General features: G+C 42.9%; 11 protein-coding genes across 35 annotated transcripts; 5 read left to right on the top strand and 6 right to left on the bottom strand.

The window, feature by feature from the left end:
* Positions 1-13,793: 13,793 nt before the first annotated feature.
* Positions 13,794-30,644, bottom strand: NFKBIZ (NFKB inhibitor zeta). Of its 6 annotated transcripts, none has more exons than XM_055701433.1 (12): positions 21,367-21,697; positions 21,057-21,193; positions 20,474-20,510; positions 20,255-20,361; positions 19,325-20,088; positions 18,779-18,884; positions 18,304-18,450; positions 17,918-17,981; positions 17,104-17,273; positions 16,344-16,454; positions 16,053-16,220; positions 13,794-15,374 (listed from the first exon to the last, which is right to left on the bottom strand). In XM_055701433.1, the coding sequence occupies exons 1-12, from the start codon at positions 21,596-21,598 to the stop codon at positions 15,321-15,323; spliced, it is 2,097 nt and encodes a 698-aa protein (XP_055557408.1). In that variant the 5' UTR covers positions 21,599-21,697; the 3' UTR covers positions 13,794-15,320. The 6 variants fall into 6 exon arrangements, with proteins under 6 accessions (XP_055557408.1, XP_055557409.1, XP_055557410.1 ...); XM_055701434.1 differs by having other exon boundaries at positions 20,255-20,358; positions 21,367-21,696; XM_055701435.1 differs by lacking the exon at positions 21,367-21,697 and adding an exon at positions 30,445-30,644 and having other exon boundaries at positions 13,794-16,220.
* Positions 30,645-37,194: 6,550 nt separating this feature from the next.
* On the bottom strand, positions 37,195-58,604 carry NXPE3 (neurexophilin and PC-esterase domain family member 3). 5 transcript variants are annotated; one of them, XM_055702005.1, is made up of 8 exons: positions 58,505-58,604; positions 57,651-57,702; positions 55,477-55,689; positions 51,248-52,117; positions 47,785-48,545; positions 44,813-44,886; positions 41,337-41,543; positions 37,195-40,427 (listed from the first exon to the last, which is right to left on the bottom strand). In XM_055702005.1, exons 4-8 carry the CDS (start codon positions 51,257-51,259, stop codon positions 39,877-39,879), a joined length of 1,605 nt encoding a protein of 534 aa, XP_055557980.1. In that variant the 5' UTR covers positions 51,260-52,117; positions 55,477-55,689; positions 57,651-57,702; positions 58,505-58,604; the 3' UTR covers positions 37,195-39,876. The 5 variants fall into 5 exon arrangements, with proteins under 5 accessions (XP_055557980.1, XP_055557979.1, XP_055557978.1 ...); XM_055702004.1 differs by lacking the exon at positions 51,248-52,117 and adding an exon at positions 53,593-53,750; XM_055702003.1 differs by lacking the exon at positions 51,248-52,117.
* Positions 58,605-66,490: 7,886 nt separating this feature from the next.
* Positions 66,491-85,726, bottom strand: CEP97 (centrosomal protein 97). Of its 2 annotated transcripts, none has more exons than XM_027807180.2 (11): positions 85,446-85,726; positions 82,176-82,318; positions 80,693-80,851; positions 80,188-80,289; positions 79,525-79,638; positions 78,521-78,687; positions 77,495-77,659; positions 75,632-75,765; positions 74,362-75,115; positions 73,259-73,334; positions 66,491-72,522 (listed from the first exon to the last, which is right to left on the bottom strand). In XM_027807180.2, the coding sequence occupies exons 1-11, from the start codon at positions 85,498-85,500 to the stop codon at positions 71,806-71,808; spliced, it is 2,586 nt and encodes an 861-aa protein (XP_027662981.1). In that variant the 5' UTR covers positions 85,501-85,726; the 3' UTR covers positions 66,491-71,805. The 2 variants fall into 2 exon arrangements, with proteins under 2 accessions (XP_027662981.1, XP_027662982.1); XM_027807181.2 differs by lacking the exon at positions 85,446-85,726 and adding an exon at positions 85,063-85,200.
* An 8-nt stretch (positions 85,727-85,734) lies between these two features.
* RPL24 (ribosomal protein L24) lies at positions 85,735-89,601 on the top strand. The gene is made up of 6 exons (XM_055702210.1): positions 85,735-85,849; positions 85,964-86,039; positions 87,127-87,237; positions 88,303-88,439; positions 88,851-88,914; positions 89,468-89,601. The coding sequence occupies exons 1-6, from the start codon at positions 85,845-85,847 to the stop codon at positions 89,546-89,548; spliced, it is 474 nt and encodes a 157-aa protein (XP_055558185.1). The 5' UTR covers positions 85,735-85,844; the 3' UTR covers positions 89,549-89,601.
* Positions 89,602-91,831: 2,230 nt separating this feature from the next.
* On the top strand, positions 91,832-111,479 carry ZBTB11 (zinc finger and BTB domain containing 11). Of its 2 annotated transcripts, none has more exons than XM_055702203.1 (11): positions 91,832-92,591; positions 95,169-95,404; positions 96,087-96,318; positions 97,487-98,295; positions 100,764-100,943; positions 101,439-101,675; positions 102,052-102,196; positions 103,273-103,390; positions 106,005-106,163; positions 106,647-106,822; positions 107,525-108,180. In XM_055702203.1, the coding sequence occupies exons 1-11, from the start codon at positions 92,282-92,284 to the stop codon at positions 107,548-107,550; spliced, it is 2,628 nt and encodes an 875-aa protein (XP_055558178.1). In that variant the 5' UTR covers positions 91,832-92,281; the 3' UTR covers positions 107,551-108,180. The 2 variants fall into 2 exon arrangements, with proteins under 2 accessions (XP_055558178.1, XP_055558177.1); XM_055702202.1 differs by lacking the exon at positions 107,525-108,180 and adding an exon at positions 108,187-111,479 and having other exon boundaries at positions 91,842-92,591.
* A 2,158-nt stretch (positions 111,480-113,637) lies between these two features.
* PCNP (PEST proteolytic signal containing nuclear protein) lies at positions 113,638-122,955 on the bottom strand. 3 transcript variants are annotated; one of them, XM_055702206.1, is made up of 5 exons: positions 122,850-122,955; positions 119,160-119,380; positions 117,109-117,183; positions 116,554-116,609; positions 113,638-115,638 (listed from the first exon to the last, which is right to left on the bottom strand). In XM_055702206.1, exons 1-5 carry the CDS (start codon positions 122,923-122,925, stop codon positions 115,509-115,511), a joined length of 558 nt encoding a protein of 185 aa, XP_055558181.1. In that variant the 5' UTR covers positions 122,926-122,955; the 3' UTR covers positions 113,638-115,508. The 3 variants fall into 3 exon arrangements, with proteins under 3 accessions (XP_055558181.1, XP_055558183.1, XP_055558182.1); XM_055702208.1 differs by lacking the exon at positions 122,850-122,955 and adding an exon at positions 119,404-119,948 and having other exon boundaries at positions 119,160-119,328; XM_055702207.1 differs by lacking the exon at positions 117,109-117,183.
* Positions 122,956-124,319: 1,364 nt separating this feature from the next.
* Positions 124,320-128,100, bottom strand: TRMT10C (tRNA methyltransferase 10C, mitochondrial RNase P subunit). Of its 2 annotated transcripts, none has more exons than XM_055702205.1 (3): positions 127,898-128,100; positions 127,292-127,470; positions 124,320-125,865 (listed from the first exon to the last, which is right to left on the bottom strand). In XM_055702205.1, exon 3 carries the CDS (start codon positions 125,837-125,839, stop codon positions 124,592-124,594), a length of 1,248 nt encoding a protein of 415 aa, XP_055558180.1. In that variant the 5' UTR covers positions 125,840-125,865; positions 127,292-127,470; positions 127,898-128,100; the 3' UTR covers positions 124,320-124,591. The 2 variants fall into 2 exon arrangements, with proteins under 2 accessions (XP_055558180.1, XP_055558179.1); XM_055702204.1 differs by having other exon boundaries at positions 127,789-128,100.
* On the top strand, positions 127,938-129,760 carry TXNL4B (thioredoxin like 4B). The gene is made up of 4 exons (XM_055702211.1): positions 127,938-128,009; positions 128,251-128,431; positions 128,794-128,945; positions 129,395-129,760. The coding sequence occupies exons 2-4, from the start codon at positions 128,300-128,302 to the stop codon at positions 129,558-129,560; spliced, it is 450 nt and encodes a 149-aa protein (XP_055558186.1). The 5' UTR covers positions 127,938-128,009; positions 128,251-128,299; the 3' UTR covers positions 129,561-129,760.
* A 746-nt stretch (positions 129,761-130,506) lies between these two features.
* On the bottom strand, positions 130,507-135,688 carry LOC102058211 (putative protein FAM172B). The gene is given in 4 exon segments (XM_055702754.1): positions 130,507-131,608; positions 131,611-132,127; positions 132,339-132,427; positions 135,223-135,688. Coding segments are annotated over 4 exon segments (1,578 nt in total). The 3' UTR covers positions 130,507-131,102.
* On the top strand, positions 135,129-180,003 carry SENP7 (SUMO specific peptidase 7). Of its 7 annotated transcripts, none has more exons than XM_055701283.1 (23): positions 135,129-135,357; positions 136,428-136,465; positions 141,389-141,483; positions 149,172-149,369; positions 150,984-151,181; positions 154,981-155,096; positions 155,830-155,996; positions 157,019-157,379; positions 157,945-158,105; positions 159,094-159,240; positions 160,769-160,802; positions 161,631-161,804; positions 164,063-164,325; positions 165,351-165,484; positions 166,730-166,846; positions 168,391-168,510; positions 170,702-170,794; positions 171,666-171,877; positions 172,297-172,349; positions 172,643-172,680; positions 172,901-172,969; positions 175,084-175,234; positions 177,733-180,003. In XM_055701283.1, the coding sequence occupies exons 2-23, from the start codon at positions 136,439-136,441 to the stop codon at positions 177,868-177,870; spliced, it is 3,066 nt and encodes a 1,021-aa protein (XP_055557258.1). In that variant the 5' UTR covers positions 135,129-135,357; positions 136,428-136,438; the 3' UTR covers positions 177,871-180,003. The 7 variants fall into 7 exon arrangements, with proteins under 7 accessions (XP_055557258.1, XP_055557261.1, XP_055557259.1 ...); XM_055701286.1 differs by having other exon boundaries at positions 157,019-157,349; XM_055701284.1 differs by having other exon boundaries at positions 136,431-136,465.
* A 146-nt stretch (positions 180,004-180,149) lies between these two features.
* Positions 180,150-240,605, top strand: IMPG2 (interphotoreceptor matrix proteoglycan 2). 5 transcript variants are annotated; one of them, XM_055701280.1, is made up of 20 exons: positions 180,150-184,596; positions 185,919-186,179; positions 196,625-196,791; positions 207,195-207,226; positions 207,323-207,346; positions 216,338-216,390; positions 216,851-216,942; positions 219,866-220,027; positions 222,991-223,049; positions 224,164-224,181; positions 226,183-226,427; positions 227,058-227,140; positions 230,851-231,175; positions 231,639-233,365; positions 234,205-234,424; positions 235,592-235,802; positions 237,818-238,006; positions 238,192-238,390; positions 239,285-239,364; positions 240,240-240,605. In XM_055701280.1, exons 1-20 carry the CDS (start codon positions 184,518-184,520, stop codon positions 240,250-240,252), a joined length of 4,239 nt encoding a protein of 1,412 aa, XP_055557255.1. In that variant the 5' UTR covers positions 180,150-184,517; the 3' UTR covers positions 240,253-240,605. The 5 variants fall into 5 exon arrangements, 4 of the variants coding, with proteins under 4 accessions (XP_055557255.1, XP_055557254.1, XP_055557256.1 ...); XM_055701279.1 differs by having other exon boundaries at positions 216,341-216,390; positions 227,058-227,152; XM_055701281.1 differs by having other exon boundaries at positions 180,150-181,315; positions 227,058-227,152.
* The last annotated feature ends 44,430 nt before the right edge of the window (positions 240,606-285,035 follow it).

The following is a 285,035-nucleotide window of genomic DNA, read 5'->3' on the forward strand; positions in this document are numbered from 1 at the left end:
TCTAGGCGGTGTGGCAAAAACTGCCTTTTAAGCAAACCGCCGTGTCCTTGCACACAGCAGCGTCTTGTTTCCCCTTGTACACGCGGAAGGAGAAAGGTGTACCCCGCCGAGTTCCGTTACCCTTGGGTCTAAACCAAGGACAATCCCTAGGAACACCTCCAGTAGAGCATGCTGGTAAGTCTCCCCTGCACGACCAGATGCATGAAATCAGGGGATAAAATAACTCTTATCTGCACGTGGAACACTGCTTTGGACACCGGGCGCTGGGGCAGAACTCCAGCGATCCACCCACTGCCCTCACACAGCCTCTCCCCCTCCCTCCCAAAGCCCCCAGGGAAGGGCTGCGGCATGAAGTCGAGGTCCCAGCACCGTGTGTGTCTAGGACATGCAGGTATGCTGCGGAGAGCCCCCGGTCTCCGGTGGGTGCCTAGCCCTGGCAGGCAGCAGTGGCTTTGGGACGTACAGCCCGGGCAGACTGCAGGCAGGCCTCGGCACGGGGGTGCGGGGGAGAGCCACGGGCCGGCTTCATGCCCACCCCCCCCAGCACAGGGGAGCCCTCGCTGCTCGGGGAGCCACGCTCCCGCACTGAAGCCAGGGTGCCGTCCTTGGGGAAGAAAGGAAGGATTTGCTGTGGGAAATGCGGCCAGAGCAGCCCTGTCTAACACCTCAGGGCTCCAGTGAGCCGCAGCTTCCCTGCAAGGCTTTCCTGGCTATTTGAGAGCAAGGAACAGTGGTGGAGGATAATTACAGTGCTGGGGAATTTGTCCCGGTTTGCTTGGTGCAAGCTTTGCACACGCTAAATATTTGCTTGGCTGGAGGTTTGGGGAGTTAAAATTAAAGATAAATGGTATTTTTTAATGATGGATGAGGCAAAGGTCCCCTTGGCAACTGAAGTTTTGCCAGGGCAAGGACATAGCAGAAAGACCACCGTTTTACAGGAAATGAAATCAGATTCTTATCTCAGATCAGTTTTCTGCTATTTGTTTTTTCATTGAACCTAATTGCATTACTTTGCATTTATTCTTGGGTAAGGAAAGTGAAAGTAGATTTCAGGTTTGATTTAAGAGAAATTAGGTAAGACGAGGAGGTCAGAAGGCTTTAATTATAGCCCTGTCTCAACAACTGACTAGCTTTGCTCACCCCTTGCACTTGCCGTAACCCCTCAGAGCAGGAGGAAAGCCCTCCACACCTCTCTGCAGCCAGTCCAAGCCCTCACCTCCCTGCGCATCCCAGCGGAGCCACAGGGCACTCTCAGGATTTCACCACATTGGGAGCAGATCTCAGACCATCCCCTGGATCCAGCGGAGTGTGCTGTGCTTGTTATATACGTACTTTAAAAAAATAAATCTATTACACTATATATATAAAATAGACATATATTACATATACATGCTTGTTAAAGAGCTGCAGTGCTCCTTGAGCCTTGGTGGGCCGAGCAATCCCCAACACAAGCCCCTCACCGTGCCATTTGGGGAGCGGGCGACTGCAGCGCAGTAGCAGGCTTTCTCCTCCTCTTGCCTTCCTCCACGCACTACTGCTCATCTACCCCCATGCTGTAGGGCTCGGCTCTCCTAACGGCAGGAGCTGTCCAAACCTATGAGCAGACAGTGAAGGGGTCCAGGTTTAAAATAACCCCTTAAAAAAACACAAAACAAAAAAACACAGGGGAAGAGTTGCTGAGGCCATGGAACACCTGGCAGAGCTGAGGAGGTGGCGAGCCATGGGACTGGGCAAGAGGACGGATGGGGCAAAACCCAGCACCTCAGTCCATGTCCCCAGAGGAGCTGGAGCTGGGGTCCATTCCCACCACTTTCTGACGTCCCACAGCCTGCAAAAGCAGGCACCCGTGCTTGGGACCCCGGGGGGGCAGTGCCAGCCCTCCTTGGCTGAGACAGGTCTCTTCCCAAGGGCAGGGTGCTCCATTCAGAGAAACGGCCTTCAGGGAAATCAGATATTTTCCCAAACAGGGGCTGGCAGCTTGCCACAGCGTCCCACCCCGCGACAGCCCCATTTAGCACTGCTGGCCCCCACGCCGGCAGCCACGAGAAGCTGCATGCAGCTGACGTGGGGACGGCGCTGGAGGAGTCACACGGACTGCTGCCAAGGGAAGCAGACGAGCCCAGGGGCCCAGCGCCTGCGGGACAGGGTGCTGCTGGCACCCAGCAACCTCGGCAGCCTTTCCCACGGAGGGAGGGAGAAGCTGGCAGAGCCCCTGCACCCCCCCGGGACTGAGCTGCCCCTGCCTTGTGTGATTCCTCCTGGGAGAGGTCTCCCTCTCCACATTCCTGCCATGACAGTGAAAGCTGATGCGTTAAGAAACATCAAGAAAGGGGTTGGGGCATCTCGCCTCCCTGCCAGCTAGTTGTGCCAGCACTACTCCTCACACTGGAAAATGGATGTGGACCAAATCCGAGATCACAGTTCCCCTTCCTCCACTGCAGAAAAACAACATCCTTTTCCTCCCAGACAGGGATGACCCAGCATGGGGCAGGGCTGTTACAAGTCCCCACGCAGCTTGCAATTACCAGCACAGTTGTGTTGCCGACTTCTGGAGCCAGGACTGACGCTGGGGTGTTTCCTACCTCTCAGGCCCAGACAACTAGCAGGCCCACCCACCCCACCTTAAGGGAAGGCTTGTTCCCTGCCGGGTGCATGAGCTGTCTCTACATGCATTTGCATGTCTTCTGATAGTGCCCAGAGTCGCTCTTCCAAAACCCAGCACCAGGCACTGGGACCCTAACGTGACACTATGATGGTTAACACCAAACTGGGTCCTCACCATGCAGACCCTTATCCCTGTGCACACAACTGCAGGAGAGGCTGCGTGTGGCGATACTCTTCCCCTCACAGGGCAAACAGCATGCGTTTGCTCTTCGGCCCCAACGCTCCCCACGCACGCGCACGCACATTTGCACAAGCAGTTCTGGGAGGTGGGTCACCAGAGAGCACCCTGGGCTCTGAGAGCATCTTCCTGGTACAAGCATCCTCCTGGTGCCAGTGTCCCAGGTGGGCTTCTGCATGGCCCTAGGATGCGGGTGGTGCCTTGCTGCTCCTCTGAGCAGTAAAGAGAGATATAAAGAAGGTTTTTAAGAACAATCCTCTGCTTTCCCCACTGTTGCCAGTCTCTTTCACTTACATCAAGCAATATTTAGCTCATCAGGAAGCAAAGAAAAGCAACAGGGAGACTGGGAAATGGGAGCAGATCAGTGGGGAGAGCCAGGGCCACGGGCTGGCAGGGCAGGGGAGAGCAAGCCGAGCCATGCTGCCAGGCTCATGTCACCTCCCACCTGCTTCCACCGGTGCAGGCAGGGGCCACGCTGCTCGCACTGCCGAGACATATCCCCCCACACGTGCCCCTCCTGCTCCTCACCCATCCCAGCGCCCAGGGTGCCAAGGCAGGCAGGCATTGGGCTGCAGCCAGGCACAGATATATATATTTTTTTTTAAATTCATCCATCTTCCGCTCAGCAGCCCAGTCTCCACATTTGCAGCTTAACAATCAACCTCAGCACTGCAGCCCAGCCTTCCCGCGGCCAGCCACGGGGCACAAGGGGGTGGCAGAAACGGATACCCTACACTGTCCTCCAACTCCAGCAGGTTTCTTTTCCAAGAGCCTTGTGTATCATACAATCAAAATGACCAGGTATTTCCAAAACTGTTTTGTGAGGCCTTCTTTCTGGTTAGGTGTCCTGTGGAGAGAAAGCAAGAGGTGGACTTTTAACACGAGCGGAGAACAGAGCACCACGGCTGCGACCTTACCAGAGCAGGGTGGGAATTGCTTGCCCCCCGCCACGGGCACCACCGAGGGGTTAGTAAGCAGTGCACCTAACCAGGCCGGCGGTATTAGAGAGGGGGTGTGAGGATGGCTGCAAGAGCTGCAGCGTTTCTCTGCATTGCCTCCCCCCGCAAGGCACCTCTGCTTGGAAAGGACCTTCCAGCCCAGCTGACAGACTTGGAAGCCAAGCTTCTATTTAGCAAGAGAATGGGCCTAACACAATTTCCCCATGGCTTTCCGATAAGGAGATGACAGTCAGGAGCCACACCTAGGGAAGCTCTTTCCGGGCTTGCTGCAGGCTGCGAGGTCTCTGACAGCCCTGGCCAAGGAAGGTGTCCGTTGGGCAGCTGGGGGCTGCAGGGACCCTTGGCACCATCCCCCTGGGACACCCATGGCTGTCTCCTGCCCACTGGGGTGCAGCCGGGGAGAGCCAGGCACCACGCTCACTCTCAGCCACGTTCCTTCACAGAGCCAGTGATTTCCACACGGGCTTCCCGAGCATTTGCTGAGATTTATTGTTAAGCTGACAGCCCATTGTGCAAGCGGCCGTGCAAGATGTAACAGGCACTGGCACTGCCGTGGCGCTGTGGAAGCAGAGGTGGAAAGCTACGTCCCGCGCTCTGAGATGTCACAGCTCTTTTGTACCTTATGTCATGCACCTGATGTGTTTCGAAGGGACAAGTCACTGGGCTACATCCTGGCAACCCAAGATGCTAGCACTTTATTAAGATGGAGAACAAGGGCAGGCAGATAGGGATGTGGAGGGAACACATTGCTTAGAAAAAAAAAAGAAAAAAAAGAAAAGAAAATCCAACTTTCTGTGGGAGACATGGTCTCCCCACAGGAAGAAGTAGAGGTTTGTTTTAAGTGGGTTCATTTTTTTTAACATTACAAATATTTAGTTTTAAAGGAATGGTGTTTCACCAGCAAAACCAGAGTTCATTTTATCTCCACCCACTCATCATTAATCGACCTCAAAGAGCATTTTTACAATAAAGAGATACAATATTAGTTAAACTAATGACTTACATAGGCAGAATCATTCCCGCAATCTCACCGAGTGCTTAGAGCAAGTAGACAGGCCCTGAGAACTGACAGCACTGGCCAGGGGAGGGCAGCTCCTGAGCAGGGCTTGCACCACCGAAGGCTCCCCAGCCCCGGCAAAAGCCCTCAGCCTCACCAGCCTCCGCCAATGGCATCGATGAGGCACATGGCCTTGGCCATGAGGATGTGCCACAGCAAAGAAAACCCCTCTGGTGCACACAGACAGCAGCTGAGAATTTTCACAGCCAGGATTTGGGGAAGAAATGGAGATGCCAGGGCAGCTGCTGGCCCGTGGGTTGAGCAGCAGGATGCAAAGCAAGTCAGAGTGGCTACTCTAGGGCAGATCCCACGGGCAGGGTGGGCAGGAGGGCGAGCTGCCCACTATGGCCAGCCTGCAGCTTACACCAAACGGCCCAAGGGCTGCGGGACCACACAGGCACTGGGACCTCCTCACCGTGGGGAGATGCCGACACTTGACGTTTTGGCAATGGATTATGACCAGAGGAATTTGAAGAGGAGACCAAGATGGTAGAACAGGTTAACTCTGGGCACATCAGCTAGGTTTTGGCTGTTTCCAGCTTTGAACGCTTTTCCTCCCTCCTCTAGTCTCCCCAAGTCTCAAGTTGCCTCCTCCACAGCAGCACCTCAGTAGCAGGAGGTGCAAAAGGAAAGGCATCGGTGGTGCCAGCAAGGAGAGCTGAAGCAGGCACAAGCTGCACAAGCAGGAAAAGAGGCAGGGGAAAAGATGGCACCAGCGGCAAAGCTGGGACCAGCAAGGCAGAGCAGGACACAGAGGGTGGCGATGGAAACCCAGCGCTGCAGCAAGGCAGGCAGCCTGGGCTCCGCAGAGGTGGAGTGCTCTGGGCTCTGCAGAGATGGAGTGCTTGAAGGCACCAGGAGAGGCAGGATCCAACTGCCCCAGTAGAGGCATGGTGCTCTGAGGGGACACTGAGCAGGAGGCAGGGAAAAGCAAGTTCCAGGGTGAGACGTGGTGGACTGAATACTTGGACAGAAGCTCTTGGGCGCTGCTCAAGAAAAGAGGCACCAAAGAGCCATCAGCACCAGTCTTGGGCAGGAAAGCAGGTCTCCAAATGGAGTTTGGCAGTGAAAGCGAGAAGAAAGTTGCAAAGTCTATCCCACCAAAGTAACAGGGACACCAGAAGAAAAAAAAAAAAAAGCCCTTGCAAAGCAAGGAATAAGAGGTATAGGGGAAATTGGAGGACATCAGAGCACATGTAAAAATGGAAAGAGACAAGACAGCAAAAGAAATCCACCAACATCCTCCAGCCCCTAAGAGGCAGGTGTGACGCAGGCTGCGGGGGACCAAGGCAGCAGGGAGCTGTTGGCACAGGATGAGCCAAGAGGGTTGCGGTAAGACCGCAAGGGCTCACAGGAAAGGATGCAGACGATGCCCCATAGTATCAATGCAAGACACAAGGAGTTGGGGAAGGAGGGGCAGGAAGAGACAAGAGAACGGCCAAAGTGATATGAAAGCAAAGCTGATGGATTTAATGAAGGCATGGAGGTGTCTCCACCGGTACGGCAACACTAATTACAAGGATGTGGCACCGAGATATGATGGCAGCAAATAATTAAAGCTTGGTAAGAGGAAGTAATTTAAGGCTAATAAGAGGCAGTAATTTATCAGGAGCCAACAAGAGTAAAGAGTCCAGGAACAATAAATTCAACAATGGAGTAAAAATAAACAGGCAGAGCAAGAACCAGAGCCACCAGCACGACAACAAGGACAATGCCACAGCAGCGTATAAACTCTACCCACAGATAGAGAGCAGCTGATGGAGGCTCAGATGGAGATGCCGGGCCCCCTCCCTCTATTCAAATCCTCCCTAAATACTCATCTGTGACAGGAGGCCTTTGGGAAAGCATCGAGCCAGCGACCAGGGAAGACACATCTTTTCCAAGTAGAACCCCTGTTGCACTTGTCCCTGCACCTAGCGTCTAGACCAAGAGCTCTTTGGGGCTGAAGCAATCACAAGATCCCCACAGCACAGCGGGGGACAGGGTGGGGGTGGACACAGGGTTGGCAGGGGAGCAATTCCCAGGGACGGGAGCCATCAGTACAGCCAGGAAGGTGCCATTGTTGGGCTTGTGGAGCACAGCCAGCACAAGGAAGAGGCAAGAGGGCTTAACAGTTGCAGCCCCAGCTAACAGGGGTACAACCAGGAACCTCCCTGGAAAGCAAAGGACCTTCCCACAGGAGCAGGGACACAGGAGCCCAGGCATTAACTGGGAAGCAGGAGGAGCAGGTTGCCTTCCCCGCAGCTCTTGCTGCATCTTTCCAGCACCTTCCTAGAGAGCACATAGAGCTTGCTAGCCCTGTTCCTGGTGCTCCTACTCTGTCCAGCCCAGATGAACAGGAGACAATGGTCCTTGTCCCTGCAGCAAGGATACATCGCTCACTCATGCCCAAGGACCAAAGCCAGGCGGCCGGAGGTATGCACCCACCCCATCGCTCCCTGCAGCCGAGCACGACAATCCCAATCATGGGCTCAGGCCACTCAAAGAGCCCAGTGACCGAACGCCAGTGGTCAGGTTTGCTCCAGCATTCCCTCCCATCGGTTGTCCCTGGGCTGAGCCACAGCCCAGCCTGTGCTTAAAGCTGGGGACACAAGGCGTAGAAAGGGCTGCCATGAAATGAAGAGAAACACCTTGAGACACCAGTGCAGGGAGCGTGGGAAAGAAGCAAAAGACGTTCATGTTCATCAGCAGACAGATAAAACCACTACAATAATAAAATTTCATTATGACAGCTAAGGAAGAAGAAACAAAAATTCTTTTTGTTTACTGTGTCTATAATAAAGTACAAAGGTATCTGCCTTTGCACTACTGGTTGCACAGGCAGGTTCCAGCCCTGGGTGAGGACTAGAAGCTGCTTATGCACTGCAAGTCATGTTCCAGGTGGCAGATCAGCCCTTTGCAGCATGAACTCAGGGCTCCGTGCCACAAGGTTCACAGAAAACACCCTCCCTGGGGGGTCCTTCTGCTTACCGGAAACAGGGAGAGGGGGCTGCGAGATTTGCTAGCTCACACAGGCTGACAGATATATGAATTTATTGAGGGAGAAATGGGGGGAACATTAGGGTCGTCACCGATAGCCATGCTTTGTCTTTACTAGGCATGGGAGAGTCTGTTCCTTCTCAGGATAGAAACCCATTAGAAAGCTGACTTTTATTCCCCATGGAGCTTTGTTTCTAACTACAAGTTTTCGCTAGCGCAATCAATTTGCAAACCCAAGGGAATAGTATGGGAAAAGTTTCTATTTTTAACAAAAGAAAGTAAAAACTTCTGAAGTAATGAACAAGTCCTGGATAAAAAGATTAATCTTCTTGAAAGAGTTTTGTTGCTTTATGTACTCCTACACAATACATTTTACATACTTATATTTTGCATGCATATATACATACAATTCTCCTACAGAGTACAAAAATAAATTGATCCACATTATAAACTCACTCTACATATGCATGCTTTTTATTCACAGACATGTGTGAGAAAGTTTGAGAAAATGTAAAACCGTACCAGCCTGCAACTAGGGCCAGGGGCAAGGACTGAGCTGGATAACAACTGTGTGTTCCAGGCAGTAAAGCATCCTCTCCTATCTGCTTGCTTTTTGAAGACACTCTTTCCCGCTCCCCTTATAACTTTAAGAGAAGTCCGTCTGTCCTGAGCGCCAGAGCAGCTGACCCAACGGCACAGTTACCTCCTGGGCAGTCATCCATGTCCCGAGCTGAATCTTCCCACCCCCCACGTCCGTAAGATGACTTTATTTTATACTGCTGCATCAGAGCATTCATGCCTTAAGCAGCGTTAAAAGCTCATACCAGCAAGACAAATATTTATTTCTCGGTTTGAGTCATCCCCCTTCTTTTGTAAGAAATCTATTAATAACTAAGCATGTTTTATGACCACCTTTTAAAAATGCCTTTACACAATTTCACCTCACTTAGAAAAGGCCTCCGTACAAAGTGCAAGGAGACTGGTGGTGTGGGTCTAGCTTGGGGCTCCCTGCAGCCACTGCCTTACTTTGCTCTATCGTATCCCTGCCTTGCCTGGCTCTGCTTTTTCTCTTCCTGTTCCAGCGGTCATGGCTCAGGAAGATGACATTTTTCAGGGAAGAGGAGTTTGCAGCTCATTTTTGAGGCTTTGTCCCATGGCTGATCCGAGCAGCCTGGAGATCCCAGCAGCGAGCGGGAGCAGCGCCGCAGGCAGGGTCTCTGAAGGGAGCAAGAGAGACACGGACCAAACGTGAAGGACTTACAGAAGGATCGTGAACGCCCTGCAGACCAGCCACTGCTCACTGCACTGTTTGGCAGGTTTAGAAAGGGTGAGCAACTCTGGTAACTGCAAGCCCACCCTGCCCTTGGATGAAGCCCTTGGAGGCTCTTTGAGTACCTGCAGATGAGCTTCTTCCCAGCTCTCTGCCTCTGGTTTCTCACCTGGCTGATGGGATTGGTGATTATTACCAGCTTTGAAAGCCACCTGGAAATCTACTCATGAATACTGATAATAGCATGCAACTACCTGGATGGTTTTCCTCAAATTGCTGCTAACCCCCCTTCCCCGCAGAGCACGCAGGCTGCACTGCTGCCCCAGCTCCCACCCCGCACAGCACACCCGGCCACAGTGCCAGGGCAGGGTCGCAGGCAGCACCAGAAGCATCCCTTGAGACCTTTCCTTGCTGTGACCTCACACTTCCAATTCACCTTACAGAAACCCTGCTTTCATTGGCATCACTTACTGGGCTGTTTTCAGCACAGCGGGAGTCCTTGGGCAAGGACCTGTGGCCTGCCCGAGGAAAACAACAAGACGTACCCACTCGGCTCTGAGGGTGTATTTCATGGACATGACCAGCAGTGTTTAGGTAGTCCCAGTCCTTTTTTTACACCAAGCCTAAGTTTGAAGCTTACAGGGCAGCTCTAGGCCTTCCAGGAAAGGTCTCGGCAGCCACACGAGCAACAACTGACAGCCGTCCCAGGGAGCCACGGACCAAAATGATCAGACTTCTACCTCTCTCCCAGGTCAGGCCGCTGGAAAGAGCTCAGCACTGCTGAAGAGATCTGTTATTTGGGACCTAAAAGCCAACCAACACACAGCATTTGGTACCATGACCTACCATGGTACCAAACGGTACCTACCATCGTACCGAAAGGTCACGTATGTGCCCGAGACCACCTGAACAGAGCTACTAGCTTTTGTTAAACATAACGCAAAGCACCTCTGTGCTGAATCCACGGGAGGATGTTTCACTCGGGCTTTTCACAGCCTGACTCACAGCCCAGGCAAGGTTACAGGAGCGATGGGCAGCTTCTTTCAACTGTCTGCTCCCCCTCTTAAGGCTAACGCCCCACCTTAGTCACCCTTCCCTCCAGCTCCCTGACAAGCAGAGGGGGAGGGATAAACTTCACCAGAAACGAAGCGGAAACCCAGGGGCGAAGCGCAGGCTGGTTGGTGCAGCAGCCGCTTTCTCCCAACAGCCTAGACCATGCCTTCAGAGCAAAGAGCAAGGCTTACCAGGTAAAACACTTACTGAGTCAGCCTCAGTCACAAGGTCTGAAAACAAATACATGCTAAGCAAACACAGCCCAAGACACATCACCTTTCTCCAGCCAGCCCAAGACAGGTGCCTGAAGGAGAAACCAACCCCCACACCCGGCTGTAGGAAGAGCCCACCAGCGTCGTTAGTGCTGCCTTCAGGTTTTTTGCTTATGATGATCAGACCTAAAGCAATACTGTAAGGTTAGACACGGGTCCATCAGCCAACACAACAGTCAGGGAAATTCTGCCAGGAAATAGAGCTGCCTGTATGGGCTTTGTGCATGGATGAGCATTCCCAGATAGCAGGGCTGCCCATCAGGAACAACTTCATTTAGGGGCAGACATAGCAGCAGTCCACCCCTTGAGCAAACTAAACTTCTCTCCTCTCAGATTCGTTTTTCGTCTTCTAGAAAAAAAATGTAGAGACCCTAAGGGAGGCTTCCTCTCACAACAGCAAAATGCTGGCAGGCAAGCCCGCACTGCCGGTGCGGCGGGATGCTGCTTAGAAGGTGCCCTGGAATCTGGGGGTGCCACTTGCCTTTCTAAACAGTGTCTGCACCAGCAATGCTGGTCCTCGTCCTAATCGTGAGAAGTGAAAGGTAGCACTGTCAGAGGCTGAATGACACTAAACCAGCCGGATGAGGCATCAGCTGTACAACCCTGCCAAGCCATCCATATTTCAGCCAGGACCACGCCCAAACGCTCCAGAAAGGTAACAGGTGACACTAGAAGAATTTGGTTTGAATACACTGAAAGATCAGGTCAATTTTTGGCAGATACTCTAGTTGCAGGAACCTGTTCTTTATCTTCCCGTGTTCAATGTACTTTAATCACCCTCACCTCTTCCCTTACACAGAGGAACATAGACATTTTTTAAAGAAAGGCAACCAGATAAGCAAACTGCCAGGCGAGAAGAACAAGCAGTTCACGTCGTACTTTTGCACTCACTTCTACCACACCCAGCCTCTCCAAGAATGCACTTCCTGGCTACGTTTTCATTTTCTGATAAAAATACAAAATGAGCAATGAATGTGGGAAATGTACTTTTTCCATCCCCAGGAGCAGAACTCATTTCTTGTAAATCGCGGATTGCCACCTTCCACAACTTCAACCAGATGAGTAGCCCACAAAAATCAAAAAGCAACCCTTTCCTGAGGTTTGGCTTACTTAGACAAACAAATCAGAAACATCCTGGGAACAAAGCTCCATGTGTTTTAACACCCTTACTCAGACCCAAGCCAGGCTCTGCTGCCTCTGTTCCAGCAGGAGAAAGAAATGGTGTGCCTGCCTCCACATCAGCAAAAGCTATCCGGCACTTGCCCAGCACCATAAGTTTTCAAGTAAATGCTATTAGACTGCTAAATATTTAATGTCACTTGCCCTTCAGTAAAAAGGGACAGTTTCTAACTACTAGCTCTGTCAGATATGCTAGAACTTCCCAATGTCACAGCGGAGAAACATGAGTGTTACACTCCGAGTAGGGATGCTTTCTTGTGAAATTGCTTACTGACCTCTTGAGTCAATGAAATTAGGGTCTAGACGGATTCATTAGCTTCAAACCCTTCAGTCTCCCCTTTGGGATTTTCTAACTTGGAGTGCCCCTTCCAGAAGGGCACAGGTGCTGCTGAGCCCCCCGCGCGGCTGGCTGAAGGGCTCCCACCCGCAGAACATCCCCATGCCCAGCACCACCGCACGCCTGCCTGCACGCTGCCGCCCTCTGAGCCGGAGCACCAGGCAGGCCAGCGGGCCACTCTCAAGGGCCACAGTAGCTCAGCAGCAGTTCTTTTTGCTGTGTGATCACCTCACAAGAAAAAAAAAAAAGGAAATGAAGGGGAAACAGCACTATCAGACTCCTCATACATAAAAAAACAACCCACACCCAAACCTAAGGCAGGGTGTCACCTGCAGCAAGAGGTGCAGATGACAGCATCTTCAGAGTCTAGTCCCAATTAGCCATTCATGTAAAGAGGTGGCACTTCATCTTTGCATACCCTAGCTAGAAACTCAACTCCATCTCCATCATTTCCCATTCTTATCTGCTAAACAACATAGACCTCCTCTCCCCGCCACCTTACCTCAGCCCCAAAAGCCATTTCTGAGACTTCCAGGAACGAGTCCTGCACAGGGCAGGAGCAAAGGATCCATGAGCCCTCCCCTGACGTACTCAACCACCTGCAGGATGATTTCCCCATTTTCTTCTCAAGAAAGGTGCAGCCACGCTCAGTGGAGACAGACTGAACCCATGAACCACTAAAAGCCCAACCACAATGATTTAAGGGTATAATCTGGTCCAGCATCAGGTCTACAGGAGCGCTCACCAGCAAGTCCCCAGGGGAGAGCCTGGAGCAGGGCAAGCCTGCCGTGCAGCCCTTCACCCTCCACACCGAGCACTGCGCACGGTGCATCGCATCAATCACTCTCCACGAAGAGGGCTTTTAGGTATGTTTGTGCAGGGAGGACCTGGCTGCAAATACCTTGTTTCTACCACGTTCTTCCACTATTGCAAGGAACCACACCCTGTTGTTTGTTGTGTACTTGGCACCTCCACTGACAGCCTCCAGCCCTCCTGCTGGAGGGGGCAGCGAGCATCATCCCGACCCACATTCTCCGGCCCGATGTGACTCCGCCAGCCTGCCATACCTGCTGCCCACCATCGCTCTTGCAGCTGCGCAGACCCGGGTTGCTCCATTGCTCTTTGCAAGGAAGCTCCTGCGCACCTCTTCAATCCGGAAACGCTTCCATCTGTGGGGACACCCTAACCACACACAGCAGCGAGGCAGAGGTGGGCAACAGGTTTATACAGCAGCATGGAAGCGCTTTCTTTTCTTTGGTTCCTCTCCTACAGGGTTCTAACACTGCATCCACTTTTCCCCGACTGCTGCTATGTTCCCAGCCCAGTACTCAGCAAGGATCATAAGGGACAGTCCTTCCTCCCACGAGGTCACGGCCAGCTCGGAGCCCACCTGCTCATCCGCCAAGCAAGGACAGTTTTCCCACAGGTACAACCCCACCTGCAGGCTTCCACCTGCACTCAGGTGACTGCTAGCCAAGCAGCAAGGATCAAGGACCAAGGCAAGGAGCAAACAGGGAAAACTATGGCACGGTCAGAACTGCGATCATTCCTTCAAGTGTACAGGGAGAAGCATCCAGGAACAACCCGCAATTTGGACAACCTGGTGAGTACTGGCTCTGCTTGGGGCACATCTAAACAAACCAACACCGCCACAGCACAGTGCGTGACCCAGAACAGCCCAGCACCACCCTCAAACCAGATTAAGCACCGCACCAACAGCAGGCTGGGAAGACTTCACCCCTCACAAAGGGACCTTCACCAGTCTCACAGTACTGCCATGCCGAACCAGTTTTATCTCAAGCTTGATTCCATCATCACTTGTACCACAGACAGTAACCACCAACATTTAATTAGCATGTTTATTCAAACACAAGTTACATGAAACCCTTCAAGAAATGTATCACAACTAGGCCTCCACATATCATGTTTTTTCACTTAGCTTGTCTACAAGACATACTGTGACAAAACAGCACAATCAGACTAATTGAACAGTTATGGCAGAGAATTGCATGTGATGCAAAAACAGTTTAAGAGCAAAGACCACACACAGAACGTATTACTGGATTACAGCCCAGCATGGATCATTCAGAAAGCGACAGGAGGAAGAAATTTTCTCCAACAGGACACAAATATACTGCATCATTAGTATACATTTTGCATTAATACCCATAATTATTAAAAAATTGAAAAACATTAACTTCAAATATTACTTGGCTAGCCACTATACCTATAAGGTAAAGCCATAAATGAACTAACTCTTCTGAGGAGGTGGAAAAACACTAAAGTCTCTAGAATCAACTAGAGCCCAATTCAGCAAACTACTTACACATGTGCTTAGGTCCTACTGACGCTAGCGGGGCTTACACACATTTAAGTACTAGAATCAACATGGAGATATTTCTAGCATGCATCAACAGTTAAGCACATGCTAAATACTTCCACTGAATCAGGATTATATTCTTTAAAGTACAAAGTTATATACACACACGCTACAGAAGTCATAATCTTTCCCCCTCGATCCACTGTCCCATCAAAAGAAAAAAAAAAGATAAACCTTTACTGGGTATGTCAAAAACTGATACAGTCCCCTGAAGAAGCATGGCTTTTTGTGTTTTAGTAACAGCTCCAAAAGCACGCACAAACTGGTGCTAGGGACAACCTTAACTGTCCTTTCAGTCTTCCAAAACATCAGAATTTACCCTACATGCACCAGTGCAGTATTAAAATTCTATATGCAATTTGCAAGTTCAAGATCAAATAACTTGTTTCTTCAGTTCATGCCACAGCCAACCGATTCAACCCAAGCGACCAACAGATTTGTAAGACCTATACAGCTGTACAACAATACCAGTGACTATACACAATCCTGCACAAGATACTGGAAGAAAGCTACAAAGTTACATAAATAAGTGTTCAACTTCAAAAATATTTAATTTCTTTTGCACTTAGTATTAAGTGTTTTTAAAAACACAAACAAAAAAACCCTCTGCAATGTTGATGCGCATCAGCCCTCTCAACAAGATTTCCTGCAGAACTGTCCTCCAGAAGTTATCCGTATGGCTGTTTAAACAAAATCAGTCTTGCTGTAGCTATGAAATCCAGGTATCCAGGCAAATGTTCCGTGTACTTGGGAATAAAACATTCCCGTTTGCTCAGAGGAATGATTGCTGGGTTTTGGGGTGGTGATTTTTTTGGGATTTTTTTTTTTTTTTTACTCTCATATAACCCACTATACAATAGTGAACAAAATACTTTTGTTTCATAGAAACAACTAACATTTGCCCACGGCAGGCAAATGGTCTATTTACAGATACATTAGGACTGCCTGACTGACAGTGAGTGTGAGGTGCTGAACTCCAAGAAACACGGAGCCTAGAAAGGCGACACCCTCTGCTGAATCGCCTTCCCTTTTAGGATACGTCTTATCTGGAGAAGAGAAAGAGACACACACATCAGTATTCATCATCCTGAAGCAAGCGACAAGCTGACAGAAGAAACCCTAGACCCAGTTCTGCAGTCCTCATTTATCTGAGCCTGGATTCTGGGCTCAGTCACACCAGGATTGATCCAGTTTTGCAGCATTTGAACCAATGAAAGGCAACAGAATTACTCAGTTGCTTAAGTTATTTAGCTTCTGAGGTCCAGAGTCACTTTTTTCCATCATGAATTCCAACAGCTCCCAGGTAAAAGGGATTTTCTTCATTTGTTGTTTAGGCCTAACAACGAATTACACCATTACTAATTATGACAAGAGCAACAGAAGCATGATCTCAGGCCCATACAAAGATGAACAAGAGAAGGGATGCTATCTCCAGAATGTTAAAAGGTTACAAAGACAAAACCTGTCTTCACAGAAAAAAAAAAAAAAGGACTGAGTGGAAAAAATAAAAGCTATGAGCAAAACCTGTAATTTCAGGTCTTTGTATATTCTGCCCGATCCTGACACTAAAAACCAAAGTTCCCTGAATAAAATGGCATTTGCTAAATCTTTTCCTTAAAAAGCTGCAACTCAAAACCCCAAAGAAACTTCTGGAAAGGAATAAGGCTTTTGCATGGATGGGAACAGATGGGAGCAGAGGGGACCGTTGGGTGTTGGTTTTTTACCTGCTCTCCTACAAGGCCATCGGGAACCAGGTGAACCGGCTGCTCATTCTCCAGGTTTCTGGCACTGGGATCGGCTCCCTTGCGCATCAGCAGGCGCACCGCGTCCAGCTGGCTCACCCGGTACTGCAGGCTGGCAGCCACGTGGAGTGCCGTGTTGCCGTTGTAAGCCTGGAGAAGACCAAGTAACTCCATGAGGGGAAGGCAGGGACATGGGTCCCAGGACACTGCGGTGCCACACGTGCGCACATCCCAGATTACATCTGCATTCCAGGGGAAAAAAAATCAGCGTACCTTTGCGTTAATGAAAGAGAGGCAGTTGGGCAGCTCCAAAAAGAGACGAATGAGCTCTAGGTTTGCTTCTTCTGCTGCCAAATGCAAAGCTGAGCGACCGCTTTTGCGATCCTGTGGAAGAAAGGAAGGGTTAAGTCTTCCCTGCAGGTGCTTCACCTACCCAGGGTGAACACGCAGACAAATAAAACAGAAAGCAGAGTACCTGCACAGTGTTGCACACACACGCTTGCACAATTCACTAACAGTCTCCACATACATTGTAACATGAATTATCTAATGAACAGTGGGGACCAGACCTCATTTGGCAGTAAGCTCGCATAGTCAAGGTATCAGATGTTCTATTGAGTAATGGTCTGGCCCAGCACAGACCTAAACTGGACAGGTAAGCTCTTCTTAATTAAAATCAGCAGTTCCAGAACAAGGTATCATCAGCACTCTATTACTACAGATCCCTCAAAGCGCTCCAAACATATCCTTACTTTTAAGGCAGAACCAGCTGCAGCCAGCACAGAATCATTCTTAATCCAGAAATTAGACTGTTACCTCCCTTCTTTCCCCAGGGTTCATTTGCATTGATGATACCTTGCTCTGAATAAATGCAACATTCTCCTTCCACTTGGGTAAATTAGGCTGTGGTGAAGCTTTAAAATTAGTCTGCTTCCTTTGTAATAAAGTTGAAAAGTGGTGTGGGAGAAAGGGACACATTCTGCTTCCACGTTCTCTCTGGATCCGACACTTCAGATGAAGCCATTGTACTCACTTTTGCTTCAACAGAGGCTCCCATTTGTATCAGAGTCTTGATGGTTTCCACCAGGCTCTTGTTTCTCAGCAGAAGTTCCTGGACCTCAGGGGAGTGAGGTGGCTGACTGTTCTGCAGCTCGTGCAGCACAGCGTTATGGGCCAGAACAGCACAGTGCAACGCTGTCAAACCTTAATGTTAAAAAGGAAAAAAAAAAAAAAAAAAGAGAGAGATAATCATTAATGAACAAACAGAATACAGATACTGGCCAGCTGCTTGTTTCAGAGGATGGGTAAAGGAGCTTCTGCCCCCACCGAGCCCAGGGACAATTCCTTGTTTGTTAGTCACAGCAGCTGCTCACCACCAGGAGTTCAGCAGCAGCCTGGTGCGAGTTCTCAGCTAGTAGATAATGAAAGAATCAATTTCTATCAATTCCTAACTTTTACCTCCCCCAAAACTTAGGTTAGGAAGAGCTGTTACATGGCAAAGAGGTTCAATTAAAACAGTTCTCTGGTGCCAGAGATCCTGGCTGCTGTGTGCACCCACGTACCGCTGGCACTCAAATGTTTTAAAAACAATAGCCAATTACTACCCACACTCTCTGTGCCAAACACAGCAATCGCATGTGGAGGAAGAGGTCCCGACAGGCACAGAATAACCATGCTTTAACTGACAGATATGCCAATTGTAATGTAATTTCAATTGTAATTGTAAATTTCAGCCTGGCAAAGATACACTCCATTTTATTGCATCTCAACCCAGGATAACATTCACATCAGCAGCTATAAAAATAACATCCGCTAACTCTGTAAATTATAAACTCTTAACTACTCACCATCGTAGTTTGTTGCCTCAAGGTCCACATACTGATTGCTTCCCATAGCTCCCTTTTGGATCGCCTACAAAAGTGGGAACAGGTTTGCATTTAGATCTTACCCAAACCACATGCTGCTTCCTCAAGCCAAGTACAGTCGTAGTGCAGCAAAGCTGCAATAAGCAGTGGCATTTGGAACAGACTTTTTTTCCCCCCCCAGTGAGAGCCTTTATGTGAGACTCAGTCTCACCATAAGCCATTACTGTTAAGGACCCCCAGAGACACTCACAAGGCTACACAGAGGGAACGATACAGGGAGGAGCAATGCTTTCGGAGTTCCCCAAGACAACCAGTACGAACTACTAGCATTAACGACCAGGGCAGAGCTCCACCTGCCCAGTTCTTACCTGAAGGACCTGGGCATGTCCCTTCTCAGCGCAAACATGCAACGGCGTTCTACCCCAGCAGTCTGTGGTGTTGACTTGAGCCCCCAAGCTAACCAAGTCCTGCACAATGAGATGTTGATTGGCAGCCACAGCAACCTGGAAAGCACTCTGCAAACATCGAGAAGAAAATCTGAACTGTTAGTCATCTGATCTCTAACAGGAAAGAGCAATGCCAACAAATAAAAAAGCCTAGCCACCTGGTATTATTGAAGCAGTGATTATGAATACCAGGAAGCCAGGACAAATGAAGCAGAGCACGTAGTCTTACCAGCTCAAAGTGATCCCAAGTAGTATTAATAGCTCAAGGTTAATATTAGTATGCAGGCTAAATCCCAGGGTTAATATTAAATGAGCACTTCACCAAGCCTTCCTCGAGGTCCAGACGTGCAGCAGCACTCGGGTGCACAAAGCAGGTGCACAGCTCTAAGACCCTCACCTGGCCATTGTGCTCCTTAATGTCCAGCATGTGCAGGGCTGCCATCTTCCTCGCAAGAACGTAGGAGAGCGCCCGGCGGCCCTGGGCAACGGCGATGTGAAGGAAGCTGCAGGGAAGAGGGGAAACCAGAGTTACCCCACCAGGTGACCCGCGGCTCGAGCAGCTGCGGAGACCCACACACAGGAGGGGTGCTGTATGCCAGCCCCAGTCCTGCTCCGCGTGGCAGATGAGAACACAGGCACCTGCTCCCCAGGGCAACACAGAGCATCTGAATTAGAACCTTTTTCTCCCCATCTACTAGACAAAAGCCTAACGATAAGTACCTGAAATTAAGACAATATCAACACCTTATCTACCAGAGTGCTGCAACCCACACATTGCAGCCCATCAGCAAGGCCACACATTTCACCTCGTTAGCAGAACTACCATGCTGGTGAAACAAACATGGCCCACAAGCTGCCTTCATTACATTTGGGTCCACCAAAACCCAGACAGAAACACTCCCCAACCGTTCACATCAGAAACACCATGACGAACAGCACTCACGTGTCACCATCCGAGTCTTTTGCGAGGAACTGGTCTTGAGAGATGTTTGCCAGTTTGTTTTCCTCCTGTTCCACTTGCCACTGAAAAAACGACTTGCCCAGCTGAGTCGTGCTTCTGGCGACGTTTTGGTCAGGTAGAGACACATTCAAAGCAGCCAAAGAGATGCTGCGCTCCAGACTACCACAGACATTACCAGAAAGCAAGCTGAAGCCTGGAGCATGGTGGGCGACCTCAGCCTGTGGGTGGGCACCGGCCAGTGGCTGGAGGGGAGCGGAGATGCCCTCTGAGCCCTCGGAGTCGTTCAAGAGGGAGGAGAAGCTCTGCGGCGGGCAGTACTGCAATTCATGGCTCTCAAAGGTGCTCTGCTGGTAGCCAGGAGACTGGTCACTGGTGGCAAACGGCCTGTACTCCAGTGAGGCGTCTGGGGGATAGCTCTGTGACAAGTCTGGGGTCTGGGAGGGAGGGAACTGGTAATGCTGCGGCGGCTCGAGCATCTGCTGGGAGGTGTGATCTTGGAACACTTGGTATTTCTGGGACGGCGAGAAAGCCTGCGTCCCCGGGCTGTCCTGGTACTGCTCGCCGGGAGAGCCATGACTGGAGACAGTGTGCAGCCAGCTGACCTGCACCGTGTTCAGAGACACGGGGCTCGACTCGTTCTTGATGTTTATAATGTTCTGAAGCAGATCGGAATTGCTCTCATGTTTTGCATCATTTTTATGAGTCTCCTCCACGTTATCCATAGAGGTTGGTGTCTGGGGTGGTGTCTGTCGAGGGGGGGTGGGGGGGTGGGGAGGGGAGACAAAGCAAAAACAAAACAAGAAAAATCAAAACAAGCCCCAGAAAGTGTGAGGTATAATTGTATCTGGTAGCTTCTGATCACACAAAGCAAACTGCAAAATAAAGGCACAGGAAAAATTACTACAAGCATACCAGGAGGTGTGGGTGAACATTAGCTTGGCGCTTGAAAGAAGGTCCATCAGAAAGCAGCTCGGGAGCCTTCCTTTTGCCACTGTGACCGAGTATGCTCTTCAGCTCTGCTGAGAGGAAAATACAGCTGGAATACATCTGGCGCTAACCCTTACAGTTCACTTTCAAAATATTACTGCAAGGAATTTAAAAAATAAAAGGGGGGGGGGAAGCATTTTTTACCTGTGTACTGCTCGTAGTTTGCCAGTCCTCCCTGTGCCTTTTGAGGAAAGCCCAGATTATCCCGTCATTATAGTGTCATTTCAGGAAAAAAACAACACAAAATGCAAAAGCACAGGGGAAGCAGCAGCAACTCGCTGCTGTAAACAGCCCACGTACCCGAGAACAGTTCCAGTACAGGACTGTCTAATGCAGATTTAGTTGCTTGCAATTAAGGTTAGAAAAATTGAAAGACTTTATGGAGTGAAATGCAAGGCGCTGTTTTCCTCGGGCTTTTCAAGCCGCTTTTACCCGGCTGCTCACCGCCCTCCCGCCCCCCCCCTCCCCCCCCCGCCCCGCAGCCCCCCGCCGGGATGCCCCCCCGGGAAGCTCAGAGTCCCCTCTCGGAACGCGCGTCCCCAGACAGAGCCAGACGCCCCGCGCCCCCGGGACACCGATTTTCCCCCCTTTCCCCCCATCCCCCGGCGGGGCCGGCCCTCGCCCCGCGGGAGCCGAGCGGGGACGCGGCGGGCCGGGCCACTGACGCGGGGGTCCCCGCGGCCCCGGGCTCCGCCCCAGCGCCCCCCCGGACGCCCCCCGCGGTCACCTTGCCGTCCTCGGCGGGCGGCGCGGGCAGCTGCCGGCAGCTCCTGAAGTGCAGCAGCAGCTCCTTCACCGAGTTCTTCACGCGTACGCCCTGGAAGGGGCCGCGGTGCTGCTTGCCCCCCGCCATGTGCGCCTCACCTGCGGGGACACGGCCGCCGACCGCTGTCACCCCCGCCGCTCCGGCGGGCGGAGCGGGACCGGGAGCGGGACGGGCGGGAGGGGGGGGGGTCCCGCGGGGCTGGGGACACCCCGGCGCCGCCCCGCCGCCCCCGCCCGGCGCGGAGCCCCCGCGGCCCGCGGACACGCCGTACCTTGCAGCGCGGGGCGGGCGCCGGCCCGGGGGTCCCTCCGGCCGCCGCCGCGGCTGCTCACCGAGAGGTCCGAGTCGGAGCCCGGCGAGCCCGGGGCGGAGTGGGCCGGCGAGCAGCTGCCCTCGCTGGAGTGGGGCGAGGCCCCGTAGAAGTACGCGAGGTTGATGGGGCTGCTGAGCGCGCCGCCGTCGCCGCCATCGGGCGCCGCGTCCCGGCTGCTCTCCACGATCATGGCGGGGCGGCGGCGGGCGGCGGCGGGACCGGCCAGGGCTGGCGGGCGGCGGGCGGTGACTGGCGGCGGCGGCCGCGGCGGCGGCGCTTATACAGCCCCGCCCCCGCGGGGTCGGGCCCGCCGCGTGCACGGGGCGGGGCGGCGGGGCGGGGGCGGATGGGGACGGGGGTGGGGACGATGGGGATGATGGATGGGGTTGGGGATGGAGTGGGATGGGGATGATGGGGATGATGGGGATGGGGTTGGGGTGGGATGGGGGTGATGGGGATGGATGCCACCTCGCACCCCACCCTCCAAGATTGGCCCTGGAGGCCCCCGCAGCTTTTGCAGCCCCTGCTCGCAACACACACGAGCCCAAATTTCCACCCTCGTGTGCAGCCGCCAAGACGGAAACCTCGAGTATGGCCCTGGGCCTCCCACCGCAGGCTCGCGTCCCCACGCACACGTACCCTGCACCCCAGGCGTGATGGCACGGGAGTGCTCACCCCGCTCCTGCCAGGCCACAGCGCTGGGGGGGCACACGGGGGTGCGGGGGGGTTGGCTGTGTGCAACAAGTGGGCAGTGGCCGGAGGGAAGGGGAAGGTGAGCGGTCGCTCACCACAGCAATGACTCAGCTCCTTTCCTCTGGTGTGGAGCGTGCAGAGGGCAGGGGCAGGCACAGGAGCCAGCAGGGGTCTGGGTTGCACCACACTGCGGTGGCGAAGCCCCGAGGCCAGCAGGGAGAAGCAGGGAAGCAACACAGCGCCAGGACAAAAAGTGGGTGAAACCTGCGATTACTGTTATCAATGCTGCTGAGCTACTAGCGTATGCGTGGGGGGCACTTCTCAGATTTCCGCTTTTCAAACAAATATTTCTGCTTTCCTCGTTTCCACTGAGGTCACCATCTCCTAAAAGACGAGCACGCGTCTTTGCCCACAAGGTTGCAGTTAGGTTGTTTGGTAAAACAACACAGTATTTCTAAAGTATAATATGCAAATTGGAGGTCTATAATTTAGATTGTTATGCGTGTTTTAATTGTATTAAAAAGCATGGGACAGGTGCAACATGAAATTATATTAATCAGCTCGTGAGGAGGCAGGAGAGAGTTACTTTGTATTGTTCAAATATTTCTTCCACTGCCAGGTGAAGGAAGGGTTTCACTGGGAATTAGCTGGGCGCTTTCGGCTTGGAAGGCTGTTTTTTGACAGCCCATGCTGAATTGATGCAGTCACAGTGAAATTTGCAAATGTAACCCATAAATCGGAATCAGAGGCCAGAAATAGCGCAGTCTAATAAAGGTTAAAAGTCACTCACTCCCTAATCAGCAGCCATCTCCCAAGCGTGCTTTCTCCCTCATTGAATGAACCTCTTTATATGTATATATACACATATACAATGTGTGTATGTATATATATATATATATATATATATATATATATATATATACACACAGGTATACTAGGATTTGTGAAACCAGGCCGTGTGTTTTGAACACAGAAGGAGATGGTTCTCTGTTGTTCTTCAAGCCCCGGGCAGACACCTTTAAGTATTTCCTTGCTAAAAGCGCTTGCTGCTCAGACCCTGCAGCCCCTGGGTGCTCTTTGTACACTGGGCCGGGTGGCTGACAGGGCGTCCACAACCCGACTTTCCGAAGCCGAATCTGCCTGACCAGCCTTTGCATTCCCACCCCGCCAGCTGGCCAGGACAGCCCATCATTTTAACCTAGCCAGGAGGGTCTCCAGCTGCTGCAGCAAATGGCCCTTGTCCTTTAACAAGCACATGGTAATGCAAACCTGAGCAGTCTGTCATCCAGAGAATTCCATTTGGCATCATAGTTGCCTGCAATTCCCTTAAAAATGCCGAGATTAAGAGTGGATTTCAGGCCAAAAATGGATTTCTCTCACTGTAGTCCTGCTGGGTCATGGAAGGTCCCTGAGCCACATGCAGGCAGGGACAGGCAGTGCCTTTGCCCTTGCTGTCCAGTAATGATTTTGGAATGGATTTAATGAAGATTAGTCTCTACATATGAACAAAAACTACTCTATAAAACAATTTAATGAGGGGGGTTTTGTCTTAAAAAGGACACAGAATTTCTTTTTCTCTTCTGCTCTAGAGTTTCTAGTCTCCTGAAGGCTGACTTGCTGACTTACTCTCCTTTTACCAAGTAAAAGCCACTTTGGGCAACACTCTGATACCTTGACCCATACTTGTTTCATCTTATTTGTCAAGTTTTCTGGCATAAATGTACTCCGAGTCAAAGCAGATTAAGACAAGTCTAATTCCACCAAGCTCTGTAACAAAAGGCTCTTTCAGAAATACACACACCCATCAGTTGCACAAGATGAGCTGGCACCCAGCAGCCTTGCGCTCTCAAAGCACTGCCATGCAAGTTACGGGTACATTATTGCTACATCTACAAATTACGACTATTAATACTGCAGACCTTGAGCATTTGTTTTTTGGCTCAAACACTACATAACATCCGTGGTGACCAAAATTCCATGAGGCGCCTTTAGCCTAAGAAAATTCCTCCTGGGCAGGGTGGTGACCAAAGGTGCTTGTCAGCTGTTGTCCCGATGGGAAACCCAGCGCAGCCTGTACAGACCGAACAAACTGGGGAGAAGCAAGGTCAGGTGGGCAGGATCGCAGGGCTGTGGTGTCCAGGCGGTTCCAGCCTGCCCTGGCCCAGCTGTGCGATCTGGTGCAACCCCTCAGCCTGCGGAGCTGGGGAGGGCTGAGAGGCAAGCGGGGGGGAGGGTGCCGAGCAGGGAGGAGGATGCCGAGCAGGGAGGAGGATGCCGCAGCTCCTCCAGCGCTGCCCTCCCAGGTCTTCATTGCACCACCTCCATCTCCTGGGATGTATCAATAATGCCAGCTAGCGGCCAGTGTCAGCAGCATGCGTCCCGAAACCTCATACAACTGCCAACAGCCAGATACGCTTATCTTGGTATCTTGGACAGCTGCAAAAATAAGCAACAAAATGCCTTTGTTTCCAAAAACTCTACTTCTTCCCTCACTTCAGAACACACTAGTGGAATTCAAGCTAACCAGGCCTGGTTTAGGTTATACAACATGCTCCTTTACTGAAACAGCTTTTGAAAGGGCAACTTGTGTGCATCTGTGAGCTACTTTGAAGTGAAAATTCAGTTGACAACAAAACACACACACCCCGAGCTGTCTCAGAGCCTGCACTCGCTGGGCAGGGGTCTCACTGCAGAAGTCAAAGAGGCTGGCAGACACCTTGGGCTTCTACCACCAATGGAATACCTAGGCGAACCGCAGCCGCGCGCCCCCCTTTTGCTACCCTCACTGGAGCCAGCAGAGCAGAGATGCAGCGGAGCTGCCGTGGGGCTTCCCCCTGCCTGAGGTCTCCCGTGCCTGTGTCCTGGTTGCACGGGAGCAGCTGAGCCAGGCACCGAGCCAAAGCAGAGTCACGAGGTCTGCCCAGTGTTTGGGGGTTTCTCTGTTGAAACAGATTTCCATCTTTTCAACACCCTTTTTAGCTGCAACCATGAGGTTTTTCTCTCACACCTGGCTCCCCAGCATTTCAATGTCAATAGCACAAAATCAGGCTGAGTGAGAAATTCTGTTGCCCAGCTTTCAGCCACCTCCGGTGCACCCCTTCAGACCCAGCTTTGCAGCTTGGGATGCTGTGGGGCAGGGGGCTCTGGGTCGTGCTGTGCAGCGGCAGCAAGGCAGCCAGACAGCCGAAAGGCAGTGTGCAGCAGAACTGCCTGCCCTCCGCCTGGCGAAGCCCACGCACAGCCTGGGCAAGCTGGCGGGGACCGAGCAGGTGAGTTGAGGACTCTCAGCTTGGAAAAATCTGGGCTGCAAAACTCAAGCAGAGATTTGTGTGTGCTTGCGAGGACATCCTCCCAACAGCCTACACCATCCCCTACGGCTCTGTGCGCGAGCGATCACTGCCCATTGAATCCCTGATGTAACTAGTCCCTGCCTCCAGACGGTCAGCCGGTGCAGCCCAGCAGTTCGCCCTCACGTCCTGGCCCCAGGGCTGGTGAGGGTGCTCTTACATGAGCTCGGTTCTGGGATCTCTGGGGAGAGAAACCAGCTCCTGTGGGCAAAGCCTGGGCATGGTTTGCTCCAGGGCTGCTCCCTAGAAACAGCCGAGAGCGAGACTCTGCCAGCCATCTCCCTCTGTGAGCTTAGTCTCCAAAAAGGCATCCCTCCTCCTCTGCCCCCTCAGGAACGCCGTAGCTCCAAGCCACACGTGCAGCAGCTGCAAAGAGAAAAGTCCAGACAAACAGCAGTTGCGTCCTTGGGGGAGCATGTGGGGCTCAGGAGGGGCTGAGACAGGCTTGTGATGCCATCCCTGGGGCACATGCTGGGCTGAATGCTATAGGGGATGGAGGCTTTAAATATAAAAATACATAAATAAATACGGAAATAAATTGAGCCCAGAAAGCAGAGCATTGCCTGCCCTGTAGAGCAGCACATAGTCACTGTGCCAGGCGCGTGGTGCCTCCTAACTGCAAGTGAGGAACGGGCCGGGTCTCGGAGCAGCTGCGGGAGCAGCACAAACATCCCTTCAGTCCGTGTCTCAGGCAGCAGCGGGGGACAAGGGTCAGCCTCGAGGCAAGGTGACAGAACACAAACTACCAGCAACAAGAACTCAGTTTTGCAACACGTTTCTGGAGCAGTATAACCTTTTTGGTCTTTCTCAAACTGGAAATAAAAATGGTAGTTTATATTCCAGCTGCTTAATGCGAGGGAATATTTGCTGTATGGATGTCAAACATTCCGAATGCTCCAATGGGCGTAATTAGGCTCAGTTTGCTCTTAGAATAGCATGGAGAAAAGCAGAGGTAAAAGCTCAGTAGCTACCGCATCCCTAGAGACTTTTCAGGATCGATACCTGTGTTTGCTTTAACATTTTAGGAGAGCACACATCAGCAGGTTGGAGATGGCCCATGACACGGTTTTGCTCGAAAAGCCAGTACAGAGGAGTCAGTGTTTCTTCCCTCTTTGCTATACTTGTACTGCCACTTTTTTCCTAGTCGTAGGTCTCCAAGACTGATTGTGGGATTAGCCTGAACTTCAAAAGGGGGCATGTATAATTCTTCTTATTAAAGGAAAGCTCAGGCTACTTATTTAACATATGTCTTTTGGGGCTAGCTTCTTTGATCCGAAGAATGCCCTCAATTCTGCTTTTTTCTCCCAGGCTGCCTGATATTAAAAAAAAAAAAAAGAAAAAGAAAAAGCGGGTTGCTCCTAGGCAGGTCCTTTCACACTGTGTATATAAAAGCAGCTGAAATCAGGACAGAGGAAAGGGAACCCCCAAGACAGCAAGTGGTCCAAAGCTGGCCGAGTAGATCTGATTTCTGTACAGCAGTTTCCTGGTACATACACTTTGTGTTTGTGGACATTCCTGTCGATGTACTCACTGCCCTGGTTAGTCACATTTTCTCATAAGGTTACATATCTCATTCATTAGCACCTTGCAGCAGGAGCGCTCGGCTAGGAAACACGCACAAGCCACTGTCATGGCGTGCACACGGGGAGCACATGGCTGCGTCCCCATAGCAAAGGGCAGCGTCGCATTCTGCTGCAAAGCGTGCCATGTGTACATAAATGAGAGAAGAGCACGCGTTCTCTCCTCAAAACGTTTTGCTTGTTACGATATGCTGGTCTAGAAAGGGAGTCAGCGCGGTTTCTCAGCGCTGTTGCGGCAGCTCAGCGTAGCTCTGACCAGGTAAAGCATTAGTTTTCTTCATGACTCATTTTCGTCCTAACTCAGGCGACTGACCTGGGCCACAACCTGTCATTCTGGGCCCACATTTCACTTCATTTTCTGCTGTCAGATGTAGGAGCCTGTGCTGTAAGCACAGCAGGCGAGCTCGGCTCGGGGGGACTTCAGTTTCAGCCTTGCCACCTCCCACAGGCAAGGGCAGCAGGCGCTGCAAGGCTGGCCCAAGATGGTGCTGGCCCTCAGCACTTTGGGACAGGAGCGGGAGGACAAAATGCTTCATCTCAGAGAGATTTTAACCCAGAAAGATATGATTTTTTGAACTGCTATCTACCCAGGACCCTGCTTTCCTAGTCTCTCGATTTACATGTAGGAATGGGTAACCTATCTAAGGCTGAGGCTGCCACACATCCAGGCTTCCCAAACACATGCTTTTCTGCTCAAAAACCTTGTCCAGGGAGATTTTGAAAATTTACCCGCTTCTTACGCATGGCAATCCAGTCACATCTACCAGACAGCAGATCTAACTGGGCTGACCAGCCCAGACACCCTGTGCCCGGTGCCAGGTGGTGTGCGGCTCGCCGTGCTGGGATGGCACAGCAGGACCAGCACCAGCAGCGGCCCCAGCCCTGCGGGTGCAGACCGGGGCGTGGGACAGCCCCACAGGAGCAAGGCAGCCACGGCAAAACCCCCTTAACACTGCAAAGACCACTGAAGGGACCGCCCTCATCTTGATCTTATTTCACTGTGTTTTCCAGTTTGTAGACCTCAAATACCTGCAGCTCAGCCTTCCATTCAGCAGATAAATTCCAGCTTTCAGAACACATGGCTGCCTGACCTTGGGAAAGTCCTGAAACTCAGCTGCAGAGCTGTGCTCCATTAGTCAGACAAAAATTCAATGAACAGGAAGTTTTCTCATTTAAAAAAAGCACCTAAACAAAGGCAGCCAAGTAAAACTTTATTCTGGTAGGGAAAATGTTAGGTTGCTTCCCAGCAGCAGTACAAAAACTTCCCTGGTGCTGGGGATGAACTGCACATATCAGGGCAGGCTTTATCTTCAGTTAACGTGTGCTGGGACAGCATCGCTGCGCCTACGGGTCAGAATTTGCTGCCACGTAAGTGTCAACCACAAATGTCCCGTGTCTGCATAAACAACATTAAAGTCATGGAGAGGATACCGGTGCCGTGTTCTTTCTTGCTTCTACAGACTTAACAGCCAGTTGCTACACAGTTAGAAAGAAATCCATGACAGTAACGACACGTTTACAGCATTATGTGCATGGTGCACGAGTTAGCATAAAACATCAAGAAAGTTGGAAGCAAACCCTTTGATTTGGTGGGGCACAGTGCAAAGCTCTGTTCCCAGGTGTTGGCTCCCTCCTCCAGTTCTTCGCTGGGAAAAGACAGGGACTGAAGCCAGGCGCATCCTGTCTGACAGGACGCTGCTCTTCAGAGAAGCTAGCCCATGGATGGTTACGTTTCCTTTTAATTTCCTGCCAATTTCTTAAGAAGAAAGCAAGAGTGAAGGCGGCTCTTGTTTCTACCTTGCACGTTTTGTCTCATCAGCTTGCAACTGGGAACGTGAAGAGTCACATGGGGGTTTCTTAGCAGCACCAGGTGGAGTTTTGCCACTCCAAAAGCAGAAGCAAAGCCAGAGGTCGGGCTGCCCGGGTTGCAGCGTGAGGCAGAGCCAAAGGCAGGGGCTGGGCTGTGCCTGCCACACACTGCTCTGGGCAGCCGGGCTGGGAGGGGAACCCCGAACCTTCCCAGCGCCCAGGAGAGCTGCTGGAGACCCATTTCCAGCAGCTGGTTGTTGGTGGTGATGATGATGATGTCCCAGCCACCCCTCTGGGGCAGCAGCAGGGCAGGGTGCAGGGCTGGGGCTGCTCGAGGCAGCCTGGTGCCCAGCCCCGGTGGCAGAGGTCATGTCCTCCCCACACGCACTCTCCTCCTAGCCACTGCCCTCAGCCACGACTGGAAACACGTGCCTTGCTGTAAAGAAAGGCAATAAAAGGTCTAACTAGCCAAAAAGCAATCACTTGCCCCAGGAACAAAGCTGGCACTGGAGTCTGGTTTGGAGCAGAGACATGGCTTTCTTCCCAATGGCCCTAGATGACATTTGTCCCTGACCGCTGGGACCCTGCCTGGCTGAGGGACAGCCCAGGATATCGCCCTTTCTCTGCCCGCTGGGTGTCCCCAGGCAAGCCACGGTGTCCCAGCTGAAAAGACCCGGCTTCCATCTAAAGTACCTCCAAGCCCCCCACCCCGGCCACACACAAGTCTCCAGTGACACCACGGTGCAAACATGCCCCCAGGCCCTGGGGATCTAAAATCCAGACAGCGTTTCACCCTCTGCAGGAAGGCTGGGGCCAGGCTGCCTTCCCCGCCTGCCAGGCACGGGCACGGTAATGAACCGGGGTGCTGCATAACTGACCTCATGTGGTAAGCCAGAGAAACCGTCACCAGGCCATGAAAGACGTTTATGGTTTGGTTTAATAACCCCCTTAGCATAACAAATTTTAAAGTGAAGCTTAAGTTCATTAAACTCACTTCTTGCCATTCCCACAGATTTTTGCTAAATTACAAGAAAGGAGGCACAGATCCCTATTTCTATACATGTTTCACTGTGTTGTCTCACACTGCACCATGTTTACTCCTGTCCAGTTGAAGCTGGCAGGCTTGTATGCTGATGATGCTCTGTATTTCCAAAAGTACTGATGAGCTGCCAGGAAAGCAACTGTATTCAAGATTTACGAAACACCTGCTCCCACTACAGTGTTTCTTCCACTCAGTGCTCTCAGAGCTTAGCTTCCCATCCATCCATCTGCCCTAACTCGGGAAAGGTACTCCATCATCCACTGAAAAGATTGCTTCAGAGAGACTTGCCCAAACCAGGGAAGCTATTTAGCAGTATTTTGCCCTGGACCCGCTGTGGACTTTCAAAAATCCCACCATCCACTGTGGTTTCTGCACACTTAGACACTGCTCGTTACCTTCCCAAAAGCCAGCCATTCCTCTGTACCCAACCCCAAAACACGCGCAGACTATTATAGCACAAGCCACTTGTGGGGCTCTCAGAAGCAAAAAAATAATTATAAGCCAATATTGTTCCAATCAATTGCAGGTTTTAAGCAATAAAGCAAATAAAATGATAATAGTGTACCTTCATGTCGGAGGAGTGAAGCGAGAATTAGCTTTATGGAAAACGAGCCAGCTCTTTGCACCCACTGGGAACTGATCGTTCCTTATGTCCACGTCTGTGTGAATGATTGAAAAGTTCCTCTGAGGTTTAACGGTATGAAACAGAGAAGCAGCAGCAAGGAAACTTTGCTTTTTCCCCTCCCTCGCAAAAGTCCTTCTTACTCTGGCTTTCTGGTTACAGGAAAAAAAAAAAAAATATATATATATATAAAAAAAGAAAGACACCCTACACAACCCCCTGCCAGCTGAGTGCCCAGGGGGCTGGTTTTATTGTGGCGGGTCACACGCCACTTATCTCTCAGCCCTGATGAAGCGGCAGGGGGATGTTATGACATGTGAGAGGAAGCGGCGGGGTGGAGGAGGGCGGTGTGAGCGTGGCTCCCTGGACTTTTTCTTCGTGGTGGAATTTCCCAGGCGGGGTGAGCCCTGGCAGGGACATTCCCCTGCCAAAGGGGCTGGCAGGAAACCCCAGGCTGGCGTAACGCTGCCAAAAACGGGTCTGGAAGGTGCTGATGTGAGATTCACAGCAAGAACAGCGAAAAAGGGCAGTACAACAAAGGGGTGAAGAGAAACCCGTGCGAGGCGGTGGGCGTTCTCTCCTGACCGGGGCAGGGTTCCCCCAGCTGCCCCCCTCCTGCCCGCAGCGCTGCCGGGGTGGCCAGGGCAGCCAAGCTGCATCCCACAGCGCTGGCCTGCCCGGGCGCTGCAGGTTGCCCCGGGCCAGCAGGAGCCCACCAAGCAGCAACGGTGATGCAGCATCCCACAGGCCAACGAGCCGCTCCAGGCGTCGGGAGGCAGAGGAGGGCAAAGCCTGCTCCTTGGGACTGCCTGGGTTTCAGTGGGGTTTGCTCCCAGAAGGGCTGGGATGAGTTTCCCAGAAGCTGGTGTCGTGCTGACACATCCATACCGCCAGAAGCCGGATTAAAGTAGGGGCGAGCACTGGAAAAAACCAAACTGACAAGAAAAAGTAGTCCCCTTGCTCACAGACAGAGCAGATGTAAAATAGCCACCTGCTCCAGGCAGTACCATAACCTTCAGCGTGGAAGAAGTTTCCAGGATTTTCCTAAAAGGTGAGCAGATCCATCCGAATCATACTTGCCCTTCTCCTCCTTTCAGCAGCAGCATGGGCCGGGATTCACTGTGCTCATCAAAGGTGGGGAGCAAGCACAGGACACCCAGGTCCCCTCGGAGCCAACACCCCTGGGCTCCAGTGCCCGTCAGGACCCCAGCACAGTCAAGGCGCCCAGCGCATGGCACGGAGCCACGGAGCCATGGAGCCCCTGCCCCTTGCGCCCCCCGTGCCTCCCACAGCCGAGCGCAGACCTTACAGACAAACCAAAAGCCCACCAAGCTTCACCCCCACGTCAGCCCTGCCTCGGCAGGCTGCGGGAGGGAGGGAGGGAAAACGTCTCCTTCCCAAAGGTGATCATCTTGAAACCTTCCCCTGCAGGCAGGAAACGCTGCGTGGGCTCCATCTTCCTGTTTGCAGATGTGTTATATCACTGGAATATGTTCCACTGACAATCTTGATGGGCTCAACACTCTTCTTTGAAATAAGGGCGGTTTGTTCCAGCCGGGGCTGTTACTTGGTCCTTTGCACACCAAAAGCTGGCGGTGCCCCAGGTCTGGCATCGGCACCGTGCCCGGGCCAGACCCCTGCCCTGCTCTCTCCCACTGCAGAGCAACATGCGCAGCCGTCAGGGACCTCTGGGTGCCTTCAAGAGGGACTGAGGTGTGTCAGCAAAACGAGGAGGCTGCAGCATCCGTGCACAGGGGCACGGGTGGCCCAACACCACGGGCAGTGGGAGCAGCACTGGGAGCACCACTCAGCTCCCACAGCTCCCCCACCCCGCTCTGCCCAGTGCCACGGCCTCCCGAACCAGGGCAGCTGCGCTGCTCCGGCTCCCACAGCCATGGTGACACTCGCTGTCAGCTGTAACTGCACCGCTCGCCTGCGTGAACCAGCGGGCCCTGCTGCAAAGAAAACAAAAATCCAAAAATTATGAGAAACAAACCAGGGCACAGAAGGGCAGAGTAACATCATCACAGCCAAACAGCTGGTGTGTGGCGGGGACAGGATGGAAAGTCATGACTTTGGTCGGAAATCAAGATCTCTGCTTGCAGCAAAGTTTGCTGTGCAGAATGGGGATGATTGGGCATCATGGAGAAATCCGCTGACCTGGAGAAGCTGTGTTTCAAATTGCAGATATGAAATTGTGGGGACTGGAAGGTACACACATATCGGACACCTTTTACAACAACATGAAATAATTGTAATATCTCTTCATAACTGGAGCTCTCAAATTTTTTCATCGGGTTTTTAACATGGTATCTTTTTTCCGTAACTTCCCCCCCCTATTTTTACTTATCAAAGCAAAGGCAAAACTGAGACACAGCAAAAGCCAATAATAATAATACAACTACACAGGGAAGAAAAGGTAAAGATGAAGCAGACACAGAAGAAACCATGAGAAGGAAGGAACAGGGGAAGACAGAAATAGCTGCTGCCTTGCCAGCAACAAGCGAATTCCCTGAAAGCAGCTGATTCAAGAGAGCAAGAAGGCAGGCGGGGCTGGGAAGCCTGATTCACCGGCCAGGGAAAACCGGAGGGGAGGAAAGAACTGGGCACAGGATGGTGAGAGGGAAAAAACCCTGTAAATTTGTTGTGGTTCTTTCGCCGTAGGTACTTTTGCCGTGCCTCTCACCTGCTGAACTCCAGCAGGCACTTCCAGCCTGGAGGGTCTGTTGCGATGCCCTTTGGAGCAGGTTGCCGTGCTGCGGCGGGGCCATAGTGCCGGTGGCAGAACTAGCCCCGGCTATGGCACCCAACCTGCAGTTGAGATTTAGGGCGACAAGGCACAGCCCCGTGTCAAGCTGAACCAAAACATAACAGATCTCCACAAGCTCTCGCTGAGCACTTGTGAAAAGCGCTTGCTGTTTCCGAGCTGGCCAGGGAAGGGCGAGCGGGGAGGGGGGGCAGGACAGGGGGACGGAGGGCAGGATGGATGCAGGGGGTGGCTGACCCGGGGGTGCCGGTGGGCACAGCGTGGGGCCCTGGCAGACCACAGCCTGCCAAATCTTCCATGTTGCAGGATACACTGACTGGAGACGGACTGTTCTATCCCAGTCAAGTTTACTCCTCTGGATTCTTTTTGAAACTTAGGAAAAAGAAAATATGGGATTTAAGAAAATATTGAGGGCAGAAAAATCATCCCCTGAAGGGCAGCCTTAAGCTAACCTGGGTTATCAACACCTGCATCATCAACTGAATTTTGCTGTGAAGTGACCTCCCATGTAAAAGAGCTTCATCCAGCGGTGCTCGTGCCCTGTGTTTTCAAAACACAACTACCCAGGAGTCAGGAGACACACCACCACCAAGACTACGTTGTGGGTTACGTTGTTCTTTTGTGAGTCACCCCAGGTCCTTTTCCAGTGTCCCAAAGGCCTCGTCTGGCCACAGCCGTTCAGGAGGCACAGGTCTGTTGAGCCCACGCAGCTGGCACAGCTGGGATGCAGGGCAGGGCACGCGGCGCTTTCACTTGGGTTTAAGTGATGTGCTCACTCCGCGTCTGGGGCTCGTGCCAAATCACTTGCACACTCTTAATTTTCTGGCATCCTCCTGCATAACCCCTCTCTCCCACCCCGGGCAAAGAAGCCCCTGCACAATTCCCCACACCAGGCTCACAGAGCGGACCAATTATTTCATCCCAAAAGGCCATTGAACATGCCCACAAGAGGCCAGGAACACGAGCAGCGGAGGAGGACGCAGTAACCAGGGCAGGATTTTGGAGAGTCACTGCCCAGATACAAGCTTGGTTGCCTGACGCGAGAGTTCAGGTCTGGGTGATGAGCACCACCGAAAATTAACATTTCAGGAAAGACTCAAAGGTCCAGACTCAGGAAGATAACAAAATATTTCCCTGATTTCAAATACATTGGTTTTGCATTGTAAGCAGGACAGCTGATGCTGGAAGTCCCTTAATACCTTGTAAATTGGGGACGCAGCGCTAAGCTGTGGTGGGATGAACACAAGGAGCCCTGTTCCAACCAGCTCAGTGTCCCCATGGTCTCGGCTCTTTGCCAGCCCTGCCGAGGCCCTGTCCCCCTCCCCACCAAACACCGGTACCACCGCAGGTGGGCTACACACCTTCTGGGAGCCACACGGCACAGGATGAGAGCCTGCCCGAGCACTCCTTGTTCTGCTTATAAACGCCTGGGGTTTGCTTTACGAAGTTCCCCCCCCCTATGACACCTGTCACACCTACAGGCAGGTGGGACTCCAAGACACATGGCTCCAAACCAAGTGCAGGGAGCCCAGAACGGTCCCTGGCATGCGGCTGCTGGGACTGTGGTGGGGGGCAGGGAGAACTGTTCCCTTTTTGACGCATTTGGAGAAATGTACGCGTGCGTGTCTCAGCGTGCTGGGTCAGAGGAGTGTTTCCATCCCACGCAGTCGATATCACCTTTGGAAACCTCCACATTGCAAAATCCCCGACATCCTTCCTCGCCTCGGTGTCACAGAGCAAGACCTTTGCATGCTGTTGCCGCCCAGGCCCCGCCACCACCCTGATGCCCCCCCAGCCCACCGGGGGCCCAAGCCCATGCACCCTGAGGAGCACACACGCCTTGCCGCCTCTGCCCCCCGCCCGGCCCAGAGGGGCTGCCAGGCAGGACGTGCCAGCAGCACGCTTCACTTCCAGCTTCCAGCGCAACACGCTGGCAATAAGCACCTGTCACCTCGTGGCTTGCAGGTAGCGTGGCCCAGGCCAGGGCACGAGCCCGGCTTTCTCTGGGTGAGCCCGGGGGCAGCACCCTGGCTCGCACTGATGCCGCTTGTCCCCGCAGCAGCCACCATCGAGCGAGGGGGAACAGAGGAACAGAGCCAACACCAGCCATGCTGCAGCAGCGCTCCCTGCCAGTCCCCAGGAAGCTGTAGCTCAGGGATCTTTCCCAGTCAGACAGGCTGGTTTGGCCAGATACGCACAGGGTGTCGACACACGGGGCGATGCACCCTGCTCACTGCTCTCCCGGTGGCAAATCCTGGCGGCAGCCTCCCTCCAAGGCAGCTGGCAAAGCCAGGACCGCGCTGCACGCCCTCCCTTCCCCACGCTGCAGTTTTAAACGCATGAGCTCAAGGATGTCCTGTGGGCCTGTCGCATTGCACAAGCCCCCGAAGGAGGAAGCCAAGGCCACGTACCAGCCTTTGCTACGCACCAGGCCCCTGCACCAACAGTGGGGAGCATCAGCATGCCACCGCACCAGGTCTCGTGCGGGTGCGTACCGCTCGCATGGATCACTCCCCTCTGGATACACATCATCAGGAAAAAAAAAAAAGATAAATATCACTTTAAGTGATTTCAGTCTACAAACCATAGTGTGAAGGTTCTACCCAACATACAGCATAAAAACCTAACAGGTCAAAGCAAGGGAATTCCTATGCATCTGTGAAAATATAAAGTAGGGGGAGTTAAAGCAAAAAAGATAAACTGAGACTGAATCAGATGAAACAGGTTAGGTAAACTTGCTCTATTACTAACTTTTTATTCTTTGAGCTTTTTGGCTATTTAAATCATTTTTCTGATCACATCAGGAAATGAAAGACACTAGAGCCTTCTTTGTTTCACAAGCATTTCAATAATACACATGGAATAGAAGAAGAACCTTTGAGACCAAGTTCTTCCCCTAACACGCGGATCGAGCCCTCCGCTGCAACCAGCAGGTGACAGAAGCCTTCCAAACAGCCCAAACACATACTGGCAGCGATGAAGCATGAAGGGATCTGGACTTAAGGAGTAAGTGCTTTGTAAATTAAACGTGCATTTGTGATTGAGGTTTTTTGCTGTTACTTAAACGGTGGTGAGTGGAACAATGTTTTAACCCACACAGCTGTGGCCAAGCCAAAGCAGACCCCGACACCCTCGCCCTTCCCAGCAGACAGCTTCACATCTTCGCTTTTGTCACACGCACACGGAGCTGTCACCTGTGGTACATAAGAAGTCATACAGATCCTTTTACTAAAGAAGTTCCCACTTATGAATGCTTACCCCTAACAAGTAAAACAACGCAAAGGGACAATTTGATTCTTGTAAAGCAGAGCTGCAACAGCACTGCACAGCAGGTGAAATTAGAAGTGGAAAACTTGCAGAAAGGAAAACTTCTGCTTTTTAGCCTCTCTTTTCAGCAACAGTTCTACTAATGGTTTTATTAAATTTCCAGAACAAAGAAATCAGCCTAACATGATATATACGAGAAACAAGTTTCTCAAAATGTCAGGTACACTGTCAAATATCAGTCTAATGTAAGATGGGGTTTACTTATTTTATAAATAAATTGCTCTGAAATCTTCTGATAAACACCATAGAAATACAGTCTTTTTCACTGGGATTTGAGTGAGCTGGATTTTGAATTAAGAAATTAAAAAGGAAAAAGAAATCTCTGTATTGAAAAGTTAATAATCAGAAGGCTCAGGCCAAGAATCAAAATACAAAAAGTAATACAATTTCTTCCCTTCAAGTGAAGAAAATGGAAAGAAAAGGAAGACAGGGCTTCAAAAAATGGTGAAATCACTTTTTACGTGTAAAGGCAGATATTTAACTGACAACTAAGTAATTCCTTTCCAGCCCTGTTTCATATTAAGTAACTTGAAAAATAACCAACCTCTTAACCTAAGTACCTATTAAAACCCATTCAGATGCTTAAACGTTTAAAGAAACTGATTTAAAAAATACTTTATTGCTTCTATGTTTCCATATACAATACATACACAACTGGTGCAACTGGTAACAAGATGAGAACAGAAATGAAAACTCATTTATGGTTCAACTGAATGACATACAAAAGCATAGTGTCCCCAGTCTTCACCTTAGAACATGAGCAAATCCTCAGTTTCTCCCTTTCTCCTCCCAGAGCCAAAGAAATGAAATACTGATCCTCATTCCAAATCAGCCAGCAATTTCCCTCAAGTTCATTACCTAAAAGATAGTCAATCTGTTATTAAAAAATTAATATAAAATAACGAATACAGTAATTAATCTGAATGGGAGAGGCTCTACCAGAAGATGAGAGTGCTTTGCTAGCAACAGTCCCATTCTCTTTCCCTGAATTGCCAAAACGTTCAGAACCCCACGCTCCTCTCGCCGCCCTGGTAAGCTAAGCACGATGCAAGGCTGCTGCCAAAGGGCACCACAGCATGCAGGGAACCATGCCCCCACGGTGCTTCCACACAGGGTATGGCTTAGTGAGGAAAACCAAATGGTTAGGCCACAAATTAAGTGGTTTCCTTCAAAGTAAAAGTCTGAAGTCTTATTTTCATTAACATTATTTGGATAGATTTGTTATTCAGGATGAAAGCCTTATACTCTATGTATTTTAAAAAACACACCAGGAAAAGATGAAAGGTCACTTTGCATTGTGGTGGCTTACCTTCCCAGAGCTGAATTGGTGTGGTCTCTTTTTAGCAGAGAATAAATTCCCATTAACACATTAAAGTAAGAAATAGTTACCTAAAGCTAATGTACAGGCAGACACCACACGATGCAGCTGTCCATAGGAATTGGCAATCTGGACCGCCTTAATTCCAACTTGAAAAGCTGAGAAAGAATGCCATTTCAGTGTATGCCACTCCTCCCATCCTTTTTAAACATTTCAGAATTGGTAAGTTTATAGATTGATGCTACTGACAGCTTTTACATACTAAAAGCATTTACATTTGTTTTTAAAACAGTTCTCAGTTTAAAATAATAATTTAAAAAATCACCAAAAAAAAAGAAAACCATTCCTGTAACTGGCAGTATTAGCTCTCTGGGGCCTCCAGCAGTTAAGAGCAAAATCCTCCTAACGTAGCAGCAAACCTGGCAGAGTAAAACGTTTCTAAGACGAAGGCATTTCAATTATTCCACTGTGCAGCCTACCAGCCTGCCTTGTCAATCCTCTCTGTTTGCTCACAAAGACTCAACTTCAGCATTCCCCTTAAGCATGATGAGCAGCTCCAGAAGCGCTCCACTACTGTTTGCACATATTTCTCTGTAAAGCCCCTGGTAAAGAAACCTTTGGCCTGAGTGGGACCAGAAATAAGGCAACATGGAACGCTTCTCTGCTGTTTAATTTGGGGGCTGAGTTTAGCCAAAGCTTGTTTCCAAAGCACTACTACTTAAAACTATAGATGGGCTCAATCAAGTTAGCAGCAGAAGATGCCATGCCAAGAGGCCCAAGATCCAGCAGCTCCCACACCAGCACAGCCGCAAATACCATCGGTACTGAGGGCAGCCCTGAGCGTGCGTGGCTTTGGGGAATGATTTTTTTGACCTTTTGTATTGGCAGCAGCAAAGCTCACAAATAAATGACGAAACTGCCAAACACGGAAGGGGGATCGTTGCATGGCCTTGACACTACCGCGTACCAGTCACTGTTACCCGTTGCCAAACATCGTCAAGCCCATTGAGGTCACTTGGCTTCTCCATACGTATGAATGATGTACAGCAGTATATACCAGAAGTCCAGCTTTGCAGGAGCATAACGGAATAGCTTTATCTTACAGGGAAGGGAAACACTTTCATTAGTAAATGCTTCAAGCAGGCGAGCCTGCAACCTGAACTTGCAGGCACTGCCTGAGACAGTGTCTTCACTAAGGTCACAATATACACATTTCTCCATTACAGGTAAATCAAGTAGTAGACTGTGTTATCAAAGCTCAGAAGAGATTCAGTAGTAGAGGAAACCAAACTAAAATACTATTATTTAGCAGCCATCTGTAAACACCAAGGGTGCCTAACTAGGGTGCTCTATTGCATTTCAGCAAATTGATGATGACTTAATACTACAGGTATCTTAATTGTGCTTCCTTGACTGATATTAATGATTCTGGTGCACTTCCTTCATGTTTCTCATTAGGACTTTGAAACAAAAACAGACACTGTACTTCTCTGACATACGACTGGAGGGGATGTCTCTCAAACTCTGGAGCACTGAAAGAAAGACTGCTCCCAAAAATCTTTCCCAGGTTTCCCACACATTTCTAAGCAGCCAGAACCTGGCAACAGCATCAGTGTCATATGGATTAAGTTAAGCATACAGTGCAGCCAACTAGTAAAGCTAATAACCTGCATGATTTCTTATTGAATCCTGCCTATTTAATATAAGGTGCTGTCTAATAATCTCAGGTATGAACACTAAGGTTGAAAGGAGTCAACCTTGCAGGACGATACGTACGGCCTGAACAGTCAGCTCCTCTTTGCCACCCTTCACAGCCACGCAGAGTTAAGGCCACCCCACTTACAATGCAGGCAAGTACAATAACCAGAGTCCTTCTCCACCACCCAGCATCATTTGACAGCTCTGACAAAGAGCAACTTTACCTCAGCTATAGCGAAAGATGACGTCGGGATACCCATTTGTGCTAAGTTTGCAGAGGGCACACATAAGATAAAAATGCATCTATTTGATTCTTAACAATGACTTCTTTTGGGTGCAAGTTATGTGGCAAGTAATGAGCCAGAGACATCTCCCAAGCATCCACAAAGTGCACAGGAATTCCTGAGAACATTTTCCTCATGACAGAATCAAGCTGAAAGGAATACCAGTCACTGTTAAAGAGGCTCACTTCTGGCCCCAGCTCCTGAACGTTAGCAGTTCTGATGATGATTAAAGTCTTGGGGCTGCGATCCAGCAGCTGAATAATTGATCTCCGAATGTTCCTCAGCCGCCGGATATACACTTCCACAGGGAAAGTGCTGAAGTGGGACCATATCGTTATGGCTATCACCGTGTTTCGCCCACCCACTATGCCATTCAGTTCATTGGCAATGTAGCGCAGCTCACTGCTAAAGACCGTTGAAAAGCGAATGGGTGGCCCATGACAGCGGAACTTCAGTAGAATATTGTGCTTCAGGTCCACAGACATGAAAGGACCCACGTTCTTTGGACTCCCCAAGTTAAATTCCACCAGATCTGAAAAACCAAGAGCAAGCATTAGTGAAAGACGGCGTAAGAGATTAAAATTGTCAACACGACACTAAGACCACAATGCAAAAGTAGCAGCAGATAAGGAAATCTGAACATAATGCTAAGAACTCTAAAATTAAACAGAAGATGAGCGCCATACATGCAGTATTTCAGAGCAGAGGTTATAGGTGCCGAAATCTGCAAAACAGCACACTTCAACTTCACAAGGCTGTCAACGCCTTTTCCAAGTTTCCCAAACTATTTTCTTCTCTCTCATAAAAAAAGAAATATTCCAAACACACTCTTTCAGTCTTCGTTCTGATTGCCCTTTTGAGAATCCTTCTGGCAGCTTTAGGACTTTGTTAAATTCAAAGATGACTCCAACTCCTCATTAAGGAGTCTCAAAGTCTGTGTTCCAACACATTAACTGCTTTAGGGGGAAGGGGTGCAGGAGGAGTATCTAATTGGCTACTGAAATTCTGTTATTTAAGTTAATAGAAGAAAGGGCCCAAACCCAACCAACAGTAACAGAAGTCATTTGCTAATTGATTCCCAAGTCATTCATGTGACTGGGATGCTGCAAGGCCTTACATGGGCACCTGATGTGACTTTGCTTCCCAGGGTGGCCACCTTAACTCACAGCCACAGCAGCGGTCCTCACTGGTGAAACGTTTCACAAGGACAACCCTGCAGATACCTCGTGGCCCCGTTTCCAAGGCCCACGTCTTCCCAGTGTCTGCTCAAACATTTGACTAACTGCCTTTCTGCCAGCACTTCCAATGATGCTTTGTCTTGCCTCTTCCTTTGTTTTGTCACTGCCATTCAGTAACATCAGTTCTGTGTCCAAGATGTGAGACCTAAAGCTTTGCTAAAGTCTTTAAGGACAAGATCAAATTTAAAAAATAAATAAATAACCTGGGACAAATGCTGTCAGATATTCAAACCACTGCCTTATTGTGGAGTCTCCAAACAAGTGGATTACTTTTCCTTGTAAGCATTTGGTTATATCATCTGACTTGTTAAAATGATGGATCCAGTGTATTCTGGACCTCCACTGGTCTTCATGGTAATAACCAGAAGGGGAAACCGTGGGATCTTCAGCTCTGTCCATACTGCTTGAATCTGGAAGAGAAAAATTCTTTGAAATTAACATACAACAAAACCAGCCTCCATGACCTCTGTGGACATATAGCCAGTGATGTATGAACATCATCCCTAGTTTAAAGCGAAAGAGTATGATGTAATGCATAGATTCAAAAGCTCCACGCATCACACTTCTGTCAGCCCAAGTATTGCACCCCCTATTTCTGCAGCAGAAACCTGCAACTACTGACAGAGCTGGCTGAACAGCTATAGTTCAACCTGGTTTAAATTAAATGTTATCTCTGACGATAAAGTAAAACACAGTAAGTATCTGATATCTTCCATACTTAGACAGAAGCGCTAAATTGTGGATGCTTGCAAAAGGTAGAGAGAAGCACAGGCAGAAAGCTCAGCAGAGCCCCTTCTCCCCCCAGCTGGGAGGGACACCAGGATCCCCAGCCTAGCCAGCCCCTGCGCCTGCCCTGCCAAAGTGCGCTGCCCCCCCCCCCCAGCGCCCAGCCTCCCACCAGCAGAGCCCCTGTGCCACTTGGGCACAGCCCCACAGCATCACCCCACCGCTGCAGCCTGGCAGGACACCACCGACTGCAAGGTCACAACCTGACACCACTCCAAAAAATAATAATAAAAAAAAAAAAAAAAAGAAATCCATCTATGGATTAGCACACACACCCCAACATGCCTGCTCCAGCTACATGGGCTGGAAGCGTGAAGTCGGAATCATGAGGACTCCAGAGCTAGGAAATGCCAGAACTAAAGCTGTGGCTGAGAGTTTTATACGTCCCCTTTGAATGTATGAATTATGGGAGTCTAACGCCATGGGCCTCACACTTTCTCTCTGCTCCCTAGCCCCCTCCCCTTTTACTGGCTGGGGTAGGCAGCCCCTTGAAGGGCCATCAGACTACCCCAGGGAAGCTCTGCTCTGTAGGATGCTTATTTTGCTTGCAAAAACTGCCTGACACCTTGCGGGCAAGGGCTGGAAATTACAGGAAGAGAAGCTGCAACCTCGTGGTTATGTCAGTCAAACACAGACGTATTTCTCTTAGTATCCAGCGCAACACCAGTAACCAGTACGTGGCAGTTCCGTGGGTGGTTAGCAGTTCCCCCTTCACCACGCGGGCATTCAAACACCCAACCTGAGCAAGCACAAAGCTGCTCCCCGGCACAAACACCAGCTGGGCACAGACACATCCAGCTGTTTAACCACTCTTGCAGGCAGACTGCCTGTCAAGAACAGTCCCTGCCCTGTCCCAGCTTGCAGCTCTTTGGGAAAGCACACAGTGCCATGGCCAAAACCGTGCCAGGGACCAGCCTGGCTACGCAGAAGCACAGGCAGCAGAATTCCAGGGCCCAGAAGCATCCTGGACAACACAGGTGTAACCAAACTCTAAACACTCCAAAAAAGAAACTATGAGCATCTTTGAACTCCCATTCCTAACAGGCATTTTTGGCCTCACTGTTACTTATACAATATTCTCCGTGTCTTGCATTAGTAGATCTTAACCTCCCTAGACCTCACAGGGGCACTGTAAAAAGCAAACCACTATTATGTTTGTATGACACAAAGACTGTAAAACTGTGAGTATGACAGGAAAAGCCATCAGAAAATTTTATCTTTGGATGACTGTTTAAATCAGGCAACAGGGGCAATGAAGGAAAAAAAAACCCTAAAAAAAAAACAACTAGTAATGTTGACCCATCCAATATACATGAAACAGGAATCTTACAAAGAAAAGGAAAAAACCCTCTGTATGGCCATGTAGTTAAAGACTAATTCATATTGTGAATTCACAACTTCAGTTCGTTTGTTTCTTAAGTTTTGATGTAAAAACATTTCCTTTTTACCTATTTTTACCTTTTAAATTGTTTTTTAGGCTACACATATATATAAGAAAATGGTACTAGAACAACTTTTTGGTGCCTCCCACTAAACCCAACACCAGCATTTCAAACCTGCATATAGTACCATACCAGTTTTGCTCCAGAATTCACAAAGCCATTACTTTTGGATTTAGTAGAAGACAGTGAAAGCTCCAATCTGAATAGTTACAAACCAAGAACAGAAGTAGAAGCTTGTATTTGAGAAAAATAGTTTTAAAAATCAGCTTGATCTACATTTACCCCCCCCAAAAAAAGGTATGTGCAAAGACAGCAACAGCAGAAAATAAATTTAAGTGTGCCATCACTCCTAACAAATCCATACCTCCATGAACATTATACCAATGTATTAAGTTCATTTATTCAGAGACAGTTCTGCTTAGCAGGAATTTCCCTGAGGAATACTGTGCTGTTCCTATCAACCCAGCATTAATCCTCAGGAAATGCAAGCAGGTTTTGATCATCCATAACTCCTGAAGGAAGGGTTATATAATTAAATTTCAAATTTGCAGCAGTTTCTGCAAGGAAATACATAAGATAAAACAAGCAACAAAAAACCTGTCATCTAAGTGATCTAGAGAAAGAAAGGGGGCAAGTGCTGCTGGCCTAATAGCAGCACTCACTTTTTTTCAGTGAACAGCAAATCTAAGCACAAGAAATGCTGTAGGCTGCGTTCTGCTAAGACGTTACTGCTCAGGTCAGGAACTCTACACGTTAAAGTCTCCAACATCTTACAGAAAACCACATCTGAAATGCTTTCAATTAAGAAGTATTTCTCTATGTATCACATTTTATGCAGGCTTTTCAGAGGCATAAAAAGCATGCATGTGGATATGACAAACAAGATAAAACCTCTATGTTCAATTAGTACGGACTGTCTCTTTGTTGTGGTTTTTAGACAGGGTACAGAACAACTCTGTTCTTCTGGTCCACAACTGCAGGTGCTGACATCCTGTGGTAACACAAATGATAGCAATACTTAAATGAAATTATCAAAATCTGTTAGACAAAATTCTTCCACAAAGAAAGAAATTAAGAAAGGCCATAGCTGGTTTTACTCCATGAACTTGAGGTTTTGGCGAGCAGTTACTGTAAGATGTTTTACATCTCTGAGTAAATGCTGGGGGAAAAAAAAGACACTGACACTTTTGGCAAGAGAACAAACTCTTTTTGTAACTATTTTTTGCCAAAAAATCTCACTTATATATGTAATTTTAGACAATCTTGCTCTTAGTAGTGAACTTATACTACAGCTAACACCCAAAAAACCTTCATCTTCTCAATATAAATTTAAAAGTTAATTTCTATTCCATGCTACAAAAACAAACAAATCAATTATTACCTCATGCCTGTTGTTCTTTTATGACTTTAATGATGAATTAAAAACAAGAATCTTAAAAAGTTCACTTTACCTGTAAATACCTTGGGCTTTACAATCACTGAATCAGGTCCACTGGACAGTATTGGCTTTTTGATATTCACATCGCTTGAACAAAAAATAATAATAATAATTTTATTTGTAAAATTCACTGTGAACTTTGAAGGCAATATTAATCCCCTTTTTTCTTAATCCACTTCAAATAAGTACATAGGACTTGCCCTAAGAACTTTTTACTTTAGTTCCCATAGCTGAATTCATTGTGTTAGTTTCCTCAGGACCACTATTACTATTCCGCATCAGAATCCAAACTCTGCCCACACCGGGACACAGACCCGGCACCCAGTTCAGCTGGCCCGGAGCCAGGCAGAGCTGCCAAGCTCTCAGAGCTCTGCAGGGAGCTTGGGGGTCTCCCACAGAGATGGGAAGCACCCGGCTTGTGGAGCACATACCGCCGCCAGGAGACAGAGCACCAAAAGGGCATGCTGCTCCCGGCCCTGCCAGCGCTCTGTCGGTGCTTGTGTGGTGGAAACGTATTAAATCGATTACTGCTTATGAGAAAGTCTTCGTCTTTAATTAGGGACCGCTTAACTTGGACAATGAGCTCAGGTTGCTCAACTTTAATGAGCAGGTGGTGTTTGTCCTGAGCCCCCTGAACAAGCTGGCTACAAGCAGGGCCATCCAGACAGCAACACTGCACGCAGCTGTGTCACTGTGTCACAGTGGTAAGGGCACCGCGCGCAGGCGTCCGGCCAGCAGCCCCGGCGTGTGCGAACCCTGCGAGGCACGGGACTGTGCATGCCTGCACTTAGCTGAAACACGGAAGTTTACATACGCTAGGTAATAGTGTAAACTATATTTGTTTATAATATAAACAAGTGTAAACTATATTTGTTTACAATAGTGTAAACTATTTTTGTTTTTCACTGAGTATCAAGGTGGGCCAGAAGCCTCCCCTATGGGCAGACGCACCGCACAGGAATTCTCCCAGTTCCCGAGAGACTCCTGGCACTGCCTGCAACAGTGGTCCCAGCCGAAGGGTGGGCCTGCGTGATGTGAAGGTGCTAATTGGTGATGTCTCCTTTCCTTAGTCTCTGTAACGCGTTGCAGTAATGATTCGATGCTTTGCTCCTACTGCTCTTTTATCATATTGTGCATAATAACTAGTGCTGTTTCCTTTTATCATACTGCATGCTACTTTTCCTCTATTACAGCGTAATATAATAAACTGCATTTATTCATGTATTTGACTTGGAATTCATTTCTGCTTGGTATCCAGTCAATCAGCAAAACAGCCTGTCTCAGTACACACCTCTGTGGAGGCAGCCACGGCCTTCAGCCACAACAGTCCCACAGCCTGCCTGGCAGCACACGGCGGAACTGGCAGCAGCCAGGCATCACCACCGGCAGCTCCAGCTTTAGGCGAGGCCATCCACAGCAGCTCCAGCTCCAGGCAAGGCCAGCCCCGGCAGCCCGGCATCACCACCAGCAGCTCCAGCTCTAGGCGAGGCCAGCGCCGCATGCCCTGCCTCTGGGGAGACAGCGGCACCGGCCAAGGGCCAGCCCACGTCACAGCTCCCCAGCAATAAGGTCCTTCAGTCGGACAGCGATGTCCTGAATACAGGAACAAAGCTTATCCCCCTAAACACCGTGAGAGCTCAGAAGTACTCGTTTGTGGATGTCGGTGAATCCTGATCATTTTGTGTTGGCCGCTACCACTCCTGCACAGCTGTCCCAGGTGTAGAGGTTTAATACTAGACTCTCATTCTGTCCCTCATTGCTGTTTTAAAGAGAATCTGTCTAATGTTTTTCATCATTTAAGAAATAAATTACTTGGAATATCTATGAGCCATTTCAGTTGAGGATCTCAGAGCTGAGTGAAAAAAAAAAAGAAGAAAACAAAACACAATAAAATTTCCCACTCCTTTTTGGAAACATCACCAATCAGCCTCAGCCACGTTTTACAGGTGAACTGCCCGAGGCACAAAAAATCTAAAGACCCACTTACAAACTTGGTAAGGAGTAGCCAAACCCCAACTCCACTGGTATTTACTTTTGATTTCTGCTCTTCAGTTACAAACATGCACACATACTTTCCTAATTAAACTATTTGGAGCTGCTGCTCTAAAATCTTTCCTAATTTAAGCCTTCAGTGGACATACTGCAGAAACACTTTCCTTCAACCTCTTTTTTGAACAAGGCAGTAGCCTACAACTACAATTCTGACACTGCGCAGCAGCTAACTTTGTCTGATTTCAGCTGAGGGTACGTACATACAGAAGCAGTTCTTTCCATCTATCCACGCACTAAGAGAAGTTTGTTGTTTTCTTTTAAAATGCTGAATGCAGAAGAAAAAGACAACTGTGAAACTAATCTGCTTTTACATTTCATACAAACATGTAGGGATCATTTCCACTTGCAAAGGTATTGCTCAGCAGTTTGCTCTACCATGTGTTTTCTTCTTAATTAAGGACTTAAAATTATTCCTAAGATCTGAAAGTCATACTGAGCAACAAGGAAGGCATTGCATCACATGTATGATGACTTTTACTGAGGATAAAAGGAATTGATATTTTGTGCAAAAATAGACCTAAAGCCTGGAGCTTTTTTATGTAGTTCAGATTTGGCCAAAAATACATCTCAAAGCATCATTATTGGTATTGCAAACATAGGTGTGGAAACAGAAAATGAGGAAACAGACCCCCAAACCACCACCAGATTTAGACAGCATGCTCTTGTGACTTTTAGCAGGCGCACCAGTATTGAATTCAAAGCACAGAGAGAGAGAACTACACTCCAAGTTTCTTCAGTTTAAGAGTCCTGGCCTCCTGCATGGCTGAACAGAGGGGAAGAGACTATTCAACAACTGACATCAAACACCTGCTCCTGCAGATGCACACCTCCTCTAAGGCAATCCATCATATTCCACCCATAACCTAACATTTGTCTTTAAAGAAAAAAAAAAAAAAATTATTTCACTGAGTACATATAGATTTAACAACATACCTTTGGAAAAAGAGGCTTTCCTCTTGTGTCAGAAGACCTTTCTGATATCCACCCTTGGCATGGCTGATTCGGCTGGCACAGGGCAGTTTGCGAGGCTTATAGCAGAACCACGGCTCACCCGTGTAGAGATCTGTGAAGTTACAGACCGGGAGATCTCCAGGCAAGCAAACATTGCACTCTGTGGTTTCCGAATACCTCCCAGACTTGAATGAGCTTTTGAAGTAGACCCTGTCTGGCCTTTCTTCTCGTAAACGCAGGAGGACTTGGATTGCTTCACTCGGATGGACAAGTGACACGGAAACTTTGACCTCTCCTGGCCAAAGTAAGGTAAAGAAGACTTTGTAGATGCCGTTCTGGCAATCTACAATCCTTCCTGTTGCTCCAGCTTTCAGCAGAGGAGAGTGAATTCGTGCCTGTAAGTAGTCTCCGCCATACTGCTTGGGTTTTCCTTGGAAATCCTTCATGCGAACGAGTACCTCTAACTGATCACCCACCTTGAAGAACCCACTGGGTTTCACAATCACAAAGTCGCTATGTGTGGGATCAGTGCTCTGTACAAAGGCAATTTTGCCGTCAGGGGGTTTGGGCCACTGTATTGCAGCAAGCAACGATTCCTGTTCCGCCTGGTCTCTTTTGGACAAAGTCTGCTGCTTATAGCCACAGTAAGGCTTCCTGGTAGTTTTGGTTGTCTGTGACAGAGAACGCTGGACATTGTTTTCCGTTATCCAATTTGACCCTGAAACTGTGTCATCATCCAGGTGCTGAGGAGGAAAAAGATTACCTGAAATTGTGCCATTACATGAAACGCTGTGAATAACAGAAGCTTTGTCAGGAAATGATCCCAAGAATTGGGCTTTGCTTTTTACAGAGCTTTGAAGCTGACCAAATGAAGCAGCTTCACTAGAAGACACAAATCTATTACTCTGACCACAGTCTTTCTACAGCAACAGGCACGCAACCTGTGGTTACTCTGCTCTGGCAAAGAGGCTTTTACAGAAATCAGGTCCAATATTTCCCATGGCAGCATTCTGGCTACCAGTGTATTCTGTGAATACCAGCAAAGTGAAAAGAATTACAAAAGGTTGTATGATTAAGTAATAATCATGTTTAATTTTTTTACTGTAGTAACATTTTAGCCTTTGAGCACAATGAGGTCTAATGGCTACCCAACATAATGCAAGGAAATAGGGTTTCTCTGAGATGTTACACTGCAGATGAAGCTGATGCACCCCTCGCACACGCCTTCAAGAGAAGTCTGCGTTTCCCTGTAAAGCACAGATTGGAATAAATGGAATAAAAAGGAATGCTTCAGGGGCAATGGATTAATGAACTGGTAGGCAACCGCAGAGATACCATCTTCTTCATGACATCACACAATTTTCCAGGTTTGCACTAGGGAAATTTAAAAATGCAGCAATCTAAGATGCCAGAGCTACCTGTTGGATTTCTAATCAGCAAATCCAAACTTACAGCTCAAATATGCAAAAATTCAGCAATGAGTACTTAATTATCAGGTCATGTAGAGAACTTATCCATACTTTTACTTCATAGTGAAGCAAACTCATTTTTCAAGCAAAGACTAAAATTATATAATGTACCATTCACATGGCATCAGCGAATATGCTAGTTTAGATCTGAAAGGTTGCTATAAAGTCAATACTACACATCTGCAATTTTTTAAAAGATCATTGTACTTACCAATATCCTCGTGTTTTCCATTTACTTTCCCCATAATTAACTGCTCAGCAATGTCATAAAATACCCAGTGCTTACATTAAAGCCTAATTTATGGCTATAAACCTTTCTTAATCCATTAAAATACCACCTAGAGTACATATACCTACTAAAGTAGTTTCCCCCCACCCCAGAACATTTCATTTGATTTTGCCAGTATATTAAAATCATTTCACAGAAATTCAATGTATTTTTTTAGAAGAAAGGTAAACCTAGCAAGCAATAGAAATGCATGGGATTTTGAAGCCCGTTACGTAAGAAGTTGGTTTTGATCAGCCAAGGGTGAGAGGATAATAAGCACACTAGGATGTAGGATGGATACATAGTATCTTCTCTGTTTTAGATCCATGTTAACTGTAAAACCTGAAATTGCAAATTGTTACATTATAACTATAAAATGTGAATTGCCGTGTATCCACAGATAGACAAAATGTTATTACCACAATAGAAGGTTTGCTTCTGTTTTACATATCCAACCGGGGTTTAACAGATTTTCCCTGAAGGCCATCTGAGATAATTCATAATTATTTCTATTTTCCGACACAGCAAGCAAAAACACAAATGTACCACAGCATATCACTTTTATTAATCCAGTAAAGTTCAGGCAAAGCTGAGAATGAATCTCAGGCACACTTCTTTAAATCTTGCCTACATGCATCCTTGAATTAAGCCAAGTTTCTATTTTTGGATACCTTCACAACTTCTTCATTTCACTTGCTTATGCATATACATAACACAGAAAATAGTGCACGGAAGTACTTTTTAAAGTTAGCTGTATATTTTGATGCACCCAACAAGCTGGTGACCATCTCTCAGTCAGCAAAAATATTTAAGCATTTTCCTAAGAAGGGCTGATCATGAAGAATACGTGTACTTGATTAATTCTTGTGTTCAGGGTAAGCTCTCAAGAGAAAGTTTATTTATTTTCACTGGTTCTTCAGTGGTCTGTACTTTAGGTCGGTGTGGGTGGCACAGGAAAAAAAAACCCAACCTTTCAAATGAAGAAGAGAGATGGCTATCTAAGAAGGCCTTGAAACCAGACCTATCACTGTTTTTAACCTTCTCTACATTTCTTCTGGATTTTTAATCCAGCCTTTCTGTCAGAGGTGCAGATGTCATTCATGGCCTAGCTAGCCTTCCTGCAGTCTCTCCAAGGGCATACCTATGTCTTCCAGTGGGAAAACGTGCAGAGAACACCAGCCCACAAACTCATATTCAGAAACCAGAGCAGATCTCTCTAAAACAGTCCACCCACACAGCCTTTTTAGCAAAGCGCAAGGCCAAAGCTCTTCACTGCAGCTGAGGTCCCGGATGAGCACTGTCACTTCAGCTCCAGCATCTCCAGATTATGACCCATCAAGCAGAACTAACCATACCACAGATATCCCCTTGGCCAATCTTCAAGGCTGGGGGGTGGGGGGAAATCTCTATGAAGGTAAAACCAGAGCTTCTTCAACATCCTGAAGGACCATTCTTTCTCTAACATCCTTGTTCATCTTTACAGTCCTCTCCCAAGCCCAAACAGGACCATGTATTATTGCAGAATTATAAGTTTATGTGTAAAAGTAAACTACAGCACATAGGCTACTTACAGGAGAAAATATTACAGAGATTCCTTTTCCTAGTTAAGGCAGGGAAAGCATCAGAGTCTAATATACCAAAGATCTTTTACCAGAATAGGAAAGCTTTCCAAACCATCTTCTTTTCTTAAGTGCTTCCCCAGGCTCACCTCCAAACGCATGCTCCAGTTCTCCTACCCCTGCGGACATTCCGGGTTTGCCCTGAGGCAGACTGATACCTTAGTCTGTCCCCTCGCCGTTTCCTACCCCCGTCTCTCACTGGCATTTCCAAATCTCTCTGGGTCCTGTACGTGAAGAAGTCATACCGAGCCCATGCAGAACTTCAGGCTCTCTACTCTAGTTAGTAATCAAAACAAAATAGAATTTAAATAGGGCAGATAAAGAACATTTCTCAAGAGTCCTCTTCCTTTATGACACAGACTCTTTTCATTTTTAATACAGTCTCCACATTGAATAATACTTGTCCTGCTTTGCTTATTTCCATATATATACCACTCAAGGTGTCTTGATTTTGAGTTGCAGTTCCCAAGAGGTTTTGTTTGTTGGGTTTGTTGGGTATTTCAATTGCTGCTGAAAAGGTGGAACTCCACCTCAAAGCCCAGTATCTTCCACCAGCTGTAGCTCTTAGCTTGGCCTAGTACATTCGGAACAATTGCTGTAAACCTGCATCCGTACAGGAAACATCAGAGGAGATTCCCAGGAGGCAGGCATGGGGGAGAAAAAATTTCCTGTTTGCCCAACAGAGTCTCAATTTATGCTGCAGACAATATTTGAACCTGAACAAACACTGATTACTCTAATGTCAGCCATCTTATTTTCAGTAAATTTACACTCTAGGTACTTTATCCCTATTTGTTGCCTAAGGCATGAGATCAGTTCACTGTCTTTACAGTCTCATGGCACCGTGTGGGTGCTAAGTTACTCTAAACGTCAAAGGCAAACCTAAAAAGCCATCACCTGACAGACAAATGTTCCAGCAATAGCCCAAAGAAGATGATGCAGTTATCTTTTGTAGGCACCTGCAATTTAGCAGCAAGAATAAAGAAAAAAAAGCCACTTTGTTACATAGTTCTTTTCTTCAGTTCCAGCTGTTTGATTCCACATACCATCCCTTCGTCCTTGCAAGAAACTTCCCCTCTCCCCATACACCATCATTTCCAAGTGCTTTTAAATAGAAGAATTCTCACAACCAAACCCAAAGTGGTTCTGTTGCTCTAAAGGCAATTGGTACAAACATACAAACTCTCCCATATCCTAAAGGCATGATGTTGTTCCTCAGCAACAACCTGATACTTTGTGGAAAACTATTGAACATTTGATCCATCTGGCTGTGTTTGCACAAAAAAAAAAAAAGAATATATATATAAGAAAATAAAAAAACCTTTTTTTCTGGTACTATAATGTAATGGTCAGCTGTGGACCTCAAGGGAGGAGTTACTCCATACCAAAAGCTAAATTAAACAATTAGCAGGCTATCAAATATTTTGTGGACAGTTTGATTATTTATTTTCAAAAACAAGGTAAGAAAAGTAAAATTATGACATGGGTAGGGCTGTTGAGAGGGTATCATTAATAGCTTAAGAATTCAAAAGGGAAGCCTGCAACACGACTGGTGAGGCTGCACCTCAAATCCTGGGCTCAGTTTTGAGCCCCTCACCACAAGAAAGACATGGAGATGCTGGAGCATGTCCGGAGATGGGCAGCGGGGCTGGGGAAGGAGCTGGAGGACAAGTCTCCTGAGGAGCAGTTGAGGGAGCCAGGGGTGTTCAGCCTGGAGAGAAAGGGGCTCAGGGGGGACCTTATTGCTCCCTACAGCCACCTGACAGGAGGTGGTATCGAGGGGAGAGTCAGCCCCTTCCCCAAGTAACAAGCCATAGGACAAGAGGAAATAGCCTCAAATTGCACCAGGGGAGGTTTAGACTGATATTAGGAAAAATGTCTTCACTGAAAGGGTGCCCAGGGATGTGGCCAAGTCACCACCCTGGGAGTATTTAGAAGATGTGTAGATGTGGTATTCAAGAACACGGTTTAGTGGTGGTCTTGGCAGCACTGGGTTGGACTTTTAAAGGTTATGACCTTTTCCAACCTAAACAGTTCTAAACTACAAAAAAGTAAAATCCTAATGGGAAAGAGCTGGAAAGCTAGCTAGGGACTAGCTGATAACTGCCTGAGCTTTTTAGCTTTAACCAGCTAGATTAGATGATCTGGGGATCAGAAGCATGTCTAATGCATTTATTTAAACAGTCACCAACGATAAGCCCTCCTTCCAGAGCCTGAACAGATTTGGTTACAGATGTTCCATGAAAGCTCTCTAAGACTTTCTGGCTTTGATCTCTGACTGAAAAGAATCAGCACAGATACCTATATTAGACTGCCAGGGAAGCTATGACAAAGACAGAGACCAGTACCAGAGCAGTTCCATTCAGAGAAGACCACAAAAGGGTTAAAGTTGCATATTACAGCATAAAGATTTACCAGCAACACAATACTTAACTGCCTTTGGAATATCAGATAGGTAAACATCAACAAAGCCACACAGATACTTCTCAGGAATAGTGGCAAGCAGCAGCACAGAGCAACCACCCATGCTGCACTTTTCACTTCACACTTGAAGCTCTGCCAGAGCCCTTTTCTCTAAGACCAAAAAAATCCCTGAAAGAGACAACAAAAGAAAAGCTGCCTTCTATGTTATACAAAAGTGGTCATGCTAACTCAAACCAAACGTCCATCAAACACAGTATTTTGATTTCCAGTCGCTTTCAACAGCAGGTACGCAGGAAAAGAATACACGCCAAACATGTTGTGATATTTCCTCCTGAAAACTTAATCCAGTTTCTAGCACTTTATGGCTTAAAGACTTCTTAAACACCAGGGTTGACATATTTAAGATTTAGTACCCCAATGGGTTTTTCTTCTACGAATTCATCCAGACTTTTGAATGCAGCTACACAGTCTTACTGCAAGGACCTCTGCAGCTTTGCTGCAGTCTATAAAAAGCCACCCCTGCTCCCTTTAAAATGCAGATGCTGAATTCATTTAATGTCTCCACTAGTACTGAAATAGGTAACAAACACTGATTCTTTAGTTATTGATCCCGAGTCACTTGTGACTTCAGACCTTTCAAACATCTTCCTAACCCTTACCTGAATCTCCTCCAATTCAACTAGATCTTTTTGGGGGTGAGAGAGGATTTGTAAATGTGGGTCATTTCATTTGGGCGTCACTAGCCAGGAGGGGGAAAAAAAAACAACCCAAAAAAAGTCTCTGCAAACAGGACACATACAACTTAAAAGCATAAAACAATTACTGATTGGTTAACATAGATAAAAGATCGCTATAATTTAATGAGGTATTAGGCTAAGCATTATTATGCTCACCCACCAAATGCCGCACCGGACAGCCTGACCAGGCAGGCAGCCAGTGGGCAGGGTCAGCCTCCAAAGCTCCCTGCAGCCCATCCTCGCTGGTTTTAGTGGTTTTAGCTGCCTTGACTTTACACTGGCGTTACTGACTAAGGCAGTTTGAAAGTACCTCTGCAGTAGCATAATATGGAAAATGAAGAAATAAATATGCAAGTCAGACACAGCAGAAAGAAAAAGGAAAGAGAAGTTGCATCAGTACAGGCTGGATGCCAGCTAGCCAGCTAACCGCTTTGCAGAAACAGACCTACGGATGCCAGTGGACAGCAAACTGCCCATGTGTCAGCAGCATAGCGTTGTGGCAAGGAATTAACAAGAGCATAACCACAGTTATGGTTCGAGCACAGTGGTAATTCCCCTCAGCTTGACCTTGGTGAAGGCATACCTAGAACACTGTGTCTGGTTTTTGCCCATACCAGAATATCATACTGGAGAGTCCAGCTAAGAGCCCCCAAGATGATTAGGGGGCCGGATTACATGACAGAATGGAGACGCTAAGGGAATCTGCCCTTTTTTAAAAAAAAACAAAAGACTGGAGAAGACCATGAGGGGATCTAACTGCAGTCCTTTTGCTACCTAAAGGGGAGTTACAGAGCAACTAGAGTCAGAAGTATGTATTAAAAGGACAAGAGGTAACTTCCACCTGCACATGAGAGAAATGTTCTTCCCTACGAGAGGGATGCAGCACAGCAACAGGCTGCCCAGTCAGGCTGTGAAATCTGACCGCCCTCGAAGACCATCAAAACGCAGCTCAGCAATACCCTGCAAAATCCAAGCTAACTTTGCAGTTAGCCCATTGAGGAGGGTGTTGGATTAAATACCTCCAGATATCCCTTCCAGTCTGAACTTTCTGCAATTTCAAGTTGTAGCTAAATGCTGCCAGTCCCAACTCTAACCTTACACTCAAAGAGGAATAACGCTGCTCAAGTCCTGCTGGAGAAGAAACAGGCTCCACTTACCTCTAACTGAAAAAAGTTATGGACCAGCACCACGACAGCCAGCACTGCCATAAGCAGGCAGAAGATCTGCAGTCTGCACGAGTCACGCCACATTGTCCGTCCGTGTCCTTCCCTCCCATGTTAGATGCTGCCATGACTTCCAATCACCACAAACGTGAATGTCATTTCGTCTCAGTAGTGCGCAAGAGGATTCAATTGACTTCCACTTCATTACTGCAGATGCATTTGCAAAAATTATATTAAGTCCCCAGAAGGTTATTAGAAGCGAAGTTAAGTTCAACATTGAAAGTACATAAACGGCAGAACTTTGCGCAGCAACAACGGGTACAATAGAACTGTTAAAACTGATTTTTGTGGCATTAATCTGAACAGTACTATTATGTCACTTAATTCTCTAGGGTATTTCAAGGCAAAACCCTAATCACAGAACCAGTCTCACCTGTATTTGAAACAAACAAACAAAAAATAATCAAAATAAGAGTAAGATTTCTTTCTGGCAATCAAAAAACCCACCCACCCACCCTGTTTCTCCATTAGGCCACACTGTCACCATCCAGCAATCATGAGCCCAAGACTTCTAGCAGAAACTTGTGGGTTTAGACATCTCCCTGTTTACCTGATTAGAGATTCCAATAAGTTGTTACAGAAGACTAAGGCCCAAAGTAAGATACAAGATATTTTCTCCCGTTCTCTGCTGGACAGAGGGGAAAAAAACCAGTAAAACCTATCAGTTAAACAGGTGATATCTAACAGCTGAAAGCACTAAAATTGAACTGCAGAATTTTTCTGTAACATTAGACTACATCCTCCCTGTTGGCTTTTTGATTAAAACAAAAAACCCTAAAACATTCCTTTTACATCCTGTTCTTCTATGCAGCTCTAATGGTAAAAAACAAACTTCTGGGAAGAATGCAAGGTGTTGGGGTTTGGGTTTGGTGATGTTTTTTTTTAAAAAAATAAGATGTAATAATAGTCATGTTTTCAATAAAATTTAACTTTCATGAGATACAGTTTTTGAGGCTGCTTGATAGCTGACCCATTATAAAATCGTAGACTTGGCAGCCGTTGACAAACAGTTCTCACAGCTTTAATGCTTGTTCAGTTTGACTCTGGCATCTTCCTTCTTCTCTAGAGGGAATTTTGACAATTTTGAGACAGTCATTTCACAAGCGAGAAGAGTACCTGTTCCTGCAGGAGAAGCTCTAAACTTGGAAACAGGCAGCAGATGGCAAGGAGAGACAGGCAAAAGACACCAATCTCTTCAAACCCAATATTCTCAAAGCAGCGTTACTCATATTACCATTTACCAAGCGCAGCAACATAATCAAACGATTAGATAAATTCTGTGTAACTTTCTATAAATAGTATAACTGAGAAGTTACACTATTTATTAAGACTACATAAAGAGAGCTGCATAAATTTAAATGAAACATAATGATACATTAAATATCTAAATTAGCTAATTAAATCATTCATTAAATGAACATAGACTAGAAAACTGAAATGTATTACTGGTATAACTAGGACAGTCTCAAAGCAGACCGCACATGAAATCGCTTCACAAGGATTATAGGGATTATAAATCCAAATGCTTTGCTGAGAATTACAGAGGTTGTATTTCTGACTGATGAGCAAGCACTGAAAGAGCAAGATGACCATTAAAGCAAAAGCATCAAACTGACAAAATGCAACAAGAAGGCAGCTTTGCTGGAACAGCTCTGCACTAATGCAAAGTATTAACTTTGTATAAAACATCAACTCGGATTTTAAACACTAACTGGTAACGCATACACCTAAATACATTAAAACACCGATTTAAGGCCATACATGACCACTTGAGGAACAGAAACAAACACATCAGAGAAAAGGGGGATTTTCAGTTTTGTTGCTGAGAATTCTCTTCCAGTCACTGCAGAGCACAGGACACTGAAAATCGATAAAGGTGATTCCCTGCACCAAAGGCGGTTGTGGGGGCGACCCCCACTTACTGCTGCTCAACCCCTCCAGGGTTTCTGTCTGTACCGAGTTCTGAAGCATTCTGTGTGCAGGACTGGAGTTTTCTGCTAAAGGCCTCAAGGCACTTCCAGGTTTGCCATCCCTGAATAACCGATCCGGTTCATGTTTTATATAATGGCAGCACACAATTATGCCAAAAAAGCCCCCTGGATTCTCACCTTATTCTTGGAGCAACCCCTGAAGCCATCCATGCAAAAGGCCAAGGGTAACCTTGAAAGCAATACAGGAAAATCCCCATAAATATATACACACAGACACAATTTTTAGTAACATCTGGTATTTTGGTGGATTGCTTACAGTGACACAAAATAACCTGTCAGTTAAGACTCCATACTAAAATTAATCTTGTTTCTACAGTGATCCACGGATTTGTTAAAAAAATATTTAAAGTTTTTTTAACTCCAGTCCTCTGCCTTTGAATTCTCTGCACCTTATCACTAAGCATTACCCCCCTCAGCATCAGTCCTCCTTACTGCCCGGCTCACTTTGCCCAAGGTTAGAAATAAAATTCAACCCGGTGGCATCTTCATAAACAGTCTGCAAGCTCTCACGCCCAGTATTTTGTTTTTAATTACTTTTAAAATTATTTTTAATGTTTTAAATTGTATTACTTTTATTATTTTTTGTTTCATTCTTTTTAACGTTTAAATTTTTGTGAAGGTTTATTACTATTTTTCATAATTTTTGTTTTGTTTTATTCATTTTTTATTTTTATCTATTTTTTTTCTTTTTTATAATTTTATCTTTTATTGTCATTATCCCCCCAGCGCTGGCAGGGCGGCCGCTGGCAGCGCCCCCTGGGGCCGCCCGAGCCCAGGGTCGGGGCCGGGGCTGCTGCCGGAGCCGCCCGCACCCAGCCCCGCTGCGGGAGCGGGCCCCACCGCGGCGCGGCCGCCCCGGCCCGGCCCCGGCCCCGACCCAAACCCCGGCCCCGACCCGGCAGCCCGGGCGTGCGGCCGGCGGGAGCCTGAGCGGGACCCCCGCCTGCCGGCCCCCCACCGGGGCCCCTCACCTCAGCCGGCCGCGTCCCCCGCCGCAGCCGCTCCCCGGGGCCGGCCCCCAGGGGCTCGCCGGGTGACTGCCGGCCCCGCCGCCCGCGCCCCGCCTCCCGGGCCCGCCCCGCCGCCGCGCCCGGACCCCCCCGCCCCGGCCCGGCAGGCGAGCGCAGGCCGCTGCCGCAGGGCCGGCCGGCTGCGCGGCGAGGGCGGCGCCCGACGGGGCGAGGCGGTGCCGCAGGGCAGGGCCCGGGGCCGGCGGAGCCGCAGCCGCCATGTGCCGAGCCGGGCCGCTGCCTTGCCGGGGCCGCGCTGCCAGCGCCCCCGCCGGCCCACCGCCTGCGCCAGCCCGCTGCCGCGCAGGCCCGCCGCACGCGCTCCCTCCCCGGGGGGCCGCGTTACCACGGGGACGGCTCCCTCCCGGGGCAGGGCCGAGCCCCGCGGGGGCGGCCGATGGCGGCCTGGGCGGCCCTGGCGGCGGCGCGGTGGGCGCTCCCCGCTGGCTGCGGGCCCCGCTCCCCCGGCCCGGCGCACCGCACTCGGCAGCTGCAGGCAGCGGCCCCCGGCCGAGGGCGGCGCTGGGCAGCGACAGGAGCGGGGAGGAATGCGGGTGACCTGCCAGCCAGGGCGGGGGGGCCGAGGAAACGGGGAGGCTGGTGCGGAGCCCGGCTTGTAGCCCGGGTGGCACCGCCGGGCTCCTGCCCGGGCCCCCTGAAGCTGTAAGAAGCTGCTTCCCGAGCAGCTGACGTGTGGAATTAAACTCTCTAACTCAGGATAGGTTACAAGGCAGGTATGTTTAATTCACCGGCAGGCATCAGGGTGGATAATTCCAAAAGCACCTGCTGCCCCAACTTCTTTGTGCACATCTGATTTAAAGTATACATTCATACATAGTCGATAGATGCCCGAGAACAGATTGGGTTAGGATAACTAGTCTACCAAGAAGTCATTACCATTAGTTTCCTTCCATTTGCACTTGTGCATTGTCATGGGAGTCGTTGAGGGTGAAGGCTTAGTAGTCTCCCTCACTCTGAACTTTTCACCTTCACTCTTTGCGCAGACTCGGTCTTGTCTTGAGTTTCTTCCAGACCACAAAACAGGACAGATCCAGTTTTCCTGTCTCCAGGCACAAATGTTCACATACCAGTGTCTTCTTATTGGCACACAGAGCATGCCAGGTCCACCTTATCAGTACAAAGGCCCCCAGGGCCAGGCCTCATTTGCAAAGTCATACTGTGAGCTCCTCACCTCATTTGCAAAGTCACACTGTGAAACTTCATTTTGTACACACAATGAGAATTTTAACTATTCTAAGTTTTCCGTATCCTATTAATCTAGTAATTTCTAAGCTTTCTATCACAGTCAGGAATCTGGGGCAGGTACCCATTCATGGGGCACAGGGGACAGTGCCCCACAGCTCACACACTGGCTCCCAAGTTACTCCTTTATCCACACACAGTTGCATCAACACTCCATACGTTTCCTAGAATAGGCAGCGCTTACACAAATTATTCACATTGCACACAACAGCCTCCACTGCCCACACACAATCTCCCTTGGGTGGCCATCCTCACCCTCCTGGTGGCCTGCTGCAGCACAAGCAAGCTAGCAGGCTGCAACAAGGCTTTACCATTGGTCAGATTCTACTGTCTATGCTGTGTCACCTTCCTTCAGAAACCAGACCAAACCCCTCCACTTGACCCCCTCCCCTACACTCCTCAGGGCTATTTAACTACTTAGTGGGAACAAGCTACAGCTGCACATCATCCATGTCAATCAACCCACTACCTGTGAGGCAAGGCCACAGCTGTATGTTATCAATGCTGATCAACCCACTGCCTTCATTCCTATACAGTGGTCCATAGGGATGAAGGCCATATGTCTTCCTCATCTTGAACTTTTTACCTCTACTTCCTCACACATGCTGTCTACTCATTTACGCTGTCACTAAACCACACAGCTGGTTAAGGCTGGTGCACATCCCGACAGCTGCTTCCCATCCCAACAGCTGGTACACATCCCGACAGCTGCTTCCCATCCCAACAGCTGGTGCACATCCCGATAGCTGCTTCACATCCCGATAGCTGGTGAACACGCTGACAGCTGGTGCACATGCCGACCGCTGCTTCCCATCCCAAAAGCTGCTTCCCTGAAGCTCTCTGGTTGGCTGCTCGGTTCTCTATTTGCTCACAGTTACAGAACTTAATTTTTTTTTTTTTACTGCAACGAGCTTCTACCTTCCCTGTTATTAATTTACTGCAAAAAGTTTTTACCTTCCTTGCTACCACCAGTAGCATGGGGACAAGGGCCATCAGGAGCCAGCATGGTGCAGGCATCAGCACAGTGCAGGCGTCGCGCAGCTGGGCCCTGGGGTGCACATGGAGGGTACTGGAGCAGCGGCTGGAGCTGGGGATCCCCCCGGGGTGCCAGGCTGGGCTGCAGGGCTGTGGCGGAGCTGAGCCGGGCAGCGGGAGCAGTGCCAGGCCAGCTGCGGGCAGGCAGGCCTCATGGGCTCCAGGGGCCAGTGGCGGCCAGCTTTGGGTTTAGCAGCCTGCGCTGGAGCTGCGGCACTGTCAGCCCCATACTGGCACAGCTGCCATCGCTGCGCACACTGCATGGCTTCGGGAATGCCCCTGCCCAAACCCTCCACCTGCCAGCTGCTGCCTGCGGGGGTGCGAGGTAAAGGCTCCTTGCTGAGGAATGCTTGGCTTGCTTAAAACCAGGAACAGTGACAGAGCAGCTGAAATATTCCTGTGAACATAACACTTCATACATATATATATATATATATATGTAGTAACTATATATATATGTATTTTTAAATGCCTACCCTTATCCCCTGCCCCCACCGCCACCGGCCACAGCCATTCTGAATGGGGTCAGTGATCTCACTTCTGCTTTTCTCCTCCACTCCCCACATCACAGCGGTGGTTGCCTGGCAGAGATGGAAAGCAAAAATCTTCACAGGCACCAGCTTTTATTGGTGCTATATGCTGCTGGTCAAGAATTGAAAGCCATTTGGCTGTATAAGCAGAACACTAAAAAGACAGCATCTTGAAAGATATTTGGTATTGATTTTTTTTCTATATATATAGAAAGTCTATCAGTTTAATAGCAGTTCATTTCTCCTCATGAGCCATGCAGCGCGTCAAATTCTCCTCCAGACTCTTCAGTTCAGCGCGAGACCCAAGGCAGAACTACCTAACCAAGGTGCTGGATGCCAGGCACGAGCTCAGCTCTGATGTAGCTGGGCTGATGCTGGGGTGAGGGCAGGGAAGATGACAATGACAAAACTTGTGCTTTTATCAGGACACAGGTACTGCTACGCTCTCCTCTGCCTCAGTTTGCATCTCACCATCCCTCGGTGGCAGGAAGGGGTCCCCACACTACTTCCCCCCCCTAAATTCTCCAGTTACTATCATAGCTAGTCTTGATGAAGACCTAATAATGAATCAAATGTGCTTTCCCAAGCTCTGATGGTGGTAAGCCCTTGTGCATAAAGAGGCCGTAAACTATTCCTGAACGTTTTCCCCCACACCCTGCAGAAGGGAGAAGAAACCCTGTAAAAGGCCATTTGGTTTTAAGTTCTTTGGATGTCAATAGCTTTGGCGAGGTGTGTTCCACAGGCAATATCTGCATGTCATTAGCCCCCAAAAACTACAGCTTCAGCAGCCGTCACTCCTTACATCCCTCCTGGTTGCCAGAAGCACCCAGCAATTATTTTGAGGTGAGTACGGAAAGACAAATCATGAAAAAGATCAGTCTCTCCTAATATCTTTTCCCAGAATTAGATGCAGTAAGTGAAGTTATGCTGAGCCCTTGGCCCCGCTGCCCTCCTCTCCCATCATCAGTGATACACAATACATTTGCATCCGGGATTACTGAACTGATTTGTAATTATGAGCAGGTGTCGGGGAACATTTTGGTTTCCCCCTTGAGGCAAACTTAAGGTGTTCATGTTCAGGTATGACAGGATTTAACAAACAACGCATGGGACACTGCAATGTGCACAACCCACCCCATTCCCTTTCCACACACACCTTTGGTGGGTCCCCTTTTGCCCCATCACCCCTGTATCACTTCTGCAGCTGTTTGCCCTTACACAGCCACCTGGGGTTGTCCCCGCAGGTCCTAGGACAGCAAGCTTTGCTCTGAGCTTCAGCTTGTCCCCTGGGTCCAGGCTGTAGTGGGGCTGGCTGAGATGGAATTGACTCTGCCCCCAGCAGCCCTGGCAGTGCGGTGCTCACACTGGTAGCCAGGACAGCGTCGGGCACAGCATCAGGGCTGTCTCCAGCCTTCCCCCATCACCAGTGGGCGGGGGGGCAAGGTCTCAGGAGGGGACACAGCCAGGACAGCTGGCCCAGACTGACCGACGGGATATTCCAGACCATGTGTCTGCTCAGCAAAAAAAGTTATGGGAAAGGAGGAGGAAGGGGGGCATTTGTTATTTATGACATTTGTCTTCCAGAACAACCACAACGTGTACTGAAGCCCCACTTCCCAGGAAGCGGCCAGATGTCACCTGCTAAGAGGAAGTAGGGAGTAACATCTTTTGTTTTCCTTCGCTTCCGTGCAAGCAACCTTTGCTGTTACTTTATTAAACTGCCTTTGTCTTGACCCACAAGTTTATTTCCATCTTATTTTCTCCCCCCCATCCTGCTGAGGCGGGCAGTGACAAAACAGCTGGGCGGGCACCTGGCCAACGCACCACAGCCCTTTGTGGTGTCCAACCTGGGGCTCAAGGGACTCGAGGCAAAGATAGTAACTGGAAGAGGTCATGGCCAAAACATGGACTGAATGTGGCTGGAGAGCAAAGAGTGAAATGATGGCAGGGAATTCTTTTTCTTGATGTGAGTGAAGTTTGTGTCATGAATATGTATTTTAAGGAAAATTCTCAAATATGTGATTCACAGAGGCGAGAGGTGGAAAGTAGTGGGTTTGCATAGCAAGGTTTTGGTAGCTGGGGGCTACAGGGGCAGAAAAGCACCAGGCAGCTAGGAATGTGAGAAAGCAGGTGAGAAAGGCAGCTTACCTGTCCTGCTACCAAAGGAATAGCTACTTCATGTGCTTAAGGCTCTCAGTATCCATGAGTCAAGCCAGAGAATCACAGACCAAAAGGACAGCCAAACTGCTGTAGAAACTGGGAACAGGCAAGCCACAACGATGAGGGGACAAGTGAACAAACTCCAGCCCGGAGAGCTCGGTGCTACGGGACAGCTGTAGTGTTCTTGCGAATACAGGCTCCAACAGCACGCGTGCTTGTGTTCAGGTCACGTTGCAGGGGCTGTAAGGAGCTAACGACAGAAGGGAGAAAGGAGAGCTCGGGCTGTCGGGTTCCCCGCATCTCCTGTCTCCCCTCAGGTCACGCCACCTCTGCACACACCAGCAGCAGCAACCTCCCCAGCACATCTGCACACCAACCGCACCGGGAAGCGTGTGAGTCCTCGAGGGACCAGATACCTTCAGCTGGTGCAACGGGAGCAGCCAGGAAGGGACAGCACAAAGGCTACAGCTCGAATGGCCCCTCAGCACAATGCTGACTGAACAGCCCTGGCTCCCGGGCGGCTGTGCCTCCCAACCCCACATCGTCCGAAGATTTTCTATTGCTTTCGGCCCAATGCATGAACAATTTCAACAGAATGTGCCACATGCTTTACGTTTTCCAGAGCATCCTTCACGATTAAGGCCTCTTGGAAGTCAAAGACTGGTTTCACTTGACATCCTGTGCAAAACCTCCTGCTCTTCCTTCCCTTGGCCACTGTTACCTGGCATGTATCAGCCAGAGCCGCTGTGCTGGTTTTGGCTGGGATAGAGTTCATTTTCCTCACAGTAGCTGGGACAGGGCTATGCTTTGGATTTGTGCTGGGAAGTGTTGATAACACAGGGACCTTTCGGTTATTGCTGAGCAGCACTTGCACAGAGCCAAGGCCTCTTCTGCTCCTCACCCCCACAGCAGCGAGCCGGCTGGGGGGCACAAGGAGCTGGGGGGGCACGGCCAGGACAGCTGCCCCCCACTGCCCAAGGGGATATCCCAGACCATGTAACACCACACTCAGCATATAAAGCTGGGGAAGGAGTGGGGAGATGCTCCAGCCTTTGTCTCCCAAGTCCCCATTGAGCATGTCGACACTCCGGCTGCCCTGGCTGCGCTCCTGTGGTTAAACTACAACCACAGGCAGAGAGGCTGCCGGCAAGGAAAAAGGGGATAGCCTTGAGTAATCCCCAAACCCTACCAGAAACGATGTGGTCTGTGTCTGGAGAAGCCAGCACTCCTCAATGCCTGACAACAGGCACCATCGCCCCGAGGGGCACGTCAACTCCGTTGGCCTTGATGCTCCTAGACCAAGCAACATGCTGGATCGCTAGCAAGACTTGTGGTGGTCACACGCACCTTTCCAGACCCAAAAGTTATGATGGAGCATCACAAAGGGACATACCTGAACACATCCTTATGTACAGGCAAACCCTGTGCCAAGCTACAGCCAGAAAAGAATGAGCTCCCCCAGTGACATGGGTGAAGCCGAGGAAGCCCATGTATTAACGTCTGTCAAGATCTCTCGCCTCCACGGGACAGCACAAAGTAGTATCTCCTTCTACCTGCACCCCACGTGGATGCAGTGTCTCACCACAGATCCTTCACAAATGCAGTACTATGGCTTGAAATCAATGATGCACTGGTGCAAGCTATAATTGGACACAGTGATTTGTGCTTTTGCAACAGTGTCAACACAGTAGAGGAAAGAAATAAAAATCAATTTTCATACCATAACAGCTAAGTGAAGGGGAAAAGTACCTCACCTACCACCTGGGCATAACATTGCATAGAATTAACAGGGAGTTTTCAAACCACACCATCACACACGAAAGAAATTCAGCTCCTAGCATATGTAAGGATTTCAGCCAATGAAATTAAAAGCAATTATTTTAATTTCAACAAAATTGGGTCTGTCCACTAGGTAGTATTTATCCCTTTATTCTCCAACTCCAGCCAGAGATTTTAAGGTCCAATCTTATTACAAATACAGGTCAAAAACAGGCCCAAAAGCAACCTTCAACCAGAGCTCCTGAAGTGTTATGGGTACTACTCCTGCAACACACAGCACGTAACGTTACAGCTCTAAGGCTTTTACCCAAGAGAAAGCAGCACTGCTCTTTTAAGACTTGTGTCACTTCAGCTATGTCTATTTCTGTCTTTCAAATAGCCTCACAGAAGAGCAAGACGAGTCTCACTTAAAACATCAGCTAATTTATTCAGCATAACGAAGTGGAAACACACAGTTAAGAGGTAAAAAAGTGTCTCCTAATCTCCACGTGTTAAGCAAAAGAAGTTGGGTGGGTTGGGTGTTGGGTTGGTTGGTTTGGTTTTGTGGGATTTTTCTTGTTTCTTTCTTTGTTTGGTTTTGGGGTTTGTTGGGTGGTTGGAGGGTGTGTGGTTTGTGCTGGTTTGGTTGTTTTGGTTTTTTTTACCTTTGGCATGACTATCCTGCAGTAAAACATTACTTTCATACATGAACTGGACTGTTTGTCTGTTGAAGCCTGAAAGATGTTGGAGTAGTCTTCGTTTATTTAAGCACACAGCAGCTATCTGACCAAAACAAAACAGCAGGAGAGGGAACAACACGCTTTGCAATTGTATTCCTCTATAAACCCACAGCCTGAATTCTCTTTCCGGAAAGTTCTGTACAGAATACTGCCACATCTTTTATTTTAAACACAGTAGGGAATCAAGAACATGAAAGAGAGGGGCAGTGATAGAAACAAAGGACTGCAGATCAGGAACACCAGTTCCAGTGCTGTGTAAGTTTTGACTGCCCTACCACACTGACTGTCTTCAGCACTGAAACAGCGCGCCATCAGATGCCTCAGCTGCGCCAGGTCATGAATGCTAACGCTTACCTTTCATCACTGCCTTGCTTTTCTAAGCTTTCCATCTCCAAAAGAGCCCTCCAAGTGTAAGACAATGACTATGAGCCATAAAAGTCAGGATCAAGTACAAATCAGCATTTTCAATAAACGTACAAATCATTTATTCAGAATTCAAAACTCAGGTACAAACAAAATATTTAAGAAACAAATCCAGAAATGTAAACACTTCTAGAAAATACATGAACTGTACCAATTTAACCACCCACCATTCTTCACAGAAAATAGTGAGAAGCAGAAAGACAAATTCAATGCCTAATTGGGTTTTTTTTCAGATTCTGGTTTAGAGGTAGAATACTACTGTGAAAGGCTCAACAAAACTTAGTTTAGTGGAATTACGCTACAAGTGAATTTGGCCCATATACTTATAAATGTAATGAAGCCAGAAAAGAAGTTCCTTATTGAAAGCTCTCATACAATAAAATTTGGTGTGGCACTTTCCAAGATGTAAAGCACCTTTCCTGACAAATACTGTTTTATGCTTTTGCACGTAAAGGATCCTGTGCTTTTTCCATTAACGACATAAAGAAAGCACTTAAAAATAGAAAGTCCCAACTTTTTGGCAGGCATATAGAAAGCAAGTGTTTTTCAGTAACTTGCCCTAGAAAGCCAAACTGGGGGAAACCCCTGTAACTATAAAAAAAGACTTTTTGAAAGACTTCATGAATACATGATCCTTACTTATTTGGGTGGCACAGTCCTCAAGGGGAAAAAAAAAAAAGTTAATACAAGGTGGAGGCGGGGGGAAGCATCTTCTCCGCTAGCTAAAAGCTGGGGAACTGGCCAGTTTTCACATTTAATATTAATCTCTGCTAAATGCTACAATTCTATTCTCTCAGGAAAAGGTGTATCTGCGTGAGACACACTGTAACTCCAAATCTCCTAAAAAAGTACCAAGCAGTCAAAGGAATGTATCTTCCATTTTTGTTCTTCAAAGAGCCTGCTACAAGTAGAAATTAAGGTTAGTGTTCTTCAGGACAATATATACAAATTCATAAAAAACAGGAACAATCTGCAGGCTCAGTGACATACAAACATTACTCAGAAAAAAAACCCAAACTTATTATATACAGTCTGGCTGCTAAGTGCATTATTTAAATTACTGCATGCAAATAGTAGATCTATGGTTGTTTAAGGAACTGAACTATAAACAAACTCTAGGCTTCTGAGAGTTTAAGGAGGACTTTCTCAAGTATCTGCTGTAAGATATTTGTGTTTTAGAAGCAACAAAATGAAGTTTGCAGTTCTAATGCCTTCTTGCTTTGTGGTATAAGAACACTTCTGGAGATGTAAATAAGATAAAAATCCCAATTTAGACAGCCAGTTCACAAAGACTCAAGCATGACCCTGCTTCTTTTACGGATATGAAAGCAGAGTTAGGCTGTTGTTCAGTACCTTTTAAAAATTTCCATCCTTGCCACAGGTAGCACCACAGAGGAGTAGTCACTACAAAAATAAACAAACAAGCAAACAAAAAACTCAAAAAAACCACCACCACCAAAACCCCCCAAACCAACAAACATTACAGCTGCTACATTCATTCAGCAACTAAATATCCCATTCATTTAAGTGACAGATTTTAGGTACTAAAAACAAGAGTTGTGAACATTAAGGTCAGTTCATGGAAGAGGCAGAAACAGAAATTTACTTACTGTCACTAATGAGGCACTGCTTTGTGTTTTTCTTTTGTAAAGAAGTTATCTAACAGAGGAATCACTACAATCCAAGTACCTCAAAAAAACCTTAAATATAAAATGTGAACAGGCCTGCTTTCATGATATTCTTCTACCTTTCCAAATACCACCTGGAACAGCATCTATCAAATATTATCTGCAGTAGAGAAAAATGCATTCTTGATTACATGGTGGAAGATTGAAATGTGTAAACTATGAAAATAATTAGGAGAAAAGTGAAAGAGCAAACTATATGAGAGCTGGCCTTATGGTTACAGATTAAACCTGAAAAACACATCTATATGCATTTCCACCTTCCTCCTCATCCCTAGCTTCAGAAAAGCAGGCAAAAAGAGTAATTTCTGCCATAGACTAGCTGAAACAGGTATGCACGTGCCAACCACCTCATCTGGGCAAAACTAGTGTGCCACAGTTCAGATAGTTCATCTGAGCTACATTTAGCTGATTTTTCTGAAGCAGATCAAAGCAGCACTTGAACTGTACTCACAGCAGAACTGACAACATTGCCTGACAAACAACCATGAGTAATCTCTTCCATCAGCACTGGAGCATCAGTCCAGCACAAAGTACAACAGACAAGCTTTCCTTCTACAAGTACATTCTTCTGTTTAATAAGAAGCCTTGTGAAATGAAAATGCTGAAAGACATACAATATTAATACAGAAAAATTTCAGATGTAGATTTTCTTATATTAGGCCTTCTGATTCCTTTATGAAATGTCCAACACCTCGAAAGGAAGCAGTGCATTCCTATCCAGGTAAAAGAATATTACATAACTAGATTAAGAAAACTCACACAGACAAAGAGCAAATGTTAAGCCCTATGTTAAATTATGGTATTTTCATATCACAATTCTTTTGAGAGCTTAAAACACACTGAAAAAAAGCCATTTTTTAAAGTACACATCCCATTTGACTCCTTATTTTTCACACTATCCCTGTATGTATTTTAATGGTCAGGATGAAAATATTTTGTGTATATACAAACTAATTACATTTAACCCTGTAAATGTAAAAACTTATCCAAAACGTCTTCATTCTTTGTGATTTCACTATATTTAGGCAACTCGCCTTCTACACATGCAAGATACTTTTCAGAACATCAGAAAAAAGAAAAAAAAGCTTTCCTATTTCACAGCTTCCCCAAAAGAGCAAGACAAAGCTGATTTGTATGTTGGTACACACCTCACTGTACCTTCATAAAATCACTTTTGGATATACAGGTTACAAATCAAAAAAAGCTAACAGTTGACCTAGATATTAGTTAAAAAAGTCATCCTGTGTTTGTATTTGCAAGCTCTAGTAACAGAGGAAATGTCAAGGAACATCTAGGGCTTCCATGAAAAACTACGTTTCACAAAGTTTTCCCCCTTGGCATCTCCAAAATCGGTTGTTTCTTCTCTTTCTATTCTGCAGCAAAAGTGACAATAATACAAAGTAGCAAAATACATATGGTCCCTCAGTGTCTTCAGGAAGTCAAACATTTTTATTCCGTGGTCTAGTACATGTCACATGCTAGTACAGCACTCTGCCACGAAAGAGAACTTATTATTACACCTAACCACTACCTCCAGAGTGTAGAAGTCCAATAACCATTGGACATAAATAACTTCTCTCTCAAAATCCAAAGAAAGCCTCTTTAAAGGTTTACACAAGATATTTTTTTTTTTGGTAACAGATTGACAGTCAAGGAGCCAAATCCTACAAACTGCAGAGATCTCCAAGCCTGGTGGCCTTAAATCCAAGCTGAGAACCTTCAGAGGACAAGGGTATGATCATTTAGACTACACATTGTTAATTAAATGTGGTGATAGATTAATGCACCTGTACCACTTTCAATACCCAAGCATACGCATGCTCTAACATTCAGTTACGAACAGGGTTATGTTACAAGTGTGTGGTAACTAGACTGAGTTAGAAAGAGCACATTAAGAATCTATGACCTTAGTTGTTGGGCTTTGACAGTTCTTTTTCAAAAGTGCCCCAGAACTTCTTTTTTGCAGGATAGGGAAAAAGTGATGATGGCCACTCTATGCAGAGGCAAGCTTTATTCTTCCAAGGTGAACTACACCACTGGGCAGATGGCTGGTACAAGTCCAATGCACCATTGATGTTCTAAATAAAGGCTATTTTGAGGCCTCAGATGGATATTCGCCCTGTGTCAACCTCCTGAGTAGTAGTAAATTTCACCTAAGAACATAAGTAGACAAGCAGCAAAGCTTTTACAAAAACTATTTTGCATGATAACATGGCCATAAGAGTCACTTCAAAACAGCACTAGTTGATTTTAATGACACTATAGCACCAGAAGTTAACACGTGGATTCAGAGAATTATAATATGCATGTGTCTTTACATTTTGAGAAGCTAGTGTTAGCAAACTACTGAAACACTGGCCTTCCAGTACACATTGCAAAATGCAGCATTAGCAAACTGAACTGACCCCTAGAAGTCACAACATCAACTTTTATTCTACTAGTGTCCATCACAGATTGCATGGCAAATTAGATTTCCCTTGCTGCTTTTGTGGCACACTAAGATATCTGAACTTTTTCTATTAAAAACCCCCAACATAGCAATGGCTAGGCAAGATACAAACCCTGCTGTTTGCCCGGTGTTCAAGTGGAAAGCACAGCCTAGGTAACTTAGCCCATTTGCCAACAGGGGAGAAACAGAGCTTTTTATCCATGTCTAATTAGAATATCAAATACCGGACATACAGAGAAAACACAAAAAACCCAAAGCAACAGAGATGTCAAGAAATAGTTTCAAGTCGTGGCATTTACTTTTAATATCTATACCTGTAGATAGTAGTTGTGATCCATCAAACACGCTAATGCCCCACAGTGACAATAACATCCTTGTGGAGGCAAAACATGTGTCACAAATTTGCTGCTGTAACCCAGCAGTGCAGTCTTTGAAACTGTGTTCCAGATCACACGCCCTTTTGAAATTCTTATTTAGTAAAGTTTGCTACTGGTTCCACTTTGAGTCTTACCTGAGAAAGCAGGGACATCCAACCTCAGGGCAAACAAAAGTCAAAGGTTGCCTGAAGCTCCCTAAAGTCCCACTCCTGTAAGTCCTTGTTGCAGTGTGTAAGTGACCAAATTCCTAGCCAGCAGCTTTGAGTAAATGACAAAAAAAGTCATTGACTTGGACACTGGTTTCATGGAACGCATCTTTGAAACACTGACCAAACTACTCTTGTTAAAGTCAAAAGAAGTCTGAAAGGCAACTGCTTTCATGTTTCTCATCAGGCTGTATCCGTAAACAACACGGCCTACGCTGACTCCATCTCTTCCCATGTTGTTTCTTTCTCTTTGTAAAGGAGGGACACCATTCCACTTTGTAGAAAAAAATTTAAAGACTTGCTAACACATTCGCCAAAGTGAATTCAGCAAACACCACCACCATCCCAAACACCCCCAATCTTCAGACTTAATTTAATGGAAGCCAGTTATTAGGGTATCAGTTTTATGTTTGAAAATAAAGTGCATAACGACTGTCACTAAGGACTTTGCTGATTTCAGTTTAGCGTAGTTAGCGTCAGTCCTCAGCAACATCCATAAAATACTAATTTAAACATAAATTGGTAACATGAGTCAAAATCTGAAACAGCACACATGAAAAATAAGTTTTGTGCAAATGGGAAGGAGAAAGGAGAGTGAAGTGGAATCCCTAGGTTTTCATGGAACTGAGCCTACTACACAGCTATCCCAACATGCAGCATCTGAAACGAAGAATCACAGTCCGTTTGCTTCCCTTCTACTAACCCCGAATTCAGTTTGCAGCTTTCTGGTGTCTGACTGATTTCACCTCGGGCAGGGGAAGATGTATCTTGAGGAAGACCTACAGAGACACTGTCTGACGAAGTATCTTGGTTATCTGCTGAAACAGCAATTTGTGGCCAGTTACCCTCTGTTGCATCATTGCAATTTGTCCCTTCATCAGCCTCTTCCAGCTGCTGAACAGATTTCAAATACTGTTGTATTAGCTTGTTGTCCTGCTCATTACTAGAGCTCTCTTCACTGTGCCCACATTCCCCATGGACATCCTCTACATCCGAGGAAAATGCTGACACAGAATTGCCACATTGTTTGACTGTTTCCACTGAAAGAGAGCTCTCAGTTCCTTCCCTTAAACTCTTTTCAGAGCTACACAACTCGCTGGCATGAGCCTGATCAGCCACAGAAGAATGAAAACCAGAATCTGGGAATGGCAACAAAGAGTTTTCCTGAAGAACATCACTAGCTGGAACTAACCAGGCAGAACTAACATCTGGTGGGGTTTCGTGTTCAAGTGTGGGTGATCGAATAGATGGTTCAGATGGATAGGAAGCGTTGGCTGAAGGGATCCCAGGTTGCCATATGGCACCTGAATTTTGTGTCACTGAAAGCTGCCATTGTTGAAGGGATTTAACCTGTAAAGTATAGACAGAATTTCATTATGAAATGCAACTAAGAACGTGCTTTGATTTCTAGGGTGTTTCTTGCAATTAGCAACAAAGCTCTAGTATAAAATTTAAGACTGAGTGAACTAACAAAAGGTTCACTATACCTTTAGGGAAATACGTTCTTCCCACTGTTAAATAACTGCTTTTAAACCTAGATGCCCAACCCTGACAGAGCACACAAGCCTCCCAGATCAAATACCTGAAGAAAAAGGAATCGTCTTTTAAAAACGAAGGATGGGGAACCTTTATGAAATACTCATGCTTGAGAAGAGAGTCTTATTTGTGGAAGAACAGCTTAATAGAAGATTCATTAGTACAACTTTTCTACTTTAGAAATCAGTTGCTTACAAGCATCATAGCTTAACACCATTTCATTCACCCAGGGCTTCTAGCAGTTACATCATTCTTCACACTTCTGCTAGTTTTATTTAGCTTCCTTCGTATTTTATCCTCCTTCTCACACTAGACTACAATTCAGCTTTGTGTAACAAAACCAGTGTTCTTACACTAACACTTCTGAATGTTATTTTCCCCCAGAATACCAGTATAGCAAACACCACAGAAATGAGATTGTAATAAACCACCCAAGTCATCATTGGAAAAAGTGAACCACATCGACTATCTCTTCAGGATCTACAGTACGAAGTAATGGCCTTCAAATTCATACATAAGCAGAAAAATAAAGAGAGGTAACACTATTTACCTGGTTCCAAAGAAATCTGACAGCTTCCTCCTGTACAAGCCTCTGAATCTTATCTTCCTCTCTTTCTTTTCTTAGTCTGCAAGAACAAATACCCAAATTTATGCAGCTTAAATAAGCAACATTTGGATAACAAGATCGATGAGAGTACATAAAAATGCCTACTTATGTAACAGTGCTCTTGAAAGACACAACAGAGCCTGACATCACTGCAGTCTCATTTGCCATCAATATCCATCTGCTGACTTGAGTTTCTTTTTCAGAATTACATCAAGATTCTGCTTCCTTTTGCTGCAGCATGTTTCTTAACTTGCCAATACTTTAAGTGCCCTTTTGTAAACTGAAGCTGAGCTCTTCATTTCTTCATGCACAAAAGAACAACCCCAAAATAGTGTTTCTTCATTTCAAATCATGCTCTCTCCAGCTGACATCACTTGGATATAGGCATGATATGTAAGCATTCGGAGTTTCTAGAGGTCTGCTGAGGGCTCAGGTTGATTCACAGAACTTTTGTTGCTTGTGATAGTAAAGAAAAAGAGCCTGTCAAGACTTCCAGTTCCCAGGTCAACCCAGAAAGATAACTAAACCTGCAATTTATATCGTACAAACTGAGGAACTTTGATAATGTTCTCCCCCAAACATGGATTCATAGGATAAAATACCCAAAACTAGAACCAGGCACAGAAACACATTTTGAAATTGTATCATTCAAGGCAGGGAGAATTTTTCTTTTCACCAGTAACAGTGGAATGACTCTCAATATGGACACTTCACTTACAGACTCTATAATTGCTAGGAGACAAGTGAAAAAAACGTCACACTTAGCAACTTCTATTTTGGTTATGCAGTGAAACATGCAAGTCCTGCTAACAGAGAAACAGAAAAATGTATTCTAACCCAGCCCACTCACAGAAGGCACTTTGAGAGTATGAGATTATGTGTGTAACTGTGCTTATCTTACAAGAAGCAATCCTCTACTGTAATCACAGTTTTCTGTTACTGATGCTAGGTTATACTGTGAGTAGTTATATCAAGACCCTTCTGTATCTATTCTGATCCTGGAATGACGGTTATATTCAAAAATACACAGTATGACCTCAACTTACTTTTCTATTTCATCAGTTAAGCAAATGATGTGCTCCTGCATTCTGTTTAGTCGAATTTCATACCGCACTTCCTTGGCTCGGGGATGGTAGTTCCTCGTGTAAAATCCTCTCCAGCAGGCTTGAAGCTTGGTAGCTGCTTTAGCCATTCTTTGCAGATCAGCTGCACCTCGATCGATAACACCTAATGAATCAGAACTTTCTCCAGTCATCTGGTCAGGACAGGGAGTTGCAACTTCTGATTCAGCACCTACTGAGGTGCTGGGGTTACTATGCAGAACTTGGTCTTCAGAGGATGCTGAACAGCTGCTAGTATTAGCAGTCAGGCTGGCTGTTACTAGATCAGAAGGCAACAGTATACTCTCTTTTATATTCTCTTGGGTTTCCACACTTCCCACTGCTCTGTTCAAGTGCTCTCTTGTAACACACGAGGCTTCTTGCTTGTTAGCTTTCTCCCCGCTATTAACATCTCTCACATATTCAATCACTGTATCATCATCATCATCTAGGCCCAAATTGATTCCGTGTACCTCCAGGTCTGAAGTAGGAGACACAGGAGACAATCCTGAAGCAACTGGCATGAAAGTAGACTCTGAGGACAAAAGGCTACTGTTCAGTTTGTCTTCATCTGTCTGTACATCTTCAAGGTATAGCTCCTTGTGAAAACTTCTTTCAAGAAGAAAGGTGTTCTTTACTGCATAGGAATGATCATCATTTGCACTTGGTCCAACCCAAGAATTCTTCTGGATGATAGGTTCTAGATAGGCAGAAAGCCATGTTCAAGAGTGTCATAGCATTTCAATAACATATCTTAATTCATAGGGATTCCAAATTTGGTTTAAATAAATCATCTTACACACCCAGATTCTAACTGAAATGCTAGTAATAAGCATTCATTCTATGTAACAGTAAGGACAATAACTATTTATGAGAGTAACAACCACAAACTTTGCAAACACTGGGTACAGCAAATGGCACAAACTGCCTCCCCCTGGAGAAGTTACACTTCTATCAGATGCAACAGTCAAAGTAATAACTCCTTAATTTAGTGGATTGTGTTTTGCACCTAACAATCTTACTAGCACTTCAAGACATGAATAAGCATGGAATGTATTTTTAGAAATTAACTTCAGTTGAAAATCTAAAAAAGAAGAATCAATAGGACAAGATAAGAAGAGGGCTCTGTGCTGAAATTCTCTCCACAAAGTTAGATACATTAAAAAAAAATAAATATTTCTACAGGTTAAATCACAGGTGCAGATTAGCTTCTTACCACTTTCAAGAACTATCTGTGGTGGCTGGGCTGGACTGCTGTGTTCATAAGTAACTGGCAGCGTTTTGTTGGGAGTAGAAGATGTAGGTGGTCCTTCATTTTGGTTTTGATGCATCAGCTGCCTCTGGTGGAGCCTAAACACACAGTTCCAACAGATTTTGTATTTCTTTTAAACTTTTTTGGTAGAGAAGACATCTAAAAGAAACTATCGACTACTTTAAAGGAAACAAGTGATCAAATCATTCTAAACTAGAAGCTAGTTATGCAGATCCCTACACCTACAAGATACTAACAGGACTACTCACAAAGTAGGGGATTGCAGAGACTGCTCCTGTTCCCCTTCCGCCTGCCCCTTTTTCTTCATTACATGTATCCAAAAAAAAAAAAAAAAAAAGAAAACCAACATGCAGTTCTGACTACAGACCGAAAACCATGAAGTATTTTTACACACAAGGGTGATATGCAGCTATTTTAAGTGTTTACTGCAGCATGTATTATGCTTGTATGTGTAGAAGAGTTTGGGGAATGCAGGGATGTCTGTTACATTTCAAAATGACTGAATCAAGGAAAGGATGTCCCTGTTAAAGGGACAAAATCCTGACACAAATCAACAAATAAAATCATCTGTTACAAACTGAGAACACACAGGTTGTTTCAGCCCTGCTAAACTAAAAAGATCATGAGGTAGAGGTCAGAAAGTCAAACTGCCTTATAAAACATATACGTGTGCACACATATATATGAGCATTTTTATTTATGGGGGGGATTTTGGAAGGTTGGTTTTTGGTGAGGGGTTTTTTTTTTATTTCTCAAAAGTTATATTTCACAAACCAACTTCCTGATTTTTCCCCAGAAACATATGAACGTCAGAACACTCAGCTGGAAATTCCAACGTCAATATGCTTTTACTGCACCTTTTCCTCTGAAATGGCCTCAATATTTCTAGAATTTCCTCCTGGAGCTCAGTCTACACTGACAAAGAAAGCAGTAGCTCCTTCCAGGTGCTCCACATTTTCCAGCCCTTTTGAATGAGATGCCGCCCTTCTGCTTACCACAACACTCCTGCTGCTCAGCTTTCTACCCACACTATGCCAACTACATAGAGTGTTCTTTTGAGCAGAGTCTTCTGCTCTGATCTTTCTGCAGAAAATGTTTGTCAATAGGTCCTGGGGAACAGGGACACCTGTGTTGCTATGCTTTCTGGCTTTTAATCCCAATTAGTTCACCTTTTCATGTGAGGAATGAGCACCACTGTAACTGTCCTTATCCATCCGCATAGACCTTAGCAAAGCAGCCATGGCTGGCAGAACCAGCAGGCTCTCCAGACGCCTCTGCTGGCAGACCCGAGGCACCAGATACAGAGATTGCCAAGTGCATCACTGGGAACAGTGTCCCTCAAAAGACGACCTTAATTTTAAAGCCAAGAAAGAACGCACCAAGAACAAAAAAGTGGCTAATGCACCAGTGTACCACAGTTGTTCTAATTATCAGGGAAGACTAAAGTTAATCTAAGCTCCTTTTTTAGATTTTCCCCACTTTCTCTGTGGCAAAAAAAATTCAGTAGGTATTTATTTTAATCCCAGTTCCAAACACCAATCACCTTCAGTGTCCTACAGAGCACAGATTGAAAAATATAGAGAATTTGCCCCTAGATGGCCTAGCAAGCAAGAAAACACTCCTGCTGCTGCTGCTCTTATTCCCCTCTAGGGCACATCTGGTACCTCCATTACTCTTCCCATCTCCAGCCCTCACTGTTGCTTTCAAATTCTTAAAAGGAAATCTTATTATATCTAACAAATAATAAGACACATAATTATGTTCTCAATTACATTCTCTAACAACAGAGAAACAAGAAGTTCTCACCTTTGCTTACTCAGTATTTTTTCCAGTTTGGCATCCTCTTCAGTCTGAAGACCATATGTAGATATAAGAGGACAGACAGTAGCCAAGTACTGGACCAGCTGAACATGCTGCCCGGGTCGATAGGATCTTCCTTTACCTTGACTGTAGAGCCATTCTGCTTTCAGACTATTAGGAAAGGGGAAAATGGTCACTATTAACACATGGCATAAAACCCCCAACCCTCTTTTGATTACTGTCCCTCTAGTGAGTATCTAGGAGCTCGTCCACAAATCTAATCAAACCTTGCAACGTGTGCAGTACCCAGAGGAACTGGGAATTTCATTACCAGAATAATGAATAAAATATCCCTTCACATAAGCATTGATGAAACAAATCTCCGACTGAAACCGCATTCTCTGCTTTATCTGTGTGTAGTCTTGGAGCACTGAAAACACATTTGTGTCAATGAATTTATCAGCAAAGCTTTCACAGAAAAGGTCACAAACACGCAGAATAGGCATAGAGAGCAGACCTTGCTCAAAAGTATTCAACAATTGAAATCTGATTTTAAATATAATGCTCTTCAGTCTGATATATTATCTATATATAATAATAGTTAATACAGAAATGCAAGTGCCCTTTTATAAAGGGCCTGATTTGCATGTTTGAGCTTCCAAGATAACAGCTTTAGTATCTGCTGCCTCATTCTGCAAAGTCAGAGAGGCTGTAAGCTCAGAAAGGGTAACAGACTGCTGATAAATTGCTACCCGGTTTGCTTTGTAAAAGTGCTACTGTGAGTTGAGTAATAAAACAAAAGCTTAACGTTATACTTCTACTTAAACTTGTGATCTTACATAGTAATTTCAGTGTAACATGAAAAATACAGCAAAAGCAACAATGTTAATTGGTCTGCATCTCATATAGCCATTAGCAAGACAGAATTTCGGATCATTAGCACTTTTCCATTTTTTTATTACATAAAAGTGCAATTTCAGCTTAGACAAAATTTTGTTTAATAATTTTAGAGATTTAATACTATTATGTCACCTTTCCTTCTGAGAAATCACATATCCATCAAGAACTTTAAGGTTCAGACACCAGCTGACGACATATGGCCTGTAGTCAAACCCAGGGATAGAAGGCGTGGCCATCACACAGGGATTGTTCATAATTGACAACTGTTCCAATTGATGAAAAGAAGTCAGGAAGGAAACCTTGAGAAAACAAGATGTATTTGTTAACTGAACAGAACCCATTAGATGCTTACAGAATGTATCACATTTCTCCTAGTTGCAGCCAGACATCTTATGCAAAACATAACTACAAATACACTGAAAGTCACATTTGCTTTATGAACACCTTCAAATAACTTTCTGTCAACTACTGCCATTTTCCCATTAATTTTCCTGTAAGTACTTAGCCCTTAGAAAGCATTAACTTCTCTTAAAATCTGGGAATGGGGCTTTATGTATAGAAAGGTATAGTATTTCTGTGATTCCAGTTCACTACAACAGGCATTGAGGTTTTGACAAAAAAATGGCAAGCCAAAAAACTGGAGAAACAGTCCTGTTTCAAAGAGAAACGTATTATTCATGTGAGATCACAGGCAGAATATGTTTCCCTTACATAGTGTTTGAGAAATAGATAAAACAAGACATAGCCCAAAAAATGTTTAGTTGCAACAAGAGCAACTCAAACCTTCGTTCTAAAACACAGCAGCTGCAAAACCCCTCTGCAGCAGTTAACCAGCTCAGCTTTCAACCTGCAGACAATGAAGAAAAACTCTATGAATTTAGTCCTTAAAGTATACTTCTGATATCCTTGAATAACGTAAAATCAAAATAAAAAAGGCAAAGTTTCTTTCCAGGGTAAATTTGAAAAAGTAATCCCTGCCTTGTGCAGCTAATGCAGGTATAGTTATTACATATAAACTATTAAAAGTTACTTCTATCAACATGGGTCATTTCAAAGACGAGAGCCTATTTTCAGTTACAGCCTCAAAAGAATTATCCAACCACCTGCTTCCAGTCTATCTAAAGACAACATCTTACCTCATTTAAGTCTCTGATTTCATTTTCTGCCAAAGAAAAAACAGTCAGATTCTGAGGTAGGCAAACAGGGGCAGTGCGAAGTGAAGTTATAATATTTCCATGTAACAACAGAGTCTATAAAATAAAAATACAGTGATTAAATGTATGTTTGATCAAAACCCCCATATTTTGTGTTCAATTAAGGCTTTCTAGTATCACCAAAATTACTTCTATTTATTCCATCAAGGAAAAAGTAATTCTTGTACTTTAGAGCAAAATCTTGTCCTTTTAAAATACAGAAGTATAGTCACAACTACAAAAAATGTATTTGGAAGCATTTTTTCTCTACCATGTTCATGCTGAAAGAACATGAAAGAAAGAGTTAATGCTATGTTTTGTCTTGATTCATGACAGAAGAGAACAGAGCACTATGAACAAGATCTCACCATGCCACCTTTCTCAAAATCATTAATGTGGTTATAGAAAAAATCACTACGTCGGTTCCTGCAACTTGAAGACAAGGGAAAGAATTCCTGCACGCTTGCCTCTAGAAATTACAGTGATTAATTAAAATGCTTTAAGAGCTAGTGTTTGAATAACCAACACTTGAAAAGGCAGCAACTTTCAAAGCAAATTTATTTACGCAAAGAATGTAACAATAGAGTTAAAATAGCATCTACCTACCTTCAGCAATGTAAGCTTGGAGAGATCGCTTAATTGAGCTATGTTATTGTCTGACAAATCAAGATGCTGAAGAGATAGACAGGAATTAATTTGTTCAATGGCCTACAAAAATAAAGAAGTCAATTACAACAACTTTTTTTTTAGTCTTTTTCAGTCATTAATAAAACCAGGTACCAATAATTAAAAATTATTTTGAAAGCTAAAACACCGGCGAAGTAACCCAAAACTAAACACGTTTCTACAGTTTCATTTTAAAGATGATAATTAGTTTCCTGTTTGGGGGATTATTTCCCAATTCTCATTAGATTTCAATATCAAACCTTTTATTTTTTTCCTAGACAATTCTTGTGGCATAAGTTGCCCTCTTCTATTTCATAAACAAGTACACACAAAACTTCAACGTTTGCTCCAAACAAAACCAGAAACATACTCAGATTTCTTTGCAGCGTTTTCCAAATGTCTACAATGCTAGATTCTGGAAAATGCAAAAGACTAAATACTTTACCTTAAGGTTATTTCCTGCCAAGTTCAGCCATTCCAGGTGCACCAAATCCTTCAGCCCTTCCACATACCCAATACTGTTATGAGGCAAGTTTAGCACCCGGAGCTTTGTCAGTTTTGCTACACCCATCATTCGCACCAAACGATTGTTGGCTACAGAGAGCTGCAGATTGACACACAAATATAAGAAACAGTTTTAACTATTAAACTGCACAGACAGAATAGATTGTTATTTTTAGTGGTTAGGAATCTAATCCAAAGGGAACTTCGTCAATCTACATGTTCCATTTTCAACACTGACCCAAAAAACTGCAAGAGCCAGGAAATAAATTCTTGATCAAAGAAAGTACTCTTCACAACTCACTCTGCAAGCTTAAGAGGAAATCCTCCTAGGCACAGCTAAATAAAGCACAATGAATAAAGAATTGAGTCACATGAAAAAAATTTTCAAATCAGAATTGCCAAATCATTGTGCAAATTGTTGCACCATTCCTGGTGTAAAAATTACTGTCAATATGGCAGAGGACAAAACATATTTCACATGAATCTCAAAAAGGGTCCTGTGCTAAACAGGACCATAAATCACAAACTTTTAAAAGGATAAATCACGATTAGACATCCACAATAACAACATGATCACCAAGGTGGCAGACTGGTGAAGGTTTGTTGTAGCAACAAACCTCACCTCTCCTATCTCAGTTTAGCTTGTGCCTAAAAACTATCATGTGACTTCAAGTCTATCTGGAGGCACTCTCAGTGACAATTAACATCGACTTGTACAGCTTTGCCCAGGAGGGATGTCTACTCTGATTTTTGCAAGCACTGTGCACATATTTAACACTTAGCACCAATATCCTCATGAACCTAAACGGATGGCTGCTAGTATTAAAACTAAGGATAAACACTACAACATCAGAGCCTACATGAACAGATAAGTTAACAAGACTACACAGATCCCTCCCACTTCACATTTTTTTATTTGCTATTTCTATTTTAACCTAATCTGCATAGGAGTTTTCTCTTCTTGTAAATTGAGACTACTAATCCTCTTCATTTGTGGAGAGTTCTGAAACCCAAATGGTGAGAAGAGTCCTGTATGAGTGTCTGCGTGTTTACAATTACACAGTAGAAAGATAGAACAGTATTATTTTTAATGTTACAAAGCTTAAGTAATCAAAAACTAAGTAGTATCAAAATTAGGGTTATCAGCAACTTTTCTAAGTCTTCTTATGACACCCCACCCGCCACTGGGATTTATTTGGTTCCTTTTTAGTTGCCTAGGTAACTAGTAAAACAGCCTTCCCCACTATCAACTGTAGAGCTATGCTGAAAACAACGCTTTCTATTTTGGTTAGCCATCATTTATTTTCCTAAGACAGTAACTGTTAACTTACTTCAGTGACATAATATGGCCTTAAAGCAGAAGTATTTTAATCAACATCATAGCACCATTATTTCATTGCAAATTCAAGTCAAGTAACACTGACCTGTATCAGATTCTTGCATTTCTCCAAATTTTCCAATTTAATTATCTGGTTTTTGTCCAGAATCAGAGTGTGAGTTTCAGCATCACAGGGTAAGGTTGGACCCAGTTTTTGCAATCCTTGACCTGACCAGTTGACCACCAAACCTTAAAAAGAAAAGGAAAATGGAGAAAAAAAAGAAGATAAAGCCCCAAGGTAAACACTTTACATATGATAACATGTACTTAAAGAGCAAAGCAAGATAAAACAGATTTTTATAATGCAGGCAGCCAGTTTGCAAATACAAATCAACTTTCTTTGTCATGTAAAACTGAAGCAAATTATTTCAGATCAAACACCTTTGAGTAACTGATCCAGTTACTGGAATATATGCATTCCAGGCCCCATTCCAACAAAGGATTCTGGTAGAATTCTGGGAAAGTCAGTAACAGATCCTCTGAAGTGAGAAGTGGAGCAAAATTTCAGTCGTTAAGTTTAAAGCTGTGATCCTCAAAATTCCAAATTTCAAAACAACCTAAATTTTTAAATTCTTTAAAAACTGAGTTTTGAGCAGCTTGACAGCTGTGTGTAGGTACTCAGTCTAAAATCCTGCTTGCCTAGCCCACCAGCAACCATACCTGTCACTCAAAAAAATTGTTAAAAGGAGTATGGAAAAAGGGTAAGCAGTATCTATCCTTTTGTCAACCAGAACATGGGAAACCTGAGAAAGATACAAACTTCATCTTCCTGTAGAGTTCCAAACACCCTGCTAAAATATTTGAAAATTAGGGCACTTAACTCCTAAACATGAAATGCCTATGTGACAGTCCTCAGCCAGAGAAAAATAAACATTCCTATCATGAACAAGTCCTCAAAAACCTAGACCACTGAATAAAACCCTGCAGTTTTCTCTTTTCCCCCTCTCTGTATTTCAAAGGAAAAATACTATTAGCCTACGCTTTTTTTTTTTTTAAAGTGCACTCCACGTACAAACACAAAGCAGAGGCTTCTGCCTATGAAACCAAAACTGACATCTCTCTGTTGTCAGACACTGGATGCTTGAACTTCAGAGACAAAACAAACTCAAGATTGAACCCTCCCTTTAAAACTTCCTATCATATTTAAAGACATGCTCCCTTTTAGTAGTTTGGCTGCTGCAAAACATAATCTTAAGTATTTAACTGTCTTTAATTATTGGGTCAGGAATGTGTCCAATTCAGAGCCTAGGATTCCACTCCAGGACTTCACTGGCCAAATCCTTGAGTGAATCTTGCCTTGGGATTTTGGTGCTTGTGTTCCCAAACTGTATCGATAGGCTAGATGTCCCATATTCCAGCAAACTACTGAGTGAAAAATCAGAACAGAGAACCCATTCACAGAGCCATACCACAGTACTGGTGACATTTGGGCAGGAGCAAACTGTAAACAGGCTAGCACATCATTTAACACACAATTAAAACGTTCCATGCAAAAACTGTTACTATATAAAGTAAAAAGGAAAACATTTACTATTTACAGGGATCTTGACTCACTGGGTACCCACGTGACACCTGCTAATAATAATTTTCATACATTAAGCTTCTGCTGTGTGTTTGAAATACATACACCATTCTAGTGCTTGCTCTTCCCTTACTATCTGCTCAGTAAAAAACACTGCCTTTTTCGGCAGCATGTTCCAGAACAGTGTTCTTACCCAGCATGTTCCAGGATACTGTCCTTACCCTAATGTGCCCTGCATATTAACGTTCTTACGGCTTCTAGGGTTTAGTTACACTAACGATGGAGGCAAACATTTTTGGTGTACCACTTTGTCAGCTAGAGAATATGCTTATCTAAGAAGCATCCCTGATGACATTTATCACATTTTCATTGCTTCTCAAATCCACAGCCACTCAAAGAGCTCTGAAGAGCAGAAATGCAGAGCCAGTCCTGTCTTTGCATGTTCAGGGAAAAGGTTCTGTGTGTTTCTCACTTAAATAGCCACCTCTGCAACCAGTCAGTCACTTAAACTAAACCGAGAAATTCTGCATCTGCCCATTTGTCCAAGAGCTTGTTATGAAATTTCACAACTGACCCATGCTGACTGAGGAGAGAGGCTAGAACCCACCATACAGAATTACAAGAGTAATCCTTTTATCCACGCAAGACTGTCCCATTCAAACTGGCACCTGGAACATGGTTTTACACATGGTTCTTATACCTTTCAAGTATTCAGGTACAACATGATTGACTAATTGCTACTTAACACACACACACTACCATTTGCAAAGAAACTGTACTTCTACAGTGTTATCATCCACCTGCTTCTCTACTGATCCAGGCTTCCCTGGCATCAGTCTTGCTATAGTTATAGCAGACAACGGGACGGATTCATAAAGGTCTTAGATGAGTGCCAGCATCTTAGCTATCTCAGTTGCCCAGGGGTATCCTTTATCCTTCATGGGCAGCTTTAAGATTCAGAGAAGCAAAGGTTCCTATTTCAAGGACGTCTGTCCTCATCGTGACAAGCTGAGGGTCCTTTAGTTTGCTTGCTTAAGCATGACTATTCAGTATATAGAGTGAACTCTCTTGGGAAAAGTAGGGAGATTTCACACTATAAAGACTGTTATAATACTTCGGGAATGAGATTTTCCTAGCAGGCTCTCAATACCCAGTGAAAATTTCAGAACTGCTTGTTACTCATTTGGCAGCTACATCCCTTAACACACTTCAGCACGTCACAATTTTTGCTCAGGCCGCTGCTCAGTGGCTGGGACCTGAGCCTTCAAAGGCAGACCCGCGTTATCGCCACGCACCGTCCCTTCAGACGGGGACGGGAAGGAAGCAGCTGCCCCCGAGGAGGGGCTGCCTCCCAAGACCCCTCCACCCTCCGCTGTACAAAGAGGTAGTCTTCTTTGAGCTCCTGGCTTACCTTCCACAGAGCTGCGGCAGGCCCCTCCTCAGGGGCCCAGCCCTCAGCAGGGCGGGCAGCCCCCCCGGCCGTGCCCGGAGCCAAAACGCTGCTGGGCGGCGAGCCCCGCTCCTCAGGCGGGCTGCACGGGCGCGGGGGCCGCACCGTAAGCACGGAGCAGCGCCTGAGGAAACGGCCGAGCGCCCCCCCGCCGGGCCGAGCGGCCCGCAATGGCTTTCGGGACTCGTAGTCCGGCCGCTGAGGCGCGCCGAGTGCCCGGCCCTGCCGGCACTACAGCTCCCACGGAGCGCTGCGCCCCCACCTCGGCACCACACAACGGGCACCCAAACACACGCCCGGCCAGCCCCCGGCGCCCGCGCCCCAGCCCTCGGCGCCGCTCTTACCCCCTCCAGCCGGCGAGACTGCCTCAGTCCTCACCGCGCCCCCCGTCGCCGCCATGCTTGTCAACGCCACCAGGCAACTAAGCGCCAGACGCCAGCTGGCTGCCTTGCTCCGCAACGGGAAACCGGCGTCTCTTACTCCCGGCAGGACGGGGCGTCCCGCGCACGGGACCGGCCGGCGGGACGTTAACGGAGCAGCGGAGCGCCCGGCGGGATGTTAACGGAGCGCAGAACGCCCCGCAGCCTCAGCGCGGCCGCCTCGCAGCCGGGAGGCGCTGCCCTCCCGTCAGGCCCTGCGCGCGGTGCTTCCCGGCGTGCAGCGCGCAGCGCACGGAGCGGCACCTCCCGGCATCCTCCCCTCCTCTCGCCCCGGCCGCCGCCCGCCTCGGAGCCGCCGCCATCATGAAGTAAGGGCCGTGGCGGCTCCCCGCTGCCCCATCCGGGGCCATCCGGCTTGGGGGGACCGCCGGGGGGCCGCACTGCCCGCCCGCTCTCCCCCCTAACTCTTCTCTCCCGCGCAGGGTCGAGCTGTGCAGCTTCAGCGGGTACAAGATCTATCCGGGCCACGGGCGCCGCTACGCCCGCACCGACGGCAAGGTGAGGGTGCGGAGGGCCCGCGGGGAGGCGGCAGGCTGAGGGGGAGCCCGGCAGGCCCCAGGGGGAGCCCGGCGCGGTGCCGGGGGAAGCGGAGGTCTCGCTCCTGAGGCGCGGGAGACCTCGGCCGCGGTGCCCGGTGGCCTTGCTGCAGTGCCTGGCCGCACGGCTGGGGCGGAGCGGTGCGGGGTAGCGCTGCCTGGCCGGATCCGCGGGAGAGCCGGCTTGTGCTGGCGCTTTTGAGCCGGGATTTAGGTTCTGGTGTGGGAAGGGTGTCTTAAAGTATGTGGTCTGAAGTACCAAAGTCGTGTAAAAGACGTTGTTTAGACGTAGTGTGTCTAGTGCTGGGATTTGCTGAAGCAAACAACTGGAGTTGCAAATAAGTTGGGTACAGATCACTGGGATAAAATATGGAGGAGAGCCAGCCCTTTCAGGCTCTTATCTCATACAAATAGAAATACGCTTTTCGTGTCTACAAAAGGAGGCTATGGGCTTTGGATGTGCTGGTATGGTCATCTTGCTGAACAGAATCTCCTGGGAAATGACAGCTAAGTAAACTGATAGAATCCTCAGGTGCTCTGCTAGGAATTAGTTTATACTCTAAATTGAATTGTATAGCTAATAAATTAGCCTGCTAATTCAGCCTGTTATTCTAGGCAAGAAGGTAAGTGTTACCATGCAAGAAGGAATTGGGCAGAGTATCGGTCTCTGTGTGTTCCTTAGGCCAAGTTTTGACTCGTTGAAGGGTATATAGTTAATTGAGGGCAGACACTTGAAAAGTATGATGCTGGATATGGCTCTTCATGCTGTGCCTAGAATACATGCAGCAGTGGATGCAAGCAGTAATTTGAGTTTTCCTCAGAAAAATTAAGCTGTGTTGTAAGATACCAGTTTGATAAATTGAACAGAATTCCAAATTTTGAATTTCTTAGATTATTTTCTGAAGGTTTTAATTGTCAGAGCTCTGTAGAGAAACACAAAAGCACCACTGTTGTAAAACACTGAATCAGAGAATTACTGCATGTGTTAACATAAACTGATAATGTTTTTCATAGAAACAAAGCTTACACAAAATACTTCATCTTCCCAGGTTTTTCAGTTCTTGAATGCAAAATGTGAGTCTGCATTCCTTTCCAAGAGAAACCCCCGTCAAATCAACTGGACTGTTCTGTATAGGCGTAAACACAAGAAAGGACAGTCAGTAAGTATATACCAACTTAACAGCGTTCGAGAGGTTTCCACCAAAAGATGTAGTTGCTGGTCTGTTAAAATAGAGGTGACTTGAGTATGCTGGTGTTTAACAAAAGCATGACCCATATAACCAGGATGAAAAATGACGAGTTATGGTGAAAATGTGAGTGCATTTACATGGGTTTATATGCCGCTTTATGTTTGAAAGGTAACCAATTCAGCAAAAGCATTGTATTTGTATTGTATCACTTCTTTGAGGGACCATTCCGAAACACGGTAGGCTCAGTAGATTTTAACAATTGTATCAGTGGCATGTATTTAAAAAAAATAGTTTTATGAGAAGGTGGGTCATGCTGTTTAATATGCAGACTTTCTAAAAGTTTGGACTTGTAAACTTCCTAAATGGTGATAGCATAGAGAGCTGATTTGGGGTTTAAAGAGGGGGGGGAACTTCGCACACACTCTTCTTGAAAACTTTCGGCTGTAACTTAGTAGGAGGTCTTTGCTACGTAGTTGTCATTGCATGAAAGAGACAAATTAATAAGGCATGTAGCATCAGGTATTTTCAGTGGTCTTATTTAAACTTGCATAGCAAAAGAACATTTAGAAAGGCTTACATCTGTGTTATAAGTCAGTGGTTTTAGCAGTTTGTTTGGAGAAGGAATGTGGATGCTCAATGGCTTACACTGCTGCCCAGCACGGTGATCTCACTTGAAACAAGTGGGAGGTGTTTTCCTTTCAGAAGATGCCATTAAAGCAAACTTTTATCATCCCCTGCCCACCCACGCCCCTGGTTTTTTTTCTGGGAGCTTCAGGAGGCAGAACTTCTGACATTCTTCCAAAATATTTTTTTTTATATACATTGCAAAGGAGGATGCATTGGTTTATAGGTATTCATCTGGTTTTGTAGATGAAAAAATGAGTTGCCTTCAAAATGAGGAGGAATATTCTACTTCTGTATATGGTTTTATAATAGCTTCAGTCTTAATAGCAGCTTTTTTCTGTAACTGTTTTCAACTTTTTATTTAATGTCTGATGATACTAATTATCTGTCTTCCATCTCCTACCATTTTAGGAAGAGATCCAAAAGAAGCGCACACGCCGTGCTGTTAAGTTTCAGAGAGCTATCACTGGTGCATCTTTAGCTGAGATTATGGCTAAACGAAATCAGAAGCCTGAAGTACGAAAAGCGCAGAGGGAACAAGCTATTAGGTGAGAGATCAGATACATGGAATTATTGCAGGCTTTTCAAAGATTATTAATGCTTTTCATACAAGACCTTAAAAACTCTAGATGAGCTCTATGTTTTATAAGCTGCTTTGTGTGTTGGTTTTTGTTCATTTTTTGATCAGTGTATTTGAAGAGAATACCGAATAAATTTGGCAAGAGACAGTAGTAGTAGAGAAGGGCCTTTTCTTGCCCTCTCCCTTTATGAAAATAATGCTTTTGTCACATAGTTGTGCTGCCTCTGTAGTACTCTTCCTAGAAGATACTGAATGCAGAGTATAGACCTGAAAGAATGCATTCCTTTCTTGGTCTTACAGAGTTCTTAACAGCGTTGCAACAAAGAAGCAGTGAATGGCAGACATGGATAACTCTTACTCTTTTTCTGTGAATTAACAGGGCTGCAAAAGAAGCCAAGAAGGCTAAGCAGGCAACCAAGAAAACAGCTGTTTCTGCTGCAAAGGTAAGATGCGGTAGGTGGGCAGAAATAATGAAATGGAACGTAACATGTTGTAACACAACATTCTGTTGCAGCACTTCACTGGAAGTTCCTGTTCGTGTTTGGAAGAAGCATTTGCTTATCTTTTTTGATCTGGAAGCACCGTGACCAAACTTCTGTACTGAACATACTCAAACAGCTGAATAAATGAACCTTTTATTCGGAATAAATACTGCAGTAAAACAACTTTCTGACCATACATCAGAGATTCTTGATAGACAAGGTTTTAGCTGGATGTGACATCTTCACTACCTAGGAACTTGTTAACAATGTATTGATGACTGCTAGCATCTATTTCGTTATTAGTGATGAATTAATATCATATGTTGGCATCATACATGTGTAGGTTTAGTGCAGTTATGTGTATAACTGTTAATGTGATTCTGATCTGACAGATTGTAATTGTGATCTGACATAAATTGCCTAGTTTCTGTCAAGAATCTTAAATACACAGGGAAACTTTCAGGGCTGCAGGTAAATTGCTTCTTTTCACTCACACATTATTATTTCTCTGCAGGCTCCTACGAAGGCAGCACCTAAGCAGAAGATTGTGAAACCAGTCAAGGTTTCTGCTCCTCGCGTTGGTGGAAAGCGCTAACTTGCCAAAACTGTTAGTTGTGCTGAATAAACTATCTTAATTAACCTTCATAACTTGTGCCATGTTCTCTTCAACTGTGTGAGATATGCTGAAGAGAATTAACCTGTAAAGTAATTGTGTCTGGTTTTGCAGACAGAACATCCTCTTGCCATAAAACACTTGGTTTCTTAGACAATCCACCATGTTAGCACACATTTCACAAGTCTTCAATGAGTGACTTGGGTGGCAGGGAAGATGGAGCTGATGTTTGAGGAGCTGTTCTTGCTCCTTGAAGGACAAAGCAGCACATAAGTACAAGTTTATTCCCCATCAATGACAAATGGCATAAAAAGGGGGTTCTGAGATCAGAAATAAAATCTAAAGGGGATGTGAAGCAGTACCGTCTGCAAGCAACTTAAAAAGGCTAATGCACTACTTGTGTTGTGGAACGCATGTAGCAAGACGTAGAGGATCAGAGGAGAAGAAATAGGTTGAAGAATGGGAATGGATGGTTTCGTGCACCACGTGGCTCTTATGCACGAAGGTTCAGATACAACTCCTGGGTCAGGAAGTAATAAAACAATGGATTGCTGGAAGCTGTTGTCAGGAAAAGCATGGCTGTGAAGATTGAACTTCAAGCGCAGCTGATGGTATACACGTCAAGCCCATGTAGGTTCATATTTAACCTCCAGAATGCAGATAGGGATTCCCTTAGGAATTTCCCGCCCCTAGAGGGTATTGTATCCTTCATGGAATTACATATATCTGCTTTAGTAAGCACAGTGCAGGTGGTGTTTTGATGGCTTTGGTACAGCAGTGGCCTCTGACTTACTACAAGCATTGGAGAAAAAACACTTCTGTTTTCTAGATTGGCTATTTGTTGGTTTATTCATGACACATCTTAATGTCTGTTCGCTTGGAGGAACTTTGAGGGCTCATTTTGCTACCTTATCAGACTGGTCAAGAAAGCTCCTATCTCCCATGTTCATAGTTTGCTTCCTGCAGTTCTTTGTGGCTTCAAAAACAATGGCTGTTACGGGCACTTTGGGTTATATTTTGAGTTATGTCATACTTTGTTTTGGGTTTATTAATAAAATAGATACAGCTCTGGATGAAGGTTGCAACCCATTTAAAGTAATTCTAGCTTGATCAGATCAGTAGGATTTGCACCGTTAGCTTCCAAACAGGCTTTCTGCTGTAAAAAGCATAGGAGCTACTCAGGTTTAGAATTCAAAGGAGGGGCTTTAAATTGGATAACACTTGAAAGTGAAGGAGCCAGAAACTGCAGGGGGAAAGGGGAAGGAAAACGTTACAGGGAAAGGAATTCTAATCATTTAAAACTCAATTCTGAAAACACCACTGAATGTTACCTATGCTAGCAGTGACTGAAATCCTGATTTTATCAGTGTTCTGTATAATATATATATATATATACATATATATAATATATATATACACCTGAGATACTGCATGCATGCTTGTGAGTTTTCAGCTAAAAAGCTGAACGTGAAGGTGAGCTTTTATAACCTGCTTGAAACAACCATTAGTAATATATAAGTATTGATTGTCAGCTATGACTAATTAGTAAGTCAGTATTGTAAATGCGTTGAGGTTTGCAGGCTTTATCTGTTGGGTGTTACTGCAGAGGTGCACAGAAATGCTTTAAGATTGCTCCTTGCTGTTTATTCACAAGTTTTGACTGATACGGTGAGATGGAGTAAAGAATAACAGCCCATCAGCTTACTCCTCTCACCAGCTACGCTTCAATAAGCAGGGCAGGCTGTTCAGAGGAGGGCATTAACCTGGTGTAACTGCGCATTATTTAGCTCAAACAAATGTAATGCAATGAATTAAGACAGAAATTAGTAAGTTAAAAGGCCATGTGTTTACCTAATGCAACATAATTAGTTGCCATAAAAAGGTTTTCTTTCCTCTTACAAACCAAAAAGAGCACGGGCAAGGCCGGCAGACGGTGGCGGCCCCCGCGCCACCCATGTGAGGCCGGTCGTGCGCTCCCGCCGCAACGTGACATCACGGCTCCCAACCCCCCGTAGCTCCCGAGCCCCGCGCAGCGGCGGCTGCCCGCTGCGGAGCTGACTCTGACGGTGTTTCATTTCGGGGCGTCCCCCGCTCCCAGCGCCGCGGCCGTGCCCTCCCTGACAGGCCTTGCCCGGCTCTAAGATGGCCGCGCCCAGCCTCCGCCCGGCCCCAAGATGGTGGCTCTGCCCCCAGCACCAGCGGCGCCTTCCCTGAGCACACGCCCCTTCCCCACGCCCCGCCGTGCGCGCGGGCTTCTGACCTCACTTCCTCTTGTGCAGCAGCCATTTTGTCTTTCCGTCGCCGCTGCTGCCTGATCTCCCTCCCACCCGCCGCCGCTGGCCGCGAAACTCCAGTTCCCCCCCCCCCGGGCCTGGCTCCCGCCGGACCCGCCGCCCGTGCCCTCCGGTCTCCCCGCGCCTGGGCGAGGGGCCGGCGGAGGCGCGGGAGGCCCCGCTCCCCCTCCCCTGCCCCGGCGCATGCTGCCCGCGCCCCGGGAGGCGCCTCCGCGGCCCCACGGAGCCCCCGGCCAGGGCCGAGGCGCGTCTCCCCGCCGCGGGTCCGCCGCATGTGAGCGGCCCGCGCCGCCCCGCGGCCCAGAGCCCGCCCCCGACCCCCCTCCGCCCGCCCCCCGGCGGCCGCCTGCCCGGCGGCGAGCGGGGAGGTCCGGCCTGGCCCTGAGGGCGCGGAGGCCGCCCCTTCGCCCCCCGCCGCGCCATGTCTAGCGAGGAGAGCTACCTGGCCATCCTGCGGTACCTGACCAACGAGCGGGAGCCCTACGCGCCGGGGACAGAGGGCAACGCCAAGCGCAAGATCCGCAAGGCCGCCGCCTGCTACGTGGTGCGCGGCGGCACCTTGTACTACCAGCGGCGGCAGCGCGACCAGCAGCGCTTCGCCGAGCTCGAGGTGGTGCTGCAGGCCGAGCGCCGCGCCCGCCTCATCCGCGCCGCGCACCTGGCGCCCGACGGCGCCCACCGCACCCGCCTGCAGACCTGGCAGGGGCTCTCGCAGAAGTACTGGTGGCGAGGTGAGCGGGGGCGGGGGCCGCGGCCCGAGGGGGGCTGGGGGCCCTGCGGGCACTGCTTGCTGGCCTCGACACGGGTGCCATGACACGGGTGCCGTAGACGCCGTGCCTTGACATGGGTGCCTTGACACAGGCACCACTGACACAGTGCCCTGACACGGGTGCCGTAGATGCTGTGCTTTGACATGGGTGCCCTGACGCGGGTGCCGTAGATGTGGTGCCCAGACATGGGCGCCATAGATGCGATGCCGTGACACTGGTGCTCTGACACTGGCGCTGTAGACATGGGTGCCTTGACAGAGGCACCATAGATGCCATGCCTTGACACAGGTGCCACGACATGGGCGCTGTAGACACCGTGCTGTGACACAGGCAACGTAGATGCTGTGCCTTGGCATGGGTGCCTTGACACAGGCACCATAGACACAGTGCCTTGACACAAGTGCCACGACATGGGTGCTGTAGACACGCCATCTCAAAGCACACAGTGCCTGTGGCTCACTCCTTAAGAGACCAGCCTTGCTGTGTGAGTTATACCTTGTCCTGTGGCTTCTTACTCAGCAGCAGTATTTGGACACATGGAAGTGTAGAGCGTGAGTGGCCCCATCCACGTGCTGCATGCAGCCTGCTGCAGGTAGTGATTTCTCAGCTTGTGCCCTTTCTGCGGGGTGACAGTCTATTCCATGTGACCTGGTTCAGCTTTTAACCTCGTAATACCTGTTCTGACTGGTGTGTGGATGGTGTTTGCTTTTAAAGAGTAGGGCTACTGGTGGTGATTTGTACCCCTTGCACTCATTGCTGTGTTCGCCTCTTTCTTCCAGTGAGAGGCCTAAAAGACCGCACTAATTGTCAGTTGGCTCTCGCGTGGTGTCATAGCCATTCGAAATGGTAGTGTATGAACAGCAGTAACTCCTGATCAGGACCACCTTTTGGCTGAGCCGAGGACTTGGTATCTGTATTCTGTTTGCATTTGGTGTTCTAACTTTTAGTCTTAAATATCCATTAAACAAATACCCTCCTGTGTTTCAGTTGCCCGAAGCCCAGTTTCTGTTTGTATTGCTTTTCTTGTTCCCATCAGTCAGCAAGTCTCATTCCAGCTTTAGTTGTCCTTGTCTTAATTTGGAGGCATTTTGCTCAGGCTGCAGCCCATCCTTCCTGTCCAGATCTCGTTGATTTGAGCATCTTTGATGTGAAAAAGGATTTGATGTCTTGGACTTGATACATCCGTTTAGGATGGTGGTCTCCTTGCCCTTATCTGGGCCCTCATTGCCTGCCCAGCACCGGACTGTTCTAGCATCTGCTGTTATCCTATGCCTTCCTTAGTGGACCTCAGTGTATCTTCTGTTCAGCAGAAAAGAGCATTCTGCATCTTTTGATCTTACCGGTTACTTTTATTTGCACAGCCTATATTCTCTTACTTCTCTTGCACTGATAATATTAAAATTTGTGCTCTGCTTTCAGTTCAAGTGTTATGTTTCTTCTCTGTCTCTCTTTTAAGACACTGGTTTCTCCTGCCGTTACAGTACTGTTCTGCTGCTCGTGGACAGTCATCATCCTGAGATGGGTGCCAGCCTGTTCTGTCTGTCTGCTCTGTAACTGGGAAGCAGTCGGCTGGAGTATGGCCCAGTGGCCAGGAAGGGTGTTAGATATGTGATTTCAAGAGCAGAGCCCTTCTGTCCTGAGAACTAGTCCTGGTTTCAGGTGAAACCAAGGAAACGTAAAAATGTTTGAAATCTGCATGAATGTCTTGGGTTGCCTGAAGTATGTGTTTTCCTGATCTTTACAGACATATATGCATAATGATAGTGCACATCGTTCTCTGAAAAGGTGTGAACAGTGCAAGTCTAACTCTTGTCAGCCAAGTTTTTGAGCTGTGCAGGGTTTTGAACTACAGAGGCACAGCTGCTGTTATGTATGCTTTTATATTGTCCTAATGAAGAAAATGAATTTCGGTTGAAAGCCATACACTGAAAATGCCTTGGTGCCTAGAAGAGCTTAGGAACTATTGAGTATCTAAAATTATTTAGCCAATAAAGTACTGGTAGGAAATGAATGTCTTTAAACCTCAAAATCATAAGCAGTTGTTTAAATCGTGTAGATAATACATATTGGCATTGTTGCATGTAACACAGTTGGTCCCAATTTTGCAAAAGCCCTTGGGTGAACCTTCCAGTTCTTGTCCCCTTCAGTAAGAACAAGCTGAGGCCCACTTCTGTAGGTTCGGTGCAGAATTAAGACACAGCTTTCGTTGTTCTGGGGCTCTTAGGGTGAATATAAATTCAAACATTTTTTCTAGCCTTAAAAGTCTTTCTGAGAGGGTCTACTTGACATAGTGTAGTGATGTTCTAAATGTTCTATCTCAAATTAACAATGGATTATAGTAGTGATGTACAATATACAAGGGTGTGAGAGAAGCAGAACTGGTAAAGTCAGAGAAGGAAAACGCAGGTGACTGACTTTGATTTTTCTCAGTAAGTGTGTAATACTGTTTTGCTAATCACCTACATACTTAATTGCATGTTTAAGGTAAATTGAATGAGGATTTGAAGCCTAATTAAGCTCCATGAATTTTTTTCTTAGGCATTCTTAAGCAGGTTAAAGATTACATAAAAGAATGCAGCAAGTGCCAGGAAAAGCTAGATCGCTCTAGATCTCTGTCAGATCCTTCTGAAATGCTGGAGGAGCTAGGACTGGATGCAAAATCTCATGAAGACAGTAATGAAACAGATGATGAATTGAATAATGCGACATCAATCCCAGCTGCATCCCCAAAGCCTGTGAAGAAGAAGCCAATAGCAAAGCATGAGCTTGTATTTGTAAGTACCATTGTTTACATCTGAATGTATTTAAGGTGTGTGTTAATGTGTTTTTAGTCACATAGCTATTTTCCATTGTTGTGATAATCTTGTAATAGTAAGACAATAGATATTTTGCCAAAGGTATTCGGAATGTGGAAGCGGGTTACTGGTATATATGACGTGAGATTAGTTATAATGCATTATCTTTGGAAAATAAAATCACCCTGACTCCTATTTATGTAAATTGGACCAAAGGGAGAATGAATGGCAAAAGTATAAGTTGTAAAGGATCACATGCAAGATTCTCATAGAGTCTGTATGTGTTACTTAATAAGTGATGCTATATTTATATATAAAAACCTTGTTGATAACTGGGGGCTCATGTGCATGTAAAGATTTTGGAATTAAGAAACAGTTTCAGACTGTACCATTGAAAAATAACGGTCAGAGAACTGTTTGAATTTCCATGTCTTCCTGGTTTTCCAATTGTTTCCTTTTCATTTTTAATTTTTTGTTTGGAGGGAGGGTGAAACTTGATGCATTTAAAGAAAGAACACAATAGTAAAGCTAAGCTGTGGGTTATACAGACTTGAACTGATTGTATGGTTGCAGAAAATAATCCTTTTCTGTGTTTCAGTGTGAATGCTTAAAAGGGCACCGTCTATATTTAATGAAGTTCTCATAATGTTGTTTATGACAGGTTGACAGTAAGGGCCTTGTGAAGCAGTCATCTTCCAAACATTGTCTGTCAGTCTTAAACCAACTGAATCAGCAGAGGCTTTCCAATCAGTTCTGTGATGTGACTCTGCTGATTGAAGGAGAGGAGTACAAAGCTCACAAATCTGTCTTGGCAGCCAACAGCGAGTACTTCCGAGAGCTCTTCATTGAAAAGGGAGCTGTCTCTAGTCATGAAGCTGTAGTGGATCTGTCAGGTGAATTGTTGTGGGTTTCAAAGCTAGAAATCATAATATCCTAAGTACGGTGTATAGTAATTGATTCAGTCTTTTTATGTGTTCAAGACAACCAAATATTTTATCTTGGTTTTTTCCTCTCTTTTAATGTAAAAGTATTTCTTGTGGATTTTAATGCTAAAATGATTGCTCTGGTTTCGCATGATCTGACCTTCCTTATTGAATGGACTATGGGATTTGCAATTTCATCTTAAAATTTCTGAGAAGCTTTGGAAGATTGATTTTTACTTTGCTTAGGCGTGTTTTCTCCTTGTATTAGTCACAAATGTTAAAAAAGGGAACGTAATGAAATGCTTGAACACATCAAGAGGGATGTTGACTAGCTTCTTGGAGAGCTGTTTAGCTGGACAAATACTGCGTTGCTCCTTATGACTGTGAAACACTATTGTACGTGTTTCTGCTTGTTTCTCAAACCTTCTGGTACCTTAAAGATAGGAGACAATCCTAAAATAAATGTTCTAAAAATAGTTTTGTAGTGATGAAGAATACTGTAAAGAACATATGCCTACTGTGTTGCTTTCTTGTTAGTTTCTTAACTGTATGTGTCTCTGCATGAACAGTAGTTTTCTAGTATGATTGTCCAGAAGGTTCCACTTACTAAATATTTGATTTATGAATTATAGAACTGTGGAAATTATACCAGGTGCTTATTTGTAAGCATTTCTATCTATATATCAGTATTTTTATTTTTTTCATTACCCACTTTCTTGTCTTATTTTTCTGCCATGTCAGTTGTTACTGAAGTCCTGAGTACTTGCTGAATGTAGCAGGTCCAGAAAGGCTTAACTTCAGTTAAATTAGGATTAGTGTACTTCAAAAATATTGAGGCTCTCCCAGCATCTTGAAACATTCTTCCAGATCATTTTATTGTGAGCTACCTCAGTTCTACTCATGACAAAATGTTGTCTGAGCTTACTTCCACGTAGAAAATACACAAGGAGGATGCTTTTGTGTAAATGACAATTAACTGAGTCCCAGTGGAGGGGCTTCAGCATTATTTGAAGTGTGTTTTGCTCTAAATTTCAGACTTAACCATATCATGAACTGTTGTATCCATCATGGGATATTTTGGTGTAATTCGAAGTCATCAGTGTTTGCTCTAATCTCATTTTTTTTTAATTCCTGGTAGGGTTCTGCAAGTCCAGTTTCCTGCCTCTATTGGAATTTGCTTATACTTCAGAATTAACTTTTGACTTCTGTAGTATGGCAGAAGTGGCCATGCTCGCCCGGCATCTCTTCATGTCAGAGGTCCTCGAAATCTGTGAAAATGTGCACAAACAGATGGAGGAGAAACAAATCACAGTGTACCAAAAGGGAGATATTCAGACAGTAGAGTCAACACAAAATTTAGCAGAACAAACTGAAGTTGAGACGCAGCCCATGGACAGTGCTGAGCAGCCTGAGCTCGCAGCCAGTGCTGTGCCAGTAGCTGTGAACGGAGCTCCTTCCTCTGCTGGGACAGAGGCAGCAGCACCACCCCAGCCTGACCTCCTGCTCCCAGAGCCTGCAGGGGCCACTCCAGATGGTCTTTTGAAGCCCGTGGAGCAGTGTGAAACAACTGCGAATTATGTCAAGGTGCAGCTGCTGGAGAGCGTTTCATGTAGCACCGTGTCTGTGGCAAAGGTTGAGCCGTCGGCTGTGGAAGCCATGGACACTCAAAGTGAAATTGAGACATATCAAAATGAAAGTGGTAAAGCAAATGCAGACACTGCTTCTGAAGACTCCTCAGGAATGCTCAAGCAAAAAGATGGCCAGCAGAGTAAAGAACAGAGCATTTCTGTTTCGCTGCCAGAAAGCCTAGCGTCCAGCCAGGATGATACTTACAAAAGCAAGCTTCGCCAGCGTTCTGTTAGTGAAGGGGGATATATCAGATTGCATAAAGGAATTGAAAAAAAACTGCAAAATAGAAAGACAAATCCTAAGTCTGCAATACAGCAGGTATTCTGTCTGTCTTTAGGCCTGTTCTCAGTAATCGTCCACTGTTTCGAGACCAATCTGAAAAGACTGTTTTCCCGATTCCAAGCACTGTCTGGCAAATGTTTTTCTTTTTTGAGCAGTTAATGTTACTGCAAACCAAAGTAACTTCTAAGATGTGACAGTTAAAAAACACCCAACATTGGCATCAAAATTCCTTCTGTATTGAAGATCTTTAGAGTGCTCAGTGACATTAGTCCAGCTTGAATGTGTCCTCACAGCTTCTTATGGTTGGACAGAAGGTGTATCTTCTCCCCAAAATTCTTAATAATCTGGGAATTTAATTCTTAACTAACGTGTGTGTCAGTCATAGTATTAGAGGAGTGAGACTCTACATTTGTGAAGAGTTGAAAACAGAACATCAGGGATGAAAAAATTTGACATGTTACATAGATCTTGAAGACCTAGTTGTACGTTATAGTAATGAAGTCCTGCTACCTTCAGGTTGGGGTCAGTTAAAAAAAAAGGTTAAAAGAATGCTGGTATTAAACTCTAGTGCTCGGACATACTAAGTGTTCAATAATTGCACTAGTTGCTTTTTTTTTTTTTTTTTTTTTTTTTTTTTTTTTTTTTTTTGTGTGTGTGTGTGAAATGGTGGTCCTATTATTATTTCCCCTTCAGGAACCTTTCCTTTTTTAGTGCCTACGGATAGCTGACATTCACCTCACTGAGTGAGAGAACAAAACACTTATTTTTGTTACAGAGTACACTTTGCCTTGCTCATTGCTGGCTAGCTAAATCTTTGGAAGAACTGTTACTTTGCAGAGGGATGCTGTCAGGTATTTACGTACTAGAGCCACCAGGCCCACACACAAGGGGATAATTTGTTAACCGGTGCAACACCCTTATAGCTAGAAATTGTAGCAGGGTCTCCTTATGTAGGTGGACAGCTTAAAGCCCAGATGTTAAAACTAGTACAATCAAAATATTTGAGCCATACTTATGGTGGTTGGAGAATGATGAGTTTTTGTTCTGTTTTGGGAGGGGGAATATTGACCTTCAGGAACAGTTCCTGTTAACTTATTTTACTGTTTCTAAATGTGGCCCCTCGACAGATGAGGCCTACGGACAGTGGCCACCCACGGAAAAAAGCAATGGGTTTAGATAATTGCTCACAATTGGACTTAGGAATAAGTTTCCACTTTCCTAACTCATTTTGTATCTTTTAGCATTTTTGTCTCATGCATCCTGCAACTTCCCCCCCTGCTCCTCCATGGCACTGCATGTCATATAAGTGTTGGGAAGGAGACAGGCCTTCTTGAGGTTCCCAGTTTTGATCCTGGAAGAATAACAGGAAAGAGAGGTTGCAGGAAAAATGCTGCTGACTTCTGAATGACAGTAATTGCAGTTGGCACGGAGATGTCAGGGGTGAAGTGTTCTTTGTATGAGTAGATTATTTTCCAAGCTCTTACTAATCATCTACTGGCCAAAGTTATTTTTGTGGCTTCACAATGTAGCCAAGTTTGCATAAGTTTTCAGAGCAACAGCAAAATTTAAAAAAAAAAAAATAATTTAGATTTTGTGCCTGTGTTGAATTTCAGCTTGTTTTTGAGAGATATGGCAGAGCTAGCATGTTTTCAAAAACGTAAGGTATCTCACTTGCTGAGAGAGCAGGAAGAAGTGGGGATGCTTGTACTTTTTTTTCATTGCCTTAGTCTCAGAAACTTGAAGAGGAATTAGACCTGATACAGGAAGTTTTAGCCTAATCACTTACAAATTTGTCTTTTAAAGAATTAATCAGCAAGTTTCTACGAAGGAAAACGAGATTATCAGCTTTGGGTAGCACTGCCAATACTGTAATAAAAAAACCTTGGTGCCCAGCACAAAAAAAGCCGCCAACCAACCACACTAGTAAAGCTGGAATGCTCTTAACCAGAAAGAACTTCGCTTAAATACCGTAAATTTTTTGTATAGGTTATTAATAACTCAGTTTTTGCTGGGTGGTAAAAATGAATTAGCCTTCCCCTCCCCCCCCCCCCCTTTTTTTTTTTATTTTTTTAATCTGATGACTTTTATAGTAAAGCCAAATGTAAATCCTGAAAAGGGAAGTTGGAGTTTAGGAAAGGGCTGGAAACATTTGGTAGAAACTGTGACTGGCAGTACTTTGTGGTTCCTCTGTAACTGTCTCTTAGCTCTCACTTAGGCAGTTACTCAGGGCTGAATAGTTAGTTGTGTCTGAAATGGTAAGTCATTGTCTACCTATAATTATAATCAGTTTATGGTTTTAAAACGAGACCAGTTTTTCACCCACCATGAGATAGTTTTGCAGTGAACTGAAGTGGGGTAACTTTCTAGCAGCTAAGTAAACTGAGCAAAATTAGGTGTAATTTACAGTAACATGTGGAAACATCAGCTTTTAGTACTAACTTGCAGAGGAAGTATGAAATATAGTGGAGTAAAGTTCATTCAAGGGTTATGTTTTTCCAACTTAGGTTGCCATGAAGCTGGTACAGAGAGGGAAAAAAATGAAACAGCCAAAAAGAGAGACCATGGAAAATAATGAAGTAGAAGCTCAGCACAAGTGCACTGAGTGTGGAATGGTGTTCCAGCGGCGCTATGCACTTATAATGCACACATTGAAACATGAAAGATCTAAAGATTATAAATGCCCAGTAAGTTGTTGCCTTGGGTTTTTTTTCCTGTAAACCTCCCTCTTTACAAAAAGTCATTTAGTAACTACATTAGTAATTATTTTTCTTGTCTTTTTTTGTATGTGTATTTTCCTTATGGATTTCAGAGATGGATGCAGCCCTGATGTGGATGGGGTGGTTTAGCCACATGGCCTGACAGCACTATGTGACATGGGAGTGTGCTTGCTGCTCAAGGCAGTGCTGGCATGGGCTTTACTTCTAACCTTACCCGCGAATTTGTAACTGTGTTTAGATTAGCCTGGAAGTTAGCTGCATTGGGAAGTGATCAGTAGTTCTGTCAGTAGCCATAAAATTAAAAATTTCCAACTGTTAATTGACCTGAGATAAAATACCTGTTGGAGTCAGGTTATAGACCTAGCTAATCATATTACTATGCTTAAAACCTTAGGTTACCTTTTTTAAAAATAATTTTTGAGTATTAAATGCAAAATAAAGTTGTAATATTTTCTTTCCCAGTTGTGTAAAAAAGAATTCCAGTATGGTGCCTCCCTGCGAGCCCATCTTGTCCGGCACACTCGGAAGACCGAAGTGAACACCACAGCTGCTGGTGTGGAAGAGACAGGCATGTCTTCGGTGAAAGGGAGAACTAAACGGGAATTTATATGTGATATATGTGGGAGAACTCTACCTAAGCTCTATTCTCTCAGAATACACATGCTCAAACATACAGGTGTGAAACCACATGCATGCAAGGTAAAGAGAAAGTTCTTTTGTTCTGTAATCAAGTTAGTAATGTTTTCTTTATATTTTAATATGGACGCTGTCCTAAAATTTAGGTCACTTCAGAATAAGGAAAACTACTGTAACATTCCTGATGAAAATTCTTGTAGTTCAGGACTGAGAAAACTAGAATGAAGTTAAATCATAAAAGTTCGTGTTCCTATGTCTATAAGAATGTCTCCCCTTGAGTATTCTTTTTTAACAGACCAGTTCTGGCACTGGTGCAGAATCACAGGCTTGGCCATAGTGGTTCACAAGAGATACAGGATGTTTTGTTGTGTTTGAAGTTAAACACCTATTACGTAATGAGTTTTTTTGGTCCTATTCCACTGGTTGTGGATTTTTTTAGGTTTGTGGAAAGACCTTTACGTATAAGCATGGATTAAAAATGCACTTAGCTCTCCATGAAGTACAGAAACAGTTCAAGTGTGACTTGTGTGAAAAGTCTTTTGTCACAAAAAGAAGTCTTCAGGAACACATGAGCATTCATACAGGTAAGGGACATGAAAGAGGATCCTGTTGCTTTGGTTGGCTATTGTATGCTGCTGAACTTTAACGGTGTTCTTCATTGTCAAAGGAACTGTTTACAAAAATAAATAGTAGTTTCTCCTTTTTCTTCTATCGGTTAGGCAGCTGAGATAGATATGTAAGTAGTCATCTTACATTTATTTTCTGGGCTTATTTTACCTTAGCTTAATATTATTATACAGAGTGTTCTATACAAAAACAGGGAATCGTGGTTGGTCTGTTCCTATGGTTTTATGTACCTATTTAATGCACGTAACATAGCAAGTCAACAAAGACAGGCAACGGGCTGGAGTGTTCCGAAGCACGCGCACTTCCAGCCTGTTTTTTCAGAGGAAAACGTGCCAAGTTAACTCTCTGAGAATCTCCGTCCTTTACAAGACTTGCTGTACTAGTACTGCAATTTTATAAAACCTGGTATTTTGAAAGTTCTTAGCGTGTGAAGGGTGACAATATAATAATGTAATACAAGTAGAGTTCTAAATTGTAATGTGTGGACATTGGCTTTCTTGTTTCCCAAGTTGGGCAGAATCAAAAGGAAGTGACTGTTTCTTTAAGGCAATTTGTTCCAGAAATTAAGCAATTGATATTAGCACTCAGCACTCCTAAATTGATGAATTGTAGCAGAAAACTTTTCTTTTAAGGTGTTATTCCACAAATTCAAGTCATACATAAGCAATGCTGTGTTGCTAGAGAGTTTGTGTATTATATATAACACAGGCAAGTAGGTTTATTTCACCCAAGAGGGCAATTTTTTGGGCTGTTCACATTTCATTACTAATTAGCAGCTGCAATGTTGTACCTGTGTTTAAAAACATGCAGTAAAGTAATTTAGAGTTGCCAGTCCCCCTTCTGTATATTATTAAGTTGGCACATACAAAATACACCTAAAAATTCCATCTGTGTGTAATTAAACCAACTTCTCCTTGTAGCACTGCTCTGATTACTTAAGATTAATTACATGAGAAATAAAAAACAGTCTTACAAAGCACTCCAGCAGTATGGAGGCCTGGCTTCATATCATGTTTTGTTTTGTTTTTGCTAGGAGAATCCAAGTATCTTTGCTCCATCTGTGGAAAATCTTTCCATAGGGCATCAGGACTCAGTAAACACATAAAGAAACACCAGCCAAAGCCTGAAGTTCGTGGATATCACTGTACCCAGTAAGTTGGTTGGTGGTTTGTTTTTTTGGGTTTTTTTGGTGGGCTTTGTTTCTTGAACATCAATGGTCCTAGTATTTTTAAAAATTAAAAGCAGCTCCTTGTCGTAGCTCTTTACTGGCCTGGTATAAGAATTAAAGCATAAGAGTAGAAACATGCACTTTTTTTAATACATGTGTTGGAGAGCAAAAGCTTGGGTTTTAACTGTTATCTAGTTCTAGTTTCATACGGTTGTTTTCTAATGAGTGTGTTTGCGCTTGTAGCTGTAATCATAACGATGTGGTTTTAAAGCTCACTTGTAGGACAGATAGCAGAGCGATGAGCTTGTCAGAGGCAAAGAGCCTTCAGCCTCTTTTTGCCCTCTTCTACTATGATAGTTGATTTCAGTTTAATTTGAGAATTTCTTACACAGTCTGCGATATCGTGTACTTGTGTGCACTGCAGGACGCGCTGTGTTTAGCAAACAGCTCTGCAGGAACATCATAAACTAAGACTCACTGACTATTGCAGTTAACTTGATTTTAAAACTTACATGACCACGTAAATATCTTTGCATTATGGACTTTGGTTTAGCAGAAACTCTGTACCTGGAAAGAGCGTGTTTCCTAGTGTGTCAGCTGGACACAGATACATTTCCTTGAGCAAGCAGACCATCGGAGAACCTTTTGAGTGACCTGCGAAGCACAAATGGTGCTTCATTTCCAAACTGTCAATTAGGTTTCTGGAAACTCTCTCGGGTATTAAGAGGAGTTGTACAATTTATGTGATTGCCTTTGTGCAGCTCATGGTTTTAATGAAAGCTATAGTCTAAAGTATTGTTTAAAGTATCTCTGGTAGTGCCACGGCATCCTAGCAAAAATAGTATTTTCTAACTGCTGAAAACTCACTTTAATTCTGTCAGTAATGTTTTTATTTAGTGTTTTTTAATGCTAAAAATCTCAACCTTAGAAATACAAAGAACAGAGCTAATAGGGTCCACAGCAGGGACAGAACTGTTTAATGAAACATTTTAGGGAAGTCAATTTTCATTTTGAAGGAAAAATATATTTTAAAAAATAATTTTTTTTTTACTCAGGGTAGTACAGTCATGGATTCAAAGATGACCTTGACAGCAAAGATACTTTGATTCACCAACTCCTTCAGACAGACACAGTCCTTACATCTCCTACAGCGAAGTTCTCTACTAAGAATATAACTCACATTGTCAGAAATAGTTCAGAGTGCTTCACTAAGCAATAACCAGCCTTCAGTTATCTAGTTCAGTGGCTTGGTATGTAACTCTCCCTGCCAAGCTTCACTTTGAGCTTCTGGCCCAGTTGAACAGAGCTGAACATGAGTTATTTTCCAAAAAATATTTGTGGAAGTTTCCCAGTGAAGTATGTATTTAAATTGCAGCAGTGTCTGGGTGGGGTGGTTGCTTCAGTTTTTTTACTTCTCTAGTGGCTTTTCCAAATATGTGATCCTTGAGGGGAGAGCACATGTGCCAACCCCATCCAAGACCCTTAGGGGTCTTTGTGATACTTTTTGATGTGCATCTGCAAACCCACGATTCCCGAGAGTCCCAAGAGCTGTCATTTTTTTCTACTAGGAGGAGGAGGATGTCAGGGTGTCTCAGGGCACCGTCAGCTTTTTTTTTCTCCTCCTTTTTTTCCTTTCCCTTTTTTCCCCCTCAAAAGTGAAGAAGGCTTTTTTTTCCTCTCCAGAACACGCATTCTTTGGGAAAGGTAATGTTAAAAGTTTTGTTCCTCTATGGAAGTTTTTTCTTCTCAGATTCCGCTGGAGGTTGGGAATTCTGAGATTCCCTCATGCCAGAGGTTGATCACCTGTAGAAGGTCAATCCTCCACCTTTGCTTGCTGGTGTTTCTCTGTCTCTGTCCTTTCTTGAGCGGTACAGCTATATGTTGTTACATAAGGAACCGATGCTGATGATCAGACGAAGATATCCGAAGAGCAGCATTTCTTGCAAAGGGAGAAACCATGTCTTTGGTTAGACTGGCCTCGAGTTTTCATACTAAGAGGAGTTAGTGATTTGTAATTTTATGCAGTCATAATATGGCAAGGTATAAACGAAGGAAAACCAGGAGTTTGCCTGGGTTTAGGTGTATACGAGCAGCACACTAAAGAATGAGTATCATTGCTTCCAGATGCTTTCTTGCAGGGTTCTGAATTTGTTTTTTAATTTATCAGAATACATTTGGGCATTGCAAACTATAAATCCCAGTTAACTTTGTATCAATGAATAATCCTCTTTAGTTAAGGGAAGAAACAGCTGTTACTATCCTCATTAGTTCGTATGGTATAATAGAAATTTCTAATGTCTTTCCGTCAGTTTGCCTTTGATTATTCTCCATAAAAATAACAGAAAGAATATAGTTACCTATAACAGACAAAAGTGTTTCAGAGATTCTCAAGTTATATTCCAGACTTCCAGATAAGCTGCTTTTCCTTTTAATTTTCCTTAGTTGAAAAGGGATTGTGCTTTATATAGATATTGCTGATGCAATAGGTGTTGTCTTCTCAAAGTCTTCAGTTGCTGTTAAGGAGGGTTCCAGTGCCTTTGAAATCAGGATCACCAAGATCTTTCTTTCACGGGATGCTAAAACCTTTACTGTTACAGGTGTGAAAAGAGTTTCTATGAAGCTCGAGATCTTCGGCAGCATATGAATAAACATTTAGGTGTGAAGCCATTTCAGTGTCAGTTCTGTGGAAAATGTTACAGTTGGAAGAAAGACTGGTATTCTCATGTAAAGTCTCATTCTGTCACAGACCCTTACAGGTGAGGAGAGATTCATTTAATAACTGAACGGTACTAATGTATACGATGTTATACATCTGCAGCCAGTCAACAAGGAACTGCCTAGTCCATTGTTAACTGATTGCTTGATGTTGACTGGGGTCTTGAGTACTTGGGGTCAGTTGGGTGACTTCAGGTAGTGTTGTTCAACTGTTAACCTGCTGACGCAGTCCTGGAACTAACACATACGAAGTTGTAAGAGTGTAAACATAATTGATGAAGTTAGAAATGCTTTGTATGTGATCTCACTTCTCTGGAATGGTAAGCGGAAGCTTTGTGGCTGTGAATAAGAGAAAATGTAGCTCAGTCCAACAGTATTATTTCTAATTATGGAACTACTTGTCATTTGAGACGGTATTCTCATTAAATTTTGCCTACTGTAATTAAAGTGCATTTTGGTTTAAAAAGCGTGACATAAGCGCAGAGTAGTGGTTTCAATAGATTCCTCACTTAACATATTTTTAGGTGTAATATATGTGGTAAAGAATTTTATGAGAAAGCTTTGTACAGAAGACACGTCAAGAAAGCCACACATGGTAAAAAAGGAAGAGCAAAACAAAATCTGGAACGAATTTGTGAGCATTGCGGAAGAAAATTCACACAACTCCGGGAATACAGGAGGCACATGAACAATCATGAAGGTACGTAAAAAACAAGTACTCGTGACATCCCTGAACCCCTCCCTGTAAATGTTATGGAGAGAGAGGTGATCGTTTCTTTGAGTCTGTGTATGTCTGGTGTTGCAAGACACACAGAAGTTCTTACCAATTCTCCAGTTAGTTTTGTGCTAGTCCTGGCTTGTTAACACGTGCTTCCAGTGATTCCCTGAGGTGGCTGTTGGGATTTTCCTAAAACTGCAGTCACACACAAGGGACAGTGACAATTCATCCTTCTTGGAACTTTGATGGAAGAGGAACTTTTTTAGAAGTGATTAGAATATGTATATCTGGCAAAGAATTGGATGTAGTAAAACATTCTCTCGTTTGAAAGGTGCAGATGGTTAACAAAATACTCTTCAAACAGGAGAATGATTGACCTGAATTTTAAAAAGGACCACTGAAATTGGTCAACCTCTTTATTTATAACAAGCAGTAAATTATGTGATGTTTGGGGAAAATATGAAAATATAATAAAAAGTATGTGCATTTTTAATTTAGATGTGAAGTATGATACTGATTTTTGAGCACTTGGTTATTCCAGCTCTGTTGGAAGTGTGTATATACTCTTATCTCAGGACAAAAGCGACTTTTTTGAAGCCATTCTGCTCTTAAAGAGCTGTTACAAGTAAATCTGATGGTTGTCTAACCATTGAAATACAATTTTTTTTATTTGTTTCTAAACAGAGAAAGTGTCCTGTAATAGGTACTAAGCCTAAATCTACAGTAACTGTTAGAGAGGAAAAGCCAGTATTGAAATAGCGTTTGTCACCACTCTCACGCCCCATTAGATACTACAGACCACAGAACTGGGATGCTAAAGGGAGAGTAAGAGTATACAAACATCAGGTCCAGTGTTTGAACGTCCACGGTGTGGAGGAGGGAAACAGCTGTAGAAGGTGTTACAAGCTAACTAGAGTAAGTGCTGCTTTTATGAGAGGTGTATAGAAGGATTTGCAGAAACAAAGGGCAACTAGAAATGTGACAAAATCTGTGAAGTAAAACAGGATTTCAGAAAGGCATCACCGGCAAAAAATAATTAGGATTTTATTAAGCAGTATGCACTTAAAACAGGGGAGAAACTGCACTGAAAGGAATTTTGGAAAGAAGATATTTTTAAAAATATTAGATTGGGCAGAGCACTCGTGGAAAACTTTACTGTTGGATGTATTATGCTCGCATTATATTGCGGTACAGAAGTGGTAAACAAGGTCTCTTTTTTTGACATGGAAAAAGTTACGGTACTTGGAGGTTTTATAATGCTGTTCTCCCTGTCGCATCTCGTCACCGCTCGTGCGTGTCGAGGAGCACTGGCAGTCACCGTTGCCTTGCCTTCCTTTTGAGAACAGGCGTGAAGCCATTTGAATGTCTGACTTGCGGAGTGGCCTGGGCTGATGCGCGTTCCTTGAAGCGTCACGTGAGGACGCATACTGGAGAGCGGCCGTACGTCTGCCCGGTGTGCAACGAAGCTTACATAGATGCCCGGACACTGCGGAAGCACATGACCAAGTTTCATAGGGACTACGTACCCTGCAAAATTATGCTGGAAAAAGATACTCTTCAGTTTCATAACCAGGGGACGCAGGTGGAGCACGCCATCAGCATTTTAGCAGCAGACATGCAGGAGCAAGAAGCGGAGATTAGCGTTGATAGTAGTGAGATTGAGACTGTGGTAGTGACAGGGGAGACGCTTGAAGCCATCGAAGCAGTTGCAGCTAGTGAGGAATGTACATCAGTCTCTACTCTCTCTGACCAGAGCATCATGCAGGTGGTAAATTACGTATTGGCGCAACAGCAGGGACAGAAAATGGCTGAAGTGACGCACGCCATTGAAACTGTAGAAGTAGAAGTGGCCCATGTTACGAAGGTGGAGGAAATATAGCATACGAGAGCGCCAGAAGGGTGAGGTCTTACGATCTGTGAGAGCTCAGTATTTAACTGATTAGCTGAGGCGTACAGTGATGCCTGTTTTCAAACAATTAATCCTCAGTATTGAACGTCTTGGTGACAAAACACTGCACCATTCATTACAGGGGAAAACTTAAGATGCCTCAGTGTGGGCCAAGGCTTTGAAGGATGAAATTTCTGCACTGGCTATAAATGTAAACAAACAAACAAAATTTTTAAATACTTGGAATTATAATGTTTTCTGTGTCATGGAGTAAGTATCATGCTGTAACTTTTAAAAAAATGAAAAGGAAAAAAAGATACAAAGACGCTGCACTAAAAACTAGAAATGCACAGCTATCGGTAGCATTTTTTTACTTTTGGTTTATGCACATTTCAATTTTGTGAGCAAATCACCTGTGTTGGGTTCTGTCTGTTTACTCCCCAAGATGAGGGAACGGTAGAATGCTTTGTGCAGCGTGTGCTTCATGTGACATGCAGAAAACAGGCTTTTCTCTTCAGGTAGGTACCCCGCCGGCAGTTGGCAAACCCTGGGTTTGGAGAGGTGCTTGAAATGCCAGGTCAGTGGATGGCAGGTCCAAGGTTCAGCAGAATGCTGTAGAACTTTTCGCAGATAATGGGAGGGGGGCTGCTGAGATCTGAGGAAGTGGTTCTGTGAGGCGGATTGTGAATTTCAGTTGACCCGAGGACAGCACACTGCAGGGAGCTACTTAGAGGAGTAAACTGCTTGTTATGTGTAAGCAAGGAGCTTGTGCTTGAGCCTCCGTGCAGAGCCATATTCAGTTTAATGGTTTGGTTGAGTAAAGGAAGCTGTCGCCTCATTGTTGTGCACATCCAAAGCAGGCAACCTAATGATGGATGTTTCTAACTTTGCATTACCTTTGGTGTAGAAACTAAAATGAAAAAGGTTTAATGGCACTTCTCAGAAATATAAAACATACTGACACAGTCCAGCTAGTTACGATCTGATCTTCTTGTGTAACTAACTTGTGGAAAGGAGGAGCCCTGCCAATTCCCAAAGGGGGACACAAAGCAGCATCAGGATAGACAGCTGTGAAAATCTTAGTGTGGGGTAAAAACTAAATTTATTTCAAAATTACCAGAGACCTTATTACTTGCTGCTGTAAGAAAATACTTCTAGGGCAAGCTGCTTACCTGGTGTTGCACCACGTGGATGGAAAAATTCTTACTAGGCGTTCCTGCAAGTAAGTGTGAATCAGAGCCGTGCTTGGCCCAGGTTTAAATGCCTGTGATTTAATACCATGAACAGTGCGTATCTTAGTCCGTGCAAGGCGCAGGTTCTTTCACTGCTGTTTGGGTGGGTGTTTCTTTAGGCCAGAAACACATCTGTTGAGGTAACTGAGAGTGCTATGCACATTAAAAAACACAGTCCTGATTGTTCAGTTGGTTTCAGTCTTTAGTATCGCCAAACACTTCACAGCTTTGACAGCAGCAAGATATCCAAGGAGCCAGAAGCCTGTAGAATTGCAGGGTAAACTTCCTAGAGAAAGTTACTTGCATGTAACTGTGCTACCTGTGAAAGGGATCCCCTGAACAAAATGTAAGTAAACCCTGTGACAAAGTAGCCACCTCATCAGAATTAGTATTTCTGCCTTTCATCTTATTTAACTATTTGAGTATCTGTCCACGGAGCTACAGAATGGACTGTTCCTTTTATACTTTGCAAACGTGTAGATAAGCGGCGTTGGAAACTTTTGAAGCAACACGTAGTTTGAGTTCCTGTCTTGGATCTGAATTAATCTGTAGATGACTATTTCAAAGGTCAAGGTCTTCCTGCAGAGAAGTAATGTAGTTATTTACACATCCTGCAGCCCTTTATGATTGTATTCTTTTCTGATTACCAAATGGAGTAAAACTGAAATGAATACATTAAATCAAAGAATAAAATACCGGTAGCTGTAACTCTTGAATTTTTGTATGGTCAAGAATCTGGAGATAGCCATCCTGCTTAAAATTAAAATATTGCCATTAAGATGGAAGAAGATTTAAAAAAGCACTAGGTAAACTTTAACACTTCGATGTTTGTATCTTAAAAATAATTGTGTCTTACTAAAGTGAGAAATGTTAAAGGAAAAAATAGCTGTAAATAGTGCTAAAGCATTATTTGTATATTTAGTGTGTTACCTTACAAAAAGATTATTACCCGCACCTTAGTCTAATCTTTGGTGCGTTTATTTATTTGCCCAACCTACAGAAGAAGCAGAAGTGAATCTGAATTTCGGAGCCTTGTTACCCACTGTAAAACACTTTAAGCGACGTGAGGGGCTGCCGTTCAGCAGCGGACAGGCAAAGCAGAAGAGGTTGTTCCCCGAGCGCGGCTCAGCCAGGAATGCTGGAGCTGAGCGCCCCTTCCCAGCATGGCTGTGCCTTACCTCCCCAGACCGGTGGCAGGCGGGCAGGGGGTGCCGCTCCTGGCTTTGCTGTTCCCGCATGCGGGATGTTGCCTTATGTTTTTCTTTAGACTTCAGCTCTTCGTTTAAGTTGCTCACGACCCTTCTGCAATCGATTGGAAGTCAGACTGCAACTACGCAGTTGATAGTACTGGATTATTTTTTTTAATAAAGCTAATGAGAAGTGTCCATTTATAAAGTATTCCTAGTGAATTCCTGTACATAAAAGAATTTGATTTGTACATTCTCCTGTTTTTATTTAGTGTTAGATGTATAAAGTTACAGTTATTTCTGTTACGAAATAAACTGGGCTTTGCCATGAATTACTCTTTCAAGCAGCTTTTCTTTTTCAGGGGGAGGAAAAAGGTGTTGCAGCATTACGTGTTCCTCTTCAGTATTTCCCCTTCCGTATACAGACAGATGTCTGGTTGGGATGGCTCTAACACCTACTTTTAATTTTTGCTTAAGGCTCAAAAAATTAACTGGTATGAGGAAAGGAAATCCATCACCCTCCTAAACGTTGCTGGATCACAGCTGTATGAGAGCATGATGTTGGCAAAACATGTCGCGTGTTGATACCGATGGCTCTGGCTGTAGAACCTCGTGGGGGGCGAGGCGCTTGCCCAGCCCCCGACCCGACATGCAGCTGTGGCTGTTGTAGTTTGTTCCGGGTGTTCTTCCGCTTGGCTTGGGCTTTCGTGCCAGGCTGCCCCCCGAAGCGGGCGGCACACAGCGCTGCTGGCCCGGCCCCTGCAGTGGGGTGAGTATGGGCAGGGGCTGGGGCCTGGCAGCTGCTCCCGCATCACGCCCTGGCCGAGGCTGCCCCCGTGCTGGGGGGACAGGTCTGGCCCAGCACACGCCTCTCCCAGCACTGTCGGGGCAGCTTCCAGGCGAGGCTGGTGCTGCAGGGAGGCCGCCAGCCCTGCGCCCGTTCCTGGGGGAAGGCCGGGAGCTGCTCAGCGTGCTCACTTCTGTGAGCCCCCGCAGGTAATCAAGCCACGCGGGACACTCACAGTCGCACCGGAAGCGGTTCCAGAGGGCTGGGCGCTGAAGGCGTCGCGTGGCTGACGGCCGCAGCTGCCTTTCACCAGGGATGCAGCTACAGCTGAGAAAGCAAAGCGATGTGTGGGTGAGTTCCCGCCTTTGCCTCCCCTGGCGCCAGAACCCTGTCGCTCCTGGCTGTTACAGGCAGAGCCGTGAATTCCCACGGCATCACAACCACACGTACACTTCATGCACTGCTGCCGGTGCCACGTTGGGGCGCAATGGCTGGATTTGTTGGGGTCGGTTGAACACCAGCCGGGCCATTACAAGGTGGGAGAAAGTCCGTGTGATGGCGGCCACGGCCGTCGGGCACCGGGCAGAGCGGCTGGCTCCCGCATCCTCCCGCCACGAGCCACCGGCTGCACCGCACAGCACAGCCCCGCACAGCGCAGCCCCGCGCTGCTTGGGGAAGATGAGGCAGGTAAGGGGCCGCAGCCAGGTGCTGCCATGAGGAGGTGACTGCGCTGTTCCCGGGGTGGGTGTCGGTGGGTTTGTTACTGGCATTTGAAGACAGTCCGCAGCAATGAGCTTGGATCCATCCACAACCGGGCAGGCTCAGCAGCTGCAGGGCAGCACAGGGAGCACCGGGCAACTACTTACTCACCTGGTGCCTTCGGTATGTTGCAAGTTGCTCAGGCACGAAGCAAAGCTTTACTGCTGCGGAGGCACAAGCCTGCCGAGATCAGCGTGCAGGCGTTACACAGGCAGGGTTTCAGCCACTGGCAGGTACTCGTACCTTGCTGCACCAAGCAGCAGGTCTCGGCCCACCTCCTGGAGGCAATCCAGACAGCTAAACTGCGTAGGTTACCGTGAGTAGTAGGATTCTTGCTTATCCTTAGAACAAAAACTGTAACGCACCCACACACCCCATCCTTGTGCGAAGACCATGACTATTGTAATGAGAGCCCAGAGCTCCAAGCGAAGCTCCACCTGACATTCACGCTGATGGTACTTTTGAGATCAGCTCCTTTCTGAAGCACCAAACACTGGCAGATGCCCGCAGAGCCGAGGCCATCCGGATGGATTCTCTCCAAGCAGCACTGAGGAGGCAGCATCTCTGCTCACCTTCAGCTGAGATCTAGGAACCGCTGCAGACTCTCAGGAGGCCTAGGATTATTTATTGACCATGAGAGCAAGTCAGATAAACACTTCTTCTGCTCCCTCACGGGCACAGAAGGTGAGTTCCCAACGCATCTGCTGCTCTGCCAAGCAATTTCCTAAAGGATTTTAAACTACCAGGAAACTGTTGATACAAATGTCTACTTCAGCCAAAGATGTGGAAGACAGTGGTGGTAGATTATTTAAAAAAGAACAGATCTCAAAGCCATCCTCCTTCTCAAAGTGCCATTTTGCTTTTTCACTAATACAAGTGACTGAGACAGGATCAAATAACTATTAAGGAGCAAGATAAAATAGTTATTCACTGTGAATTACCACTATCTTAAAGGGATTTATTTCAACAAACATAACCACAAGTGATGAAAATAAGTGAAAAGTAAACGCTTCATTTTGTCTTGCCTAGTTCCAGTAATGCCCAAACCAGTTCTCAAAGCCCTGAAAGTCAGTTTTGAAAGTGTGTTTTGTTTGTTTTTAAATAAACCAAAGATTTCTGCTATGGAAAAAAAATAATGTATACATTTTTATGTTACGTTTATAACAAGGCTTTTAAAGAAAATAGTTACAGGTATTCAACTGCATCAGACTTCAAAAGAAAAAAAGATTACACATACAATACAAAAATACAAAAAAATAGTTTTTAGAACTTACAAACGCAAAAGTCTAAGTGGTCAGAGCTTTCCTAAAATAACAATAAAAAAAACAACTTCAAGATGCACCTTCCTTTCTGCACTCACAGGGTCAACATTAGTATGAAGAAAGGTTTTTAGAGGCAGGATGAAAGCAATTAATATACTGAATTCTACAACCAGTTCGAGGCTGAAATTAATTCAGTGGTCGACACTATCAGGTATTTGAGTTTAAAAAGAACCTTATGCTTGTTTGTTCAGGAGGGTTGTGTCAGTATGTCCATGCTCAGGTGGTGGTGGTAACTTTCTGTTTAACCAGTCCTGCTAGTAACATGTTTTAAAAATATATAATCTAAATTAGACTGAAATTTAGTAACAGTCACTACCAGGTTTGAAATCCCACAGCACTGTTCTGCAGTACGAGAGGCAGGAAACCAAACTGCCCAGACTAAAGTCATTGTTGAAAATTACTGCAAAAGGCAGACAGGTAGGAAACGGTTGAGTTTTATTCCTGAAGTTGACATGTGTCAGAAGCATTAGGGTTGCAAACACAGCATTCTTTAACCCGATAATGTCCACCAAGGTCACAGGCATAAAGGCATTTTGTTTTACATGGCAAGACAGGGAAAGTGCATCTTAGATTTCTCATACTTAAGCAGTGAGTTACCAATTTTTGGTGTGGCTTTTATTCCTTCTAGGCATAGTAAAGAAAAATATTTCAACCAAATGTGAAGCTTAATGTACATTAGCTTGTCTTTTTGGTGGTGGCTTTTGTGTACCACAAGGAAATGCTAACAAGCACTACTCAAGGCTAATGATTTAAGAGGAGCACACTGAAAGTACTGATTTACCGTTATAGTGAATATTCTTTACAGACTGTATCTAATATACAGACAAGGCCCATTTCCTTAGGATGAAACAGGCCACAGAAGGTTTCACATCCTACATGAAGTTTTAAACAAAATTAGAGCTAAGTTAACAGAGCCACTCAGAGCAACATGATTCCTAGTTTGCAGAGACTTAACAAAAGGTGACTGCAGGGATAAAAAAAAAAAAAATCCAGGTTCTTATTATTTCCTGCATAAGTTTATATTCAAATTAATAGTCCAGTAACGCTTCTAGCACAAGACAATGCTCACTCTCTTTAGCAGTATTCCTAGGAGTCAACTGTTTCTCCTGTTACGAAGAGGGAGCCAGAAGTGAGAATGCAAGAGCATTCAATGTTAACCTGATTAAAGAGACAGTAACCTTTTTTCATCCACCTTAACTAATCCCTGACCAAAACAAAATAAAGTATCTTAAAAAGGTACCACTCCAATTTCTTTATTATCTGTAACCTTTTGAAACTAATCACATGGAACTACAAAATTAGCAAATGCCTTGAAATCTGTATACAAAACATAAATTACCTCTAATTTCAAACTAATTTATTAGTGTACCACTCAAAATCTTAAAAAAAGTGGCTCCAAAGATAGTCTTATACCATTCTTAAAAAAAGGAAACTGTTCCTTTAATGTTACACCCTCCCCTCCCCCCAAACACCCAACTCTCAATCCACATCGTTTAGTTATTTTCTTGGTCATGGACATTTCCAAGATGAGATTTTATATTTCGTTCCCATAGCTTCTGGTTGTCAGAAAAACCATGCTTTCCTTTATTGAAGGAATTTGGTCCTGCTGAGGTTGGTGTATCCCTGTGAAAAGTAAAACAAGATCAGTCGAGAAAGTCAGTTCAACTACAGTAGCGTGGGCAACATGACACCGAAAACACCCATTTCCAGTCCAACCTGCCACCAGAAACTACCGCACGTTTCCTTCCGCGACACCCATAGCCCTCACTCAGCGACTGCCATCTGGCCATGGAGCTGACCCCAGCGTGGGGCACCAAGACAGAGCAATGAGATGGGGCGGCAGAGCAGGTGGGAGCAGCAGCGACTGGTGCCAGCTGGGAAGAATGTGCTGCAAGGACTACAGAACTGAGGATCCAAATTTGCTGCTGGAGAAAAATACCCCACTGAACAGTAGCGAGCCTGCAGGGGACTGACTTCCAATGCACTCCATCATGGTAAACACCTTTAAAAGAGATAGGCTCAGGATTCATGCCTCACTTAAGTGAAGCCTCCTCTGAAAATATCCCTATTTATTTTAGGACTGGCCCTATATTGTCTCAAATTTGTGGCAAGTATAAGAACGATATCTATTTGTTTTAAAAGTAAGCAAGAGATTCTTTGTGTCTCTGAAAGAGACCTTCCCCCTGCACGCGAGTTTAAAAATCTGACCAGGCTACCTAACTTCAGCACAATTTAAAAAATGGAGAACTAGAAAGAGAATTCTCACCTATTACTTTTCCAATTTAATACAGAATTAATTTCTTCCTCAGAAAGGAGGCAAGTAAGATTCAAAGGGCAAACGTAAATGTACTATTTTTAACTTACATACAGCTGAAACATTTGAAACTAACTGCATTTAAGTTTTCTTGTTTCTGGAGAAAAACTTTTTGAAGCTATTCTATTTTCCTGTATTTCTAAACCATCTGAAAGATCTGACCCGTGCTGAGGAGAGATTCTCACACACTCGCCCTTCTCCAAACGAGTTAAAAGCTGACCTACCTTCCAATATTCTTCATGCGCATTTTGGCTTCCGGAGGCATTTCTTCTGGTTCGCTCTACAGAGAGAAAGGAGGTTAGAGTGCAGCTGGGCGCTACCTTCTGAACTTTTCACATGCCTGACAAGATAAAGTACGGACTACAGCCCTACAGGAAAGCAAAGCGACCTCAGACATAACAGAGGTTCCTCAAGGTTACAGAAAGACCGTACACCTCTGTGTAAGAGGGGGCAGTAACACAACAATAGATTATTTAGCAAACTAAAAGCAGCACAACTTTTCTTTGCCTCCCCTTTATCAAGCTTGGAGAAAGCAACCATTAATTCAAATTACGTTGTGCATCTCATGTTCAGGGAAAAATTATCAGCTCTTTAATGATTTCTAGAACCCACACAGAGCTACGAAGTTGTACATCCTCAAACAGGAACACAAGAGATGTGTCTAGGTTGAAAATCCCTGACACTTACGTAAAGAACCTTAAATGACCCACTCTCGTTGCCTAACCCAAACCTACACCAACAGTACTTTAAGTTGCATTGATCACTGGCTTACTACTCACATCTTCATCTTCATTGAAAGCTGCTGCTACGGAAAGGGTTTTTGGAGCAAGGGTTGGAACAGGCTCTTTAGGCTTCTGAAAAAGACCAAACATACACGTAAAGTAAGTCTACTAACTTGAAAAAGCTACCCCTGGTATTTTAAATATTTTGGTGAAATGAAGTCAAACATCTTCACTGAAACGGGCAATGAAGGAGAAAAGTGGGTTTGTTTGATTCCAGATAAAGGTCTCTCTCTAATGAAAAAAGGAAAATGGCTGCTCATTTGTACAAGAGACACTCTGAAAAGCAAGTCGAGCCCTCTCATTTTGCAGCTCCCCACCAGCGAGCCTTCACTCCCCAGCACACTGCAAGGGTACGCAGCCACTGGTGCATGACATGCACAATTAAATCAGAACCTGAATAAGCTGTGGTACTCAAAATTTTACTATGTCACTGTCTTCCATTATTCTTTTGGAGTATTCTTATCCATCAGTGCCAAAAAGATGAACATGCTTATTTTATTGTCTTTTGCCAATGTAACAGCCTCCTGGCATACAACAATTCAGTACTTTTAAATTAGCATCAGTGTGCATCACATAGTCCAATTAATATAAGGCTCCTTTAAAAAGTATTATTTTGACTTCAAGTAACTACCTTCCTCTACTTAGAAGTGTAAGAAGCCATCCAACTCACAACTATTACATGTAATACAGCAGAGATACCAAAAGTAACTTTGAGACCACGGAGAAAGCATCGAGTCATCAGTAACAGCGTGCTCCTACAGTACTGCCAGTTACCTAAACCAAGCACACACAGTGCTTCCTCCATTTTCACTGTATTGGTGATTAGTCCATATACACTTATAGTTTTGAAGCTGATGCTACAGCAGAGTCCTTATGTGACTGTCTGCAGCTGTTCCTCACCAATAGTGTATAACGTATCAATATTGCACCATTTTTTAAAGCATCAGCTCCACAGGAACAGGTAACATACTAAGGGTGTAAAAATTACTAAAAAGAAACAGGGTAAGCTTCAGCAGTGCCCAGCCTGGTGCACTGTCCATCACCCACTAAACTCAGTGAGCCAGAAATCCCGAGCCACATTTCCTGCCATGGGAACTATCTTTGCTGGTGGCTCAGAGCAGGCAGCTTGGACAATTTTTCCAAAGTCTGAGCTGACCTGATTGCATTGATACCCTAGAACGCTCCCAGCCCACATCTCCCTCCCATCCCAAAATAACAGAGCACTCTTTTTCATCTTTTGCAGATCTGTAAAATGCCAGCATTGCAGGTGCAAGCCTTTCATGACTACAGTTTGAATTTAATCCAGACAAGGATTTATGTCTCTATCACAGTTGTATGTGGGAAGTGTAAATGAACTGTATTAAATAGAGAGGCATCATCTGGCTTGTCCTTGCCCAAGCCAGTAGAGAACTACTCTGGTAGTAAAGAGAAGCATCAGATTCACATCTGAACAAGCACAAGGATACCTTGTACCGGACAATAAAGGGGATCAGAATTCTCAGAAACTTATGTAATGAAGCCTCATCTCCTGCACGTAGTATAGATGAATCATACCGACCTTGCAAAGAACAGGCAAAGTCAGGAAAAATAAACTGTAGCTCCCCATGCTAAAATAAGCTCTTTGCAGTGGAGGACGACATCTTAAGCCGTCTAGGACAGTACCTGCTTTTTTGCAGCTTCAAGCATCCTATGCAATGAAGCTCCCAGCACTCGTTTCAAAGTAGCCTGAACAGTTTAACAAGTCTGCTCATTTCCCTCAGGATATTATTCCACTTATCAAATCTCATTACAAAATTATTCTGTCTGTTTAAAGATCTACAGTTTATTTCAATCAAGTCTTAGCTTCCTGAGACAACTGACCTGGTATTAACCAACCTGAAGCACGCATGCACGACATGCACAACTAGCTGCCCCCAAGATGCTTTCTTAAACTTTATCCAAGTCACCCTCGTGTAATTCAAGGCTTTCCTTCTGCAAGGAAGCCTCCCCAAAGTACTTCCCCCTTTCACCTCATTTTCCCTAAAACCAAAAGCCCTCAGACAACTTACATTTGCTCCTAGTTTGATGGATATTGCAGATGTCTTCTTTGCTGTCTGACTGCCTATGGAAAATCCAAACTTGGACATTTTGGCAGGAGCAGGCTTTGTGGTGAAGTCTTCAGCTTCTTCATTAGCTGCCCGTTTCTCTGCGCTGCGACTCGAACTTTCTCCTCCATTACTGGAAGAAACAGTCTTAGTTTTCACAGGTTTTTCTGCCTCTTCTTCAGGTCCTGGTGAAGTCGAAACAACTTACCAAGATGAGCTACTTTTACTGAGCAGATTGATGGGAGCAGCAACCTCAAAAAGCATTATACTTTGGGCGCAATAGGTAAAGTGTTTTTAGTGACAGCAGTTTCCACCAACGTACATTTAGTGGACAGCAAAACACAAAGAGGAGAAGAAACTGCAAGCACTCCACTACTTGTAAAGAACTTCTTGTGTATGAGCCAGGAAAACAATCTTGAAGCACCATCTCTTTATTTAGTATGGAAGTCAAAGTTCATGTGGTAAATTAAATGTAGATGACTATATCTTTTTAGTGTTTAAGTTGCCATAGATAAGCTTTCATAATTGGAATCCCAATTCCAAATCTAGAATAGATAATCTAAATTAAAATTAATTCTCCTAAATTTCTACAAAAACATGTCCATGCCAGTCTCTAGGCTTGTCTGGCACAATTCTAAAATCATGGAAGTGACTACAGTGAGGCCGGCTGTCTCAATCATGTTTCAAGTCACTGCTTGTCCGCATCTCATCTGTAATAAATCTGCCAAGCTCTGCTTGAGGAAGAAATCAGCACTAGAAAAACATATATATAGATTTCAACTTTTTTGGTTTTGTATAAAGTCATGGAAAACACAGCAGCCGAACAATAATCCACACAGAAAAAACCACTCAAATCACATTTTCATTCCTATACACTTAGCTTCTTCAGCTACACCAAAAGACAAAGGTGTCCTTGGAAAACTCCTACCAAACACAGTAAATGCTTCAGCAAAAATACATTTCTCCACTGCTGCAATAAGCAAATCACTGCAGTAGCAGAAGGGAAGGAAAAAAAACCATAAACAACCACCAACCAAACACCCATACACTGGGAAATAGACAGGGAAGTGCTCGTACTATCAGTCTAAGGAAAACTGGAGCTAGCATCAGTTCCTCACTGTGTCCTGTGGAGAACAGGACCCTCCATGCACAGCAAATTCAGACCATCAGGGAAGTAAGTTCTTTGCACTGCTCTCTAACAGCAAAAAGCTAGAAAGAAAGATAGAGCAATGGGGGAGAACCTAGTTTGAACTGGAGGTCAACAAGATTGTAGCTTTGAGAAAAAAAAAAAAAAGAAGCAAACAACATCAGGAGAAAGAAAAACTAGGGACACCATCTATATATATTTTTCTGCTATTTCCAAAATCCTAAGCAGCAGAATGTACCCCTTCTACCCCACTCTTCCAGCTATCAAGATAATAAGTGATTGGAACAAAAATGGGTTTATTATTCACATTCGGAAACATGGCAGATCGCAAGAAAAAACATTAATACTTTATAATCAATTTCACTCTATTAAAAAAATGGCACTGATCTGTACCACTAGAAATTTGACCAGAAAACATAGATATAAAATTGACAAAGGAGGAAGGAGACACAAGCAAAATTTAGATGAGTGACCCTGGGTACTGGTTGCTGTCTTAGCACAGTTTCCCAAACAGCAGTCTGCAAGGCTATGATAAGCTCTTTACAGCTAGTCCACGAAATCACATTAAACAGAATATTCAATTACCAGTCCAGCCTAGGTACACTAGAGACTGTAAGGTGATTCAAGGGCAGGTAGATGATTCATTGGCCTTAGAAGCGTTGGAACCGTGGACCTACAAGTCTTCGTTTTCCTAACATACAAAATCCACTGCAGCCCAAACTTCAGGGCACACAGGACCAGCCCAGGTTGCTGAGCGAATGCTAGCCTGAAGCTAATTACACTACAGCTTACTTCTTTGACTGCAAATTCTAGAACATTGCTAAGCACAAGATGAAGCCTAACATAAACTACCCATATCTGTTTTCTCACCAAAACATTAAATAGCTTCTCTCTCAAAATTAACTCCTATCACGAGTGCATTCTCAATGTTGCTTCTATTAGGCTCCCCTTAAGATGAACTGTTAACTACTGAAAGAAACACTCGAACTTGCAGAAGGAGCTACAAAGGGTGTAGGACAATTGAGGCAGGCAGGGAGGGAGCCATTGCACTGTTTTATTTCTGCAGGAAACAGTTAAGAAATGCAGACATGTATTACCCATTAAACAGGTCTCTCCCATGCCAATGCATATGTATTTTTATTATTTCCTAAAGATGCCAAGGGGGTCACATTTCACCTACAGAAAGCACCAGTACTATTTCGAAAACTAGTCTGACCAGTGCTCTTTTCATGGATCGCAGTAATAAAAAGCTGCCCTACTTCACAGGTGAGTTTCTTTCATGAGTATCAAAAACTATGTAAGTAGACAACTTCCATCGCCTAGGCGGTTTAAGCGATGAGACTGACAGTGCTAGCTACAGAGTGTTTCAGGACCTCTTGCCCCTGGGAGTGTGAACATTGGCGGTGGGGGTGGGTACAAACCAGTCACAACTAAGTTAAGCTTAAGGTAAATCCCATTGATCTTGGCAAAAGCTAAAGACTGAAGTGTTTTCAAAAAACCATCAGGGAGTAACTATCCTTTCTTAGGGCCAATGTTCCGTAACTCATTAAGGTCATGTTTCAGCACACCAAACAGCACACAAGGCAGTACAGATAACTGACATACTGGTGCTGTCCAGCTACTGTATTACTAATAAAAAAATACCCCAAAACCCAGCCAACCAAAAAAAAACCCAAACAACCCAATCCCAACAGAAAACCAAGAGTCAAGAAACTACCTAAACCTCAAGTATTACTGGTAGTATTTTAGTGCTTATCAGAAATGACATTCAGTGATGAGGCTATCCTAATTGGTTTACAAGTCTGATTTAATCTTTCCAACAGATCGAAGAAATGCCCTCTGCCTACAAATATACTTAAGCCAAAAAAAAAAAAAAAAAAAAAAATCAAAACAGGAAAGGGAAGATTTATCTTCGCAAAGACACAGTCTTCTGAATTTTAAGTCAGGGGAAGAAAGAAGAAACATATGATTAAAAATTTCAGGACAATCAATAGTAAGTAGTACAGAAGCAGACAGGAATGTCCGGTCATAACATAAATTACTATAAATCCAACCAGAAAACGTGCAGATTGCTGCCAAGCAACCCCGCAGGATGCTTAACACGGCACGCAGGGCACATCCACCCGAGCCCGGTGCGCGGTCCCAAGCCCGGTGCGGGGACCCGGGGGCTGAGGGCAGCAGCGGCCAAGCTGCCCGCCCGTGCAGCACAGGCGCCCCGCGGGGATACTGACGGGGAGAGAAAACGTGGTAGCGGGCACGGAGGAGCCGCCAGCCGCTTTAAGGAACCCCGTAGGGCCGAGGCTAGCCCTGCCCGTGAGGGCGGCGGTACGGGGCTCGGCCTCCCTCCAGCCAGCCCCCAGGCCCGGGCCGCCCCTCTCCCCGCAGGGCCGGGCCCCGCCCTGCCCGGCCGCGGGCGGCCTCCCACCCCACCCCACCCCGAGGGGCCGGGCCGGGCCGGGCCCCCTGCCCACCCCGCAACTACGCGGCGAGAGGCGCTACATGTTCACCTCCTCCTGGCTGCGGCCTCTTCGCCTTCTCCCCCTCGGCTCTGCCGTCCGCCATTTTCCTCCGCCTCCCGGGCATGCGCGCCACCCCGCCGCGCCTCTTCCGCCCCTCGGCCCACCCCGACCACAGAGAAAGCGCGGGCGGAGGACAGAGGGGCCGGGCCAGCCCCCTCTCTTCTGCCGCGCAGCGGAAATGACGCACCGGAAGCTTTGCCGCAGGGAGCGCCTCGAGTGACACCGCCCCGGCGCACATCCGGCGGGCGGGTCCCGCGCGTTGCGGGCAGCAGGCCAGGCCCTCCCGGCCCAAGTGACGGTCACCCGCCGCCTCGCGCCGCCCCCAGCTTCAACGTGCAACGGTGGCACGCGCGGCGGCGCCGGGCTAGCGGCGGGGCCCGGCCCGGTCAGAGGCCTTCTCCAGCCCATGGGGCCGCGCGGTCGCGTTCCTCCTCCCCAGAGTACAAACAGAAGCCCGCAAGGGGTTTCCCCGGCCGAGGGAAAAAGGAGGCTGCCCGCGCCGGCCCCGCAAGGCGGCCCGCAGCGCTGCTGCAGGGCGAAGCTGTGCGCAAGGCCACAGGCCCCTCTCTAGCCGGGGCTCCCCGAGCGCGGGGAAGGGGTCGCTGAGGCAGCGCATCCTCGCCCTCCCCCACCCCTCTCCCATACGGCGTGTAGGGAGAGGCGAGAAGGGAGCAGATCGCCACCAACCCCTGGAATAGTTGAAGTCAACTCTTACAAATTATGCTCCCCATGCCTTGTTTTTGAATTTTCGGGTCAAAACCCGCTTAAAGACAATGTCAGAGTGTATCAGGGTGGCCAACTAGACTAAATCAAAAATTTAAGCACTCCTAAAGAAAGCCCTTCCCATCCTACAAGTGGCAGAAAACTAACTGACAACATGCCCGTTGGGGCTCTGCTGCCCAAACGCTGACTCACTGCAGACAAATCAAACATTCTCAGCTCTGAGAAATGCTAAAAGGCGGTCTGCTCCTGTAGGTATTTACTAACAGGACCGTTTATCATCTCAAAAGTTCCAGCACTTTGGGAAATCCACATGACATGGACTGAAAACACAGCCACTCAAGGATAAAAGCCTTACACAAAAGTACGTAAGGCTGGGGGTTCTTTTGGCAGGGTCGAGAAATTTGGCTTAGTCCTTCCAAATAGAGACTTGATTTGTGCCAGGCAGAACACCCAGGAACAAACTATGCAACTCTCCAGACTCATGCTAGATCTCAACCAATGTGTTATTAGTTCAGCTATCAAAAGTCAGTTTATCTACGCACCAAAAGAGGGTTCAGGAAGCAACAGGGAAAGGTCTCACCTGGCCTTAGCTAACCTTCCAGGGTATGGCTGTGGATGGCCGCCACCCACTGCAAACCCGGAGCACTGAGGCATCCTCTGCAGAACAGCCTTTCCATTCACAGTCACCCTTGTGCCAGCATGGTTCAACGGAACAGACTGGTACACTTTGGACAGTTATTTTTTAGAACAGATTATCTCATTTCTCTTACATAATTTCAGTAACAAGTGAATAAATTTAAACAGCTGGAATACTAAGGTAATTTAAAAAAAAAAAAACAAACAACCTCCCTAGCAACAGTTCTTTCAAACTTAACCAACAAAGGCATATTTAAAGAGCTGAATGCTGTTACAGAAGTCACGAGAAACTGCAGCATTTGAGGGCACAGCGTGCCCATTAAAAATCATTATCTTCCCTACTTTCTTTCCATCTACTTTCTATTAGCTTTCTACTTTGGCATTAGCTTCTTAGAGTAGTTCTTGGCAAATTCCTTTTGTACTTCTTCCTGTCTCTTTCCAAGTTTAAGTGTGTTTATCAGGTTTAAGGTTTTTTTCAGTTCATGTACAGGCTTGCTTACAAAGCCACAATACTTCCTTTTGGGAACAAATTCCAGAGCCTTCTTCCAGTCTCCCGTATCTTTCAAGGTTAGCAAAATATGCATCATTTGATCCAGTGTGAGATTTTTGGCACCAGTATTCCAAAGCAAGTACTTATCCAATGGAAGTGCCGCAGTCTCCAGCCCCAGTCGCTTTGCCCGTGCTAAAGAGAGTCCTGGTTTTATGCTCTTGTCAACCATTGACCCGACAATATAGATTTTATCATGATCAAATGTTTTCATTACTTTGGGAGAATCAGCAGTCAGATAGATCAGCTTATCCTTTGGAAAGACTTCTGTGTAGCACTGGTCTGTCACAGTGATGAGCAACTTGCCCCACGCCTCTCTGTAATGCTTGACAAATTCCTTCTGATAGAGGCTGTTATCTTTGAAGTTACAGAAATGGATGTGGAATGGATCCACAGATCTTCGATTGCAGCTTTCACTTAGTACTATCTGTCTCACTGCATTTGTGACTTCGCGTACAGACATATCTTTTTCGTAAGACATGTCAAATATTAGAGGTTGGCCAAAGATCATAGACTGAGCAACCCTCCAATTGTATACTCTGTCCATAGAGCTGGCCCAGAAACACATGAACGAATTCCTTTTGGTCTCTGCAGTTCCTGAAGCTTGCTCTTGTGCTTCCAGCCTCCTTTCCCTTTTCTCATCCATCTTTCTTTTGTCGTTTTTCTTGTAAAGCTCTTTCATATGCAAAAACTTTAAATACTTCTTTTTTGCTGACTTGGAAGGACATTCCATAAAGGTTTTTAGCTGTTCTTCACTGATATTTTCTGGAACTAATCTCCCAGCTAGTCTCCACATCTCCAAAATCTCACGTGCAGCAGCCAGGCTGGAAAGTTCCTTATGCTCTGAGACCATCTCACTGACTTCCTGTTGCAACCCCGACTTCATTACCTTCTTCCACGCATCTAAATCTAGTTTTTCTGAGGGATTGCATGAATTGTCCTGTTTCAGGCAAAGCGATAAACTCAGAGTTCTACTGAGTGGAAACAAATTCTTTTTCGTCCCATGTTGTGCAGCAAACAGAAGGACAGAACTTCTTACAATTTTTTTCAGAACCATATTAACGGACTGCATACTTAGATGTGTGCTTGTTCACTTACCTGCAAAACACCAATAAAACAAGAAAAAAATTGTCAGAAATCATAAAGAAACCATACACAGATTTTCATCCTTCCTAACACTGACAGACAGTAACTTGCTTCTTGCAGACCAATAACTCCTACTTCCACTATTACTCTTCTACTGTTTTCTAAATAAAAACAGTGTATGTGGCACTGATGTGAACAGACACGGTTAGCTCCGCTGCTTAAACAGCTATACCTACTGCAATTCAAAATGTGGTTGAACAACCTTTAAGTATTGTCTGAGATCTATTTAAATTATCTGTATCACACAAAAAATAAGAACCTTCACAACTAAAGTAAGCGAAATGCTGCATGGAGACCAAAGATGTTTTTATACATGTCTAGGAGTGCCTACCTGATTGACATACCCTGTGAAAATGGACAAGATGCTTCATCTTGTAACATTTTCTGGAAAAACTCCGTATCACAGAAGATCACACTTTTGCTTTTACCATTATATTTTGGGAAAACTATTTGCAAACTTTGGTACTAAAAGTTGTTGCTCTTCTATGCGTTTCCATGTTGCAGGTCACCGGAACTACTGAAACTACCAACACTCCGGCTTTACTAAGCCAGTGCTACTGCCATTGAAGGCACTCTCAGGTTTTGGGAGCCCCTTGTTCCTGGCTCCCTCAGCAGGGCAGGCATTCATTCACACGGCTGCCCTAGGAGCCAAATCAGAGACCTGATCTTAGGGACAGATAACCAGCTAACCAGGAAGTGGAGAAAGGAAAAAAAAGCTATTTATCTCCACACCCAAATAAGCTTCCATGCCTGATTCACCAGACACCCTCTAGAAAGAAGAGATGGAAGCACAAACAACTAGCACAGGAAAAGAAGATCTTTATTCTTCTTGCTAAATCACCTGCAAAGCTGATGTTGGCAAACATTGTTTGCGAAAACCTGATTTAGCCAAAACATAAGAATTACCTCCAAATTTCGAAAGCAAAATTAATCATCTCCCCAATAACTTACCACCTGAAAACTGATACACAGAAGAACAAGTGAAATCTAATTCTGTTATTTTAAAAATTATATATATACACACACACACACACAGCTGTCCAGGTGAAGAGCCATGGAAAGAGAAGCGTACTATTAGAAAACATATAAACTAGCATACGTTTTAAAATACTGTCACTGGTCAAACTGGTGACTGGCTTTTCATCTTCTACTGTTATTAAGATAAAATGATTGAGGTTTTTTTGATTGAATAACTGAAAATTAAGATAAAATGAACGCAACCAACCCAACTGCCTAATAGTGTGAAGAGAAAACTGTGAAGTGTTACAATAGAGGTGTTCATAATTTTGTATTTTAAGTCATAAACATACTGGCAAAACTAATAACCAAAAAAGTACATCGTCCAGTTTGAAGAAACCAAGCTCCTCAATTGACTTACGTTAGTCCAAGTGGGCGCCAATTAAGTCAATGGTTGAAAGGCAGATTCACGTAGTCTGAATACTCCTTGGCAGCTTTGATAGAAGCCAGGTTATTTTTCCGTGCGTCCAACACGCATGCTGCCGTGTCGCTGCTGCAAGAATTACCGTAGACCTCTTTGAAGAGCCTGGATTTATGGGACTGAAAACATTTTTCTGATTGATTTCTTTTTTTTTTTTTAAGCACGACCTCCCCGTAAGAGCCGGCTGGCACAGAACGGCCTTCGCGGCTGTTGCAGCGAGGCCACACCTGGCTTTGCCCAGCAAGGCCCGGTGGCCCGCGGCCCGCGCTGTCCCGCACGCCCACAGCCCACAGCCCGCGCCGGAAGGGGGGGCCCGCGCCGGAGGAGGCCCCGCGGCCCAGGCGGGCAGCCGGGAAGGCGCCTCAGACCCGGGGCCGGCGTCGCCGCGACCGCCCTGCGGCGGGAACACTAGGCGGGAGAGGGCCCCGCGCCCGCACCTGCCCGCGCTCCGGCCCGCCGGCCGATAGGGGAGGGAGGGCAGCGGAGGGGAGGGGGCGGGCGGAAGCCCCCGGGCGGCAGCACCGACCCCGCGCGTGCCCGGCTCACCTCAGCGCGGCGGCCTGCGCAGGCGCGGGGCGGGCCCGGCGCTGCCCTCCCCGGCCGCCCCCCGGTCCCGCGGCCGCACGCCAAGGTTCCGGCCCGCTGCGCCGCCCTGCCGGTGCGGTGACCCCACGCGGCGGGGGCTGCGGGCCCGGAGGACGCTGGGCCGTGCCGTGCTGCGCCGGGGGGGCTGGGGCTCCGGCTTAGGCTTAGGCTCAGGCAGGCGCTGCAGCCCGGGGCCTGGCAGGCCCGGGGGTGACCGCTGATTCCTCTGTGGCCCTCTCCGGTTTCCAGTAGCACGGAGAAGTTTCTCTTATTTTTGACGGATTGTACATTTGCTGTATTTGTTTGTGCCGCAGGTGTGTGCCCCCAGCCCAGGCAGGGCTGAGTGGAGGGCGCGCCGCCGGGATGAGCTTCCTGTTGCCCAAACTGACCTGCAAGCGGGAAGTGGATCAGGCAATAAAAAGTGTGGCCGAGAAGGTTTTGGTTCTCCGGTTTGGAAGAGATAACGATGCTGTTTGTCTGCAGCTCGATGATATTGTAAGAGTAAATTTTTTCATTTTTATCGCCTTTTCCTCCTTTTTGTGTAATGAACTCTACCAGTATACCTGCTGTGTACAAGAGAATGTCCAGTGTTGCTTTTGGCTAATATGGTGTCTCATGAAAATATTGGTGACAATTACATGTAAAAAGAAATAATACTATATTCATGAAACAGTTTGAAAAATAGGCAAATGTTTATGTTATTGTAGTGGGTGTGCAAAGTTCTTGAAGTAGATAAGACAACGATATTCTAGTCCTGCTTAAACTGATAAGACATAAGAGAAATGGGCTTTATAAAGCTTGCTACCCTTTTTCCTCTCGTGTCTCGATGGATTTGTCAGCCACCTTTCTCTTTTCAGCTTGCCAAGACAGCTCACGACCTGAGTAAAATGGCAGTCATTTACCTGGTGGATGTGAACAAAGTTCCAGTGTACACCCAGTATTTTGACATCAGTTATATTCCATCTACTGTATTTTTCTTCAATGGACAACACATGAAGGTTGATTATGGGTATGTCATCCCAACTGGCATTATTTTTTCTGTCCTCAAGCATCACCAGCTCGCTCTGTGTTACTGTGTCTGGGGAATGTAACATTTGAAAACTAGTATGTTGCTGCTAGAGTCTGCATTGAGAACTGTGGGAAGCCAGAAGAATGTGAAATTAAGATGCATTTTGAAATACGCTCTGATGCAATAAGGAGATGTCAGCTGTGAAACAGGCCTGACTCTGCAAAAAATAGTGTGGTTAAGGTCTTAGATGGGATACTGCATGGCTTTGGACTTTGGAGATCACAGTGTATTCCTGCCTTGCTTATGCCATTAGCAGTGCAGTTCCTTCTTTCAGAATGACCAGATCAGAACCCCTAATGTTTCTCTAGGCATCTTTCCTTGTCTTTAGGGGGTTTTGCTTTGAACACTTCAACATTACAATTCTACCTTTATCTTATGATTATGTTTAGGTCTCCAGATCATACCAAATTTGTAGGAAGCTTCAAAACAAAGCAAGACTTCATAGATCTGATTGAAGTGATTTACCGTGGAGCAATGCGTGGAAAGCTCATTGTGAGAAGCCCTATTGATCCCAATAATGTTCCGAAATATGACCTTCTCTACCAAGGAATTTAATGGGTTGACTTGAGATAAAGAGTTACAGAAACGGCCCATGTTCTAGATCTGTTTTTTCTTCAAGAATTTTTAGCCGATTCTGACACCATGGGACAATTTGAGCGTTTGTGTTGAGGGATCATATTGGTCTCCTTCTGAAGACAGACATGCTGTCACCTCATACTTCTCTCATAAATAAAGCTACATGTTCATGCATAGAATTCATGCAAGTGACTATTCTTTGAGTTGCATGCTGACCAGCACCTGCAAAACAGCAGGTTGTATGCCTCCTCAATGACCTCCAGTGGAACTTCAAGAGAACTAAGGCACTGTATAGTCTATTCGGTGTCTACCTGGTACCATTTTCATTCAGATGTAATAATAGTAAACCTGCATTTATTTGAAAAGCTATGCTTGCCCTTAAAAGCATTCAACTGACTGTGCCTTTCCAATGGAATTTTATGCTTCCACCCATTACTGGATAACAGGGCTGAAGCATTTTTGAACAGTATGAGAGATGGCTGAAGTCTGAAATGGATATAAACACAACAGAGAAGTTGACATACTTTTCTCTGGTGCCCTGTATTACTGTTCAACAATTGTTCTGTCTGAGACAGGAACTAAAGGTATAGGACAATGTCTTGTCATCCTTCAAAACCCATTTGCAGCCACTAAGCAGTTTTAATTCCCACAGGAATAAAGTGAAAATTTAGAAAAATAGTTTTGTTTACATTTGCTTTAAAGGTGATTTGACCTTCTGCTTGTATATATTGCAAAACTTGAGTACAGACATGTTAAAACTGTCTCTATTTCCCACCTCTGTCTAAAATTAAACAACTGAGAGAAAACAGTGATGTCATTTTTTTGCTTCAGTTTGGTAGTTGCAGGTTGCTAGAGTATTGTATTTCTATAGCAGCTCATAGCCAGTACTCTCACTGGCTGCTGGCTTCAAAACAGAAATTACTTTAGCTCGCTGTATCATGGGGCATACTGTCTCTGACTGGAGGGAGGGTAGTGGTATGTAGTTCCCTGAAGTATTGTTCAACTCAACAGTAGATGTTTCAAGGAGGAAGGTGGATATTACAGCTCTTGAAAGTTTTTATACACTTTATGGTATATAGTGAGGAGGAAATAGATCCTTTACATGCTCTTTGTATTCTGGATTTGTCCTTTTAATGAAAGCTATGCACTTAAGTTAGTGCTTTCCTGATAGTTTAGTCTGTTTAGTCTGATTATTGAGCCATAACTGCAGAATGTTTATTTTGAAAAAATGATAACAGACGAGAGCCGCTATACCTTAACATCTTTATTTTGCACAACTTTTAAATTTCACAGAGAGCCAAAGGGTTGTGGCTTAAAGCTTTCCACAATGCACTTCTAATATTTAACTTGCATTCCTGTGTTTCTCAAAAGCAATCTAGCTTCAAACTTAGAACTCCTAAGTTGCTCCACCGTGAGATGAAGGTCCTTAGATGACTGAATGGTGCAGAGGCAGTTATGAAAGGAAAAGGCCACTATTGAGAAAAAAAATAATCAGTATACCTTTTTTTATTGCCTCTCTCCTTACTTGTGCTGCTTCTGGTTGCAACAGGTGAACCTAAGGGCTGTTGTGATCTTGGCTTTCAGCTCGCTCTTCAGGTACTTAAAGATGGCATGTAAGCAGCAGGAGGGTGCTAAACCATACTTGTTTGTTCCAGCAGACACAACAGGACAATTCACTTTGATGAGAGAACCTAGAGGTTTGTCTAGAGGCTTACTGTTTGACACCCATTCATGGCAGTGTTTCCGTATCCACTCTTCTATTTGTGGATCCCTCCTACTCTGGTGCTGTATGTGGTGCACGGAGCCGATGAATGCCACAGAGCACACTTTATTCATTACCTCCTGTTTTCTCTGCACCAGCAGATCAACAAACACCAAGCCACCATAGCCATGGGCAATGAGGGCCACGTTCTTGGCTGCGCTCTTTGAAATGAGATGATCCCATACATACATGGTATGCTCCTCAGGGCTGCTGCTGCCCCTCTTGGGGATCCACCAGAGGGACTGTGTAGAAGTCAGTGCTTCAGCCTCTCTTCCTTTTCAGTCTTCAAATCAGCGAGGTTGTCATTGGGATTCAGTAATATCACTTCCCTGTGGTTCTGAAGGGCCATTTTGATGAATGGTATTTGTGTTCCATGCCTCAGGCCCTCACTGACAATTATCCTTTGCCCCCACTGTCCAGCACGGAAAACTCCACGGTCTTGAAGGAGGACTATTAGGCTAGAGGAACTTGTTAGTGCATTCTTGCTCATGAAGAAGAAACTTCTTAGTTCATCCTCTGTAGCATCAGTAGCAATGCAAACTTTCTGCAGCATGCAGACTCTTTCCAGGAGCTCATAAACATATTGGGTAATCAAATGTCCCAAAACTTGATAGCGTTTATGATTCTGCTCATGCGCACTCTTGCAATAATTGAAAACAAAGGACTAATTTGTATCCAGATGCCTCAGTTCCCCTTTTACATTGAAGTCGTACTTCAGTTCCTCTTGATACTCTGAGCCCTCTGTTAGTTTCCTCAAACTTAGTTCGTGCTGTATTTGTAACCACTACAAATTAATAAGACCATGTTAATGTAGTAATAGACCTCCACAGAACATGACATAAAGAAAACCTTTTCTATCAGAATTCAGATTTAAAAGTGGTTACAAATAAAATAAATATATTTATTGATACAGACCATCTTGTGGTGGTCTGTAGTAAACCAGCTGCTTATACAGCCTTTCACAGATCTTGGTTGGTAAATTCCAAGAGCAGTACATTAATACCAATCTCTCCGGTTACTCGTTCATCCTTGCAAGCACTTGCCACAGGGAAAGTGTGGAATGGATGACGGAATAAGCTAGCCACTGCAATCCAGGAACAGGAGAAAAGAAAGTCCATGCAGCAGGTTTTCATCAGATTAGATTGAGGTCTCAGCTAAGATAATTTTTCAAATCAACTATTTGGACTTGTATGAATAATCAGCTCATGTAAGAATTATACCAGGAAGTGGTTTCCGTGCAAATGGAAAATTAAACTTATCATAATCTTCCGTTTTCCTAATAAATCTTCAGTCTACTACTGACTGTCACTGGCTGTAGTATAGTAGACATGGGGTAACCTCTAGTGTGGTCAGAATCCTACTTTTACAGGATTTTTGTCCTAACAGCAAAGATTTACAAGCATTACATTCCCACAATTACAGTATTTTTAAAACTAATTAATCATCTTAATCTTTTTGGCAGCAATTTTTTTGACAAATGGTTTATACAAAGTTAAATTTGGCAAAAAAACATTAGTGCAAGCTACTATATACCTTTAAATTTTTCATGCTGAACTAACAGAGGCATTTAGGACACAGTAAATCCCATTCTGACTATGGTAAAACTCACTGTACCGTCTGAAAAGCTAATTACTAGGACAGAAAGCAATCTGAAAATTTTCATGTAAGTGACTTGAGCTGGAGCCCAACTCCTTCATGGAATGCAAGCTTCCTTGAATAAGCTGCTTAGCATATTGAAAATTGTTTCTTACCCTTCCAAATTAAAAAAAAAAACAAATCTGTCCAAATAATTTGAACAGAGCAACACCATATACATTTTCCTTTTGAGCAATCTCCATTGGGTCAGAGATGTCATCTTTCTTGTCTTCTAATCAATACAGAGCAGGTTAGAAAATGGTACCTTCTGTTTTTTTAATCTCATGTAATAAGTACACATATAAAAGGTAAAAATACCCCCAGATTCTATGATATATAAAGCCATTTACTGTCTTACCAGTTTCTTGGTATGGAAACAGCACAAAGAAGTTGCAAGGGCACACGTTCATCTATGATTTTTTTTCATTTTGCAGGAAGACATGACAGACACAGAGGAGATGGGAGGACACTGTTTGCTACACTACTGAAATATGGGCAATTCACTCAAAACAGATCATATTTAGTAGGGAGGAAGCTACCCACATTCACGCTGTAATCCCCATGCAATGAAACGGGAGGACAATGGACACAGTTTAAGGAAAGACGTGTGTGGAAAAAGATGAAGCTCAGAGAAAGCATTCCATAGCAATTAGGAATAGGTAAATGCAGTTTCCCCACAGAGTGGCATGCTGTCCAGTGCTTCTCTCAGTCCCTTTCTCTCCTCACCCCTAAAAGGTTGGAGACTGTAGTTTCCCAACATAGTACGAACAGAATGCTATTAGCTCTATAGTAAGAGCTATTTTCCTCTTCAGCTACTAGCAACAAAACAAAACTAGGCTATGTGATTCCAAATTAAACCCTGTGTATGTAATATTGAACATTTACTTGAATATCTACTTTAAAGATCGTTGTGAAACATTTCTGAAGATTTCAGGAGGCAGAATAAAAAACCCACAAAACAGTTCTACACCAGGCATAGGTATGACTTCCTAAAATTCCCTTCAAGGTGCAAACTGCAAAGTTCTAAAGCAGTTTATAGTAGGTTATCACTTAAGTAGCACCTTAGAATCATATACTTACTAGTCTAGAGGACTGATTTTATTGTAGTAATGCCATTTACAGATTTTAAAAGCAGCAGTTACATAGATATAACTCCTTTTCGGCAAATCTGCATTCTCACTCAGTGTTAGCTGCTGCTTCTACTTCATTGTCTATATAAATGCAGCATTCAGTTGTTTATTCTGGTAGTTTTTACGATTGCTATTTTGACTGCAAAAATTACTGTTGGGGGAAAAAAATCCCTCTTTCCCTTCCTCCCACTTTTCTGTTTGGATCATGAAATGTTTCAGCTGTAAATTCAGCTATCATTTGTTAGCATGTTAGCAGTTAGCATGTGCTGAACTATTACAGTATAATTATTACTCTTTATGAAATTTTCCATTTTAAAACACTATTCTATTTACAGCCAACATTACCATATGCTCTCCTGTAAAATCTGTCATAGTCATAGATGGAAATCTTTTTTACTCAAAAGACTGTAGACAATTCCTCTGTGTGAAAAAAACAACAGAACAACCACCCAACAAAACCCATTGTAATTCAGGTTTCCTTACTGTTACAGACTTTATTCTGGGGCTTATCTTTAAAATCTATCAGCTGCTAACAGTTAGGGCCATCTAAAGGGTTTCAGATGTTCCAAGTTACAAATCAACACCTCCTGGTTGTAATTTACACCTGAACCTGGGGCCAGGCTGTGGCCGAGGTAAGGGCTGAAGCCTGAGGGAGAAGTGATTAGCGAGGCACAATGCCAGTCCACATCGGCTGGGTTGAGCGCTACTTCTTTACAAATCCCGAGTTTTTCTCGAGGCCTCCCACAAATTGTAGCATGCCTCCCTCACGCGTGCTAGCCTGTGCTGCCTTTATGTTTTATTGCGTTCACACGTCTACCGGTGCGGGGGGTGGGTGCGGCGGCCCGCCTATGGCGCTGCAACGCTCCCCGTCACGGGCACTCTTCCCCTTCAGGGCTCCGCGTCAGGGTAGGCGCAGGAAAGTCAAAAGCCGGAGAGGCTGTGAGGGAGCGGGCGTAAGGGGGAGGTGGGCGGGGGGCAGCGCCTCAGCGGGGCGGCAGAGGGCGCGCGCGGCGGCGCTTGCAGCAGTTGCGGGGCGGGGCCCGGAAGCGCCCGCAGAAGCTGCGCAGGCGGCTGCGGGGCCTGGGTAAACAACAGCGGGGCGGTGAACGCCTACCGTGCGGGTCGCCCGCACCGCCCGGCCGCCGGCGAGGGAGGCCCGAGGAAGCAAAGCCGGCTGGTGGGGCTACCCTGCGCCGTTGGTGTGTCCGCTGGTCGCGGCTGGGCCGCCCGCGCCGGGCGAGCGGAGCCGGTAGGCGGGGGTGGGGAGGCGGCGAGGCTCCCCCTTCGTGAGGGGGCGTGGGGCCTCCCGGGCTGGGCAGCGGTGGGCTCCTGCGGCCCCCACTTCCTTCAGAGCGGCCCGGCGGCCGCCCTTTGCCAGCGTTGGCCCTTGGCAGCGGGCGGTGCCGGCGGCACGCTGGCTTGCCCTGTGCCTGCCGTGGGGGTGCCGCGCCCCCGGGGCGCTGGGCCTGCGGGCCCGGAAGCCGCTGAGCTGGGTGCAAGTGCCTCCTGGTCGCCTTGAGCGACTGCGGCCGAGCTGCAAGGTCCGAGGGGCTTACGCTGCAGCCATACAGGGTATTCATAAAGAGAGTCAAGCCCTGGGCACGCTGGAAGCTCTGAAGTGGTGTCCTTTCGCGGATGGAGGAGTTTATCTGTTAACAAGAATTGTTGAATTCTTGTTGTTCTTAGAGGTCTTGCAGCGTTACAGATGCTTTCTGTGATACCTTTTCGCTTTAAAATCAAAGCCCGAATTGCTTGTTGTTGGTTATGTGCTTGCCGGGGGGTGGAGTTAAGAGTAAATGCCTCAGTAAGGATAAATTCTGGTGAAAATTTTGTTACTAGTCCTGCCCATGCTGACAGCCCTGAGCCTTGCCCCAGGCACGCGTCTCTGGTGTTGGGGCTGCTAGTGACTGCTTACCCAGGCCTGTAGCAACAGGACAAGGGGTGCTGGTTTCAAACATAAAGAGGGTAAGCTTAGGTTGGACATAAGGAGGAAATGTTTTATGATGAGGGCAGCATGGCGCTGGCAGAGGCTGCCCAGAGCAGCTGTGGGTGCCCCATCCCTGGCAGGGCTCAAGGCCAGGCTGGACAGGGCTGGGAGCAGCCTGGTGTGGTGGAAGGTGCCCCTCTCGTGGCAGAGGGCTTAGAACTAGATGATCTTTTAAAGACCCCTTCCAACCCAAACCATTCTATAAATGAGTTTTATTTGTGCTAGCCTGTTCAAAAATGATTTTCTTCTTGCTTGGTACCTACTGCTGTGGTCCTACTTCTCTCTGAATAAATAAACTACAAATTGCTAAGCTTATTTTTTATCTTTTTCAGTAGAGAAAACCATGGAAGGAAGAATATCTTCAAGTTGTGTAAGTGTTTCTGCAATTTGCATCAATTTACTTTGAGGCTGTGAGTATCCTAGAGTGTTCTGAGGTATTTGCACAACCAAATTCATCCTCAAGTGGTCCAGCTTTTGCTTTATTGGAGCAGTTTTTCCTGAGAAACAGTTTATTCTGGTGGCAATCAATAGTAATGTCTACTGTTGAACATGTATGAATACATGATAGGCTTTACATTTGATCGCATATAAACAGCGTGTTTCCAGGGGTATTTTAAGACCTAAGCTAACATCTGAAGTATTAAGAGTAATGCTGAAGTAAGTAGAGCAGCTGCATAATATTTAGTTTTCTGCAGAGATGTGTTCAGAGACTACTTATGCTAGTGTTTATTTTTTCTGAACTATCCCTATTAGTAGTAGTTTCTACCGATGGAAGCACTGGTAAAAACAAGTTATGGGGATAGCAGCTGGTCTGATCAGGTAAGGTCCAGACTGTCTAATGTTTTAGAAATAAGCTATTTCCAGCACCTTGTTTATATGCTTTCTCTGGCCCTTGCTCCTACAGGTGCTGGTTTAGATGAGGAGTCTTACATGTGCGTGCGCACTTATGTGTTGAGTTAGTGGCTTTCTGTTAGGGAAAAGTTGAGGCAGCTGCATACATTGCACTTACCATAGATACAGGTCTCTGTTGTTACCTCTTGACTTTGTGGTTGTTCTGTAAGTCAGTTGTGGGCACTGCAAATCGGTATCTTAATGAGTACAAACATTAGGGAAGATACTTTATAGTGAAGTGGAAATTCTGCTGATTAAGTACCTTGTGCTTTTTATCCCTTTCTGTCTACCTCTTTCTGTTTTCTGAGTCTGACCTTATCTGTTCTTAGTGTCATCTCTTATGTTATTACAGACGTTATCTGAACCTCTGTAGCTTTAAATGCACATTTAAAGTTTAGATAAGCATGTGTTCTTAGGAAACTCGTAACAGAAACAACCAGTCAGGCTGCAGGTGGAGGAGTTCTGAACTAAGAAATTTGTACTTGGCCATTAAGGTGCAGGTCAGAAGAATGTGTTCCGACTGATAAAACATGCTTGTAGGCCATTTCTTGAAAAAAGAAAAAAGTAAGAAATCAAACAATCTAATCGCAGAGAGAGACCTTCTTGAATAAGCAGATGTCTACTTTCAATCCTTAAATGTTGATTGAATGAAGTGCATTACTTGTATTGGAAGTTGTTGCTGGTGCATAACATTTACATCCTTTATAATTTGAGGAACCTGTTATTAAAGGCGTATTTGTTATTACAGTGTTTGACCAGCAAAAGCAGTTTGAGGTACTGTATAGAAATTCAGGTCTAAATACTAAAAAAATAAATACTTGTTTCAAAGAAGTGTAGAGAAGGAATAAGAGCACTCACAATTCAAAATGAAGAACTGAAGGATTGTGTCATGGTATGGTATGCTGCAGTTATGGTCTGTTTGAAGGACAATCTACCAAGCTAATAAATGCAGTTTCTGTGTTAATAATTAAGCAGTTAACATTGCTGCTCTGGAGTCCTTGCTTCTAATTTCATGTTACAAGGTAGGGCGTCTGGCAGCTTGCAAATTAAATTCATAATACACTTGATGGTGGCCATCATATGAAGTAGCTAAAGCTTTTTCCTGGCAGACATATCTGGGTTGTCTGGAAGATGTAAATGTTGCATTCCCTCTCTGATACATGTAATGTAGTTGCATTTGCAGTGTAAGGTTCTGCTTCTCAGGATACCTGGAGAAATGGCAAGGCTTGCACTTCTACTCTTTCAGTTCATTATTATTCAACTGGTATAATTAACTGATAGGAAATGTCATCCTCTTTCCTTGTCCTAATGAACATCTTGGTAATGGTAGGAATTTAGTTTGACCTTTTTTGTTTTGAATTTGAATGAATTAATGTTAATTCCTACATGGTTTTTCTAAGTTGGGAAATTTCTACAAGTTACTAACTGCTTTACCTTTCGGTCATTACTTTCAAAACACTGGTTCCGCTTTGTAATTTTATACATTTGGCAACGACAGTAGCTGATATTATTTGGAGTAGATTATAGTGTATTGATGCTAAATTATCACACTAAAGTAGTAGTACTATTCTAAGATATAATTGCTGTTCATCCTGAAATTCTTTGAGTGCAAACCTGGTGTGAGATTCAGCTATTTTTTTCTCTTTAATCATCTCAGCTTAGAGAATGTAAACAAATCAGAGGGAACTAAGAAAACTATGTGCTAGTAGATTGGTTCTCACTTTTGGGGCACATGCTTGAACTTGTAAAGTTAATAGGAAGAGCTTTTTTCAGACGGTTCATGTGTTAAAACTAGCTCCTCATGTGGTATGACATGATTTAGGATTGAGCATCAATCAGAGTGTTTAATTTAAAAGTCACAGGTCAGTGTTTCCCTTGCAACTTTATTATTTTTCCTGACAGTTAAGAAAACTTTGTACATGTCAGCTGATAGCATCAGTGGATAATTTAGTTTTATTGTGCATGTAACCGTCTATTTTCAGTTTCGTATACCAAAGAAGAAAGCAAACACCAAGTCAGAGATGTCCATGTTCAGTCCCCTTTGGCAAGGCTCCCAGGCTCCCACCATTGGGACTACCCTTTAAAAGAGGTAAAGAGAAGTTCTTTGGGGTTTAAAGTGCATAGGAGAATGTTATATGGGGTTTTGGATCTGTATTGGAGGCCAGATTTTTCCATTACTGAATGCTGGCTTGTGACCAATATCTGACCCAGATTGTCTTGGAAAGAGATGTGTGTAGGCCTGAAATCAGCCTGCAAGTGTACAGAGATGGGAGTCTTAATGCTGTAGTGGCCACCTAAATCTTTAAAAAGCAGAGTTGGTCTTCAGGTGTAGTTTGAAATTATCTTGGAAATTGATGAATTCAAAGACAAATACAATTTGTTTTTATTAGTTAATTGTCTTCTGAGTACTGACCTTTTCAGTGTATAGTCAGGTCACCAAACTTTTTGTTAAGATACGGAAATAGTCTTTACATTGAGTTTTCACTTAGTCATTATTTGTATCCAAGAGCTTAAACTTTAAGGGAATGTCTTAAGTATTGTATGACTTCCAACAGAATTATTAGTACAGAAAAAACTGATTTTGGTATTATAACCAAAAGACTGTAAGAGTACTTAAATTGCATGTATCTTGATTATTATCTATTTTTATATATTTATAAATATATATATAAATATATCTGTTTATATATTTAGATATAATATCTAAATTACTGTCTTGATCATCTCAGTCATGTATAGAAGTAAATATTTGCTTCTATAAATCTGTTCCAAATTCAGTAAGCATTTTTAAAATGCCAAGTTTTGGAAGCATACTTTGCTACTCTTGTCTTTTTTAGCTCAGCATTGAATTTGTTGCTGGTTTTGGTGCTTTCAGAATTGTGGGGCTGGACAAACAGGCTCCCCCACAGCAGAGTTATAAAAACCTAGTGAGGGAATTTAGGAATTTTTTGACTTAAGGTAATGGTGATAATGTGATCCAGGTCTTTTGGTAGGCCAGGTCATTTGAGGGTGCTGCAACACAAACTCACTGTATGGTTGCATTATATACAGTCAATACTTTAAGTGAGCAGAGCATCCAATTACAGTCATGTTTTGAAGTTGTAAGTAGTGTCTCTTGTGGTTACAAGCAGCAGTCTCTTGGGCAGAGCCAGACAGCACTTGCATGGAGTTCTTCCTGTCTTTCTCTCTGCCTCTAAAAACAGTGGTGAGGCTGGGGGGAGAATTGAAAAATCTCTTTTTTTTTTTCCCCCTTGTTAATTCCTGTATATTCTCTAACTTTCCATTTCTTGTTTTTCCTACCTGTGTCTATGTATTTTGTATGCTTTAAACACTGACTAGTCTTTATATTATACTTTAAAGGTTGCTCATGAGGTAGTGTAATTAAAAGAAATATTACTGGTTTATCCATGCAGAGGTCTGTTGTAGTTTATTTAATGTTGCCAGAGTTGGCTCCATGTTGTTTGAGAAATTTTGTGCAGCTTTCAGTGATTTGGGCATATCGTTCTCTAACATGCTTGAGGACCAGTGCTGTGGGATGAGCAAGATGATGTTTGAAGGTGAGAGTGGCTGAGTAAATAACAAGGGCATTTTCCATTAGAGTCAACCTCTATGGTAGGGAAAAGATTGATTGGTGATGCATGTTTCAGACTTCACTGCAGTATGTAAAATATGCATGGGCATGAATTTTCCAGATGCCCTTTCACCTCATGCTTAAACAGAAATGAATGTAAGTTTGTCTGCTTTCAGCCTGACTGGCATAATTTTCAAACATGTTTAGTTTATCATCCCTAACATTAAAAGAAAAAAAAAAAAGAGGAGAGATTAGGAGGAAGTGATGGCAGAGGGAGACAGGTGTCTGGAATTGCAGAAATAACGATGTTTTGGTGGGGCTTCATTTATTTGATTTAAAACTATGAGTGCATTCTGGTAAGGTAAGAGAATTTTGGAAAAACTGAAGTCTTGCTCTTGTCAATTTTGCCACCCAAGTACCAAACCTTCAATTTCCTTTTCCTTCTCAGAATTTTGTATCTTATAGTGGCATACAGTTTGCTTAAATGCATGGACTTAATCAAAAATACACAAGATAACCTCTACTTTATGTAAAAGATGCCTAACATTTAAGTCTCTGTTCGAGATAGTCTTCCTTTATATAGGGAAATAATTGTTCTGTATTGTCAGATTTTTTTAGGAGAAAAAACATTGCATTCAAGGTCAGATGGTATGTGGGTGCTTTAGATCAAATTCATTCTTTGCAAAATTGTTGTATAAACTCTTTGTGGATCTGCTTCATTTCATCGGTTGCATTGTTTTGGTGTCTGACATTGTTCCCTTTTTCTTGTGTAATAGTCATTATGACATATTTATGTCTGTTTGAACCTGCCATTTTTATGTTTTATTTCAGTGGAAATCGAGTGCCAACAACAGAGAGCCTTCCACAAAGGGAAGAAGGCAAAAGGACTGCCACAGACACAGCTCTAATGATCAAGAATCAACTGGGTAAGAAGTAATCTCTAGATTAGTTCCTCTCTGTGTATTTGGAGTTTCATAATCTTTCTTGAAGGTGGGTGTTTCTGGTCTCTAGGTAATTATTTGTGTCACGCAGAGATGGTTTTCAAGCTGTTGGGTAGCCCACCTTCAGGAATCATGTTTCAGTTATTCAGTGGCAACTGTAACTTTTCCTTTGTTTTAACACAACACAAGACTGCAACATTGGAAAGGGAATGCAATATTTGCTAGAAGAATTACTGCTTGTTGATCTGCTTGGTATCCTGGAAATGTTCATTGCTCTCAAAGTATAAATTACCATTCTAGCCTTAGATATTTTAGATATTTAGAAAGTTTCCCAGCTTATCTTTTGCTTGTCACTGTGCTCTGTAGTCCACAGTCATTACCCTGGCTTTATCAACTCTTAATAACAACAACAAAAATCTAACAATATGATGATTACTAGGTGAGGGCAGTAAAAAAAGTAGAGATTTTCCACCGCTGTGTTACAGTCAAGACTTAGTGAGTAAATAAAACTGCTGATGTGCTGCTGCTTTATACTCTGTGGCCAAGAGCAAAGATCTTGGTTTCTTTGAGATTATAGCAAATTATTTAAAATAGTCTTCTGTGAAGCTTTCAGATAGATAATTGTTTAACTGAGAAAATGTTGAAGCTCTGAGTGCTGTAGTTGACAAATTAAATTGAAAATACAGAATTAAATTCATTAACGGCAGCTAGGAAACATGACTTCATGATGAAATGAATTATATTTATCTTAATGAAACTATTATTATTCCACAAATCATTCAAATCTGAATAAGTGTATACATTCTCTGTCCCATTTTGTGACTGGAACTGGACCATAAGTGATTTCTTGTCAGGAGAGGCTGTTAAAAGCAAAGTGCACAGGTAATATAAGTGCTTAATGACAGCAGGTGATTTTGACACTGCTGAATTCGGTATTTTTGTGACCTGTGCATAGCCTGGTCTTTATATTCAGAATGCTTCAAACTGTTGCAGAGAAGAGATGAACTTTTATAAGATTGTGAAATTTTTTCATACTTCCTCAGAGGCATAGCTGTCAATTTTACATGTAGTAATCTCAAAATGCTTCTCTTGGTAACTTGAACTGAGGGAGTGGCTCACAGGGTCAACCTAGCAGAATTTAAAAGCAATCTTGGTTGTAGTTTCCTGAGTTTTGATTGTGCTGTGAAACGGTTTATGCCTGATACTACTCTCTAAAGGTCTTTTAGTAAGCTTTGAACTGACCTTTCAACATTGAGGGGAAAAAAAGCAGAAGCAAGCTACCTTTGGATCTGTTATGTATGTTAATTTTGATATGCAAGAGACTTTCAAGTAGCATTAGTCAGTGTTCCATCATTTTTACCAAAATTCTTGCCAGAATATTAATGAAAAAATATTTGGACTGTAAAGAGACAGTAAATATTCAGATATTAAACCTGTGCGTTTAAGTCCTCAGAAAATACAAGTGTCTAGAGACTAACTTGATTTTCTGTAAAAAAACTTAATTCCCTTGTCTGCAATAAAGCTTGTTCTAAATATTCCATTTGGGTACCCAGTGTTTCTCAGAATGTCAAAATCGACACGCTGACCTCTTTGGATAATAAGTAGAAAGAGCCCACAGCTTCTAAAGAGGTGGTGTGTGTTGAGAAAAAGTCTGAGAACTGACAAAACTCGGAAGAGTGAAGTGGCATGATGAGAATCTTTCTGATGCAAAAGTTCCTCTGCTCCTCCTTCCCAATGAGGAATCTTTCATTTTCATTGAAAAGCAGGAAATGTCTTAATGACAAACTCCTGTTAGCTCCTGATGTTTTAAAAAGTCATCTTTATTGATAGCAGCTAATCCCAAATGTTTTAGGAGGCATGTTTCATCCAAAATGCACAACATCCTTGCATCTAAACTGGAGAGACATGGGTCTGAGGGATGGACTAATTGGTGGATAAGGAATTGGCTGAATGGTCATGCTCAGAGTTGTGGTCAATGGCTCAATGTCCAAGTGGAGACCAGTGATGAGTGGCATTCCTCAGGGGTCAGTAGTGGGACTGATGCTGTTTAACATCTCTGTTGGCGACATGGGCAGTGGGACTGAGTGCACCTCAGCAAGTCTGCTGCTGATGCCAAGCTGTGTGGTGCAGCCAACATGCCAGAGGGAAGGGATACCATCCAGAGGGACCTTGACAGGCTGGAGAGGTGGGTCCGTGTGAACCTTATGAAGTTCAACAAGGCCAGGTGTAAGGTCTTGCACCTGTGTCAGGGCATTCCTGAGCACAAATACAGCAGCCCTGAGGAGAAGGAGTTGCGGGTGTTGGTGGACAAGAAGCTCAACATGGCCTGGCAATGTGTGCCGGCAGCCCAGAAAGCTAACTGTATCCTGGGCTGCATCCAAAGCAGTGTGGCCAGCAGGTTGAGGGAAGTGATTCTTCCCCTCTATGCTGCTCTCGTGAGACCCCATCTGGGGTACTGTGTTCAGTTCTGGGGCTCCCCAGCATAAAAAGGATGTGGACCTGTTGGAGCAAGTCCAGAGGAGGCCACAAAGATGATCAGGGGCTAGAGCACCTCTCCTGTGAGACAGGCTGAGAGAGTTGGGATGTTCAGCCTGGAGAAGAGAAGGCTCTGGGGGGACCTAAAGTACCTAAAGGGGCCAACAAGAAGGCTGGGGAGGGACTTTTTACAGAGGCAGGTAGCGATAGGACAAGGGGGAATGGTTTTAAACTGAAAGAGGGTAGATTTAGATTAGATACTAAGAACAAATTGTTCACTATGAGAGTGGCGAGTCATGGGAACAGGCTGCCTGGAGCAGCTATGGGTGCCCCATCCCTGGCAGTGCTCAGGACCAGGCTGAACCGGTGGCTTTATTCTGTAAATCCAGGACAGATGTTCAGGTGTTATGGGACCTGACAAGGGTGATCCGTGCATGGTATGTGGTATTCTACTGTCAAAATATTTATTTACCAAAACTTGGGTTTACTAGTAGAAGAATGTAGGCATGAAGATGGTGGTGTAGACAATTGATGATAATTTACTCCTGGAGGCTATGGACTCCTTTTGGTCTTTTTTTTACATCACTTTCTAATACAAATTTGAACAAATTGGAGCCGGTGGTTACAACACTGGTGTGTACACAAATATGATCATTGAGAAAAGAACTGGATCTAGCAGCTCTCATTACTGGGTGAAATAAAATCAAACATTTTCCCCAAAGGGGTGCCAACAATTAATAGCATTTAGTCCTGTACCTTATAAAGTAAGATAATCCTTTTTTTGCTTGTGAAAAGTGATATGAGACTTGCCAGGAGCAGCAAAAAGCATTTTTCACAATAAATAGATTTTGTCTGTTCTGTCCTTACATATGTGTTTTTGTTACCTTTGCTTCTGTACTTTTTCTGTTTTGTGGTGATAGAGAAGAGGGGGTGTGGTAGGTGCTTGCTTTAGAGGCAAAAATAATCATCTTTGGTTTTCCATTACCAAGATGCCTCCAGTCTTACTGTTGTGCAGATTACTTTCTGAGTCTGCTGGTGGGACTTGCTTTTAGTGTGTATTTTGCTTTTTTTCCCTGCTTGACACTAACTTCTATCTCTTGAAATGTCTTTTGCATTACTTGCTTTATTTTCTGGACAGTTTAACAGGTAACTTGGAGATCTGTGTCCCAGCTGTTGTTTACAGATGTACAGGCTGGCTGAAGTGTAGATATTTTTCCTGAGTGTCTTTTATGCCCAGTCTTAATGACATAATTTTTTTAAGAAATGCCATCCCTCTTTTTAGAAAGGAAAGCCATTAAAAGCTCTGATGCCACTGTACAGCTCTGAAGATCAGGTCACAACTAGTTGCTCTGTCAATGTCTTCCATCAAAGACTAGTGTCGCATAAGAAATGATGCCTTAGCCTGGCACTGACATCTTTAAGAATATCTAAATATATACTGTTTTCTTCCTTTTTATTGAAGGCTCCTCTCCTTTGCACAGATTTCCAGTGCAATGCTGGTTGCATGCGCGTGTGTTTTAAATAGTAATATTTTTTTTTAAATGTATAAAACCAATTTAAATCAAGGGATTGGGAAACAATAAACATTTTGCACTAATAAAAATCAGTAAACCAAATTACAAAGGGGCTGGGGCCTGTTAAGGTCTAGCCTGATGTGAATATGAGCAAAGGATGTCTGGCCTGAGTTTACAAGATGGCCAGCAAACTCTAGGTAATGAAATCCAGTTTCACTGGAAACTCTGCTTCTGACTACCTCCTGCTGCTGTGGGCTTTCTCTGTTGTGATGATACTCTTAAAGACCCTGACGGCTGGAATCTTTTTTTTTTTTTGTTACCGTTAGAAGTCCTCATTGTACAATCAAAATGAAGACTCTGAGACCATGTATGTTCCCACTGGACTAATCACCTTGTCAAGTTCAGGCTAAATCTAGTAACGCTTCATTATGGTATCGAGTGCTTGAGAAATAGAAAGAAAAAAATATCTGGCACTTCTACAAGGTTGAATGAAAGAATTTAGATCTGGGAAATAGACTGTTAGGCTCAGCATGATTCTAGTCAGGAGAACTGAAATGTTTGATATAGAATAACATGTTGCCTCATGGTGCTCTGCAGTAATGATTTTCAAACACTTTATTTTTTTTAAGGAGAAACAATTTCTGATTCACAACTTCATATTGCTGAGAGGAAAAAATGCTATTTAGATTCTTCAAGGTTTGATTTGTAATGTCAAGTCCCGTTAGAGGAAGAGAGGAGGTATCCAGATTACTTTTTCATTGCTTCATCTATTCTGGCCCCCAAAAAAGTGAAATGTCTTTCCACTACAGTTCTTTGGTAACTGGACCTGTAAGTTTGGACCTTCCTTATCTTTAAGGAGCACATTAAAGCACAAGGGTAAATGTCTACTTTCATAAGATGAATTTGCATAAGTTGGTGACTTTTACCTTGAAACTGCCCTTAACTGCTTTAGTAGTAAATTTTCCTAAGTCTAATAGGTTCTTGTGTTTCTGACTTTATCAAGTTTCTTAAATGTATATGTTCTTTATTTCTGTGGATACTGCTTATATATTCTTTATTTCTAATACACCTTACAGTTGGACAAACAAGTGATGTGTAAGTCTGGTCACTCACTGTAAGCCCTTCTGAGGTATTAAACTGGTTAATGTATCAACTCCAAACATTGGAGAAGTCCAGAAAAAAGCTAGAACTTCTGACTTAGTGGGGACTTCTGTAGAAAATGGGTCTTTGCTTCCTACGCTAAATTGAGAACACATTGCAGGCTTGGTATATGCTCACTAGGCTGCTGCAGTTGGGCTCCACCATGTGAGATACTAATGTTACTAATCTGTTCCTCATGACCTGTATGTACTTTCTAAGCTTTTCAGTAGTTAAAGCATATATTTCAATTAAACTCCACTTGCTGGATCCCTGGAGTGTAGAACATACCTTTTCTGGGTCCACAGTGTGCGAAGCACATGCTCAGGCTCTGTAAGAGATTGTTAAAAACAGCAGTTCTTTGTATTAGTAGTCATACAGCATATACAGGTCTAGGTATAAAAGCAAATGTATACCTGCCTTTTCCTGACTGTCCGAAACCTTTTGGAGCACTTCTGTGGTTGAAGTTAGTTTTCTAATGAGACTGACTTTGTACATATAACTTCTCATTGCCTTCATAGAGTCAGTCTCACTTCAGAAACCCTGGATTGTTTTTCCAACAGCTAATTAGAACCAATCTGTTAACACAATGCTTTCAGTTTTGTCCTGATTCTTGGTCAGAGTGCCTTAATTTACGGTTGCTGTTTTGTTGTTTTTTAATCCCTCAGCATTTTGTTTTCTTGAGACAAAGCGTTAGCTCTTTAATACTTAGAAATTTCCCAAGGAAAAACTAAGAGAAGCCAAAAGAGTGGACAAAACTGCCTTCACTTGGGCTTAAGTTACTTAGCTTTGAATGGGAACCATTTAGGTTTATCATCCACTGTCTAGATAGCGGTCTCCAAGGTGCGGTGTGTGCAAGACAATCCACTGGGGTGCAGGAAGGAAATGGTTTTTTGTACAATTAATGAATAAAATGTTTGTTTAATCTTCATTGCATCTTTTTTAAATTTGTGTTTTATAGTGTAACTAATATTAGTACATTAGTATGTATAAATTGTAATTAAATATGTCAAAGATACATGTTCAAAGATACTTTTACTGATGGGGTGCATGGGAAAAAGTTTGGAGACCACCAGTCTAGGGAATGCATAGTGGAGCTCTGGGAGGATGTGGCTTACTGCATGCACATGGTATTCAGTGATGCAGAGATCTCATAAGGTTGAGCAGCATTCATGGCTTATATGCAGGTTATCCAAGCCGGGCATAGGAGCCTTACTGCCTTTTCAAGTTCAATGAGGGGTCATGTGTCTTGTTAACATGGAAGTAACCGGGGACAAGAAACTCAACATGCATCAACTACTGAAAGAGCAAAATATAAGGATTATGTGAAAAGTCTTCCCCAAGTTCAGTGTTTCATGAGCATGGCAGTTCCAGATCTTTTTTTTTTTTTAGGTTCAAGCATATCTGTTCTTCAGCAGTTTCTATGCCATACCTATATTTGGTTACTGCTAGGTACCATGTAACCAGCCGTTGACCTGAATGCCGCATGTTAGTAGGACAAATATAAGTTGCTTGCATAGTTGTCAACCTACTGAGGAATAGCAGCCGTTTGCTTAAGAAGCTATGTGAATAGTGTAAAAGTTTTCTGTGGCTCTAGAGGAAGGATTTTTGCTGTACAACGTGAACAATTTAATTTATTACATAAGACATGCAACAGAAAAAACAATTTTTGCCTCAGTAATGTTTTAAAACCAATAAATGAGCCTGAATTGCAGTGTCCTCTTAGGACCAGCCCTGAGAAAACAAGTCCAATTCTCATCTGTTTGAAAATAAAGTCAATCCTGACAAATCACCTGTGGTATGTGATGCTTATAAGCTTATAAGGAAATTGTCCAAATTACTGGCCATGCTGCAGAATTAAGTCCTTATGTGAAGGCTTAAGTACTGAGCTAGTAAGATCAACAAATAGATACTTGTTTAAAAAACTTCAGTAGGGAGTCTTTACAAACTTTGTAATTCATAATTGTGTGTCATTTCTTGAGTGAAATTGAATACAAATCAGTTGGTGCTTCAAAACTGAGAGATTGTACTGGTGCTTGATTTATACACCACCACCACCACCCCCCCCCCCCAAGCAAGATAATAATCTAATTTGTGATACAGGAACCAATAATATTCATGATTGTGAAATAAGATGCTAAAATATGAGTGTGTGCTTTCGTATCCTGCAAATGCTCAAGTGTAGACTTTCAGTGTAGTTTGTAAGGCTATAGTGACTCTGCGTCCAACATTTTTGCAATAAAAAGATGCACCAAAATTTCCATGCTTCTGCACTGAAAGTTTACTGCTTCAGAATCACATGTGGGTGTTAGTCACTGATGTCATAAGGAGAAACCTTGAAAGGCTGTTGTTATCAAGAGATGTGTTTGTGATTCCTCTCTTCCAAAGAGAAATGCTTTGTAAATTGTTGGGTAAGTGAATTTAATTCTGCTGAAGATGGAAGGTATGATGCAGAGACAGTAAACGCACAGGAAAGCTTTGTTGAATTCGTATGACTTAAAAAGTTCTCAGCACCCTATTATTAATTTATTATTATATGTATGGTAGGCAACCCAAAGTTATCTTGACGAATGTTCTGAGGACGAAAATAGGAAGAAAATACACACAGGCGCAGTCTAAAACTGGTGCTAATTTTTCTGATGCTGGCAAGCTGCAGTCAGATCAACCACCCTCATCATCTGTTGCCAGCCTAAAGATATGGCAGATTTTAAACCCTACTCTCCAAAGCCTTTTTCTGTCTAAAAGGTACGTTGTCTTTACCTCCTGTCACTAAACAAAATAATTTTCTTTGCAGTTGTTTTTTTGTGAGAAAGTATTCTTTGTTGTACCACAGCTGTTGTCTCCATGAACTATATTCTCATTCTCATGTTATCTGACTTGATTGAATTCCCTTGTACCTGTTTCCTTGTAATAATATAATCACTGAGAGAGTGGTGCCAGGAATGATGTAGTGGGTTTTCTGATCAGGTGGCTTCTAGATGGTCCTGTACTGACAGGACCAATTCATTCGGATTCAACCATTGGACTCTCAAAATGTTTCCTTTTTTTTATTGTTGTGAAAAGAATACACTTGCATTTAACTGCCCTCTTTTCTCAGGGAAGGTATCAAGGTGTATTTTCACTGTTACCTTTTCAGACTACTCATGAAAATAGGAGAATTGACATAAGGGGTCAGAAGAAAAGCCTATCAAGTCCAGCATCTTCCTCCCCTGTGCCCCCAAGCAGTGGTCAATTGCAGATACCCAGGGAAAAGTATGGCTAGAATGAATGCTTTTGTCACTTGAGTTTTCTCTCTGAGCTTCTGATGCGAAAGACTTCAGAGACTCCCTTTATTGGAGGTTATGTCCAGCCTATGGTGTTCATCTGTTTTACTTTTCCTCTCAATCACATCCTCATTGCTAATCACCTGTATGCCTCTGCAACATCTTGTCTGCAAGGTATTCTCCTGATTAAAAACCAAATCTACATCTTGGTGCACGAGGAGACCCGAGTGCTCCCCAGACATCATGTGGTCTGTGCTGGGGTGTGCTTTGTGGGTGAATACAGACAACAGGAGAATTATGCAGCCAGCACCCAAAAGAAAATGTTGTTCAGAACAGATTCAATAAAGGCCATGATGTTATGTCCTAAGCCGAAATAAATTGCAATGGAAGTGTAGAAGTTAAATCACAGTTTCAGAAACTAAATGGGTAAATCAAGGGCTATGCAACAAGCTGGCTGCAGTGGCATTGTATGAAGTAAGTTGTGCTTGCTCTTACACGTGTGCTGGAGTGGGCAGTTGTATCTTCATATTTCTGGTTAGCTTATTTTTGGTGCTTGTTTCTTCTAACACTTCCAGATTTTTTTTTTTTTTCTGAGCCTTGCTATTGCTGTTCTCTAGAATGCCTCCTGGAAATTGAGGGGAGCAAAATCTAATGCTGCCTTTTGTGTATGTGCTACTTTTCTACCTGTTGACTAAGTGCTTGAGAAAATTTGGTCTATTTTACTGGAGGCTTCTTGATCGCAGGAAAATCAGAATTGCTCTATAGTTCTGAGAAACACAGATATTGCATGAAAGCTATTTGGAGATAAACATTTAACAGTTTTTAAACAACACTTAGATGATGTGTTAGAGGCAATGCAGTGTGAATTGTATCTGACTAAGGTGAAATTACATGGCCAGGTTTCTTGTTGCTTTTTTGTGTTTATCTGCTTACCTTGGATTTTAAGTTCCTTAGTGGGATTTTGTTTTGTTCTTAAGGGACTGAAGGTAATGATGTTTGATGATTGTTGCGCCTCTAAGATACGTGAATCTAACAAGAAGTTTCTTTCTCTAGATTTCAGTGCAGTATTTATGATTTACTGTTATATATATGGCAGGCAACCCAAAGTTATCTTGACGAATGTCCTGAGGACGAAAATTGGAAGAAAATACATAGACAGCCACGTAAGAATTGATGCAAAGTTATCTGCTGCTGACAAATTACAGTCGGGTCAACTACCCTCATCATCTGTTGCCAGCCTAAAGACATGTCAAATGTTATATTCTCCTCATGAAAGTTCTTTTCTGTCTGAAAGGTATGTTACTCACTGCTGATTTTGCCAGTCTTCCTGAAATGACATAACTTCACAGTGGAAAAGAATATCCCTGAAACAATTTTGCTTACACTCTTGCCTTGAAGCAGATCAACTTTCTGAGTGCAAACTAACATGCTGCTCCAGTGAGCCATTTTAGCGTTGCATTGAGTCTTATTTGCTATACCTGATGTTAACAGCCTACTTTACTTTCATAGAAGGCATTTCCATTTGCAATAGATCAATGTTTTGAGTTGTGAAGATTACAAGTAATATAAACGTGTTGAAGTTGGTTTTGTGTTCAGAGCCAAAATCATGCTTTCCTGTTGCTGTTAATGTGTTTTAGCGTGATTTCAAATAACTTTTGCAAATTTCTCAAAATTCCTGTCTGTGATAGTTCGTTTCTTTTCACATTAATCCACTGGTGGTCTCAATCCCAACAAAGTGCCATTGTTTTAAGAGCCATAGGTGTGTCCTGTCATTGCTTAACATCTATTTTCCTCTTTTCTTCCTATGTTTAGGTTGACTGAGCATCACAGTAACGCTTGACATATAAAACTAGCAGAAATCAGATACTGCAATTATATAACATTTGTGTTGGTCTAAGATGGCACTTAAGTTCAGAGTAAGCAGTTTCCTTTTGCCTTTTATGGCCACTTCTTTGCTTAACAGCAAAGTATCCACAGGAAGAAATAGCAAGAAATTTGGGAGAAGAAAATAGAGGAAGGAAAAGAAGAATAATTTGTGAGGGCAGGAATGATCAGTAGTTCCCAGGTTAAAGTAATCTTAAAAATTCTAGAGAAAAGTAAGTTAGATTCCTCATTCTGATACATTAACTTCTTAGAGAACCTAAATTAGTAACATGTCTTTTCTCTTTTTCTGTTGGTATCTCCATTGCTTCTTAAATAAATCTGACAAAGTTGCAATTTAAATGAAGGATTTAGAACAGTTTATTAGACTATCTCATTTTAGAAATATTACATTTGTTGCTAATAAATAGTTTTCCATAACTTAAGGCTGACTGTAGATCTTTTAAGATCTATTATTTTTAGTATCTGATTTTTCCACTTGATATTGTTTTGGATGATGGGAGGTAGTGGGTTTATAGAGAGGAAAACATGAACTCTAAATGTAACATGTAACTCTAAATCTGAGGAAACATCTTGCACATTTTTTCAAGCTCATACCTGGAGGCCAGCTGTGGAGTTTTATGTTAAGCACAAGAACGGTTTGAACTAGTCAGTTTTTTTAGTAGTTGGTGAACTCAGCTTAGATGTGGAGTGGTTCATTGTTTGAAGGATTAATATTCTGTTCCTGTGGTATGCTTTTCTAATGTATTATGTAAAAGGCTCATTATTATCAGGAGCAAACATCAGGAGGATTTTCCACCCCTTCCCAATGACTAGCACATTAGTGGAAGTTATAATAACTATCACATGGGAAATGGAGAATGTAGGAATTTTATTTCAACAAAGGCGTCTAGTCGCCTCTCTGTAACTAAGGTCTGTGTATAAGATATGCTTGGCACTGTTTTTTTGGGAGTCTCTTCTTTCAGAGGAGAGTAGAATCTTCCCCCTTATAATGGTTATGCATATATGTATGCACATGGCCATTTAGAGATTCTTCTGTATTATCAGAGTAGCTAGAATGCGTGCTCTGTTTTACTGAGAATGGCGCTAGGTTTGTACTATGGAGATTTTCGATTGTCAAAGAATTGTGTGTGATCACAACAGGGTGGTAGTAAGTGAACCTTTCTCTATCAGCTAGAACTTGCTGTGAGCTCCCTCTTTCCGTTCTTGCTTTTGGTATTACAGAATTTTGCATTGCTTGTTCACTGCAACCCATTTTGAAAGGCATTTAAGTCACCACTGACCTATCAGTGTAACTAAAAATTGAGGTAGTTTTTAAATGTAAAGAAACTTAAGGGTTTAAGATGTTTCCTGCTTGTTTCTCATGGCTCTTGAAAACACTTTAGTATATACTGCCATAGCTTCTTAGGTTATGCACATACCTGTTAAAAGGTGCGTTTTAAACTGAGTCATCATTGAAGAATGGAAGCGAAAATAAAATATGCAGAATTTGTGTATAGAGTAAATAAGTTTATGGAAGTCTGTTAGCTGAAACATTCCTACTGAAATGTTTCCTATTGTTGAAATGCCTGAATTGGGATGTTGGTGGAAAACAAATGCTGAAAACACTTAATGGTTTTGTATGGTATCTTAAGGCAGTCAAACCAATATAGCTGTCATGAATGCAAATATTTGAGTTGAGAGCGAGCTGTGGGTTCCAAAATAGAGTTTTCTGTACTGAGGTTATTTCAGAACTAGAGCTGCCAGATCTATGGAAGACCCTGGCTGGTTCAATATACGGAATGAATAATGGCACTTACTGAACAGTTCTTATGCATGTTTCTGTATATTTGTCCAATTCATGATTCTTTGTGAATGGAAAGATGATCAGTAATTTCTTCAGAGTGCTTATGTAATGTTCATCACTAGTATCAGAGTGCTTTGGAAGTCTTTATTTGTCTTTATAGTACTCCCAAAGAGCAATGATACACTAATCTACAGATACGGTACTGATGAATAGGCATCTGTTCAGGAAATGTCCAGTTTTGGCTGTCTAGTTAGAAATGTCAAGCATGTTTTCTCCTGTGGTGATGTTCTTTATGAGCCCAGTCTCTCAGCTGGAAGTGATTTCAGTCTTTGTGGTGATCACTTAGCTCTTTGGAAGTTGGAGACTGCAACATTCTGAGTTAGGCACATTGTAAAACAACACAAAATCCATTCGGATTAAGTGAGGTGACAAAAGGAGGAATGGAACAGATGTTCCAGAGCAGCATTAAATTGCTTTATCTATGAAATCATTATTTCCTTTTTTATTTTCAAACTCCCACAGGAAATGAAGCAGAGGTCATGAAGATTAGTTTTTTTTATCTTGTAACCCTGATAAATCTTCAGAAGTCTTGCATACTGAATGTAACTAACAACTAAGTGTTATCCTAATGCATACACCAGAAACCAAAATACAGTTATGTAGATTTTTTTTTGTCAGCTGTAACTAGCCTCCAGAGAAATTGATGAAAGTATGTTTACAAGAGCAGACTATCAGTACCTCCTGAATATGTTTTCTTATTTATAAAAAAAACTAATAAAAAACCCAACCAAAGAAAACTGATTACTTTCTTGCATGTCCTTCTTTGTAGAATGAAATTACAAAGTCAACTAAAACCTGTAGGTTGCCTAGTTTCTCCTACTGTAATCATTTTCTGTTTCTTCCTCATTCATGTCCTGTCCCCCTCGCCTCCTTCAAAGTTACTGTTTCAGGCACTTTTGAGCAGGAATTTCTATTTCAAATCTTTTCTCATTGCAGGAACTTACTCACTGGATTCTATTAGCAGTTCTAAATCTAAGTTAACAATATACTACATTACCTCATTCCCACTGCATTTGTGAAAAAGGCAAGGATACGCTCAACTGACTGTTATTTTCTTTTTTTTTCCTTGTCATGTGTTCTTGTTGCAGTCATGCTTTACAGAAAAATAGTATTTCAGTATCTGTTGTCAATCATGTCAGATTTTCATACTTTGCAGCTTTTAGAAGCATCGGTTTCATTAACAATGTTAAAGTATCTGTGTATTTCCACAACAGGAACTGAATTAGTTTGTGTTTCATTTGCCAAGCTCCACATGTTTATGAGAGAGGCAGAAGTTTGTGGTCTAGCCAATTCTTGTTTTCTGTTGGGATTTTTATTCAGTATTCTTTCAAAATTAAAGATAAGTCATAGTTAATATTCTTTACAGGTCTAAGCATTGCCTGAGAAAGACAGATGATGATCTGTGTAAATTGGCCAAGGTTTCTAAGGAACCAGAAAAAAAAAATGCCTGCAATTCCAGAAGACAGGAGCTGCAGAAGAAAGGTTTGTAGTGAGTAATCATCTGGCATTTCAATACGAATTTTGGGGAGTGTTGGGAAATTTTTTTTTCTTAGTGTAGTATTATGAGGAGAGCACAAAAATAAAAGGTGTTGCATGCAGTGTGTGTTTCATCAAAATGCATTTTTTTACAGATACGGAAAATAGATCAAATAAGAGTAAAGCTGTGGTGAATCACATCTGTAGAAGAAAGGAAACTGAGGGAAGGCTCCACTGCACCATTACAATCCTGATTTGATAAAGTCTTTTATACTCAAAAATGTAATATATTTAAGAATGGTCAAGTGGTTTCTGAACCCTGCTAAAATGTTTATGCTATGTGACAATATTTATATTTACTGCTGAAAGATTATGAGCTCTATGCTGAGTCTTCAGGGAGAATTTACTATCACTTGAATACTGGTTAGTAATATTTGCAGATTAGAACAGGAAATGGAGAATATTGCATCCAGCAGAAGATGAAAGACAGAAGTACAGAGTGCTGATTCTTACTTGGAAGAGAACCATGAATTCGGTTATACCCTTGTCTTAACTAATTGTGCAATAATAATCTTAATTACTTTAAGGAATATATTTTGGCAGCCACACAATTAAAAAAGGAAAGAACTATTGCGGAAGATATTTGCTTCCATGCATTTTATTTAAGATGTAATAGATATGAAGACATACAAAGGTTTTTAAGGATCGCCCATTAAATCACTTTTTTTCTCTGACACAGAAAACAAGAACTATGATGAACTGGAAAAGAGGAGCAGAAACATGAACACTACTCTTAGTCAGAAGGAATTGGGCTCTTTTGATTCTGAGAAAAGGAAGAGAAGATCTAGTGGCCTTATTTCTGATGATTGTAATGCACACATTCCAGAAAAATCACTACTTCTGTCTGTAAGTTGCACTTAATTTTCATGTATATGTTTGTGTACACACATGTGCACATGCTTCAGTAGCAGCAGCAGCTACACTCAGAATAAAAGAATTATACTAGTAAGTAAGGTATTTAGGGATACTCCTTATACCTGTTGAGAGAAAGTAATTCAGTGGTGCATCACAAAAAATAAGTATATGTACTTCTGTCCACAACATCAGAATATGTTTGTTGTAGCAGAAAGGTTATGAGAGATGGATGACGTTGTTTTCTTCAGACAGAAGCATGGAGTAAAACAATTTTGGAAATAAGGCATCTAGCTACTTAAGTGAAACTTCTTTCACAGATGGTGTAGAACAAATTAGGGACTTTGACAGAAAAATTATGAAGTATACTGGGGTTATGCAAATCTTAGAGGTGTCATCTTTCTCCTTCCTCCTCAGTCTATTGTACTCTTCCCTGAAATTTTATTGGTACCTTTCATTAAGATTTGTGTGTGTGTGTGTAAAAAAGAAAAGAAAAAAGACTGAGGGGAATCAGTCAGTCAAATACAAACTGATTTTATATTTAAATATAAATTTATATTTATCAATTATCAATATAAATATTATTTGTATTCAAGCATTTGAATACAATAAAGTATTCTCTATAACCTTGGGATTAAAGCCCTGCAGAAGTAGGTGGTTGCAGAGTCCTGTTTGCCCAGTTGACCAAGCCACACATTCGCAAAGTAATTTGCACTGGTGCTTGGTCTTTCAGTATCAGACAGTGAGAGCGCTGCTAAAAAGTCAGAAGTAGTTTCTTGTTCAGTTTGAATGGGGGTCATAGTACACATTTAAAAGGTTTTACCTTATGCCTTTATGTAATAACCGTTGGAATACAAGGAAGGAGAAATTACCCTGACATGAGCTCTAACTGCAGCTGCGTTAAGCTGTAATTATTTTGTCTAGCACATAGGTAAGTCTCAGCGATCACTGATCTGAACCGCCTTAGAAAAGTCAAGAAATAAACATATATCCTGTCTCTAATTCCTGTTTTCTAGGAAGAGCAAAGATTGAGTTCAACTCTGTTCCCTGGCTGCAGAATGCTCTGTGAGGATGGACAAGTTTGCAGATCTGATGTAATTCTGGTGCCAGATTGTATTCCCCAGCCATTAGAGAGAGACTATAAAAACAGTTCTACCCACAACTGCTTCAGGTCTGTTCACAGCTGCACAGAGGAACCTAGCTCTGAGTCTCCTCCCAGAAATTTGTCAGAGAAACAGCTTTCTGCCACCAGTGAGGATGTGATTTCACCACAAGTTAATACCATCAGGAAATTTAAGAAGGACACATCACAGTACCCGAGCAAGCTGCGGAACAGAATCTGCAGGGGTAATCAGCAACTTGTTTCAGTTGACCCAAGTATGTACTGTATCTGTGCTGCTGACAATTGCTATTGGTATGCTTAGGTACTAGGAGAACTGATACATGACTGACTACTTGAAACATATGGAACAAAAGTTTGAAGACAGATTGTGTTGTTTGTGATGCATTGTGCAGGTCAGGGAACAGTGCCTAGTGCCAGTGTCCTCTGCTGGAGCACAGAGGGTCTTGAGAAACAGGATAGAGAGTAGATTCCAATCCTTATTTTGCAGTTGATTTTGTGGTAATGGAAAATCAAACCTATACTTCTTAATGATGCTTAAACTGGGAAAAGATATTCTATCTTTGAAGCAGCTGTGTTGTGGCCTGTTGCTTTTAATAGTCAAATAATTTTGATCTTGGGTAAAAAGTGTTAATAAAGATACAAAGCAGTATTTGTTGCACGACCTTTCACACACACAGATCTTGACTAGTTTGGTCAGTATATGTTCATATTACATACTGCAAGAGAGAATTCACTGCTCATCTGAAATCCACGATGAATGAAATAGTCTCATCTGCATCTTGTATACATATATATGTATACTTATTTTTTCCTCTTTAGTTGTCCTTTCCAGTGATGATGAAGATGGACCTTCTGAACCAAAAGGCACAGAGCTGCTGCTGCAGGATAACTTCACTGATGATGAAGAAACAGACAAACAGTCTGACTTCTGTTTCTCAGCAAAGCAACTGGAAAACAAGAAGGAAAGTCACACAAAACAGGTAGTCCAGATTTTGGCCTGTGTATTGTTATGCCAGCCCTTTTAATTTATTTCTCCATTGTTTTGTTGGGTTTTTTTTCTTTGATGTTAGGACCGAAGTGAAATGCTTAGAGCAGAAATGATTAGTCCCAGCAACAAGTAGTAGCTGCAGTAATTTATTTCACAGATAGAATTCTGGACAGTCTTCAGAGAAGATCTCTGGCTTTGAAGCTTGAGTGTTTTGCAAAATACAATATATTTCATATTTGAAAACAAACATTTGGAAATATTTAGTATTACAAAACAGTAAAGATCAGATAGTAACCTGAGCTAGAGGTAGACACGATGAAGATACGTCGGTGAAAAGGGTTTTTTTCAACGTTTTATACTGATCATAGTTCAAGTCAGTAGTTTCTTCTTGTCATCCAGTCTTCTGTTGTAATTCAGTGCATGGAAAAGTTCAAGGATCTTTGCTGACAGCAGACAGAGGTAGGGTAGTTCTCTTTCCTGCATGGCTAGCAGTAGAATTTGAATCTAAAACCAGGCATAAAAGTTGTTGCCTTGTTTTGAACTTGATTAGTCTTGTGCTGCTTGCTTTGACCTGGAGGTGGGCTCTCTCTATAATCTTGAAACAAGTCAGAAGAGCCATTGCTGCCTCTTCTCATATTTGCATCATTTTGATCATAAGCATTGAATCAGATCCTGTACCTTTGATATTAAGAGAGGGGTATTTTTTGTTGCTCTGTTGTTTTGAGTTTTTACTTGGCTCTAGATTAGTAAAGATCAAAGGTTGTGTCCTGACAATGGGAACTTCGGAGGTGGAGCGAGATACTGTTAGGCCCTTAAGGACACTGTCAGTAATGGTTGTAATAAAATTTACAGCTTTTGAATATGAAATTTTTCTACAGAAGTTGGCTTTGGGAGTAAGTTCTTACAAACATGAAAACTCCTAAGGTTATAGGAAGGATGGATCTCATTTAATGCCCTGTAGTAAATATACTTTATGCCAGTTTTTAACAGAGTCAATTGAAGATAAATGTCCTGTCAGCTTGCCTTCTGGAAGCACACCGAGAAAACAACTGAACCCAGCATTGGATGTTGAATTTGATAGTCTGTACATGGGGAAATTTAAATGGTTGTCAACAGGTCATGCTAGGGTAAGTTGTTCTACTACGGTGGTATTTTGAGAATATTTAAAAACTTAAATTCTGGTTAAACAAAGCTATTAGTACTTAGTGTGGAAGCATCAAATTTTGATTACTGTTGCATCAAATTGCTTTGGCTAAACAAGGGAGCATGTAGTACGTTACCTTGTATGTTTGGATTGCTGCGAAAAGCTGACTGCGATTTTCTGTGGCCGTAGTTTTTAGAGGTAAAGATGCTGTATTAATGCTGTACTGGAACAGAATTGATACTGAGGAAACTTTTCATGAATTCTAACAGAAAATAATGGCCATGTTAGAGTTAATGTCACTTGAAATAAACAAAAATTACTTTTCTCAGAAATAGTACAGATACTAGAATAAAGTAATCCATAGTGATCAGAGTTCAGATATATACTATGCACTGATCTTGCCTTTTAAACAGAACATTGCTTGGTTTGTAGCTTTTAAGAGCATAAAACCAATACTAAAAGCATTAGTGCATAGACAAATGCTGCTTGCAGGGTGTAGAAATACGAGTGAAGGTGTACTTCAAATGGAATAGCAGCTGCAGGAGTTTCAACAGGTCTTTGACCAGGCTCATTCTGTATATTGCAGTTGAAAAAGAAATGTTTCAGCGTGGTTGGTTTTTTTTTTTTTGCTTACAGTAAGACATTTTGAAATCTTGGATTGTAATAATTTCAGCTTGTCACATAACAGCAGTTTTGTACAGCAGTTCTCATGCAGTAATGAAAACATTTCTTGGATATTTCCTAAATTAATATGCCAAAATAATTTGAGGGATGAGTTGAAATAGTTTTAGAATCAGTGCTTTTAGGTGGAAAGTGAAAATTTTCATTTGAAAAAAACAATTTATTTTGTGTTTACTGTGGTAACGTAAGAGAAATCTCCTCTTCATGTATGGCAACCTTCTGTCAAACTGACAATAAAGTGTTATTTATTTAGCCAAGTCTTTTTAACATAGGAGCAGTGTCAGTGGAAACTGTAAAGGCCTTTAATTCAAAGGTTAATACAAAAAAACAAAATAACACCCCAGTGTTGGACCTTTTATAGTGTCCTTAGTTCAAATAGTGCAGCTGACAGTCTTTATGATGGGGCACCTAAGCTCCTTTTGACCTAAATGTTAATTTTATTTATTTATTTATTTATTTATTTATTTATTTACTTCTTAAGGAGCCTGTAGGCAGCTCTGCAACTTTCTGCTTGTTTCTCAGTGCTTAGCAGCCCTGGAAGTCACTTTGCTGTCATTTAGATTCTGCAACATGTATTTAGGAGTGTTGTTTTAGGTGAAACAGGCAATGTTAAGTTTCCAACTAGACATACTAGACTCGGTACTGTCAGGTTGACAGCTGGACGTAGTGATTTTAAGGGTCTTTTCCACCATAAATGATTGTACGATATTATTTTCAGTTTATTTGGCTATAAACAAAAAAATATATGCAGATAATTTAAAAATCTTGCTTTTTTAAAATCAATTAATAAAAATAAAACTAATTTGTATTTTTTTTTAATCTTATTTCAGTTTAGAACCAATTATATTACGATCCCATTTCAGGGTAAGAGATTTTTTTTTTTTAGCTATCTTTTAACTGTATCTTTAAAGTATTGTGTTAAAATACTCAGTATATATTTATATTATGGATAATTTATAATGTTATTTGCTTTCACAAAGACATTAAACAACTTTTAAAAATTCAGTTTTTCAATAAATAAAAGTATTGGTTTATAGTGTAAGCATTAATAACTTAGCAGCTTCCTATACTTTTAAGGTGACCTTGTAGTTTTAGTGGCCTTGCCTCCCACATTCCTCCATATAGTGTGTTGAATTACAGTAAATATGACTCCGCATGTTTTTGAGGTGAAACATTATTCTTTTCAGATTAAGGTTTTAGACCTTTAGGTTTATTAAACAAAAATATGTGAGTTGACTAAAGCTGGAAGGAATGTAATTGTAGATTTTTACTCAGTCCATTTTCCAAAGATGATGTGTGATTTCTGTATCTTGTAGGAGGAGGTTTGTGAACAGTTCTGATTTGGATTGACTAAAAGCAGATAGGAGTTCATGATCTGTAATATTTTTTCCTATATTTGTAGGTATTAATTGTGTGTATTATGAGCAAAAATACAGGTTTTTTTCATGAAGAATCCTGTATTTAGACATTTAGCTTTTGGCATCACAACCTGTTTTACATAGTTTGATATAACTGATTTAAGTATTAAATCCTGAACAGTTTTAGGTCATGCCAGGATTAAAATCTACAAGTACTGTTTTAATACACTCTGATCATACTTAGATCTTAGCATGTTATTACTGTAACATGTATGACTTTAAAACAACCATGTCTTTCACAGCCATGGACAATTATAAATTTTGTTTTCTACAGTGGCTTTTAATAAGAATATTAAGCTGACAGTGGATACTCTGAATCTGAGAAGGTTTGGCTTGTGGAGAAGTGATGATGGCTGTTCTTCAACAATGATCATATTCCTTTGGTTGTCTGTGGATTATGTAGAAAAGATTGAAACCCAATTGGGAAAGCTCATTACCAGCAAGCCATGTGAGTAGTCTCCCTGAAACACTATGAAAAGGTCTAACATATGTCATGTCAATAAAGTGGTCATTTTACAGTTGTGGTTCTGCAATACTGAGGAAAGCCTGTAGCTTTTTAAAGAAAGTTGGTCAGCTTTGCTTTTACAAAATGCCTCGCTATATTTGTATTTGGAAGAAAAATCTAACAATGTGATTCAAAATCACTCCTACTTTATGAAAAGACCTTGTAACACAGTTGTAATCTATGTGAGGAGGCTTTCTGAATCTAGGCTTATGTATATAGTATCTCTCCCTTTGAAATAAATGGCATGTTTTAAGTGTCCTTACTTTACAGTAATGCACTTGCTAGATGAAATGCTTGGAAGATAATGGGTGATTTTGATCTTTGACAAGACTGCATCGGGCCATTGCTTTATTTCCACTGAAGGCCAAATGGGCTATTTACTCCATAGGGTATTATGGACTGGCTCTATTAGTTTTTACACAGCTTCACACTAGAAAAACAGAGTATAATTTCTGTTCAGATATTCAGAGTAGCACACACTGGCAAAATCATTGCAAAATGACATCTACCAAAATGGTGATGTCAGAGTTGCCTGTATGAAATTTAACAGGATGTTTACAATATGCAGTCACCACCTGTATGAAGAAAAATTGTAAGTAATGTTAACTTTACATAAGAGTAGTTTGAAATTAAACACTGAGTGGAATTTTAGCAATGAGTTACCTTTACTTGATACGAGTTTATCACAGTTACTGATAGCTTCTATAGACACAGCTTCCAGTGACATTAGTGGAATTTGAATGAAGCTGTGAGGCACCTTTAATCTTAGCTTTATTTACCTTGATTACATTCTTGTTGTAGGAAAAACCTTCAGGATTTGATACTAAGTTTCTGTGCCTTCAGTTTTATGCCTTTTAAATATGTAGTAACTAAATATTTTTAAATGTATTTACAGAGTTGTAGAAATGAATCAGTGATGGTTTTACAGTTTGTGGAAGTGGTTCATACGATTCTACTCTACCTTCTTAGTGTGTTTAATATTAGAGGAAAATGTATTGGGCTGGATCCAACAGCCTGAGGGGTGAGGCTGCTGCAGCTCCATGTCCCCAAGTTCAACCAGCAGCAAGGCTGAAGGCGCAATCCCAATAGGTAGAGCACACAGAGCACTCACATGCACCACATACATACATAACTGGCCACACAGATACACAGCCTCATACAAACACAGACAGCACCAACAGCCTCCTCCTGCTCCCCTCTGGCTGAGCAGGGTGGAGGCCCACTGGTGAGAAAATACAACTCCCACACACCCCCACACAGACATGCACACACCCCACACACACGCCACAGAGGCCAGTGCCAGTTGCTGGTACAGACTGTCATGTCTGTGCATGCACATAGGTGGCCAGGACTCCCCTGGTCCCAATAGCTGACCCCCTCTGTGCTGTCATCCTTACAGATACATAGGCAGTCTCACAGCCGGAGCTGTCCCTTAGGGACCTGATCACCCTCCTGGCTCCCAGGTCATTTCACCTGTTCAGCTAGTTTGGCTTGATCTTTGTTTTTAATCATGTGCACTTGATGTGTTTGCTGCACTCAGACCCCTACACACGCATCAAATAGAGTCCCTCACCCAGGAGAGTTAGAAAGGAATTTAATAAGATGACACAGACTGTGCTGACCATTGCACAAGACGTGGCTGGACAAGTGTGTTGACCAGCAAAGTATTTAGATGCAACTGGTCCTTTTTATGCCCTTAGTCCTCTCTTTCCCCCATGCTTGTTCCTCCCTGAATCACCTAAATGCCCCCCTTTGGCCGCCTTTGGTTCTTCCCTTAAACATCCCCTAATAAGTCCTGTGAGTCCCAAAATGCTTTTCCCCTGCATCACACCATGTGTGCCACACACCCCAGCAGCAACCCCCTCAGTCCGGAGGGTGCTCTGACATTGGCTCGTCTTGGTGGGTTTCGGGTCTGGACCCTGGGGCTGAGGCTCTCCTGTGACCGCCCTGGGAAGGACCCAGCCTGGGCGTCCCTTCCTCCCCATCCGTAATCTGGGTTCCTACCTGCCGTTGTGCCTTGGTGCTCCCCTGGGCTTCTAGAGGTGGCCTTTGGTGGGCTGGTGGCCCCTGCGGTGAACATGACAGGGTATTTTGGTTCCCTCTCCTGCCATTGTCTCTCTGTGCTCCTTTGTGGCTATGCAGACAAGTTTTAATCACATAACTAATATATGTTAATACTATCCATTCTCTCTTTTTTCCAGCCATATCTAGTGAATTTGTGTTTCTTGAACTGTCCCAACCACTCACAGAACGGGAAGAAGACAGACTGACTGAGTTGATTACAGATGTGAGCAAAAAGAACAGAGCTCCGGATCTCCCTGAAATTTTGTCTCTGAAGCAAGCATTACCCTTATTTAAGGACCTTTCTCCTGAAGAGAGTTCTTTTATGAGTTACAATAAGTATCTACTAAAGCAATGTATGTCAAAAGAGAATACCTCAGATGCTCGTGAGCCTGCAGTTCAGGTTAGTGTGTAGCTGTTGCTTGATTCATCACCACCTGTCGGCATTCACACATTGTAGTAAATTTCAGGTCAGCTGTCCTTAATCCATAGCTTAAAAAAAAAAGTTTGTAATTTCTCTCACACTGGGGCAAGATTGACCGTAAACTAGATCGTGTCCATGGAGGGATAGTGTATAGATCTCATCAGTAGGTGGCAAATACTGAAGCTTTAGGTTGACTCACAGTTGCGTATGCCTAGAACCACATGGATTCCTGTCCCTGTGGTGTCTCCAGGGCAGCAAGTTGGAAGTTAATCAAGTAATGAGTGATGGAGCCATTTTTCAGTTGAGCTGGAAGTGAGGGGCTGCAGCAAGAGAGGAACTGTGTATCATTCCAGACACCTTTAGACATATTTGTGAGGCCTCCACAGCTTGAAATGTTAAATGATTCCTAAGGCAGCTGGGGAGATGGGGCTGTGCGAGTTAATGTGTTAATGCACCTCCGAGGAGTAAATGTCTCAACCCAACCCCTCATCATTGTCACTTCAGAAATTACATGTGTGTGTTCCTGTCAGTAGAAAGCACAGATTGATCTGGCTGTGAAACTGGGAACTTAAAAATTGAGCCAACCAGTTCAAATCTATATAATTTTTAGGCAAATTGTTAAGAGCTAGATTTTCAAACCTTCCAAGCATACACAGCTCCTAGTAAGACAGTCTAATACTTGACTCCACCAACTGGTCCTGTTTCTTCTCCCAAACCAATTCTGCATCAGTTGGCTGAATAATGCTTAAACAGTTTAAGAGAGAGTTTATGAGCAGATGAAGGCCTGTCATCATTTTAAAAGGGACATAACTTTTTTATTGTCTGCACAGTGGCATGTTTGCCTAAGTACTTGATGTTTATACTTGTGCCCTCCAGCAAGATTCCTCTTCAGTGACACAGGGTACCCCTGTGGGCTTCAGGCTTGGGTTTTGTGTGTTCTCTTTCACGTACCAAGCTGTATAATGCTTTTTACTATTAATATTGTTTCGATTTTTTTCTGGTAGGGATCAAAACGAGAAGTGGCCAGGCCCAGTTATGCCCTTGCGAGTAAGCAGAGTGGTGGTTGCTATTCTATCTCTTTGTCCTCTGCACTGAATGAAGAATGGAAAGAAGTAAGAGAAGCTGGAGCAGTTAAAAAGTAAGTATATTTCATATAAATGAGAAGGTGAAAATAAAACAAATTGAATAAATTGCTGGAATAAAAGCCCTGACTTAACTACCACTCTCTAGTTGATTTGAAAGTGTTGGGTGAAAGATGCTCTAGTAATCTAAAATATCACCAAGTATGAATGTAGTTTTTCCTTTTTCCATCCTAATAGTTAACAGGCAAAATGGATGTGTTACAGGATGACAGAAAATCTCACAGATTAGAGAATTTCTGTGAACTGTGACTACAAGATCGTGTCATGGATTCATCAGTGGGAGGGTAGGGACCTCACGGCATCTGAGTGTCCATCTAGGTCCATATCACAGCAAAAGTATTGCTAGCTTAAGATGAGCCTTTTTTTTTTTTTATCTAAGCAATGTTTTCTCTTACTGTTCTGCCACACTCAATCTGTTTGTAACTTGTTTGTCATACAATTTGCTAATTAGTACAGGAGCTTGGTTTAACAAAAGACATTAGAAAACAAGAACACACAAACGTGTAATGCAGTAAGGTACTAGGGGAGCACTGACATGCCTCAGTTCTGTCTGTGCTGGCCTGTTAGTCCTCATACCCCTAGTATGGCAAGCATTTGTGAAGTAATTTGCTCTTAGGAGCTCTTGCCTTTTGTTGTCACTGTTTTTACTGACAGTATAGCAGTTGGCTGTGTTTCTGCAACAGCAAAAATGCTTATTTCATAGTTCCAGTTAAGTAACATGGTTGTTAATCTAGAGCTTTTAAAATACATTTTAAATACTAACGTTAGAGGTAACTCAGGCAGTTTCAAACCACTTAGAGTACATATGCTGCATGGTGTGTAAGTAAAACCAAGCTTCCTGCTCAGAAATGTGGGAGTCCTTATTGGCATCTTAATGAATAGGAAATCGCTGTTCATTCATACCATTTGAGAATATGTTCCCTAGTATTTCTTCCCATTTTATATAGCCATTTGTCAATTACTTTTATCAATAATAGAAAACCAAGATGAAGGTACAAAATAATCTCCTTTTCAAAAGTTTTTTTGTTAAAATTGCAGTGTGCGTTGGGGTGCATATTTGTTTTGTAACACTTAACTGTTGGAGGAAGAAATGGTAAAGTACTTCTGAGTTAGTCAACAGGTTTGAGAACTACCACTTCTAACAGGTTTTCTAGAAAATGTTCAACATGTGGAATGGCCATGCTAAGAAGAATGTCATGTAAAACACAGTTTGTCAATGTTACGTGATTTGTTTTTTCTAGTTTAATTGTTTATCCACCTCCACCTGCAAAAGGAGGACTGGGAGTCACAAGGGAAGACCTAGAGTGCTTAGAATATGGCAAGTTTCTCAATGATGTCATCATTGATTTCTATCTTAAGTAAGTAAACACAACCTTAATTGTACCCCTCTTTGTAGGACTTGATCTGGACTTGAGTGTTACTGTAAATGTTGGTTGCTAAATAGGATACAACAGTTTCAGAAGTAACAATGTGATGAATTTATAAGTTGGACTGTTTTTAAAGCTTTTGTGTGTTCTCAGCAGTTTCATTTGTTTCAGTATCATTATTCTTGTCCCTCTAAAGGGCTGTGATATAATCCAGACAGAATAGCTGGGGGAAAAAAGCTTCTTGGTGACCTCACAGAACAGAAAGTGCTGAGCAGGTTTAAGCAGCAGTTGAACAAAGTAGAGGGTCTGTACTAGCAGTTCATTTACTAAGTTTCCATGAAGTGGAGCATCCTCTGCTATTCTGTGCAAGAGTTGAGGAATTCTTCAGATGCACAGCTGCTGCAGAAAGGAACAGAGCAAATACTTCTTGAGGAAGTTGTGCTTGGCTTACCTGCTTCATGCCATACTGCTAAAAGTTGCTTGTGAAAGGAAGTTTTCCAGAACCAGCATTGTGGGCCACCATTTCCTAAAGCTGAGGTTTATTTTCCCTGTGCTGAGTTAAACCTAAGCAGAATTCTGGCTCTTTTTGAAGGTTGTTTGCAATCATGCCATTTTGCTTGGCATCCGGCATGACTGCAGTAACAGTGAGCAATAGGAAGTCAGTTAAAACTTCTTGTCTAGAAGAGTGGGAAGGGAAACGTGTACCAGCCAACGTTTCAATGTGGATTTACAGTAAAGCCTCCTATATTTTGCTCTGAACTAGAAACAAATCATGCAGTGTGGTCCTCTCAATAGCTGTAGCTTCATCTCGCCAGAAAAGGAAGATTTGAATAATGGAATTTAATGCAATCATTGCAGAAACCCTTCTGCTTTTTAAATTTGTTAGACTTCCCACATTCTCAGTTTTCGTTGTGTTGCAAGCTATATCATGTATTGCCCAAGTCATTGGATGAAGCTGGAGACACATTGTGTAGGATGTCTGCAGTGAAAGCTTTGGCCTTCTAGGATGGTAGAGGAAACGCTCAAGCTCAAGCTGATGTTTATAGCCAAAGGATCAACAGTAAAATCATACGGAATGAGTGTTTGTAGAATATTTGTGTTATACAGGTTATGCATGTGACGGTCAAGTAGACGGGACAATTTATAGTACTGAGCTGTTCTATGCTTTTTGTATACACAGGAGTATAACACTCCATAGGTTTATACGTGGCTACGTTTTGAAGCCTGTCTTAATTGCAAGGACTAGAAACCTAGCTCTAAAAACAAATTCAGAAGCATAAATACTAGAGCACAAATCTGAGATAAAAAATAACTGCATTCTTAGTAGTTGCTTGGCTGTTACATACTCTGATGATGTCCACCCATGTGCATATTGAAAATAGAGAGAAAAGTTTGGCATGATTAGCGTCTGTGAAGGCAAGTGATAGCAAGTGTAATGTGAGTATTCTAAGTCATTAAAACAATTGTCCTTTTTTCTAAGTAATGGTACTTTCTAGAAAAGGAATTTTAAAATTTTCTTCTTTTTTCTTTTATAGATACCTTTTGTTGGAGAAGGTGCCAAAACATATTGCTGATCGTACACACATTTTTAGTAGTTTCTTCTATAAGTGCCTGACCAGAACAGAAAAAAACTCTGAGGGAGATCTCAAAGTTTCGTAAGTTCATTTTGGATGGCATTATGACTGGAAATAAGCTATCTATTTATGCCACCTGGAAGTTCCACAGATCATTTTCTAATTTGCACGTAAAATAGTAATCAGTGTTCTCCAAGGGATTAGTGGATAAATGTGGTAACTCAAAATTTAAGCGTACTGTTTTTTCATTGAAATCTACATGTGATTCATACTGAATGTGAGTGAAAATATTATCATCTTTCTCCAACTTGACCTGAGTCTTTACTTAAGACAATTATTTATGTATTTTGATCTTTTAATCATGAACTCAGAGTTTTGCAAGGTATGCATCATTTTAAGAAATTGCACTTCCAAAAATATTTTTAGATTTACCACATATTTCATTTTACATATCGGTAATAAATTATTGTCCAAATTTGTAGTAAGAAAATTTTCTAACACACACACCAAGTTTACATGTTTGTGTTTTAACATTTGAGCACACTGGAATTGGAGTGTTTCACAAAAAGGTATCATTAACAGCTCAAGAGCACTGTATCACTTTGTGTTTCCAGCGAAGGCCCTCTAAAGGGTAGGGCCACGCCCAGCGCACTTTCTGTTCCTTCTCAACACTGATGTTTGAGAGCAGAGCTTGCCCTGCCACTTCACTTACAGTGATGATCTGCTGGCAACTTTCATTCTGTTTTCAGTATTCAGATGATAGAAGGTTTTTTTGTGTTTCTCTTTGAAGTTATCTATTAAATCCTCAGTTTTTTCATTCTATTGGCAAAAGAGGCCACCTGCACAGAGGTGTGCCATCTTGCTTGTGTTACAGTCTCTGCTGGGCAAAAGCTACGTAAAAAAACCTGCAACTTCTGTAATATTCTCAGAGATGTCTCAAAAATTCAAGGAATTGTGCTTGAGAGGGTGTCTTCCATTATTTTACTGTCTTCTGACCCTGATAATTCTGAGATGGAGACATAATTGTCCATGTTAAAAATGCTGTTGTGCCTTGATCTGATTCCTTTTACAAGGCTGGACTGTCAGTAACCTTCTTGAGGAACTGGAATGACACTCAGTTCACCATATTTCAAGGACTGTAGCTGCTCTGGATCAGGAGATAGCTTTGGAAATTCTGGGTTTTTGTTTGGGCTTAGATACTTACCTGGTGATTACAGGTGGTTTGGGTTTTGGTTTTTTGTTTCTGTTGGGCTTTTTTTGATAAATGGACAGTGGAAAATTGGGCTCTATACCGTTGTAAACGAAATCAATCTCAATTGATGTGACAACTTAAAGACGCTTTGCTTTCCTTTCTTCACACTGCTTAGGCAATAGATTGAGAAAGCTTCTTTTGTAGGTGTTTTCCAAGGGTGCAAACATACATTCTTCCCAGTCTTCCAGAGTTACGTAGCAGAAGTTTGCAGCAGGTCTTCACTTAACGTTGGCCCATGCAGAGTCCCACAGCAGCCTGTTTTTCCATTCTGCACTCCTTTTCTCCCCTATGTCCTATGCTGAAGTTATGTTTCTTAATCGCAGATCAGGCTGGAATCAGAATGGTAATAAAGGTGTCTCCTGAGTAGAGTGCACTTTGCTTTCAGATCAAATTGGAACAGTTCTGGGAACTGTTGGCTTCTGTTTCAAGTTATGCAAACTAAGAAAGCTGAAAATCTGAATTTCTGAAATTTTTCTTACTCATTTAGTATCCTGTCCTCATGCTTTATGTCTGTAGGACTGAAAATTAAATGTGCTCCAGCATTTAAAGCTCAGAGCTGGAAGGAATCTGTTTCCGTTCTGGCTTTGCTACTGTTGCAAGACATGTAGCTTTTTCCTTCAGAAGATAAGGTTATTTAGACAGGCCTTCAAATGTGTTGTGAAGTTTAATTCATGGATGTTTATAAATTGATATAGATCTATATTTTTACATTGGCTTGTGTTTAGATGAGATTTTTGCATTTAGTGTAGTAAATAATAATTACTGGACAAATAACTGCAAGAAATCCTTTCAAATGCGTTGATGATTTTTTTTCCAGAAGGGTTTAAGACAGTTCAGAAATGGTTTCTAAGTCACTTAGGCTTAATGGTGTGCTGATTTGTTTTTTCTCTGATGGGGAGATTTCAAGAGTAAATGAAAAACCCATTGAGGGATTTGGAAGATAAAGGAATGTATAGGGATTAGAACTCCTACAATAAAAAAGAACAAACCTGAACTACAATTGTCATTTGGTTTCTGCAGAGTGGCACAGAGAAGACACAGAAGAGTAAGAACATGGACTCGTCATATAAACATCTTCAGTAAAGATTATATCTTTGTGCCTGTGAATGAGGAGTAAGTCTGTTTTTTTTTTTTAGACACCTTTTCTGTTATTTAAAGACTTAAATGTTTGAATGTTGTGGTGATAAAAAGATGTATGGCTGTAAGCTTGGATCACTGGAAATTAACACATTAGATTCTGAAGAAGTAACAGGTGTGGGATGAGTAATTTTGAATTCTCTTCAAAAATTAAACTTTTTATTTGGTTGTCTTTAGTAAACTTTGTGTCTTTTTTTGTTTTTTCTTTTTTGTTTTTTGTTTTACTGAAAATTGCTTTTATGTGTTTTTCAAAATAATTTGTGTGTCATCATGATAATTCCTCTGCACTTAAGTAATATTTCTATAAAGAAATCACAGCAACTTACAGCGTTAATGGATCAGGGGTAGTACTTCCATGGTCTGTGCCTTGGCCGCGTTGGATGACTGACCTGCACATGGAAACTCGAGTAAAACTGAATAGGCATTGGGAGTTACTTATGCAAAACAGCTGCAGAAATTGATGAGGCTAGAGGCATGCTGTACCTTCAGCTATATTCAAAACTGGGATCACCAGCACAGATAATTTTATTTTTCCTGCTGCCTTTTTTTTTTTTTTTTATGGTGTGGGATGGGTGGCGAGACACTGATGAATTGCTGAAGTGGGTTGGTTGGGTTTTTTGAAAGAAATTGATGCTTATTTTTGCTGTTATGCCACCATGCAAAGTAAAATGCAAAGTGAGAGGATTAGTACGAGATGCCATGAAGGAACATGGCAGTGATGGTTGTGTGTCACAGAACAGTTATCCATGAGCTGTCGATGTTATAAAACTTTTCATAGCCTTTATTCAGAATGAAATGTTATACAGTTTTGACGTTTTTTCCCCCCGCTCTCCCCACTGCTGGGCAGGTCTCATTGGTACATTGCAGTTATCTGTTTTCCTTGGTTAGAAGAAGCTGTGTATGAGGACTGTCCCCATCAGAATTCATTGCATCACCAGCCTCAACAGTCTCTGCTTTTGTCAGAGAGTGAGAACCCTACAACTGGCTCAGTGTTGGCCTTTACTGGTAACTGCAAGGATGAAGAAGAAATGGATGCTAACAGAAGTTTCTTCTCAAAAGGTAGGTAATCTAGAAGAAAATCATGTCAAGCCATATACAGTTCTAATAGTGTTTTAATCCTTGAAGGAGGGATAGGATGTCTTAAAAAGTATCTGTCACATCAAGACGGATGCAATACATTTTTGTATTACCATGCATAGCAAGGACTTGACTTCTTGTTGTCTGCAACTCTGGAAAATACTGGAAGAAACATGTAAAATGAGTGGCTTAGATCCCATCATGAGTGGAAATTTCTTAGATTTTAGTAAGAATTTTACCAGGAAGGCAGGCCCTCAGTAACTGCTATTTGAACATTGAGAAGGGAAGCAAAATTAGTTTGTACTTTGCTGTTGTATTTTGAATATTAATAATGAATTTGAAAATTAAGATGTTTCAGTTAGGAAGTATTTAAGACTTTTTAATTTGTTCTGTTGCACTAGGTGGCAGTGAAATCGCTGCTTCTGCTTCAGTCCTGGATTCAGGTATTTCTAGAGTAAGTGCCTTTTTGTATTGACAGGGGAAATGAGTAATTTTGCATCATCTTTTTTGCAGCAGCTGTCGATGTTTGTGTGGCCTTTACAATGTGCAAGGCACTTTGAATTAGCCTGAAGTCCTCCTTAGCCTGCTTATGTTGCCTATGCTATGCTTTCATATGCTTTTAAAAATTATTTATCAGGTTCTCTGTTTCTGAAAAAGGAGCCTCTTTGGCTTTTAAATCTATGAAGACATTAGAGTTTATAATTGCTGTAATTTTTTTAAGGTTGTTTTTATTTTCTATTCTCTTAGATCTCCCTAAGTAATTCCAAAAGGCAGATTTGTAAAAGGTATGTTTCTGGTTTCATACATTATCATTAAATTATATGAAGAAATTCTGCAGTAATTGTTATTTGTCATAAAGCCACAGCTGTAGGGACTTGTCCATTTCTTTTTCCACACTTGTTCAGATATTGGTGGTCTTGTTAAGCTCTATTCAAAGAAAATATTTGCTTTGGTAGTGTTGATAATGGAAGACTACAGTGATTTGTTTGTTTTTGTTGTGTACAGGCCTTGTATACTCATCTTAGATTCTTTGAAAGCTGGTTCTGTGCAGAAAACAGTTCAGGTTTTGAGAGAGTAAGTAACTACATTTTTTATTTATTAACAAGAGATGCTGCTGGTCTTATTTCTATGTTCAAAATACTTTATTAAGGTGTACATTTCTAATGCTAAAGGAAAATTCATAAAGGCTTACTACAAAGAAAATTGTAATAGCAGTACCAAGGCTTGTGTGAAAAGCCTGTCTTTGCTCTGCAGCCCAGATATAATGCAAAAATTGTGAAGTGGACAGGTTTTTTTGAAATTGAAAAAAAATAATAAAACTTAAAAGTAGAGGGGGGGGGTGGTTTTGGGTTTTTTTGGTTTTTTTCTTTAATCCCCTCCAGTTCAATAATGGAAGGTGTTTTTAAGGGGAGAAAACCATATTCTTTAAAATTTATAGTTTGAAATCTAAATGATTTATTTTCCAGAGGGCTGATAATCATTATTTTGATGGAGCTTATGGAATTACAGCATTAAAGCCACTCCCACCAATCTGCAAAAAACCAGAAACTAGACTGAAGCTGCCTAAAAGCTTGATGTGTCAGTATAGTTTTATTGGAATGGTATTATTTGTTTTGGAAAGTGAGAGTAAAAACACATTCTTTTATGTGAAAAGTGTTTAAGTATTGGAAGAACTTCTTCAGACTTCCAGTACTTTTACACACTCCTGATGACTTTTAACACCTATCAAGATCTTTTTTAGAAGTTGCTAAATTAAATATTTGAAGCTAAATAGAATTGTTTTTTTGTTTTCTGTTGTATTCACTTAACTGAAAAGACCAAAAATACCTAAACCAAATAGTACCTCCGTCTTGTAAAAGTAAATCTTTCAAAATTATGATGTCAGGGTTAGATGAGGATCAGACATTTTTATGAAAACATCTTTTCTCTAGATAGTGCTCTGTGCTTTGAGCTACTCTTGGGGTTGAAATTCCAGAGAGGCTGGTTTCCTGGAGTTCAGAAAGATGTCATGAAAAGTCTGAAAACAAAGAGGTGTTTTATGGAGTTGTGAGATCAGGGAAGTTTGGGAAGCAGGCCTCTTATTCCTTCAATTTGCAGTTACACCCTGAAAGCAGAAGTTTAAGGAAACTGATGCAGGGCTTCTGTAACCTCTAATTTCCTTGAGTTGATTTTTGTGGTGTTTTGGGCAGTGATCAGCTGCACAAAATTATGAAGTGTACAGTCACAGGTTCTTGCAGTTTCTAAGGAATGTGCTTCACTGAAGTTTCTTCGTCTTTGAATTAGTTTATGTTTGCCTTCTTTTCACAGTTGCTATTTTCCCCAAAAGCTATTTTGGGAGTTTGATACGTATTTTTATTCTCAGAACTGCAAGGACTTGGGGCTTTTGGAAATCAAACATAAGGTCTGAGTTAATGTATACATTTTTTTATTCCCTAAAGTCAGACCTCATGTTTGATTTTCACAAGCCCTGAGCCTTTGTAACTGACTAAAATCAGCAGAGAAGTATAGGTAAGTGTTGCCTTTGAAAATCACACCCATCTGCTTTCCATACCCTCTTCCAAATTCGTGGCCAGCCCAGAATGTGAGGTCAGTGAGTTGCTACTGAAACACAAGAACAAGAGAAAAACCTGATAACAAATAAGTCCTAATCAGTAACAAAGTGGTCGCTTAAGGTTTTTAGCAAGTTTTTATGTACTTTATACACTAGTAGGTTTGCAAGGGTTATATTGGTGCAATTGTAACTCTGTAAGGTGAATTCTAAGGTTTCTTTAATGGTTTGCTTAGGTTAAAAAAACACTGCTGGCCTTCTAGGATGAACCCAGGAAAAATCTGTATGGTAACCAGGAAAGATTACTTGAGTTCTTCCTTTAATTAAGGTCTAAAAATGTCCTGTTACCCTAATAGCTTTAGGAAACTCAATGCAAACAACTGTTTTCATATAACTTAATGCATCTTTCTGTTTTGTATATTGCATATTATGTGGTAGAGAATTCTCTGCATGACGGAATATTGGACAGTGGAATTTGTGTTTTCTTGTATGAGTTTCTATGACAGGTTCTGTGAAGGAAATCGTTTAAAGCTATTATAGCTTTTTGGCCAGCTCCAGAACAATATTGAGTAGTATCCCAAAATGCACTGAGCTTGGGAGTTGTTTCTTAAGTATTTAATCTGTTTGCTTTCTTTTGTAGGTACCTTGAAGTGGAATGGGAAGCTAAACGAAAAACGCAGCGAGAATTCAATAAATCAACAATGATGGACCTCTGTCCCAGAGTGCCTAAACAAGATAACAGCAGTGATTGTGGGGTCTATTTGCTGCAATATGTGGAAAGCTTCCTCCAGGTACAAATGGAAACTACCTTTCCCTTTCTCCAAAATTACCTTAAACCCCAAAAAACTCTTTCTGAGGGAAATAGCCAGACACACAATGCTGTGATGCTCAGCCTCAAAAGTTTCAAAGCCATTTGAGGAATAGGAGCTAAACCCCATACGTCAAGTAGTGGCCCAGGGTCTTTGTATCTGCAGCACAGTTTCTCATCTGTGTATGTTGGCAAACATTTCTGACGTTGTAGTTTAATGTTGCTTGACTGTGTAATCTTTGAACGGTTGTGGCAATCAGAAGAGGACTGGAGGAAAGCAAGTGTCACTCCTGTCTTCAAAAAAGTCAGGAAGGAGGACCGGGGAGTGACAGGCTGGTCATCCTCACCCTGATCCTTGGGAATGAGATGAAGCAACTAACCCTGGAAACTGTTTCCAGATATGTGAAGGACAAGAAAGGGATTGAGAGCAGTCAGCACGGATTTACAAAGGCAGGGGGAATCTTGCTTGACCAACCTGATAACCTTCTATGATGAAATGACTGGCGTGGTAGATGAGGGAAGAGCAGTGGATATTGCCTACCTGGGCTTCAGTGATGCCTTTGACGCTGCCTTCCATAAGATCCTCATAGAGAAGCTTGATGGATTATGGGCTGGATGAGTAGACAGTGAGTTGGATTGAAAACTGGCTAACTGGATGGCTCCCGAGAGGGTGTTGATCAATGGCAGGCAATCTAGTTGAAGACCAATAACTAGCAGTGTACCCCAGGAGTGAATACTGGGTCCAGTCCTGTTTAACATCTTTATTAATGATCTGGGTGTTGGGGCAGAGTACACCCTCAGCAAGTTCACAGCTGACACAAAAATGGGAGGGAATGGCTGACAATGCCAGAGGGCTGTGCTGCCGTTTAGAAGAATCCCAGGGTGCTGGAGAATGGGCTGACAGGAACCTCATAAAGTCCAACAAGAAGTGTAGAGTCTTGCACCCAGGGAATAACCACCTTGGGCACCAATATCTGCAGGGGGTCACCCAGCTGGAAGGAAGCTCTGCTGGAAAGGACCTAAGGAATTCTGATGGACACCAAGCTGAACATGTGCCAGCAGTGTGTCCTTGTGGCAAAGAAGGCTAGCAGTATCTTGGTCTACATTAAGAGGAATGTTGCCAGCAGTTTGAGGGAGGTGATCCCCTCTCCTCGGTGCTCTGTCCAGTTTTGCTCTCCCCAGTATGAGAGAGGCCTGTGCTATTGGAGCAAGTCAGGAAAGGGTCACGAAGATGATTAAGGTACTGGAGCTCCTCTTCTATGAGGAAAGGTTGAGAGAGCTTGGACTCTGAGAGAAGGCTTAGGGGGGGATCTTGTCTCTGTGTTCAAATACCTGAAGGGACAGTGCAAAATGGACAGAGTCCTCTCTTTTCAGTGGTGCCCAGTGACAGGACAAGAGGCGAAGGCTGCTAACTGAAACACAGGAGGTTCCCTCTGTACATAAGGAAGTGCTTTTTGTTGTCGTGGTTTGGTTGGGTTTTTTTACTGTGAGGGTGACCAAATGCTGGTACACTTTGCCCAGAGAGGCTGTGGACTGTCCCTCCTTGGAGGTCTTCAAAAGCTGTCTGGACATGGTCCTGACAGCCAGCTCTAGGTGGCCCTGCCTGAGCAGGGAGATTGGAACCGATGACCCCCAGAAGGTCATTTGTGATTCTGTGATGGGTGGGTTGAGTTCTTGTGTAGGTGGAAAATGAAATTCTTTACTAATGCTTTTGAACTGCCCATTCCCTAACTGCGGTGATGTTCTGCTTGCAGAAGCAAGGCCAGGACAAGGTGGTTGTCCTGTAATATATGTTACCATATATTACTTTATTCAAAGGAAGGAGAAGGTGAAATATAAGCATGGCAAAAGAATGAAGAGGGAAAGAGGAAAAAAGACTTTGGCAAATCAGATGTGGTGTTGTGGTCTTATTGCGAAAGCTGCTAGCATCTCTCAGCCATTTCAATTTACGGTCGTCTTTTGTTCTGAATTCTCCCCTTCTCATGTCCTGCTAAAACTGTTTAGCAGTGTCCTTGCTGCTTTGTTGTCTTCTATCAGACCGACCAGCTCGTGACAGAAGAACATGTGCCTGAGGCAGCAAAGCCTCAGCAGGCTTAACTGCTTTATGCGTGATCCTTCCCTAGAGTGTGATTGTACGTGTGTGTTCTCTGACAGAAGTGCATCTGTCCCTTGTTAGATATTGAGAGTGTGTCTAGTTGTATCAGAATACGTGGAATCTGCCTTGAGTATGTGCTTATACTGATGTATCTTTAAGAGAAGTGGTGATAACGTGTTTGCTGTTTACGATTGAATAGTTTGTGTTAAGGGTATGTATGTTTGTGATTACTATGGAGGAACTAGAATTTGACTTTGAAGCCTGTCATTGCTCATTGAAACTTGTTTGTGCCTCCTTGGTCTCAGCAGTAATGGAAAGGTTTTAACTTCTTTTTGAAGGTTGCTTTAGAAAATTCATGCTGTAAATCCTCTGTTTTCTGTTACCAGAATCCCATAGTTAACTTTGAACAGCCACTGCATCTGGAGAAGTGGTTCCCTCGTCAGGTGATCAGAAGCAAAAGAGAAGAAATCAGAGACCTGATCTTGCAACTGCACTTTCAGCAGCATAGTGGCAGCAGCAGCTAATGAATCTAATTAAGCCAGACCTGGCAAAGAACATTGTTGAGTAAAGTAACTCGAACTCTCCTTAACAGCGTTTGGACTCTTTGCTGCCTTGCAAGGAAGAAGGGGGGAGGGGGGGAAAAGAACCACAAGAAGTATTTTGTTCAGTGTGAATTTATTTAAAGAATTTTTTTTTTTTCACTTGAGTTGTGTGGTCACAGAGTGTAATTGCTGGGGGGGGCGAGGGGAGGAGAAGGTTGTAGATAAAAGTGTAAATATGTAAGTTAAAGCTAATATATATGGAATGCCAATTGATTCTTTACTTGGAATATGAAAGCTGCATACAGGTATGTGCCACAAGGATGTAAAAATATTTTTATCTTTTGTAACCTGTTCTTTACAATTCTATGTAATCGTGGGTGATCGTGTAGGAGTCAGGCCTGAAGACAGGATTTTGACCCTACACTGTGTGTCTCTTTATCTTGTAGCTCATACAGATAGAACAAATACTGTGTATTGTTTTAATTTAAGGATCTAATAATGACTCTCTTTAGAGATGTATTTTTTGTTTTGTTTCTGATTATATACAGAAGCATTCTGCATGTGTCAGAATATTCTGCCAAGATTTGAGGCAGCTGAGTTTTGATTTTTTTTTATTTCTACTTTTTCCCTTCCTAGCATTTTAATCATAAAAAATTATTTCCATGAGTGGAAGACATTTGTTTGAGAGTGACTGTTAAAATCTTTTAAAGTCAAGAGTGGATTTTTTTAAAGGGTTGGGGTTTTTTTTTCCCCTTACCAGGTTTTAGAAGAAATTTTGCTCTCCCAGTACGTGCCAGTACAATACATGTAGGCAGTAGACTTTTAATGCTGTTCGCCTCATTTTGGGGAGGTACTCCTGCAAATCTTAGGGCATCACTTTAGAAAGGCAAGCAGGGTCTGGCTCAGAACTTCAAAAGTTTGAAGTGTTTTACTAAAAAAAAAAGGCCATTTTCATTCAAAAAGTTCATTATGTTCTATATAGTATTTCTTTAAGATACGTAATTTCCATAGCGCAAGCAGGATTTATACTTTGCTCAGGAGAATTGAGTAAAGATGCCTGAATATTTGAGTGTTTGAACTCGAGACTTGATTTAGTAATCTAGTACAAGTTTATCATTGTCTTAATGCATACTTACGTAGTCTTCCCTCAAACAGCAATCACGTGAAGCTTTAATAACATTTTGACATACACACTTTTTTCTATGGTTACTGCATGGTAGAAGTTGATTGTTTTAAGAGGATGCTTTCTCCCGTTCCCCACTGTAAGTAAACTTAAGTATCATCTTAAGTGTCATCGCACCCTTCAGAAGGACCATGTGTTGGATAACCACCAAAACCACCTGTCAAACATATCTACAAAACCAGAACTCTCAGCGCTGGGAGTAGGGTAGAGAGTCAAGGTAAAAATCTGAGGGCAATGCATACATGTGAACATTTTTATGGCATTGCAGAATTCTCAGGGCCCCTTCCCTCCACACAGCTTCGAAATCTAGCGTTTGGAAAATCCAGTTATTACTTCAGGTTCTGTACAGTCATCCAAAAAAACCCCCACCCACAGTTGTTTCTCAAACCAGGAAACATTCTTTCTGGAAGAGACACAATTTTAAACCAAAATAATTTGCTGACTGCAGTTACCTTCTGTGTAGCTGTGAAGAGCCTAGTACAATTACTGTATGTTTTTTGTCTTTGTTTACACTTTAATTCCACAGATTGTCACTGTTCCCTCAGCAGCATCTGTCCCCCTCATCCCAGAGTTTTTTTGGCTTTCACACCTAAATCACAACATCAGCATTGCTTACAGGGATAATCTGTGTATTTATTGTAAGACAGATAAAAGATAAAATGCAGAAATATGTGCCCTTTTTAATTGATGAATATTTTCAGTATTCCCTTAAGAAAAATAGTTTGGGCTTTTTCTTGCAGTAATGTAAGTTTTTATCATGAAGTAATTAATTCTTTTTTAGATTGACTGGTTTATAAATATTTAAAAGCAAAAGTCATGTATAAACTTTTATAAATTGGTTTTATAACACTGAAGGATTGCCTTTGTAGATTTGTTAGATATGAGCTGTGAGAATGCCAATACATTTGATATTAAAATTATTTCCAGAAGTTGCTGAATGTGACTGTTGCCATTCTTTTCCCAGCTGCCACAAATATCCAGTGTGGTAAGCCTAAGATGGGCCATTGTACTGCTTTTAAGGTATACACACAGTATGTGTCTCTTAACCCAAATTTCTATCAAAGTGAGGATTTGTTCTCTGGTTCCTATAAAGGCATGCAGCTAGTTCACAGCTTCTGGTGGCAAGCAAGGCTGCTTTTTGACTCAAAAGCCTTAGAGTTTTCTGTAGCTAGGTGAACAGTCTCGACAGCCTGAATGACTAGCCTGGGAAGTGCCTGGGACCACCATCTGCAACCCACCCCATTCCAGCCATTTGCATTTAACAGGTACGTGGTGAGTGCTAGGAAGTGTCTGTGAAAAAAGTTGCACTCCAGGTACCTTCATGCTTTCCTTTTTATTTGCTAGAACTGCCCAAAGTTAACTTTTGGCATGTATATGGCGCCAGACTGACTCAGAGACTTTTCTGCATTATCTCCTGCATCTCCATTCCCTGTATTAATCCCTGTTTAACTGAAATGGTGGGTGGCATGGTACTTCCAAGCAAACCAATCTTTGTAAGGCTCTGTACCCTATGCTGTGTAATTATGGCTTCAAAGCAATGAATTGTACTCAGTGTTAAATATAGCTATCAATTTCTTTAAAAAAACCTGCTACATTCTGGCTGTCTGGGACCAGAAACTGTCCTTCATGAAGAAATAAATCTGAGATGTGTTTAAGGTACTGTTGGCAAGCGTGACACAAGAAGCGAGGTGAATGAGAAGTAACTTCTAGTAAGTAAATCTTCCAGGAAAAAAAAACAACCAAAACAACCAACTAACCCTAGTTTTCATCAAGAACCAGAGAAGTGAATCATGAAACTGCAGGTGTGCTTTTTAAAAACTATCTGTGCACTGCTGTGTTTTCCCTCTGGAGCTGCAGGCATAGATTCATTGCAGTCCATCTGTGTCCTTTTGTGGGACTTGCCTCCTGGAATTTGACCCTGAAATGAGCTTGCAGCACTCGGTAAGTACTACGCTTAAAAAACAATAAAAACTCAACAACTACAATAGTAACACTTTTATCTTGATTACGACAGGGAAACAGAATATTGCTTCTGGCAACCCCTCAAAAAAAGACTGGTTTCTTGGTGGAAAAGCAGGAATTGTAGAATGAGATTTGTAAGATCTCAGGATTGAAAATGTTTCCATTGATGGTCAAATAAAACCAAGACCAACAGCACTAATTCTGTCCAACCAAATTGAAGTTGGAAACGCTGTTCAAAGATGAAGTCACAGGCACTGGGATCATCTTTGACTGTTGAACAAGGTAAGAGATACTTATCAATGGTTCAGAAAAGGAGGAATGTTGAGGATAGGTTTATACTAATGGACAGAGCAAGATAATGAAGCGTTAGATTAATTTGGTTGACCTCGCTTCCTGATTTTTCTGTTCCAAGTACTTTACAATACTACGTGACGGAGAGGTGACGGTATGACAAGCTATGGTGGGCTGAATTTGCTCCGCTGGAAGGCTGAACAGCCTCAGACATTGCTTGTTCTTGGGAGACGGTTCGCCAGAGAACTCTTCAGGGGCAAAAGCGAAAAGTCAGTGGTGAAATGCTTGGCAACAGCACCCACAGAAACTGAAAAAGTTAAAAGCTTTTGTCTAACCTAATTGTCTCAGCTAAACTGATGGAGAATTTTGTTGGTGAATCCCATCAAATGCTATGAAGTCAGTTGCTATAGGTCCACTCACAGGAGACAATTTATAATCTTGGTGTTAAGCTGTGTGAGCTTGGGGATAAGGAGTGTCTACCATCATGTGGCTCTTCATTAGAGGCATTTTCATTAAAGCATACCTTTATTTTGCATATTTAATTAGATTAGTGTATTTAGCTTTTTGAATAAATTGCATTTGAAAAACAAATTATTTAGAACAGTATGCGTGCCGTAGCAGAATTTTAGTGACCATTACCTTGTAGAGAACTAAGATTCAGCCAATCACATTTGCTATAGGAAAGCACATGTCCTTTTTTTTTTTTTTTTTTTTTTTCAGAAATACAAATTGTCAGAAAGCTATCTTTTTAGTTTTAGAGATACGGATGTGACCTTGGCGTGTTACGGCACTAGGATTATACTTTCCTTTTTTCTCTCAGCAAGAATATACTTTTCCTGAGTGCTTTTGAGCAGATACCATTTGGCTACAGGAAATGAAGAGCCATGCATCTTCTGATGCAAGGTATTACTGTAGAGGCTTTAGTCAAATCAAAGGAGGAGTTAATTTTCCAAGGTTATTTGGAAATCTATTTCAAGAGTTGTTTTGCTTGTTTTAAGAAACTTCAAATGCTGGTTGTGCTTTTAGTGACACCTTTTGCTGTCATAAGTGTAGGAGACTTTCAGATGTTGTGTATCTAAGTTTCAGTACTGAAATCACTGTTCAATTTGAAATCGATAGCTTGAGCTAATATTAATAAACATTTAAATATTTAAAGTGTTTTGTCACACAGAAGCTGACATAGCCATACCATAGAAAATTTTGACAGATTCAAAGCGGCTAGGTTTTATACTGTTCATGTTCTGAGTATCTTTGAGAACTTCACTGATGAAAAAAACAGCAATTCCATAAATCTGAAAACTTTTAATTTGCTTTCATACTCTTACTGAAACACGTGTATTCTGAGAGATTTCTCTAAAAGTATTAGTTGTCATGCATTCTTGAGGTAAGTTAGCTTTTGGTTTTGTGTTTATAGTATTTCTAATCTTGATTCAGTTGCATTTTTGCAGGGTAATTATAGCAAAACCATTCATGACATTGAAAGCACCAGTCTGCAGAGGATTAAAAAAAAAAAAGGCAGGTCTGTGGTGTTGAATCTCAGATCATAACAAAGGTACCCAAGCTAGCCTCTAAAGTTGCTCTGTCTACCTAGCAATGCCAAATAGGACTTCGAAACAGTTTATGGGCACCAGTGCAGTGTTGTTCCTGTGCCTCATATCATTGGGACTGTTCAAGTTACAGCTGCGGTGTGGCGTGCTGTGCTCAGTGCTGCTGCCAGTATTGTAGTTAGCTGGGCAGAGCCAGCCTAGGTGAGCAGTGCCGATTTGATAGATCCAAAATGTCTGATTCTAAGAAAACTGTTTGCAGGTGTTAGATGAGCTCAGTAGTTTCACTTGAAGTGTAATTTAGTAGTTCTGTGGGGAAAAACCCAAGGAAAATATCTTGCTTTGAAAATAATCAACTGGAATCTGTTAGATGTTGGAAGACATCTGTTAGATGTAGGAAGAGCCTAAAAGCAAAGGTGGTTTTACTGGAGTCCTGTGAGTGTCCTGTGTGTAATATCAGGAATTATCAGTTATCTTAATTGCTGGGAGTTCAGCAGAGCAGCGAGAAGAGAGGAGACAGAGCTGTATACCTAAGGAGCTCTGTGCAAATGCTCTGCAGGCTATCATCTGGGAAGCTCTGGGAATCCAGCTTTGAAATATTTATGCAAAACCACTACCAAAAATAGTCACTTCAGACAAATCGACACTTTGCTTAGCTTGATCTGAACGCAGTAACCAGCAAGTCCTGAGTAATGCCATCCAGGAGACGGCACTGATGGGGTATTTCTAGTGGTCTGAATGCAGTCTGCCATTGCAGGGTGGCTTCTGTACACGTTTCTGCGATGAGCTGACCCTGGGCAGGAGGGTAGCCGAGAGTGCTGCCCTTCCTGCAGTTCTTCTTATCTGATCATCTCTTCACGTAGCTGTACTTATTTGTTCCTACTGCTCATGTCAGGTAATACCTGAGAGAGATGAAAGAATCGCAGCTGCCCTGGCTTTATCTCTGGGGGAAGCACTGCTTCTGAGATGCGAGGGGCAGTGGTGTAACAGCACAAGATTTTCTCCTTCAGCGCAGACTCAGGCAGCAGGGCTGTACTTGCTCTGTCACCAGAATAAACAGTCCTGCAGGAAGGTTGCTTTGGTGTTATTTGCATATGCCCTGGTGTTTCAGTGTGTTTTTAGATATATATATTTCTACAAGCAGCAGGCAAAATGCACTGAGACCTTCCACCAGAGACTAGCATGCTTCCCCTGATGTTTTGTGGTCAGCGTGATCTTTAAAAAGGGCAGAAATTGAAAGGCCAATGAAAAAACATGGTTAATTAAATGTGAAAGGTGCTGTCCTTGTTTGGATTGTCTGTTAATGGTATGACAAGCTCTGGTAAAGAGCTTAGCTGGCCAGATTAAAATTAAAAAATTGTCTTAGTCCATCTGCTAGCTCCAAGGAGTTTACTTCCGTCTCCTTTTCTTGTTTCTTCACTCAAGCGGAATACTGTCTTTGAAAAGAACACTCCCAGGATGTCTTGGTTGACTTTTACCTGATTTTTTTTTGAAAAATTATTATATGTGACATCAAGGTATTTTCAAGAAGGAAAATGCTCTTGGTTGGTTCAAGGATACGTTAGAGACAACAGCTCTTTTGTTAAAAGGGATTTTCTTTTTTTTTTTTTTTTTTTTAATTGCATACTGGATTTTTGGAAAAAATAATTATGTTTGGCTTCATTTGCAAAGTTTTTCTTTGCCTTCTGTTTTTGGGAATGATTAAAGGCTATCTTCAAATAGTTGCAGGTAATGCAGAAATCTTATTTATATTCCTGTTTTCAAAGTTTACTTATGGTAGTATGTAGAAATAAAGATACTTCTCTGCTTTAATTATAACAAAGGGGGCTAATACAGAGAAATGTTTGGTCAAATCTGTGCCGTGATATCAGTGTAAATATGGAGCATTTGAGTGATTTCCAGGAGGAAAGGACAGTTTTACTGTACACTTGTGGTGTTTGGAGTGTAGAATGTAGCAAGATTTTCCACCTTTGAGAGACACTAAATACTGCTAAGTTTTTTACTTGGTGCTTTTTTCTTTAATAATTTTGTATTAAATCTTAAAAAGTGAGGTTCTGTCTTCTGCTTATGGACACTGAAGATGTGTTAGTTTGGATAAAGGCTGGGCTTTTGCCATGACCTTTTTTGATGTTCTCTTCTCCCTTTGATGTACCATCTGTGGTGGTCTTGTGCACTAGAGCCGACTATTAATGTACCATCAAAATAATCCAGCTCTTCATCTTTCAGGCATTGAAGTCAAAAAGTACTCTTGACTTTGAAGTTGCAGAGTAAGCTCATAATCTGTGGGATGAAAAATGTCATGTACTTATTACTGTTCTTTCTCATAATAAATGATTCATTGTGATTCTTCTTCAAGCATGTTTTCTGGCAAAAAAGTGGGAAGAAGAAGGTGGAATTAATTAATGCTGACTGCTGACTGTAGAGGACAGAGAAATTACTGTCAGACTAAAACCAAATAGACACATTCTCCCCTCAGCTGTAAAGTTCTCTCTGGCGTGATATGGAATAACTAACGTAAGAGGATATTTAAAAAAAAACTTAAAGCTGATGAGCCCCCCCTTTTTTTTTCCCTTTTCTTTCTTTTGGTTTTTTTTTTCCCTGCTCTAGTCCAGTAGAGACCTATCTCATGGTGGTGCAAGGTGTACTTGCTAGCTGTCAGTTCAAGCAGCTTTCTTTTTGCAAGGGATATAAGTGTTTCTTGTGGAAAGAAAGTATGGAATAAGGGGAGTTGTTAATTAATTTGTCACCCTGAAAGCTTCTAAATACATGTTTATTCACAAATATAGACCATTGACTTAATCCAAACTGCAGAAGGGAAGTTAAACCCAAAATATTAGCATTCAAAGGGTTAGACCTTTAGGTTGTGTTACCATTTGATGGGCTGCTGTAAAGTGCTTAAGGTTGTTTATAATACTATAGTCATGCAGACAGGTTCTTGTTAACAGAAAGAAGCAGTTATGTTCTTCAGAGACCAGAGCAATGGCATCGAGATATACATGATTGTATCAGTATCTCATCTGAGAAATTTATGTGTGGTTTTAACTTCACAGCAGCTGGTTACTCAGCTACAGAAGGAGAACAGGCTGAAGGTGTTTCACCAGCCCCTCAGCTCAGTGACTGGCAGCTGGCAAACCCTTCTCTGCCTCCCGAGTTGAAAAAGCTTAATGGCATCATGGAGGCTGAACAGTTCAACAAGCGTTTGCTATTACGAAGGAAGCGGTCCATTTTGTTTCCCAGTGGAGTTAAGATCTGTCCTGATGAATCTGTTGAGCAGGCTATTGCCAACCATCTGAAGTATTTCAAGCTCAGAGGTAAGTGATTGTACATCTCATGAGTAATTGGGTAAAGAACACTTATTTATAAAAAAATAATAGATGAGGCTTTTAAACATAATAAATGCCAGGCCACAGGAAGTACATTATTAGCCAAGAAACTTAGTTTTCTATGATAATCTTCCTTATGAGAGCTGTTCGGAGCTAAAAAAAATAATCTTCTAGTTATAGTCAAATATCATAAAAAAAAAATCTCAGTTTCTGAAACCAAAGTTAGTGTTTAATAATTACTAACCCTATCTCGTAGAACAATTTGGGCGCTAAGAAAAATAAGTGTTACATACAGGTTAGCTAAATGACAAAGCTTGTTTGTATTTAGTGTTCTTCAAGTACTAGTAGAATTCACTGAGGGGTCTTTCCGAAAAGAGTCAAGGCTGAGACATTGATGTCTCAACCCTGTGACTTTTGACTACGGCTGGTTGTGCAAAGCGTAGTGTGTTCTGCCTGGAAAGCCAGTCTCTGCATGTCAGGCTGTAACATAATGGAGATGAAGGCTTTCTTTTCTGATGTGGAAGTTGGTGTGACAGAGTACTCCCTGGAAAGCTGAAATATCCCCAGTAACAGCTTCTTTCATGTGATGAAATACTACAGCAATATGATGTATTTTAAACCCTTCTGGCTGACAACATTGGGATGGGGCGTTGAGGTCGTGTAGCACTAGTATTCGTGTGCATCTGTATTGTAGCATTCAAACAATTTGTATTGTCTTAATGTGATTGCACATAAATGGTGAAATGGGAAAGAGCTACTGTCACTTAAAGGAGAAGGAAAGGTCATCATAGACTCATGTTTAATGAGACTCTTGACTGCTTACAGAAGAAACTCCCACTGGTAACTCGATTTATTCACTTACAGCAGTGAAAAACAATCAAAGCTGGGAGTAAAAACCTGAGCGTCTGCATAAAAGTAAACATAAAGAGCGTATATGGAGAAGAAAGAGGAATTGTGTGGGATCAGAGCCTCATTCAAATATGAATTGTACCTAGCTTGGAAGGGATGTCAACGCTGATGGTCACGCAGACAGTCTGACAGGCTTTGGCAGCTTCCTGTTTATGTCTACCCAGTGACGCTCAACTGTTCCTTGTGTTGCTCAAAATGAATCCACATGATGTGCTTTAAATGCAGCCATCCCTCAGTTATCTGTGATAGGGGGGTACGTAAGGGCAATACCAAGTAAGCAGAAGTGTGAGTGCTAATAGAGAAGGAAAATCTGTAACTTAGGTTGTAAAAGCTTATTTAGAACTTAATGATCCTAGATTGAACCAAAAATCCACCTAGGCCATCTGCTGCCCTACTGGACTTACGGCTTCCACAATCTGCAAGGATTTCTTGAGCAGAGATGCCATGACCACCCTTAGCACTTCTAACTTAAAACTTTGAAAAAGATCTCTGCAAGTAGCAGAGGTGACTTTCTTTTGCAGCAAGCGGAGCAAGCTCAGTTCAAGCATTGTCATCTTAGTTCTGTTAGCAGGATTGCACAGCACCGTGAGATGATGTGATACCTACTTAATCACATCCTGAGTAAATGCTCCTGAGCTGAGAGTGGGTCATGTTGTGTATTGGGGTTGTGTGGCAAGGGTTTGGTAGCGGGGGGCTTCCAAGCTGCTAGAAGCTTCCCCCATGTCTGATGGAGCCCATGCCAGCTGGCGCCAAGACAGACCCAACACTCGCCTTTAAATATTTGAGAAAGGGAAAAACCCTGTGCAACAGCAACTGCAGCCAGGGAGCGGAGTGAGGCCGTGTGAGAGCCCCAGCCCCGCGGGCACCAGGCGGGGGGGGGGGGGGGGGACCAGAGCAGCTCCAGGTGCGGAGCAGAGACCCCCCGGCAGCCCATGGGAGCCCCTGGCCAGGCAGGCTGTGCCCCCAGCCCGGGAGGCCCCCAGGGGAGCAGATATCCCCCTCGCAGCCCTCCCTGCCCTTATCTCCATCCCCAGCCTTTTGTTACCTTCTCTCTCCCCATCCCGCTGAGCAGGGTGGTGATGGAGCAGCTTGGGTGGGCACCTGCCGTCCAGCCAGGGTCAACCCACCACACGTTCTTAACTTTCATTCTCAGTAAAGCTGTTCCTTGAGTGTTACTGAATTATATACCTGCTTTTTCTTGAAACCATGTCTTTACTGGCTAGATGAGTCACTACGGTGTTAGAATAGTGAGATGGACTTTTTTGTCTCGGAACTGTTAAAAAAATAGTCCTAGGAAAGAGTATGGTTGCTGATGAACACTCAGAGACCAGCTGTTATCAGTGCCTAGAAAAATAACTGACCCCACAAGGGAATAAATGTGAAGGTACACAGAATCTGCTGATTTTTCAATCTCGGTCTGCGTTTTTAGAATCTTCTTTTTATTTTGTATCTGTTGAAGTAAGGAGTGACTTTACTATCCCATACTTGATCTTTTGATTTCAATACAATCTATTCTTTCCTTAGTTTTACTTTACTATCAGCAAGAAACAGTGGCACTACCATGGAAAGAAAACTTGATTGCTGTTTTAATATAAGAGCTTGTTAGAAAAACAAAGTTTGCATGTGCTGATTATCCAGATTGATTGTTCTATCTATATCTACCATAGAAGGAAACAGGTGGGTATATAATTATCTATCTGTAGCTCCTAGCTTTATTTACTTTTGCTAGCTTGCTAAAGCCGCTGTTAGTCAGTTAGTCAGACAAACATTTCCTGTCATAGGCTTTAAATGCTTACGTCATATAGCTGTAGGCTTAAAAGTGTATAGTTTTGGGTTTTTTTAGACTACATCTGGATATTTTTAGCCTTAAAAACATACAAGATAGATATGATAAATACGTAATAAAACATAAAAAATCAAAGGGCAGCAAAATACAGGAATCTGGGGAGAAAATAATTCTTTTCTAAAACAGCAGTAGCACCCTTCAGCATATGAAAGTCTAAGTAATGGTATGATTGTTCACTGGTAGTCATTATTGTTGTCACAGTCAGAAGCACCAGCCAAGAATATAGGGGTGTTCTTGTACTTGTTTCTCTACACTTGCAGCTTAGAAGACTGATTTCTGAAGTGCTGATTTATTCCTCCAGTCAATCTCATTGCAGAACAGAGTTTTGCATTAGCAGAAGATACTATTTTCAGTCTCTTTTGAGACGAATCTGGGGTTATGATTGTCTCTGTACTCCCCAGTATGATACAGCCTCTGCATCTCTCGTAGCTGTATATGGAGGCTGCTGCTGTTGGCTGGCTTGGTATTTAGTTTGTTAGAATATAGAGATGGAAATCAGTCATAGATGCTCACAGAGTGGTACTGTGGGTTTTGGGTCTTAGTGTTTTGAACACATGTCTTTTTAAATGTTAGTAATGTTATAGTTGCTGCTGGAACAGTCGTGTGAATGTAGTGGTGGTTCATAGCTGGACTGTTGTAATGAGGACAGTGCATCCAATGGGCAGCTGGAGATTTCACAAAACATATTTTGTAGAAATCTAGCAGTGGGATTTCAGACAGTGAGTGTGCTGTTGTTTATGGTAATGTTGATTATGAATAATATTCTTTACTGCTGACAGGGAGCTGGTAGCCCAAGTCTCTGTTAAATAAAAATTATTATATGAAGAACAGCCACACCCACTCAGGCCAAAATGTGTTGTGACCAGTCACCTTATGTAGACAATTCAGTGAATCTCTGTTTCCTTTCGTGTAAATTGCTGGTAGGTGGCTGAGGACTGTAGTAGCCTTGAAAGATGAATTAGCCAGTAAAACAGAAACAAGGTAAGGATTGCAAGGTAGCATGGCTTGCACCATTTCTGTGTGCTATGCCTGTTAATTAGGTAAAACAAAGGCTGCTGGATTTTGACACCATGGCTCAGGGTTAATACTGCTCCTCTTTGCAACCTCTGAGGTGTAATTACTATGGTGGCTACCTTTCCTAAATTGTTTGCATTTTTTCCTCCTGTGATCTACTGTCTTAAAAAATTAAGTGTATGCTCGTAAATACATCTTCTTTTCACACGAGTAGATCAGATAGTCTCTCTGCCAGAACTTTTTGTCAGCCAGAGCTTCAGATAAAGCTGAAAATCTAAATATTAGTGCTCAAAGATACTGACCAAAGAAGGAAGTAGACCATATTTTAATTAATATGTCATAGCTGATGAGAGACAAGGACATTTTGGAACTTTAGAAAGAATAAAAGTTACTTCTCAGGAATGAAGTTTTGTGCATGATTGTAATACCTAGAACTGGTAATTTTGGGTGTACAGCACTGAGAGATCTCATTTCCCCCTTTCTTAGATACTTCAAATCTATTTACTGAAGTGTTAGAAATAATGATGTTATATTCTGTACATGAACAGAGTTAAGAGTGATGTTTCAATTTGATACTGAAATCATAAATATTATGAATTATTCAAATCTTGCTGAATAATGATGAAACAAACAGTCAAAAGTCATAAAAAAAATACCTGGCTAAACAAGCATACAATAAATAAAGTGTCCAGCTGAGTGAGCCTTTCCTTCTTGTTTCTCCCTCATCCCTGGCACACGTTAAGCATAACTTGTACTCAGCCAATACATTTCTGAGCTGTATTTGTAGAAGGTCAAGTTCTGTCTTCCTCTGTGTTTCGATTTTTAGATGTCAGCATATGCTTCTAAAAAGCTTGACTTTTCCCATAAATGACACTCCTCTCTAGTTACTGAAATACTACAGGTGGGAAAAGTTTAGTATGTTAGTGTTCAAAGAAAAGAAACAGTGTCATGTGGATTAGCTAATTCACATTCAACTATTTTAATTTAAAATCCTGGTTTGGTGTGTATATTGTTTGGCCTATAACATAGCAAATTTTAAATGCAGCAGTGTTTCACCAACAGGTGAAATGTGTGTGTATATTAGTTTGTTTAGTGAGTGCTAATGAAGTCTTTGCAGGAAAGATCTCTCAGGAGGCGTCTGTGAGTCTCCCTGTCACTGTGGTCCTTGTCAAAACCCACTGTGATTAAGCCATTCAGTTGTGCAGAAATTAAGAGAAGAGTTCGCCTTATATTGCCTCATAATAGAGTATTTCAGCCTGATGCAGTGCTCCTAGCCACTGTGCACAATTCAACTCTTAAGAAGCACTGATGGGATTTAACTGGGATTAAACCCCAGCACTGCCCACTTACACAAATGGCCAGAAAGCCATCCTACCCCCTACTAGGTGCCCAGTGCTGTCATGTGGTGCCCCTTCTGTTAACCTCAGAAATCCCTGAGCACAGACTGAGTGTAATAGGCTAATTGTCTCTCATTTGAGAGATAAACGCATCCTGAATGGTAAAGCTGGAGCTACAGAGATGTTGTATCCTGCCCAGGTGCATGAGAAGTAGCTATACAGGAGAATATCAGAGGAGACAGACATACCATCTCATCTGAGAGAGATGAGAGATCTTCGCTGGAGGTTTTGAAAATAGTGATGACGTTTTCAGGAAAGGAAGCTTCCAATATATTTTTTTTTTCCCCACACACTTTCCTGCAGATTTATAGGACTGAAAAAAGCTTGTGCCTACCTGTGTGGAATTTCTTCGGCTGAAACAATTTGTCTGAGGCTTTTCAGGATATTCTTTATTATTTGTATGTATTACTTGAGTGTAAACACTGCATTTGAAGCATATAAGCTCCTAAGGGCTTTTCGGATTCCAGAGTAGATATGCTGTGATTCACATAGTCTTACTATGTGTCCAGCTTTCTGAGGCAGCCTTTAAAAGCTGTTACAGCCTTTAAAAGTCAAGACCTTGCTACTTCAAGTGCCTGTGACACTTTGCTCAAGTGGAAGTTTGCACAAGGGCATAGGCCAAACATGCTGATCTTTCAATTTTTCCTGCCTGGTCTCTCGCCTGGAAGGTGATTATCTCAGTGATAAGCTAATTGACTTCTAATTTCTGAGGCATTTCAGGATGGAGTATATGCATGCAAAAGGTACTTTGGAGAAAAACTGCAGAACGAGCAGTCTGGTTTGCATTGGTTTGAATTTTGGATTATTGCATTTGCTGGTTACATGTCTCCTGTATACTCGCTGCCTTTCCTGTAGACAGCTGTAACAATCGCATCTCTGTAGCAGGGAGCCCCTCCTCTCTGTCTCATAGCCCTTTGTTTTTTTAACATTTGAATTCTTCAGAGGAAAATGGCAAAGTCGGTGAGAGATCAGTTAACACTAAAATACAAGTTAGTTATTGCCGCCCGCAGCCATGGAATGAAGACAGTCGTTTTCTAGAGGAGCTTACCTTCCTGCTCACATGTAGCTTCAAGGCTCTTAGCTCACTGCCTTAAAAGATTGATCTCGATTTTATGATGCTTTTAATCAGTATTGTTTGCCAGGGATTAGAGGCGTCATCGCAAATCCTGTCTCCTCCAGGGCCTGGTGCTGCTAATGCTGTCCTGTATATCTGTGCCTGTGGCTATCCCTGTAGCAGGCTAGTGAAAGTTTGGCACGACATCTAGCCATGAAGACAGGCTCTTCTCACATGCCCGAGGACTGATCGTGTGGGTGGCATGTGGCAGCACTGTTGGGTCTGCTCAGTTCTTCCTCATCCTGGCAGGGCTGGCTGCATGGCTGGCTGGTGTTTAAGGGTTTTGCAGCTAGTCTTAGAAACCTGTTTCCTGGAAAGATCATAGCACAAAGCCTGTACAGCAGATTTTACTTAATAGTTTTGGAGTATGTTAACGCAGCATATTGTATTAAGCAAGCAGCTTCAGTCGTAACTCTGGACCGTTGTGCTCCTCTCAACTCATTGTGAGCTCTGATGCTGCAATTTTTCCCCATTCCCTATCTGCTTTTAAACATTGTATATTTAAAAATCAAAGTTGCATTTGTAGTCAAAAACATTACTGGTAAACCTGTTTGGTCCCGTGTCCTGTGTCTTCCCCCCCCCCCCCCCCCCCCAGCTCTCATATTTTCTATTTTTGTTTCAAGGAGTTGCTATTTTAAATATTGATCAATAGTTGCTTCGTTTATTGTCAGTATATGTAGATGGTATATGTGGCAAAAATACTGGCAAGTTGCTGAAAGGTCAGAAAGGAAAGATAGTGAGTTATTTTTATCCAGTAAAAAATAGTTATTTATTAAGTTTCCAGTCAAGCCCTGTTTAACTTTGTTTACATTTTTATGTCTCCAAGTTTTGTCTGCAGAGTCTCAGAATGCTTATAATCTAGTTACGAAAATCAGGGTTTTCTTATATGGAAGTTGTTAAGAATTTGTTGGTAAGAAACTTTGAAAAGCCTCCCTTGCCAGCAGACAGCCTGCCAGAGAGAAGGCTCCACCTTTTTTACAGTTAATCACATTTATTAGGCAACTTGAATGCACTGTGAGGGTGGTGTCTCATTTCCCTGGGTGGCCACATCGAGGAAGCTGTGATAAGAGCTGTCACCCTCTTTGATACACCTGAAGGAGAGAGGGGAGATAGAATCATGCCTGTCTCTTTACATGAATGTGATTCAAACCACACTGAAGAAAACTGCACTGTTCTTTTTCTGTGCTTGGAGTGGCAACTCTCATCTCACTACAAAACATTGAAAAAGTGTATGAGAAAGAAAGAGCGAAACAAAATTGTTCCTTTTCTTAGCCAGGCTATGTCAACACCATGTACATAAGCGTGTCTGGGGATGGCTGTTGGGTGGAGCCCTTACAACCTGGATTTGTTATCCTGCAAAGCAATCTCCTGCTTTACAAACTGGACAGTTGAAATAAACAGGACAAGGACAAGATGGGCTGTGTGCCAACAGGGTTGTGAGGTGACTGTGTGTGGCAAACAGCTCACCGTGGCTGTGGACACAGTTCCCTGGGCAAGGCTAGCAGAAGTGTTTAAATGGCAGTTGTGATAGCTCTTTGCCTGGAGTCTTTAAATCCTCGCTGCATGTCAGAGCTAACAAGCTCCCAGACTGTTCAGAGGGAAGGCATGGGCCAGCGTTTTCCTTCTGAATACAGAAGCAATTTGCACCATGTTGTCCAACTTATTCCTGCTCACCACAGTGGAAACGGCTAGATAGGACACAGGCTAGAGGGGATGGAACGCGACTCCTTATCCGCATCCTCCTTTTCTCCTTCCACAGAACATACGACCCTGTTCTGACAGCTTAGGTCTGATTAATGGGCTTGGAGCCCACAGGTGGCACAAAGCCTTTGGGACTGGAATTCAGTGGGGTGTCTAATTCCAGATGAAAGGACACACAACAGATCCTTAAATCTGTGGGAGCTGACTGGGGTAACTGTTCGTATGGCAGCAGCTTGTGTTCAGACAAGACACTGTCTCATCACATTTATTTTGAAAAGGAGATTAATCTTATTGAAGAGCATTAAGGAAAACTGCCTTCAATTATTACTGCCAATATTTACTTGCAACTGGAAAGCCAGTCCTTGGCCTGTTACCATTTGAATACTGTAGGATTAGACAGTGCCACTGCAATGTATTTGCAAGCTCTTGCCATAGCTTTGACTCTTACTGGTAGCCTGCTGAAGGCTTACCCCAGCCACAGGGAATCTCATTGCAGGACTGTTGCTGTACAAAGCTGGAGTGAAAGATCCCTCAGCCAGCATGCAGGATACACACGCTGCCGAAAGAAATGAGAGCAATATTCCTTAGTGTAGGCTTCTGGATTTGTAACTAGACTTTGGTCTTTTTCTGGATGCCCAGCTCTTACGAGTGGGATGGTAGAGAGGATACTACAGATGTCATTCTGCTTCAGAAAGCTTATTAGTACTCCAGCAGGATCCAGAAATCCCAGAGCAGGATTATGGCTTCATTGCCTGAGGTCTGTGCAGAGGTCATACAGAAACATAGTGACTACCTCAGAGCTGGTGGCCTCCTCGGCTGCCGTGGGAGCAAGTGTAACTTGAGGGGCAGCGTCAGGGGATGCATGGATGCTTGTAAATTTGGCTGGTTATTTCTGATCAATAAAGATGTGTAAGCAAAACTGACTGGAAGCATCTCCAATACTCCTTACCTCATTACTGTGTCTTACAGATTAAGTTAACTACCTGGAAGCTAGAGGGCTGCTAGAGAAGTAATATACTACTGACAGTTAATAATTCAGAGTCTGAGGGTGGTATTCTTCTCTAGTCACACATACTGAATGAGCTGCAAGGCTAACCTCCATGCAGGAAAGTTGCCCGGAGTGTGGCATGCAGTGCCTTTGTTTCTGTAGAGTTCCACAATGGAGAAACAGTCCCAGCTGCTCTGACAAACTGCAATTCAGGGTGAAGAAAAGAGCTTTTTCTGCATGGTGCCATGCAGCATGCCAGAATCCACTAAGCTTTAAGTGTGTTTAATGGAAGTGAAACAGCTCCTTAAGGTTTTATTTATGAAATAAATTAAAATTAGAATTCCTTATTTATGAAACCTTTGACATGAAGAGAAATGTTCATCTCTTGAATGAATGAAAGTATCTTTCCGTATGTGATCTGTCTTACATTTTACACAAGTACACTTAATCAATTTTGGAATTCGGCATAAAGAGTATCAAGAACAAATGGTAGGAAGGTACTGGGTCTGGCAGTCTGGAGCTTATTTTTAAGCTGATTGAAGAAAATTACTTTCCAAAGATAGATTCATGGTTAGTCTCCTGTAGGGTCTTGCTTATGATGTCAGGACTTTCCCTGAATGCGAAGCATTCCTCTCCTGAACTATGTGTATATAGAAGTAATGAAATCCGATTAAGGCCAAAAAGCAGGTTTGTCTGCTACTACTGCAGGCTGGCATATTTGCTGCAAGTGATTTTTAGAGTTGTTCTCCTTGTAACGTTATTCTCTTCCAGGACACAAGGAAAATCCTATAAATCTTCCAGTCTTCCAGTTACCCTGGGTCACGGAGAGGTCCTTGAGCATTAGGTGACCAGTTGCTCTGATTGGCAAAGAGCATGTGCAGGATTGGGAGATTAAAGCAGCTGGTGTAGTACAAAATAATTTAACCCGTAATTCGCAGACTGCCTGTTCACTCAGCAATGTCCAGCTCTTTCTCAGTGCATACATACAGTAGGGTTAGATCAACTTACTACTTAGCATATTATGTTGTTGTGTCATCATCCTGCCTTGTTTTTCTAATTATTAATGCAATTATAATTTCTGAAAGTGATTTTAAATTCCATGTATGGGTGAGTCTGAAGGAATTGTTAACCGATTAAGCCTCTAAACCGCTGATCAGTGCCACTATAATTCTTAAAAATTAAGTTCTAGCTCTAGTTTCTGTGTGGACGTTTGCCATGCTATTTTGGTTTTCTAAATTTTCTAAAAATTTGACCCACTGATCAAGGACAGTTTCACTCATTGAAAATACTGTTGTTCTTGGGGTTGTTAGAAGACAAGTGCGCTTGCTCTTGCGCTTTTTTTTCCCTTTTAATGAAGTAATTACTTCAGTAAAAAAAAAAAAAAATTGGACAATACTATCCTGGCCGCCCGTGCCACAGAAGCACTCCTGTTGTACTAACACGAGACCTTTCTTGTGCCTTCAGTATGTCAGGAAACAGTCTGGGAGGTCTTCAAGACATTCTGGGATAGACTGCCAGAGCGTGAAGAGTATCACACCTGGATGAGCCTGTGTGAGGAAGGCATGATGAGTATCTTTGAAATGGGCACAAACTTCAGTCAGTCTGAGGAGCACCGAAGTCTGATTGTGAAGGTGGGTGCAGCACCTGATTGGTGTTTTCTTGGAAGCAAGGTCATAATGTCCCACTGCAATGTGCAACTTAGCATATTGCAGGTTGTAATCTGTGGAGCCCTTAAAACGCACAGACATGAGTATCCCAGCTCTTGGATCCGTAGTTCTGAGATGAGTTCCAAAAACAAAGTTATAGCTGATCTGATTGAAGGAAAAACCATGATGGTGAAGAGACCATTATCTTCAGTTAGGTATGTTCTAGACAAGTAAATGATGTCTAGATCCCTTGTCTGAAAAGGCAGCGTGACATGAGGCAGGCTGTGGTGCAGCACTCCCTGCGGCATGTAGCAGCCTTCCTGCTCTGACCTGCACACGCAGGTGCCTTCAGCCCAAACAGCACTGCAGAGCTGGAAGTTCTGAGCAGTGTCTCTGATGTTACCAAGATTATGGCAAAATTACCTGTTTGGTATTTTGTGTGGCTGTAGGTTTGCAATGTCTGTGCACTGCAGTCTGACTGAAAAGAGTGTGGCTATAAAAAGCTTTGGTGTCCTATGAAGGCAATTGGTAATATTGTCACCATGGGGGAGTTGCAGAGGTTAAAATCAGTATATGGCTATAAAAGAACTAAATAAAAAATTGCTGAATGCCTTGGTAAATTTTCTGCTATTTCAGTTGAAGCGAGATTATTATAGCTTAAAGCAAATAAAGGGAACATTAAGCTAAACTAAAGCAGCCTATATCAAATGAAATGATGAAGATGTCTTTTCAGGTGTTTGTGAATTATAAAATTAAGCGCTTAACTTTGTACACATCCAAGATACAGTAAATATCCTAATTTCTCTGGTTGAAAGGCTATCTTAAAATGTATGGTGGCTTATGGGTCATCAAGATTACAATGTCTTCTATTTTTGCAAGCTAATGGATGAGTAGTTTTATGAAACTTAGAAGTCTTAAATGTTTGATCTCGTAGAATCAGTGATGCTCTGCTAGTATGGATGTGCTGATGTTTTTCCTTTCTGCTTTTTTATGGACTCCTATGCTAGGAATGTGCACTAGGGAATGTGAATATAAAACCCATTGTGGGTAATGGAGAGAGGTGGTGTTTCTTTCTGAGCCTGCATGTTAGCCTTCACAGGGGAATGCTAGCCAAAGTTTGCCTCTGATGTCTGGTGGTATGTTGTCCTTAGAAGACTTTGCAAAAAGGTGGAGACAAGTAAAGTTCATGTGAACTTTTTATGTGCATAGTGAATGTATCATTGCTTTATGTAAGATTTTGGCAGTGCGATGATCTATAGTGGGAGCTTATTAAAAGAAATCAGGATGATTCTTGGAAGCAAGGATGATGCATCTAACTTCCCACTGCTGCTTTACTTTTTTGGGTATGGTCGGAGTGTCGATTTAATTGTTAACTTTAGTATTGGCTCACTCTTTCTTGTAGGTGCTCACATACAAAATGCTTGTCAGTGTGTGAAACCTCTTTAAAGCAGCTCTGAGAACATTAAGTCCAAACAAATGCAGCAGTTACAGCTCTGGTTTTAAGAACATTCTGCTAGTTGCTTGCACTGGTCTAACGTGATAGTAAGAGCTGGGGTTCAGCTGATGGGACCGAGTGCACTTTCGAAGGCACTGTGTCCTACCCTCTTGTTCTTTCCACTTTCACCAGCTAAGGTGACCAAGTTGTATGGCTAAGCCTTTTCCATACTTGTAGGATTTTTTTTTCCTCTCGTTACAGCATGTTCATTCATTTGTCCGTGGTTAGCTGTTGCCTTTTTTTTTTTTCTTTCATTACTTAGGTTTGATATATAAAGTGCTAAGCACTTCTTACCAAAGGGCTGCCACATTTCACAGTGCGCTCAGTACTCTGTAGCATGTGTGTGTGATATGTGTGAAGAGTCCACACTCAGTTACTTAAAAGGAAGACTCACTTCTGCCTGGCACTGTGGAAAAGCAGCATACATGGTTGGCAGTAGTTCTTTGTCTGGCCATTGCATACCTCATTATATACCGCTTGTTTCTAATCCTCCTCTGCTGTCCAGTGTCTCTGAATTGTCTGTGATTAACTTCAAGAGTTTAATTTAGAGCCTGCAGCAGATGAAAGCATTTCTGCTTTTCTTTTGGTATATATTGGCTATTACTGCCGTAGCATTGACCTGCCACCACTTGTGTATTATGCATGTTGGCAGTTTCTGGCAGTCTTATTCCAGAGTGTCTTTCTGTATTACTTTTTAGTAGGTAGGACATGAAATTCAGTTTTTAGTAGTGCTGCATGCCATGAATTTTCCCTTTCTCTCTCAAAAGGAGTTAATCATATCTGAAAATTAAGCAAAATAAATCTGTGGGGTTTGCTCTCAATAAATAATAATTCAGCAAAATGATTGCTTTCCTCTAATCCCTGATAATCACTGTTACACACCTACAGATGTTGCAATGTCTGCTCCAACGTGGCTTAGTTCACGTAAAGAAAAATTCTATTTATTCTATAAAGAAAAACTCTTGCTTTTGACACACTTTCTTACTGGATATCAGATGGGTCTTGGACCAGCTCTGATCCCAGCTCTCATATCATACTTCTTTTTGTCAGGAAAAATGTTGTTCAATCTCTAACAGTCCGTCAAAAAGACTTGACTAATCTGGTGGAGATGAAGGCATACATAGCTGGAATTTGCTTGTTTGCCATCAGATGGCTTTTGCTGGTACAAGAGGTGTGGCTCGGAAGGCGAGGCTTGTGCTGCTCTGCAGTAAGCAAGCTGTGTGCCATATGCCGTCTTGGAGAATCGAGGCCTGCCATGGTGCAGTTGCATGTACATGGGTGTATATATACGCATTTATACAGTAATATATAATACATATACTCAGTTTTCATTTGATTCTTAAAGCAAATACTTCCCAGATTTTCAGAAGGAGCATATGAACAGATTTATGCCAACCATAAAATAATTAATTTAAATATTTTTTTTTTTCTCCAAATTGTGATCATGTTAAATGAAAGTACTTTACATAGGAAGATTACTAACCTAACTAATTTATTTGGATATTAAATAGGTTTAAAAAGTGTGGGATTATGTTATCCCTCCATATCTTTTCTAATCTTGGCAGAAATAGAAAAGGAGAAGGTAATTCTAGTCCAAAGGTAATTTTTGTTTGCAGTATATTTCTTTGTATAAATGTTCCTTCATATAAATTAACTCAGCTTATGTTCCTTATTGCGTAGCTGTATTTCGGGGGAAGCATAACTCTGTGTTACGCAGACTATCCTCATTCACCCCATTCACACAGCAGTTCTACACTTTGGGTCATGTGTGTCTACAATTCTTATACTGCCAAAACTTGCCTTGTCTGTGCCCTATGACTGGCAGTATTCACACTTGCACTAGATGATTTTTGAAAAATCCAAGAGGGGAGAAACACCAGGAAAAGAAACTGTTGTTTTCCCAGATGCCTCGTACTTCTGGCTGTGAGATTGTGCTGGTTTGGCAGCAGCGCTTTAATCTGTGCTATTCATAGGAGCATTTGCAGCTGGCATATGATATACTTTGTAAGATACCCACATAGTTGCTGGGCACATTTTTTACTTTATAAATAACTGAAATAATGCAGCCATTCTGGAGTACAGGTGAAACTGTTTTGACACCTGCCATCCTGAAAGCAGGATTTTGTGCAAATTGCTTTAGATGATGCTGCACTGCATGCTTAAGTGTGAAGGAACAAAACTAAAAGAACAGAAGGTGTGAAAAATGTGGAGTGGTAGTAAGAACAAAGATATTTTCAAGAGGTTTAAAAAAGTATGTGTAAAGCACACCCTTATCTAGTTTGTGGTCCTTTAAAAAAGAAACAAAAAACTACCAACCAAAACCAACAACAAACCCCACCAAAAAGCATGATGTGCAGAATACACTGTAAACTTTCAGCTTCTGTTGAAAGCTGCTGGTGAGTACCTTTCACCTTATGACTACCTTGCAAATACCTTGATTGTGTACATTTTTTTTATGGAGCCTTAGGTGATTTCACATTAACTAATAGTATATATATGCTCATATAGCAAGAAATTATGTCAGGTCTTGTTATACACATAATTCATAAATGTACTGTGATTAGAAGAGAAGGAAAAATATATTTCATTCAGCAAAACAAGTAGATAGACTGCTATGTGTATCGGCTAGAGGAATGAAAAAGTGACAATCAATATGCAGAATACATTCGATATTGCTCTGTGGCTGCCAGGTTCCTGCTGGCAAGAGAGGTTCTCTGAACTCCATGATTCCCCAGCCTTTGGCTGTTAGTTGTAGCAATCTTGGAATCCTTATTTCTGAAAGAGAGAAAAGAGAAAGCAAACAAGGGGAATGTAGGTAATAGTGAAGAGGTAACTTCCTGCTGGTGCGTGACACACAAGTCAGGGCTGTGTTTGCTGCTTAACGCTGGTGATGAAGTAGTACCTGCCACCACAAAGAGCTGCAGGAGCTAGTCCATATGAATTATTAGTTCAGTGGATATTTTGAAATAGGTCGGATAATATTCCTTGATGGGTGGAGGAAACCTAAAATATTGATGGTCATACTCATCTGTTTAACTGCCACATATCCAGTTAAGGCGTGGTAGGCTGAGATAATTGTTGTGACCTTTCTGTTCATCAGAGTGCTTAAAGCAAGCTGCCCACCGGCTTGCATGACTGTCATTGTTCTGTTGGGCAGTTGATTTGGGGTCATTTTTTAATTTGTCAAAATCCTGAAACTTGACGTTTTATAGTTCCTGGAGAATTCAGGAAATTTGGGTTTTACGAAGAGACTCTGATGGAAGCTGGAGGTAGGTAGACCTTCATGTTTCCAATACAAGTAGAATCTCCTCCCTGAGTCCATAGCAAAATGCAGCTTGAAGCGTGATGCTGCGATGTTCCCATCATAAAATTCTGTCTGTATCCCACGTTTCCAGTGTGGGCATGTAATAGGGCAAATCCATCCTTTATGGCAGATTATATATCCCAATCTCTATTTCTCCAAACTTCAATCAAATTTCAGAAAATAAAGTTTTAATGAGTTGTCATTCCTTGTAGATCTGATGAGAATCTACAACAACAAGGCATGTTGAGAAAATCTGTCATGAGAAATGAAAAACGAAGACAGTTCATGTAATTTAAGTCATTGAGCAGATACCTATACCTCCTGAGGGCTCGTATATAAATAAATACTCAGCTGTATCTGCTGAGGCTCAATGTGTATAACAAAGCATGTCTGAACAGTGCTGGGGAAGTGAGGTGTGACAACATGTATTAGGTCAGGAATGCTTTCCAAAGGAAGCAGGTCTACGTGGGTTTTGGTTGCTGGTGAGAGGGATATTTGTGCTATTGCGCATCTCTTCATGGGGCTGAGGGCCAGGAGTTAAAGGCAAGGAGTTTGTAGCACGCTTTGTCTGAGAACCAAAAGGCAGACAGTTTCCCCAGGAATCTCCAAAACTGGAACAGGAGATGTTCACCTACCAAAAGACAACTCAAAAAGCTCCTGGGACAAGGTACAAAACCTGCAGTTGTGTTGGCTCAGCAGGACCTTTGTTCAGTATTGACCTTTCAGCCCATCAGTAGCTCTACCTGTTTCATTGTGTTTGGAGCACAGCCTTAACTACTCAGTGACAGACCAGGATAAAAGGGGCAGAAGGCAAAGATGTGCCTTAATGGGTAGCATAATGAAACACCTCCTTGGCATGCTGAAATGTGCACGTAGCAATGTGAAGTATGTGACTTTGTCTGAACTCTGAGCTGCATTCAAAGGTGAGATGTAGCACCCCAATGATGCGAGTAATTTGTAACCACTTACTCCTAGTGCTGTCGTTTCTGACCACTTCGTGAAGTAGATGATTGTCTTCCTAAGGTTCCTGAGGCAGAAAGACCTTTTCTGCTGTGTCACTTCTTCCTGTTCAAAGGTCTTCCTTGCTAAACATTGTCTTTCTCTGTTTAATCAAATGTTCCAGCATCTTTTTGATTGCTGACTTAGATACCTTAACATTTTTTTCTTTGCATAGAACATCTCCAGTTTCTTCTAAATCTTTAAAAAGCAGATCTCATCTGACCTTTCACACACCCCATTCCCCTTTACAGATGCAACACCGATTTATTCTGTTGCCTTCCTCTGAGCTATTCTGCTGGATTTCCTTCACCCCCTTTCTTATCCCCATGCTTACTATTGTCCTATTGACTTTGGCTCTTTCTTTTTGCATTGCAAGTTTTAGCCTCCTATAACTTAGAGGAAAAAAACCCCAAACCTTCATCAGATACATGCAAATAGATTAATTAGTTCCAGTTGCTTCTCCGAGCCTTGTCTCAGCTCCCTTTCATCTCTTAAGCTCTGTCTGTGTTAATTCTCTCTGGTCACTCTCCTCCAGTTCCAGCCTAAATCTTCCTTTTCGGTCTCGCTGACACCTGGCACAGCACAGAAACTAACAGCTGTGAAGCCTGTGCTCATCTCTTCCCAGGCAGAGCTCAGAAAGGATGCTTCATCCTCATCATCCTTGTCTGATCAGCTCCTTTACTTGGCAAATCCGTAGTTCTTGCTTGTTTTCCTTATTTTGCACCTCATTTCTAGATAGCGCTGCCTAACACACATGGAAGAATCACTTCTACATTGAGAGTTCACCTCTGCTGTGGAACCAATTCCTCTGAGACAGACTGGACCCTTAGCTTGTTTCTGACACCTTTCCATGGATCTCTAGCCTTCATTTCAAGTTTAACATGGCTAAAACAATTTCTGTTCCACTAAGCTTTCCCTGCTCTCTCTGTCCTTACTCACTGTAGACCATGTTTCCACTTCCTTTGCCAGGGCTGTGCCTCAGAGCACTGCTCTCCATCCCAGCCTTTCCCTCCAGCTTCAGTCTGGGACATTGGCACCCATTTCCTTGGATTACCCCCAGTGCTTTGGCCTTGCCTCAGGGAGTGTGGTTCTGCCACACAGCGCGGTGAGGAATCGGGACAAGCAAGGAGAGAATCGTTTCTTGGTGTGACATTGCTGTTGGCAATGATGTGTACAGGTAGGTTAAAACAAACGTGCTTGGTACAGTCCTATGCAGATGGGATTAAACTAATACGAGAATATTTAATATTTCCTTGACATTTCCTCCACCTTTTTCTCCTACCTGAAATTATCTCCAAGATGTTTTGTCTTCTGTGCATAACGATAGTCTGTTAGGATCAGACAAGAGTATCCTATAAAACTGATTTTCTGCAAGTTCCTTGAAGCTCATCCCTGCGGTCTGTCTGGCATGTGCTTTGTGGTCTTGTGGTAGCCTGCATTGAATATTATGGACTCTTGGTCATTCGTGATAATTTTGCATTATCTAAAATGGTGGTATGTGTTGAGAAGGGGAAGTGCTAGAGCAACTGACACAAAATTCATCTCCCAGCTTTAGAAGAATTGGTATAATACTGTTATGAAGGTCTCGCTTCAAGAGAATTTTATACAAAGCATCTGCCAGAGGTAGCTTCACTGTGTAAAAGCCATCTCCTTGAGCTTTGGCGTGGTGCTGCTGCTGCTGTGGAACTATTTATAGAACATTTCAAGTATTCAAAGGGTAGAGATGTTAATTAATCCTTGCATTTCCTTGTGCGGTGTGTATGTTTATGACTACATCCTGTTAATGAGGGATTGGAGCCAGAGAGTCAAGGTGGTTTGGCAAAGACTATTGTATACTAAATAAGAAGCTTGCAAATTAGGCATTTGAGAGAGAGGAAGGTAATCATGTTACGAACTTGCAGACTATGCCAGCTTAGCAATAGGGGGATGCTTCATTTTTACATTCTCAGTAGAAAAAACCCAAAGCAACAAAACTAACATTTAACACTATAAAAAACAAGTCTGGTATTTCAGTCTGTAGGACTGATCCAAAATGTGTGAATCTGCTTTTCAGCTCTCTGCAGACTGCAAGAGACTGAAGACTGGGTTTTGAGATCATACTTCCCTTTTGAATTTACTGTAAAACCGAAGATTTAATCTGTTACACAAAGCTGCAAGATGATAGTCATCTTTGTGCAAGCTTTGCATTGGCATATGAGTTTTAATGGATGACTGATAATTCTTTTATGAACTCATTTGTAATTTACAGTTCATGCATTTTTGTTGATGATTTTGCGATAGCTGCACAGCATTGTATAGCAACCAAAGGTCAGGGTGACAATATTTATCATAATTTGTCAGTGCTGCTGTTGAATCCAGTTGGAGATTTTGTCAGAGAAAGCATGGTGAAAAGTCAGGTCATTTAAACAGTAATCCTGTAAAGTTATTTTGTTTCTCAAAACGTGATTTGCAATGAAGAGAGAATATTCTGTCCTGAACTAGGTGAATTAAGAAATAATCCAGCTACCCTACACAGAGGCAGTCATTCAATGGCAGTCATACAATATTAGGCTTCTCTAGTTTACTGCAAAATTGGATGATGATTTAGTAATTTGTTGCCTTTTTTTAAACTGTAGATGTGGAGATGGTGCGTCACGTTTGTTATTCTAGGCCTTGGCCATTAAAATAATAATTTGGCATTTCAGATTTGGTTCTTGTAAGTTGTTCTTACAATTTATTGAATGGCAGACTGGGAAATAACAAGACATACTGGTTAAGTCCTGGGACCCCGGCTTGGGAAGGCTGGGCACCAGCAGCTTCTGGGCTGCCCTGCAGCAGAGCTTTGGCTGAGGGTCTCTGCCCTGTCCCTCAATGGAGCCATCAGGACTGTGCCGACCTCTGCTGTCAGTGCCTTTGGAGGACCAGTGAGGAACGCTACTGGGTGCAGACTACCTGCTGGTATTAAAAAGGTGTGTAGGGACCCTAATAACCACATTGTTTTTAATAGCACCTACAAACTGCCCTGACTGACTGAATATGGAAGAAGGTGTCTTTTTCTAATGAACAAACATGTTTTACTATGTGGGCTACTACTTAACTTTCCAAAAGCTTGTAGAGGGGGAATCAGTCTCTCTGTACCTTGCAGATCCCAGCACCCCAAAGCTGAGTACAAGCACTGTATAGAGCAGTGTAATGACCCCTTAAAAAAAAGCATACCTGAAGTCCAGTAGTTTTAGTGGCCCTGCGTTAGATTTTTTTGCTGTAGACCACCTAGTTTTGCTATCTTCTTTGTCACTTAAAACTGGTCTCACTGTGTCTTAGTTTTTCGTAATAAAGTGTCTCCAAATACTCCATTTAATGGACTTGCATAATAAAGGTTGGCCAAAGGACAGGCTGAAAAGCAAACTAACTGAAATTTATATATTGGCATGCCATCCTCAGGCTGATATCCGGGCTGCCTGCTGTTCTACCTGCAATCACACTGTCCTCAGATGTGCTGGAAAGAAGAGAAGGGTGGTCTTTGATGTGGCTCCAAATCAATAAAGACTGAATTTATATACTTCCTTAGAAATGCAGGTGAAGAGATTGAGAAGGCTAACCTGCTCAAAAAGTCTCTTTTGCCTTGTCACCTCTCCTTCACAAAATGAACCATAGGATAGCTTGGAGTGGCAGTCCCTAGGGCACTAAATACAAATGGGTGTTCTGCAGAGAAATTTTCAGAGTTGTTGCAGTTTAACTTCAAAGTAGAGATTTGAGTTGATCCATTTTGGATTGAGTTTTTACTGAAAAATACATCTACATTGATTACGCAAAGAAAGGCGGCCCAGCAAACCACCAAAAAAATTCCTTTTTTCCCCCAAACCAGAGAGAGGCAGAGAAGTTGTGGCTGGACGATAATCCTCTGTAAGTATTTTATGTTCTGTTTACATTGGTACAGCAGCAGGGTACAGCATTATTTCTCAACATCTGTCATGCTGCAAACTGCTCAGGATCTCCTCCAGTTTTTCTGGGATTCCTCACAAACTCGCGCAATGCCTCTGTAGAACCAGTGGCACTAATACCATGAGAATTTTGATGAGAAATTATGAACTATGTAACCCTGTCTTGCTCTTTATATACCAAAAAATGCAAAAAATGTTGTCCCTGTCACTTGTATAACTATAAAGAAAGTCATTGGGCTAATCCTACTATGTTACTTTAAGCTGTAACTATACTTTCAAAATGATAGTTTTAAATCTATAGACAAGTGGCAGACATAATTCTTAAGGCTGCTTGCTTACAAGGATCTTACTGCTAATGTCTCTAAGGTGATACAACATTGTCCTGCAGAGTAATGTGGGGAAAGGCAGAAAAGCAGAGCATCTGCTGACAAACCGGGTGCTCTTCACAGCATCTATTGTTGAATTTCAGTTGTATTTTGGAAACGCAGGATAAATTTTCTTTTCAGCAGGGACTTTGTTAATAGATTCTGGACTTAGCAAATGAACACAGAACAAAGATAAGGGTGTTATTTTGGCACGTGGGAGGAAAAAAAGTGGTATGAACTGCATTTCAATCCCTTTCACCTTGTAATACTCAAATATACTTAGGGTTTGTTTGTTTGTTTTCTAGAAACTGTCCTATACGAAGGAAGCAATGGACAGGTGAGTGTCTGTGTTGGCCTTGCGTTTTGCTCTCTGGAGATAACAGCAGAGCTGAGTTATGACATTTTGTAACCTTTTCTCTCTTTTTCTTGCCAGCTCCTGCACTGATTGGTCATGTGGGTAAGTAATTCTCCATTTTTAAAGGCTCCCCATCGGTCCTTTCTCCCGTTCTTGCTGCTGCTGGAGTTGATTTGGGCACTGAAGATGAACAAAATTTGCCTTTGTGCAAAATGGCATATTGAAAAGTGTAGTGGAGAAATTCTGTCATTCTTGCATGTGAACCTCTGTCTTGGCACACTTGAAATATCTCAGCCAATGTGGGGCTTGTACTTGTGCTTAAGTATGTCATCACCTTGCTGGCTGTCGGGCACAGACGCAGCCTATTTACCTGAAGAGGTTTAGTGGGCGAAATCTATTTTGGGAAAGAGATGTGTCCATAGTTACTTGTGTTGCTTGCAGGATAACCAGAGCACTCTTTCCCAAAGGCTTTAAGGTAATCCTGGTCGTCATTGCAAAAAAGTGGAATGTTTTTGAAATGCTTTTTAAAAAAAACACTTGAGAGATGTGCTCTAGAAAGAGTTAGAAGGGAATTGGCTGCTTGTGCTCCTCACACTTTAACAAGGCAATAAAAATGAAAATTAGTCTGAACTGTGGCTTCTTTTTACCAAAGTAAACCTGAACTGAACCTGTTATTTTCATGTCTTTTTTTGAACTGAAAGGAAAACCAAGTCAAATTATTATTACTCCATTTCTACTCAGAACTTACTTAAAGTTCTAAAGTAAGTTTAAGTAAGAACTTACTAAAACTAAGCTATTATTTTTAGGACAGTTCAAACCTGACTAACCTAGTACTGAACTCACCTGAAAAATGGGCAGGTTGAATTCCCTGCTTTACAGGCCACATAAAGCTATGATAAAGATGTGTAATTCATTTACTGGGAAGAGTAATCACTTAACAGACTTTAAAAAAAAAACCACAACAAAACAGCCCAACTTCCCAAATTGGGTGTCCTCCATAATGATTTCATTACCACAGCATTATATACTAAAATTAATAAAATGAGGTGATAAGGGAAAAAGTAATTCCTAAGAGACTGGGTTCTCTGTCCTGTTGAGCTGAACACCCCTCTGCAGGCACACTGCCCGAAGCCTCCAGCTCAGCTGGAGCGTACATCTGTTCAGAACTTTCTCTGCTGAGAATGAAACGTCGACCAAACTTCTACATGCTTTTCTCTTCAAAGAGAAAATACATTAAAAAAAATAATCTTGCCGTTTTAAACTTTTTGGGTCTGATTAATTCTCATTAGCATCAGCCATTCTCTAGACGGGCTCCTTACATGAGTGGAACCACATCTTGTTTATCAGAAGATGTGAATTCAGTGATACAGTTATCTCAGTTTGAATATTGAAGACTAAAAAAATTTATCTTTCTGAAGAACTTTGAAAACCTACTGTATCCCTCTGTGTGATCATTTAGGAAATCTAGTAATTGTAGAGACATATGAAAGGAATTAGAGCCAGCACTAACAAATCTAGAGTCACTGCACTGAAGGTGGGTTGGGGTGATTAATGTTGTACTTGTGCAAAAGCCATTGTATCAAGTGCTTTGTGACAGGCTTTAAAGGCGCTCCAGGCAGATAACTGGCAAACTTCACCCAGCTTGGTTTGCTGTGGGGCTGCGTTGCATCTCTGTCAAAAACACACTGCTTCTATCCCAGTATGTATTACTTCGTATTGTTCATAGCTTTAGGATGGGATCTTTTGTTTTCACTGTCAGTTTAAAGTTTGGTTTTACTGTATCTTTTCCTCTAAAAGTTGTTGTTTATCTTGTGCTTGGATGTGATAGTGTTTTGTAGCATAGAGTGTGGTGCAGGGCTGAAGCAGTGAGGCAGAAACAGCTAGATTTGCTCTGGATAATGCAACATCAGGAAGAAATTAATGGAAATTATTTTGGCAATATTAAAAACCTCAAAATTACTCTAAGAGCATTCTGGACATCTCGGAGCGTTCATGGTTTAAGATGTGAAGCTTGTAAGCCATAGTCATATGAAAACAAAGCCATGATTGGCTGTCATGGGTAGAAGATGTCTAACTTGTGTTCCGTCAAGAGGAGTGAGTGAGCCATGTCAGTGCTGCTGGCAACCAACATTGTCATTTACTGCAAACTATACAGGGCCTCTCAGTGCACACTGGAATAAAATTAAGACCTTTTTAAAATGTTCAAAAGAGGTCAGAGTAAGTGTCCGAGCCAGGGTGGCCCGTGGTCCCTGAGGCAAGGCGTGGGAAGCCCAGTGCGGCGTCCCTCCTGTGCCTGGGGATGCCAGCGTGGCTCTGCCGTGGCCTGGGCAGCGCTGCCTGCGTGTGTGGAGGGGCTGGGCCAGTGCCGTGATGTGACCTGGCACGCTTGCCACCCATGTCAGAGCTGGGGGCTGTCCTGGTTTCACGTCTCAAGGGATGGCGGGGCTAGCCTGAAGCACCAGCTCTGGGTGTCTAGATGAGAGGTTCGAGTGAGGCGTCCCTCTTGGCAGGGAAGGACAGGCGCCCCAGAGGATGCCCCAGAGCAGGGCTTCGGTGGGATGCTCTGGCCTGCCCTCTGGCCAGCTCCACTTTCTCTGATGAATGTGCAGAAGCAGTCATTTCAGTCTGGGGGCCTGGCACTAGGTGTGTTTCTCAGTCTGTTTTCCCACTGGTAAGAACATAGGAAATTTTGCACTGGGTTATTTTCTAGAGCAGAGCCCAAGCACAAGAAACTGAAAGAGTATTTTCTTTTTGTGATCTTTGACCAAGCTTTTTCTGCTGTGAAACAATCGTTTCTCTGTAACGATTTCTTGATTTGGGGCTGATCTGGAAGGAAACACAAGGCCTTGATACCTGTTCTCACTTTAACTACACTACTTTTCTAGATTAAAGCAAAACTGTGCTGAAAGCTATGAACAGCTGTAGAACTGAAGCTGTGACTTAAGTGATTTAACACATCTCACGTGATCCTGCCTAGATGTCAGTACTGTGTATCTAGCTGGAAAAAGCTTGTTTCAGCTAGTCAAAGGCTAGGGCAGTTTTAGTGTAGCTTGCAGAAAGGTGGCTTGTACTTGTGTAACTTCCCAGAATAACTCCCAATCCGGCATTACTGACAGTTGTGTAACAGCAGGATGGAAGTTTGCTCCCGTAAGGCTGGTGCATGTATGCACATAGGTTAAGTGCCCAGCTAGCCTGGCCCTTTAAGGAGCCGAGGGATTAAACTGAATACCACCGGGGAGAAAACCTCAAAGGAAAAGTAACGCATAGGACATAATCGAGATGTTCAGAGAGCAGCCCAGTGGGCATTTTAGAGTTTTGTCCCAACGGGAAGTGTGGAAGTATTGCATCAGTTAAAGACTTGCAATGATTGCTGTGTTCAGCAGACTGTTGGGACTTTGCATAGTGAATTTTGTTTTTGTAAAATTGAAGTATGTCTTGTGACAACAGGACAGTTGTTCTGTCTAATTCCTGGGGTGTCAAAAGCCAGATCTTGAGAATCAACTGAAGGCAAAGGAGGCACACAAAATTCCTGCAGTAGCAAACTCAGTGCTTTTACATCATAGACTTGCTTGAGTGCTGTATGCACAATAACAAACTGGAGGAAAGATGAGGAGGATGGGATACTTGAAAAGGATGAATAATAATGCACTGCTTTGTCATTTCTTCAGAAGTGACATTCATGTTAAACAAAATAGAAGCATGTGTCCTTTCTGACGTACTTGCTGATTCTAGAGTCACTGAAATTAGTCACAGTAAATCACATCCAGACTTCCTTTGTTCTGTCTGTGTTCTCTGCTTTGAAATATATTGGCAATTTTAGGATCTGTATTTCATCAGTGGTGGCAGCAATGGTTGGTGATATGGGCTCAAATTCCGTATCAGTTATCTAAATGTGCTTAATGAAAGAAGGAGTTTGCCTGCCATGCTGGGATCATTTCAGCAGGTCTGAGTGCAGTGGAGACATACCTGGGCTTCTTTACTGTCTGCATGTGAACTTGGCAATGGTATTGCTCCTTTCAGAAATTTTTGAGCATCTGCACAGCTTTACCCCAATGTGAAGAGTTCCACGCTGCTCCTCTGCAGTTGTGTATTTTCTTCTGTGCTCCCTACTGTGAGGTAGCAAATAAAAGGTTTGTCCTGCTTTAAAACTAAAAGAAGTCAAAATTCAAGAATTACCTAAATGAAAATTAAGGTAAAAGCAAGTACAATTTAAAAGGAAAAGGATCTACATACCAGGCTCAGTCTTTCATTCTTGCATAAAAATACCTCTGAAATCACGTACTTGCTTAGTTCAAGGACATGTGATTAAAATATTGAAAAAGGAGAAAATTGGACTGTGAAAGGATTTTCCCTTCTTTGTGCAATATGAACACTGAAATAATAATGTTTAAGATAAATAAATGTTTGACATAGCAAATTAGTCTTTAGGACATTCAAATTGATAAACTATGTCAACCATTGATAGACTGATGGACGTCTGGAACGTGTAGTTCAAATCTGAAGATGTTACCTGCTTCAGCCACAGAGCTGGGTTTGTGTTAAATGCTGAGGAGTGATGTAGGGGAAAATGTGACTAACGCCTTTAAAAAATGTCATGGGCAGGTGCAGTGGTCTCACCAATGCCTCATTTGACAGATCCAGAGTGTTATTTCTCCTTAGCAACACAGTATGGCTGCACAGAAAGAACTTGTTTAGGCTCTGCAGTTGCCCATGGGCCAGTGGGACCCTGTGTGTGCTTTGGTGGGTCTTCCTGATGTGACTGACATTGCACAGAAGTACACACCGTGGGGTCTGAAAAGGGGGAGTAGCAGCCTTATTTGTGAGCCATGCTTGCTGTGTTAATACCTATAGGCTATCCATAGGCACTGTTTGCTTCAGATCAACTTCTGAGGCCCTTATGGGTCTTGCCTTATGCCAGCCTAGATCCCGGCGTCTAACAGCTGCATGATCTGAAACCGGTTGTTTCTGCCAAGGAAACATAGTGCAGTGTTGCTTGTTCTGCTGCTTAGATGTCTGCTTGTATACATTCCTTCCTGCCTCTCCATACATATGTGTATGTTTTTATATTTTGCTTACTGCTCAGCCAAGGTGGTCCAGGGCATCACTCATGCAGGTAGGACAATAGCAATTATGTTTCATGTGTATGTGTTGCAAATTCACAGTAAGCTCTTGCTGGAACATAGTCCCTCCACCTGGAGGGCCTTGCTTGTGTAGCTATAGTGAAAAATAAAGCCTGGGCCCTGGATTAATCCTGGTGGGTGGGGGGTGGGGGAGCAAAGAAATATTGTATTTTAAATGGTGTGACTGAAGGGGGATTTGGATCTGTGTTTACCTTGAAGAGTAGTGTGATCAGGCAAATCAGTATATGTGCTGTTGTGTGCATTTTGAGTGACTTCCTTAGAGATACCTGGTAGTATTGCTGCTTTTTTAGGAGGTGAATAAAGTGGGCATTTGAAAAATCATAATGTTAAGGGGAAGTAAAAGGCAAAAAGAAATGGATGCAAAAAGAAAGCAAACCTTGTCGTTCTGGTAAAGCAATGAAAAAAACAATGTTGTGCATAAAGTGAGGCTGATTATAGCAGTTTCTTAAAACATTATTTTTATCCTCCTGAGAAAAACTGATAACTGTTAGTTTGACCAAATTTGATACTTGACTGGTCTTACTAGGTTAGATTTATCAGGGATTTACTAGGTCTTACTTAAGCCCTTGGCTTTTAATTTTCAGCCAGCTGTGAACTGGAATTTTGTCAGAAAATTGGTTAGGTCTTGGGGGCTTGTGTTTAGAAGCCCCTCATTACCAGTAAGAATACATTACCAAGCTTTGACAAAGATGGTGGCCTCTTACGGCTCGAGGTGATGGGTTTGCTGTGCTGTAAGGGCAGCAGTGTTACCCTCATGTCGCTTTTCAGTGCTCTGGCGGTTGCCCCGTGGCCCGGTTCAGTCTGTGGTTGCCACCACGCAGCAGCTGACCCGGTGCATAAGCTGGCGTTACTTACCGAAGCGCCCCGTTGGAGAGCTGCTGCTCATTTGGGTCAGTGGCGGGGAGAGTCCCCTGGGACCTCTGAGACTTAGATAATTTAGTTTTGATGCACCTATAACTAGCAGCCTGCTCACTCCGGCTGCCCTGCTGCAGGGCATGGCTGGGCACCTCGGGGAAAGCCGGGGTGAGAAAGGGCAGAAACATGGTGCGGGGGGAGGAGGAGGGAACAGCCACAGTGCGAGATGGTGGCATGCGGGAGGCCAAGGGCAGGGCGGCGGGCATGCATTCCCTGCAGGGCCCACACCGGGTACGGGAGTGGGGAGTGAAGCTGAGCCTGGCAGAGGGTGGAGGGTAGGTGGTGCTTTAATGTTTGTCTGTTTCTCGCTACCCAAACCTATTTAAATATGCAACAGGTTAATTTAACTTTCCGCCAGCTGGGTCTGTTTTGCCAGTGGAGGTAATTGGCAAGCGATCCTCCTGTCTTTATCCTCTGAAGCATTTTCGCCTTATTTTCTCCCCTGCCTCCTGGAGAAGGGTGGTGAGCGAGTGGCTGGGTGGGAGTTCTGGCCGTTAGCCCAGGCTTGCCCACCGCAGAGCCGGCCACTCAGCTGGTCAGGTAGGGCATCTCAAAAGGGCTCAGGTGGCCAAGGTGCAGCACAGGTCTGCAGGAGGTGGCGTCTGTGGTGACCTGGAGCAGCAGCCAGCGGGCAGCAGTGCTGGTGCTCTGTACTCTGCTTCTCGCTGTCCCCTTCTAAAGAAAAGAGGGCTGATAGAAGGCTCAGCTGGCGTTCACACAGAGGTCTGAGCACTTCAGCTGAACAGAACATTACAAATCCTGTAGCAGAATTGTTTCACTGCACATCGATTTGCTTTTGTTGATATTTTTTTTTTTTTTTTTATTCTGACCTCAGTTACACTAAACGGTTTGTAGTAAGTAAAATCGCAGATCGTCTCACCTCTCCTGAGGAGCAGAACCATATGTGCTTCTGAACATACCATTGTCAAACGGGATGCGCTAAAATACTTTATTCACTGATGCTGTAATTTGGTGAGACTCTGGTATAGATGTAATCTTAATGCCTATTTGAATTGGTAAGAGGAATGCATCTTTGGAGTTAAGTGAATTTAACTGGAAAATCATTAATCTGACCAATTGAGAATTAAGCAATAGTTTTTATTTCAGGTCTAAGATGATAAATAAGGAAGTGAAATTCCTCTGAAATATAACCAGCATCCTTAAGAAAATATAAACCCATCTAATGTGTTTTTCTGTTGTTTGGGTTTTTTAGCAGAAAGAAGTGGATATTTTTTTGAATGAGGTACATGTGACTCCTTATATGTGGGATGGCAATGGCAGAGAATAAGTGAGGATATCTTGTCTAAATTATACTTGCTAGTAAAATTTGGCGTTCCAGTTTTGGAAATCATTCCAGGATTTACTGAGGTTGTCAAAGAATGAGTAGAGGGTTACCTTGCACTGTGCTGGCTGAACACAGGTAGCAGTGTCCACGAGATGGAAGCAGACACAAACAACTGTACATTTCAAAGCTTGCGTAGGCTTCATCAGCTTCAGTTGTTCAAGAAAATACATGAAGGTACTGTTTAAGCTCTTGGATAAGTATTTTCTGCTTTGTTCATCTGGAGGTTATTTTATTTTTTCTTAGTATTTTATAGCTGTTGTGTAGATCTTGCCCTGTCAGTTGAACATTCCCTGAACTCGCTATATTCTGGTGTGGTTAATCCATTATGTGCAGGACCAGCCTGTGCCTCCTGGGGAAAGATTCTTGACTTAAATAGAAAATCAATCAGATTTTTCTTCAGGTCTGTTTATTGGTGAGCGTGACATGTCTTAGAGGCAGGGGGAGAAACAGTGTTTGAGACATTAACTCAGTGAAATGATCATATGTTTGATCACGTGCTCATGCCCTGGTATTGTTGGAGTGTAGCTTTGGAGCTGGTTGTCTGGCTGGTGCTGGGAGCCCTTGGGTTTTGGAGCAATACAGAGACTGGCTATACATCTGAAGGAGGCAAAATAACCTTCAACTTGGAGTGGAGTTTGGCTTGAGGACACATGGCAAGACCAGTAATCTGGTCTGTGAGTCAGAAATCAAACCTGGCAAGGCTAGGAGCTGTGGCTTGCGTCATACCAGCGCCCACATATGTTACAGTGAAGACCGTGCTGCAGTGCTTATTTTATGGCACGAGTATGACCACCAGTAACAAAGGAGTTCCTTTAGAAATGGGAGAAGTATCTCAGTGCGATGAACTTTGTTTTCTGAAGTTCCATTTCTCTCCAGCACTTAAACTTCCAATCTTGCAGGTTGAGCTGTATATATTAAAAACATGACAAACCTGGAAAATCATTTCTTCATTTAGGGAAGACTTGTTTCTGTCAGAACATGTCTCCCAATCTTGGTAACTTGACGGTTGCTCAGGTTTTACAGTATTGGCCCCAAGGAGCTTGGGTTTGCTGTAGGAGCCATGTCAAAGCTGTTAAGTTTTTCTTCAGGCTGACAGTCTTCATCTGATTTTTATCTGAAATGTTTTTATTTTTCACATTTGGCCTAGAGTTGTTTTATGTGTGTATGAATACAATAATTGTATTTGGAAACTGGTGCCTTTTGAAGATTTCCAAATAGGCAGAGTAAAAGTCATGACGAAAAGAACCCATCTTCTAGCAGTGATTTCGGTACAGTTGTGGTGTTTCAGTGCACTGGAGAGTATTTTAAAACCTGAGCATTTAATAGAATTTGACAGGTTATCTTTGTGTTCTATCCCTGGTCTTCACATCTGCTACTTTTACAGAACTGCTGGAAGGCAGAATGTATTTTTGGGTGGGACTCCCAAGTCAGTGGGAATATATGGAGGTTAGCAGCCCAGAGGGGCACAGGATGTGCTGTGTGATGCAAGGGACCCAATATCTAAGTTGCAAAAGATAACTGAAATACTACAGAACTGCATAATTTTTATGAAGGTTGTCAGCAAAGTAGTACCATGATGTAGTAATTCTGCAGACCTACTTTTTGTGTGGCAGCAGAATCACAGGTAAATCAAAAACTAATAAAACTACCTAACTGTGTCCAATTTCAATTTCTGATTTTATTTTTATTTAGCAGTAGTGGGACTCCAACTCCAGCTTTGGATGGTGATGTTACCACATTGAGAGGTCAGTTTTCACCTAACTCTTGCTGATTCTGAATTGCTAGAAAATTGAGAAATTCAATACTGCTTGGGTTTCAGAAAGAGCTGTTAGTTTTTGCATCTCAGATAATGCTGTTTGTGATTTGGAGATCATGTTGTATGCTGATGTTATTTTGTTATTGTATGAGTCCTGAAAATCCTACTTGTGAAAGAAGTTCTGTGCACTTTTTAATGCACTTAACTTCATGTTCCCAAAACCACATCTGCTTAGATAGGTCATTAGCATTTTATTCTGATTAGTGTATTTGATACTTTCCCTCAGGCTCTTCAGGTGTTTCCCTTGTTGTTTCTGTCACGATGATGGGTATAGGAATCAAATTTTACTGTCAGTTTACGCCTGCTAAACTGCCTCTGTGTGTATCTACATGTCCACGGGTATGAACCCCCCCCCCAAACAAAATAATACTGCTGTCTTTCAAACTCAGATGCAGCTGCCAATGTTCCTCCCCCTCATGAGATCTCCGCTGAGAGTCCTGCGGGTGGTACCATCCATGAGATCGAAGATGCAGACACTACTGTGAGTGTGTGGGTTTTTTCATTCACTTCAGCATTCTGTTGCCTTTCCTAAATATTATTCATGGTCATGTGCATTTCCTAGTACTTAAAGGTGTTGTATAGCATAGTGTGTTGACACAAATTAAGGTTTCATAAAAACAGGAAAGGAGCTTTAGAAAGTTTTAAATAATTTCCAGGGTAGGCATTTTTTCATTTGCAGAGGCTTTGCAGTGCCCCATCCCTGACAGTGAGAGAGAACAGATTAGTTGAGCTACCAGGTAAGGATTTTGCCGGTGACATGGGACTAGACAGGGAACGCCTAGGGCTTCTGACAGTTCCAAGAAGAATGCGCAGCGTTATTATTCCTGTGGAAACACAATACACCCCAAATCGGCTGTACTCTTGTTTCGAAGGTCTGCGTGGTACAGTTCTGCAGGACAGCAGAGAGGTGGCCTGGATAACCTTGAACATTCCTTCTGGTTTTCTGCTCCTTTTCCTCTGCTGACACAGACGAACTTCTATCCATCACCTTACAGTCACCCTTACCCTGATATTTAAGCACAACTCCCGACACAGGGAAGCCTACATACATCAAGTACTTAAAACGTCTCTGTAGCAGTGAGCTGGCCTTCAGAAGTGCTGACCACTACACAGGTCCCAGGGAAGTATTTGCTTCCAGGAAACAGCTCCTCTGGATTAAAATTTAAGCCCAAACTCTAGAATTCAGTTGCAGTATTCATGGGCCTATATGAGTCAAGAACATTTTGCAAACCAGTGGTACGAATCAGCTGGCTTTTGTTTTCTTATAAACATGAAACTCTCAGTGGATTTGCTGAGAAGCTTAGTCACACATGCTGCATATAAGTAGAAGCTGTTTTATGGTACTGGATTTAGCTGTGCACTGTTCTGTAACCTGGTATGGCCATGAAACAAAGCTGGGCCAAGCTGTACGTTCTTCTAGAGCTTTCAGAGCTGACTGGAGCTCTGGTATTGTCCTTCTAAGAATAAATACTGAATATGAAACAGGCAGACAGCTGCTGACTCAAGTCCAGGGTCTGACTTCATATTATGTACCAAGAGCCTTGGCGCTTTGATCCCGTGTACACCATTATTCTTTTTTGAAACAGAATTGCCTGAAGTATTTCTGCCTAAGCAGAGAATAGGACCACTCAGTAAATCAGAAATAAGCCAGAATTAGATTGCTGCTGCTACAGTGTTTTCACTCTGTGCAGTTACATCACACCTCATCATTGCTCTGTGCAGCCAAAACACATCGCCAGTTACAAGACCAAGAGTGAGCAAAGCTCACCTTCTGCACTCATATGTTGACTGTACTTTTGTTTTTGGGGGGCTGATAAATGATTGAATCTACATGGTGTTGCAAACAGCCATACAGTAGCAGCATATATATATACCTGCTAAGTGTGTGCCTCCCACATGCTGACCAGCTTTAAGTAGCATACCAGTCATTATGGTCCTTAACAAATTTATCTAGTAAAAAAAGGGATTGGGGGAGGAAGAGAATTTAACTAAAAATTTTTAAGAGTCCCTAAACAGTAAGTCACTCACTGGTGGCAGATAAACATTCTGGAGAAAGGTTCTTCCATTTCCTGCACCGTACATAACACGGGCTCCAGTTTTGCTGAAAAGATCTGTTTTGTTGGCACTCTTTCTTTCCTTTTTATTTGAGAAAAAGCAACAACTGGATGTAAATGGCCAAAGGCATTTGGCTATTTGGCTAAAGTTAACTTAAGCTAGCCTTCCCTGCCTCCAAATCTCAATTTTTTCTTTCAGAACAAAACCATGAAAGAAGATCTGGTTTTTCTCATGTCTTTCAGTATACCACAAGGAGTAGTGTGCTGGTTGTAAAATGCTGGGGAGCTAAGCAGAGCATGCTCTTCCTGTGTTGCTCAGTCGTTCGCATTAGATTAAAACCTGGAACTCGCTGCTGCCTGCGGCAGCCCCGACATCATGCTTGCGGGCTGTGTTGCACAGCCCCTGCTGTGGGGCTGCTTGGGCAGCTGCTCGCCTGCCAGGTGAAGCCCACCACTTCAGCTCAGCAGGGCCCTGCAGGTCTCCTGCTGCCTACTGGGTACCTGGGGTGTCCTTCGCTCACTGAGGCTGCTGTTCACTTACAGGGTGCGGCTCTTGATGTAGAGCTTGGCGAAGGTAACTTGTCTTCCAGGTGCAATAGGAAGTAGGAGCCTTGTGATAAATGAGTAAATTTGGGGTAAATGAGCTTGTTGCTGACTGGGCTCAGGTGAGCTGTCTGTGTATCCATAGCTGCACTTCCAGTTGCTATGGGAACATCCCACACAACTGGATTTCTGTTTGTAGCTGAGGTCAACTCGATAGACTAGCACTAGAAATGTGCAAATGGAAAATAGAATTGTCTGCAATACAAGAGTTCTCAAAAAATGTTCTTGCTCAGTAGATTGCCTTGCTGGTTGCTGCCTGTGCCCCTGAGGACAGGCTCTACTCCATTACTGCACAGGGCAGGCGTGCGTGCTGATGGCTGAAGTGGGCGTGCTGTACTTTGCACCAGTTTTCGTGTGTCATTAAGTATATCCGTGACCATCAGTGTGGCCACCACTGCTGCCCTGAGGTGTTCCTGTCCGTACAGTATTGATGGAGAGGGCTCAGGTTTTCTGCCCCATCACCAGCCAGAGAAGCCTCCAGGTTTGCAGCAGCTGGAGGAGCTTCTGGCCCACGTAAGAAAGACGTTTGAACCCAGGCTTAGGAATGTAGGGTACTGTTGACAGATGGCAGGTCATATGTGTACATATGTATCTAGGAATGCTTTTTACATGGAGTAAATCCAGGATAGGTAGGAAGCTGGTCTGTGGTGAGTAATGAGGATTTTTTTCTTATAAAAAACCTGAAAGTCAAAACAACAACAAAAGGCATTAAATCACCTGTTTTCTCCCATCTTCCTTCCCTTCCAGATCAATAATGAGATCAAGAAGCAGGATGAGAAGCTAGTGAGACCTGCAGCTGAGCAGATGGTAGAGTTCAGCATTCTGATCGTTGGTGAAAAGTACAGCGAGGAGCTGAGTGATCCAGCTGCTGCGAAGCATCAGCTGCTCTCTCATCAGTTAATTTCTCAGGTGACGACCTTCCCTGACTTCCTTTCTCCCTTGTTGGCCCAGCGAAGCAGCAGCAGCAGACAGCTCCTGCCTTAGGGCTGCCTGTTTCTCATGGGCTCTGCAGAACCAGCTTAGGGTTTTGTTGCCCGAGGTAGGCTGGAAAATGCTCACTGTGCGAATGGACGGACTGTGTGACACTGCGGCCTGTGACACGCTGCCTGAGGGAGCAGTGCCATACAGCCTGTGTAGCAGACCAGCGGCCAAAGGCCAGTTACTCTAGTTTTCTTTCTGTGTTTGCCATGAAATAACCTGCGGTCGTATTTGCAGGCAAGAGGTAAAAGTATGCCTTTGGGAGGCTCAGGAAATAATGCTGAACCCCTGAATTCAGACCTCACCTCAACAGGACCTTCCTGAAGGACTGACTGCGTGTGCACTTGCTCTCTCTCTCTCTACCCACACCCCCCACCCCCATATTCTAATTTCCTTAATTTACTTTGTGTTAGCAAAAGAACCTATCAGATGTTATTAACAAATGAAAAACATTCCCACTTACTTTAGTCCCTTTAAAGACCTGTTTCTGCCACGGCTGACTTTGGCCTTACCACCCTGGCAGAATTTTTCAGTACCTCTCCCTGTCTGTGTTACTGCCGCAGAACTTTTAAACTTGCAGAGAAGTGACAAGATTGTTGTTTGCCTCTTGATGCAACTTCATTAGTTCTTAAAGTTTTAGGACTTGAAATCCTAAATTTTAAAGATACGGCTAACATTTCTCTAGTGGCTGGTCTGCCTAGAGTTTCTTTCAGTGCTTTCTTATCTCCTTGTCCAGTTTGAATTCTTGCATAATGCACTTGGTTTGAAACTGGGGAGTGAAAAAGATGATTTCAAGGGTCTCAGCAAACGAGCCTGCCCATGCTCTCAGATGGCAGGATGTGACTTGGCTGCGGTCCAGAGCCATCAGCCGGTGCTGGGGGGCAGCCGCAGTCGTGCAGCTGTAGCACAGCATCAGTGGGGAGTGCAGGCAGAAGGCTCGGGGCCACCAGCACTTGCCTGTGTGGGCACACTCCGGCAATCCTACAGGTGCTGAGCACCAGGGCAGGACACAGGGTGTCCTGGCAATTACATGGTGTCCAGATTTTGGACTGCAGAAGAAAGTCTGGCATCAGTCTAGAGCATCTGTGTAGACAGAGTAGATGAGAGATGAGGAAACGGGAATAAGCTGCAAACAGCAGGATTCATTCATTATTTCTGCTCAGGAGCGACATTTCTTCCAATGAGTTGTTGTGCACTGCAGCGAGACGCTTTCTGGGATCTGGGCTGCTGAGACAACCCTTGCTCTTCAGTCACACCCGGAATCAGCAGTGCACGCGAGCACGTTTTAAAACTCTTCAGCCAGCTCTTAAGCACGCGCTTAAATCCCGTTGGAGTCAGTGGGAATGAAGCATGGTTTAGACTGTTAGGCACCTACTTCAAAGAAAAAATACATATGTGCATATGCATATAAATGTATACATATACACACATATGCAGGATTTATTAAAACTTGATTTCAAGTTAATTTAATTTTAATTAAAATGTAATGTTTTAATTTGTATGCTACACATAAAGTTACTGGCCCACCAGTATACAAGCGCATATTTAAAGTGCAATCATACTGCTGTCTCCTAGCTTTCCTCTCCCTGTTGTTTCCGATATTTTTCAAAATGTTGTCTACAGCAATGGTAATTTTATTACCGTCGTTCCCTGGGGCAGAGAGTTTGCTTTCCTTTCTCTTGGGAGAGGCACCTAGGGTGCCAAGCAGCAGCATGTCATGAGGCTTATCTTTTCTCTAGCTTTGCTTCTTTCTTAGTGCCACCCAGTTGGGGTCCTTTGTTGAATCCCTTTTACTGGGGCTAACCCTGTGCCAGATCCCAGGCCTGATGGGAAAGACATGTACCCTTCACTGCAGCCAGAAAGCATCACCCCAACTGTCACAAGTTGCTAGCATAGGCTAGACGTCTTAATTTTCCTAGTTGTGTGGCCAAGTAGCCATGCCATAGTGTGTTTGTGTAAGAAATGTCAGATGGGACAGAAGCCACCTGGCACACGGATGTTCCACTCCTTTGATCCCTTGCCTGGTTTTCTCTGTGCTTGGATAAAGAAGCTCTTGAAAAAAAGAAAGTCTGCAGTGCTTCAATTGTTTAAGTCTCACCAGAGACAGTTTAAAAATAGAGAGATTGGGGAGGGAAAGAAGAATTTGAGGAGTAAAAAATAATCCTCAACTGGCAAGGATCTTTTTGGAGGAAGAACAAAACTCCAAACAGGCATGAACCTTCAATGTTTTAATTCTTGGTTTTTGTCTTGTGTGACATAGCTGAATTAGGCCTGGATGTGCTGCCAGTTTGCTGCCCTCGCTTGTCTCTTGCATAGCGCTGCCATTCCCTCCTGAGCCCCTCCCGTGTTCGGGGCAGTGGGGACGAGCCGTGTTCTCCCTACAGAACACATCAGTGCCTCTTTGGGCTCTAAAGGTCCCTGTTGCTACAGCGGCCGCTGCTCCTCTTGTTTAAGTTGCTAAGGTCCAAAGCATTTTCCTGACTTCTTTTTAACTCGGAGAGGTTCGGGAGGGAATGGAAACCTTTTGGGCAGAGAAGACTGAGAATGAGAGAAGGGATGTCGTTTGCTATGGGCAGTGCAGATCTCTGCAGGGTCTGTTTGAATCTCTTTGAATCTCGCCCCGCCCTCTGAATGTTCCTGTATGGTTCTTGGGAAATGCTGGATGTTGTTGTTCTTACTTTCGCTTTTCCTTTTTTAGTAATGAAACAATGTCACTGAAACTCTTCTTCTGTAAAGAGAGAGAATATTTAACTGTTTTTCTCGTATTAGATATAACAGCTGAGATAATTTTTTTTTTTGGGTAAGAAAATGTTGAAAATACTTCTTGATTTTTCGTAAAAAATGACTAGGGTGGAGGAAATATGTGTTAATTTTTTGTTTTCTCCCCAAAATAGATCAGAAGTGTATTTGAAGGACTACCTGGATACAAAAGCATCCATATCCTGGATTACAGGTAAGCAGATGCTGACATGTGTGCAGTGACTGAAACTGATCATGGATGGGGGGGCGATGGGCTAGTGCCACACTTGGAAGAACATCGGGCATGTGTTGTTGGAGTCCCTGGGATGTATTAACCAAAGGACAAGTGCTTTCCTGTTTGGTACCTCTATACAGAGGTTGAAATGGAAATACAGAATTGTATGTAAATGTAATCATCTCTTTTTTTGCTCCTGGCATCCACCAGAGATTCTCACATGATACGCTTGCCTTGATTTTAAGACAAGGCATTCTTATTAAAGATTCCATCCTAACATTAAGAGTTCTTTTCTAATGTAAAACTACTATCTGATACTTCTTCAGTACTATTGACGTGTCCTAGTATTAAACAAGGAAGAACACAAAAACCTTTTTGGAAAAATGTGTATTTAATTTTTTTTCAACAACTTAATATTAATTTGGGATGCCTCTAAAGGTTGGTGTTTAAGATGTGTAAAAGTCTTTTTTTTTTTCTTTGGCCAAAGCAAAGGTGGGTGAATAGTTTGATAAGTGATACGCAATGTTTTAACTCTCTTTTTTGGCTGGAATATTCTAGCTAGAATACAGGCAGCCAAGGTGAGAAAGGTTTTATGGTTGGAACCCTAGGCTGCATTCGATTTCCAGCCTGGAAGGTAGCAAACCCTTCCATCTTGGTATCTGCAGTCCAATACATCTGCAAGCTCTTGGTTCCTTTGAGAAGGCAAATAAAAGGTTGATATTTCTGGCAAAGTATCAGAGCCCTGTACTCTGCTGTGCAAGACAAAAAAATGTGTTTGTAAACTAAACCTTTAGGTAGGATTAGTGCACCTTGATTTTCTGACAGCAATTTACCTGCATTATTTGCAGTAATTGCGATGGCTCTGCTCTGCTGATTCCTTGTGACCAACAAGAAGTATCTCAGTTCACTGAAAGTAGATCAGTTACGTAGCAGAGTAACTATGCAGCTTATAACTATTTTGCGGTATGCTTTTTCAAATTTGTATGCCCTGTAGAATAACCAAAGCAAATTTGTTAAATTTGGAAGACTTGAAGGAAGTGATAACATTGATTTAACAGGTTTTGCTGTTGTTTTGTTGTGTTTCTATATGCAGACCTCCTGAGGACGGCAGGTAAAGACAATTTTTTTATAGATATTATCATCATACAGCTGGAAAAACATGCTTAGCTGGAGGGCACTGTGGGGGATTTGTAGTTTTGGCTCCAGTGAGATAGTTATCCAGCATAAATATTATGTGAGGGGGTTCTACCAGAAACTGCAAGTCACTAATCTGTTTTGATTATGGATAAATGTAATTTGCTTATTTAAGTCCTAATCATAAAAAACTACTTGGGGAAAATCTTCTTAAACACAAGTCAGCTACTGGGCTAACTTGTGTACGGGAGTGTCTTTTGTGAAGAAAACAAAATTGCTTAATGATGACTCAAGGTCTTTATGCTTTGCAAGAAAGTCTTGAGCAGGTATGGAATGATTATTACAGAAATTAAAGTAGGTAAGAAAACCATAGCTGTCCAGCAAAGGCAGCTGGCTTGGCTACCTCAAGGCCAGAGGTGCTGCACATCTTTGCAGTAGTTTTGTAAACGTGACTGAGCAAAAGATGGGATCGGTCTGGACTTGGGTTTCATCAGACATATGGAGGTTAAGCATCCAAAATTCCCCTCCTTTGAGTATTTTAAGAATTTCATAAGACAGAAAATGAACTGCAGCCTTTAACTTGATGAAAGGCTCTTTTGTGTCTTAGCAAAGGCATAGCCAGTTTCCACAAACAGTTTTACAGAGAATGAGCATTTTAACTTTAGATGAAAGGGTAGAAAACACAACTCTCTTCACAAACAACAGTGCCTTAAAGCCACCCTCTCCTACTCTGCACTTCTGCAGGCTAATGCATGCAGCTATTCACAGCGGCTGTGTTCCAAGCACCAGATGTTTTAGCCCTTTCCAGACAGATGAGGGTGTCGTAGTTATTCGTTAGGAATTATTAACTGCAACTGACAGCACAGTTGTATTAAGCTTCAATGTTACTTCTGGGGAACATACTGTGTTCAGTCTTTGCTGTGCCTTTTCACTACTGCTGACTTTTTTTTCCCCTGCTGCCAGTGAGCGCCCAGGTGAGCCTTTGGTGGGCTCAGTTCCATGACACAGCCAGCAGCGAAGCTCCAGCGGCTCCTGACACACAGCAGTCAGCGTTTGCTGATTACGCCTCTGTTGTGTCTGGTGCTGGGGCTTTGGAGGCTTCTCTGAGGAGAGCCATCCTTTAGCAATCCAGTCCAGCTCTGTGGAATGAAGAGGACCTGTCTTTGGAGCACATTTTTCTAACACTTCTTAGTTTACTTCATGTTCTTGCTGTGCCTGGTGTACAGGCAAAACATGATATATTTTCTAAAGCTCCCCTGTGCTTATGCCCAGGGCATGGGAACGTGATTGCTGCCTACGCTGTCACGTGGGAGGGGACATCCAGGCATCTTTGGGAAAAGAAAATGGAGGAGGGCTGATATGAAAAAGGCTAAGCTGTACACAGATGCAAAATGTAGTTAAAGAATAAATGATCAAATGAGTCTAGAAAAATGTTCCCAATGTTGAACTCTATTAAATAGCATCTCATCACTATTAAAGACATGAATTCAAGTAGATTGATGCTGCACAGTGACGGCGATCAGGGCTCCCTCCAGCTACAGTAGGTTGCTACTATATACAGCCTGGTTTTCCTGGCTGTTTTCATACCTCAGAGCCGTTCCCATCATTTGGCATGATCTTAAAGTTGTCACTCACAGCGCTGCGTGCCGGTGGGCCCGTTGATAATGCTAGCAGAAAGCCAATGTCCTGATCTGTCTGCCGCGCTCCTGCTGGGGCCAACCTGACAGCAGGTGCTGGTAGCCTTTTCCATGAGGACTTTGCAGTGGTGGAGAGCACAGGCAGGCAGACACAAGTGTGAAAAGAATTACGTTGTTTTTATTTAGGATCCTTTAAAGTAATATATTTTTATATTAAAAGAGAGTATTGACACAGTAATGACCCCACATTTCTTGGGGGGGGAAAAAAAATCACACTGTTTGCTATACATCGGAAAACCTTGCATCTCTTATCTGTGTTTTTTCTCTTTGTACAACTGAAGCGGGGTGGAAGTTCGCTATGCTGTTATGTTTGATGGAAAAGCCATCAGCAATGCCACCTGGGACCTCATCAACCTTCATTCCAACAAGGTGGAGGACAACTCCTTTATGGGCATAGAGGATAATCCAACAGTTGTGTACACTATTAGTGACTTCCGAGATTACGTTGCTGAAATACTTCAGAAAAATGCCTTGCTTGAAAACACGTCCTTGTCTTTAGACCCTAACTCTCTCCAGCTTACTAATGGTGGGTATTAATTATGATGCACTGGTTGGCCATGCATCTGCAGTTTTATAAAATAAATCTCAGATGAGTTAATTATTCAGCTGCTCTCTGAATAATTAAAAGGAAACAACAAAACCAACTGTTTTGTAGCTTGTTTTGCTCTGATCTTAACCAGGCTAAGCCATTAGCAGTAGTATCCCCTTCTTAATCCATTAATTTGCCTCTTAGGTTTTTTTGTTCTTTGACACAGAGGTTTGTGGTATGCAATTTTGGCAATACTTCCAAAAATTAACAGGACTAGAAGGGGAAACATGGTTCACATGATGCTTGCTGCACCAAGATGACCTTCAGCTGAGTAGCCATGTGCTGGCCTTGAGCAGGCGAAGGGAATGGCTGCTTTACTGCTGAATGTTCCAGAACCCTGCTGGAGGTGGCGGGGCAGTGCTGCCTGCCCCTCTGCTCTCCTCTGCCCTCAGTACTTCCCGTCAGTGATCCGAGGGCATTTCCAGAAACAAAATCTTGCTGGCAAACCTTTGGAAAAGATTTTACTTCCAAATCTGAGATGAGGGAGGTTTTTCAGTCACTCTTCCAAAGCAGCTTCCCCGCACTGCTACTGCAGCCTTTAGATCCCAAGTATTTTTATTTCCACAGTGAAAGAAATACTACACCCGGCACCAGAAGACCCATCCTGGATTACTGAACATCCAGCTGTGCTGGGGCGCCCGGAGCTTGACGTGAGTACAGTCGTGAGTACAGTCCAGTTCCGAGTGACAGCCTGTGGACACAGCTGAGCAGCTTAACTCGGCAGGGCAGAGCCGCAGCCAGCACCCAGCGCTGCCTGCCCTGTTGCTCATGCAGAATAAGCAGTAAGGCAGGCACACCTTACACAGGGGTAAAACCTCTGGTGTCATCTCTCAGCTGATAATTTGGTATCTCTTGTGTAACGGTTTCCCGTGATTGTCTTCCATCACCTGGCAGCGCCGTGCTCCTGGCTGTGCAGCCGGGCCTTGCTTCTTGGGCTTCCTTTGTCATAACGGTCAGACTGAATTGCTCTAAAGACATGATTCTTCCTGCAGTACTGCCCGCCTTTGGAAGGCGAGAAACAGACGTCAGCACTAAGGCTGGCTGGAGGAGGTCAGATGGTAATTTCCATATGCTCCTTCTGTTACTGTATTGCTCTCACTGAAAGTTCTCAGGTCAGTTTTAAAATGATGTCTATCCCCTTAATGCCAGCAGAGGAACCACAGAAAAGTAATAGGTGGTGGTTTCTTTTTTTTTCTTCTTTTTTTTTTTTTTTTTTTTTTTAATCCCCTCTTGAAATTGTGATTACCTTCTCTGATGACCTCTGGAACAACAGAGTCAGGACACAGGCTGAGGTTCCCCATGGGACAGGAGACCTGGCTTCCCTGACCATGTCTGTGCGATGCAGAGGGACCAAAGGCGGTGCCAGCTCTGCCAGCAGCTGGGGCGTCTGAATGGGGGAGCCGTGCCCAGCAGGCTTCTGCTCCGTGTGTGGTTGTGGAGCAGAGATGTGCCTTCCAGGGGGAAGTGAGCTCATCTTGTGCCACAAAATCCAGGTCCCCCTGTGCTTGACAGCAGGTTTTCGCCAAGTTCACGATGAGATAAGGTTGTGAGCACAGACACATTTAATTTCAGGCCAACTTCTTAGATTTTTATGGAAGTAAAATCTGCATTTGCTTCACAGAACCCGAATATTCTTGTCAGTACAGTCACAGGTATAACATCCTTAATTTCAGGCCAGTTTTCCCCGAGTTTTAAGAACTTATCATTGATGTCTAAAATGCAAATTCATATGGATTTGCCATAAATGGCTTAAACATGGTGTGGATAAACGTGAATTTAACTCATCTTTCAGGAAAGGGCTTTCTCTTTGCTAGAGCTATATAACTAGATTAAAATGTTGCAGATGTTTATTTCAGTAAGACGGAGAGTTCTGCAATCTTTACACTCTATCCGTGGGTGCTCGGATAGATGTGCAGGCAAGATTTTAGAGCAGAGGCAGCTTTGCAACAATAGATTTTTTAAATCAGGTTTAGGGAATAGTGCGTACAAGTAAAATCCGGAAGTTACGATTTTCTAATCATGGACTATGAGTAATAATGTCATTTATGTCTTTAGTCAAAACCTCTAATAATGTAAAAGATATTGAGTGTATCCAAACAACAGCTGGCTACAATCTGCAATACATAGATAATTTGGGAAGTAACTTGAGATAAATTCAAGAAAATCAAACAGGCTTAAACAATAAACAAGGCTGAATAGATTAGTCAATTACTTCCACAGGTGTCAAACCTTTCTGGTTCCAAGTAGATGCTGTTAAGTAGAACCGTTACCTATGAAAAAGAATTTTGCTATTATTTTTCTTAGGTGATTTAAGTTGGACTTGTATTATCATACATACTCGTGACATAATGTGGGACTGTCATGACTGTCTAATTGCTAGCAGATGGTACCAACTGATCATTAATTCTTTTCTTTGAGCTTTACAGCTTTTAAAAGCTGAAGAAAAAATCAAGTCTAGTTTTTGAAATCTGTATTTTCTTGTTATTTCTGTTGAGTTGTAACAGGTAGAATGCTCTAGCTTGCTGAATGCAATGCTTTTCTGGCAGCAGAAAATGGAAAATCAGGGAGGGGATTCAGCATTTGCAGTCATCTGTCATATTTGTAAGCCTTTCAAAAGACATTAGCGAAAACCAGAACTTGCCAATATGATATTAAACTTGTTAATATAATATATTGCACTGTAATAAGAATCTTTGAATAATGTTAGTTGTCATAGGAACATCTATCCACATTCAAGTAAATGAAGTGCAATATCTGGCAACTAAATGCTTACATAAAAAAAAAAGTATTAAGACACTATTGCTAGTTGTCCTTATTCATTCTTTATGGAATTTATATGTGTAATTTGTTTCTAATTTTGCACAGTAACTCTTTTAGAGCTTTATTTATAGTGGTTAAATTTGCCCAAAAAAGATAATTGCTGTAGCACATGTCTGTATGGTGTATATATACTTTTCAACTGATTGTTAACCATGTAAATGAAAAAAATGTGTGTAGACTGTGGTGTCATAACAACTGGCTGCAAAAATGTGATCAATACAGGACAACAAATAATTTAAGAAAAATACCTGAACTGGCTTGTTTCCAAAGTGATTAAATGCAGCTTGAATGAAGTTGAAAAATCTAATTCACCCATATTTCAGCCAGGAGTAAAATTTAAAATTGAAAAGTATTTGGACTCTTCCTGGTATTCATGCCGGCCAAGTCGCAGAAAGAGATTAGACAGGAGTGGTAAGCTAGGGAAGTGGTTAAAACAGTTTTGGACCGTAATATGTATTACAGAAACCTATGCCCGCTGCCCATGTAACTTTACCCATCACCATCAGCGGCTGGTTAGCGCTTACTAAATTGCTGCTTCTTGAAATTGTTTGGCAAGTTTTCATCCCTCAGGTGTTTTTTTGTCCTTATCAGACTGTTGCAAGGGGTTGATATGTGGGCAGGTACCCATGTGAAGCACTAATTCCTGAGTTTTAGGCAGTCAGCTTGCTTCTGTAGCCTTGACCTAATAACTTAATTTCTTCATTGTGTTTTCCCGGCAGAATTGCCTCATGAGACACCGTGATAGCATATTTAAGGATGAATACAGTGCTAAGCATTCCAGCCGTAAACCTAATACTGATTGGGGCACGGAGCAGTAAGCAAGCGGTGTGCAGAACGGAAATTTAAAAACAAATTATTTTTGCACATTTCAAGCAATTCACAAATTCATTGTGCATGCTCTCTTGTTCATCTTAACTGCTGATTATTTTTTAATTATTATTTTCTGCAAAGGCATATCAGCTTTGAGATGAAGTTATTCTGGGTTCTAAACATTCTTTACGTTATGGTCTTTCTTCCCATATGCACACGCTGAGAGGTAGCAGCACGTGCCCACAGGGCACGCATGCATTCAAGTTCAACTTCTGAACTGTTTTATGTATCACAGTAATTATAGTGTTGCAGTCACTATATTGATTATGTAGCTGATGAATAATAGCTATTTAAGAGCCCTTCTTTAAGTGCCAAAGGAAGGCAGGCAGTACCACGCGCACTTATCTTAAATCAGCATCCAAGAGATCCCTCTTTTCAGTGAGGACAGGAGGTGGGGTGGGGGCAGGCGGCCAGCCTCCCACTGCCACAGGTGAGGTTGCACTCCAAACGATCCCACCAGCTTCCTCCCCTTTTAGTGGGCATGGCTGGGCATGACAGTGTGTCACGGGATGTGCGTGTGGTACGTACACTGCGCATGGGTACATCCCTGCCCCCCCCAGCGTGGCCCCGGTGCCGGCCGCTACCCACGCCGCTCCGTGCGCAGCCCCACATGGACAGCCGCTGCCTCCCCAGCAGGAGTGGAGATACTAACGGTGGGTTTGTGTTCCAGGACAGCACCTTTCTAGCTGAACGCCCTTCAGCAGATGAATCGACTGTCAGCAATACCCTGCCCCTGGATTTCACCAAACCAGATTCCCCTTCAGACAGCGGCCAGACCAGTGACAATGAAATCCAGCCAAGACCAGAAAATCTGGTCTCTGAGACCAGTTTGGCGCCTGAGGCACCGCTCTCCTTGGAGGCTGATGTCGCTTCTTTGCCTGATGGGCTGAATTTAGAGGATGGGAACCAGAGTCCTCGTTTGGTCACCACACCAGCATTAGGGCATGATTCTGTGGACACCCTGGAATGGCTTCCAGCCCCCAGCTCTTCAGATGGTAAGTTAATGCCACTGCCTGAACCCTTCGTGTGGCCGGCAGCGTTCCCTGACGCTCACCAAAGGTGTATAGTTCGCCAAAATGACTTTTCAGAAACATCTGAAAAATTGGGTCTTTCCCTGATAGTTTTTGCCTTTCCTGTGGTGCACCGTATCCGAGGTCAATGTGCTGTGGTAAAATGTTTGTAACGGCTACTAATGCCCGTTTGCCCCTTCAGGAACCAGCACGCACACGGTGCTTTTTCAGTTGTATAGAATTATTTCGCTGTGTCTGAACTTGGCCCATAGACGATCCAAATAAAAAGTGGGAGAGGTCAACAGGGGTCCTTCTGACTTTGGCATACAAAGGCCAGGATGTATTATGGGAAACGAGCTGAATACAGATCTACAGACAGTAAAATGAATGCATCCTGACACTTTCTATCATAAATAACAACTAATTGGAAATTTATTTTTATTTTTAGTGTTTGAAGACACTGGACCATCTGAAGACCTTTTGCCTTCAAGTCGTCCTCACCTCGTGCCTGAAGAACCTCCATCTACAGACGACTATGCAGCTCCCCTGCCTTCTGCACCAACAGTGGCCTCTTCGTCAGTCGCAGAGACTGGTATTAAAGAAACAGCATCTGCTGAGAAGGAAGCAGGAGCTCTGGGTAGCCCTGCAGGCAGTAACAGCGCAGGCTCTGCATTGCCTGAGTCTGTGGAAGAAACTCGTTTTCCCTTGGAAGTACACCCTATGGAAAACGAAACTGATATGTACCTTGGAGTTATAAATGACGACGGGTCTGGTTCCACTTCTGATGGTTCAGGAAAAGAAATGGAATCAAATATTTGGCCTTGGGAAGAAGCAACGCTAGAACCAGTTTTCTACCCTGGTCCTGACACCTGGGTTGAAGATGACAATGAGTCCTTGTTAATCAGAAGAGAGGATATTTCTGATGGCATGATCTTAGACTATATTCTTAACTCTAGGAATAAATTAGATGATGATCCTTCCAAAGATGAGAATGAAGGCACAGCTAATATAAAAGAGGATTTCCTCAACGAGTCTGAAATATTTGTCTTTCCAGAGACTACAACTCAGCAGGTGCCTCTGTTACAGACATCATCTGTGGAACCGTCTACACAGACAGAAACACTTGGCATGTACGAGTCTTCTTTTGTTAAACCATCCTTGGTTCTGGAGCCTTCAGTGGACCATTCCTTTTTAGACATGCCAACCGGAGTGACCCCTGGGTCACCACACAGTACACTTGCACTGCCTGTGGAAGACAGTCTCCTTACATCTACAGGGACCGTCAGAACAGAGCAACCTGAAGAGTCCAGTGTAGGTCAGAACTTCATTTCTGAAGCAGATGAACACCAAAGCAAAGACAGGCCAACGACAGAAGAACTATTCACAGTGGAGCGGGCAGATGGAACTGAAGCTGCTACAATAGGCCACTTGGACACAAGCTCTTCAGAAGCTATTCTGACTGCAGATCCTTCCATGGTAAACCCTGATGCTTCCGTGGAAGAGCAGCACACCCTAGATTCGTCGTTGGCAGGCCGAGATGTTACTGGGTCAGCAGTGAAGAAACCAGCTAGCGTCTGGCCTACTGCCAGAGCCCTAGAAAACTCACTGGATCAGATGGCGCCATCAGCAGCGCCAACTGCCACTCGAGTTTCAACTGCAGTTCCTCCAGTGATACATCAGACCACTGCTCTAGGGGGCTTCGCTGGGCAGGGCAGTACGGACCATGGCACGCACGTTTCCATGAGTCTCAGCACCATTATGAACCCTCACATAACGGTGAGTGTAACAGGCGCTGCTGAGCTTCCGTCCCATCTCTCTCCTGTGGGATCCATGGCATCCTCTGCGGCCACAACAAAGCTGGGAGATGAAGTGACGAGAGCCCTGAATGTCGCAGCGGAGCTGGACCGTGTGAGCACTGCCCGCGTCTCCCCCGAGCTGACTGAGGAGGGAAGGAGCATGACAGAGAGTCATGTGGAGCTCACAACTCGCCTCCAGTCCACAGAGATGGCCAGCATGGCTTGGGCCACACACGAAAATCGTGACAGTACCCCTGTCCCATCACGAGCTCTAGTTGTGTTTTTCAGCCTTCGGGTTACCAACATGATGTTTTCAGAGGACCTGTTCAATAAAAACTCCCCTGAATACAAAGCATTGGAGCAGCGGTTCTTGGAACTGGTAAGAATCACTTCTGTACTGAATGTCTGTGGCCAAACAGACAAAAAATTTTGGTAAGAGTTCATCTGCTTGCTTTTGCACAGAGCAACTCAAGACTGGTCTTTACAGATATGATTTCTGTTCCTCTGTGGGAAAATTCTGCCTGCAAGTGGGGTGTGGGGGGTGTTGTTTGGCTTCTATTCAGTCAGTGTCTCCAAAGTGTCTATTTTTTTAGTGCTATGGACCAGATGCTCTGCTTGTGTCAATAAATGTAGCAGCGTACCTGGGGTCCCTACACACTCCCCGTACCTGCTTCCAGAGTGCTTTGTATTTAGCTGGGGGTGGGGGGAGAGAATAAACGGGGGCTGTGGCGATGCCACCTTTCTGCAACATTCAACCCATCCCAAGTAACAGGTACTTCAGGGAACTCAGCAGTTCCTAAACTGATGGCTAGTGAATCCCCCCAGCAGTTATACAGCAATGAATGTCAGATTTTAACCTGGGAATTGCCCTCTCCCAACCGGAACGAACGTTTTGTTGTGGAAGATGGAGGGAAGGAGAAGGGAGGGACGGGGACATACTTGAAGGGAACACCCCATCAAACCATGAGCATGCCTGGTGCTCGGATCAAGGCAGAGCACTACGTGTATCCCGAGAACTGTATTTCTGATCTGCAGATTTTTGGACACTTGTCTGCGTGTGGGCAGCGGGCTCCTGGCAGGCTGCCTGCAGAGGCCCCCGCTGGGCAGTTCTGCTGGACAGCACAACACAGAGCCCCGCTGTCTGGTGTGGTAACAGTGCAGCTGCCTCCAGCAGTGGTGCAGCCATACAGCTCTTCCACCCCGTCCCCTGTGTTGCAGCTGGTGCCCTACCTTCAGTCAAATCTGACGGGCTTCCAGAACCTGGAGATCCTGAACTTCAGAAATGGCAGCATTGTGGTGAACAGTCGAATGAAATTTGCCAAACCTGTGCCTCGGAACGTTACCAATGCTGTGTACATGATCCTGGAAGACTTCTGCAACACTGCATATCACACCATGAACCTGGCCATCGATAAATACTCCCTGGATGTGGAATCAGGTAAGGATGGCAGGGGAATGCAGTTTAGAGCCAAGGGATTTAAAGCAACTTCTACTTCAAGAACTCACTAAGGATCCCAGTGGCTCAGGACACGGCTCGCTGCTTTTCACAGGCTTGGCTTTAGAAAGAGTCTTTCAGAGAGTTCAACCAAACCAATGCATGAAAATCTGTTAAGGGACTAAAGAGATCCAAATCTGAGTGAATCCAGACTGAGCAAACTGTATGGGGCCCATACAGAAATACGGGGACAAAACCAGCTCACGTTAACACTCTGTGTAACGCCACTGCACTTTCACGGGGGAGGGGAGGGGCAGACTGGCCAGCCGGAGCAGTGGTGCCCATCTCCCTTGCGCTTAGTTTCACATGTGGTTTGAACTTACTCCACGGGGTGGGCACTGGCACAGGTAACAGCTGCTGCCTCACTCCTGCGGTGAGCTCTTGTTGCACAAAAAAGTCACAGGCCCTCTTAGTTCACTTTCTGATACAGGGAGAAAGTTTCCTCTCGGTCCACGTTAGCCAGTAGTTTACCATGTCAGCAACTCTGAAATATTTCCTCTTTGAAGGTTAGAGGAAAATAATGGTGCTGCCCTGTTGGCAAATGGCAGCTGTTGTTCCAAGGTAGCTCTCTTACAAAGATGGTCTGATTAGCGTGACGCATCTTCTGGTTTTGATCATTTAACTGCATGCCAGAGTGAGGTATCTCAAATGCTACGCACCTTCCTTGCAGACACAAAGGCAAATCCCCTCACAGTAAGTAGTGAGTGCCCACAGTCCCTGTGCCCCCCCTGTATGCCGCTTAGGTTTTCTGTAACAAGAAATACTGGAGATCAGCTGTGTTTTACTCATTTGCAAAATACAGTTCCAGCAGACAGAGAACATCTGAGTACTGCACATTCCAATAAGGAAAAGAGCACTTTATACTTGCTTTTTTGATTGGCTTGTTGGGTGGTCTTAGCTGTAGCACTGACACGTGCTGTGCAGAGGAACACATCCTAGTGCTTGTTCACCTTAGCAGAACCTGCTGTAACTCAGGGAAGGTGCGTGCTGGATTTCTGTGGGTTATTTTAACTAACAGACCATTAGAGAAAATGGCAGCAACCAGCCAGCACTTCACCTCAGTTGAGGTTCTCCTCTGTTGTTACGATTTTCCGCTCTGTGTGTTCTCAGGTGAGCAAGCAGATCCCTGCAAGTTCCAGGCCTGCAACGAGTTCTCTGAATGCATAGTAAATCGCTGGAGCGGGGAAGCTGAGTGCGTCTGCAATCCTGGCTACCTGAGCATCGACGGGCTGCCGTGCAATAGTATTTGTGATCTGCAACCAAACTTCTGCCTGAACGATGGGAAGTGCGACATAAGCCCTGGGCAAGGGGCCATCTGTAGGTAGGTCAGTCCTGCTGTCTGAAGTACATGTGTCCCATATGGAAACCCCGTACTGCCTCCTCTGTTGTAGCATTCTGCAAGACTGGTCCAAAATTCCATAAGGTAACGTGTAACAAGTGAGAGGAGAATGATTATCATTCACATTATGCTGCTGCTGTATGGAAGTTCCAATATTAACATTACTTTTCCTTGTCTGTATCAGAAATGAGACAGCAACATATTTATTTAATAGAATATAAACATCAGGAAATAAAACTAACCAGGAAAAATGGTAGTTATGGAACATACTCAGTTGTTCCAATAACCTTCATTGACCTTTAGGGCCAGAATTTATCTCCAGAGGTCTTTTCAAGTAGCAAAGTGTTAGATAATGTCATAAAACATATGAGACTTAATTCCAACACTAAAATTTGTATCTGAAAGGCATATTCATACACTTGACCAAGAACACTATTCTTTATACATTTATGCTGTAAGTCATGAAAGTACATCATTGACCATTTGGGAAAAATCACATGTGGTTCATAAAAAGGTCAAGGCACAGACCCCCTGGCTCAAATTTTTGCTTTTAAAAACATCCAGATGCATTTGAACAGGATCTCAGCAATTTACAGGCAATGAAAAAGACTTTGTACGAGACAGAGACAAACTGATGCTCCTTCCGACATTGCACATGATATTCTTTTTTTTTAAAGTTTACTTAGAATGTCTCTGAAGTCAATATTAGGAGTCCTAGCAGTTAACAGCAGAAATAAAAATGTTTCTAAAGCTATAAAGATGGATATTATCGTGGCTGTATTACATTACCTGCTTCTAATTAACACTATTATACAAATCTGATAAAATTTGTATCTGAACTCAAGCATGCTCTGGCTAGTATTTGTAAGAACATTTTGAAAAATCTGAAGTATTGCACACTATTTTCAGAAACTACTTCAGATATTTATGTTAAAAGACTTATTACTGATGTTTCTTATTAATAAGGCTCACTGCTGTGAGTGGTCATAATACCTTACAGTTCCTTGAGTTTTTATAGCAAAAACTTCCCCACACACATAATGCAAATGTATTATTTTTACTGTATATTTAAAGACATTGACATTTAAGTCCTCGTGTTCAAAACCACAGCAAGGCTGAAATATTGAATGCTATTTTGGGCAACGATTCCAAAGATACAATTTTGGATGCACACTTCTTTCTAGTCATTTATTTTATATATTTATTTAACTAATAGTTGCAGACTTCACTGTGCTGTAAACATTCTGTTCATTTAAAACACCTTCATCTGTATTTACATTACAAGATGCTTGATACGTCATGTGCAAGGCTCAACCAAGGCGTAACTTTTTACTTAGTTTAAACACCCTCCAGTTTTAACATATCACAAGCTACTCTAAATTGCATAAACCACAGGCTTTTTCCATCACAAATGCGTTATCCTTTTATTGTTTTACCTATCTTCACTCAATTCAGTAATTGGGATTGTTCAGTGGGGAGACCTTATTGCAGCCTTGCAATCCTTGAAGGGGGATTATAAGAAAGATGGGGACAGACTTTTTAGCAGGGCCTGTTGTGGTAGGACAAGGGGGAATGGTTTTAAATAAAAAGAGGGTAGATTCAGACCAGATACAAGGAAGAAATTGTTTACTCTGAGAGTGGTGAGGCACCAGAGCGGGCTGCCCAGAGCAGCTGTGGGTGCCCCATCCCTGGCAGGGCTCAAGGCCAGGCTGGACGGGGCTGGGAGCAGCCGGGGCTGGGGGAAGGGGTCCCTGTCCCTCACAGGAGGAGGAGGAAGGGGTTGGGACTAGATTACCTTTAAAGGTCCCTTCCAACTTTTTGGATGATTCTGTACCAAAAAGGCAGTTCACAATAATAATAGAAAGTTGGTGCTTGAACATGCAAAAGTATTTACTGAGGTGACTTAACTGAGGCCACGTCGTGACAGGAGGTCAGATACATTCACATTAACAAAAGCTTTTGCTGCTGTTAAATTTCCCTGTGTTTCTTGGTTGCAGGTGTCGTGTGGGAGAGAACTGGTGGTACAGAGGGGAGCACTGTGAAGAATACGTGTCTGAGCCACTGGTGGTTGGTATTGCAATTGCTTCTGTGGCAGGATTCCTTCTTGTGGCTTCTGCTGTCATCTTCTTCTTGGCCAGGACCCTTCGAGACCAGTACACAAAGAGTGACACAGAGGACTCACAGGGGTAAGTGACACCATCTGATATTTTAACACACATCTGCTACAATAATGATCATTGTTGTAAGTCTTGTATCATGCAGCTGACAAGCAACAGAATGTACAGGCACCTTCAAACGTCAGGCTTCCTTAACCTGTCTGCTGCCCTTCCAGGCTGCAGGGAAGCTCACAGTGTGTTTATTGCTCCCTCAGGCAGGGTGACAGCCTCTCGTCCATTGAGAACGCAGTTAAATACAACCCCATGTATGAAAGCGATACAACTGGCTACAGCCATTATTACCGGAGATACCCTCAGCTAACCTCCTACAGTTCTACCAGTGCAGAGACATCCACAGACTACAGCAGTGAAGAGATCAGGCACATTTATGAGAACAGTGAGCTTACTAAGGAGGTAAATGACCTTGTTTTCATAGTGGCATGGAAAAGATCGTGTAAACAGTAAGCTTATTCCACATTTGCAACCTGAAAGCTGGGCCCAGTCTTTCCCCAGTTTCAGCTCTAGATGAACAAGTTGCAACTATGGCTGCTGCAACTACTTAGGAGAAGAGAGAGAGGATTTCTTTCCCTGCTTGCTGTTAGGTACAGAGAAAGGAACTGAGTGTGTTCTGGCCTCTAATGAATTTCACATGATAAAGGAGCGAACTGCTTAAGTAACTTCACGGGAGTTGAGGAGGATCACGCTATGGCTCGACGCAGCCTTTAGCTTTTAATGCCAACTACCTTATTTAAGAACAGTTCTACAGTGAAAACTTGTCGCATCTAGGCCTTTTTTTCCTTTTTTTTTTTTTTTTTTTTTAAAGTTTAGATGTTTCCATAACCTGCAAGTTAGATCATATCCTTCTCCTCTCTTCCTGTATACACAGTACCCAGGGTTTACTCTAGAAGGCTAAAGAGAAAGGATTTACATCCAGGAACTAACCACAGATCCTTAAGCAACTGTGCGAGATGTGAATCGAGCCTGTAGCCGGGCTTGTAGGGAAAGTATCTATGAGAGATAAAATGGTTTTGTTAAAGCCTGTTGAAATGCCACACTCTGTCCAAACCCTGGTTTTGCTTTAAAGGTATTGCTGGATTCCAATGAAGTGCTTCACTTCAAAAGGGAATAAAATAAAAAAAAAAAAAAAAAGGCGTGAAGAAGAATTTTAGCATTGGAGTGCACAGTTTCAAGCTCTACTCCTTGAAATAGCAAAGCATAGGAGTTTTTATTTTCCAAAACCCAGAAATCAGTTTTCAGTAGTATTCTAATTTCTACTTTGTACTTACAATTGTATTTCTTGTATTCTAGGAAATTCAGGACAGAATTCGAATTATAGAGCTCTACGCTAAAGACCGTCAGTTTGCAGAGTTTGTTAGGCAGCATCAAGTGTGAGTGAAATATCTTGTCTGGATAACTAACTCCTTTGATGTTTTCTCATGTGGCCTTTACTACATTACTGTAGTTTTTATATAAAGGGTCTAAAAATGCTGGGACAGTGGAAGTTAAGATTTCAACATTATTTCTGAAGAGGTTCAACTCTTTTAAAGTACTTAGAATTGTCAATGTCAAAAGTAGATAGCCCCAGAAGGTATGCTAAAAGCAGTGAAGGGGAATCTCAAAGTTAGTGGGTGTCAGAGAAGCACTGACATCAATTCAGGTCCTTAAAAGTACAGATAGAAACTTTGTAACTCTTCTAGTTTAGTTACTGTTGCCTACTGTCCTATTTTAGTTTATCTTGAGTTCTCAAGACTCGCCAACTAACAGAAAACCAACAGGTCACTAGTACAGTCCTGTCCAGTACTTTGGGCATCTACCATAAAAGAAAGCTTACAATTCCCAGCAATTAAATCAAGCTGAGCCATGTCCTTTGATAAAGCTGATGATGAAAATGGCCATCAAGGAATTAATCATTAGCATGCACACTCTTCTGGACTATATTCTCACTGTAGCAAGTAGCAAATTACAGCTAGCTGTGTTAGATTGAAAGATACTGTAGTTACAATTCCTTGTGATCCCATTAAATATAGCAACAGTAGCAAAAACCTTGTGTTCCAAGATCATCAACTATACTTTTATTTTAATTAAACATAACAGCAGTTCACATTTTTCCATGTCAGTTGTTGATTCAAGATTCGCATCTTGAAAAGGATCAGCATCTGAATTTTCCACAGCTGGAAAACAGTAAGGGCTGTCTCATATAATTCTTGAGTCCGTTGTCTGAAAAAGACTAACTTAATCATTGCTTCTCTGTTTTTCATTTCAGGAAGCTGCTTTAAGCAAAAAAGAAATCCGTAGAATGCATGTGGGAGATAAAGACTACCTTGCTGCCATAGCAATGGGCTCAGATGTAACTGCGAAGTTACTTATAGTCTTAACACTGCATGGATGGATACAGATGTTTTCTAAATGAATGGCTAAAATGTACAGATGTCTGTTTATCTCAATTACTTCTGGCTTTTCTGTGTCAAGTGACATTTTTAAGAGGTGATCACAAGTGGCAAAGGTTATGAAAGTTCATTTTTCTTTAACTCTGAAATGGATAGTGAAAGTTTGTATACAAAACCAAAAAATCTCCTCAGGTAAGAGAAGAATCATGCACAACAAAAATAAAATGCATGTTTAAAATCCATGTCTGGCATTTATCCCCTCACTGGAGGCTACTGTAGTGATTTCACAGGTATAAACCACTAGTGGAAGGAAATACTTGGTTTGCAAGCAAATGATCTGTAGGGGATAACTACTGTGCTAGAATTGTTAGCATTATTTTAAAGCATTCCCATTGTAAACACTAACATAACCTCTCTGAAAAAACTGTTCTTTGGTGCAGCTGCCTGGTGTACATTTTGTCACCTGGCAGTAGCAAAGATAAGACAGCCCTGAGCCTGCAGGCGCCCTAAGGGCCCCCCTAAGCATCCCTGCCGCCTGTCAGTGCCCCTGTGGGGCACCCCTCCTGCAGGACAGTACCCCCTTTTTGAAGCCAGGATGGCTGGTTCTCCAGCTGCTCCTGGCAGTCACAGAAGCTGTGTGGGGCACAGAAGGGCTTCCACCACACAAATGTTCTGTGAAACTTAAGTGATGAACATTGACTTTTTTTTTTGTATGTAGACAATTTGTTTGGTATTTTTAAAGTTAATATGCATTATATAGTTGTTGTGTATTTCCCTACCAGCTTATTTTCATAATGGGTTTAATTGTTGAAATAGAAAGATGAGTAGTTTAATGATGAAATACTACAATGGCATTTGTGCCCATCCTTTTTAAAAGTATTAGTGTTTACTCAGTGTTGAATTCAGCCATCTGAGTTTTCTCTACTGAACTGGGCAAACAGCCTGCCATGAGCCCTGTTTCAAAATCAGGCTGTGGCACTGAAGTGCATGCATATTTGGTAGATATTTGGGAAGGGAAAAAATGAGATTATTCTCGGCTTAGTGGAAGTCAGTGTAGGACTTAAATAGCTACAGGCTGACTTCTGTTTAAAATAGCTGAACTGAGATGGGGACCTCCATGGTATAGAAATGGAGTTTTATCGTCAAGTTATGCAGAGCGTTCTGACTACATGTTGTGCTGGGGCTCTGTTTGGTCACCTGGTACCTCTCCTGACACAGCTGTCAGGTTAGGGCGCTAGCAGCCTCACATTAGCTTCTGCTACCGAATAAGGCCAAGTTATTTGTTCTACAAAGCCCGTAGTTCTTGGCCCACATGTGCCAACAGCCACCCGATACTTTTCAGAGTTAAGTGACAGTGAGAGCTATTTACTTGTCTGTCAGCGGTTTAGCTATAGCAGGTGAATATTTCAGTACAGCTGTGTGTTCTGGAGAACCTCACTGGATCACTTGTGTAGTATCTTCTTGCCTTAAGTGGCAGGGAATGGGTATCAGAGCCACACATCTGTCAAAAAAATGCATACATAAACCACTGTAAGCTCAAATAATGCAAGCCAGCAGGAAGTAGTATGGTGCTGCTGACCATCACTGTGACCAGATGTTATGAGACAGAGTTCTGCTGGGTGACCTGAGGGCTCTCAGAGCAGCTGGTCCAAGGTTGCTGAGGCGCACAGCCTGTTCTCTCCTGCCCCTGCGACAGCACAGCTGAGCCATCCTGGAACGCCAGGGCCTGTGATCATGCACAGCGTCGAGAAGCACTGGTCTCAGGGTAGGCACCAGCGTGTGACCTGTTCCTGTGCAGCTGGGCTGCCAGCCTGGGGAGCTGTGGTGCTGTTCTGCTAAGCACAGCAGAGGCTGGTGGCTGGGATCAGGCACGTTTTGAAGGTATTCGAGTATCTGCTGTGCACAAGCTGAACAAAGTCTTGATTACACTGAGTATGAGGCATTTCAGTGTATATACAGTGCATCTTTTCTTTGTGTGTGTGTGTATACATGTGAACATAATGGTATCTTATTTTCACTACAATAAAAAACTATTTCCAAAATATTTTTTCTATAAAATTTATGTAGAAACTATGAGTTTGAAATGCAGAAGGTATCTTAGTCATGATGATTTGTGCATGTAGGATGGCAAGTTTGTTGGGTCTTTTTGTTAGCAAAAGAGTTTAACAGCTTACCTTACTCTTTAAAAAGTGCCAGATGTGGTTCATTATCACTTGCAAGGTCATATTCTGAAAATTCATACTGGAAAGCACATAACTGAGTGCTTTGCTTTCGGTTAAGCTCTTTGCCCATTTTGAAGACATTTCAGCTCTAATCAAGGAGTCGAAACACGTTACTTAAGTGATCTTGAAGCCTTAAACCCACAACCAAACACTCACTCCCTTCAAACTTCTTTAGATAAACTACTTGATGATGCATCTTATAGCACACCAAGAAAGACTAAATGAACCTACTTTCTTTTATACTTTCCCAATCCAAGGCAGACACAAAGAACTCTAATACCCTAACAACAAAAAACCAAAACCAAACAAGCTCTGTGTGGAAATTTACCAGGACTTGTTATCAGTTAACATGCAGTTTCTCACTTGCTAGAATTAAAAAGTGCAGATTTGAATGACTTGGCTTAATTCATGGACATGGACAAAAGCAATTATTGTTTACTGAGCACTGACAGGTCTATCAGCTTCTGTGGCCTCCTCAAGGCTTGAAACAGAAGAAAACGACACCCTGCAGGACACTGGCTGCCCTTGTAACAGAGGATCTCAAACATACAGCAGCCCATGCCAGACCACAGTGCCATGTACTGCAAAAACCACTGGGTGCAAGTTCTGCCTATACCATTTCTGGGGTCTCTCATAGCTTTCCCTTTTACACCTCAAGGCACCAGTCCACAGGGGCAGAATTCTACCATGGCTTGAAATTCAGGCAGAGAACAAGCATTCTGAGCTGCATTTCAGGAACTGTGTGCTTGCCTTTCATTTGGTAGCTTTTTAGTGAAGGACAGAGCCTTACTCAGCTACTCCATATCTTTTGGTTACTCTGTTATGGTCTGGCCTGTGGCTTCATGTACTGCTGGGTAACAATTTGGTCCCAGAAAAGAGATTTCTTCATGACCTTAGAGACAATTATTTTCTCCCAAAACAAGGAAGCATGAATAAAGTTTAGATTAAGAACTTAAGAGCTTAATGGCTAAAATGGAAAAAGTTTTAACAATCAAGACTTTCTAACTCATGTCCCTCGTCAAACCTGCTGGAATTAGTCCTTGTTGTGAAAACTGCAAAAGGAGTATGACAGGACTCAGCACTCTTCCACGTGGACTCTGTGGACAGCAGGCACGCTAAGGTACTAGAGCTCCCTCACAGGGACAGTCATCTCATCCTGTTAAAATACAAAGCAAAATTATTCACCAATATCAATTTGTCTGTCTGTAAGCACTGTAGGATACAGACTGACTTTGTACAGCATAGGAAATAATGATGGGGCATTGTTACTATTTAAGTATTAGTAGAAAGCACAGAGGAATTTCATGGCGCTTTGTTTACTTGAAGTGTACTGTAACACCAGCAGCATTTGTGTCGTATCTTTCCACTACTTAAAGCATCTGTTCACAAACTGGATCATGTAGTATATAACATCCATCCATGCGCTTTGGTTTCTCAACTGAAAAAAAATCCCCAAGCTCTTTCTGAGCCAGGAAAGAAATTTTTTTCATGTGTCAGTCCAAGTGGGAAGGTTTTGTTTTTGCCACATTCAACACTAGCTGGCTCTCCTACTCCATATATTAATGGCCCCCAGGAATTTTAGTTGAGTTCCTGTCCTCCTGGACTCTCGCCCGTGCTGTTTTCACCCTCCTTGCTGGGTCACCCACTGTACTTAGCAGTGGGAAATACACTCGCAGCAGGCAGCTCTGCTTGGAGGATGACAGCATGTTGCAGGACTAAAACAACAGCTTGCCTGAGGTGCTACAGACGTTCAGAAGGAGCCAGCTGAACACCACTTCCAAACCTATGCTTTTAGTTTTCCTGCGTTTCCAATTCAACATAAAACCACATTTTGACTCTTATTTGTTTCAGGATGAAAAATACCCTCAGCGCTGGAATTTTGTGGGATGCATGCCATTTTTTTTTTTCCAATCTATTCTACTGTTAGCAAGTCTAAGGACTATGATTCTGTGTTAAATACATGAGTTGGAGTAAACTGCCTTTTATAAGGGTACCCCCCCTTGTTTATACAACCAAAACAACAAAAAATACTATCTGTCTTGGATTATCGGAGGTTGAAATGTTATTCAAAAGTCTCATATTAAACACAAGTTAGAGTCAGTGTTAACTGGAGTTGCGATTGCATCTCCACAGCTGATTACCAGATGGGGAAACTATGCCTTTCTGGAAAGGATGACGTAGCTTGAACAGAAATGAACGCAGCAACAATAATGGATAAGGCCATACATCAAAACTTTTTGCAATAACAGGGGCATGTGGCTGGAGAAAAAGAGGGCAAGGGAAGAGGCAGAGTCTCAGCAGTGAGCATACAAGCAATCCCAAGATTGAAAGACCTCCATCTACTCACAGGAGACAGCTACAAGGAAATTCACTCAGCTCTACCTAAAGAGGATTACACAACGATTACATGATCTCTTGTCCCAGAAAGGGAGTGGGATGCAAAAGCACTTCTAGCAGCAGCGCAGGGCTTGAGTCTCCTAGTGTGACCTACAGGTAACTGCTGGCTGAGGTTCACTGTTCACAGTTCCAGTCATCTGCTCAGTAAGGGAGGGGCTGTTGTTCCCGTCCCTGATTTCAGATGGGAAGATCAGAGGGGTCTGATCCACAAAAATGCTTTATGCAGTTCTCCAGTAAACCAGAGACCACTGCACAGCTTGCACAGCTTTGTTTTGTGTTGGTTTTTTTGGTGTGGTATGGTTTTTTTGCTGGGTTGTTTTTTTGGGGTTTTTTGTCATCTTTTGTTATTTCTTATTTAAAGCTTTGATTTGAAAAAACCCAATCAAAACAACCAATCACAAAAAAATAATCAAAAAACCTTCCCACACTTACTTTTTAAGGGTTTGCTTTCTACCTGCTCCCCTTAGGCATGGATGGAAACCCACAGCCCACAGCCAGTGGGAAGGCAGTGTGGTTCTACAGAGCTCCTCTGTAAGGAGTTCTCACTTTGCCCTTCTCCCTGCCACACCAGCATTTACAATGTCAGCTCACCATACTTCCTTTAATAGCATCAAACCAACCAACAACCCCTCACTGAAATACCCTCCCGAGGCTTGCAGTGAACATGACTGGGAGCCTCATACCTGCAAAGATTGACCTTCCAAGAGTCAAATCTTTTGCATTTTGCACACAGCTCCCGATGGGACACATCATGTCTAATGCAACACCAAATACACCAAGCTAACAGAAAGCAGAATCAGTGGGCAGACAACTTAAAAGAGTATGGTTGATGGCAAGTGTTCTGGGGCCATCTCGCAGCACATGACATGACTCCACCGACATTTTTCAAAGGGCAAAGCACAAAGTAAGAGCTTTGCACTTACCTGCCAAGAAAAAAGGAAACGGAAGCTGCTGGTAAGGCGTGTGAAGCAGAGAACCAGCCCACGGTTTGCAGGCAGCACAAACCAGTCTCCAAAAAGGGATCATTTAGCCTGGAAAGAAGGAAGAAAGTCGTGTTAGGAGCAACAAAGTAAATCAACAGGTTTTTTAGGGAATTTTTCTATATAAGGAAGAGGAGAAACACCCCATGATCAGTATAGTTTGATATACATTCAGGTCAATAAGCTGCTCCTGCTTAAGTATCCTTAATGTGGCTTTGCAGAGGGGAAGGCAGAACTCTGACTGTTCCGGCCAGTCAGGCCCCCTGCAACCTGCCACTGCCACATCCAGAGATAAGCAGGGAGGAAGGATTAAGTACAGCATATGTATGTAGCAAAGGAGGTTAACTGGAAAATTTTACTTCTGAAATATTAGCAAGGGGTATGTGTAACCAAGTGTAGCTGAGGTTCTGCAGCTTCACTGCTCAGCACCCATTTGAGAAGTGTCTTGTATCAAGTACCCTCAGTTGTCTGTGAACAAACTTATAAAACATCAACCGTTCCTCTCCAGATGGAGCACCGCACAGTATCGCATGTCATGATATAAAAACCTGATTAGCTGTGCTGACCATTATGTTCTATAAACATAAAACTTCCCACTGTTTAATTATTAATGTGCAAAAAGCAGATAATTTTATAACGTGAAAAACTTGAGCTGGAAATCATGGAGAAAAAAACCGCAAGAAACCCCAGCAAAAATAGGAGAGCTATTCAGCCCTTTAGTACAGAAAACCAAAGATGTGAGTTCTTCAACCCCTGCACAAATCTCTCATGAACATCTTTAAAACCAGCTCTAGTTAATTAAGCCTCCTGACATATGATGGCAAAATGGCCATGCACGGTCCCCATTCTGCTCTGGGAAATGGGAATCCTCAAATCTCACAAAGATTGGTCAGCAAAGGGATGAAATACTAGTTTTTACTTCCTTTTTTTTTTTTTTACCAGATTTGAAAACCAGAAGCATTTATCCAGTTTTAATGTGAGACCATGCAATAACCCACATGTAATTCATTCTGAAAAACAGACCTGGTACAGCAAAATACCATTAGTTACTCTTTGATAGGATTTTCTAAGCTCATCAGCTGTCTTACACAGCTAGAGTTATTTGATCATTTCAGGACTTGTGCTGATCTACACCATGCTTGCCTCAAAACTTTGCCACTCTGAGCTTTGCTCCCTCTAGTTCGTGCAAACAGTATCCAAGGGCTTCAGCTTGAAGGGCCTAATTAGAACTTAGTTCAAATCAAAGAAGCATCCAACCCAGCCCACTAGCAACAGCAATAACTGCTCTACATCTGTGTCAACTGGATCCCACTTCAGGATGCTTTGAGGGTGGGAAGAAGGGAAGAAAAATGGACAAAGGAAAAAGCTTGGTTGCTGTCTGGGTCAGCAACAAGTCAGAAACAAAAGTCTAAGTGAAACTGTAGCAATAGGAAGCAGTCCTGTTCAGCTCTGATTTTAAAGGCTCTTACTAAGGGTAGGATAAAGGACAGATGTGTTTTCATAATAGGAGAAAGAAGCAGAATTTCTTGAACTTTGGAGGAAGCCTGGAGGGACATTTCCACTGCAGGACATGAGACACTCTAGGAAATACTCACTTCAGCTCTGTGTCTGTTTGGTATGTGCACTGAAACATCTGCTCTTTTTTCCATACACACAGCATGGTAAAACCGCAGTTAAAAAAATCTAACCTCTGAAATGAACTATGAAATGAACTAGAGCCAAGGCAAAGAATACCTTCAAACTGGGGGAGGAAGGGCTGAGGGGAAGAGCACTCCAGTGTCTTTCTAGTGCCAAAACTCACAATTTGAAATCTCTCTACCTTTCCACATTTTTTTCCATGAATATATAAAGAAAAAGCAAACTGTTTCAGGGTTTTTTTTCCTCCCACAACATAGGCTGTCGTTCCTTAACTTCCCAAACGAACTTTTCTATTTTTATTATCTCTTATCCATAATTACTGCATACTCAAGACACCTGCCCCCAAACTCCAATCCTTCATGCCACTATGGCAAAATTGTATTTGTAGCAGCTTCCAGACAGTGCTCCAACTCTAAATTTCCTTTGTTCAGAGGCTGAGAACAGGATGTCCTCCTATCAATCCAGTCATGTCTTCACTTTCCATCTTTTTTACAGAAAAAATATTTTAAGAGCTTTTTCCAAAGCAGGTGTCACGGGTTTTGTTTTTAAAATCAAAATGCAGAAGAGCATCTCACTAAGATACAGGATTGTTTTGGTAACTATTTAAGATGCCAGATGTATATTCATTCCCTTCTCATATTCATTCCAATTCAAGGGCATGGCTGTCAGCCTGCACTTCTATACCTGTTGATGTGGGCCAGAGATACTACACTTTCTCCACTTTTTATGGTACTAAAAGGTGACCAAGCAGCCATGTCTGGAGTCTCATTCTCCATCCCAAAAAGCAAGAAGAGATGTATCAGCCTACTCTATAGTTACAAGGTTTCTGGTTGACTCCAGCTGAGTAGATCTCATTTGCAGCTGCCTTCAAAATACCATATGGACATCTGTGGTTCTCCTGAGCATCAGCAAGAAAGCCAAAAGCAACCACAGCCTGCCAAGCAACTGTCAGCTCAGTAAAGCTGCCATATAGTATGTGGACCACAAACAGTCAACATCACACTAGAAGGGAAGACTATTAGCTTAGCTTGGATTCACGCCAATGGTCTACATGTAGAGATCCTGTGCAGGGTAGTGCAGGCTGAAGTTCAGTGTGGGTTAACTTGCCGCCTTGGGTAAGCTATTCTACACAGACCGTGAGGCCACTCAGCCTGCTTCCAGCACTGAACTAGTCTGTGCCCAGCAAAGAGGGCTCCAGGCCTGTAGCCGCGGAGCAGAAGGACAATACAAGTGATGGCCTGATCAGTGCTGATCCACTGCCTTGATCAGCAACAGAGCTCTGGAAAACCCGGCTGGCTGCAGCAACTGCTAGAGCAGCTGTCAATTGCTGGCCTGGCAAGGAGTGCCCCACAGGGGCAGCCAGCATCCCCCCCTCCACTGCAGCCGCATTGACAGTGTGAAAGAGAGTCTGCCCTCTCAGCAAGACCCTTCTCGTGCCCTCCCAAGAGCTGGGAGGCCAAGCGTGCTCCCCCAGTGACTACAGGGCAGGGCGCTTTGGCTGGGACATGGTGTTCTGGCCTTGCTGGGTGCTCCGTATTTGTGGCATACTCACAGCGCTGTGCTGGTTTCTTCAAGTAGAGGGTGCTGGGCACTGCTCGCTGCCAAGGATGGTAACACTGGAGCAGCAGCTGCAAAACTGACATTTTCCAGTGTCTCCTGAGCAGACAGAACCACAGAGTGTTCTCTGGTTTCAGGGTCTGAGGACAGCTCCCCTCATAGCTTACTACAGAAACCGGTTCCATGACTAACTGCTCTGCAGAAGACATTAACTACTGGTCTTTGCTTCTTAAAGGAAGACTGAATAAAACCAGTCCTATTCGAAGTGTCAGCATAAACCTTGACATTTTTCTTGCTTTGAAATTATTTCTTTAAATCATACTGGAATGCTTAAGCCTATCACTTTTAATAAGCAACTTGTCAACTCAGATATTGACACATTTCTGAAAAATCTGCTACAAGGTGTTTCTGAAGATTAAAAGCTTCTGGTGTTGTCTATACATAAATGGTACTTACTGACATGCTTTTATAATATAAAACATTCCTCAGAAGACTGAGCTGTTCAGCCAAACAGCCTTAATTCAGGCACTAGTGTTTTGTACCTACTGCTGCAATATCCATACTGAAGAAGCAGCTGTTTCAGTAGTGATGAAGTCATGTTAAACTTACTTCCTCATTATGATCAAATTAAACATGGTTTAGTCCTGTTTTAGAGGCAGTGTGTTGCAATCAGGGTGCTTTCTGCGGAAAGCTGGCTGAACATTACCCTCTGGGCACTTAGTAGCCTTAAGAACATCCAGCCATTGAATCCCCAAGCACATCCTATGGCTCCAGAGTTGATCATGGGTGTGTCTCCAAATCTTGTGGTCTAGGTAAACCCCTTCAACACTGACCTCTTCCACAGCCTCTCCCTCCAAAACTGCCACCCACCCATGCAGTCACCAAGGTCCTATCTTTGATATCCTCCCAGTACCTTAAATAAGCCCTGCTCCCTGAACCTCAGAACAGTCTCATCCCAGTCTGGTAGATTCTTACCAGCAGTGATAACAAGCATGGGCCATTGTTCACAATAAAACATTTTTTGTAGTAGTAATTAGATATTATCCACCAGAACACGTATCAGTTCCCAAGTTAGCATACTTATTTGCAGTTTGCCTCTCTGCTGAGGCTGCCAATGACAGTTCATATCCATTGAAGACTGCCATGAGACAACCAGCTCATTTCATGTAAGCCCCCAACTCACTATCCAAGGACAATTAATTTTCTAGTTGGCACTGAACCTCAGGAACACTGACATAAAAAGAACACAAACCCAAATACTCTAAGTTACACTTTATGTGAACATTGTCCACATAAATAAGCACAGACATTAATGAAAGAGAGATGTCAACACTAAAAGGTGTTGAACATTATTTTAGGAATAACTAATGCTTCAGGGATTAACAGTACCATATGGTACCTTTCACCTTCAACTTACTGGTACAAATCCAGCTAGAGTAGCATGGATAAAAACCTTCACCATCTGGTGACTTATTACTTTATGGAAAATAAACAGGTGTTTATTATCTATTACAGACACAAAATCCACCACCATAACTGGAAGTCTTGTTGACTTTCTCAGTAGAGATCAAAGAAAGACAGAATACTCTTCTCCCAGTACAACTAGTCTTATTTACAGGACAGCTGAATGCCAAATACTACTACCACCCACTATCAGAAATTAAAATATGATCTACGATGTTCCCAGCAAGCCTTTTTCAGGGAACAGGAGGATTTATGGCTTTCAAACTGAAATCTCATCTGCTGCTTTCCCCCTGACACACACCCTGCAGCAGCAGGTATAACAATATTCTCCTTCCCTACAAGCTTTACCTTCCTTGTATTCTTAGACCATCACTGCTGTGACAGCACTACTATAAACTATTTCACTATTAGCAGCCCTTGTATCAGTTTTAACAAGGAACTCTGAAGTAATCAGCATCCATACCTCTGTGAGTTCATTTGAACATTATTTTTTTTATTCAAGAGTACCGTTCGAGTTTGAGCTACCTGGTTTGTTTATAAATTTTCTCTCCCATGCTCCAATCTCTCCCTATGAGTTAGAAAGATTTAAAATTATCATTATTACTTATTATTATTATTGTATGAAATGTGCAATTACTATTAGTTTTAAACTTAACAGCAACAGGTACATAAATATCCTCTGAGTTTCCTCTTCTCAATTTATGTGGAAATCATGTTTTGTATAGCAGAATTTACTGGCTGTTTAATACATCTTACCTTTGTTAGCAGCATATGGGAGCTTCTCTGAATAACGTTGAGACTGGAATAGTCAGAAGATAGTTTGTTTGCCTTCTTTAAAGCTCTGTTTTTATCCTGGACCAAGTAGTGCTGTTTTGGCTAAGACTGAATGCAGCTACTTTCACATCACATAATGACCAGGAGCACAAATCACATCAGAGAAATCTCTTAAGGTTCCTTGGCAAATCTGCACTTGTTTTGTAGCCTCTTAATAAAAAAACCAGGTAACAGTAAACATTCTTATTTCATTATCCCACATACAATTTGAACCCTACAGAGCACAAGCATGGTAATGCAAACCAGAGACTTTCTATTACTCCTCCTCTGACTGTTTTATCAGTATGAATAATGTATGTCAGGTAGAAAACAGCTAGAGATAACTAAGAGAGATTTGTTAAACTGAAGATCTGCCAGAAACATCATCCCACAAATCGTATTTTGTCTCTTGCTATGCCAGTCACGCTAGCTCCCCAGTCTGACCACCTGTGTATGGATGCGCTGTCTGGGAGAGCTCCCTGTGGAAAACTTTCATGCATTTGCTAGAATTTCCAGGTATCTTTGAGCTTTTATCCTTACTCTGTCAAATACACACATACTAAAGTAAAGCATCAGTGACTGCTAAGTCACTGAATATTCAGGGCCAAAACCAGCCTATAGAACAGAGAACATTTGCATTACTTAAAACTGACCAAAGCTCCAGGCCCTATTAAACACAGCGTGCACCTAGGCCTCTGTAACAGCTTCTTGGAGACATTCACTTCCACTTCTTGTATGGTATTGATTATACAGCTGCTGAACCACAGTGAAGTCCTGGGTGAATAAATGTGCAAGGTTTCAAGGGGAGCTGCCCCCGAAACTAAGTGCAATGCATAAACAGTTACTCAAGAATTTCAAGAGGACCAGAAAGCACATGAGTCCAGAAGCTGTCATGCCCATCACTCCCTGCTAGAAAGACTCAACCCATTTGAGTATTTGCTTGGTACTTATCCATTTAAGATTTTAATCTACAGCCTTTGCCCTTCAGATTCTTCTACATATTTGTGGTACAGACAGAAGGCAAGACTGAGACTGCTTAACTTGAGCCTTGCTTTCAGACACCTTCCTTGTTGGTCCTGACAAGTTTCCCGTCTCTTGTCAAAATCTGTCAGCTGGTGCACTGCTGTAGGTTGCCTTCCTGGGCCGGGGGAAGCCATCTGACACCTGTTTAAATGCAATTACAAGCTGGCTGAAACTAGATGGACTTCTGAAAGAGAGATAAATGGAACAGTCTGCTTTGAAAAAGACCGCAAAACATCACACGCTTGCACTGCTCTAACAAAAAGTAAACCAGGAGCTATGGGAGATACCAGGGACTCTGTGTTGTCCCCACAAAACCAGCTCACCAAGGCAAACCAGGTGGCTTATCGGAGGCTGCATGAAACCAAAGCAAAGCTCCCGAGAGGTCTGGTAAGCTGTCCATTCCACAGGAAGGTAACAGTCTAAGCTATCAGTGCCTTCCCACAATTTCCAGCTCCTCTGGGACCATGCTTCCCCAAAGGCATTTCCAAAAATGCTTTTACAATCCACTGAGAACTCATCACTGCTTCATCTGCACATTGCAAAGACCCCTGCAGTAAACTCTTAGAAGGCTTCTGGTCCATGTAGAGGCATACGTCATCATAACCATCGATGCAGTTAGATTCTTCTGGGCAAGCTTGAACCCAGATTTCAGATCTAGGTGCTCATTTGATTTACTTTCGTAGTAATATACAAAGAAAACTCTGTAATCAGGCAGGTCCAGATGCTAGCTTTTCGGACCTTCACTTCCACAGGAAGTCCTCAGCCTGTGGAACTGCCCATGAAACAAAAGAGCCCTCAGCAAAGGTAGGGTGGAGCCTACAGGCAAACTGGATCACTCAAGCATCCAGTATCAGCCACCCTAGAAAGTCTGGGTAACACTGGCGCAATTGCAGAGGCTGCTAAACCTACCGAAAAGTGCTACTTTGCCCCTTCTCCCTGTGCCCACCTGGGCACTTCTGCTGCCAGCATGCGTGCCACAGCCAGAGGTTACCCAGCTCTGCGCTCAGTTGAAGTGGGGAGCCCACACCACCAGGAAGCCCAAGCCCTCACAAGCATTTTTAGCTGTATCCTATCAACCAGCTGCCCACCTGGCTTCATCGGTGCCAACGCTGGCAAAGGGGCAAGGAATGCTTTCTGAGGACAAGGGATGGTGGGACTTCTCTTTTTGGCAGTGACCTTCATGTCTAAGGTGCAGTTTCATCATCAGCATAAGTCACCGTGGATGCTTGGTACCTGACCGGCAGACCACACAGCCAATTTTTTGTATGAACACCTCTACACTACTTGCTCATTTGCTTCTTCAGTATTTTACAATACTCTGTTCCAGCCCTCTAAGTGGGATCCTACCAATACCTCAAACTATCAGAATATCTGAGGAAAACAATCTGACTCCCAAATCCAGAGTTCTCCTTTTTTGTACTGAGAAGGGGAAGCACAATGGAGAAAAGTACTTTCACACACATGTTCACATACAGTTTGAGGTTGGGATTTCCTTTATCTTAGTTATTGAAGACAAAGTCTGCAGGACTGCAAAATCTTTTCATTCATCAATGACTCAAAAACATGGATACAAGTATGCCTAGACTTTATGTGTCCAGTTAATCCTTTTACCTCAGTTTCCAGGTGAGGAGGGGGAGAATAAATAAATAAATAAATAAAAACTTCCAATGCGGATATTCTTTTTAATGACACGCAACTATCAACCAAGCAACTGCAGACTGCAGTGCTATTAGATGTACCAGAAAACCTTCACAGAAAAAAGGTGTGTGCTAATGGCACATTCTCTATTTGTCATCTCCTTGCCCCAGTTTCTCTTTTAGTTTCTGACTATTCGCTCTCTCCTTTACTTTTCTCAACTTCTCCCACTCCTTAGCTGCATTTCTTACAGTATGAGCATAATCTTTCATTTTCTCCCTTCAAAAAGTAGGACTTGAATGAGTCTTGCAGACTGAATGGCACCAGATGTGATTCTCTCATGTCCTATCTCAGGTGTCTCAAACTTAAACACTACTTATATCCAGTTGTCTTTCCTTGATCACATTGTTAGGCCATAAGTTCATCAGCATGAACTAATTTGAAAAAAAAAAAAAAAAAAAAAAGGACTAAAGGTGGCTGGCTTGCTATGCACCTGTAGTAAGAGAAGTCATCTGAAACTGGACGCATCTTCACCTTGCATACAAAGGCATTTAACAAGACCCAGTGACCTGATGTTGAACTTAGAAAAAATGCTCCACAAATGAGAAAGCAGTATTCCTGTGTTTAATCACGCAGTGGTTCTGGAAGAGTTGTTCATATCCTGGACTCACTCCCACTTGGAGTCCTCAAATCCAGATACTTCCCCGCTACAGCTTTCTGAAAACGAACACCTGAATCTAACTTCCAAGAGAAAACTGTGATGGCCACTCTCAAAGGCATCTGACAGCAATACCTTTTGGCATAAGCATGTGTACTTCGTCCTTGTCCTCATTTGCACCCCTGATGCAGCTCCCCACACAAAATTAACATACTGATTCAGCCTTCACCATCTGTCCTCATCAGTTTTTGGCAATTCTGCCTTACATTCCGTACATTACTACCACGATATAGATGAGCCTCAGGGTACAGAAACACACAAAACTGGGTTTACTAGGCATACAAATCAGGATATCTGTGTAATATGTGTACAAAACCGTAACTTTGTACACACAGAGAGCTATTCCAGCCAGCAAGCTTGCATTGTCATGTTCTCCAAAAGAGAGATGAAAAGAAGGACCAAAGAGGACCAAGCTACTGAAAGTTAAGGCATGCAGACATACACATGTTATGCTGGAAGTTTCCCCAGTGGCTCAAGATTCTTACTTCTGTTATGTCCAAAGGGCAATTCTTCCCTCAAAAATTTTATCTACTCACATAGCTCAAATACGAATTACACAAACTGTTCGCAAAGGAGTCAGGTTTTGATTCATCTTTTATCAAGTCCTGTATCCCGAGTTTTGCATCTTCCCCTCCTCCCCAGCATTCTGTAATGGTTTTAATACAACATGGTCAAAAATAATTTCAGATACTCCTTCTTTAGAGATACCACAGTTGTGACACTGAGCACAGCGTCTCTGTGTCTTTATCGCCTCTCCAGCCCATGCCTACTATTTCTTTCCCCAGAATACCTATAGAATCTAATCTCTCTCATCACCTGATCATTTTTCCTTCCAGCCCCATAACACTCTTGACCGTGACAGCCACCAAAGTTACCACTGGCCTTTCTATACTCACCTCAACTCCTCAGAGCTATTCAATGTAGTACCACTAAGATAGTTAACACTAGCTGGCAGCTTCAGTTACACTTCCCTCACTGATCTGCCACTTTCACGAGCTTTGCAGCTCTGTCAGGGCTCATCCTCTGTCTCCAGAGAGAGACTTACCTGCTCTTCCATTTTACTGCTTCACTGTACCCCCATCCCATGCCATGTTGTTCCACCATCCTTTTCTGTCCACTGTCTGCATCACCCCCAATAGAAAACTCTTGCCCACAACTGTCTGTAGAGATTTCCCCGTCCTCCTCCCTATCTGCTCTTTGAACTACTTTTAATCATGATCACCCACTCCTACCCCACAAACACACTTCTCCAGCAGGAAACCTACACAACAGACCTGTCCAAGTAGTGTCACTACTTAAAAAACCACACCACCACCAATCCAAACTTACCAAGAACGAAGAAAACCACTAAGAAGGTTAAGAAAAGGAAATCAGACTCCTTTATAATAACACACAGAACTATACCCCATTACCAGTTATATATAAATATATATATATACACATAAACACATCATTCTCATATTCTGAAATTACCTCTAGCCTTGTATGTTTAGTTTTCAGAATCGTGAAATTTTCTCTACTCTGGCCCACAGTCCCAGCCCTGTCATAGGCTTTCTAGGTTATCTTAGGCAAGTTACTAAATACCCGGAAGTCTGGAGCACGTGGTTCCTCTCTATTAGAATCAACAGAAGTACTCAGCTGGCTCAGATTCATGGTAGGGCAAACAATTCTGATCTGTATGCATGTTTCCCAATCTATTACATTTGCTCCTCTACTATATGGACAGGGGTCCATCAGTGCCTCATCTGGGTGCTGAAGATGGCAATTAAACACTTGAGGAAGGTTCACACAAAAGCTGTACAAATGAATTGCAGTACAAGAGCAAAGCTAAAATCCAGCAAAACCCAACAAATCTGGCCAACAATAAACACAAAACAAAGCAGAGAAACACCTCAAACCCTAATTGTGAAGGACAAATATTTATGAAAGATCCTGTCAGCTACCAGACATGTATTACCTCTCCTCCAAGTTGCACCTAGAAAATTCTCTGCGTTTGTATTGTTCACCCTGTGTCTCATTAACCACGATGTCAATGTCTACAGCAAGCTGTCAAGTGGCATAACTAATAACTATTGTCTGAAAACCTGCATGCTGAATCACCAGCAACAATAAAGGACAAAACCTGGCCAAACTTCACTTCAATTTTCATTGATCCTTCAAGGACAATGAGGAGAGCAGATGGTTTATCATTCCTGCACAGCTCCTGAGTAAAGAGAGCTGATCCACTTATTTAAGAGTCTTACCTCCTGTCAGCCCTGTGTTTGGGAAATGGCATATTGCAAGGTTTCCCCTTATTACAAGAATGCTTTCCTGACAGGCCTGGAAAAATTTAAGCTTTCCTGTCAGTCAGATGAGCCCTTTTATCCCATTTGGCAACAAACCTTGAACAAAAATAAACTGCCATCTGACTAAGCAACTGTGAGACTGAAAGACACATGCTGGAATGCAACTGATCTGAGTATTAATCAGCTGATGCCTTTCCAGCAACATCTTACAACTGCTGGGAAAGCATATGAGACTTTCAACAGTGCACTTTAAAAAAAATAATAATTAAAAGCGAGCACTAGTTTTGGGGATTTTGTGGGGTTGGTTTGCTTTGGGGGCTCTTTTTTTGAGTGGCTCTACTACAGCTTCCCTGTTTTAAAGGCTTGTTAACTTGAGCCTTCTCCGTGAGTTCTGTGTAGAAAGTCCCATGCTATTTTCTTTTTACCTTTTGTGCTTCTCTCTCCCCTTTAACTTTTTGGGACTGAAGGGAAAGATAACAGACTCAAAAGCAAATGTTGTTCAGAAGGCCTAGAAGACTTCTGCGTAAAGCCTGTTTGATGTAACACATACCAGTCCACCAGTTTGGCATATGGGAATGACCAATGCTTGCTATTAGGAAGGTAATAGGACAAATAAGGATCAGTCTTTGTGATAGTAACCAAGGTGAAAGAGACACTTCCTTTACGGAGTCTAAAGTCTAAACTTCATCAGTTTAGTCTTCTGAATCGCGTAACCTTGAAGGAAGTTAAGTGAGAGCAACCTGCTGACATGAAGTTTGAATTTATCCTATTACTTCAGGCCAAATAAAAATCTGTGGTAACTCAAAATAACATGACTTTACAACTATCAAATTCTAACAATTTTAAAGCATAATCTCTGAGAAATCTTTGATGCATGTATACAGAGCGTAACTCAGGAAGGTTATGCTTCACTGTCAAACTCCACATTCTGGACCACAGAGAAACACTTGCCTGCCTTCTCAACACTGCTTCTACCCTTTCACTGTCAAATGTATGCGAGCAGAAAACCCACAGCACAGAGTTACCTCTGCAGGAACTTTTGGGCTACTACTTAACTGAGAAATTGCAATACTCTTTTGCTCATGCTTCTCCAAGTAATTCAATTATATACTTCTATAAATAATAATTATAATAAGCCTTATATTTTTGACTGTTATTGTTGTGCCTTAGAAGTGTATTAGACAGGGTACCTGCACTTCAAAGAACCAGCATATTCTTTTAGTTAGGAAACAGCACAAGTTTGGATGCATCAGGAAAGGAAAAATTCATGGAAGTAGCCAGTATCTACTGCCGTAAGGACAGACCACAGACTAGACTGTTACTTCTAAATTACTATGGAAGACTCCACTGCAATGATAACTTTCAAGAAAAATTTAAACAAATGCTGTATTAGATATGAGAGGAAAAGCCAGTTTCGCAGAGAACTGTGGAGATAGTGTTCATTTAATTCACTTATGCCACATGATGATCCACACTGAAGGGAAGAGTGGGAAGAAGAAAGTTCCTAACTTTTACTATCACTCACCCTGTTATTACTAGATTGTCTTAAAGCCATGTAATGGTCCTCAACAAGACTAGGTAAGCAATTAATTCAACATATCTCCAGAAAACTACCATGTATTTATAGTATTTCACAGCAATGTGAATTATAGTGGAAAGTATGTCTCTCTCTCAGTCCTCTGCTCAAACATTTGAGGAGAGAAAGACATCTCCAAGATGTAACTACAACTAGTTTAGGGAAAGCTGCCACTTTCTACTCAAACTTCACAACAGAAAAATTCTGACTGGAAACTGCACGTCACTGACTGATCCTTTGAATGCTGCGAGAAGGCAAACAAAACATTTACCATTTTGCAACAGCGAAGAGCTAAATTACTTGCATAATCCATTTGCCACCATACAGGAAGTTTTGTTTACCTGTCTGCTTTTTTAAAACTAATAATAACATACTTTTGTAAACAAAATTGTAGCAACCAGTTTGATACAATAGTTAAAGTCTCCCTATTCTGCCTACTCCCCATGTGAACATGGTGATTCATTTGTGGTCCACATACACAATTTTTTTTAATCAGGATACCAAAAAAAGGAGGGTCTTAATAATTTTCTTCCAAGAATCACATTTTGCTACCTAGAAGAGGAAGGTCTGTAAAAAGCAAATGTATATATTAAAAAAGGAAGAGATGCTCACATCACAGCAAAAATGGGAGCTCCCTTTTTCTCCAAACACTCTAATCTGTTAGCAGGAAGGTCATTTTAGGATTACTGTAGTATATACTTTCCATTAGCTGGGAGCCTCCTGCTCACCCATATGCTGCTTTTCCTTTTAAGTGCAGCAAGGACTATTCATCCTAGTTGTGGGGCTGCATGCAGTCGAACTAAATTACTGCATTTGTGCTGACAAGGATCAAATGAACATGTAGGGTCAAAAACCCCTGTAGCTGCTGAGCTAATTATAGCAGGGGGGTGAGTGTGTGTATGTGTGGACAGGGATGAGAGCTGGCATGCTGGACTTAAGTGGTGTGAGTAAATCTGCACAACCATAAACTGCAAGGATTTATTGCAATGCAAATGCTAGCATAAGAACTTCAGTCACAACTGTGTCCTAGACCAAGAACATAGGGTATGTAAGCTGTTGATTGTAACACGTTCTCAGCTTTCAGCAGCACGAGTAAAAAGAGCATGTCCTATTGCTGATTTTTCTTCTATTTTCTTCCGGCACCTATTTGGGTGAGTGGGTGGGTGGGTGCGTGCACTTTCCAGTACTTGTCTTTCTGGGGATACGCTTTTCATCAGCTCTGAAAGCTGTGTTCATCAGTATGCTTTGAGAGGCAGCTGAGAGGAGAGACAAGTCGGGAATGTGGGTGTCTGATGGCCATACAAGTAATAAACCAGAAAGTTTTACAAGCTTCTAGTCCAGACTGGCCACCACCCTTTTTCCTCTCAGTTTGAGTGACCACCATGTAGTGGTTGGGCAAAAAGTTCTATTACAAGGAACACCTCTGTTATCAGCCTGGGTCATTCTGTGATGTACTACAGATTTCACTCAAGGAACTAAAGTACAGTAATTTCCACTACAGAATTGCCTAGGATGCCTAAGTGGCATCCTGGCAATGTATAAGCCCCTGATTAAATATACAGCTTAAATAATATATACATATTTATAAATATATATATATCATGTATAAACATACAGCTTAAAAAAGAATACATCCATTGGTAAACTTGCCATTATTTCAAAAGGGTGTGTTTGAAGCAAGTAGTACTTGAGACAGTGCCCTGCTGACCCACAGATTGGCTTCCCATAACTGGAAGGCTTACTTTAAGTTCTACATGTTCGTTGGTCATGCAAGGCCAATATCATCACAGAAGTAGCATTTAGTTCCTACATCATTACACAGTAGTGCAATCACTGCTCCACAACCTCGTTCTGGTTGCATTTTTGCTGTTTTTCTTGAAGATTTTGACTGGCAAATTATTCTTGTAACTCACACACACACACACAAATAAAAAATAGTTTTAACCCCTCCAAAGAATCCACAATATAGAAAAACCCAACTCAACCAAACAAGAAATCTTGCTGTCCCATCCCAGTCAAAAGAGCAAGAAAACCTAGTATGACAAAGGATTCTGTAATGCCTTTTTTTTTTTAACTTAAAAATTACTTTTTTTAAGCTTCACCCATTTTTACTAATCCAAGGCATTTTTGTGAGTCCCAAATTGTATTTTTACATATTCAAGGGTAATAAAAGGACTTATACTAGACTATTCACTATGTCTGTACTGCAAAACAAAGCCCGATGCAGAAACTTCCAAACAAAGCGGGGTTGTACCACAGCCAGACTGCAGCGCCCACCTAAATGCTGAAACAGCACAGAGCTGCACACCAGCAACCTGCAGCACCTGGGGCTAACAGCACGCTGACACAGTGACATCCAGCTCAAAATGGGTACAGCCTCCACCCGGGCAGGTACACTGTGCCCTCACGGCATGATATGCTCCTGCTTACTGGAGTGCCAGGCAAATGAAGTATCTCAGCACTCAAAACCTCTGGCCCAACTCACCAAGTTATTTGTTGTACCCACAGCTAAAAGCCTGCAGCCACAAAAGGACTGGAAAAAACAGAAGCCTCGTGCTTCAGTCTTAATCCAATCCCAGGATTAGGGATTAAAAGCACAGGCTTTCACGGCAAAAGCAAACAATCTGTTTCGGTTTGTTAAAACTTCATGTGAAGAACAGACAAACCAATACTGGTTCTTGCCACTTGAAGATGCTGGAGTACTGAAGAGCTTCTTCAGACAGTATCCAGCTGCACACAGAGACGAAGACTTCAGAAACACCTATGTCACAGAGCATATGGTAAGAATGGGGCGAAGTCCCACCCCTGCTACCTCTCTTAAAGACTCTCACCTCTTTTTGCTCCCTGCAGTTGCATCCTTCAACTAACTCCCCTCCCTACAGTGCAGGGATGCTGTTGCAATTCTCAAACCCACCACTGTTCTCACTCCTTGCCTCTGCTGTCAAGACTGCTAAGTAGATTAAAAGCCTTCGCTTCCAACTCTTTTCCAGATTTTACTGACCCAGCTTCTGTCTTCTGCAGATTCAAAGCTCTAACATCTCCCACAATAAGAGAAGAGCTTTTCTTTCACACTCACTGAGCTTAATGCTGTCACAGTAGTTAAAAAAAGAGAAACAAAAGCATTCAGCACACACTTCAGCAAGCTGTATCTTGTTCTCCTTAAAACGTATTGAAGTGTACTAAGCCCAACCAGATGTAGCATTTTTGGCAGCCCATAAAACATGTTACCACAAAGATGTTCTCCCTATAAAAGAAAGTGTCTGCCTTTGCCATCTCTTGTTTTCATCCCTTAAAATTCACTGAATTACCCACGAGTCTCTCACTTTGCCTGCATTCATGAAAATACTCTGTGTTGGTACAGACACTGCATGGATCAAGTTTCATTTCTTCTGGTTAAAAAAACCAAAACCCAAACCCCACAAATAGAAGTTCAGGAAATCCCTGCTTTGACTTCACTGAGGTTTTTCAATGACTAAGGTTCATCTTAACCACAAGCTAGTTACAGACAGTATGTTTGACAACTTGCAAGCACAGAACCAGGAAACACTCTTCACATTGCTGTATGAAAGTCAGTTGTGCATCCTATGTATTTCAAGAGAGACATTCAGCCAACATGTAAACAGTACAGGAGTACAAACCACTGTAGCTTCCACGTAAGTCAGAAGAGCAGCATTGCTTTACCACAGTGTGGTCAGACAGATGTAGTGCCAGTGCAACACCCTTAGCAGTTCTGACCTAGAAAGTCCTAAATGAACTGTGACTACTCAAGAGACTCCTTCACCCAGCTGTGACATTCCTGTGAGTGACATCACTAGAAAATCTTGAGCAGGAAACTCCTGCATTGCTCTTTTTTTAGTATGACAGCTTAAACCAAGGTCTTTTAAACTTGGTTTTCTCCTCCTAATTTAAGATTTATTGAGATTACTAAATTAAGATAAACTAAGATTCTCCTAAATTAAGGTAGGCCTACCCCAAACTAAATCACAGGACTAGGAGCGCTGCCCAGGAGCTCTGACAGTTTGATGCCAAGGCCACCTTCCCGGGGAGCCTGACCGGGGGGCGGACGGCCTCGAGGGTGCAGGGCCGGTTCCTCACCAGGAACCTTTTCCTCATGCCCAATCCAGACTGTGTGCTGGAGGCGCCTCATAACTACCACTTCAATTACCTTTGAAACAGAAACATTACGCACACAAATCCGGTGCAACTGCATGGTGTCCTCAGAAGCTGAGACACAGACACAGGTGTGCCTGGAAGCAGCCCAGCCTGACCCAAAGCTGTGGCAGGCTCGGCGCGTCTCCCCGGCAGGAGCAGTGCCCGCCGCGGGCGGGCGGCAGGAGCCAAGCAACGGCAGTTTCCCGCGGGGAGAGCCCACCCCTGGGGGCTCAGGCCGGGCGGTGCCGAGCCCCGAGCAGCCGGGCCTGCCCTACCCCGGGCCCGAAGCGCCCTGCGGTGCGGCGCTCCGGCCGCCAGAGGGCGGCAGAGGCTCAGGCACGCCAGCCCGGGGAACCGCCCGCGGAGCGCCGCTCCCGTCTCGCCGCCGGGGGGCGCCGCTCTGTGCCCCTGGTCCCACCGCACAGTCAGGGCAGGTGCCCAACGCCAACTCCGCCTTCTCGGCCCGGGGCTGAACAATCATTTCCAGTGAAAATTACCATATCTGCTGCATTATATAAATAATGCTGCCAAGTCTTGCTCATTAACTACATATTAAAATGCCTTTTAATAAACCTTTGCATGTAATTGTAGAAAACTAGTAGATATTTAATAATCTCCTATGAAATCATTCTTTCATAGGAGTCAAAGCACCAACCCACTGAACTCCCTATCCCACCTGTTAATTGGCAGTATCACCTCCTCCAGCACAGCTTTTCTCTAGGAAACTCTTCCAGCACCGTGTTTCATGGCATTGAACTCCAGAGGTTATCTGAACTTGGCAAAAAGTAAACTGACGTGAGGTCTGCTACTTGCATTTGACTAAAAGTCTTTGCAACGTAAAGACATGTAAACTCACTACCCACCTTCTTCCAACAGTCTCTGATCGCATACACTCCTGTATGCTGCCCAACTGTGGAAAGTTTGTATTCCTGTTTCTCTACAGTATTTTCATTCTTTCAAGCCTCATGACATCTCTACCACCGCTACTTAACCACCTTTGTTTCTCTGTGCCCAGGACAGAATTCTATTGAAGTTGTTCTACCTGTGCAAAAGGCACACAAAACACTGCTGCTCAGTGCGCACAGATGAGCACATGGGCTATATATACTCTTTTATAATACAGAAAATATCTAATTAAAAAAACCTGCATTGCTTGTGAAACTTCACTTATTGGAGTGACCCAGTATGCTCACCTGTGACAGCAGAACTGAAGTAAATACACATTACTTAATGTCACTTCAAATGACATTTCACAAGGGACTATCCTGCACATAGTACTTTGTAAAGATAAAGCTCCTTGGCAGCAGTAGGGCAGCTGCAAAAAAGAATAGTAAGTTCATTCCCCTTGAGAGGTAGGACACAATTTTCAGTTCCTCATGCCCAAGCTGTGGTATTGGACAAATGGCAGCAAAATCTCAGCCCTCACTTCACTGCTTCTTGAAAACGAAAGGATAACTGCTCCCTCATGTGAATACCACTTTCCCGAACTCTCTCAGTTAAACTAGAACTTAAGTTTATAAACCATCCCATGCTTATTCCTGAATAACCCTGATATTCTCATAACACAAGAAGTAAAGGTTTAACGTAAAATTGAATTCCCCTTGATGTCACTCAGTTTTCTAGATCTTTTCTACATTCCCTTTCAGTCATATCTTTTGAAGTTATTGTCCAAGCTCTCACAGAGAGGGAAGAGAAGTAGCGACACCAAATAAATGAAAGTCACATCTTCATTGTGTCAGTTAACTTCATCCAGTTTAAGCTTCATATTTAAGATACTATTTTTCAACCAGGTTTTAAGAACCTTGCAAGAAGGTGAAGAAGACGTACGAAGGTGAAGACTGACAGACACTGCAAAAAATAAAGGATGACTTAAAACCACACACACTTCAGAAAAAACATCAGGCACTTCTGATCCCACCAAAAAGAGGCTTTTGTCACTTTACTTGAAGAAACAGCTGGATTAGGATGGCTGGACACAACTCAACACAATGTAATGGAGCTAGATTTTCTAATAGTCCTCTGCATCACCTCTCTTTTGGAAACCTGATCACTTACAGGGTATGTCTTCCATACTTAACATTCATTCTGTACGTTAAACCTCGGATAAGAACCCTAATCACATCAGCTCAAATGAGCAACAGTGTCACTTAACCAGGAGAGAATTTATAAGGCAGGGGGGAGGATGCACTGATTACCATCTGTTGAAATTGAATGAGGCAGAGCAGAAATTTGCCTTGCATACCAGCCTTACCCCAGCACTACAAAAAGGAGTTATTCAAGTTCAGACCTTGGATTTTATACACAGCACATGACGCATCTGCAGTGCATGCTGTAAGCCAGCATCACCCCAGTGTGCCTGTATGGCCTGAGATACTATCACCTGCTTCTCAGAAGACTGTGCTAGCTGAGGTTCATCTCTGCATTGCATGGCTTCTGCTCAGAGCTGGCCAGCATCCACCTGGCACAAGGCACAGGCAGGAGTAAGCTTGTGTCTGCCTGCTAAATACCATGCAAATGACCCCTTACTTTACAGTTCTGGTATGAAAGGACTACACTGTCCAAGAACACATGATGAACAGAATATAATTATACAGTAAAAATAAAAAGAATATAGGTAGAGGTTTTAGGACAGCCTATATATATCAGCTGAACTGCACTCATGCTGGTGGACTGAAGGCAATATGGGTTACAGTACATTTTATCCTACTATTATGTTGCACAACGTTAGGACAGACTTCTGTTGAATTTTTGTAAAATTGCTATTAGAATGAGACCTAACCTCTATATAAACTGCAACTAATTACATGTGGTTGACCAGAATTTAGAGGCTCAGATACTTGAGGTGTGAGTAGCGATGTTTAAGAGCTAACTAAAAGCCACATACTTGCCTAGCATGCTGGCAGGTTGCTAGAATATGACTGACATTCCGTACTCCACTGAAAATATCAACAGCATTAGCATGCCATGTGTTCAGCTCCACTTCAGATGTAAACACATCTCCATTTCATTAGCTGCTCACCAGCTAACAGTATGGAGAAAGACAAATTGAGATGGATTGTGTTTAACATTTTCATTAATCTGTATTACTAACCATATTTTCCACGGGTACGCAGAGTTTTAACTCAAATGGTAACTGTACTGAAAACTCTGCAGAGTCAGCTTGCACCTTACAATTAGTAACAGTATCTCACTTCGAACAAAAAAGTAGTTTAGTCTTTGGGTTTGTGTCATCACATAAGAGAAATTTGTTTTCAGTAGTCATTCCTGTTTATCAGGCATAAAGTATATTCTTTATAAATTATAACTAAATAAATTACATTTTTAGTTAGATCTCAAGTATCACCACTCACACTTCAAGTATCTGAGCCTCTAAATTCTGGTCAACCACAGGTGCCACAGGCAATTATTTGCAGTTTATATAGAGGTTAGGTCTCATTCTAATAGCAATTTTACAAAAAATTCAACAGGAGTCTGTCCTATCATTGTGCAACATAATAGTAAGATAAAATGTACTGTAACCCATATTGCCTTCAGTCCACCAGCATGAGTGCAGTCTCTGTAAAACCTTCTCAGTCTTCCACAGGAAGACTGTTTCAGGTCTTACGAACTTCAAAAACCTCCAGCTTTCTCCCCACAACCCTCAAAACTAACCCAACCAATAAAAAACCACACACAAAACAAGGGTTGCTTTCCTGGACAGTAGGTTGACAGTGTTTTACAGATTTTGCAAGACTGGTTCTTTTTTCAGACTTGCCAGAGATAGAGCAAAAAGCCAAGTGAGCAATAAGGAGCTGACAACAAAGCTGCCGTTTGTAAGCCATTTTTTTCTGTAGCGGTTGAGGAACTTATGTGAGAGATATACTTCTCTCTCTCCAAGACAGTCACCAACACCTTTTTTCTCAGACACAAATATTCTCACAGAGAAGCATTCTAACTCACGTCCTGAATTACCAGCCAGAGATTACTTTGTGTGTTTGGCCAAGGAGGACAGCCTACTAAGTTGCCACTCCTCTAACAAAGTTATTCTCTTGCCCAGTTCAGGCTACCATCTTGAGAGTCCTATTGCTTATTCCCTGCTCACTGAAGAGTCTGTGCTGGCTCTTCAGAAACACCAGATGCCAGTCAAGGCTAGCATCCTTAGAGAAAGTACTACTGAAGGTACTGCAGGGTCTGCTCCCTCTCCTGACTGGGGCTACCAATCATCACAGAACAAGCACCTTATTATGACATTGCTTGCTTCTCTTCACCTGCCGAGATAAGCTGTAGGACATATGTCACTGCCGTGTAACCATACCAGTGCTGGGGTGAGGGACGTCTACCCCACTTAAAACAGTAATACAAAAGAGGAACAAACTTGGGTATGTTGACAAGGGCAGAGTCAGACAGAAAAACATTCAATACAGAGACCCAGCTCGTCTTTTGTGCAAAAAGAAATAATCCACTATGCAGAATAAAATCCCTCAATAAAACACACACTTCCATATGAACTGCTGTTGAGGTAGGTAGCCAGAGGGCTATCTTACACTCAGAAATGTAACACAAGGTGTCTCGAGTTTGAGTTTGTTGCCTGTATTAAAGGGTTGGAGGACTGCAGAATTGGGCTCTTTGAGTATGTATTTCTCTTCATTCCATGTCTAGCTGTTTTATTTTGGCCACGACAGCAGCTCTGCATGACTGTATTTACCAGCTTTCAGAATACTGTAAGATTTATGGACAAACATTATTCTCTCCATTTTAAAACTAGAAAGAACAAGAACAGCAAAGCAACCTGGGCAAGGCCAAGTAGCAACTATTTCTTCCTAATGTAAAGACACTAGCTTGTTAAAATGGCACAGCTAAGTTTACTCAACATATGCTTGAGCATACTATGCCAACATCAATCCAAGTCCCACTGCTGTGGATATCCAATTACTATGGATAAAGTGTTCCTATATTAACCATTATAAACCTTTTCCAGTGCAACACATTTAGCCTGGCAAGATGCAGAGGGCATCAGTGCAAGTATGAACTGGAAATTCTCCACCTACTTTATAGCAGCAGCCAGGCTCTTCCTCTGAATTTGATTTTGTCTGTGTCATTTGTTCAAGAGGAATGCGCCTTACTAAACACAAAATTCCCCCTTTTCAGGAAAAACTGATAAAATCAACAACTGCCCAAGTTTCTGTTGTTAATTTGGTTTTCTGTTCTTCTATATAATAATAGCATTTGGTCAAGTTTGGAAAGGGTAGGTGAGGACACATTCTATTTTGACTAAAACTGTGAAAAGGTATTGTATTATTTATAATGCACCCATAACAGCGGTATCTGAATGCTAAGAACTTTAGCAGATGGGCTTTAAAGGCAAATAAACAGAAAGGGTAATTTACATTCCTTTCTTAGGCATGCCATTTGGATGCACTACTCTCTTTCTCCTCTCCTACCGATGTTAAGCAAGCAACTGCAGAAAAATCTCAAGTCCAATTACTACAATACTCCAGAACAATAAGCTTTCTGCAAGAATTATTCTGTTCAAATACAGTTCTCACTGATTGTGGTGCTTTATGTGCAATGAACTCCAGATTGTTTGCCCCACACAATGGGAAGTGGGGAAAGGCAGCTATTCTTGATCTCAGTATTCAAATCACATATAAAATTTTGATTTAGCTCATATTAAAGTTCTTTTGTTGGTGGTGGCTTTGAGAAAGAAGTGCTATGGGTTAGTAAGTGATGCAGCCAACCAAAACAAAAACTATGGATCAGTCTTGCTTGGCGTTTTAAAAATCCTTTCTGCTCTGAAAAGGATCAGTTCCTTTTCTAAGCTAGAAGAGTATTTTGGAAGCCAAACTATTTTCTGATTGACATACCACAACAAATGCAGTCAAACAAATATAAAATGGGCTATTTAATCTGGAATCTTGGCTGACAATGGCTAGCATCAGAAAATTAGCAGAAGACAACACAAACCTCACAATTCAGAGATCAAATCTGAGCATTATTTCAGTAAAATTTGGATATAACAGTAAAAAACAGCAAAACTCCCACAAATACAAATACAGATCCCAGGTTACTCTGAGTCGTTAACAGATCATTACTACATCAGCAAAAAGAAAGATCTACCTTTAGAAGTACATTCACAACTGTATAAGTGTAGGGCAGCTGCTATAGTTTTTTTATTTATGCCTGATAAACAGGAATGACTACTGAGAACAAATTTCTGTTACGTGATTCCATAAGTCTGACAGCAAATGTGATTATTGTCCCTGAAGTAATATATTGCTGTAATAACTTCCCATTAGTTTCCACGAGCATACGTAAAGAAAACCCCTCTCCTCTACATAGCTGTGTTACACTCAATTTTAAGATGGCTAATATCTTAGCATGACTGGTTTTATTATTATTAATTTCAAGTGTCAACCAGCGTGGCCGTCTTTGGAAATTACACAAGGGATAACATCTGTTAGTACTGCTGTTCCAGTAACAGTCATGGCCAATCCAGCTCAGATGTATAAAAAAATAACTCAGGACCAAGTTCATCTTTTGCATTTAAGCTTACTGGAATCCTTAAGCCAATTCTCAATATTGTGAAAATGAAAGTTATGGCTAGGAAATTTTTCTGTTGGAAATGTATCAATCACCCATGCAACAGCAGCTAAACACATAATCGCGTATCACAAAAGGCCCAAAACTCAACCCAGCACCCACTTAAAAGTCTGTGTGATGAAGCCAAAACGCCCAGCCCACAAACACCATCACCAACACTTAGAAGGTGTCTGGCATCTCAAGTCAGACAGCTAATATGCTGAGATCATGCTGACCAGTCCTGCCTAATTGCCTCCCTGTGTCTACCTCCGCCTCCCCATACCCACACTGTCCTAAGCCCACTCTACTTTTAAAAGTTTCACTAGCATAGTTATTTAGGTGTACTTTCTACAACAGGAATAAAACCATCTTTGTATCACTGTATTTTATGCTAGTTCACCTCCGATAAGAGGAAACAGAAACTTCAAAGATCAAATGAAACACAAGAACCAGCTAGAAAGGGCTATGAAAGCAAAGACAAGCAACCTGGGTATGACTAGAACGGGAGCACGTGGAAAGACACTAATAAAAGGGTGATGGGATACAACAGTGGCTCTAGGAATTGATTTTAAAGCTGCACTTTGCATTAATACAAGCACAAAAAGACTCCCATCTCTCAGAGCCTGCAAAATGGATGTTCTAATTCTTTAAGGGAAAATAAGGAAAGCCTAGAGAAGAGCAGATCTGTGCAGCTGAACTAGGAATGTTGTATCATAACAGAAAGAACTGACAGTGTTTAAATGCCAATTAGACAACATTTTCGGCTTTCAATCCAAAGTAATTAAGTAATTCGTCCCCTCTCACAAAGAAAAGAGACATCACAACCAGTGGGACAAAAAAAATATAATTATATATATATATTTTTGTTTGTTTGTTTGTTTTCTTAGATGTCCCCTACATATGAGGTCCTGGGGAAAAGGCTTTATCTTTCACTAAAGTAACATACCTTGACCGTGAAAGTGAAGGATAGGCAGAATAACAGTCCAGATTCTCTGCAGTGAAAGGTGGTAGACGAAAGACCTCCAGATTAATGCATTTCTGCAGCCCATTCATGAGAAACTAACGAAGTAATGTGGTAAGATTTCAATATTGACAAGGACAGAGATCTCTAGTCTAAAGGTAAATCTATGATTTGTCAGAGGAGGAAGCTAAATTTGTATTGTAAAGTGAGACTAGTCAGAGAAAAAAAATAAACCTCTGATGGAAGAGAGATTAGCAATGCAGAAATTCAAACAGCACAGTCACAGAAGCCAAGAGAATGAATGCAACTTTTCATGAACACTGTGCTAACAGTATTAAAAGCAATGGATAGAACAATGAAAAGAATGAAGCACTGCTTTTGAATTTTGACTTGAAAACATCATGGTGAGCTTTCTTAAGAGTTATTTTAGCAACATTAAGGGAAGACGGCAAAGTGGAACAAACAGTTGCGAACAGTGGTGCTGGCTGTACAGAAAGGCAGAAGACAAATTATTGCAGGCCAGCTGATACAGCTCTGTATAGCCAGCCATGACACTCAGAAATAGTTTGTTGATAGGAGGATATTCCATATTCAATTTCCTATCCCGAGACTTCCTGCACAGGAAATACGAGCCATTGTTTATATTTAAGTAGAAAGACATTTGGTGTCTTAAGAAATATTCATCACCTCTGCATTTCTCTAAAACGCAAACTTTTGATAACCAGATATTGGCAGACCTCGAAAGAATTCAAGTTCTTTTGCAGGGAACACAAGAAAGGAAAACATAAAGAACTAATTCTTGCTAAATTCATGAGGAAAGAAAATGGAAAATTCTCTGCAAGAGCCAAAAGCAGAGGAGGACAGAGAGTGGCCAACAGTAGAATCTCAGAACACAGACAAGTATATCAAACAGAAGAGGTGCAAGTAACGTCCAGAAAGATTCAAGAGGGAGTAAATGAACAAAAATACTCACATGTCAAAACCAGGGATGAACACTGGTTCCAGTGACAGAAGAGATTTCGTAGTAGCCTTTTGGGGCATAAAGCACTATGTAAACAGACAGCAGAGATCAGACATGAAGTCATCAGGAATCTGATACTGTAAACCATGAATAATCCTGTCATTCTGTTCAGCAACTTCCTTGACAAAAAAAGCAAAAAACCGCAAAATGTCTGCCTCAAAATGAACTCACAACCTGTCTGAGAATCCAGCAGGAAATACGGGCATGAGATATTTTGAATAAAAGTCTCACAAAGCAGATGGCCATTTTACACTACATGGTTTATTGTCAAAAGAGTAATACCATTGGATCAGGCCTTTTCAAAACAAGTTTTTTTTCTTTTCCTGAGAAGTTTTCAGTTTGACAACACAGAATAATAATCACACTGTCCAACTTTTTTCTCATGTAAGAAACCCAATTTTCCATCAAAAGAGGTTTAATATCCTTTTTACTCAGCAGTAATAGAAATTTCAGACAAATTTTTCTTTAGGAAAAACAGAAGATGTGCTCCAACCCGACTGCAATATTAACCTAATTCTTCAGTTTTTAGTTCCTTCAACATGTCATGTTAACATTACTGTTTAAAAACAGATATTTAAATCAAAAGAAACAAGAGACACCTACAAAACCCAGATGGTAACAGGAACAAATATGCGTGAAATGCAAGAAATTTGTTTATCCTTATACAACAATTCAAGACAAGAAAGTAATGTGAAAACTGGAAACACATAAGTCATAAACAAAAATCAGACATACCCCAAAAGAGTTGGAACAGGCCTTTAATACATTAAAAAATACCACACCTTGTATTTAGTATCATTATCCCAATTTGAAATTTATGAGACTAAAACATTAATATAGCACAAGCAGTTTAGCAAGCTAATAATCCTAAACTTGACTTACAGAAAAGAACCCACTTCATGGTTAAGTTTTACCAAAAATCAACAATGTTTTTCTTCCAAGGAAAGCTCTGGTACTCTTTAAGGAGGTAAAAAAAACCCTTAGGAGGGGATACTGAAATAAACTACCTAGCCCTAAAAAGGAACCCTTACACTGGGCAAAACAAGAACAACAAAAAAAATCTCAGGATAGGTATAATGCTTTAAAAGATCATGTATTTGAACTATTTTGCTCTTCAAATTCAGAACATAGTATAAATGTATTTCACAGACTTACATTAAGCCTTCATGGCCTTCTGTGTACTGTTCAACGCTTCATATTACATGCCACAAAATGCTATGCACTGTATTTAGATGGAGACATTAACTGTAATTTGTCTAGGACAGCACATAATTATTCAAGACAGATGGGGAAGAGCAGGGAAGATCCAACATACATATCTCACAGCTTATCTCCATTTGATAGAACAAATAAATTAACAACAGCAAGTAGTGCTTGCTCTTTTGTTACTCATGAAACACCTACTGGGAAGAATCATTGTATATTATTGCTCTGTACTACTGCTGGTTCTATGAAATCAATACAGATTTAGTAGCAAGCATCATAGGCATACTGAAAAGTATATCCATACTTTTAAAAAAAGTATTTTGCACTTTCTTTGGGGTAACAAATGCACACCCACTAGATCAGAAAGGAAGATTAAGTCACACGTGAAAGGAAACTCCAAGTTGTTACCAGTCCATTGCAACTAATCTCACCACACATGCACTTTGGAGACTAAGACTACAGTCTTGAATACATGCAAGCAAAGGTTTTCAGCTTTCAGAATCTGATCTTTATCTTACCCATTTCTAGAGCACCTGCTGAAGAATTGACCACTAAAGCACTAAACCACAGGGTGAGCGAGTAAAGAAGATTCTGGTCTTTCAGTCTACTGAAGAGTTGCAGACTTGCCTTTCTCCTGTACTGCTGATAACAAGGAAAAAGCTTTCATTCTATTTAGGATCTGTCTAAGAAAGAAAAAAATCTCGTGTCATAATTAGTCTCTTCATAGCCCCAACAATGTTAGGAAGATACTGCCTTCACGCAACAGCCACAGACTTTCTAGAGAAATAGATAAAGGCTGCCTGCTGAGCTGCTTTCAAGCCCATGGCCAAAAGCAGTTGCCACTGGCTCACCATCAGCACCCTGCCTTTTAAACAGTTTGTCACCAGACTGGTAACAAGTACACTCACCTGAGAGGAAGGCGACAGCACCTTCCAGAATGGCCTTTCAATTTACACACTTACATGACTGACAGAAGTCCTGTCTTTCACCATGCTACCATCAGACTTAGTCTAATGAGGCTGTATTTAACTTGTCATTAGTTACTGAAATGAAGCTCCACAGCTTACGGCTCAACATCTGTGAAAAGATGATCTCCGTACTGAAACACAATCCTTCTGTACAATTCTATTTCCATTTCTCAAAGTTTCCACTTGCTTGTTTCATGACCCCCAAAGCTTATGAATACATAATTAAATGGCTGCAGTTACAGAATAAACAATTAATTGTTTGTGAGGACAATAGGGTGTTTTAGGAAGATAAGGACTGGTATTAGTCAGAGCTGGCATCATCTGCGAGTGTTTGGCAACACATCTGCTATTTCTTGCTTCTTCCTCACCAAGTAAAACATTGAGGGGGGTCTGCTAAGATAGTTGGAACAATGTTCTGGAATGAATTACTCTTCCCTGCTTAACAGCTTTTTTTACTAGATCAGTTTACAAGTGGATATATATTATTCTTAAACTCTCAGCCCTAAAATTACAGCAGAGGACCTTGAAAGTCAAGCTATGATCTTTTTCACTTGTTTCTTAAGTCACAAAAAGAAATATGCAACTGGAAATTACCTAAGAATAATAAAAGTGGGAGCACATGCCCACAGTCTCCAGCAAAAAATAACTAAGAGAAACATCTTTGTCAGTAAACCTATGACCCAGCCCCAGCAGCCACTTTTTTAAATACACAGCTCTGTGCATATCAGGTCTTTGCATGTCCAGTATGAATGCTAATTATCATTCATCTGGATATGCATGCATGCAACTACTCTGTCAACATGCATGATTTTACAGCTTATTGGCTTCGAAAACCACCTCAGTTTAATACATAAAAATGCAAGCTTTCTACACCCCTAACTATTAAGTAGAACCGCAGCAAGTCTCATGACTAATTCTAGAGCATTTTGATCAGCCACAAGGCTCCAAATGTTGTTTCTTAAGGAGTGCTACTTGCTGTCTCTGAAATAAACTTGTGATTAAAAGGTCACCCTCAATTATTTTAAACTATGCATCTTCAGTTCAATTCCACTTATAGAGATGCTTCTAATCATTACCAACAGGAGACATGGGTAAAAAACATGGCTTATCAAAAGACTTTGGTCTGACGTGGGACTACGCTGCTCCCAAACACCTCTGCAATAGCTGAAGATGTGATTCCTGGTCATTTTTAGAGCAACAAAAAGGAAATATCACAGATTCCTATAGATAATAATGACTGAATATCTGGTAGTATTGAGCTCCAAGGTTAATTAAGACACCTTTATGTCCTTTCCCTACAATTATCCTTAAGAATGGGTGCAGAAAGTTATAAAGTAAATTTTAGAGGTATGCATCAGTTCAAGCAACTAGTTAATACTAAGTTTTCTTATAAAACACTAGCAACAAGGGTTATGTAATCCCTTTCAAACAGCCAGCTATCAAGTTAACCCAATTTTCTTCCATGAGAGAAGGAAGGAAATGACTGGCTTCTGATTTTGGATAAAGCCATGCTGAACACATCTCAAAATTCCCTTGGTATCTGCAGATTCCAGCTTTTTTTTTTTTTTTTTTTTTTTTTTTTTTTTTGGCTTATTCACCGTTCCTGTGCAAAGCTGTTTATCTATTTGTTACCCCTTCATGGGACTGGGACCAAGGAAGGGGTCCACTGGCTGTAGTCCATTCCTGGCCAACTCAAGATATTTCAGATGCTTAAGCATCCTCTTGGGGACATTTTAGTTTGCAAACAGCTTTTCCACAGTCATATTTTCACTAAAGAAAGTAAACAGATGGCCTTTGCAAAGGTTTCAAATAACACAACTCCAATATTGAGGTTATGTTCCACTTTGCCAGAATCTAGATTTTTCAGCATGTTGATTTTGATAAGATGTGTTAACAGTCTGCAGGTCCCAACAGCAACCTACAGCAATGGGGCATTACTCTCCTTATTTAGAGAGGATGCAGTGCATCCAGAATGGACCGAATGCATCCAGAATTGTACTCTCAGCCTTCTGTGCGATTCCAAATCTAGACTTAACAGACCATCAGTGGTTACCTGACTTCAGGCTTGAAATAGTTTTAAAAGTAAGTCTGAAGAGAACTAAGTCACAGTATTACTGATATACATAAGTATGCCTCAAATTAATTTTCTAATTAATTTCCTATGTGGCTGTTTGCTTGATTAGTAGAAACATTTTACTGAAACCACATTGCTGAGCCTATGCTTGACAATGTTTTTTTCTGCTGCAAGTCTTATAGCTGCTAATACAAATGCTGAAACAGAAACTTGCTTTTAAATACGTCAGCTGGCTTTCCAGATCAAATTTCAAGCAGCCAATACTTTCACAACAGCCTTTTCTGTCAATAAAGCTATGTCAATTAAACTGCTTTTAATAAATAAGAAAAAGATTAATAAACCCCCCTCTGAATTAGGCTGACCCAGTTTATACATTTTGAATAGTTCAGTCTTTGCCCTCTGCAGCCAGAGATATTTTTTCATTCATGGTCAACCCTGCATAGTTCATCTAACAAACAGCTCAAATCCTACAGTCTTTCCAGAAAGGCATGGATACTTAAGACTTTTCATAAACTTTCTGAGCTTATGTACTATCATAAACTGTCAGAAAGTTGTTAAGCAGACTTTATTACCAGACAAATCAATATATTATCAATATATGTGCATCTGTTCTCTAATCTCATCTAGAAATTCTGTTTTAAATAATTGTCCCAATCACTAGACAAATTAGGCAACCTCTGATCATTCCAACAAAAAAACCAAAAAACCAACAAACCACATACTGAAGATCTGACTGAAGCCATAAAAGATTAAAAGGTGGATTGAAGATAATAGAGATAATAGTTACTGTGAGACACAGAAGGAGTTACTATTATTTGAAAAGCTGGGCCAAACTGCTTCCCACAGCATACCCTGCCAGGTATGATGATGTCCAGTTAGGCTTCATTTAACAAAATCAAAATCTGAATTAGCCTTAGCACTTGCATTTCTGGCAAGGACAAGGTATTAAGCCTGAAACAACTTTACTAGCAGTCTGTCAGTGACAATCCTAAGAGTAAAATACTAGCAATACTTAAAGCCCTCCTGTAGATAGAGTAATAATTGCTGATACAAAAAAATTTTAAATATTTCATACTCTTGCCCACAATTGCAGATCCAAAAGTTATATATATAAGTTTTTTCCCTAGGGTTTTCATATTTAGTCTTTACATTCCTGGATATCCATAACAAAGAAACAATGGGATCAAATCTTAGAAGATAAACAGATTTAAGAGAAAAATAGGTAGATGATTTTACCTCACAACTGCAAAACAAATTCACTGCTAGGAGAGAAATCTGAAGTACATAAGGGAAACAGGTCATGAAGACAAAATTATTCATCATGATACTAAGCATTTTTCCAAGGACCGAACAGTCCTTTGACAGTCCTATCTGCCGCATCAGGAATAGGTTTTGTATTTTTCACTGTATGCAGCTAGGAACTGCATGTACTGCAACTGAACATTAGTCTTGCATCAAGAACAACTGATGACTTCACCCACAGTACATATACTGTGTACTTACAGTTTGAAAGCTACAAAAGAATTACCACTGATCTAAAAAGAAAGCAAGACAGATTTATGCAGAGTTGTGTGCTGTTACTTTTGCAAAACATTCACGGCATATTCATCAAGATTAGTCACTGGATGGTGCAAATACTGTTACTTGGAAAGAATACTTGGTTGTTGTAATGGGTGACCAAACCCTCCTTTACTCTTAGCTATTAATGTAAAATAAAATACATTTAGTGAATTACTAGGTGTTTGAATAATATTTGACCGAACAACAGAAGGCAGTGCTAACCTTTCTACATCTCACATATGTTGTAGGCGCATCTTTGTTGGCTGAGATGCAGTAAGAGCTAAATTACTGTCCCCAGCTCCTCATTAGACTCCCACTCTATTTCACTATCCTCTCAAATCCGCTGGATGAACAGCTTGTCAGATGTCTCTTTAACTCATTATGGACAAATCAAACTCTTCAGCCAATATAGAAGCAAATGGATTAGGATATCTGTCCACAGCCTGAAACTCCAAACAGACTTGCAGCAGCAGAAGAAAATCAAATGTCCGAAGCTGCCACTGCCTCTGGGTGTCAGCTGCACAAGCTAATGCAGGGCCGTCGATCTGCTGCTGAATTGCCACAGATTTCAGACTAACAGGAAGATAAACTGTTCACATCTGGCAGTGATCGTCAGAGCAAGCATTTCAGAGCCTGCCATCTTTTAGCTGTCTGATTTTAACCCACTTCTGACAGTCAGTCATCATCCTTAATCATATAATGATGGCACTATCACCATATAAAATCAATTTCCTTACATATTATAGTTAAAACTCTACATTTAGTCTGAAGACTAGAAGTCTTTGCGACTACACTTACACTTGATAATATGTTTTATATGGGCACAAAAGTTTCATTGGCTTAAAACAAGGATTTTAAATGTCCTAATTACAATGGCCTTCACAGAGAGTGGGGAAAACATGAAGCAGTACTACGATAAATACTTGGTCTTCCAAATCTACTGTCATCATACTGTATTCTAATCAAAGTACTTTCTACCACTTCTGCTTGATTATATGCAGCCATCTTTCTGTGAACAACTTGTCAAGGCAAATGAACACAAAAGGCTGTAGTAAAGGAGAGTGAAGGTGAAAGGACAACACAAGCACAGTACACAAATTCTCAATGGGTTCAACAAATCCTGCAGATGTCAGAATCTCCATTACTTCTTCCAAAATCCTGCCAGTACTGCATTTGTTTGCTTCTTTGGCTTATGTGCCTGCCACTGAGTACAAAAGTACAGCTGCTCAGAAAAGACAGGGCTTACTTTTCTTTAAAACTGTACCAGATGGGGTGCTCATCTCCTGACTTTATCCAAAAGAATAACGTTTAGTGCAAGACAGTTTTCCAGATAGGTACATGGCCAAGTCTTCTCTTCCTACCTCTATTTTCTTGTTTAACTAAGCTCAGTTTTACATAAACTGTTGATTGTTAAACCACTTTGGAACAGATTTCTGCAAGGTCAACTAACTGCCAGTTCTGCTTTTAGCTTCTTTATAAACTAGTGAAGTATCACTACAGAGAAATACACAATATTTAAACAAATTTTTATTATCAATAAATGTTTAGCCATTATAGTTTTGCTAAATATTTAAAGAGTGCCTACTAGGGTCAGAAGACATAAAAATACTGTTCAAAATGCTTTCCTTCAAGTATTTGCAACATCTTTGACTTGTATACCCAAAACAACCTCCAATTTGTTCATGTAAGGGTTGAGCAGAGGGAATCAGATTAATCTTCTCTAAATGTTCTTCCCATAAACACACTTGAGCACTGTCAGTTGCATTCTACAGCTCGCTGTGGATATCAGAACCAAAAATACTTTCATAAGCAGACTCTAAGTATTTATTAGTTATTAACCCTACGATTTACAGCTTCCTATGTGAGAGCCAACAATAAACATGTGAGCAGTCCTGACTGATGCTTACAGAGGGCAGTACTATGTATAAATACACTGACAGAGAAAAGGGGTGAATTAGAGAGACATTGCTAAAACAAGTTACTGCAATCAACACAACACATTTTAATTATGGCGGATTAGACAGTTGAACAGACCTTTTCTTGAACCTGTATTAATTCAGCATTTCTTTACTGGTTGCCAGTCATAGAGACTAAAAAAATAGCTTCCCCTAGTTCCAAGTTTAGGGATCTATATTTGAAAAGTCACTCTAGTTATAACTGCATTTAAAAAATAAATAATAATCGTGACAATCTTAGATGCAGCTGCTTTTTACCTTCCGGAGCCAGTCATGGAATTGAAATCTACAGAGTGACATTTCTAAGTTTTTCACAGCACACTACTACCTGTCGGACCACAACAATACAGATGAAAAACCAGATGCCCACTAAAAGTGCTTGCCAAGCTTCACTATGAGTTTACTGCATCGCACTGTTAATACCAGGGAGAGCTTTCTTGCTCATGGGCCAGAATGGGAAGCAACCCAAAGCTTCACCTATAGGCTGGGGTTGCCAGAAGTAGAACCTAACAGGACAGGACATGCTATGGAAGCATGTGAGGCAGAAGTCAAAGAGATTCAAAAGTAGAGACATTCCCTATTATGTCTCTTCCTCACTCACTATAAATCTACCTAAGCAGATATGCACAAGCATAAATCCTTCAGATGGTTCTCTGGATTTGTCTCCTCAAAGGGAGTCTTGTAGACTGATTTAGCTGCTGAATAGTGCATCATTACCACTGTCACACTTGCAATCTCCAAAAGTGTTCCAGCGGCCTATGCTCTGGAGCACACTGCCTCTGGTATCTGCTGCCCCTGTGCAACACTCACATTGCTAACTATACTCTGGCTATAGTTACAGTAACTGAACCTGCAAGACCTAATGGTTAATAATGTGTATTTCAGTAATTCTCAAGCTCTCATTATTAGCATAAAAATTACATAAACCCTCTAACTACAGTTCCCCACTCAGAGCACCAGTTGTTTTCCTTCTTAGTTCCTCCATTTCCATTCTCCTTCCCTCTCACAGCAGAACACATTCTCTGTTCGTAACTATGTGTAATAGATGGCAATATTGATGTCCTATAGATAGAAAAAATAATTTCAAGATGCTATTGTCAAACATACAAGAATTACAAGGAGGGAAAAAAAATTGTGGAGACTGAAACCATCTTTGCAGAATGCTGGAAAAAACCTACACATGTTAAATGGATATTGAGAAGTAGTTAGCTAGCATTTAATATAAACAGTAGTATTGCTTTCATGCACTTTTTTTTTTTTTTTTTAAAGTACATTAGCTCATATACTGGAATTGACTGAGTTGTTTTATAAGCACTGTGCTTTTAAGCAGTAAGAGTGGGGCCTCATGGAGTTACTGAAGCTGTCTGGTGTTGCTCTGACAAATACGGCACATGTCTTTAATTTGCCTGTCTTGCTGTTCCGCTATGCTGAAAGTATAGAGAATTCTGATTGCACAAAGTAGTTTGACAGTCCAAATATCTGGAACATACATCTGATTTATTTTTTTTTTAAGAAAGGTGCTGTTTTTCTTTTATGGCCTGCCTTTGCATTTTGTGAAGCATTCTTGAGGTCAAATGATATTGAGTATACACATTACTGCTCTTTTCTCCTACTCATTTTTCCTGCTTTCTCCTGCCATGAGTTCCTTTCTCAACCCATTTTGTTCCAGGTTCAGTGATTCCTTGTTCTTTGCATCCTCATTTGTATCTCATCACAATTTCCATTTCTTTATAACAGCTGTTCTTTCCTCTGATGCAGACTCAAGAGCTCACATCACAGCAGTGCGATGCAGAGACATCCTATGAAAACTCTTCAGCTGACTGACATCTCTGAAAATCTTGTTTTGGTACACTGAAGCAAATGAGGATGAGCTTATAAGAGAGGAACATGAGTACTTTTGTCTTCATATGCAATCTAGATTTCCATTTCAGAGATCTAAGGATTTTGAGAAGGATTTAAAATGTATATATTATCTCTGTAATTCCAGGTACGTTTGACCAGTGTTTTAAGGCCGAACAGTACCACATTCTTGCTATTGTCACATGGCCTTAAAAAGCGAGTCTCCCTACCTGCTTTTTTTTTCATTACAATCATACTTACAGAAGCATTTACCATAGTGCTATTGAAAAGATTTACTTCATAACAGAATTTTATTTTGAGACCTTGTGGTAAATAAGTCTTTTCATTGGGGACTGATGCCTGAATTAGAATTTTTGGAAGGCACTACTTAGTTGAAAGTAGGATCAGTTTACTTACCAGAAGTTACCAGCTTCTCTGTATTTCCAACTGCTGTAACAATCTAAATGTGCTTTGACATATATTAGCTTGGAATCTTACACAACACACACTCAGTTACTTAAAACTGAAAATTGGCTTTGCACACCGCATATTTCATTTTTGTAAAGCTCCTACTTTCTTCTTATTCCCAAAAGGAGATAGCTGTTTTATAACAAAACCCATGGAGAGAGTGGTATAAATTCTTTTCTAATTTCTTCTCTCAAATAACACAGAGTGACCATGTGGAAAAGCTATTTAAGAAACAATTGCATGGCAACTAAAATATGAAAGAAACTTGTGAGCTAACTTCCAACAACAGTATAAGAATTCAAAGCATATGTGTCTGTAGGTATTAATAAGTGTACTAACATTTTCTTAGGTCAATATAGTTTCCTTAATTTCCATCTGACTGCAGTTTCTTTGTGGCTGTTATGTTTTACTTGCACAGTTACATAGATGTCAAAAAATTGAGATAAAGTTTTTCCAACTCTTAAGCAATTCTGTAAAACTCAAGTTCTATGGCACATCAGACTGGAAGCCCTATACACTTAGCTATGATCAATTTACTATTTTCCTGTCTTCAAATTAATAAGAGGACCCTAAGAGAAGTGAAAGTGCATCATACCCAACAGCATTTCCCATCTTTGCTAAAAACCACAGGCATGTCTGACTAGCCCACTCCAAATCTGGCAAAGAATTAAGAGTTATATTTCAGTAGCTCTTTTATTAAAGGAAGTGCATAAAGTAAAAGCACGCTTAATATATTGGCAGGTGAGGCAAAAAAACCCAAACTGATTACAAGGTTTTTATTCTCTCTTATAACTGGAATATGTTAATATCAAGTATGTGAAGACTAAATGACACCCAAGATGAATACCTTGATGTAATTTGTTTATGTTTAGCCGAGAATATCATGTAGCTTCAGCTCAAGATAACCGAAATAATCCTACATAAACTTTGAACTCTATTGTAAACTTAGGATTCTACCACTTTGGGTGACTTTGGCTTGGAAGTTTACTAGGAGGCTGGAAAGTAATGCAATCAGGAATAACTGAAAATAATCTTGCCTAATATGCAAAATTTAAATGGTGGCCTGGTGTCAATGAGGCAAGTTGATAAAGAAGCAAAATTTACCTCCAGGAATTATTTTAATTCAATAATTCTGAACTGATTCAATATAAATTTGTCTAAATTCTAAACCACACAGCTGTTAGACTAAACTGGTGCTAGGCATCACTACTACTGTGTTAGAGCATTAATTTGGAAAATAAAAAGATTTTATAAAACTTAAAGAACTCTAATTACATGTAACAAAGTCATCTGCCATGAATAAGTATTGGTGAGTAAATTTCTTCCTTCCTCACTTTAGGTAAGGATACCGATTCAAAATTAATGAAATACACACTGAAGATGACCAGCAGATACAGTCATTACAACAACTGTAAGCTCAACTCTTTCATAGCAAGGTAAGTCTTTTACACCTTATGATACCTGAAATATCAAGACCTGCATCCTGACTCTTGGATCTTAAGCTGACAGAGTAAGAGCTTAAGCTGACAAAAGACATCCAAAGCCATGACTGTCCAGGAAGCTGTACTTCCTTATGTGATTTCCTTTTTGCTTTATGGCTTCCATAGCATTTTAGGAAAATTCATGGTGTGTCATTTTGCCTCTTTGTAGGACCATAGCATGGCTGCATCTTGCATACTGAGTGTACTTTGGGTTGCCATATTTCAAGAAGGACATTGAGAAATTAGGGAAGGGTAATTAAAATAATCCGCAGAATGGAACACCTCCCTTTACAGGATGGCTTAAAATGGCTGGAACACCCCAGCTGGGAGAGGATTAGGCAGAGGGCAATATGACAGAGGTTTGCAGATGCCACAAAGACAGCAGATTGAATGAAAAATTGTTGTTCAAAAAATCCCACTATACATTAGCAGAATGCACTTAATGAAATACGACTGGTGTAAGATGGTGGGCAAGGGAGGAAGAGTACTGTTTATGCAGCAGGTAGCCAGCTTCTGGAACTTACTCCCACAGACAGCTGTTGACAGTATCAAAAGATTCAAGAAAGATTACACAGATTAACAGAAAAAAGGATCATAGATACAAAAGGAATCAAGCAGGAATTTATCTTCAAACATCCCTAATGCAATTGTTAATGCTGGGAGAATAAAAGGGAAAGGACTGCAAAAAACAGCCAGGCCTGCACACTCTCCTTATAAAGCATCTCTTCTCATTGCTGTTGTTCCAACCCTTACATTCAAAGTGCTGCATCGCTCCATTTAGCAGTACTTCTAAGGCAGCAGATATCACATACAGTAGGTAGACAAGAGAACAAAAGCTGGGTCTACTGCACAAAGTTGGATTCTGATTTATTATACTCATGCCATTCTACTAACTTATTTAGAAGCTACCTGCTGTAGAGAAAAACAAATTAAGTACAGAATATAAACATAAGTAAGTATAAAGAAAACAGTTCTCTAGGGGTAACATCTGTGAAGTTAAAGCAGAAGTTGAATACAGTTCCATTAGGTTTGCCCCCCCAAAAAAAGCAACTGTTACGTAAAACAAGGCAATGCTGAACAGATACATAAAAGCACAGCAAAAGAAATGGTGGCTAAATATCCCAAAGCCCCAGACCTAAAACTTTTTTTTTTTTTTAATAAACTTTCTAGCACAATGTAAGTTTCCAAAGTAACTTATTAACCATAATACATTTGTCCTTATATGTCTTTAAATATAGCTGTCTTCAATCATACTGAATAAGCTTGTGTATTTTATCATATTTGGTCTGAGTTTTCAAGCATTCACATTAATTTAATACACGAATATGTTGCTAAAATGTTTGAAGCTGAACAAAGTAATGCTGTAATGTTTTTTCTTTAGGATATTTACCCCAGGCTTCAAGGGCCAATATTGCCCACTCATTTCAATAACAAAAATGAACTTTCTGCAGGTTTCTTCCCTTCCGTTCCTTTCTTTCTTAACTCATAACAATTGCCTATATAATTATTAATACAAGACTTTATTCATGAAAAACACAGTTAAAAGTCCCAGTTTTTGCCTCTCATGGATTTCCATGGAGCATTAAGGGTGAGCATATACCATCATGTCACTACATTGTGGGAAGGAGAGAAAAGATATAATTTTTCAGATTTCTTTAGTCATACTTGCTATAACCCTGCGAATATTACTTTGAAAACCACAGGAGTCTCTATGTGCTATGGATGGCTTTGCAATTGCAACTCTCACTGAGCAACAGTTGAACTTCTCAAGCAAACGTCCTCAGTTGCCTCTACTGGTGATTAACAGTTCATCAAACAAGAACTGTACTTCCTAACACTTCTGGGTAAACATTATTGTTTGACTTTTTGAAAGTGACAATTTATTTTTTTTTAATTGCCTTCGAAGTTACACAGCCTTCTGTAAGTCTCCTAGGCCACAATCGTAGTCCGTTTCCTTCTTATGAAGATCTAAATGGGCACACCAACACAGAGCAACATAGGAGTCTTACCACATTGACTATTTTGACCCAGTGTTCATCTACCATTGTAGGGCCAGAAGACTGTTCAGATTAATCTAGCATTTAATCTTTCTCCTCTTCATTCTCTGCAAAACATACCTGG

The sequence above is a fragment of the Falco cherrug genome, chromosome 2 (genome assembly GCF_023634085.1).
Source record: "Falco cherrug isolate bFalChe1 chromosome 2, bFalChe1.pri, whole genome shotgun sequence".
Classification (NCBI taxonomy): Eukaryota; Metazoa; Chordata; class Aves; order Falconiformes; family Falconidae; genus Falco; species Falco cherrug.

Bases quoted from the DNA above. Each gene is read 5' to 3' on its own strand.
- NXPE3 (XM_055702003.1), bottom strand. From the start codon at position 55,569: ATGTGGCGTGACTCGTGCAGACTGCAGATCTTCTGCCTGCTTATGGCA. The intron at 48,546-55,476 runs GTAAGTGGAGCC...TTTCCTCCTCAG, and splicing joins ATAACTTTTTTCAGTTAGAG to CACCTGGATGATGACACAGT. The intron at 44,887-47,784 runs GTATGTTGTTAA...TTTTTGTTCAAG, and splicing joins GAAAGCCTCTTTTTCCAAAG to CGATGTGAATATCAAAAAGC.
- TRMT10C (XM_055702205.1), bottom strand. From the start codon at position 125,839: ATGCAGTCCGTTAATATGGTTCTGAAAAAAATTGTAAGAAGTTCTGTC.
- TXNL4B (XM_055702211.1), top strand. From the start codon at position 128,300: ATGAGCTTCCTGTTGCCCAAACTGACCTGCAAGCGGGAAGTGGATCAG. The intron at 128,432-128,793 runs GTAAGAGTAAAT...TTCTCTTTTCAG, and splicing joins GTCTGCAGCTCGATGATATT to CTTGCCAAGACAGCTCACGA. The intron at 128,946-129,394 runs GTATGTCATCCC...GATTATGTTTAG, and splicing joins CACATGAAGGTTGATTATGG to GTCTCCAGATCATACCAAAT.
- NFKBIZ (XM_055701431.1), bottom strand. From the start codon at position 21,598: ATGATCGTGGAGAGCAGCCGGGACGCGGCGCCCGATGGCGGCGACGGC. The intron at 20,511-21,056 runs GTGACCGCGGGG...TTTCCTCAAAAG, and splicing joins CGCCCGCCGAGGACGGCAAG to GCACAGGGAGGACTGGCAAA. The intron at 20,362-20,473 runs GTAAAAAATGCT...TTTTCCTCTCAG, and splicing joins AAACTACGAGCAGTACACAG to CAGAGCTGAAGAGCATACTC.
- RPL24 (XM_055702210.1), top strand. The intron at 88,440-88,850 runs GTGAGAGATCAG...GTGAATTAACAG, and splicing joins CAGAGGGAACAAGCTATTAG to GGCTGCAAAAGAAGCCAAGA. The intron at 88,915-89,467 runs GTAAGATGCGGT...ATTTCTCTGCAG, and splicing joins CAGCTGTTTCTGCTGCAAAG to GCTCCTACGAAGGCAGCACC.
- CEP97 (XM_027807180.2), bottom strand. From the start codon at position 85,500: ATGGCGGCGACGGGGGGCGCGGTGAGGACTGAGGCAGTCTCGCCGGCT. The intron at 78,688-79,524 runs GTAAGATGTTGT...TGTTTTCTCAAG, and splicing joins AAATCAGAGACTTAAATGAG to GTTTCCTTCCTGACTTCTTT. The intron at 75,766-77,494 runs GTGAGAACTTCT...CTGTGTGTTTAG, and splicing joins AAAATACTGAGTAAGCAAAG to GCTCCACCAGAGGCAGCTGA.
- SENP7 (XM_055701283.1), top strand. From the start codon at position 136,439: ATGGAAGGAAGAATATCTTCAAGTTGT. The intron at 141,484-149,171 runs GTAAGAAGTAAT...TATGTATGGTAG, and splicing joins AATGATCAAGAATCAACTGG to GCAACCCAAAGTTATCTTGA. The intron at 155,997-157,018 runs GTAAGTTGCACT...CCTGTTTTCTAG, and splicing joins AAAAATCACTACTTCTGTCT to GAAGAGCAAAGATTGAGTTC.
- IMPG2 (XM_055701279.1), top strand. From the start codon at position 184,518: ATGTTTGGCTTCATTTGCAAAGTTTTTCTTTGCCTTCTGTTTTTGGGA. The intron at 184,597-185,918 runs GTAATGCAGAAA...TTAACTTCACAG, and splicing joins CTATCTTCAAATAGTTGCAG to CAGCTGGTTACTCAGCTACA. The intron at 216,391-216,850 runs GTCAGTTTTCAC...TTTCAAACTCAG, and splicing joins TGATGTTACCACATTGAGAG to ATGCAGCTGCCAATGTTCCT.
- PCNP (XM_055702206.1), bottom strand. From the start codon at position 122,925: ATGCCCGGGAGGCGGAGGAAAATGGCGGACGGCAGAGCCGAGGGGGAG. The intron at 116,610-117,108 runs GTGAGTAGTAAG...TTCTCTCTGTAG, and splicing joins CTTTCAATGAAGATGAAGAT to AGCGAACCAGAAGAAATGCC. The intron at 115,639-116,553 runs GTAGGTCAGCTT...TACTTTTCACAG, and splicing joins CGCATGAAGAATATTGGAAG to GGATACACCAACCTCAGCAG.
- ZBTB11 (XM_055702202.1), top strand. From the start codon at position 92,282: ATGTCTAGCGAGGAGAGCTACCTGGCCATCCTGCGGTACCTGACCAAC. The intron at 98,296-100,763 runs GTATTCTGTCTG...TTTCCAACTTAG, and splicing joins CTAAGTCTGCAATACAGCAG to GTTGCCATGAAGCTGGTACA. The intron at 101,676-102,051 runs GTAAAGAGAAAG...GGATTTTTTTAG, and splicing joins TGAAACCACATGCATGCAAG to GTTTGTGGAAAGACCTTTAC.